Consider the following 277,046-nt stretch of genomic DNA (forward strand, 5'->3'; position numbering starts at 1 on the left):
TTTCATTTAGAAATATTATTGCATGGATAGATCCAGGTAATTTCACTTGCACTTAAAACATATTATTTAGTTGTTTACAAACAATAAATTGCACCAATCTTAAATGTTCAGTTCAATGGCTTTGAACAATTATAAACGCCCAGGCTATCACCATAAAGCAGGATAGAGGACATTTCCGTCACCCCAGGAGATTTTCTCGCGTGCCTACTTAGTCAGTCCCAACTCCTTAGCGATCATGGTTCTTTTCCTAACGTCAAAGATTAGTTTTGCCTGTGTTGGAACGTCGTAGATATGGATTGTGTACTGTATACTGTTTTGTGTCTGTTATGAATATTCCAGGGCTCCCTCTAACATCCCCTCCCACGTCTCCCCTCACGCTCTTTGTCCCTCCTGGTTGATGGTGACAGATGATGCATACACCAACTCTGGAAGCCAGGGATTGAAGGTGACAGGCGGCCAAAGTCCTGACACCTAAGCGTTCATTGAAGGAGGGCCTCTCCACTGATGTTAACACCCACTCGGGACCATTATGTGGAAACAAAATTTCTTGTCCCTTGAGCGACTACATTTTGGGAATCTATCAATTACCTTGACTTAAACGAATATATATATTCATATACATTTTGACCGTAATCTCTCATGTTTGATGACACCATGCACTCAAGTTGTGGATTGAGCCAGTACATTCTGATGTACTGCCCTCTGGAGGGGCACTCACCAAAAGTGAGCAAGTTACAGGAGCTACACCTTTGTACAAATTCTGCCCAACTAAGTGTTGATTGCAGTATCATCTATACATCATATTTTTCTTGTTTTCTAATCCTTATGCTTTCTAATTTCTCTCTCTCTCTTTCTCTCTCTTTCTCTCTCTGTTTTGTTTTGGCAAGGGGTTTCAGGATAATGTTGAGTAAAAATGGAAAACTTAGCTTTGTTTTGTCCCTAACATTTAAAGAAAAATGTTTACTGAATTAACATTAATGATAATGCTTATGGAATTAGATTGTTCAGGAAATTTCTCCATTCCCACGTTTGCTAAGATTTAAAAAATATAAACGAGTGGCAAAACATTTTCTATATTAACCCATTCTTTCATTATGGTGCTTAACAGGAATTAAAAGTTTTTTTTTTTCCTGAACTTGGTTTGATAATATCATATGTATAAATATGTACTCCTTTTGACATTGGCCTGTAATTTTCCTTTCTATGTTTTTGTCTGAATTCGGTATCAATATTTTATTAGCTCATAAAATAATTCCTTCTTTTTCGATTATTTGAAACCATTTGAATAGAGTTTATTTGTCTGTGATCAAATAATGGGAAAGGTGTCTTTCCCATCAAACCTTTGACCCTTTTTGTAAGTAGACATAGAAATAAAAGTTCAATCTATTTAATGGTTATAAGTATATTCATGTTTTAAAAATTTTAGTAAATAATTTTATAATTTACAACTTACTAAAAAAGTATTTTAGCTGTTTTTAATTGTTCACAAAAATCTTAATATTAAAAAATGACTGAAAACATAAAATCTTACTCAGTCTGTCTTTTCTTCCCCATCAGTCTAACTAGAAATTCACTTATTCTTTTATAGAACTAGCTTTTTGTTTTGTGACCCTTTCTTTGATTTCTTTGTATCTATGTCTGTTTTTGCTCTAAAATGACACTTATAACACGCATATACTATTTGTTCTTTATTTCCTCCCCTGCCCCCACCGTTGTTTTAGATTGGAGCCTTTTATTTGGGTGAGGGAGACAAAGGATCTGCTTGTCCTTGATCTATTCAGGCATTGCCCAGATTACTCATGCAGAAATATGAGGTAAGAGAAAAGGTGAGCAGATTAGGGTTTTCATTTCACTGCAGTCTAGTCCTCAGACAAAGTTGTTACACACACAATCCCCATTCCTAGAGTCTCCCTAAGCCACTTCTTATCCTGAAGAGTGTTATTTTTTTTTTTTAATTTTTTTTTTTTTTACTAAATTGGACTGCCTTACCCACCTCTGCTACTGGCCTTCTAAAATAGAAGGGTTTCCTAAGGAGAATGTTTTCCCTCTAGCCCAGGGGAAAAACACTGGTAAGGCACAAATACCCCATTTAAAGAGGAAGACACCTAGCCTGGGGGCATTTGGAAAACACACACACACACACACACACACACACACACACACACAAACACACACAATTCCCAAGCAGGCTGAATTCTCTTAGGGTATTCATTTCACCAGAATATATTCTTTGAATTAGTCTCTGCATCAAAATGGACTGGAGGGAAAGTTTCCAACAGATCTTTTCTGCTGATAGTTTTGATTACTCTGTAGTAGAAAATTTCAAAGGCTTTTGCCAGACCGAAGGGAACATGGGGAGGAAGGGAGAACTGGCATGGCCGGCAAACCCTTTTGAACAAACAGAGCCCAAAGCAGTGACAACCAGTTTTTCTATCCTAAATGCTTTGCAAATTATAGACTTTGGACCACAAGATAACATCAACGATTGGACAAAGTCCTTTAAGATATCAACGTAAACTCCTACTTGAAATATCCCTCATTAAAATTCTCTTTGTTTTGCTGGAAATATCTTTTTCTCGCGTTTGACCGCACCAGCTGTCTATTTGGCTCTGCTGAAGTCATTTGAAGAAACAAATATAGAGAAACACTGCTTGGCAGAGGATAAGAGAGGGAGGTTAGGACCGAAAGCAGTGGGATGACTACCCAAGAAGGAGAGTAAAATCTGATCGTCAAGAGGGCCACAGACAGAGGAAAACATTAAAGAAACTGTATCAAGGTGTTCTTCATCTCTGTTGATGCAACATCTTCTATGTCAGTGTTCTAAGATGCCTGTTCAAATACAGGATCTTACTTTGATAAGGACAATATGGAACATAATAAAATACTGTGCTAGTATTACCACCCCATTTCACAGTGACAAAACTGGCTCATTTGGAATACAATACTATAGTTTTATTGGATAACTTTCTGTGCTGAACAGGATTTGACTACTAGTAAAGTTGTTGACCTGAAGCTGGCTGTAGAGCAGGCGCTTTTAAAATGTTTTTACTGATTTGAAAGAGAGGGAGGGAGGAGAGAAACATCCAGATAAACATTGATAGGCTGCACGCCCCCTACTGGGGATTGAGCATGCAACCTGGCATGTACCCTGACAGAGTCAAACCTTGACCTAGCTCAGTGGTCAACAGAGCCAAATATCAACAGTACAACGATTGAAATTTCTTTTGAGAGCCAAATTTTTTTAATGTAAACTTATAACACCACTTCTTCAAAATAGACTGGCCCAGGCCTTGAGCCCACACTCAAGGGGCCAAAGAGCTGAATGTGACTCATGAGCCGCAGTTTGCTGACCACGGTCCTAGCCTCATAGGTGGACACTCAACTACTTAGCCACACCAGTTGGACCGGAGAAGGTGCTTTTAGCCAGGTCCACACCTGTGAAGGAAACAGGTCCATCCAGACTGACCTTCTATTTTGTTCTCCATTTCATTTTAGGACACAGTAGACCAGATAAAGAGGACAGAAAGTGTTTCCCAGCAAATAACTTAGAACTCTTCAGTACAAGTCTTGTGTGGACACAACTCCTTATTGGATATTAGTAGAAAGGACCACAGAGTAATTAAGGCAGTTAATATATAGTCAAAGCAGAAGCAGCCACGTTCCTTCAGACAGCCAGAGATAAAAGTCAATATATTGGAAAATATCCAAGTTGAATGGTAGGCAAGAAAATCATTTTCACATTGCCTTTGATTTATGATAGGAGTAAACATTGAAATAATTAATTATTAAGTTAAAGATTTATTTTATGTGTACTTATATAATTAATAATATAACAATACTTTAATTCTTTAAATTTTTAAATTTCTCTTTAGGAGAAGATGCAGAAGTTTTGGTTTTGAGGAACTGAAAGTAAATAAAAAGTGTATAGTATGAAGGAGACAGGAAAATCCACTAGGTGGTTTTCCTGAATTGGAAGGAAAAGCCCTTTCGGTATATTTTACTTTTCTTACCAATGTATACTTCTTATTATACTTAGATCTTTTTTCAAGAAACATATTTTATCGATTTTACAGAGAGGAAGGGAGAGGGATAGTTAAAAACATTCACAAGAGAGAAACATTGATTAGCTGCCTCCTGCATGCCCCCTACTGGGGACCAAGCCCCCAACCACAGTACATGCCCTTGACCAGAATGGAAACCGGGACCCTTCAGTCCTCAGGTGATGCTCTATCCACTGAGCCAAACCTGCCAGAGCTATACTTAGATCTTATAGTGGGCATTTTTCTCTTTGTCCTGATATAAATATATATATATATATATATTTAGAATTTAACATCAACTCCTATTAATTGTGAGGTAAGACTATATGAGTTTTCTGTGTGTCATACATTAATATTAGTACTGTGCATGTATTAAAATTTCTATTTTTTTCATATCTTCAGTGGGTTATTGTAAAATAAATCATAAATTGGTAGGAAATGAGAGAAAGCAGAGCCGTTTAAAGTTGATTTTTAAAAAATGGATTTGAAAAACTCTTTAAAAAGGATACAGCTTCAGGTAGGAATGGACTACCAGCCAGAGCTTAGCCCTGAGCATCCAGTGAGAACCACAGGGGACCTCAGCCCAGGTGTCAGCACTCTCACCCTGGAGGTGCTCCTGCTGCCCTGGAAGCATATCTCCCGGGAGCCAACAATGTCCCCTTCCTCCTCCACTTCCTCCAGGAAGGTCTCCTCTTCGAGTGAGGTTCATAGTCACCTCTCCTTTCTGCAAAGCCCAAGGTCAAGGAGTGACCGCCACCCGTGCAGCACTCTCTCTCAGTTCTGCAGTTTTTAGATGTAGTTGTATCAGTCCTGCCTGGTATCTTTTTAAAAATATATTCCAAGGAGAGGAAGGGAGAGGGATAGAGAGTCAGAAACATAGATGGGAGAGAAACATCGATCAGCTGCCTCTTGCACACCTCCTACTGGGGATGTGCCCACAACGAAAGTACATGCCCTTGACCTGAATGGAACCTGGGACCCTTCAGTCCGCAGGCGGATGCTCTATCCACTGAGCCAAACTGGTCGGGGCCCTGCCTGGCATCTTACCTCTCGCTGCCCTAGCTCTCTCTATGCTATTATTTCACCAAGCTTTTTATCTAAGCAGCTCCTTCTGATGGGTGGCGGCTTTAGCAGTGGAGCAAAAGGCAGAGAATTTACCAACACCACGAAAATACTGGGAAACCAAGGCTGGAAGGTGGGTGGGGGTGGCGCGGCCTGAGCGACCACGATGGCCTGGGAGCTGTTTTAGGGCCTGGGTGAATCAGTTCCTGGCTGGGCTGACACTTTCCAGAGAAGGATCCCCAGGCCGCGGGGCCTGCCCACACCTCCAGGTGTGCATTCCCCGCCCTTAATTACTCTCTAAAATGGATCGCTCGCCCTTGCAAAGCTGCCCCGGGAAAGCGGAAGAGAAGTGTGTGTGACCACGGACGAGGAGAGCTGAGGGAGCACACACACTCACACTTGCTGTGGTCTGCAGCCCCAAGTCTATAAAAAAAAAAACCAAAACAAAAAACAAACAAACTCAGAACGGGGAAACGTGTGCACCTTTCCGGCCGCAGAGTCAGACTCTCGGTGCTCTGCAGCCTCCAGCGCGAGGCTGCGCCCGCCCGGAGAGGCTCTGTCTGCTGGAAACTTTGGACCCTGACTTGCGAGAGGCCATACTTAGGGCTTTTGCGGGCCCCGCGATGTTTTCGGAGCTTTTCAAGTGGGAAGAGGAGAGCGCCGAGAGGAAAATGCAGCGAGTGGGGGAGCCCGCCCGAGCCCCGCCAGCTGCAGCGCCGAGGTGAGCGCCGGAGGGCGGGGGTGGGGATCCGAGCTGGCGGCGCCGCGGGGGTGTCAGATCTGGGGGGGAGGGGGGGTAGGCGGAGGGAAGGGGGGAGGGTAGGCGGAGGGGGGGTTTTGGCAAAATAATGAATGGGCTTCTGCTGCCGGGGCGGGAAGTTCGGCGAATGAATGGGGGAAGGGGGTCGCAGTAGGCTGGGGGCTCTGGGCGTATCCCGCCAGGTAGGGGAATGAGCTGGGGGGAGGGAGTTTGGGGGTGCGGGAGTTGCTGACTTGAGCTACGTGGAGTAAGCTGAAAAGAAAGGAGGCGGGGGAAGGAAGAGGTGGGCGTCTGAGCTGCTTTTTGGGCACTCCCTCCGCGCTCCCTCTCCGGTGGCCCCTCTCCGGTGCTCCCTCTCCGGTGCTCCCGCTCCGGTGGCCCCTGCTGGCGCCGAAGCCCGAGCGGCGGGGCCCAGCGGCGGTGGACGCCCCGGAGCGGTGACTCCCCGGTCCTCCTGCCCAGCGCCCTGCCTGGATCTTGGGCAGCCCGGTTGCCGCCGCCGCGGATCGCTCCCCGGCCTCCCGGCGGGGTGGGCGCAGGGGGTGGCCCGGCTCCTGGTGACCTCCGAGGGGCGGGCGGAGGGCCGGGCTCCGCTGGCTGCGGGCCGAGGGGCCGAGGAGATAGACCGCGTAGCCGGAGGCCAGCCCGGGGCGGCGGAGCCAGACTGCAGGCGGCGCAGGTAAGGGGGCGGCGTGGGCGCGGGGCGGGGGACAGCGCCCCCTGGGCCGGAGCCAGGGCCGCCGGGTCGCCTCCGACTCCAGGAGGCGCGTTCCGACCGCCCAGCCGCGCCGCGCACGGGCTTTGTGGCTGAGTGTGCAAGCCTGTGAGTGTGTGTGTGTGTGTGTGTGTGTGTGCAAGCGTGTGAGTGCCGGCGGGCGAGGGCGGGTGCGCGCCTGCGAGCCGGCCTGCAGGAGGCGAGGCTGCCCGGCCGCCCGATCGGCCGGTTGGCGGAGTCCAGGGAGGGAAGCTGCAGCCGCGCGGGCCGCCGGCCCTCCTGTCCCCCGGCCAGGTCAGTGCGTGCGTCCGGGGCCCCGCCTGAGGGACACGTAGGTGGCCGTGGGTTACCTGGGGTCGATGGGGGCGCGGGAAGGCTTCCCCGGGGGCGGGGAGGGGGCGCTCGAGACTCCCCCAAAGCCTCGCCGGGGTGGACGGGGACCGCCGGGTACCTCCCGCCCCGGAGCCGGAGCTCAGGACTTTAAACTTCAGTTTCTGCCCAGCCGCCTCGCAAACACGCTCAGCCAGTCGCTGGAAAACCCACGGCAAGGGAGGGACCTGGCTCGGAGGTGGCGGTTTTGAAATCCACGGGCTCTACTTGGTGTGTGTAGGACGGCTCGTCTGTGTGGAAGGGCGTTAAAGTGTGTCCTTGTTTTTCTCCGCTGCCATTCGGCTTTGATGGGTAAGAAGGACGGCATCCAGGATTTGCTGCCTGCGGTCCGGGGCCCCGGGTGGTTGCTCACGGCTGCTACTTGTGCTCTTTCTCTCTTTTTTCTTTTTGTTGAAATCGGTGGATTTTTTTTCGTAAACGTGCGTTTCCAGCGAGTGCTCGCTTATTGAAACTTCAGGATGAATGCGTTGCTCCCCATTGAAACAGATACATAGGTGCAGAAGTGAGTATTGGAAACTGCAGCAAATTAGAGCAAAAATCCTCTATCTCCCCCCCCCCCCCCCCCCCCCCCCCCCGCAAGGCTCTAGCCGCTCGCACTTTTCACCTATTGGAAGAAGTATCGTTTGCCAGGCATAGGGAGCTGAACTGTGAGGTGAGAGGTTCCTGGCAGTTCTGGTCAAAGGGGGACCCTGCGCTGGGCACACTGGCCGGTTCTCGGCAGGAGCCAGTCCCTTGTCCAACAGAAGAGCAAGCCCCTGTGCAAAAGGGAGTTAGGGCTGTGGGGTCCGAACTAAATTCCATCGCTCACTCACTCCCCCCTCACTCACTCGAGGCCGGCTAGTCCTTGCTGCCCCCCAGTGATTCTCCAAATCCGGGCAGGAGTGAGCCCATTGGCTCCCAATACAAAATTGTTACCAACCATCAGCGTTGTAAGAATGCTAAGGTTGCTACTTTCTTGATACCGTTTAACTTGAGGATAAAGAAGCCAAGTAGCCAGAGAAAGAAGCAGCGTACGGAGGCGGGAAGGCAGGGACCGAGGGGCCGGGCAGGAGGACGGGGCTGTCATAATCCCAGACAGCACCGCGTCCCCTAGTGGTGCGACCTTAGCCAGCCAGGTCAGTGCCCTCTCTTGTCTTGGTGACCTCATCCAGAAAATGGAGGGGTTCGGTGATCTTTGCTGTTCCTTCCAGCTCCTCACGTAACTAGAGACTGGGGGTGAGTGGTTATCCCATGTTAGAAATGCTAGAACAATAGGAAGAGGGTAAAGGGGAAGCCTGAGGGGGTTGGTCCTGGAGGGAAGTGATAGGCAAGAGGGCCAGGAAGGTGAAAGGAAACCCAGCCATAGGAGATGCCTGGAGGGGGAAGAGTCCATTTCTCTCTCTTTTTTTTTCTTTCTTTCTCCATAAGGGCATCAGGAATACCACGCCAATCAGTTATTACCCTTATTATTTAAAATGTGCGATCCTGCGTAACTTTAAAATCTAGGTGATCCCTTGCCGAAACTGGTTTGGCTCAGTGGATAGCACATCGGCCTGCGGACTGAAAGGTCCTAGGTTTGATTCCCTTCAAGGGCATGTACCTTAGTTGCAGGCACATCCCCAGTTGGGGGTGTGCAGGAGGCAGCTAATCGATGTTTCTAACTCTCTATCCCTCTCTCTTCCTCTCTGTGAAAAATCAATAAAATATATATTTTTTAAATAAAAAAAAAATCTAGGTGATTCCTACAGCTGACCATGCTCCTTCTATTTGCATACTGTTTTATTTATTTATTTATTTATTTATTTATTTATTTATTTATTTATTTTTGATTTTGTACAGAGCAGAAGGGAGAGAGATAGAGAGTTAGAGAGAGAGATAGTTAGAAACATTGATGAGTCATCAATCAGCTGCCTCTTGCACACCCCCTACTGGGGATATGCCCGCAACCAAGGTACATGCCTTTGACCGGATCCGAACCCGGGACCCTTCAGTCCCCAAGCCGACGCTCTATCCATTGAGCCAAACCGGTCTCGGCTGCATACTGTTTTTAAGTGGGTCAGCTGCTGCCCAGAGCTTTGGACACTCAGCCTGGACCCCATTTTCCCTGGGAATGAGGGGGGAAAATAACAGAGGCGGGAGTGTAAGTAGCAGCAGCCCTTCCAGCAGCTTGCATTTTGAAACTTCTATTTTCATTTGGAGTTAATATTTTCTGAAGAGCAATTTGATTAAAAATATTTATGCTGTAGCGTTTTCAAGGTTTTACTGGATGTGTTCTGATAGACCTACTGGGAAGTGCAAAGAACTTGCTAAGACTTTTTGATACATGATGACATTCAGCCTGATAGTGGCTGTGAGGGGAACTTTATTTCCAATGCGCTGCAGGGAAAGTTGCAATCTGGGCAGAACACACTCTACAGTTTTTACTGGGAAGCTCCCTGCGTGAAGGAAATCGTGACTTTTGAAATTTAGTCCGAGGTCAAGGTTTTAATGTCTGTGTTTAAAATGCATGGCCTTTCTTTTCTTGAGGAACATGATTTATTTTAAAGTGAAGTGTGATGTAGTAGAAACTTGAGCCATAAGCTCTTGGTTTCAAGTCTAAAAGTGTGCTCTGGCCTTGCTGACTTGGTGTCATACTCCTGTTTGTTTTCTTATTTTTACACTAGAGGCCCGGGACACTAATTTGTGCACAGGGCAGGGGGAGGTGGAGGACCATGGGAAGTTGGCAGGCTGTGGGGGAGGGATTGCAGGGTTGGCTGCCAGCCCTGAGGAGGGAGCCGGCCCTCAGCGCCCCCTGGGAAAGGGGCTGTGTTCACCACCACCCACTCTGGTTCCCCATCCCAGCCCGGGCCTGAGGATCCCAGCAGGGTCGGGAGAAGCAGTGATGGTTGCTGGGCCACTGGCCACGGGGCAGTTCCCTGCCTCCCCCTCTCCTCTTTCCTTGCCACTGTGACGCCACCTCTGTGGGCTGGCCCTGAGGAAGGGAGAGGATGGGCATGAGACAAGACCTTGTGTCCAGGACTGACTTTCAATAGATTGTAGCACTTTCAATAGATTGTAGGAGGGAGCTGCTCTGCTATGTAGGAAACCATGGCCCAGAAGCAGGTCTCTATGAATGGTTTAGCACCAGGGACTGATGGGGGCCAGCCATCTGGAGGGAGGGGCCACGGAAGGTTGGCCTTAGGAGCACACTGACCACCAGGGGGCAGCTCCTGCGTTGAGCCTCTGCCCGCTGATGGTCAGTGCGCATCATAGTGACTGGTCGCCAGTGGTTCTGATTGTTCTGGTCATTCAGTTGGAATAGTCACTTAGGCTTTTATATATTATAGATATGTTACCCCACAAAGTCCCTACCATGTTATTGGTTAACTGTTTCATGGAGAACTTTTATGGATGTTACAGAGTTGTGAGAAAAGGAGGAAATTTAAATTCAGTAAGCACCTCCTCTAGTGGAGGTATTAGTATGATGAAAAGGAAGCCCTAGATGGAGCTGCAGTGTGAGGGGAAAAATGCAGCTAACTGCAACATAGCAGCTGGATTGCATAACTGAGCAGCAGCTATAGAATCCAAGAACCCTGGCATGCCAGGGAATGGAAAATTAAATTCTGACTTTGGGGAAGACTTTTGAAAGGGACTTGAAGAATGAAAATGATGCAACTCTTTAAAAGAATGTTTATTTTTACTGATTTTAGAGAGGAAGAGAGAGGGAAAGAGAGGTAGAAACATCAATGATGAGAAATAATCATTGATCGGCTGCCTTCTGCTCGGCCCTTACTGGGGATCAAACCTGCAACCCAGGCACATGCCCTGACTGGGAATCAAATCATGGCCTCCAGTTCATAGGTCAATGTTTAACCACTGAGCTACACTGGCTGATATGATGCAACTCGTAGAAGATGAATGTTGGGGAGGAATAAAGGTGTGGCTGGAGTCCCAGGGTAATGAGGGCTGGAAATGTATAAGGTGGTAAAGTATGGGGGAACTTGGATATTGTTTTAAGGTGTTGTACTACATGGAGATGGGGAGAGGAAAGTATTATTTAGCCCCAAGATGTGGGAAGACAGTGAGTATCATATATTGGGGCATATTGAGGGGTGAAATGATGGAGAGGTGATTGGGTTTTGATTCCATTAAATTCCATTGTAATACATGTCTAGTGAGTTCTAGGGCACTGCCACTAGCGCATCCAGATTATACAGAGGTTGCAGAATGAATGAATATGTGGTTTCTTCCCCCCAGATCCCCAATGGACAGTGCTTTTTCTACTTTTGAGAAATTTAATTTGGTAAAAATTGATGATGCTATTGTGTTATGTTTGGACCTTTTGAGCATGTGGGTTAAGGTCACTCTCCAGGCATAGAGCTGACCAGGCACAGAGCTGTTTGCTTTGTTTTGTTTAGGGAAGGGACTGCTGGTTAAGCCTGATTTAAACATGTCTGCAATGGCAACCCGCATTCTTGACCCTGTTTGTGTTATGCATAGTATTTAACCACAATTGTTGACTATTTGCAGCCCAGAAGAGGAATAATTATTATCCGTTTGGAATTGGGGTTAATGCCCTTGTAAAGGGTAGGGGTGCTGATGGAGGGGAGGAGGGGGCCGGAGAGTAGCACCCTGAGGATTGCAGTGAGGCTGACTCAACCTGAAAAGCCTTCATTAAGTTTAACCTCCAATAGAGGTAGCCTGCTCAATACTGTGGATTAATGCTTTTTAAACAACCTTCTTTTTGTCATCTTCTCTCCCAACCTTCCCCCTCTTCCCCCCAAAAAATCTCTAGAGCTAAGGTGTCTAGCTCATCATCTCTTCTATAGGAAGAATGTCTGTGGGATCCTTTGTGGGAGGTGCTTAGCAGCTCTGTAGGTTTCCTTTCACACCCCAATACCTCTGTCTTGGGTAGGAATGGATGGCTTGTCATTGGCATGTCCAAGGTGGAGTTGATTTGGGTCAATGTTCTCCTAGCCCTTGAATCTGGAGATGCTGGGTTACCAAGGAGACAGTAATTAAAGGAGGTTAGGCCAGCTTCTTTTGACTATCTTCTGAATACAATTTGAATATTCCTAGCAGTTTGCTTAATCTCTGCAAGGGAACTTGGGCGTGGCTTGTTTGATCATTTAGTTAAGTGAAGGAATCCAAGGTTAGTAGACTCTACATTTATTAGAAGGATACACTCTTTTTTTTTTTTTTGGCATGAAGGGGTAGGCATGAAGGTATTTTATTTATACTCCCTGGCATTTTCCCCCCAGCAGATTAGTATGATTTCAAAGTAGCGTTGTTGTTGTTGTTATTTATGACTTATGGGGATGGGGCAAAGAAAACTATTTTAAAACATCAACGTTAACTACTGTCATCTGATCTGTGCTGTAGAGACTTTAACCTTGAAGTTCATGTAGATGTTAATTTTTTTTTTTTTCAGGAATGAAAGAATACATGGATGTAGGCATACACAGATGTAGGTTGTAATTTATTTTGTTCCTGTGGCACTGCTTTGAAAAAGTGATGTGTTGGCAGGACAGACTCTTCACTTCAGTCCAGTGCTAACACAAACACGTGTAAGCCCAAATGAGGTAGATCACGCTGTGTTCGTTGTATTTAATGTGCAGAGAAGAGAACATGATTTCAAAACTAGCCTCTTTCTTTAAAACAGAAAAAGAAAGTTTAATTAATAATATTTCATCATGGATCTCTTTGGAGTGGGATTTCCAAAGAAAATGTTGTATATTATGGCCATGACGTGTGCCTGTGCTTCTTAAAGCTTAGGATCCACTATTCAGAGACTGCTACTGCCGCATTTGATTTAATGTAAGTCTGCTATACTCAGTTTTTTCTCTCTATGCTGACATGTCTTTTACCAGTCCCTGAACTGCCTTCATTCTGAAATTCTTTCCCCAACAGAAGGACATTCCTTGCTCTTTGAAAGGATAACTGATTCAGGGCAGAGGAAACAAGTTCTGTTCAACCCTAGCAGCACTGAGCTGACCGCCTTCTGCACACCCAGCCCTGTGCTGGGTCCTAGGGGAAAGGGGTAGGGGTGAATAAGGCTTCCTACCCTCTGCAAGGAGTTTGCAGACATATTGACAGATGATTGCAAGTCAGGGTAACAAGTATGATGAACGAGATAATTATGGGAGCACCAAGCACGGGCCACCTGACCCTCAGGGTGGGTGTGGGTGCAGGGAGGGCTCCTGGGAAATTAGCATCTGGAAGGACCGACTGTAGGAGATAAACCAAGAAACCTAGAAGGCAAAAGAGGGATCACGACAGAGGGAATCAGGAGGCTTTATTTTGCATTTTGGTGTTGCTGGGGAAATCAGAGTTCCTCTCTTTTTACATCTGTAAAGTAGCAATGAGAACTGATATCATCTGGTTGCTAATTCTACTTTTCATATACTTATCTCTTAATGTTTTATTTGTCCATTTCTCCACTCCATAGTCCATAGATGTTTGTTGCACACCTCCCATTACTAAGGAACAGTAGACAAACAAGACCTGTTAGGTCCGATCTCCCAGGGAGCTTGCATCCTGTCACATTATGTTAACAATACAAGCTCTTCTGAAATCCCCTCAGACGTGGAGCGTGTTTGTTGAGCTGTCCTTCACCTTCAGGAACGTTTTCTTCACACGAGTCTCAGTAGTTCCAGGTCAGTTAGCTTTTCCCTCTTGCGTAAGAGAAGAAGCAGAAGGAAACAGAGCCTGATGTTCTCATCTTTTTGTAAACTTGAAATGGCTTACCGCAGGTTTACCTCTCAGCTGTCGATTTCTAGAGATAGACGTCATTGTTTCTTATCTGTAATGCTGGCTTTCACCTCATTTTGGGTTTTCTTAACTTCAACCCGCCTTGTGTTTGGATTTCTGTATTCACTGTATAACTTGCTTCCTAGAATCATTCCAATCTAGTGTTCTGGGAAGTCAGGCCTATTCTGAGGTCACGCTATCATAGGACATACTTTGCTTTGTTAATGCATTTTACTTACCTTATTTAGGTCACACAGAGATAGGAACCAATAGAAAGTGTTCCAACCAGTAGAAGGGAGCAGTATTCATTTATAAGATCTATCTTTTTTTTTTTTTTTTTTTTAATGATTCAATAATATAGACATGTCAGAGTAAGTGTAATAATCTCCCTCTGCCACTCCAACCTTACCCAGCTGGTGTAACCCTTTGTCCTCAGTTTGTTACATAGCCTTCCATACTTGTCTTTTTGCTTATAGAAACCTGCACAAACGTTTGTGTGTAGATATATTTACATATGTGTGGGATGTGTGGGAAGGGGCGGTCTATGTGTACCCATATATATGTTTATATATGTACGAGCGCATGTCTGTGTGTACACGCACGCCCTCCTGCCTCTGTTCTCTGTGGTTGGAAAGAGGCTGTGGTTGAGGCTGCCACCGTGGCTCAGAAGTTTCAGGTCCAAGGAGCCCGTGTGGCTCCTCTTTAATCGGGACGGCACGATATTACCCAACTCAGAGTGCTCGTCAGAGAGATATGAACAGGGAACAAGAAAACTGTTTCCAGCTGCGTGAGCACCAAGACAACAAATATTACAGAGAATGTTATTTCCACAAGGACTCCGCTTCGACTGGCAGGGGAGGAGGGGCGCTGGGAGCACGTAGTTTGGCATCTGCGAACCTCTGGTCGGGTGGGACAGCAGGCACGGGTGGAAGGCCTATGGGCCACTTCTGGAGCAGAGCAGAGAGGTGGAGTTATTATTGCAAGCAGGCTTCCTTGTGGGAGAATCAGAGGACCCCCCAGGCTCCGGTAATCAGCGGAGAACAGGGATGAAACAGAATTGCCCTTTGTTCAGGGGCTGCTTTGCCATCTTGGATGAGGATTTGTTGGGAGCAGGATTATTGTCATGTCAGGAAAATGAGGAGTCATTCTGTGCCCAGTATTTATCACAGTTCCACAGGGCTGGCTTTACTTCCTGATTAGACACAGAGACTGAAAGCTCCAAAGGCTGAGGTAGAATGACCCCGACTTTTCCTCGTCACTTTATGTGAAACCCGGTCAACTCAGTTTGACTCAGCTGAAATCTTCTTTGGTGAAGTCCCTGTGTTTGGCTGAGGACACTAAACAATAGAAGGAAGAGAAAGGAGAAAGGAGGAGAGAAAAGATGACCAAGAAAGTCTGGTCCCTGCTCTCAAGCAGCTCATAAGCACGGAGAGCCAAGCAGACAAATGCCTACAATCAGGCAGACAGCAGTACAAATCCTAAACTGAGGGTTACACAACATGTCATTGAACATCTGAGGATGGAGAGAGAGTAACTCTGTTTGGAGTAAAGATTTGCAGCAAGGACAATGGACATGTTGGGTGAAACGCTCATGCCAGCAGAAGAGTCATAATAAAGAAAGGTCCAGGTGTACATGTGAGTGACAGGCACAGTGGTGGTGTGTTGTGGGTCTGTCTTGAAGGGCCACTACCAGGGTGCTGGAAGCGGTTTAGGACAAAAAAAAAAGGGCAAGTTGATGCCATTAGCAGAGAGAAGGCACATGAGAATATGAGGATTGTTCCAGTGAGAACAGAGATTTTCAGCGTGGAGGCTTAGCTGAGAAGTCAGAGCTTGGCAGAACTCAGGATTAATTGTTATATGTCAAAGCAAATACAGGCATGTGCCACTTGACACTGGGGATATGATCTGAGAAATGTGTCATTGGGCAACTTCAATCATTGTATGGGCATCATAGAGTGCACTTACACAATCCCAGATGGATAACCTGCCACACACCTAGGCTGCATTGTATAGCTTGTTACTCCTAAGATAGCATGTCACTGTACTGAATACCGTAGGTAATTGTAGCATAGTGGTGTTTGTGCATCTAAACACATCTAAACATGGAAAAGGCACAGTAAAATTATGGTATGTAAGATTTAAAAATGGCACTCCTATAAAGGGACTTGACATTTGAATGGAGCTCACAGGAGTGGAAACTGCTCTGGATGAGTGAGGGAGTAGTAAGTGAATGTGAAGGCCTGCGTCATTTCTGTTTGCCACTGTGGGCTTTAAAACCCTAGACACTTAGGATCCACTAAATGTATAAAACAGCATGAGATTAAATCAAGTGCCAGAGAAAATGATGCAATCAAGAGACATGGGTCAACATGAGCTATTTGAGGCAGCTTGCTGGCCTTCCATGGCATGCAGCTTTACAGCAAACTATATAATTAGAAAGCATATACTCTAAAGTCATGATAAACAGTGAAGTGTAGTAAATACATAAACCCACAGCAGTCATTTGTTATCATGATCCAGTACTATGTGTTGTACATAATTGTATGTGCTGTATTTGTGTATGATGGGCAGTACAGTGGGTTTGTTCACACCAGCATCACTGCAGACATTAGTAACCTGTTACACTCTGACACTATGTCAGCTAGGATGTCAGGAGGCGAAGGGAGTTTTTCAGCTCTGTTATAAGGTTGTGGGACTGTTATTGTGTATGTGGTCCGTTGTTGACTGGAACATATTGATGCTGGGCATGACTGTTCTCAGACATTCATTGAGCATCCACCATGGTTTCTCTTGAGGTGGTTCTGTGATGATAAAAAGGAGATGGAGTTTCACCTTAATGTTTCTTGGGGGTGAATAAAAGCCCCCGAATCAATTCATTCCAGCAAAGAAAAAAATATCCTGGAAATAATTGGAAGACTGATGATAATATGGGGGCTGATAGAGTTTTTAAAATGTAGTTTTTAAAATATAGTTGTTTTTAAAAAAATTATCTTTCTTGTTGAAAGAATTACAGATGTTCCCCTTCTTCCCCCCATTGACCCTTCTCCTCTCAACTCCTGTCTCCTCCCCAGGCCTTCACCCCACTACTGTCTGTGTTCATGGGTTATGCATACATGCATATAAGTTCTTTGGTTGATCTTTTCTATCCTCCCCTGTGCCCATTACCTCTGAAGATCCTCAGTCGGTTGCATGCTTTCATGTCTCTGGATCTATTTTGTTTGTCAATTTATTTTGTTTATTGGATTCCCCGTATAAGTGAGATCATGTGATACTTGTCTTTCTCTGACTGACTTATTTCACTTAGCACAATACTCTCCAGGTCCCTCCATGCTATGATATCTCAAAGGTAAGAGATCCTTCTTTTTTACAGATACATAATATCCCATTGTGTAAATGTACCACAGCTTTTTTATTCACTCATCTACTGATGGACACTTCGGCTGTTTCCAGGTCTTAGTTATTGTACTAGTAAATAATGCTGCTGTGGACAGAGGGGTGCATATATTCTTTCTGATTGGCATTTGAGGAGTGTCACATTACTGTCATTACTCTTCTAAAAGACAAGCCAAAAAACCTCTCAGAAAAACTGGAAATCCCAATAGCCTAAAGACCAGATTTTGAGAAATTCTACAAGGTTTGTCATGGGGGTTTACGAAATCTGATCAAGTAAATTTAAGCTTCAATTGATATGCTTTAAGTGAAAAGTAGAATATAGTATAACTTTGCTCCTTACCTGGTTAAAAAACAAAACTTTCCAATTAAAACATATTTCTGTTTCAGATAATAATATTGGCTTGCTTTCTTGCATGTAGGATAGTACAAAGATAAACGTATTTAGTCTTTTTCCTTCTGGGCTATTATAATTCTTTAAAGTTGCATTCATTTTCACTTGATAGGAAAAACTGTACATGCTCATTTTGAAATTTGGAAATTATAGGAGACTCATCTATAGTTCCATAGCTTAAGAATGTTTCCTTATTCCACTTGAGGATAATTTTTTCCAGTTTAAAAAAATATTTGATTTTCCCGAATATTTACCAGAATGCTATTAAACATTTCTAAATACAAATGCCATTAAAATCTCTTTCATTTTTAATTTCCAAAGACTACTCAGAGTCACAATATTTAATGTGTATTCTATTCAACGAATCATTTCCTCGTCTCCATTTGCTTCTTTTCTGTCCCTTTACAGGTTTGTGCTTCTCTGCGTAGCTTTAGGTGCTGATGTTCCCAGAATCCTATCCTTACTCTACTTGTATGAACTTACCTACAAAGTAGACTGTGGTTTCTAGAGCTTTGCCAGTGACTGTCCCCTCAGCCCCGAGTGCTCTGTACACAGATGTGCATATGCTTGCTCTGTCATCATTTTCATGTCTCAACTCAAATGTGGTGAGGCCTTCTCCACTTATTGCACTGAAAAATGTGTGACCCTTTTCATTTATCCGAATTGCCTGGTATTTTCCTTTCCATCATGTTTATCTTCTTAGATGGGGGAAAGCATTATTATTATTATTATTATTATTATTATTATTATTAAATATATTTTCATTGATTTCATAGAGGAAGGGAGAGGGGGAGAGAGAGAGAAACATCAATGATGAGAAAGAATCATTGATCGGCTGCCTCGTACATGCCCCACACTGGGAATTGAGCCCGCAACCCGGAAATTGAACAATGACCTCCTGGTTCATAGGTCAACCAACTGAGCCACTCTGGCCTGGCAAGGGAAAGCATTATTATTTTTTAAAATTTCTGTTTTATTATCTGCTGTTTTCCTAGTGCTAGTACAACACTTTGTACATAATAAAACTCGAAAATTTTTTGAATAAAAGTTTTGTTTGAACTCAAAAATTTTAAATAAAGAATTAATATATTTACTGAGCATATTATGGTAAATGAGTGGTCTTGACTGTATGAGATTTACGATGTAGTGATGGAGATTCCTCTGAATGAGTCACCACAAGTGCATTGGAATGAGGAAGACAATTGGGTGCCCTGGAAGCATATGACAGGGAGACAGACTTTGAAAGGGGTGAGGGAAGTGTCTCAGAAAGTAGCATTTACACTGAGGCTTGAGAGAGGAATTGAATTAGTTAATTGAAATTGGGAGGTGAGGATGGAAGAGGAAGGAGACATTGATATAGAAAAAGAAGATATGACTGAAAAAGTCAACAAAAATCAACAAAAGTCTGATTCTCACTTCTTGAGTTGAAATTAGATCATTTATTTTAAATGATGGAATGACGTAAGGGTAGAAGTTGATCAACTTTGTTGGCATTTTTTTTTTAATGTATAGCACTTCGTTTTCAATAACTTTAAAATAATCAGCAATACTTAAAAAAAATATGGGTCTGACATTATTGAGGGAGAAGGAGTTTTCATCCGAAAGCAGCAATATTTAAAAAAATGGAACTAGCTTGAATTTTATTTTGTGCTAAAACAAAATCACTGTAAAAATAAAAACAGTGCAGGGAAAGTAAACATTCTTGTTAATCTCTGACTCCACGGGGGATACTAGTGGTTCAGGATGACGTGGCTGAAGTTTGCCTTATTGTATACATATAAGCTTTTGCATAGATTACTGGGTTTATTTATCCTAGTAACTGAGTGAGGTTTGTACAATTTCCGTTTCTTGTTGGTTAAGGGGTTCTGTGTCCTGCTTGAAAAGAGCATGATTTTCTCTGGGTGACAAGTACAGATATGTTTATTAATTCAGGCGCTATAATAATACCATTCCCATCCTCTAGGCCCTGATTCTGTACTTGAGCTGTCCTAAACTGGTAATGCTCCTTTGCTCTCTCTCTACAAATGGCTTTTGTTAATTTTTCAATAGCAATTTCTATGAGTTAACATAGTATTACATACATAATGGTTCCTGTTAGGCCTTTACTGTGTGTTTCTTAATATAAAATAACCCTCTACACATTTGGGACTATATTCTATTTTCCCCCCTGATCTTAATGTCATCAATCCTTTTTGTGTGTGTCTTTGTCTGAAATAATTCCACTCATCCTTCTGATTTTAAATGTTTGGTGTCATTTTAGTTACTACATTTTTGCCTGTAAGCAAAAATTAACCAATTTTGTTTTAACATACTTCTTGTAGGGAAACATTACTGTTAAATTTATTCTTATAACCAATACATTTGATCTTATTTCTTACACTTTAGTTTTCTCTTTGTTATGGCTTGCCTTTTTCACCAGTATTTAGTCACATGGCCTTTAGTAAATTACATAATGTCTCTAAGACAACAGTTTTAAAAAAACAACACACATACAACAATCTTTAATTAATGCTTTAAAAGTGCCTGGCACACTGAATGTGTTAACTACCATTTTTATCCTTGTTGATATGTTGAATGATATGGAATTGTTGGTATTTGACTCCTTTTGACCTGTTAAAAATGGCATTTTCATGTGGTTCAATCTAGTCTTCCTGTGTTTTCCTTTATTTTCTGTCTTTTTCTATGCACTGTTTGCTTCATACATTCATGGCATTTTGAAATGGCCCAGCCTAGAGTTCAATTTTAAGAGTGATGGCCTTTATGTTTCCAAATGGTTTCATAAACCTATGTTTTTCTGGTTCCCAAAGTAAAAGAGCTAAATAACTTTAAAAAATCTGTACAAAAATGAATTTAATATGACTTTATTTTCCTTGCCTCTTCACTCCTTCCCAATTTTCATTATATACATGGTGCCCTGCCCCCTCCCGCCCCCCCCCCCAAAAATGTATACACACTTTAACAGCTGATGGCTCAATTTTGAAAATGAAATGTATTTTAATAAACACTGCTTTTATAATTATTGAAAGTATGTGTATATATTTTTGGGGATATCCTATACACACACACACACACACACACACACACACACACACACATATATATATATATATATATATATATATATATATAATAAATTTTTATATATTTTACCTGACAACTTAAACTTTAAATACAGCTTAGATTTTGTATTCTGTTTTGTAATAAAATCTGCAGCAAATATTTTATATGTGTCTATAATTAGCTTTGAGTTTCATTAGCATTGGCATCCATTTAGGTGCCTTGTTTTGGCTGGCTTCACAGGTGCCTCCCATGTAGTTGGGGGATGTCCACATATTTATCTGGTCAGTTGCATCCTCTGCATTTCTGAATTAGACTCAGGATTTTTCATACATTTATCAGAACATCTGTCTTTAAAAAAAAATTTTTTTTATTGATTTTTTTTACTGAGAGAGGAATAGAGAAGGATAGAGAATTAGAAACATGATGAGAGAGAAACATCGATCAGCTGCCTCCCTATGCATTCCCTACTGGATATGTGCCTGCAACCAAGGTACATGCCCTTGACCGGAATCGAACTTGGGACCCTTGAGTCCGCAGGCTGACGCTCTATTCACTGAGCCAAACCGGCCAGGGCAAGCATCTGTCTTTTTGAAGGTCAAAAGGTGCAGTGTGCATCTTTCAGATTCATGTGGTCCAAGAATGTGCTTCTTACCCATCCTTCAAGGCAACAGTGTCTTGATTTGGGATTTTTTCCCTCCCATCTTTCTAGCACTGCTGCCATTATTTTTGCTGTTTTGTGCACCTTCTTGAGCATTTTGATAGGAAGTCTGAAGAGTTGTACTGGGACGTGAGTTCAGTGGCTTCCAAAATGTTTTTCACCGTGATCCATAGTGAGAAATGGTCACACACACAGGAATCAAACTTGAGTTTCATATTGTTTACTACATAAAGTAAACTGTGATTCCCCCCCTTAGTTTTTCTGTGATACTGTGTACATTTTCATTTTAAAAAAGTGCTGGTCATACTTCAGAAGTTTTGAACATACTGATCTGGTATGGACTGAAGTTTGAAAAACACTGATCTAGCCTGTTGCTATTTTATGTAAAATTTGGGTCCTTCAGCCGAAACCGGTTTGGCTCAATGGATAGAGCGTCGGCTTGGGGACTGAAGGGTCCTGGGTTCGATTCCGGTCAAGGGCATGTACCTTGGTTATGGGCACATCTCCAGTAGGGGGTGTGCAAGAGGCAGCTGATCGATGACTCTCTCTCGTTGATATTTCTAACTCGCTATCTCTCTCCCTTCCTCTCTGTACAAAATCAATAAAATATATTAAAAAAAATTAGGGTCCTTCGCTATTTAACATGTCTTTATTATCTGCAGTTCCAGGTCCTATGCTACTGGCTGGGGAAAGAACAGTGAATAAAGCACCATTATCATCTGAGGCGGGAAGCATGGAGTCTAGTGGGGAGGCGGATACTGACCAGATAGTCACTCACGTATCTATGTACAAAACGTGATGATTTCTACAAAGGAAAAGAATAGGGAGTTTCAAAAGAGATTAAATGGGGAACCTCCTCTGACTTCGGGGTGATTCAGGATTTCCCTGGGGAAGTGACATTTGATTAGCTCTGCAGAATGAGAAGGGGTTACCTCCGGAAGGGACGTGGTGGGTGTGTGTGTGGGATTGTAGATTCATGGAAGAGGTGAGTAACGGGAGCAAAATAAAGTCCCGACAGCGAATGGCAGGAAGGCAGTCCTTTCTGTTTGATGATTTGACATTTTTTTTTTTTTTGGTGCTATTTAATGGGCCTTCCTGTTTGTGGCTTTTAAAAAATTTTCTCTTGACAAAACTCATCAATAGGAATATTATAGAAAGCATATTTTTGGGAGGTGAGTGTAGTTAAGTTTTGGTAAGTGAAGTCCAGATGATTGGGTATATTCTTAGCTTCCTGGTGGCTTAAAAAATGGGTAGGAATTACTGCTGTTAGGCTTTTTATTTTTATTTTTGTAAATATATTTTTGTTGATTTTAGAGAGAGGAAGGGGGAGAGAGATAGAAACATCAATGATGATAGAGAATCATTGATTGGCTGCCTCCTGTGTGCCCCCTACTAAGGATAGGGCTTGCATCCTGGGCAAGTGCCCTGAAGGGGAATCAAACTATGACCTCCTGGTTCATGGGTTGGTGCCCAACCACTGAGCCACACCGGCTGGGCGAGCTTTTTATTTTTCGTTTACTTATTTTGTCCTGATAGGATTTAAGGGCTCATGCCTCTTTCCTACTGTTTCAAAATTGTGTGAAGAGTTTTAAAAAATATTTAAAATAGGAAATTCATAAAGGAAGTTTGAGACTGAATGATACCTGAGACTAGGGTTTGAGACTATTGAGAGACCACGATTCAAGTGCCAGTTTCTGCTGCTATCCATGGGGCCTCTGGAATTTCCCGGCCTTTCCAGCCTTCAGCCTTAGAATCAGTTTGCACAAATCACTCTCCCCATTGTGTTATTATTCAATGACTCTGAGCTAATTATTTTTAAGTTTGCTCTGGGGATTTAATCCTCAAAGTAATGATGCCATGCCACTGAGTACATTCAATCTGATAAGCTCAAGGAAATGTGGGAGGACTCCCGGCATTTGCATCCTCCTGGGCATTGTGAGGGAGGGCTCGGGTGGCGCAAGCACCTTCACGTTGTACACCTTGCTACTGCTTCTCCTGGAAACGCTGAAGACTGGGCAAAGATTAGGACATAGCTGGGCCAATACTTAAGACTCCAACATCCTAGTTGATAGTTTGCCCACACTCGAAATTAATTTTTCTAACCTTTCAGGCTCAGTGAAGGTGAATTAAAAAAAAAAAACACCATGGGTTTATATGCTGAATGCTTGCTTTGGGGGAAATCTACAGTATCAACGTTTTTCTATATAATCCACATTTTATGGAAACCCAGGGAACAGTGAGTGGCGTTCTTTCACAGAGATTTAAAGGGCTAAGGGATCATATGGAGGACCCATTCAGTTTCAATGACTATCATTAGGAATATTTGATAAGGAATGGGTTTCATGTGGAAGGGAATGAAAATAAATTATAATTGTAAAGTGCTCATTATAACATGAGCTCTTTATTACCCTTGTTCTTATTTTTGAGGAAATTATATTTGAGAAAGAAAGATGAGATGAAAGCTTTTGTATTTGAGCTCTACCTAATTCCTCACTCACAATAAGTGTTTACTCAGGAAGTCCGGGTAACTGTGGGTGTTTTACTTAGTGTGTTTTGGTGCTGATTCATCAGCTTATACTCCTTTATGTTCTGTTGAATAGCTTCTGAGTAAGCTGATACTGCATGGCAATTTGGCCCGGACTCCAGGCTCCTGATCTGGGACAAGGCAGGGACACGTTGCAGTGTTTGGGATCATGCTTGGCGTAGGTCCAGGCAGGTAATAGGCACAGATGTTGCTCAAGGCTGCAAGGCGTTGGAGTCATGGGGTTAGGTTCGGTTCAAGGCAGATAAGGCCAGAAAGAGGCTCAGAGTGTCCTGGGGCACTGCCTCCGGGTCTAAGGAAAGGCATTCTTAGGAGCCCCAAGAGAAAGTTGTGTGGGTGAGGCGAAGCCCCCTGGAGGAGTTTTATTCTCAGTGTTGGGAGCATCCGTTGAACATCTCTGCTTGTTCAAGGGACCCTCTGCTCTCAAGCAGGGCTTTGTCATCACGACCCTGGGAACAGTCCCAGCAACTCTCCAAGCATTTGGCCACCTCAAAGTGGAGGACCAGGAATCACGAATCCATATCTGATGCAGGTATTAGGGACCTTGTTGATTACCTTCTCTAGGAACAAGAACTAGCCCAGATTTCATGTCTAAATATATTATTCCTGCACGAGATTTATTATAAAACATATTTAACATTCCACTAATTTTTTTTTTGGCAAAAAATAGCAACTCTGGCCCATAGCTATTACAACAGAGTGAGTGGACAATTTTGGATTTATTCTAATGCAGGGAGAATGCACAGTATCATTTACCTTCTGAAGTACTTTCCTTTTTCCTTCTTCACCCCTTTTTGGTGCTGGAATAACTCAGTGGATAAAAGGGTAACAATCTTTCAGTAAACACATCTTAAAGTATTTAAACCTGTTCAATTCACCAAAAATATTTGTTTCCTTGTAAGAAACTGCTTAGAATATTCTGACAAGTGTTTAAAAATTATTTTTGAACCCACATTAGGGTAATATTTAAATAAGCAAACACTCACATTTGCAATTCCCTCATGTAATATGCTTTTCATTTAAACTTGGTAGTTTTGGGCCTATTCCCTTTATGGCCTATTTTATGGTCTACTCTACATAGAGGCAAACACATGTGTGTTTGTTCTACTCAGCATTTTCTATCTACTGTTATACATGGCATCATAATCCGAATCATTATATTTTTAATGACATTAAGTTGTTAAACTGTTGTTCATTCAAATATTGTCCCATTTTTGGACATTTAGTTTTATTTCTCATTTACTTACTATTTTAAGAACAATGCAACCAACAACTTTTTTTGAGAGTAATATGAGTTGGTTTTCAACTAGATTAAAAAAAGACTATTAAGAAACTTTCTTATTACAAAAGTGATCTGTGTTTATTGTAGGAAACAAAGAAAAATTTAAAGAAGAAGAAGGGGGAAAAGGAGCTGCAATGCCCACTTGCGATAGCCATTGTCAACTTTATGGGGTCAATTTTCTTTTAATATTTTGTGTGGTTGAAATGCTACTGAATCCGAGTATCCTGTTCTTTGTTTTAATAGCATATCATAATTAGAGGTGACCTTAATTCCATTCAGTAGCTCCACTCCCCTGCAGTGAATACCTTTGTGTGCGAAGCTTTCTCAGATGATTTCTGAAGGATAGATTCCCAGTTACAGAATTGATGTCTCGGAAGTTGGGGATGATTTTTATGAATAGTGGTGAGAAATGGTTAAATCCATCTTTAAAACAGTGATAATCGTTCATAGTCCTACCAGCAGAATTTGAGAAAAAAATTAAAGACATAAATGTGTGTGAATGAAATGTGGATTTTTAGACCTTGGAAAACGATCGGAGCAGTAGGAAACTTTAATACTAGGCAGCCCTGGATGACACGAGTGGAACTGACCTGACCTCGCTGGTGGATGTGCTCCTCCCCACTGTGGCGATGCCCTCTTCACATCCCACAGCTTTGGATCCTCACAGAGAGCATCTTCTCAGGGCCTCCCAGGGCCCTGCTCTGCCCTGTGAGTGTGTGGGTTTTAATATGCCATCAAATATTTTGGTTTTAATTACGTTCCCTGTATAAACTGATTGTGGAGGATCCCCGGTTCATATACTTATGCAAAAGAACTGGTTAGCTACTAGAAAATGGAAAATAATTTAAAAATGGAGCGCAAAGAATTAAAAACTAAACATTATTTATACCTGTACTTGTTTAGTGTGCATTCCTCAGAGTAGTCCCCATAAGCTTTATTTTCTTCCAGATTCCATTGATATTGAGGTCAGAGACCACTTTTGTCCATTTGGGGAGATTAAGTTAGCTTCCTAAAGAGGTAATTGACCGTTTCATTCATAACTGGAAGTGGTCAAAGGGATACAATTCAATTTGACATTCAACTAGTGATCACATATTAGACTAGGGAGATACAAAGGTGAGTAAGGTGCAGGCCTTATCTTCAAGAAACTCCCCAGTAGTAAAGGTGTGATAAAGGTTATGCTAGAAGTTAGTACCTGTGTTTTTCCCTACGGAAGATAAAGAAACATAGTAAGCACAGGAAGGAAATGCAAGTGGATAAAGTGAGTGTGAATTTAAGCAGAGATCAACACTGAGGGTCCACCTCAGGTTCCTTCCCATGTGTCAGAAAAGGACCCCACATTTTACTGCTGTTACTGATAGTTGACATGAAGAGGGCACACAATCCGCTGTATAATCCAGAGATCCTCTGAGGATAATGACTCAACAAGGGACACAGCACTTCATGGTACTGGGAGAAGAGAGGATTTTATCTATGGTTCTTTACATACTCAGATATGTTAGTGTAATGAGCAATTTCTCTAAACACAACCTTTACAATGAATGTAACTGTGGTTTTTTTTTTTTTTTTTTTTTTTTTTTTTTTTTTTTTTTTGTGTGTGTGTGTGTGTGTGTGTGTGTTTAAATGTTGCTCAATGTAGGTCAATGGCATAATTCCAAAGCTTATCTTGGGAAAACATTTCCATAGGAGCCAAAGCAAGACAGTTCAGACAAGTAGCTCGTTGCTGGTAAAGCTTTGTCCAAGGACAGACATTCCACATTCCTTGTGCAATGATGGGCTAGGTACCTTTCGGGATATTGCCTATGAATGTTATTTCTCATAAAAGAATACTTTTGGTAGGTACTGAGGAGTAGTGAGTACAAGGCTCATCCAACTCAACACTATCCTTCTCTTATAGTCAGGTAAGTGGGGGTCTGTGTAAATGTCAGCCCCAGTGACGTGAGGGAGTAGCATGAACAAGGATCAGCCTGTGACCACAGGTATGTGGGCTGTGGGAATACCCACAGGCATGTTCTGTAGTCGTTTTGCTTCAAGGAGTTGAAGGAAGAGAAGCGAAAGCTCTGACATTTTATGCCTTTGGCTAGAGTTTGCAAAACTGGCAGCCTATGTGCCAAATGAATTTGGCCCCGTGAACTTTTTATTTGCTCAATACAAGGTTTTAAAAGATGACATAGCAAGGTAGGCATTACGATTGGTTCTAGTGCAAGCATAGTTTCTGAATCATGCAAATTTAAGATCTGTTTTTCACCGGGCACTTTATTTATTTATGACGCCTGGTTGGCCCCTATGGGTATTTGTGTTTGTGACACCTGCCCAATTATGGCCACGGTATAAAGTGAAGTATGTGTAAGTTTCAGAGGCAGCAGAGACTAGGTAGTGATTAATCTGGATGGGGAGGAGGGTCATAAAAGGTTTCACTGAGAGGTGATTCTGAGTCTGGGAGGGAAAGGATGAAGTAGGTGTTTACCCAGCCTAGAGTTTGGGCAAGGGAGATTATTCCAGGAAGAGCCAAACACATGTGCAAATGCATGGATCACCATTATGTGCTAGGGGAGTTCTGAATAGGTTCAAAGTGCTGGAGCTTAATTAGCGAGGTAGGTTACAGCTGAAGTAGGAAGTAACTGCAGGACTCGGTATGCTGTGATGGAGGAGGTTGGACTTAAGTCAGTGGGGAATCATGTAAGGGCTTAAAACAGAGCATTTGGCACACCAGATTTCTGTTTCAGGAAGAGTGTTCTTCACAGAGCCAAGAGAAATGGTGGTAGGTGGAAGGGACTGGAACATCCAAGCAGAGATAATTAGGATCTGAATGAAGGCAGTGATAGCGGGTTTGGAGGGGAGGAGGCAGATGAGAAGATACTTAGGAGAAAGAACTGACACAACTTAGTAGTTGAGTAGATATGGTAGGTGAGGGAGAGGGAGAGGTAATGGTGAATGAATGGTGATTCCAGTGGCTAAGATGGAGAAGTAAGGGAGTGTAAGGAGGGCATTGGAAGGGTATGCGTTTGCTATGTCTGCTATAACAAAGTACTGCAGACAAGGTAGCTTAAACAATGGAAATCTTTATCACAGTTGTGGAGGTTAGAAGTCCAAGATCAAGCTGTCATCATGGTTGGTTTCTTCTGAGCTCTCTCTTCTTGGCTGGTTAGATGGTCATGCCCCTGTGTCTTTACATGGTTTTCCCCTATCTGTGTGTGCATGTCTTCGTCCAAATTTCCTCTTCTTGCAAGAACAGTAGTCATTTTGAATTAGGGCCTACCCTAATGACCTCATTTTAATTTAATTACCTCTTTAAAGACCCTGTGTCCAAATTAAAGGTCAGATTTTGAGTTACTAGGGGTTAGGACTTTAACATAATCTTTGGGGTGACATAGTTCAGCCCATAACAGGAAGAATGAAGAGGATAGCATGGTATCTGTTGAGAATATACAGGGGACAGTGGTGGTTCTGTAACCCATTAGATATGCAAGAATGCAGCTCAGAAAAAACCATGGGAGTGGATAAAGTTTGGCCAGTGGTACCCAACCTTGGCTTATTCTAAGAATCACCTGGGGGAGCTTTACAAATAAGCCACATTCAGGGGCTCCGCTTCCAACCATTTGACCCCGTCTTTGGAAGAGACACCAGGGCCGCCACGTGGAGATTCTAATATGCCTCCAAGTTTGAGAGAGTGTGGTAGGTGAGCCAGAGATGATACGTGCAAAAACGGCCCACATCATTCAAGTGAAGGGCGGCAGGGGAGAGAAGGACGGGAAGGGCAGAACTTAAAGAGGCTTTTTAAGTTCTGATTTCTCCCTGATGGCTATGAGTTATGAAGCTTACCTGAGAGGACCAAAGGCTTAGAAGAGATACCACAAGAAATGGAAGAGAGCAGAGAAAAATGACAGCATGAAAATGGCTCCTACTGTGGGCTCTGCTGAGATGAGGATTCATTGATTAGCGATGACATCTTCATCTTGTCCTTAGGGGCCTCTGGAGGCTGTGAAGGGAAGCAGACCTAGAAGCTTGGAGTTTAATCAGAACTGGGGTGTTAGAGCACAGAAAGAGTGTGGGAAGTAGCAGGCTGGTAAGAGGGGAGCTCAGGCAGTGGACCATGGCATTAAGGCTGGGTTTGATGAGGACTGAGGCGGGACACGGCTGATGAACAGGGGGAAATGCAGGGGGCCGGAAGCTGGATAATTTGACGTCCGAGGGCAGATATAGTGTGAGTGTAGACATGTGTACGGATGTACAGTTCTAGTTAGAAAGGGGATTTTGAAGTGTCACGGGGTAATGAAGGGCTAAGCAGAGAGGTCAGGCTTTCAGATATGTTGACATTGCCTTAGATAATGACTTGCTTGATGACAGAATTGTTTGGAGGAGGGAATGGTGGGTAGGGGGGATTTACTAGATAACCTTTCATATCCCGGCCTCATGGTTTAGCAAAAACGTCTTTTTCTGAGACACTGCTAACTTCTAGTTGCTTTGGAATTAGAATAAAGCGACCTGGAAAGTTGCCATTTAACAATTCCATCTTTATTGATCCCCTTGTAATTGTAAATGTTTAACAGATTATGGCCTCTTTAAATGCCTTTGGAATCCATTAATGTGTGTTTCAGAGAGTTTACACAGAGAGAAATCCCACATTGGTCAGAAAAGGCTTCTCTCTGTATCACTGATCTATCTTCACCAAACAGCTGGCTTCTGAGGCCCATACTGGGCAATTATGACAGGAAGGACGAGAGTTGCTGAAGTTCTCTTTAAGGTAACATTAACTGGATTCATCTTTTACCGCATGCCAAAGGTCATGGCTATTACATTTACCATTTCGGGTTGAAGTTGAGCCTCTTTATTGTGGATTTGTTGGTCCTGGGCATTTTCCGATTTAGTTTTGTGGTAGGATGTTTTGTCTGCAGTTTGCATCTGTACTTGGAAACAGAATGAAGTTCAGTTTTAAAAATGTAGGACCCAAAACGATGGAAAGAATTTATGGGCACACTTTGTGTTCAGTGTTAGGATTTTGTCTTTGATATTTGGGGAAATAAGTTTGATCCTCATCCCGGAATATACAAACGACTCCCGAATTTTTGTTGTTGCAGCCAATGCAGCCATCAACTGCTTCCCCTCTGAGTTTGCTTATTGGGGGAAGAACATTTTCTAAATTGCATAAAGCTTTATATTAACATGATAAAACTTGAACATTAAAATTGTAAGAGTGAAACTCCATTGCTTTTACAAAGTTACAGGCTGAATTCAACTAATGTATCCTGTACAGTCACAGGAATTCCCCTTCTCTGCTGCTTGGGGTTTTCCGTCCTTCCTTCTCCCCTCTCATTCCTTGCCTTCCCTGTCCTCTCCTCTTTTTTGGCAGGTTCCTCCAAATTGAACAGTTTCCCAGCTTTTCACCACACATCTCTAAGGATCAAGTGTGAATGAAGAATTGTTTTAGGCTGTTTATTTTCCCCAGTTCAACCCATTGAACAGTTTGCCCCTCTCCTCATTCTCCTACTACATCACCTGGACTGGCACTAAAAGAAGGGATTGCCAGTTCCTGGTTGTAATCCCCATTTACCCATCAATCGAAACCAACCCAGCAGTACTAGTCATTTCCTTTCTGCCTTCATGAGCTGCCAGGAGATAGCGATAGAGAATGAATGAATGAATGTGTTTGTGCGTGGTAAAGCAATAACAGTTGGGCACCATGGGGTAGGACATTGGCTCTCACTTTTTACTTTGCATTAGAATCACCAGAGAGTATATTTAGATACAGAGTCCATTTCCACAATCTGGGAAAGATCCGGGACTCTGCATTGTTAACAAATTCTACAATATCTGTTGGACCATTTTCTTTGTGCAACAGTGGGTTTGGAGACTCTGATTTTTATAATTCTTATTTTCATAGTAATAGCATTTTTCAGAGATGGACCCAATTAAAATGGCTGTGATATCAAACCATAGACTTTGTTTCATTAGAGTGAGTTCTCTAACCATCTGGCAGTTACAGTGAGAGCAAACGAGATGTTGGTTTGACTGTATTCTGGGTTGGTCAGATCCACCCAGCAAGGGTACTGTACTGTGTTTGAGGTGCCAACCTCTAAGAATTTCAGAGTTCTCATGGAGAGGGGAAAGGAGTCGTAAAGATCTGTGACAGAGGTCGTAAGAAAGAAACAGGTGACCAGATCTTGATCTTCATCTGCCTGATAAACCTTCCAGTGTCTGAAGGATGCGATTCAACTTGGTTACAGAAGAACAGCTGGGTCCTAGGCCTGCTTTTCTTATCTTTAGCTACTAACGTATCTTTAAAGTCACATGAAAGTCTATTGCCTATGGTCTGAATTTTTATTCCTGAATAAATTAAGAGATTAAAACCTGCAGTTTCTAGTTCAAGGGCATTGCACACAAACACACAAATCACGTATCTGATGTGGATTTTGGTGCCACTAAAGGGAAGTGCGGCCTCCGGGCCTTAGTAGCGTTGCCCCCTTTTCCTTGGTTGCCTTGGTCTTTTCCTCTTATGTTGAAATGCCACAGCGAATGTTGACTTTCTCCCTGTAAATGGCAATAATTGTAAATTTTAATGTGTTTTCAGATAGGTGGTTTTAGCCCCTGTCTTATGTTCTCCTGCTTCCATGGCTCTGGTTCCCAAGACTCGAAATTGAGTCCAGATGTGGGTCAACATTGCGAAGCCCTGACTGGCCCTCTTGTTCTCTCCTTCTCCAGATATTCATGCGAGGGGAAACGGCGACACCGGGGACAGCCACTGCTAAGGCTCTTGTGTTATTTCTGCCCGCCATTACCCCGCAGGCTCTGTATAAGATCTGCACATATGTCTGTTCTGTGCTTTAAAATTTTAATATAGAAAGGCAATGCTGTCCCATAAAGTTATGTCTCTGAAAACGTTGTATACAAATATATGTATATGCTGCATAGTTGATTTCAGTTTTGATTATTTTATTTTCTTAAAATATGCTTTCATTGATTTTTATTTTTTTTAAGAGAGGAGAGAGAGAAAAAGAGAGAGATCGATTGCATCCCACATGGCTCAAACCATAACCTGGGTGAATGCCCTGACCGGGAATTGAACTAATGACCTTTCAGTACTGAAACCAGATCATCAACTTACACCATACACAACAAACTCAAAATGGCAAAAGGATTTAAATGTAAGATGGGAAACCATAAAAATCCTACAAGACTCTGTAGGCAGCAAAATAGCAGACATATGTTGTAGCAGTATCTTTATAAATAAATAAATGGGACTACATCAAAATAAGAAGCTTCTGCACAGCAAAAGAAACCATCAACAAAACAACAAGAAAGCCCACTGCATGGGAGAACATATTTGCCAATGACATTTCAGATAAGGACTTAATCTCCAAAATTTACAGAGAACTTATAAAACTTAACAAAAGGAAGATAAATAATCCAATCAAAAAATGGACAAAGGATCTAAATAGACACTTTTCGAAAGAGGACATACAGAAGGCCGAGAGACAAATGAAAACATGCTCAAAGTCACTAATCATCCGAGAGATGCAAATCAAAAAAATAATGAGATACCATCTCACACCTGTCAGAATGGCTATCATCAACAAATCAACAAACAACAAGCGCTGGCAAAGGGAGAAAAAGGAACCCTCCTGCACTGCTGGTGGGAATGCAGACTGGTGCAGCCACTGTGGAGAACAGTATGGAGTTTCCTCAAGAAGTTAAAAGTGAAACTCCCATTTGACCCAGTGATCCCAATGTTAATGTTTTTAAATATCAACTCTTTAGTCCTCTATATTTATACATTTAATTTGTGTGGTCATTGATTAGATACTATAGACAAAAATCATCCAAATTCTTCTGAACTAGAAATATTAGCTGTTAGCACTGTTGGTATATGTCTTTTCATATATTCAAAGACATAGATATGTTCAGTATATATATTTTTAATTTTTAGTAACTTTTCATATAAAAAGTGATACATACATAATTTAGAATTCCTGAAAAAGATAAAAACATAAATAAAAAACTGTCAAAAATCTTTCCCCTTAAAAACAAAGTAATAATTTTAAAAATAATTCTTCCAAGTATGTACACATGTCTGTAAACCCATGTTTTTTATCAAATAAAAATGACATGAGCATTCCCTCCCTCCCTCCCACTCTCCTCCCTCTCTCTCTCTCTCTCTCTCTCTCTCTCTCTCTCTCTCTCTCTCTTTTTCTTTCTTTCTTCCCTTAGGAATGTATTAAGCATTTTTGTGTCAGTATATGCACTACTAAACTTATTTCAGTGTGGATTTCCTTGTATTGATCTTGCCTCTCCTGAGTCTGAGTGTTTCTACCACCAATTCTAGGGCATTTTTTTGTCCATTGTTTCTTTGAATAACACTTCTGCTTTGTCAGTTCTTTGGATCCAGATCACCGTGGAGGCGTCTTTGAGACTTTCACAATCCTTCCTGCCTCTGAATCTCACTTCTAAGCTTACCCCTGTGCATCTGTCCTCCATTCCCATCAGTTGCACTCCCTCATCATGTTTCTAATTTGAAATACCACATTTTTCTTTCCTAGAAACTTAGTTTGGCTCTTTTTCTAAGTTGTGTGATCACTTTGAATACATCAGACTTTTAATATAGTCTGTATCTGATAATGCCTTTATCTGTAAACTTTGTCTAATTCTGCTATTTGTTGTTTCTGATGACACTTGTATGTTTTGGCTTGCTTCCTTATGCTTTGTGGTTTTTTTTTTTGTCTTTTTTTTTTTTTTAATGTGAGCTCACATTTCTAGAAACTTTTTCTCTGAGAATTCTTTGAGAACTTAAGGTGAATCAGTTCAGGAAGAACTTGTGCTTGCTTCTGCTGAATGCCTTAAGGGCACTATTTAATTACGTCTACATCTGTTTCAATATTCAGCTTCAGATTTATTGGGTGGCCAATTAATTCAGGCCCCAAATGGATTAAAGGTAAGTGTCTGGATATAAGTTCTCAGGGGAGACTCTTTCCTACCTACATCCAAGACGGAGACAATCGAGTCTCCTTACCCTCTCCCTATGTGACATGGGTCAATATTTGTTCCTCTAGTTCACGTGTTGAGGGTGGTTGAGGGTGAATGTCCCAGGTTTTTATAGAGGGGTTTTATCTGCCTTTCACTTTCCTCTTGATTCTGCCTATAAAAGTCAAAACTAGAAGTCACCTGGCATTGGAGTATTACTGATTGCTAAGTCAGTGTTCTTTTACCTTGATTGATTTCTTGACATATTTTAGCTTCTCAGGAGGTTCATTACTTTTTTGGCCAACTTGACTAAGCATTAACAAAGGTTAGGTGTGTGTGTGTGTGTGTGTGTGTGTGTGTGTGTATTGGGAGGGTTTTCAGGGTAATTTGTCCTCAGTATTTCCAGAATGGAAGTCCACAATATAACTTTTTAATAGCAGGACATAGTTCATCCTTCAAATAAATATTGTTTACTTAAATAATTTCCTTCCTTAGAACCTTAAGGTTGCTTTCAATTACTCTGTTACAAAGGATGGCCTTATATAGCTATCTTAGTGTAGGTTGTTGATAATTTCCTCAGGATAAATATCTTGAAGCTGGATTGCTAGGTCAAAGGCTATGCTTGTTTTTTTTTTTTTTTTTTTTTTTTTTCAGAGAGAGGAAGGCAGAGGAAGAGAGAGATAGAAACATTAATGATGAGAGAGAACCATTGATCGGTTGCCTCCTGCATGCCCCCTATTGGAGATAAAGCTTGAAACCTGGGCACAAGCCCTGATCAGGAATTGAACCAGGTACCTCCCGATTCATGGGTTGACTCTCAACCACGGAGCCACACCGGCCAGGCTGCTTGTTTGATTTTTGATGGAGATTGTTAGAGACATTCTGCAGGATCAGGACAATTGCTCTATATTGAAACTCCCAGGCCTAGTACTTGAAGGTGCCACCCTTCATTAACACTGAGTGTTATAAATTTAAACACATCATCAGTGTTTTTTTTGAAAATACACTTATTTTTAAAATTTAGATTTCTTTGATCATTCAAGAGGTTAAGCACAACTTTTTTAAAATACTCATTTGTTCTGTCAATCATTTTTTTTCTATTAGGCTTATTTGTAGGTTTATTTTTATTTGTTTCAACTATATACTTTATATATATATAATTTTATGTTGAAAACTTAAGATATTAATGGACTTTCTTATGTTGTAAAACATTTTTCCAGTGTGCATTTCCATTCCGGTAGGCAAAAGTAAGTTTACAGTTATGAGTATGTGAAACAATGTTTATTCTTATATAATTTATTAATAATTGTATTATTTTACATCCAAACAAATGTTGCACACCCCATATAGCTATATATAAGCTTTAAATATTTAGTTACCTTTTATCTGTATTTTATGGTTTTTGCTTTGTCATTTTGCTAAAATAGCCACTCCTTACTTTAGGATGATGTAAATCTTCTATTATGTTTTCTTTTAGTTTTTTTTTTTTTTGCCTTTATTTTTCATAGAATGTATGTGATGTGAAGATCTGTCTCTCACCTTCTACCACTGTGACTTTATTATTCAAGTTGGTTTGCCTGTGTACCTGTTTGGAAGTATGATTTGGATAAAGCCAAATTATTTTGGACTTTTTTCATGTTGAGGCTGTAACTTTTGAAAACAGAATTGGCATGGGATGGGATGGGTAATGCAGATATTTGAACTTGGAGAAGGAGCAGGTGAGTGTGTTAAGAAAGGCTAGATGAGGTAAGGAATGTGTTTAAGAAGAAGGTTAGTTCTCATGCTTAACCATCCCAGGGTCATCCTCCCTCCACTTGATGTGTGTATATTAGTTTTCCTAATGGCCATTGGGAATAGAATGTGTGGGATTGTCAGGTCTGTAGTGAGTTGAGAAAGTCGGGGAGACTTTATGTTACCAGCTTTATATTACTTTGTTTCTTGTGTGGTACAGCCTTTTGTGTGCAGTGGGTGCTCAATACATATTCGTTGCATGAATGGGCGAATAAAGGAGATTCGCTGGTTAGGAAATAAATTAAGTTGTGTTTAAATACTTGGATTGCTCTGGCTGGTTTGGCTCAGTGGATAGGGTGTAGGCCTGTGGACTGAAGGGTCCCAGGTTTGATTCTAATCAAGCGCATGTACCTGGGTTGCAAGCACATCCCCAGTGGGGGGTGTGCAGGAAGCAGCTGATGGATGTTTCTCTCTCATCGATGTTTCTAACTATCTCCCTCCCTTCCTCTCTGTAAAAAAATCAATAAAATATATTTTAAAAAATAAATACTTTGAATTTTTGGGTAAACAACTTCTTTAAGTTTTTTGTTTTTTTGGTTTTAGTGGCCATGCATCTCCATTAATTTCTCCCCTTGTTATTCAACAAGTCTTATTGAGGACTGTTTATATGCCAGGCACAACTAAGCATAGAATAAGAAGATAATGATGGTGCTGTTCAAAGTCCAGGAGTTGCCTCATAAAAGAGTGGAGTTTAGTGAGATGAATATTGTATCTTATGTGCAAGGTACAAAGATGAGGGCATATAGGAGGGCACAACCAACATGCTGCTGATGGTGATGTGTGTGTGGGTGACTAAGAAGGGGAGTTCTGATACTTGGTAATAAAAGACTGAAAGATACAGAGTTCTGCAGCGTTGCGGATAGGCAATGGAAGAGAGTTTTTCATTCAGCGAAAAGAGACTATGAAAAGGCATGAACAACACTGTTTTCTAGAATCTCCAAGTCCTTTGGTTTGGGAAACAATGGAAAACCTACTCATGCATGAGGCAGAAGCCAGGTCACGGGAGGTCTCGCCTCGTGTGCAAAGACATCTGAAGTTTGCCTCCTCCCTCCCAATTCTCGGTAATTGAAAGGACTTCTATAGTTTTGTCAGCTACACCCTTATGGGAGGCTAAATTGGAGAGGGACAGAGAAGAGAAATAAGATTAGCGATAGAGACCCTTGCAATTGTCCCTGGGAGATGACCTGAACTAAGTAAGTGACAGCGGGGCCTGGGGGAGAGAGAATGGATTTGAGTCTGTTGGAAAGTGGGTAGTCAATAGGATTTAGTGGCATGCTCAATGTAGGAAAGTGATAAGTTGAATCTGGCATATTTTAAAATTTGAGGTTTTCAATGAAACGCAGCAGTGTGAGAGAATGTTCTGGAATGGGAATGCATACTTAAGAATCTGCCACCATTAGCCTGCAAGTGTCTGTGGGATCCACTGTTATGGGTAAGATGGCCTACGGAGAGTGAGTTGGAGCAGAATAGGGAAGGGCCAAGCAAAGAACTCAGGGGAGCACCCGCATTTCCAGACTCTCAGAGGAAGGGGATCATTCAATGATTCCTGGGGAAGAGCAGTTAGAACGTTGGATAAGAATCAAAGGGGCATGGTGTCCCGTATAGGACAAATTTAAAAAGACAGTGATTAACAATGTAAAACGCCGTAAAGGGTCAAGTGAGATAAGGGCCGAGAAATCTCCTTATTTAGAGGAAAGTGATCTTTTCTCAAAATGTTGAGGGTGAGGCAGACGCCTTGTGCATCGTAGAAGGGATGCTAAAGAAATGAGCACAGACTGTTGCTTTAATATTCTTGGCCTTGAAAGTGAGAGAGTGGGTGTGGAAGTGGGGAGGGGTGGTTAGGAGGAAGTAGTAGTTGGGGGTCGAGGGAGTATTTTTTTTTTCCTATTTTCTTTTAAAGTAGGATTTAGAGCCTGGTTTTATTCTGAGGGCTGAGAACTGAGGAGAGAACAAAGCTGAAGGTGCAGAAGAGATTATTGGATGAAGCAAACTTGAGTTCAAAGCTGGATAAGGCCAATTGAGGGCTAGGATGAGAGAAATGTATTACAAAGGCAGCGTCGTCCAGAACTGGTGACTGTTACTATCATTGGAAGATACCGTTTTTTGAAGCAAGCATGTCACAACTGTTTATGGCATAAAGAACGGTGGCAGCTGTACTCTGGGTGTATGATGAAGCCAACAATTATTTGGGTATTTCCCCCTAAGCCTGAATTGTTGGGATAAACTGTATTGAAGCAGTGAATATGACTTTGATACAATTAACAGTGTAAGAATATTACATGTTGGTTGGAGCAGTGGTCAAATAATATGTAAGTGAATTCAGTAGTTTTGAATTATTGATGCTTAGCGTAATTCTAGCTTCCATTACATTCTTGTTTGTTTGTTTAAATGTATTTTATTGATTTTTTACAGAGAGGAAGGGAGAGGGATAGAGAGTTAGCAACATCGATGGAAGAGAAACATTGACCAGCTGCCTCGTGCACACCTCCTACCAGGGATGTGCCTGCAACCACAGTACATGCCCTAGACTGGAATTGAACCTTGGACCCTTGAGTCCTCAGGCCGACACTATCCACTGAGCCAAACCGGTTAGGGCTTCCATTGCATTCTTGTTTCTGTGAGGCACAGGAACCTGGAGTGCAGTAAAGAGTTCTGGGGGACAGTTGCTGGATGCGTGTTTAGTTTTCAGGCTCTCGCTGTGAGGGGATGGTGTTCTGGGAAGGAAGGTAGCTCCTGACCCTACCGTGCTGCGTTGGCACCTGGGGGACTGCCCACTGTGTGATTGCTGCCACCACATTGTAGTTCCTGCACCCCAAGTCCTAGTTTACCGAATGCCATTCCCCTACCCTCCCGAACGTGGGAAAATGCTGCCAGGCATCCTCAGAGGTGACTGCACGTTTGTAAAAACAGCCTTTCTCTTTCATTGTGTGGTCCTTTCTGTTAAGCAAATCGCATTGGATTTCCCCACAGAACAGGCTCTGGGATGGTTCCTCTGTCACCCGCTGGTCTCACTCTTGCCAGCCTGGAGGGGCCACGTGCACACATTCACTCTGTCCTGCCTTGCGGTGTCCCGGCTTGCCTACTGAACTCCAGGGATCGGGGCAGCCATCGTCTGTCTTTCTCTGTTTGAGGATGGATCTCCGTGGTTTAAATACTTTCTTATTGACTCCATAGAATTTAGGGATTCCCATTCTAAATGGACTTCTGAAGACCATGCCTGGATTCCCAGAGTTCCTGACCTGGGCATTCCCATAACCGACACATCCATATTTAAAAATTTTATATTGTTTTATTTTATATCTTATAACTGATTTCAGAGAGAGGAAGGGAGAGAGAGAGAGAAAGAGATAGAAACATCAATGATGAGAGGGAATCATTGATCGGCTACCTCCTGCACGTCCTCCATTGGAGATCGAGCCTGCAACCCAGGCATGTGACTTGACCACTGAGCCACACTGGCCCGGCAACACTTCCATATTTTAAAGAGAAGTTACATACCCCTAGTACTTTAGATTTTGGGTGAACACATGTTTCCAGAGCTTCTTATATATTCCTCTTTTACTGGCAGTTTTAATTGTTTAGTTCTATTAGCCTTGGCAGGAAAAATCCTATCTGTATTTATAGCTTTTGAGCCTCTGTTTTATCCCGTTTTGACGAGGGATAAGAGAATGTCCACCTGTCCAGCTCTCAAAAGGTGAGGGAGACTGCTTTACCCTCATCCTCACTCTACCCCCCTTGTTATTTTACATCGAGTGATCCTGTCCCCCATTTTAAAAAGATAAAATATGTTCCCACTTGCTTCTGGTTTTGACAGTGAAAATGGTCTGGTAAAATTAAATTTATTTATTTTGCCTTAAGTTAACTACAATACATATACAGGGTGAGGGAAAAGTAGGTTTACAGTTGTGAGTATGCGAAACATAGAGTTTATTCTTGTATTAATTGTTATTCATTAATTATTGTACTATTTTCCATTTGAACAACTGTAAACCTACTTTTGCCCCACCCTGTATTATGTATTGTCTGTATTATGGTGATTTACTGTGTAGTGTTCAGATTGAGGTGGCATAGAAGCAACTTTGAAAGTTGACTTCTCAGGGAATTTTACAAGGAAAGTATAATACATGAATATGTAATGAGAACCCTATTTCTTTTCAAGGAATATTAGTTAGGACAACCCAGCATTTCTATGTGTTTGATTCTAAAAAGACTATTAGCTTATTGTAACTGTCGTAATGTACACACAGTTCTAGATGCATTTAGTTACATTTCATTCTGACTCCAAACATGACGGAATTCTCTGGAGACTACATTATGCAGAAGAGAATAATATCGCTTCCATTTTAATTGCAAAGTAACAAAGCTTTTTCCACTTCACAACTTTTGTGGACCGTGTGCCAGCATTAGCCAATGGAAATTTTTGCAATGATGGAAATGCTTTATTTTTGCACTGTCTACATATGGTATGCGGCTTCCTTATTGGACAGAGTAGGTCTAGATTTTGGAGTTAAGCCCCCCCCCCCCCCCCCCCCATTCCTTAGCTGTGTAGCTCTGACTGATTTCAGAAGGCTGATTCCTTTGGGCAGGCACAGCTCCTCACTCAGGCACGCAGCTGGAAACGTGGTGCAGCGTTTGCTAGATCCACAGAGCCAGACCCCTGAGGCTGTGGACCTTGATTGTTAAAACAGGAGAAAACCCTGGTTCCACTCCCGGAGGAAGTCTCCTCAGTCAAAGTGGGGCCCATTCCCTCCCTTTCCACCCCCCCACCCCCCGAGTTACAAATCAATACTAAGAGCCTTGGCTAGTGACAAGGAAATTCTTCATGTTAGAATTCTCCCTGTACCCAGATCTTTTAAAACTGGACTTTTGTTCTTCCCTACTCAGGAGGCCATGAACTAGCCAGTGGATTATTCATTTTGCTTACTGATTTGTTATTATTACTTTTTAACACACACACACACACACACACACACACACATTATATAAGGGAGAGGAAACATGGATGAGAGAGAAACATTGATTGGCTGCCTTCTGTTCACCCCCTCCTGTTCGAGCTTGCAATCCAGGCATGTGCCTGACCCAAAACCGAACCTGTGATCTCTTGGTTCATGGGTTGACGCTCAACCACTGAGCCACACTGGCTGGCTGGGCATGCTTACTGATTTATGAAAAAAAATTTTAGCACGAAATTTCTGAAAGTGCAGGGAGGAAGGGAGAAGAGTGGATCACTGGTTGTTTCAGAAAACAGAGCCGCACAATACAGGGTCTCCCCCACCACTCTCATTGGTCCCCGCTCTTTATCCTGGAAAACGAGGCCGAGTGGGAGAGGTCTGAACCTTCTTACTTCTGGCTTTTCCTTTTCGGCTAGCAAAGCATTCACTGAACACTGCTTTGAGCTTCATCTTCACTGTTCTTAACAGGTACTGCTCCCAGGATCTTATAAATGGCTGGCTGTGATTCTTGGTTTCAGAGCCATTTTGAGTTTCGTCTTCTTGTGTGTCTTCATGTGTGCTTTAACTGGAAATTGGGTGGAGAAGTGGCGAGGGCTGATGTCATTTTTATTCAGAAGTCAGTTTATGACCAGTTGCAAGATTTATTGATTTAATCCCAGCCTTGAGTCTAGTGAAATGTCTCTGGGCTGCACTGAATGATTTTAGACATTCACATTTTTTTTTTTTAGGCTTTCATGTTTTCTGAGAAGATTGATACGGCCACACAGAGAATCATTTAGTATAAAGGAATTATCTTTTGACAGAACAAATTTTATTGCCGAATGATGTCAACTCTGGGTCCACATCTCTCCTCTTTAACTTTATAATTTAATAACATAAAAAACCCACATTTGTATGAATGAGATATTGCTTTCCCAGTAGAGCTATCCTATGACCTTATGCTCATGAGCAGGAAATGAGTGTAAGAAGCCTCAGACCTACTGGCCAGTCCTTTTCTTAAAGGAAGCTTGCTATTGACTTTGTCAAAGCTAAAGCTGTTGCTTTTGGCAAACGCCTTCACCATTCAGATGGGCAGCATTAACGAGCTTCATTTCAGGGGTTAATTCCTATAAGGATGTGGTGGGTACATTTCGCAGCTCTCTTGTTCTTGTGGACACACAGTGAGATGGAATCCTGATAAAAAATAACATGTCCTTAGTAGCTTCAAAAAATTGATGTATACCATTATATTCCTTTCAGATGTACAACATGGTTCGGTTATTTGTATATATTGTGAAATGATCACCACAATAAGTCTGGTAAACATCCATCACCACAAATAGTTACAATTTTTTTTTCCCTTAGTAATGCGAACTTTTATGATCTATTCTCTTAGTGACTTTCCAATATACAATGCAGCATTCACTATAGTCACATTATAGTTACAGTTAAAGTCTGTATTGAATAATTCAAAAGCTTCTTCCTAAGGAATGTTCTGGCAACTCTCATAATTGGATAAGTGAAGAGCCCCCCCCAATTTGGATTACAGTCTAATATATTTTGATTTTTTAAACAAAATGCCAAATTTTCTTTTTGTGTCTGGTATCAAAAGCACATGAAACTGCTTTTTCATCAACAGCACTGAACACTTAAGACTCTTATCTGAGCCTTCAGTCGAATTACCTCCCTTCCAGTTGTACCAAAGGCCGTTTGAGACAACAGGCTATTACACCAACAGTCCAGTGAGTGGTTCTCAGAGTGTTGTGCACAGACCAGCAACACCAGCAGCGTCCCTGAGAACTTGTGAGTAAGTACAGATTCTCAGGTCAATGCCAGACCTCCTGAACAGAAACTCAGCGGGGTGAGGCCCCGCCATCTGTATTTGAACAAGCCCGCCAGTGAATTCTGGATGCTGCATGCTGCAGACTGAGAACCACTGATCTGACACAGCAGTTACCACATTTGCCTTTCAACCTAAGCTCACTTTGGACACATTCAAATACAGGTTCTTGGTTTCCATTCACATAGTCCGATTCAAGAGTGATTTAGTTGGGCCCAGGAATCAGTGGCCCTGCTGTTATATGTATGATGACCTGTGGGTTTGTCACATGTGGCCTTTATTATGTTGAGGTTATAGTCATTCATAATTTTTACCATGAAAGGATGTCGAATTTTGTCATCCTTCCTATAGCTCTTGAGAGAAAGGGTCATATAATTTTTATCTCTTGTTAATATGGTGTATCATGTTTACTGATGTACATATGTTGAAGCTTCCTTGCACTCCAGAGATAAATCCTACTTGATAGTGGTGTATGGTCCATTGAATGCTGTGGTCTTACTCTGTTTTGCTAGAATTTTGTTGAGGATTTTTACATTGTATTCATCAGGATTATTGACCTGTAGTTTTCTCATTGTGCCCTTCTCTGGCTTTGATATCAGGGTAGCACTAGACTAGTCAAATGAGTTTGGGCATGTTCCCTCCTCTTCAATATTTTTGAATAGTTGGGAAGGATTGGCATTAATTCTTCTTTAAATGTCTGGTAGAATTCAATAGTGAAACTCTCTGGTTCTAGTCTCTTTTTTTTTGGGTAGTTTTGGTTACTGTTTCAATCTACTTACTTGTTGTCTTTGCATTTTTATTTCTTTCTGATTCAGTCTTTGCATGTTGTACATTTCTAGAAATTTATTTATTTCTCCTACATTATCCAACTTGTTGACAAAAAATTATTCATAATCATGACTCTTGTTCTTTTATAACTTTCTGTAACTTGTTTGGAAGTGAACTTAGTCCAAAAACTAAGTAAGTGATGAACTATCTTGCCCTAGCCAGTTTGGCCCAGTAGATAGAGCATCTGCCTGTGGACCAAAGTGTTCTGGGTTTAATTCCAGTCAAGGACACGCACCTTAGTTGCAGATTCCTCTCAGGCCTGGGCTCTGGTCAGGGCTTGTGCAGGAAGCAACTTAATTGATGTGTTTCTCTCACATTGGTGCTTCTCTCTGTCTTTCCCTTTCTCTTCTACTCTTCCTTAAAAAAATCAATGGAGCCGAAACCGGTTTGGCTCAGTGGTAGAGCGTCGGTCTGCGGACTGAAAGGTCCCAGGTTCGATTCCGGTCAAGGGCATGTACATTGGTTGCGGGCACATCCCCAGTAGGGGGTGTGCAAGAGGCAGCTGGTCGATGTTTCTCTCTCATCGATGTTTCTAGCTCTCTATCCCTCTCTCCTCCTCTCTGTAAAAAATCAATAAAATATATTTTTAAAAAATCAATGGAAAATATCCTTGGGTAAGGATTAAAAAAAAAGATGGACTATCTGCCCTTTGCCTTGAAACGAGCTTTGTGTTTGAAGAACCTTTCCCAGCTCTGGGTTAGGGTCTCTTTCTGTCTTCCTCCATAGGATGGATACATCACAATCGTCAGTAGCCTGGCTGTGAAAGAGTTAACGTTTCCCATTACCAGGCACTGACATAGGCAGTTGGGGAAATCTGGTTCATTTTGTTTCAAAATACACCATACCTCAAGTAAGTACAAACAGCTGCGATGCAGGACTGGAGCCAAAAGAAATCAGTGTGGTGCTATGAACTCCAACTGAGGAGAGTTCATGTAACATGGATCAGAGATCAAGGCTCCAAAATGAAACCATCAGGGCCCACCAGGAGAAGGGTCCTTGCTCGTCACCCCAGTCACCGCCCCAGCCGCCACCCAAAGAAACTGGGGCTGTTCTCCAGGGAGGTGGCCTTCCCCCTTTTTCCTTCCGAGCCACTCCTCTGCCATGGATGGAGCTCACCGCGGCCAGTTTCTTGGAGCCCAGAACTCCAGGAGTGTGACATGGAGAATTCTTAGAATAGAGAGGAAGGATAGATATGCTGCCTGCTTAATCGCCTTAAAGCAACAATCCCTTGAAGCCCAGCCCTACAACACACGCTCCTTCCTTTTCAAGCCTCAGGAAATTCCTGGTAGAAACTGCTTCTACTGAGGCTCTTTGGCTGTTCCTCCTTCTCCTAGATTTTTCTTTTTCTTTTTTTTTAGTTAATATCAGTTCAGTGAAACTTGGTTTTCCTTTTGATTTCTTTTAAACCAGAATTGCCTTTCCAATCTTATCATGCCTTATCCATCTCGTTGGGGACCCATATCATCCCTTTCCACACCCATCAGACGTTTTGTGTATGACAGTCTCCAATCTCCATGTGTTTGGATCCCCACTGGGATTTTCTGGACATCCAGCCATTAATTAGTCCGAAAGACAACATCGTTCAGGCTAATGGTTAGATGGTCACAGGTCTTTCAAGTGGTGCCTCCCAGCTGCCTTGAGGTCCCCGATTGGTTTTTTGGGGGGGACGTCTCAGGCACGGGAGCTTTGTGGCCACTTGGTGGTTTTACTCACTCTTCTCAGTTTATTAAAAGGCTTCTTTCCTTTCCATTCCTTTGCTGCTTCTGTGATCAACAGCTTCAGCAATCGTTTTTATTTTTTTTATTTTTAAAAATATATTTTATTGATTTTTTACAGAGAGGAAGGGAGAGAGATAGAGAGCTAGAAACGTCTATGAGAGAGAAACATCGACCAGCTGCCTCTTGCACACCCCCTACTGAGGATGTGCCCGCAACCAACATACATGCCCCTGACCGGAATCGAACCTGGGACCTTTCAGTCCACAGACCGACGCTCTACCACTGAGCCAAACCGGCTTGGGCTCAGCAATCATTTTTAAAAGCTATCCCCTGTTAAGTTTAAAACTCTTTTATAAAAGGAAAAAGGAAAAAAAAAAGGAGTTAGAATACCTTTCACAAAAGTTAGGGAAAGGCCCCTTTTTCTGTTTGTTTTCATAGTTACTAAATCATGGTGAATGGAGAGGAGTCATTGAATTCCCTTTGCTTCACATTCCTCATCTCTCCAACAAGGGTGATAATGTTTGAAATGTTACTCCTGGACCTGTTCTATGAATGAATGGGGCCAGCCTTTGCTTACTGACCCCTCAAGCTGGCAGCAGCATGTATGTGAGTCGCAGGAAGCTATGGTATTTACATATCCACAACCCAGCTGGGGATAATTCATCCTCTAGCACAATACTAATTTTCTTCAGATTCCCCTCCAAACTTACTGTTTTAAAGAGACATTGCCACGAGGGACTTCATGGAGGGAAAGTACTGTATATTGGGAGCAGGAAAGGAAAGGAAATTAAGTTTCTCATTATTTTTCCCATGGCAAAGCAGATACCGGGATGGAATTTAACAGGTATAACTCCTTCCCCTCCCCCCTCAAAACTTTGGGCAGATGTTCACTTGTCTGGACTTAGGATGTATACTGATTTTTTTTTTTTTTAAAGCCAACTTACTATTAGAGATTAGCGGAGGAAAACTAGGTTTCTTATTTGGCTCTTGGATTTTTTGAAAATAAACAAAACGTTCATATTTTGAATAGCGCATTGTGGGCCAAACAGCATCTGGAAGAGATTATTCTCACTGCAGGCAGAAGAACTTTCAAAACCGGAGAACACAGTACCTTTTCTCAGTTCCTTCCCTTAATGTCCTGCAAACGGAAGAAGCTGATCGCTTCTGCCTTTGTCTTTGTTTTATTCGATGCGAATGCACCTCTCTATTAGCTTTTGGAAACAGCACAACGCGATGGTGAGGTGCTGCCTGCATTGCTTACTGTGGTCCCGACTTCTCCTTTTTCCAAAGACCTACTTGACTTTTGGCAACATGCCTCTTACACGCTGCCATTTGTCTGAGGCCTCTTTTCCTGTCTTCTCCGAAATCAGGCACATGTGTTGGTCATGTATTTTGTAACAGTGACTTCTAACTAGATTAAAACATTTCTTTTCAATTAAATGTATTCTTGGGCATGTCTGTGCTTACAGTTAGTAGTGACACATGAACACAGCCTTCTACTGAGACACAGGGCCCTCTTTTCTGGCCCCTGCGCCTCCCCGGCACCTCCCCCACGCCTTCTCCTCTCTCAAATTCACAGAAAAGTTGCCAGTGCAGAAGTACCAGGAACCTTTTATCTCACCAAGCCATTAAGAATGAATTGCTGACGCTGCCCTCACACCCTCGAATACTTAATAATGTATTTCCTGCGGACAAGGATGTGCTTCCACGCAATCACAAAACCACCACCAGAATGAGGAAGTTAACATCACTGTCTTACTATCCGCTAGTTTTCAGATCCCAGTCACCTTTCCCCCAGTCGTCTCGGCAATATCCTTTATGGCTAAGGGTCCAGTCCAGGATCTTGCGTTGCATTTATCATGTCTCTTGTTATTCCTCTTTAATGAGAAACAGTCTCTCAGTTTATTTTCTTTGTGATCTTGATGTTTTTGAAGACTATAGTACACTTGTTTTGTAGAACGTCTCTCAATCTGAATTCAGTCAAAAGGAGACATGGGCCCCTTTGGGTTTGACCCATGTTTCCTTTTGATGGAATCCAAATTTTGAAACCTGAGCAGGAGTATCTCGGAAGGGATGCTGCCTTCTTCTCATTGCATCCGATCAGGTGGTCCACAATGTCAGTTTGTCCCAATTTCTCACACTGATGTTTTACTTTAAACACTTGGTTATGTGGTGTCTTCCAGACTTCTCCGCTATAAAGTTACAATTTTGTTCTTTGCAATTAATAAGAATGATGTCTGGACATATTTGAGTCTATGTGAATGTTCCTTTTTTTTTTTGTCAGACTTTTATTATTTATGTTAAAATGAACTCGTGAATTTCTTTTATTCAAAGGGTTACAGATGTGTTCTTTCATTTATTTTGAAGGTCAAAATTTTCCATTTAGGCAAGGGACAACTTTCAGGCTAGTTTCCTTGTCCTTTTAACACGTCTCCTTAATTCTTCGAGTGGGCTTACTTCTATCATAAGATGTACCTCTCTTGCCCCATCTCTGGAAAAAGCATTTCTCCAAAGAGCCTGGTTCCGTACAGTCGAGGATGGTATTAAGAGACCAGGACCTAAGTGCTAGGATACTTGTTTTTGGGGTGTCACTACTCCCTGGCCTCCTACTGTATACAGGCACACACACACTCTGACACAGATTTTGATTTCTATAGCTTTTGAAAACCACAAGTCCCTAGCTCTTTCTCTCACCTCGTTCTTTCTCTCTTTTTTAAGCCTCACCAGAGGATATTTTTTAATTGGTTTTTAGAGAGAGTGGAAGAGAGAGGTAAAGACAGAGAGAAACATCAGTGTGAGAGAAACACATAGATTGTTGGTCCGCAGGCTGACACTCTACCCACTGAGCCAAACCAGCTAGGTATCTCCCATCTCTTGGATGCACCTACACCTTCAGGCGCTAACAAGTGCTTTGGTTACCTGCTGGTAGGGACATTCTCCTTCTCTCATTTAATCTATAGCACTCACATTTGGCTGTCCTTGTACTGTTACAAACACATGATTTTATATATACTAGTATATTAGAGTTAGTGGTCAGATTTCCTTACAAGTCAGTGTTTTCCATTCAAGGAGAAGATTCTTTAAATATTGTACTTAAAGAAATCTATAATCCAGCATTTTTCTTTATTATAAGACTTACGCTTTCTTTTAAATTTTTTTGAGAACATATTTAAACTACACATATAAAGTGTACAATCTGGTTTGTTTTGACCTTTTATCTTTCACTTTTTAAAAAAATATGTTTTATTGATTTTTTTACAGAGAGGAAGAGAGAGGGATAGAGAGTTAGAAACATCGATGAGAGAATCATTGATCAGCTGCCTCTTGCACACCCCCTACTGGGGATGTGTCCGCAACCAAGGTACGTGCCCTTGACCAGAATCGAACCTGGGACCTTTCAGTCCACAGGCCAATGCTCTATCCACTGAGCCAAACCAGTTTCGGCTATGTATATACCTTTTAAATGATCACCATCGTCAAGGTAGTGAGCACATCAATTTGCCTTCACATTTCCTCCTGTGCCTTTGAAGTTGTTCCCTTTTGTTGCCCAGGCCTCCCCTATTGTCCTTGTCATGTATTTCCATCAGATTCAATTTTTATTGTGTCTGATGGACTTTTAAAAATTTCTTGTTAGTCCAAAGTCTGTTTATGTTCAATTATTTCAGCATTTTTATGTTTGAAATATTTTTAATTTACTTTTGTTTTTGAAAAAAAAATTTTCCATGATTATAGTATTCTAGATTGCTAGGGTTATTTTTCCCATTACTTTAAAAATGTTGATCTCTTTCTTTTTGCTTGCATTATTTTTGATGAGAAATCGGTCATCATCATCCTTGTTTTTCTCTATACCACAATGTTTTTTTAAAAAATCTGGCAAGTTTAAATATTTTGTTATTATTATATTTTGATAAATTTGATTATGATGTGCCCTGGTGCACTTTTGTTTCTTGTACTTGTCATTCATGAAGGTTGTTGAATTTTTCAGTTTATAGTTTTTGTTAAATTTTGGACTTTTGATCTTTATTTTTCAAATATTTTTTTCTGGCCTCCTTTTTACATGTATATTAATCCACTTGAAAATTCTCCACATTTCACTGATGTTCTTTTATTTTTTTTTCCTATTAATTTTTTTTCTCTCAGTGTTCCATTTTGTCTAGTTTCTACTTTTGTCACTTCACCTTTCCTGCTTCTTTGCTTGACTGGTAATCATAGATTGGATGCCAGACTGTGAACTGTACCTTGTTGGATGTTGGATATTCCTGTGTTCTTATAAATAGTCTCAAGCTTTGTTTTGAGTCACAGTCAATTATTTGGAAACAATTTAATCTTTTTAGGTCTTGCTTTTAAAATTCGTTCAGTGGGATAAACTTACTGTTTAGTCTAGGGCTAATTATCCCCCACTACTGAGGCAAGATGCTTCTCAGCGCTCTGCCCAATATCCCGTGAATTACAGGGTTTTCCAGTCTTGCTGATGAAAATAGAAACTATTCCGATGGCTATCACTTAAGCCTCTAACGGTTTCCTCATGTGCCTTCTGTGACCAGTTCTCTGTTGAATACTCAAGGTGGACCCTGCAGATCTTTAGGGTTTTCTGTCTTTTCAGTCTACTTCCTTGCTATTCTCTGAACTCTAGCTGCCTTGAGCTTCTTGGGTTCTCAGACCTGCCTTTCACCTCAGTAAGTTCCCTGGGTTCCACCAGAATGTCTCCTGGCCTGGACGCTCTTGTGACAGGGAGCTGGGGCAATTATAGAGCTCACATTGGTCTTTTCCCATTTCTTAGGGAACATTGCCCTTCATTATACACACAGATACACACACACACACTGTATTCCAGAAACATGATAACCGTTGCATCAACAATGGAAATAAATTTGAGTGCCTATTTTCCAATGTCCTGGCAAATGCATCTGAAAACTATCTTTCAAGCATAACTTTCTTGTGTCCAAAGTACAGCTTAAAAGCACCATTCTTCAGTTCAAACACTCAGAACTGATTTTGACCTATACTCTCAAAGGTGCTTGAAGTTTCAGCTACTCGAAATGGTAAGGAAAGAGGCCTCTGTCCACAGACCCCTTTGCTGTTAAAAAATAATGTTATATTGGATTCCTTTTCTTATGACAGTGATAGACTCCTATATTCTCAACACATTGCCTCAACGCTATGTGCTTTCTTCCCTCCTTCTCTTCCTTTCATCTCCACCAACATGTGGTAATACATTTGTATTAGTCCTATTCTACACCACTTGGGAAATAGCTTAAAAACACACACTTTAGAAACATACACTTGCTCTTAAAAGCCAATAGCTCCCAAGACTCCTCCATTGGCCATGGCTGTCAGCGTCTGGCTTGGCCTGGGACTTCCTCATAGAGGCTGAGCTTCTCTTTTTCCTGAAACCTCAGGACTGCGAATGCTCAGCGTGGCTCAGAGGGTCCCTCGTCAAGCATTCCTTGATAATAATATATCCACCCGATGCTTCAGGGATCTCCTCCCTTAGGTGAAACTCTTAATAGCTATTAGTCTTTGCACTGCTGTGCGCCCCCTATGCAAATGGTGGAGGGTCATGCCTGCGGATACTAAGATGATCCAGAGTTTAGACATTGTGAGTCTCTGGCAATAGAAACAAAAGGGCAGTATTAGGTCTGTCTCTTAAACAAAGTATAATTTTTCTAACTGTCCTACCTGTCAAGAGGATTTTCTCAGTCCTTTTATTTGACGCTGTTCCTTAGTTTCCATCCCTTCTTTCCTTGTTCTGTCCCTTTGTGATTGAGCACGCTCCCTGAGTTCATTTTTTTCTCACTCAGAAATCTGTAATGCCAACTCATTCCCGATCCATTATTCCTAAACTATGGAGTTCCCCCATTTTCTAAGCAATATAACACAAAGTAGCTTAAGACCAAAACCGTTAAGAGTATTGTCAATAAGTCTTTGCCCTAGGAGTGACGTGTCTTACAATTCCTAGTTATTTTGATAAGTTTCAGGATAATTTCTCTCCCAAGTAGGAACACTTCCAAAGTGAAAACTGGCTCTCTACATTTTGGCTCAGTGGATAGAGCATCAGCCTGCGGACTGAAGGGTCCAGGTTTCGATTCTGGCCAAGGGCACGTGCCCCGGTTGCGGGTTTGATCCCCAGTAGGGGGTGTGTAGGAGGAGGAAGCTGATCAATGATGCTCTCTCATCATTGATGTTCTGTCTCTCTCTCTCCGTCTTCCTTCCTCTCTGAAATCAATAAAAAAATATTTTTAAAAAAGTGAAAACTGTATGTCTGTCAATTCAGTTTTTGAAATCAGGACAATGGACTTATTTAAATAATTTTGGCCAGTTTTGTCAGTCTGTAGGATACTGGACTCTGAACTGATAAAATATGTGTAAACCGGTGTGATTGTGGTGCTTGAGTTTCTCTGTCTGCAGGCAGCATGAGCAGGATGGGCTAGCTGTATTCCTTCCTTAATTTTTATTTTTTAAATATATTTTATTGATTTTTACAGAGAGGAAGGGAGAGGAAAAGAGAGTCAGAAACATTAATGAGAGAGAAACATCAATTAGCTGCCTCCTGCAAACCCCCTACTGGGGATGTGCCCACAACCAAGGGATAAGCCCTTGATTAGAATCGAACCTGGGACCTTTCAGTCTGCAAGCCGATGCTCTATCCACTGAGCCAAATCAGTTAGGGCTGTATTCCTTTCTTTAAATGCATCAGTTTAATGTCATAGAGAAAGAATGATAGAGTTTTTAGACCAAATGTAGAATAAAAGGTCTGACTGAAATGCCTTGCTTGTGTGGCTCAGCGGGTTGGGTGTCACCCTGGGCACTGAAAGGTTGCGGTTCAATTCTGGGTCAGGGCACATGCCCAGGTTGTGGGATAGATTCCCGGTTGGGGATGTGCAGGAGGTAACCCATCGATGTTTCTCTCTCACTGATAAATATGTGTAAAACGGTGTGATTGTGGTGCTTGAGTTTCTCTCTCCTTCTCCCTTCTTCTCTCTCTAAAAATCAATAAAAATATCTTTAAAAAAACCCAAAAGAAAAATGAACCATCTTTCACCAGACGGTAAGTAAATTAGAAAAAAAAAAAACAAAAACAAAAAAAAACTGGAGAAGCAAATGGAAAAACTGATTCTGTATGTGGAGAAGGAAAGACTTAAGGACATGAAATACATTGTCTTCTGTGAGTATATTGAAGCAAGATCTTGGCTGCCACAAGTAGAGTTGGTATTTAAAACCAAAACATGAGGAAATTATTTGATTTCTCCAGTGCCTTTCTGATTTCTTTGTTCTCACTCTGCATGTGAAGCAAATGGGCTCTGACAGTGGTCCCAGCTTTCTGCATTCCAGCTGGACCCTTTGCCTTCGTGGTTTCCCTGGAAGCAGCGGCGAGGGAGGGGGCTCAGGTAGAAAATGTGGCGTGGCTGTTCCTTGGTCACCCTTTCCACCCCTTTCTCCTCCTTTTTGGTTTTCAAAGCCTGAAATTTTCTTTTAGACATAAAACGGTATTGACTGACTTCTTTTTCCAAAGGTGAAGCATTTTCTCCCTTTTCTGACGGTTTCCTACAGTTTTTATCTTAGTTCACTACACATATACAGATGTGGGCAAAAAGTAGGTTTACAGTTGTGAGTACATGAGAGTTTATTCTTGCATTATTATTATTGATCAGTTATCGTGTTATTTTCCATATGAACAACTATAAACCTACTTTTGCCCACCCCTGTGTATCCAAGGGCACAACTACTCTGCCAAGGTTCCTCCATGCATCTCCTTACCTGTCACCCATGGGTCTCCATTCAGTGAGGCCAGGAATTCCCTTGGTTTTTCTCCGGTATTGACATCCTGTTCCGGTATCACTTGCCTTCCTTTTTCTGAGTTTCTTCCCTGTTTTGCTCAAGAGCATCCTCCAACAGAATTATGAGTTGTAAGTCACATTCCTCATTGCTCCATTGTCTTCTGGCTTCCAGACTGCTCTTGAGAAGTCTAGAGATTGATTCCCAATTTTTTTGTGTATGAGCTCCTCGACACACACAAAAAACTTAGCGGATTTTTTTAAAATATCGAGTGTAGCCGAAACCAGTTTGGCTCAGTGGATAGAGTGTTGGCCTGCAGACTCAAGGGTCCCAGGTTCGATTTGGGTCAAGGGCATGTACCTTGGTTGCGGGCACACCCCCTACTGGCAGCTAATCGATGTTTCTCTCTCATCGATGTTCCTCTCTCTCTCTCTCTGTAAAAAAAATCAATAAAATATATTAAAAAAATATGGAGTGTAAAAAGAAACAAGAAGAAAAATAAATCTCAGGATGGTGTGCTTATGGGAGTGTACTAATATAATGGAGGTGGGCACTTCCTAGACCTTGACACTCAACAGATATGACTTCCCCACTTTAGAAAATGTTTTGAGTTAGCGATTTGATTTGTTCTTCTTTTGGTCCTTTATTCTTATCTTCTAGAATTGCTCTGATTTGGCTGTTCAATCTTCTGGACTAGCCCTCTAGCTTTCTGCTCTACATTCTTGATTTTTACATTTGGAACTACATATTCCAACCCTTCTACTGAACTTCAGATGATCGATTTTTAAGCATTTTGTTTTTGTTTCATGGGTCAATGACTTCTTCCTGATGTGACTATTTTTAAGTCTTTTCATCTGGTGGGATTCCGGAGAGAAGTATCTTCCAGCCTCAGGCCTCAAATGGTAGGAGGCTGGCTTTAGATGCTAGTTAGTCTGGTAGGGAGAAGAGGTACTAAGAAAGCTGAGCTATAGCACTGGCCTTTTTATATCTCATTGTTTTATTCTTCTACTTTTGGGGTTCAGAGTTTTTCCTTTCCTTTTCTTTTTTTTTCCTGCTAGACTACAGAGCTCCCTGCAGCAAATTTCAAGTCTGAAATGTTTTCTTATTTAATGTAAATGGCTCTATATATGTGCAACACTTTTCCAAAATTTTGAGGATAAATGTATCCTTTTCAGGTTTCAGCATTGATGGTTTCTTCTTTCCTCCCTTAGTACTTTTTGTCCATCTATTCTATTTTGGTGATGGAAGCTTTTAAAATCTTTATCCATGTAGCTCCTTCCCCTAATCCTCTAAGCTCTGCTTTATCTTCTGTTTCACTAATATCATTTTCAGTTTAATTTTTAAAAAATTTTTAAATTTTTAAAAATCTGTTTACCGTTTTATCAACTGCCTTCATGAGTTCAGATGTTTTTCTCTTTTGGTTAATGCAGACTCATTTCTGATATCCATTTAAAAAAAACAAACACACCAACATATTTTTATTGATTTCAGAGAGGAAGAGGGGAGATAGAAACATCAATGATGAGAGAGAATCACTGATTGGCTGCCTCCTGCATGCCCCCCACTGGAGATCAAGCCCACAACCCAGGCATGTGCCCTGACTGGGAATCAAACCGTGACCTCCTGGTTCATAGGTCAATGCTCAACCACTGAACCACACCAGCCAGGCTCATCTATTTTTTACGTTTCCTTTTATGTAGTTCACTTATTTCTTAAGTAAATATTTGCTCTGCTTCTAGAGTCTTCCCATCCCTGGAACCGTAGTATTTTTCGTTTGCCTGGTGGATTTTTCTGTTTCTTATCCTTACAGGGAAAAGTCTATGCATATTCAGTGGTGGGTATTGCCCTGTGTTCTTTCAAGAGACTGAAATGAGTCACTGTTTGACTCACGTCCCGATGAAAAGAAAAGGTTAGATTTATAGGAGATTAATTTGCAAATTGGAAACCCATCTTCCTGTGAGACCTGGAGAAGGAGCCAGCGTCAGCTGCAGGAGTAATCAGAATGAAGACTGCCTCTCCACCAGAGACTCTCTCTCGGGCGTTTTGGTGTGGCCCTCGGTCATTAGCTAGGTTATTGTCACTTGGCATGGCTGCCCCTATCAGAAGCCAGCTGGTAGTGTCTATCCCCTGTCCCTCTACCCCCCACCCCATCACGTGTTTTTTTGTGCAGTCATCATGACCGCATGTAAATGAGAAGTAAGTGCAGCTAGAGATTACTTGCTCGGCTGGAGCCAGGAACCCTTTTAAGGAGTGAGTGTATTTTAAATGCACTCCACCTCTCCCTGGCTTTGTTCCCGCCGCCTGCAGCCTGCTGCACTGGGAGGAGCAGTATGAACCTACTGGGGTCTCTCTCATTTGCTGATTTTCTGTTCTGAGCTTCACACGAAGGTGATGTTGCGCCTTAGTCCTTCTGTCAACCTCCCATGCTGATTTTTTTCTATTCTAGGGGGTTTTCAACAGTAGGTTTACAGTTGTGAGTACATGAAACAGAGCTTATTCTTTTATTACTATGTATTTTTGTATTATATATATATTTTTTCATATGAATAACTAGAAACCTACTTTTGCCTATCTCTGTGTTCCTGGAAGCTTAAGCGATAGTAGGGATTCATCGTTGGCTTCTAAGGCTGATTAAGGATATTCCTTATTCTTATGTCTTTAGTAATCTGGCACAGAGGAATGAGCCTATGTAGCTTTCTTATTTGTAAGTTGTGTTTTATATATCCATTTTGGATGGTAGGGAAGGATGTTGAGGTAGTTCATATCCAGTGACACCAGGGGAATGAATGAATGGGTAAGTAAATAAGTATGGGATAAAGCTCATCTTTTGCAAATGGAGGGCATTAGAGGTAGTTTTTCGGTTTCCCAAAGAATGGTATAGAGTAAAAGAGATGCCTAGAATGGTACGTGGAGGCAACTAGAGAAGAGAAGGGGGCAACAGGAATGAGCCGACGGTAGCTGGGGCTAGTGGGGCCCGCCCACACTGCTTTGTGGTTTCCTGCTGGAGCACAGTCTTGGAGCTCAAGCAAAGGAAACGGGGAGTTAGGTTGATGACAGATGGGAAGAACTTTAGGACTAGCATCCAGGTACTTGGAAGAGTTCAAGAGGGGTGTATTTCTTTAAAAATTCTGTGCAACTCTGCAGTTGACAGTTTGGGGCTCTGGGAAAGCAGGGACTAGAATGTCAAAGTAAAAGCTAGAGACCAAACAGCAGTATTACTCAGGGTATTGTCTTTTTTTGTCATTGTGTCTAGTTTCCCCATGATTTATTTATTCAGTTTTGTAAATTACTTGGAAAGTGAATAGGTTTCATAAATGTGATTTTAAGACCGCTTCCAAGAGAGAGCTGGTTATACCCTCTGAGGCAGTACTGCTTAGCTCTTGCATTTTCAGAGTTAAAAACAATACATCATTTTATAAAGGGCTCTTAGAACCTTTTTACGGGATTCAACAAAAGCCTCAAAACCAGATATGTCTTAAATACTTCAGGGGGAGGCAGTTAATCTTCTTCCTTATTTTCTCTTTGAAGATATGAAACGAATAATCTGTTATCTACTCTCTATCTCAAGGACACGTAACATAAATCAAAACTAGGGACTCCTCTTGAAAACTTTGTCTAGATGAGAGCAGTACAGTGTCTGTTTCAGGGTTTGGGGGAGGCAGAGAAGAGTCTGCAGGACAGCTGACTTCCATCCTGCGTTCTTCAGGACTGCCTGCAAGCGGTACTTAAAGGGATTCGAAGTGCGTCCTCTCATTGTTGTTCCCTTGAAGGGTTCGTCTATGGAAAATGCACGGGCCCTGGAGAGGGTCCTGGGTCAGGGCTCAGCTCCTCATTTCTGGTTGTTGTGACTCTGGGCACGTTGCACCACCTCTCAGAGCCTCGGGCCCCCCATTTGTGAAGTGTGTTAACACGGTCCGCCTCACACGGTCTGTGACATGACCCTTCCGGTGCTCAGCCTCCAGTTAGGGTGTCAGTAACCCCCACTCTCCTCTCCCCACTTGGTTGTCAGCAATGCTGCCATGTGGTGGATATGCCCATCAATTTCGATATCCCTTTCCATTCTGCAGTCTAGGTGCCCAGGATTCACTGTATGGGCAACTCCATGTGCTCTGAATACAGGGTGGGGCATAAGTAGGTTTACAGTTGTGAGTACGAGAAACTTGGAGTTTATTCTTGTATTATTATCTATTATTTATTGCGTTATTTTCCATATGAGCAACTGTAAACCTACGTTTGCCTCCCCCTTGTATTGAAAATATATTAAGATTATATAGCTTAATGACAGCTTGGCAGAAATGATACTGGGTTGAGTGCACAGTATGTCTTAAGAATGGAATCTCACCTTCCTGCTTGTTTTGGGTTTTGGTTGTCACGCTATTTATATATTCACCGGTGTACCCTCCATATGATAGAGCAAGGTAACGCGGATTATAAATACGTGAAAAGGAAAAAGGAAAAATGAAGGAGTAGGAGTGGGCACAAAGTGATGCCAGCTATAAGTTCAGTACAAATAGCACATCAGGGGGGAGGGGGGTCCTATCATTTTCTCAGAGCAGCAGCATGACGGAGGAAAGGCGCTCCAATATATGTGTGCCTTTCTCCGGGCCGTTCATTTAAACTCACAGTGTTATAACACAGGTCTGCCCTCAACCCCCGGACGGTAGCTAAGGAGAAGGTCAGTGTTGTCTCAGGACACCTAAGGGCTTTTGTGTTGAATGTTATACCAAGACATCTTGACAGCTTTACTGCTACAGTTCTAGGCAATAAAGGCTAAGCGGCCCGGCCAGTGTTGCTCAGTGGTTAAGCATCAACCTATGAACCAGGAGATCACAGTTGGATTCCTGGCTGGGGCACATGCCTGGGTTGGGCTCAATCCTCAGTGTGGGAGTGCGGGGTGTGCAGGAGGCAGCCGATCAGTGATTCTCTCTCATCGTTGATGTTGCTATCTCTCCACCTCTCCCTTCGTCTCTGAAACCAATAAAAGTATATTAAAAAAAGAAGCAAGAAAGAAAAGCTAAAGCGATGGAAACTATAGTGTGAAGGATAATAAACAAAGACAGGATACAAATCAAAATTTAAAGTTGGTAGAAATTGCTGCCAAACCCAGATTATTTCTTAGGAAAATGTCTGAGGCTCTGTGACTTGCTCAGCGTCCAGCCAATGCAGAGCAGTGCCAGTGGATTTGAGGCCAAACGACTTGGAGTAAGCGTCCAACTTCACTGTTCCTACTGCCCAAGACTTGGGTCTTGTGATCCTGCTTCATTACTCTCAGTATTAATAAAAGTATCATTTTCTAATAGTTTACCAGAGTTCAGGTATCTTGCATGCTAGTGAAACTAGAAAGTGTATTTTCAGTCAAAAGATTCCTGAAGCCGGGCTGTGTATTTTTATTCATTATACCCTTAGTTCACTGCAAATGCTCAACAAATACATTTTGAATAAAAGAGTATTGGTAGGTGTGTCCTAGCCGGTTTAGCTCAGTGGATAGACCATCAGCCTGTGGACTAAAAGATCCTGGGTTTGATTCTGGTTAAGGGCATGTGCCTCCGTTGCAGGCTCGATCCCTGGCTGTGGTTGGGGTGCATGTGGGAGGCAACCAATAGATGTGTCTTCTCACATCTATGTTTCTCTCTCTGTCTCTCCCCTCTCCCCTTCCACTTTCTAAACATCAATGGAAAAATATCCGTGTGTGAGGATTAGCAAAAAAACAACAAAACAAAACAAAACGAAAAGAATATGTTAGGTGGTATGCAAACAACATAAAAATGAAAATTTTTCTTAAAATTGAAGAATTAAAAACATTTTTTTTAAATGAAAAATTTTCCCTTCTGGGCCAAATTGCAAACATGGAAACAATGGCCTTAATCTTTGGACAGAATTTGGGCCATGCTCTACTGCAGGGAGTTTAACATCTTGTTGAGTTTTCTTTATAAACATCTGAATACTGAAAGATTTAGTTATACTTGGTGCTTACCTAGCATCCCCTCTTTGAGGATGTCAAAGGATTTAAAAAGTGCACTTCTCCTCACACATGGGGAGGTCTGAGTTAGAAGCCCTCTCCACCCACGCGAGGACCTGCCTCATTCCTGTGGCTGCCTCCTGGGGGTGCCTTCCCTTCTTTAATCATTCCTTGGGAAATGTAAACCCAGAACCATTCACCTTCTGTTTCCCATTGGAGTGGGAATGGCTGTTGGTCCAGTGCTGGTTCTGCCATTAATGAAACATAGGGCTTAGTCCCTTCTCTTCTCCAGCCCCCATGTTTTTAATCTGGTTAATAGGCAGAGCCTGATCTCTAAAACACTTGATGGTGTATTATCTCTGCCCTTTGTATGTAAACTATCAGCTCTCGGTTGTAGGCCACTCGATTGCTTTATTGGTTAAAGACCTACGGCTTCTCCCGCTGGCCCATTCTCTCTGTCTTCACAAATAGACACTTAATCCCAAAACATCTAGGGAGCCTGCAGAGTTGGATTCAAACCTGTGAAAATACATCCACATAACAGGATTTGGACGAGTGGACTAAAAGTCTTGGAGTTGAGACATTAGATGCTCTCTCCTGGATTCCTCTGTCCCTGAAGCTGGTAATTGGCATTTGGTCTCAGGGATTTTTGCTTCCTCTGGCAAATGGTACTTCACTCCCATGTGATATTCCTCACAGGCTCACTGGGTTTTCCTGTTCTTTTCCAGGTCCGCTGCTTCTCCTAGCATGACTGCGATCTGATCAGCAACCACGAGAATTTGACTCCTGTGTCTGGCGCCGTGGTGCTGGGGCCTGGTCACTGCCCACAACTACAGAGCCATCATGGCGACCGCCTCCACGGCCACCCCTCTCATGTCACAGCCCCAGGTACGCGATTCCAACCAGCACGGGTTTGAGCGAATCCTCCTTTCGTTGGATATTTAAATTGAGTTTCAGAAGGTGTGTTTGTCTGTGGGGATCCTTTGGTGGGTATTTAAAGAATAGTGCTTTTGTGGTCAGGTGCTGTGTCGTTCAAGAAGCAGCTGGAACAGGGAGCAAGTGATGTTAGTGAGCTGGTCTCTGTTTGTAGGGGCCTTGGTTTTCAGTGCTTAGGATGTTTGGTTATTACTATAGGCATCCAATTCCAAATCAAGACAGTCAGAAGTGAATCCTGAACCCTGCTTCTTTTTTTGTCAGGGGTTTTTTTTTGTTTTGTTTTGTTTTTAGGATTAAATGAAATATCTCAGAACAGATGTAATCGTATAGCCAGTTTTCTGAATGCTGTCTCATGGTCCTACTCCTATGATTATTACTGTCATTTTGCTTTGACCTATTTAAGTAACTTTTTGAAAAGAAAATGAACTTCTAGAAACTTCTGAACAACAATAATATGAATTACTTTTTCTGTCCAATGAAGGACAGTAAGCCCGGCCAGTGTGATTCAGTGGTTGAGCATCAACCTATGAACCAGGAGGTCATGGTTCGATTCCCGGTCAGGACATATGCCAAGGTTTCGAGCTCAATTGCCAGTGTGGGGCATGCAGAAGGCAGCCAATCTGTTGATTCTCTGTCATCATTGATATTTCTATCTCTCCCTTTCCCTTTCTCTCTGCGGTCAATAAAACAATATATATATATATATATATATTAAGAACAGTATTAAGGCAGGAACATTGTTTTCCAATTACTTCACAATCTGATCTATTCAGGTTTTAACTGGACTCTTTCAGTTTCAGCAGGCAGAGTGGCTCAATGGGGAAAGAGACTTTGGAGTCATTAGGCCTGAATTCACATACCAATTGCTGGATAAGGAGCCTGAGTCATGCTAACCTCACTCAGCATAATCTCTTCTCCTGTAATCACAGTTCACAGGATAGTTATATGGATTAAATGACAGAATATGTTCAAAGCACATAATAGGTGCTCAACATATGTAGTTTCTTGTCTGTTCTTCCTTCACCTCCTCCTCCTTCTGTAGGGGTGTCGAACTCAATCAGAGAAGGGGCCAAAATCTAAAATTCAGCCTAAATCGCGGGCCAAATGGTTTACTGAACAGTCATAAACTGACAATGTCATAAACTGACAGCGGAGTGCAGTGATGACAGCGCGGTGCGGGCCACATAGCAAGGCCTGGCAGGCTGGATTTGGCCCGCGGGCCTTGTGTTTGACACATGTGTAAGTATGACTTCCCATCCCATGACAAGGTTAAAGAAAAAGGTACACCTTGAGAAAGAGCCATGTCCATTGAAATTTGACTCTTGATGATACAGAAAGTTATTTCCCACTTTTTCCCCCCTATATTATTTCACAAGCTACTACATTTAAAGGAGGAGTGTTTGTCTGTGTGAGGGAAAGGAAGAAGGAGCCGGAACAAGGGACATTTTTATTTATTATGCCTTTTTTTTTTTTTAATCCTCTAAAAACACTTTGGAATTTTATGGATAAAGTCCTTGCTGTTCTTGATAACATTTTAAAACTTTAGTATTACTTCCCAGGATTCTTAGTGCTATCTCTAGTAGATGTATTTCTCTTTCTGGTAAATGGGTCATTGTGTTTGTAACACTTCAATTCACTTTGTGTTTGGTTGCCATTCCCCTCAGCAGTGCGTTTGGTCCCTGAGAGACGTGGTCAATAGGTAAAACGATTCAGTACCTGCTCCCCGAGTTCACCATTTCAAAGTGCACCGCAGCTGCTCCCATGCAATGGCTATCTATTCTTAGCCTTCTGTGATGTTAGGCCCCTGTATAGATTCCCCGACAAGGCATTTCAGCATCCTGGTCTTGCTTATGTCACATGTCAGCATTTCTGACAGCATCCTCTTATCTGCACACCTTCCCTCTGACACAAGCTACTATCAGTTGGTGAGTAATATAAGTATTTTTAAATGACTCATTTAATTAAAATGTTTACTACCAACCAAGGTAGAAAGAGGTCATATTTAATATAAATGCTTGGGGAAACGTGTACTCTTGTAAATTCTCTGTGGGAAAATAATTTGATGTAGTCACTCTAGGGGTAATTTGACGATATCTATTAAAAATTATATGCCTTTGCACATACCCTATTCTAAGCATTGTTTCTACATTAGAAAACACTTACACATGAGCCCAAGGAGATGTGCATAAAGAGATTCATTGAAGACTTAGATGAAGGCCATATATCATATCTGACTATATTATAATGGAAGGGCTTAATAAATTTAAGGCATGCTGATAATGATTTAAATACCATGCAGCAGTTAAACATGACAAATATACAGGGTGGGAAAAGTAGTTTTACAGTTGTGAGGACACGAAACACAGAGTTTATTCTGTATTACTATTTATTAATTATTGTATTATTTTTCATACAAACAACTCTAAACCTACTTTTGCCCACCCCTATATATCTGAATTCAGTGGTATCTCCTCAACATATCTGATGGAAGGAAAAGAAAGGAAGATGCAGAATAATGCTTACAGGAAAATATAATTAAAACACACACACACAAAACAAAACCACTCACAAAAAGCTGTAAAACAAGACCATATGTTTTTAAGGACAAACATATGGCACATTAATGTAAATGCAAAGCAGAATGTCTAGAACATACATTGTCAAAGGAAGTGATATTGTCCCGATAAGGCAAAGATTGGATCTTGGGTGATGGAAAGTCCCCCTAAAGCTTAGCCCTACCTGAGGAAATCGTATTCTTTTGTATTTAAGAATTTAAATTTAATGAAAACATTCTCTTTGAGAGTCACCAGTGTGTGTGTGTGTGGAGGGATGTTGCACTAGAAGGATGCACAAGGCTCTCCAGCCGTACTGGTTGGGCTCAGATCCCGGTAGTAGGAGTTACTCGCTCTCAGAGCCTCCATTTCCGCATCTGAAAAATGAGCATAATATTAATAAAGCCAACTTAATACAGTCGTGTAGAAGATGTGTAAAACTTAGAACAGTATCTGGTACAGATTGCTCCATGCATCTCAGGATTATTATTTAACAAGGACTGTGGCGGGCCTGTGGAAGCGAGAATAAGATAAACAATGCTTTGCCCTGCTGGAGTTCAGACACGTAGTGGCAAATGGGTAAGGAAACAATAAGTTACCATGCTGTGTCACAGATGCTCTGACACAGGAAGTGTGGGTGCTCCAGGAATAGAGCGGAGAACCCAGGAAAGACTTTGGAGGATCAGGGAAGGCTTCTTGAAGGAAAAAATTACCCCCGCCCCAGGTTGGGAGTTTAGGAATGAGTATGACTTATTCTGCTCAGGACGAGGAAATGGCATGGGTGTATGTCAAGAGTCCCCAGGTGGGAGAGCATAGCATTTACATGCCAGTTCAGGAGAGCTGCAGTATGTTGGGTCATGAAGCTGTAAGGGACGCGGTGGAGCCAGCTCTGCCAGCTCACAAGACCTGGTTGTGTTTTCAGGAATTTAGTGAGCCCATTGAGTTCACCCTTGGAATCAGCCAGGGTGGAGTATTTACATCATGGAAATTGGCAAACACGCTCCCTCCCTCTTGAGGGCCCATTGTTACGTATTCATCAGCATGTTTCTGGTGGTAGAGGAGGAAGGTGGATTAAGTTACAAGGTTGGAGAAGATTTTGCAGGGCCTGGCAAGCAAAGGAATTTGACAGGAAGGAATGTAACATCAATCTTGAAGAAGCCTGTGCAGCTTTTAAGTCTTAGACCTGGGCTCAAACCCTGGCTTTTGACCATTTGGTTGAACAAGTTCATTCATTAATCTCAACCAGGATAGTGAGCCCTGTTATTCTTACCTTATGTTGGGAACAGCAGAAGCCTCTGATGTTTGGGGGGACTCAAGCCCTCTTGGAAGGAGTCAGCTATAAACTGGGGTATTCGCTCTCAGGCAGAGGCAGCTTATTCTTCTGGAGAGATGCCGACCACTGGGTCACTTCTTTCCCAGCATCCTCTGGTCGATGAGGGGCCTCCTGATTATATGGCAGCTCTTCATGTGTAATTTGTGCAGTCAGCTTTTTGTCCAGGACTGATTTGTCTTTGTGCCCACGCTTGTATTGATGCCTTCTCTCCTATGATCAAGTTTTCCCCAAAGTTCAAAGAAGGTAAACGTAATTTCAATACAGCATCTCCTTAGCCAAGGCGTAACAAGCAGTTCCCTCCATCAGCTTAGCCTGGTATTGTCTGGCACATCAACTTGCATTCTTTGAGAGTGAATTCAAGGACCGGTGTAATGATAAGCCCACACTGAAGTGTGAAAGGCCTGACGATTCTTTTCAGAAATTCTTTGCTGAGGCAAAAACAACAATGCAAGAAAGAAAGAAAGAAACAGAGAGAGAGAGAGAGAGAGAGAGAGAGAGAGAGAGAGAGAGAGAGAGAGAGGGAGAGAGAGGAGAGAGAGAGAGAGAGAGAGAGAGAGAGAGAGAGAGAGAGAGAGAGAGAGAGAGAGAGAAAGAAAGAAAGAAAGAAAAGAAAAAAGCTTTTGGTTTTGTTTGTTACTCTATTCATTTGGTAACAAAGAGCGATTTTCTAATCAAGGCTGCCTAATACTAGATATAAACTAATTAATATGAACAAATAGCCTGTGATTGTTTGGAACAATAACAGGGAAGAAAGCTTTCATTGTCACTCCTGCTGGGCTTGCTATTTAGCCCGTGAAAGATAGGCCTTGTGCTTTGAAGTGGGACAAGTTTGCATTCCCTGCTTTGCTGCTGCCCAGTCTGAGATGGATTTTTGTTTTCTCATGCTCGGAGAGCACCTTGGTCTTCTGAAGCAGGATGAATAGTGAGGCGAAACTGGACTAGCAGCAGCAGGAAAGCTGTGTTTGTAGCTGATTTATGGTCCTCTGAGTCCAGACGCTGATAAAGAGCTTCCTTACCCAGAGGAAGCTCCAGGGATTTGTCCGCAGACAGGAACATGCTCATTCCGTTAAATGAATGTGTTCCTGCCCTGTGGACCTGGTGGGGGACAGGATACCAAAAACTTGCCGCTCTTAATGACTATTCTGTTTCTAGAACTCTGTTTAGAACGACCTTAATTGTGGTTCATCTAGTGACTGTGGGTAGAAAGAATATGGATGAAAAGTTTCGTTTTCCTTTTGAACGGAAGGGTCAATAGTTCAATATATGAATGAGTGGGTTGGCCTCTTTCAAATCCAGGACTGGTATTAGAGACCAGAAGAGTTGTTTCAAAACTTCAAAGGTACTCAGATCTCAAACCTGGGATTCCAGTAAGGAAGGTTTCTCTTCTATCAGTATTTTTTTTTTTTTTAACAAGGCATTTCATTCTGTCTATCACTGGTTAAGAGGCTATCTTGGTTTTAATCCAAGGAAACAAAGACATGTTGATTTCTCCAGGTTCCTGCCAGATTTCCTGTAGCTTTCATTAAAGACATGACTTTGAATAGATTTTCAATGTCTTAACAGATTTGCTTCTCTAGTATTTACCCAGTACTCTGATCTGATATAAGCAGGCCTTTCCTTATTATCTGTTGAAAAATAGGTGTTTTTGAACATCATTATTAATAAATAGGTTATCCTAACAAAATTAATCATATTTACAAAATCTATGTTTTAGAGGTTTTAATTCTGATAGGAGAATTTTGTGGATTAAAGCAGTTGAATTCCATATTAAATGGATTGTGTTTTTTGAAATTGAAAGACTTTTTTTTTTTTTTTTTTAAAGAACTTTGTATTATGGCAATTTTCATATATTCACAGTGATAAAATAATATAATGAAGTTCAGTGTAGCTATCACCTAGATTCAATACTTACTAACATTTTCCATATTTAATTTGCTTTCTCCATTTGGTGGAGATGAAATATTTTAAAACAAATCCTTAATATTGTGTCATCTTATATCAACTGTTATAATCATTGTGCATCTCTAAAAAGCCATTTACTTACCTAACCATTACAATACCATTATTAAAAAGTCTCTAATATCATTTTGTACTCACTCATATTCAGATTTCCCCAATTGTTTTTCTAAGAAGTGTTTGGTAGTTGGTATGCTGTATCATCCTTTAAAAACATTGATTATATTAGTTTACTCTTCTGCCTAACACTCTTCAGTGATTTTTGTTAAGGTTTAAATATTATTTCCCCCTTTATTCTCTAAATGTGGCCATAGATTGAAATATTAACCAGAATATTTCACCACTGATGAATAGAAAAGAGAGAGAGAGAGACATATATACTGAAGGCTCCAAAGTAAGGGAATGGTTGCAATTGCCAAATTAAGACTCTCTAAATTAAGAGATCCCCAATATTTTATTTAAAAAATATATTTTTATTGATTTCAGAGAGGAAGCGAGACGGAGAGAGATAGAAACATCAATGATGAGAAAGAATCATTGATTGGCTGCCTCCTGCACATCTCCCAGTGGGGATCAAGCTCATAACCTGGGCATGTGCCCCTGACCAGAATTGAACCCAGAACCCACCAGTTCGCAAGCTGATGCTCTATCCACTGAGCCAAACCAGCTAGGGCTCATGAATATCTTGATAGTGCCCTCTTTTAGACTAAGGTGTGAACAATTAATTGCATTAAGAAGTCTATTTCCAGTGCTGCACAATAAAGATATACTCTGGTCTGGCCTCCTCTAACATGAAATTGAGAAAAGAGTATGCCTGGGCTTAGATCCAAGTGGTTTTGGGTCCAAGTGTAGGTTTAGATCTCATAGCTAGGGGATCTTTAAAAGTATGTCTTTTAGCTTTATTATTTTTTTAAAATCTCCAGGGTTCAAATAATACACACTGTGTTTACAAGTTTAAATGGCAAAATATGTCAAGAGCTCTGTTTAGTATCCGCCCCTTAATAGATACCTGACATATGTTGATTTGTTCCTTTCCCCCCATAATTACCCTGGGAGTTCTTTATAGGAAGAAAGTAGTTAACTCTTCACGTGGTCTATGTGCATACTGTGCTTATGTACCACGCCAAAAGATCCATCAAAGGAAAGCCAAGTTAGATAAACACTCTACAGAAAACTGCAATGTATTTGCCAGGAATAAATGCAAGTGGAGATAAACACTGAAATTTCTGACTGACTCCATCTTGAACCATGTTTCCATTAGAAGTTAAATTTGTTCTCATATTGCAATCTAAATTCATCTATGCCCTCTTCTGTGTTTATAAATTCAGATAGCGTTTGAGAGGCTCTATCGTATTTCAGAATCCGAGGGTACATTTTGAGTTCTCTATTCTTGGGACAAAATTGTACCGGCATACCTGGGGTCAGCCACAAACGAGACCTTTCACGTTTGTTTCTCTTTCTTTCCATTGCATCCTTTCTAAAGGCCTAGTCTTTAATGATTAATGGAGCTACCTGTTTATCCTTCAAAGACCTGTGGCCTTCTCCCTCCTCCTGCTCATTATGGTGCTGTTTGCCTGTTTTCCTTTCTCCACTCCCAACTTCTCCAGCTCGTTTCCTTTGAACTTCTGTTGTAGCTTCTCCGTGAATAAACACTAAGGTGGAACACCGCCCTGCTGTTTTTTTAACCAGCTGAGAAGATCATAATAATAGGGCCCGGGGGTTTGTGTCTTTTGAGAACTGTACCTTGCTGTAATAAGACTGTCATTTACAAAAATCAACCTTCATTTGCTCTGTGATGAGGCTGCCATTCGGTAATTGCCTCACGTCACATAAAGAACTGCCCTTAAGTCACACTTACCCCATTTCATAAGTGATTATCCTCGGCAGGCTCAGGTTGGGAGAGAAGGGAGAGTGGTTGATACCTGCTCTTCAGCATCAAGCAAGGACCACGGAGCAGATTAGTTCTTGAAAGACTAGGCTGGCAATAAAGCAACTAGAGGATCTTTGAGAGCAAGAACGCCAGCCCTGCAGGAAGAGGGGTAGATATGGTTGTTGGTGAACTAGATAGCTGCCTGATTTCAAAATATCTGCACGCAGAGGAAGCTCCACCAGCCAGCTTGGGGAGGTTTTAGAGCCTTAGTTCAGGCCTGGAAGGAAGAGACATTCATCTGGTTTTAGGCTTGGGTCAACTCTCAGGGCTTTGTATATCTAGAACTCTGTTTAGCATTAACTTGGTTGTGGTTGAGGAGGCTGCTGAAGTAACCTGGCAGAAACAATGGAGGGGAGGACTCCAAAAGAATCCCCGCCGGAGGACTTCCCTCTGGCATGCTGTACTGTGTGTGGATGACCAGTGGGAACTTAGGACTGGCAGTCAAGGTTGGGTATATTAATAGATCCTACCTCTGTGAGACGCGTCAGTGTGGAGTGGCTCAGCTGCCTATGTGCCTGCTGTCTTACTCAAGATTAGATTTGAAAAGCGGGCAACTCTGAACCTGCAGGTGGGACTTCGGCTCGGTGACAGTGGAGAGAGAAGAGGGGCAAAGAACAGGGAATCTGTGTGGATTATAGTCTTAGTTACACCAGGATGTCTAACTGAAATTGCGTATCAGGAATACACGTTTGGTCTTTTTTTTTTTTTTAATTAAATATATTTTATTGATTTTTTACAGAGAGGAAGGAAAAGGGATAGTTAGAAACATGGATGAGAGAGAAACATCGATCAGCTGCCTCTTGCACACCCCCTACTGGGGATGTGCCTGCAACCAAGGTACATGCCCTTGACTGAAATTGAACCTGGGACCCTTCAGTCCGCAGGCCGACGCTCTATCCACTGAGCCATACTGGTTTCGGCCACATTTGGTCTTATGAGGATGTTTTGCATGATTTTCCCCTTAAAATTATTAAAAATAAATTGCTTTAAATACTTAAAATATTAAGTGATGTCTATTTTTTGTTGTATAATCTATTGCTTTCCCCTAGGCTAGTTACAGAAAAGAGAAGTATAGACAAGCTGTTTGTAAGTATAAAAGTCTAATAAATATAGCTGGTAGAGCACAACATATTTCCTTACAAACGTAAAGAAATGGACATATAATCCTGGTTTAAAAAAAAATTGACCACCTGAAACTAATAATAATATTATATGTCAATTACAATATATTTCAATAATAAACTACTTTGATGAGAAGATTATCCCCCAAATCTATATGTACGTGCATTAAGAGTATCAAGTATTTTAGAATAACTCTAATAATAAAATAGGTGGAAGAACTCTGAGATTATTTATAAAGTTTTATGAATAGATATTAAAATGACTTAAGTAGACATCATGTATGATTTTCGTACATGATATCTGCATTGAGGTCGGGTCCTCAGGAGAGTTTATGCTGGCCAGTGCAGGAGCAGGGCGCAGGAGGGGGAGGGGGATATCGCTTTGTGTTAATTTCTCCTTTTGTGGGTTGACAGAGAGACTAACTTCAAAGCCCAACTGTGTGTGAGTTACAGACTTGGGATCCTGATTTCTGAAGGGAATCTTTTATTTATATCCCAACCAGGAGCCTAAGCTAAAATAAACAGACTCGCTTGTTTTCCCCAGTGCAAGTGGGTAGATTATTATTATTATTATTATTATTTTCTGGTCTATTCTTTTACTGATCTGGAGATCTTCAAGACCCCTAGCTTAATGATTGGGTCTCAGCTCTAACTCACTGCCTCAGTCAAGGCCACGGGCTCACCCCATAATATTTAATGTCCTTTTTCATAATCTGACAGTCTGCTTGCTGGGCAGCCTATCACCTTGGTTTGCATCCCTTTGAGTTCAGCAGTTCATTGAGAAGACAAAGTTTTCTCCAGCATGTCTTTGTATTTTTAGTGAATTTTCCCATTCCTTCCTCTTAGGACCAACTCAAAACTCACTCTCTTTGGAAACTTAACAAGTATGATGTTGCCCACTTTATCTCAGCCTGTTACAAGAGGTTGTAAAAAAATACAAAGTGTTTTCATTTATTTATAATTTATTTATGGAAGTTTCTTTTCAAATATGTGTACAGGGTGGGGCAAACATTGGTTTACCGTTGTTCGCATGGGAAAAAAAAGACATACAGGTTATGATTGTTACAACAGCTTTAACCGCGTTTTGCCGGCTCACAACTGTAAACCTACCGTATTCTTGCCTCACCCTGTTCATCATATCTATTTGTTACTTTATAAAAAGTAACATTTTATGTGCTTTTTTTCAGATAAACTTAAAAAAAACCTAGTAGTTGCATGTTCTCCAGCTAGTTGAAACATTTTTCGTTTGAATCAGCCTTGTTTTGTGGCCTATTTTCTAGGTCTAGTGGCAAATGATCCCATTTTTTGAATTGTTTCTCCTTTGAGGCCATGAAAAATGTGGGGACTATATTTCTTGTTAATAGAGCATTCATGGTATTTAATTCTAAACTATCTCTTCTCTAATTATTTTTGGGGGGCGGATGTGTGTCAAAGGTCTCATGGCTTTATATTTAAGAGCTAGGATCGAAGAAGCCGTAGAGGCGACTCAGACCTTGCTTGACAGATGAGAAAGTCCGCACTCTGAGCGTCTGGAGACCCGCTGAGCAAACCAGCTGGTGAGCATTGGATCAGGAAGAAGTCCTACGCCATCCCATTGTTGTGCTTTCACAGAAGTGGGAGACCTAGAAGGCCTTGATTTATGTCTTACTGCTGGTCCCTTATCCAGCAGAGATGAAAATCTCTCCTTTAGAATGGCAGTAGAGTACATATTTACATTCTTATCTAAGCACTTACTAAGTCACATAGTTTTAATTACTCGTCTGAGAGCCGGTGCCAAGTGTTCCCTTATCCCCTCTGCTAATGAATATGTCATTGTCTCTCAAGAGATTAAAAAACCCACTGGCCAGGTTGTGAGTGGCTCCTCTGCAGGCACTCAGGTGTGTCATTCTGGCACCCCAGGGAGGCCTGGTGCAGGGCAATGGCATGCCCGTACCTGGCATTCCGTACGTGTTTGTGAATGTGCACATGAATAAGTGAAATGCGTAGTGAAGATGAATACCACATGTGCCTCTTGGAGTTGGGCTTGGCAGATTTGTTTTGACTTCTTCTGAGATCACATGATAGAGTGAGGTGCGTTCTGAGATTTGCAACAGCTGTTCTGTAGAACAGCCAGCCACCCAGGATCCTGAGATGTAATCGGTGGATGTGAAAAGGGCATGGATGTGGATTTCTCTTTCTAGCTTCGAGGACAATTTCATGTGGGGTTAATCCCATCTTATTTACATCTTTTTCCTTGGGCAGGACACATTTCTGTAACTTATTACAGAGAAATGTCTAATTATAGTGATTTGGATATTGGAATAATAAAGTTAAAAAAGGTATTTATTGAGAGTTTTGTCTGTCTATGTGTTTTTCCCTAAATTTCTTGCAATAAATACTAGTTTTTTTTTCTGAAGAAAATAAAATAATTTATAGTCTGATCTATATACATTTTACAAAATTATCATTCTATGCATTATCTTTTCCCCCTATTTTCACTTTTTTTCATCTTCTGTAATATGAAAAGTAGTCATCCTACTTTAGTATATTGATTACTCAATTTGGTGGTTTTTGAATCATCATATTTAAACTATATAAATAGTATGTTTTGAATCCTACCTGATTAATAACAATATAAATAGTAATTTGCATACTTCTGAGTTCCTTATTTTCAAATTCTTATTGATATGGTGATTTTAATCCCAGATTATTATTAAATTATTATTTTAATAATTATACCTTCAAGAATTATTTTTGATGTTTGCTTTGTTTAATAACCATATGAAGAGTAATTACTTAGACTCATGTTTGGTGGCTTTTTGATGCACAACATATGATGTATAAATTAATTATTTCCAAAGGGCATTCTGAGTGGTTGCAAAGTCCAGGGTGTGGCCACGGGAGTTGGCAGATATGTTGTAATGAAATAGAAGGTCATCAGAGATGAGATCAGAAACTGAAAGGCAAAAAAAACGAGATGAGTTACCCAGAGTAATGGCAAGATTTGGGTGGAATGGAACACTGTAAGCCAAATGCCCAGAACTCCAGGGAATGAGATTCTGTGGAAGGTACATAAGACACCAATATGTGTAGGACAAGATCTTCACTACTTCCCTGGACTATGATCTGTAAGAAACAGACAAGTTAACACATTTCGGACCAGTAGTTTTATTGCTAGCTTTACCCAGTGGCCAGATAAGTTTCTATTGAACGAGTACAAAAAAAGTTTTACATAAATGTTAAAGGCATGCTTTAATGTTAAATACCCATTACATTTTGAAGTTACTTATTACATGTCCTTACAAGCTAATATCGTTTTAAAGTATGATACTTGGTAAAACACTGTGTAATATGAAGTGAGAATTCTCATGATCCATCTGTAATGTCTATAAATAATTATACAACATGCTATGTGTAATGGTAGAATCATGATCTAAAAGCTTTTCAAGTCTCGTCAAAGAAAGAGTCTCTTGATACCTAGATGAATTAAAAGACTAACCATTTAATAAACATTTATACTGTTTGGGAACTTTCAGGGTTTGTAAACATTTATGCACAACCTGTGGATATTGAATAGAATATTTGGTCTAAAATAGTGGTTAACTATGCTGCACATCTGAAACCCATACATTATTAGAATTTCAACTACACCCAAAAGTAAAAAAAAAAATTAAAAAAAATTAAAAAATAGAAGTTAAAACTATCACATTTGCTAAGTAATTAATTAAACATAATACCAAATAAAAGAAAAAAGGAAGATGTGAGCTGTCTTCAAGAAATATTTTCACCCTGCTGGTATGGCTCAGTTGGTTGTGTGTCATCCAATGCACTGAAAGGTCCCCGAGGCCTAGGGAGCCTGCCTGTGCATGAATTTCATGCACTGGGCCTCTAGTTCTATTATAAACTTCCTTATTCCTTTTTGAATTCAAGTAAGGTATAAATAATAAGCAAATATATTCTAGTTGATGACATTAAAAAATAAGAAAACACATAATACATTATTTATCACTCCACATTTTGGAAGATATTATTATTTTCTTTTTAATATATTTTTATCAATTTCAGAGAGGAAAGGAGAGGGAGAGAAACAACAATGATGAGAGAGAATCATTGATCGGCTGCCTCCTGCACACCCCCTTACTGGGGATCCAGCCTGCAACCCAGCCATGTGTCTTTGACCGGAATCAAACCTGGGACCCTTAAGTTTGTAGGCCGATGCTCAATCCATTGAGCCAAACCAGCCAGGGAATAAAAGATATTCTTTATCTAATCTAAGTATACTTGCTGTTTGTAAAGCAGTGTCAAAAGGTCAGCTGCTCTTTGAAGATTACGTTTGGTAACATATTTCTTATGTCTTCCAAAAAGAAAAAAGTCCTCAAACATCATAGATTGGTTAACGATTGCTATTCTGGGGACAAGGAGTCATGGGGATAGACAGAGCTGCCCACAGGAATGTTGAACAGCAAATGCTGGCTTTGGGCAAAGACTCTTTGATCCATAGTGACCTCTTTGAAATGTTGGGACTGATGGTCCTTTTGGGGACTCGTATTAAAAATGTCACAGACAGGACATTCTATGTGAGAACAGAAATGCTGAATAATAGGGCAATGATACCCTATCTATAAACCAACTATGTTTACAGATTCCCTAAATAACAGGTCCAAGTCGATTTTACTGTGATAAATATTCCAGTTGTAACGCTCTGCAGAATTCTCATCTTTCTCATGTATTTTAAGTAAGATTTCTGGGCCGTGTGGCTTTTCTAGTAAACATCAATGATGTGCAACCACCAAGCACAGACCTTGTCATTTATTTAACTCCAACTGTCTTTAATCTTGAAACTCTTGAGGATAGTAATACAGTGAGAAACCTTGAGGTTTCAACATAATCATAGAACATTTTGCAGAAGCAGATTTTCAAATTCTTTGCTTTTTTAACATTTTTTTTTGTGTGTGTGTGACATTTACCATCAAAATCTTGTGTTACCTATATATGTCTTTTTATTTGGGTTCTGTGGTTTCTTTTTCTTTTTTTTCTTTTCTTTTCTTTTTTTTTTTTTTTTGGTTTTCATCTTTCTTCCTTTCTCTTCTCAGTTCACAGCCATGAATGAACCACAGTGCTTCTACAACGAGTCCATCGCCTTCTTCTATAACAGGAGTGGGAAGTATCTCGCCACAGAATGGAACACGGTCAGCAAGCTGGTGATGGGGCTGGGGATCACCGTCTGCATCTTCATCATGTTGGCCAACCTCCTGGTCATGGTGGCCATCTACGTCAACCGCCGCTTCCACTTTCCTATTTATTACCTAATGGCTAATCTGGCCGCTGCAGACTTCTTTGCCGGGCTGGCCTACTTCTACCTGATGTTCAACACGGGACCTAATACTCGGAGACTGACCGTCAGCACGTGGCTCCTCCGTCAGGGCCTCATCGACACCAGCCTGACGGCCTCGGTGGCCAACTTGCTGGCCATCGCGATCGAGAGGCACATCACGGTGTTCCGCATGCAGCTCCACACGCGGATGAGCAACCGCAGGGTGGTGGTGGTGATTGTGGTCATCTGGACCATGGCCATTGTGATGGGGGCGATTCCCAGCGTGGGCTGGAATTGTATCTGTGATATTGAGCATTGTTCCAACATGGCACCCCTCTACAGTGACTCCTACCTGGTCTTCTGGGCCATTTTCAACTTGGTGACCTTTGTCGTCATGGTGGTTCTTTACGCTCACATTTTTGGCTATGTTCGCCAGAGGACTATGAGAATGTCTCGGCACAGTTCTGGGCCCCGGCGGAACCGCGACACCATGATGAGTCTTCTGAAGACTGTGGTCATTGTGCTCGGTAAGCCTTGTCTTCACTGTCCCTTGCTCTACGGATTCTAGATGTCTTACTATAAACTTCGTTAGTTCAGGATCGTGGTAAACGCTGTTATAAATATTCACCAGGAGGTATGCAGGATTTACAAGATGAGGTACTTTTTTTTTTATCAAATCTCTGTGGTGAAGTCAGCATACCAGTCTTTCTGCAATGACAGAATCATTGCAGAAATAGATGTCTCAGTGGCTTAGTGTCCATGATGATGTGAAAGATGTCAGTTTGGCTATCAAGTATTGAAAATTCCAGCTTTGACAGGTTTTCCTGTAGCCCTGTTGTGGGATTTTTGCCTGGTGGCCTCTATGCAAGTGTTTTCAGATAGAAAGTGTTTATTATGTTGTATGAATATGCTTTCATAAATATCTATATTTAGGAATCTATTTATAAATAAGTCATCTTTCACATTTTGTAATTGTCACTACACACATGTAGGTAGTATATCAAGGTTTTGTATAGATTTACTGCATAAAATGGATTGGAATTTATAGCATTCTTCATCTCTATGAAAACTTAGTATTTCCCCCATTCATTTTCTATTTGTAAGTAGTAGAAGTTAATTTATATTTTAAGGTGAGGAGCAAGTTTTTATTCTTCTATGTATATGCAAACAACGTTTACCCTTAAATAACTATTGTTTTTCCTGGATGAAAAACTCATGGTAATGACCAGGAGGAATATTTTCATTTCTTCATTTAAGTACTCAGGGAATTAAAGAACATCTAAGTTCCAGGTCCTCCTCTGACCCCTGGAGATTTACCCACAAAAAGAACACACACAGAACATTTCTCTTGGAGCTCAGAGTGCGTCTTTTAAAAGTTCACCCAGTGAGAATTCATTTACATAATTACCCTATTGGATCACATTTTCTCCATAGACTATATTCAGAATAGTGTTTGATCACGTTTTTAAAAATATCTCTTAGCATTTCAGTTTTCCCCATGGAAATTCAGTGGAAAGTTCCTCTAATGCTCTTTGGGCCAATTTCTAAGGTTGAATGAATGTGACCAGGGATTGCGTGGGCTCTTCTGAAACTCCAGGACTTCCTTCCATTCATTTGGTCCCTGGGAAGAGATGGAGCCCTAATCATCACGGAGTACACTAGCACTCCGGTTGAGGCATTGGTCCCATTCATTTTGATGAGGGCAAATGCATCGTGGAAGTCAGAGCTGGTGTGCTGATTGAGACCCTCAGGTAGACCTGACGGATAAGGATGAGACCTGAGAGTTGCTGATACAACTGAAGCCCTGTCTGTAACTAACTGATAATATTCCCACTGGGGACTCCAGCCCCTCAGATATGAGATTATCTTATTCCTTCCAACAAAGCTTAGTAGAAGAACAAAAATGGTTTCCCTATATGTTAATTGTCACCCAAAACCTTGGGAATTTGAGCATACCTGTGCCACGAGGACATATTTTCCATGATAGATGAAACATATCTTATGGGGGCCACTTTTCCTATTATACCTCAAGTGCTGCTGCTCACAGTTCAAAGAGCCACTAGCAGAAAAGGACTATTGAACCTGGAGTATGAACCTGCCAAGTTCTTGTTTTGATTTTGACCTTTGTATAATGCCTAACAAACTGAGGTATGTAGTATGCTTCAAGACTCATGTACATTAACTTTTGTGTCACGTTGGATTGCTATGTAGGTTAAATGAGAATGATTTTGAGGGTTTATGAGGCAATAGTTTCAGTGTATATCTGCCCTACATGCCCATTACACCCCAGCACACCAACCCCAAACTTAAGCATAACAAAAGTAATGTTGCCCTCTGAACTTTAAGCTTGAAGACTCTGCAGATATCAAATACAGGTGACAACCTCTCGGAAAATAGCATTATTTGTCTAGGTATGTAATGGAAGAAGTTTTATGTGTATGTGACTGTAATATAGGAAAGAGAAATTAAATAAATGGACTATAGCCTTTTTGAGAAAAGCAGTAAGAATGGAAGAATGAGTGGAAGGGGTGGTTAGCAAGTTTAGAATAGGGATAATTCACATCCTATGCAGATACTTGTCAAGGTGAAACCATTCACACAATGTACTCTGCTGCCTGAATTCTGCGTAGTCATGATTGCACGGAAGAGATGGGTTGGTCTTGTAGGAACAAGAGTTCTAATCAACTTGAAGGTCTTTTTATTGTGAATGTTTATTGACAATGGGGTTTTTGGTGCACATTTTATTGTTCATATCCATCTCCCCTGCCAGATTGTCAGCTTTGGGACGATAGGCAGGGATTGCAAAGATGTGTTGACCGTTTTCTCCACATTATCTTCCAGTCAAAGTACAACAGCTTGCAAAGCGACTGGCCATGTGGATGCTCAGTAAATAATGCTTATCTAACTTATTCATTTGGGGAATGATTATAGTTGGATTAATTGTGTAGAGAACCTTCAGTTTCCGTTTCACCATGGTAAAGTGACCTCTGGGTTGCCCAGTCCTCATGACCAGGAAAATGATTTGTTGGTCAACAAGTCGAATTCCTGGGAGTCAGCATAAAAAAAAAAAGGCACCTTTGAGGTTCAGGGTGGCAGTACCCGTATCCGTTTCTAAGCATAAGGCTGTATGTAAGCAGCTTTTGAGTGAGCACTGGATCTTAATACTTTTATGTGTCAAATTTGTTTTTATTTATTTTATTTTTTAAAATTCACTTCAGGGAAGAAAAGGGAGAGGGAGAGAGAGATAGAAACATCAATGATGAGAGAGAATCATTGATTAGCTGCTTCCCACACTCCCTACACATGTGTCCTGACCAGGAATCAAACCGTGACCTCCAGATTCAGAAGTCGATGCTCAACCACTGAGCCATGCCGGCAGGGCTGTCGAACTCTTATATAGCATGAATCATTTGCCCAGTACTAGTCTACCATAGAAACAGTATTTGTAATAGCAGTCCTGTGGAGTGTAAGTACCATTATGTATTTGTTATCTTCTTCTTTCCAAGGTGAAAACTTAGGGACAGAGAAGTTAGGCAACTTGTGCAAGGTCACACAGCCAGCTAAGCGCAGGAGCTGGCGTTCACAGTAGGCCCTCCCTGTTCCTGAGCCTATGCTCTCCTGTATCTCCATAATAAAAACCGTCCTCCGTGCTGAGCTGTGTTCTGTTAGGAAGTTTGAACAGTGCTGTGCTATTAAATGGAAACACTGTGACCCCATTTGTTTCTGTTGATACTACTTAACTGCCTGTGCCTTGTTGCCTGGGCGGAAGAAAGCTTTCAGGAGCATTCCTTTCCTCCTCTTGTTTCCAATGATGACTCTCAGGACTCGCTTTTTTTATTTTATTTTATTTTTTTTTTATCAGCCCTTCCCCACTGTTTGCAGCCACGGCACCATACTGAATGCTTATGATTGAGTGAGTGTTTTGTTACAGGTATAGTTAACTCGAGGGTTTATTATCCCTGCATGAGGTCATGTAATCCTTACCCAGGCTCGAAGTCTCCCTACTTGACATTTTACCAAGAATTCCTTTTGAGTTTGGTACACAGTTGAACCAGAGTGGCGGGTAAGTTCTTCCTTATTTGACCACAGTCTGTCTTGACTTGTAAGTCCCAGCCTTTCCTGCTCTATTCTTTGTGATGACACTTCTGTTGGAGATAATTAGAAGAGGAAACCTAGGATTTAGAAAGAGACAGTAATGGTGACAGTGTGCAGGGTTTTGCCTCTGAGCCCTGGGACAGAGTGAGGGAAATATAGCCACAGAGATCCAGGTGGGGATTATGATCCTGGCTCTTTACACTCTTTTTTTTTCTTTCTAGTTTTATCTGTTCTGGCTGGAAATGATCACCACTGGAGCTAACTTGCCCCTTATTGCCTACATTCTCTGGGCCCTACTCTGCATGCACTGTTGATACCTTTACACCAAGGACCATAGTCTTTCCCCATGTCCTACCGAAGGAACTGAGTTAAGATAGGGTGTGTAACTTATCCAGGATCACTTTTGTCAATGGCGGAACTGGAATTCAGCTGCAGGATTGTTGTAGACCGTGACCGCCCATCACAGGAACATACCATACAAAAGACTTACTGGTCGTGGTACTAGTCATGGGCCGGATGAGTTCAAGTCCACTGTTTTCTTGTTCACTCTGAGGAAAGATAACTTGGCCAGTATTGTGCTGGCAAATCCTTATGTACTTGTCTCTTTCATTCATCAGACATGTTGAGTGCTGATTGTATGCTAAGAGATAAAATGGTGAGTGATACACCCATTCTTTACAGGGCCAATAGTGCAGGAGAGGAGACTAGGAAAGAGCTGCAGGACAGTCGGGCCCAAGTGCTAGCAGAGGTCTGGCTAGGGAACACCTAGCGGAGGGAAGAGAGGACCTCCCACAGGAGGCGGTTCTCAGCTCAGTCTTCCTGATGGTGGAGGAGCTTGCCCTGGTGTGGGGTGGGGGTGGAGGAGAAGCTAAGCAGGGGCAGGAGCAGGAGCAAAGGTCTTTACCTTTGAGGAACTGAAAGTAGCCAGGTGTGATCAACGAAGAGTTGGGACGTCTGACTCGTTTTGACTGGAGAGAGAGAGCAACGTCTTAGAACACAATAGAGGGTTTGGGCTTTGGCCTGTACGTGATCAGAAATGCTGAAGGATTGATTCCCCAAGATAAATGACAGCAGATCCTTATAGGATTAACCATGTAATTTATCATCCAAACTGAGACACTTTTATTCAAGGAAAACAGGCATTAAGTGGTTAGGGCACTGGGAAAACAGGCATAAACCAAGACTGGTCTGGTCAACCCAGAGTGCATGTCACCCTCCTTGTAGGCTCTGCTTTCTCTTTGCTTGTAAAGCTGGTAAAGAAGAACTTTCATTTAAAAAAAAAAGCAAGGATATATCTAGATTTCGAATTTTAGAGCTAAAAGGGTACTTAAAAGCACACCAAGTAACTCACGTATCTTCCTAATAAAGAGACTGAAGTTCCCAAAGTTGATTGAGTTTTTAATTGGTGGCCCAAGCCGAGACCCAGGTTTGCTTTCTTCCCGGGGGCGCTGTTCTTATTGCCTGTGCTTCCACCTGTTCAGTCCGGTCCACATTTTCTTCCTGTGAGCATGACCATGTATCGACGGGGGTAGCTGGGATTAGGTGTAAACACTGGCTGTTGCGATACCTGGCACCTGCAGAGAGGGTCCCCTGGAATTATAACCAACTGATAATCGCTGTAATGGATCTTTGACAAAGTCATTGGAAACTGAATTACTTGCACAGTATGTGGTTTCCACATATATTAGTATCCCGTTAGCTTTCTTCATAACAGTGTTGTATTTGTTTTTCACTTATCTTTTTTTTATTGTTTGTTTTACCCTGTGTGTGTGTGTGTGTGTGTGTGTGTGTGTGTGTGTGTGTGTTTTCTCATTTATATTCATTGAAGCAGAATGCCTCTGGGATCTACTCCTGACCCTGCCATTAATTAGGTGACTCAGGGCAATTACTTTCTCTATGCATTAATTTCTCTGTACTTTCATCTGTAGGATGAAGTTGGCCAGTTTTATTTTTAAGATTATTTTTGAGTTCTCTGTATTACGCCATACATAAAATGATAAGGGCCTAGCTACTGTGGATCAGCCATGTAGAATTTTCTAGTGGACAACATTCATGGAATTGGAATAAAAGCAAGGGACTGTGACTTTTCTCCACATCAGCTTCTTTAATAATTAGCATTAGACATACATCCCCTACCCAAGGGAGTGGCACATTTACAGACGACAGTCTCAAAGAAATGAATTTCTTGCTTTGCTCTGCAGTAGGGAGCCATGTGACAGGAAGGGAGGGCTTCCAGTTGGTCCTGTTGCTGGGGGAAGGGAGTGGGCACAAGACTCTCCTATTCCCTGGCCACCGGTGACCAGCTGCACATCCTGTTGATCTGAAGAGGAACCAAAGCTGCCCTGAGTCCCTTCAGGTCCCCGTGGAGTCTCACTGAAGGCCTCTTTGAGGAAGAGCCCGGGAGAATATTCATGAGAGCTTTGATTGTTTGGCCAGCGCTGGTTTGGCACGGTGGGTGTGGGCCAGAGAGACACTCTGAGGAAGCCCCATAGTGCTGCCCAGACCCCAAATCTTGGGCCGGTCAAGAGAGAAAACAAGTTTCAAATACCGGGTCTTTATACCCTTTTGTTGCTCCACTTTATTCAAATATTTTTACTCAAAAAGGAACTTTAAAGCATAAACACAAATAAAAAATACCACATTAACCTAACAGAGTTCCCTTTGAGGGGTGGACAGAGCTGACAGCACATGAAGCTCTTCCTTATTTTAGGTCTGATGAGAACGATTCAGACCTCATCTAGCTGAGACTCTGTGCTGCACAGTCATCTGTCCTTATCATTCAAGGTCATGAAGGATGCAAAGATTCCTTGAATGAATTGTGGTGACCACTGGTAATTACTGTTGCTTAGGACTTGAGAGCTTAGATTTGGGATAGAATAGGTCAGGGCTTGGGATTTGAATTCTGACTCCTCACTTGTTAGTTTAACAACCATGAGGCAATGACTTAATCTCTCTGCTGAGTCTCAGTTTCCAAACTAATAAAATAAGGGTGGCAAACCTTTCTCATCAAGTGATTGTGAGCATCAGATGAGCTGAATCATGTAAATAAACCACATGGGAGGGATCTGGCTAATAAAATACACTTACTAAATGGTAGCGAGTACGATGACTCCTTTTATGTTTCCTAAATGGTAGCGAGTACGATGACTCCTTTTATGTTTCCTCCCCTTCTTTCTCTTTCTGACACACCCACATTCCCTCCGTCACTCATTTCTCCCTTCCCTCCCTCCCTTCCTTCCTTCCTTCCTTCCTTCCTTCCTTCCTTCCTTCCTTCCTTCCTTCCTTCCTTCCTTCCTTCCTTCCTTCCTTCCTTCCTCTTTCTGAAGAAAGAGAAACACGTACCCTCATACATAAATAGTGAATCTGGTGGTTGAGATGGTGCTTCATTTCTGTGACAAAGTGTGTTTTAGCAGCTGTTGTCTCTAATAACAGGCTATACATTTTATTCTGAGTGACCTTTGCTTTTCCGAAGATACATCAGTACCACAGAGTTGCCGGCATCTTATTTGTCGATGTATGGACATTTCTAGTAGCACCACAGGGAATGGCATTTTGGGCCCGGTAACTCCCTAGAGATGATTAAGTGGCGTTGACCGTTAAAATGCAACAGGCCACTTTGTCAGTATCTAATTGAAAGGGTCAGCACTCCTTCACATGGACATGCAAGGCTTAGGACACAGCTAGCGGCCCAGTCAGTATCTAGGGCAGCATTCTGTTTCCTTCTGATCCTCAGTGAAGGACCATATCTGTCATACATGGAAGAAATGGCAAATGGATGGGTCATGGGTCTTTATTGCTGTTGTTCAGCTGGTCCCAACTTACAGTGTGACTGCCAGCGATTCCTTTATTCTGGGCTTCATCACTGTTCACCCAGAAGGACAAGGATGTTTAACTCCTTCTACTTTCTCACTGCTACTTTGTGAATCTCATTGGAGCATCGTTATGGGCATTGCATGACCACTGGGCTTTCTCTTACTTCCCAGCACCTAAAATAAGGCCTTGTTCTTAGCATACTCTAGATATTTTTTGAATGAATAAGTGACATACACCCTAATAACAATAGAAATATACTTGTGTAGCCTGATATTCAGTGTGACTTAATAATGAGTCCCATTCAAACAAATCTTTGTTAAAAGGCAGTCATAAGGCAGTTCCACGTCTTGCCTGTCAAGGACATTTTTTTAAGGGCTAAGTTCCAGTGTGAGCTTGTTAATGATAGTTATTTTGTCAACCAACAGGTATTGGATATCTACTAGACCCTCTGTTAAGGTGTAGGGATGCAAAGATCAGTGAACACGTGGACCTTATTCTGAAGGAGTTCTCATTTTTAGTAGATCATGACAGATAATTTAAATAAATGAATAAATACAGTACAATATAATATGGAAAAACACGCAAGGCGCTATGGGAGTGCTGCCTTCTGTTTTGGCAATGCCTTCCTTCTGAAGGTGTTGTCTTAAATGATGTGTAGGAGTTTGCCATGTAAACCCAGGGCAGTAGATGATTTCTATTAGATACCCTTTGCACTCTGAATTGCATCCAGTATTCAATTACTTCCTTCTATTGCAATTAATATGTCACTTAGATATGATAGTAGCTCCTGTTAGGCTTGTATATTTCTTGTAGGTTGCTGTGAGTGGGAGGGGAGGTTTATATAATTTTAAGGTAATATTGTACTGGATAATACATTCATTTTTAAAAAATTAACCATAGTTAGCAGATTCCCATAATCAAATTGGTTATAAAGTAAATGAAGTTGAATGGTTACCCACCTATAATGAAAGCGATGAATTTCTACATGTGCAAATTAACACCCATGGAAAGTAAGAAAAGTTCTATAGAGACACTGTGTATCATGGAGATGTTGTTGCCAGGAAATGCTGACCGTCTGCACTTACTATAAGCACACACACACACACACACACACACACACACACACACAAATTGCCAAACTTAGCAAATAAAAATAATTACATGGGACATAAATATACTAACACAACTATTCATTTATTATCATAAAATCACATTTAACTGGGCATCATGTATTTTATCTGGCAACCCCAACACACATGGCATTTCATGTCAATAAAGCATTTTAAGTGACAATCATCTCTATAAGTAGATTTGTCTGATAGGTTTTCATAATATCCTGGGGGATCAATTTAAGTATATGAGGAGTTTCACCTATTGAATGCTTCCGATTTTTTGTTTTCGAGTTGTCCGGAGAAAAATAAAGAGAGAGTTCTAGTTTATAGAATCTTACATTTGTTTTTCAGAAATTATGTGTGCGTGCGCATAGGTAATGTTGTATATCTCTGGTTCAAAACCAGAATTATCCCCTTAAACATATTCTTTGTTGTGCTCTTTGAAAACATTTTAATGAAATCTATTTTTCCATATAAACAAGGATCTTTCCTTGTGTTTATGCCTGCGACTTTTTTTTTTTTTTTTTTTTTTTTTTTTTAGGTCTAACTACAGCCTGTGCCTCTGAGAAGCTACTTTCTATTCATGTGTTTTAGTGAAGATGATAGTGTCTAGACTGAGTGTGGTCATGGCTTTACTTAAACCCTGGCAGGACCCGTCCGCCAATAGAGGGGTTGTTGTAATGATCCAAAGCAAATAGGACATTCTAGGAGGGTGACACAGCAGGAACAGGGTCTTTTTGAAGCAGTGGGATTTAATCTGGCATCGGGAGACTGGAAATTCATGGCTTCACCTATTTATCCTGCCCTGGTTGACTTTTGTTGACACAACGAACGCTGCATTTTAAGTCGGGTTTTCCATGAGTTCATTCTAAACAGGTATTTCTGCACTTGAAAAAGCTTCCCTTCATGAGTTCATTTGCTAGAGTTATTTTCCTTTCTTTGGGGAGAGAGAAAAGATAGTCCTTAGGAGCCCGGGTTTCCAGGGCCTGCACAGGAGACAGATGAACTGGAAAGCCGACAAGCGTTTGCTGTAGCCAGCAAGCGATTCGCCATGTTCTGCTGGAGAGATTTGCTTTCCTAACCTCACTGAGCACGTGGTGTCCGGGAATACTTCTTGGTATATTGCTCTAGCCCAAAGGGAAAAGCTGAGCTATAAATCGAGGAGCTGGAATTGGGTTTCAGGAGAGGTTGTATTTGGACAGCCTACAGAGTACATATATAATGATCAAATAAACAGCAGTGGTAGAGATTAGAGCACTAGCTCTATTTAATTTGGCAAATTCTAATTTCCTGGGGAGGGAGGGAGGGAGATGTTTTTGTTAAAAAATATGATTTCTAAGGCATGTATTCTAGCATACTACCAGTGTAGGAACAACTTATTTAGAATGCAAGACAATGCTGTAGAAACCAAATTTGAATAGTAAGCTTAACTGTAGTATAAATTATTACATTGCTATTGCTAAGATAGTAAGGTTGATATTATTTTAAAATGGAGTTTCTTAATATTTTAGTTCAATCTGAATTGGTTCTACCACTTTTAAGGCAAGAAATCTGTCTCTAAAGCATGCATACATTTTAAAGATATTAGAAGCAGGAAGAAAAATAATGAGAAACAATTAGAAAATTCATTTATATTTATTGATATGTCTATAATACATTACATAATAAATGATTTACTGCTGTTACATTATATGGTCAATGTGTTGCCCCTGAGCCATTATTGAATGACAACTTTACTTAATAATGCTGTATGTAGCCTTATTACTATGAAGCTTATTTTGGTTATGGGTTATTTTGACTCATTGTTTTGATTAGACTTTGAAGACATTGTGTAATATCTTTATGAATATATAGATATTTAAGTTAGAAGTAGAATAATATTCAATTTTTGTTGAGGAGGTATTTACCTTCATCCTTTCAACAATTTACTATATAACAATTAAAACATTTCTAGTTTGCAACATTTTTCATATTTAACTTAACCAAAATTTGTTGAGGCTGAAATGTTTTTGTAAAGATTATAAAACGACTACTTCATTTATCCGTTACTTTTTTCTGAATATATAAAATTGTAACAAAGTATTTACCATTGTGAGTTTTCATTTTTCCTCTTGCCTTATTTTATAGCTAAATTTTATTGCAGATACTTGATTTTGTTTTTTAAAAAAATATGTAATAACTCTTACTATGCACAGTTTGAGCATTAATTTTATTTTAAGTTACTTTTATCTACTAAATTTTAACTTTTCCTGTGTCAATATTTATGGTTATGAGAGTTTCTAAAAAATAAGGATAATACTGTTAACAGTCAAGACACACTAGTCTTGCCCTAACCCAGTGGTTCTCAACCTTTCTAATGCCATGACCCTTCAATACAATTCCCCATGTTGTGGTGACCCCCAACCATAAAATTATTTTTGTTGCTACTTCATAACTATAATTTTGCTACTGTTAATGAATCTTAATGTAAATATTTGTGTTTTCCGATGGTTTTAGGCTCTACAGCAGCTGTTTTCAACTTGTGGGTCGTGACCTGCAGGTTGAGAACCACTAGCAGGGTCTCCTAAGACCATCGGAAAACACAGATATTTACATTACGATTTATATCAGTAGCAAAATTACAGTTTTGAAGTAGCAACGAAAATAATTTTATGGTTGGGGGTCACCACAACATAAGGAACTGTATTAAAGAGTCGCGGCATTAGAAAGATTGAGAACCACTGCACCGGTTTGGCTCAGTGGATAGAACGTGGGCCTGCGGACTCAAGGGTCCCAGGTTAGAGTCAGATAAAGGGCATGTACCTTGGTTGCAGGCACATACGCAGTAGGGAGTGTGCAGGAGGCAGCTGATCGATGTTTCTAATTCTCTATCTCTCTCCCTTCTTCTCTGTAAAAATAAATAAATAAAATAAATAAAAATAAATCAATAAAATATATTTTAAAAAGATATATTAGTTCTACTACTTTGCCCCAAATATATTATATAAAGTATTTTTAAAAACATATTTTAATTGATTTTAGAGAGAAAAAAAGAGAAACATCCATGTGCGAGAGAACCATTAATTAGTTGCCTCCCATTTTACCTCTACTGGGAATCAAACCCACAACCTGGGTATATGCCCTGACCAGGAATCGAACCAGTGGCCTTTGGGTACATGGGGCGACATTCAACCAATTGAGCCACCCTGGCCAGGGCTGATATAAAATTTTATGCAAGAATCTTAATCTCTGACTTTTAATTTTATCATCTGCCAAATATAGATGCTGTAATGTAACTTGTGTGGAGAACATAAATGATAATGATTGTGAAAGCTACTTTTACAGCAAAGTGTCACATAAATATAAGCTATGACTGTTTTCATAGCTGCAGCTTATAAAGTAGTAATTAAAAAAAGGTTTGGAATGCTAAGGACGAAATGTGACAGATTGTGGTTGCGAAGACATCAGCTATGTTCTCATTCCTGACTTGCTGCCTACTGGTTGGAATGACTTTGGGCAATGTGCTTAACCTCTTCAACAATTTGCTCATCAGTGCCCTAAAGGGCTTCACTTCTCCGGGTGTGGTCCCAGGGCCACCCGCAGCTGAACCCCCTGAGATGCTTGTTACACAAGCTGATTCCTGGGCCCCAGGCCAGTTGCTGAAGCAGAACCTGCTAGCTGGCATCTGTCTAGTCGTCTCACTTCAGTCACACAAACCTTGAGAATGACAGTGATGAGTCTCTGGCTTTGGTTTAACCTCCATGGCCTTAAACTTGTTCTTGCTCATTTCTAATGTCTATTTTTTACCGTTTTCAAAACGGACACATTATTGGTACCACTTAAACGTGGGTGAGGACCTAGGATTGCCCCCCACATGTGTGTTTGCACACCTGCTTTGCAAGGGAGAGGATGAGAAGAGAAAGGTTAAGAGAGGTGAGGTTAGGGAGAAAAAGAACACAGCACATCCAAATGATGGAATATGATGTAACAGTAATCATCGGGCACTGAGGTTCTTATGTTTTCTGTCTGTCTGTCTGTCTGTCTCTGCTGTTACAAATAACACTCTGATAAATATTATCTAATATGAATCTTTATTTTCCTCACTGAGACCTTATGAATCTTGATTACTTACTGTCTAATGTTCTCCAGAGAGTTTGGACCAATTTATACTCCTACCAGAAGGGAATGAGAATATTTAGTTACATTCATGTCAATATTTGATGGCTTCTTTTTTTTTTTTTTTTCTTAAAAGTGCATGTTGCAACCATTAACATTATATTTACTCATGAGGATAGACATTGGCAAACCTAGAAAAGAGGTAGAAACTTTTCTAGGATTTAGAGAGACTAAGAATATACAAAAATAGAAATGCATTTAGTCCCATTTAAATATACAGTATGTACTAACTTGAAGTTCTTCATTTCATGTTAAGGCCTAATGTATATTAATTTCTATAAAAATCTAAAGGCCTAGCAGCTGAACACTATAGCAGGTAGGTGGTGGTGGGGAGACGGGGGGACCAAGTGTTCCCTCTGAGGTGCCAAGAGCCTGGATTCTAATCCCCGCCCGACTGCATGCCTGCAGAGCCAACATGGACAATGTTTTCAGTCGCTTCAAGCTTCTATTTCCTTATCTGCTCGAGGAGAGGCAGGGCAGAAACATCAAACCCTCAAAAGATGAAGTCAGAGAGGATACCAGGCCTGTCAGAACGTGATAGGCACTATTACAAAATACATGACGTGGTGTTTTCATAGAAAGATCTTATTGCTCTGTTGAGAACTAAAGCCGCTGGATTCATCTTCATTGTTCTAGACTTCCATTGTATTGTGAGCAGAAGGGGCGGGCCGGAAGAAGAGGGCCCACCTCGCTTCCCAGACTCAGTGGGGCAGGTTTTTCCTGGACTGGATGGTGCTTCCATGTCAATCCTGAAAGACTCTTAAAACGGACACACAGCCTCACTTCTGAGATCCCCGCTTTTCTGTTTTCCCCAAACAATCCAGACCTTAATGCCAAGGTCCCCATAATTTCTCAGCGAGCTTTATTGTCTCAGTCATTTTTTCCCAGTACCTTTAGGCCAAAAGAAATAACTAACAGTTTCATTTATTAAGAGGTTAAATCAATTTACTAAGTACATAGGTCCCAATAAATTGGGAGCCATTCCATAAAACAAAAACACATAAATTGGAAGAAATAGTTTTAGCTATTTTTTAACAGCTGTTATGAAGAGCACTGCACAACTTCTCGAAACCTGTTCTCAGAAGGACACTGCTGTCTTTGTGTCCTGTTCCACACAAAGTTTTATGCAATACTAAAATTCTTATCACTAAAGACATGTTGCAAACACGTGACGTCATCAACAGGAATGTAATGCCATCTAATGTTGAAACTGTGAACTACTTCAGGCTAGTAGTTCACGTGGCATCTGACAGCTGTTGAGTGTGACTGTTTTCTCAAATGTAAAATTTAGCAATGTTCCTTTAAATTCACAGTGGAACCCTAAGGTGCCTCAGGGTCCAGTTTGGGGACCAGGGCCCTCCTGTATTTCTGCCTTCTGGCTTTACGTCAGTTTTATTTTGTTTTCTTCTGGCTAGTTGATTCTCTTGTTTCCTAGTTCCTGCTTTTATTTATTTCTTGGTTCTAGCTATCTAGTTCCCTTCCCCTTTGCCTGGGGCCATTCTCTCTGCCTGGTCTCCATCGAGCTACTGCTGAGTCTGTTTCTGCTCCTGGCCCTCCTTGGCAGGCCTGGTTGGAACCCCGGAGGCCCTGTATGCTTTGGTGGCCATCTATAGGTCATGACTGTGCTATCAGTCTCCAGTTCATGACTCCAGGGAGCGTCATTGCCATTGTAGGCGGCCTAAATGATATGCCAGCGATGTGGTTTATCTGTAGGTGTTGATCTGTGGCCATCTCCCTGTGGTGTGGGTGGGCATGCCCTCCACGCTAGACCTCCCAACTCACTGGGGGGCGCTCTTTGCCTTAGAGTAGGGGTGTCGAACTCAATCAGAGAAGGGGCCAAAATCTAAAATCCAGCCTAAATTGCGGGCCGAATGGTTTACTGAACAGTCATAAACTGACAATGTCATAAACTGACAGCGGAGTGCAGTGATGACAGCGCGGTGCGGGCCACATTGCAAGGCCTGGCGGGCTGGATTTGGCCCGCGGGCCTTGTGTTTGACACATGTGCCTTAGAGCAACAAAGACCTGCCCAGCTCACACCGCATGGCCGCTGTTCTCAGCACGTCAACCCAGAAAATAACGTGAAGCAGTCGAGTGGCTAATTGTGGGTTCTGAACTCGACTACTCGCTTTGATGACCTGGGCTTACCACTTATTGCTTAATTTCCTGAAGCTTCAGATGCCTCATCTGCAAAATAGAGATAATAATAGTCCTTATTTTGTGTGAGAATCAAATGAGAAAATGAAATGAAATAAAATAAAACATGGTGCTCCTTAGCATGAAGCCTGACATTAATAAATGTTTACAAAAGCACTACACTCCCCCCACCCCCCCCAGTTTATTTTGAGAGCAATTATGCAATTTACTTTCAAATATTTCAATTGTTGCTAGGAATAAAGTAAAAAACCATTAATTTTTAGAATTTAGTATCAGTCTTTGCCAGTTTATGAGAGAAAACATTAATATTAATATGAAAAGGTACTTAGCATTCATATAGCATTTGGTTTATATATACTAAGGTATCTTCATAGACATATACTCTCTTAAAATTTTCGTGACAGGAATCTATATTGTGTAAATATGACAGTGTAGATACTTCTCCCCATTTTAGAGATGGCAGAACTGATAATTCAGTAATTGCCAGAGCCCATACCCTTCTCCAACATCTGTCATTTCAGTGTTAGTGCTCCTTACTTGCTACATTGCTACTTTTTAATATTTGAAAAGTTAAAATAAAAGAGGAAGGTGTAAAGGAAAGTAGAAAGACAGGGAAAAGTATGATAATTGGTATTCTCTTTGCTCCTCACTTGCTCTGCTGCCACCTTTAACACTTCAAAAGTTAAAAATGAAAGGGGAAGGAAAGGAAAGATGATTGTTATTCTCTTTGATTTTTGTGAACAATGAACATTAGCTATTTCGGCTGTGTCTAGTACAATACACTTAAGTGTTATAGTAGTTTTAACTAGTGTGTAGGAATAGCAACACTTTGAAAAAATTGCCAATGCTTTGTTAGAAATAATTTCAAAAGAGAAAATGTGTAGCAACCTTTGAATTGCATATTAAAAAAATAAATTTTATATATATATAATTGATCTTGGCCAGTGTGGCTCAGGAGTTAAGAGTCAACCGGGAGGTCATAGTTCGATTTCTGATCAGGGAATATATATATATATATATACACACACACACACACACACACACACACACACACATACACACACACACATTCAGGGAGGAAGGAAGAGGAAGAGAGAGATATAATCATCAATGATATGAGAGAATCATCGATCGACTGCCTCCTGCATGCCCCCCACCAGGGAACAAGCCCGCAGCCTAGGCACATGTCCCTGACTGAAATCGAACCCAAGATCATTCAGTCCACAGGCCGATGCTCTATCTACTGATCCAAACTAGCTAGGACTGTAATACAAGAATTTTAAAGCTCAATTTCTGAATGACAGAAAATTTGATAATCTAGTAAAAAGAGAGACAAACTCTCTCTGTCCCCTATGCTCCTTTCCCCCAATGTTCACGTGCCTAACCCTTCCACCCGTGCTAGAGCCTTTACTGCCTAACCGCTTTCTGGGCCCAGAGGCATGGAAATACATCATCAGGGTATAATTTTCTGCACAACACAGAGTACATGCTATTATGGAACCAAGTTGCAGCAGAATAGTCTGGCCTTAGTCTGTGTTTTGACCTCAGGGTTAGACTGGAAGTGAAACCTTGGCTCCTTCTTGCAGGTCTGTAGGAAGTTTGCTGTCCCGTGTTTTTTGGTGGTTTCCTTGCCCAAATGGAAAGTGGGGAGAACAAATGGTCTTGTAACTTCGGAACTGAAGGCATTGACTTGCGTGAGCTGAGTCGCTGTAGTAGCTTGTGTCTCTGTCGGCTGACTGGAAAATCGTGGAGGTTACAGGCTGGCCAGGCTAAGTTTCTGGCCTCCGGGAGGCAAGTTTCTTTGGGTAGCGAGCACCGAATCCTCGCAAGGACACCGTGTGATGGTCCTCTAGCCAAGCATCATGGATATGCTGGCAACGGTGTTAGTTTAAGAATCTGAAACATTTAATGTGGGAGAACTTGCTAAGTACGATGTAAGCTATTAAGAAAATTGTCTGGCTGAAACTGGTTTGGCTCAGTGGATAAAGTGTTGGCCTGCAGACTGAAAGGTCCCAGGTTCGATTCCAGTCAAGGGCATGTACCTTGGTTGCAGGCGCATCCCCAGTAGGGGGTGTGCAGGTGGCAGCTGATTGATGTTTCTCTCTAATCAATGTTTCTAGCTTTCTATCCCTCTCTTCCTCTCTGTAAAAACTCAATAAAATATATTAAAAAGAAAAGAAAAGTGTCTGGTGTCAGTCATACCTCAGTAAAGGGATGTGAAAAATAATTATGAAGGCTACCAAACAAAGTAAATGATAGAAACTCCTGAAAAAGAAAAGAGTTTGAAGTTTCCATTCCATTATTTTTCTGTTTAGTTAATACTATAAGGCAATTTCCATGCAACTTGACTCCCTGTGTTAGTTTTCTATGCCGCGTAACAGATTACCACAAACTCAGTGGTCAAGCATTCATTGACTAGCACACAGTTTTAGTAGGTCAGAATTCCCCGCACCTGTTGCAGGAGTGAGGAACCTTCTTTCTGCCAAGGGCCATTGGACATTTATTACATCCTTCTCGGGTCACACAGAATTATCAACTTAAAAACGAGCCTGCTATATTTGGTCAAACATTTAGTGAACTCACCCCTAATGCGTTGGATGGGCCAGACTAGATGATTTTGGGGACCTCATATGGCCCGAGGGCTGGACGTTCCCCATCCTAGGAAGGGTTCTCTGTTCAGGGCCTCACCCAGCTGAAACCATTGTGTTGACAGGGCTGCATTCTCATCTGAAGCTTAGACTGTGGAAGAATCTACTTCCAAGATCTTTCAGGTAGTTGTTATAATTGATTTCCTTGTGATGATGGAATTCATTGCATCTTGCTTCTTCAAAGTCAGAAAGAGAGAGAGAGCGAGCGAGAGCGAGAGTGCAGAAGGATGAATCTGGTATCTGTGCCTTCTAATCTCTAGCCTCTAGGACCTGTTTAAAAGAGCTTCCTTTATTAGGTCCAACAGACCGAGGATAAGCTTTTTGATCAATTTAAAGTCAGTTTAAGTACATCTGCAAAATTTCTTCACTTTTGCCATCTAACAGAACCTAATCAAGGGAATGCTTGTCTATAACCATTGCTATATTCTATTTGTTTGAAGCAAGTTACAGGTTCTTCCCACACATAAGGGTGTAATTCATTGGGGGTCACGTGTGTTTTGAATACAGTTGGAAAAAAAATAGCTTTTGAAAAGCACTTAAAAAAAAGAAATCAATGTTTTAGATGAAAGACTATAGGATGGAATATTATGTATTTAAATCTACATTTATTGTTTTTTTTTTTAAATAATTTGCTCTGGAAATATTTGTCTTTCCTTAAAGAACAAATTACATAATACTTCCTTTTTGAGTTTTTCTCTTCCTTTGCTACTGAGACATTGCTCTTTTCTGATTCTCCTCTCTCTTGACTTATTCCTTTATTTGCACCTTTTCCATCCACTCTGCTTGCTTTTAAACTCTCACATCTCGAACCTGACAATCCCTCTGGTGAGGACCACCAGAAGTCTATACCCCCGACTGCTCACTTCCTGAGCACAGTGGCACGAAAACACAATCGTGATGTAATGGTGACCCTGCAGATAGCCAGCCACGCTGCTGGGATCAGGTTGTAATCTGAGTGTCTGCTGAATGGCCTGAGGGTGACAGACTGGATCTCGCTGTTAAAATAGGAATGGAAATGTATTTTCTCATTGTTGGTCTCTAAGAGACGTGCTGGTTCCATTCTTGTTGGGTATTTTTATGTCCAAGTAGCAATATTACTGAAATCGTTTTACAGGCATGTGGCAAGGCTCAATAGAAGCTGGCTTTGGTGTGTGTACATATATAAAAATATATACAGCCTTATTATATTGATGCATACTCAATACTGCTTCCTTTATCCTTAGCATTTAAAGTCTGTCAAATACATTGCCATAAGGTGATACCATTCAATACTTACCTGTTTGCTTTATTTTGGTCATTCATATTATTACCATGGTTTAAAAATTGATAATTTATTAAATTATTATATTGAAAGACTTTCGGGAGTAAGCAGGGAGATACCAAAGAAGGCAAACTTATTCCATTTATCTTCTTAGGGAAGTCAGTTACTGTTTCATAATTGATGGTAATAAGTATAGAAAAATAAGTTGAAATATACATCTAAAGATTTTAAACTGTTTATATCCTTTTATGTCTTTTTACTTCTAGGAATTTATTCTGAGGGGAAAATGTGTACAGAGATATACATGTGTGTGGTAGTATGTATATGTGTGCATTTATGTATAAGATGTTCACAGGTTTGATTTCAACATGGTTTTAAAGATACATTTTGTATATTTTATTTTTCAAATTTTCTACATTATTTATTTTTTACTCTCACAATCATAAAATAGCAATAAACATTAACTTTTTAAAAAATGAAAGGTAAAGAAAAACTATGAAATCCTAAATACAACAGTTTAGGAGTACAGTTATACAGAGCTTAAAAACAATTTAAACTATTCCAAGGACAATGTCTGTGTCTTAAACACATGACCCATATGCTACACATCAATGTGATGTGTACAAAGAGGCCCTTATCATTCCAGTCATTGAATTCAGACTTTTATTTTTAACCTGTGAGATCATGTTCTTGTACAATCCAGGTGGTTAGACCCATTTTCAAGGATGAGGTTAGCATTTAACTTAGTTGGAAGAGATGAAACATTCATCTTTAAAGAGAAAAGTGAAACACAGACGCAGCATCTCAGCACACAAAATAAAGAAATCTGTGTCTGAGACTTTCATGAGGAAAGGAAGTGGACGGAGGGAGAGAGCTTTCTGTAAGAATACTCTATGAGGCATCCTCCTTCTAAGTAGGAGACTTCTGCCTCCCTTGATAAGACTGCCAATCTGGGAAGGAGGAAACCATGAGTTATTTTCTCAACCAAGATCGTTCTAGATGTTTGGTAGAAACACATTAAATACATTTGTGTACTCAGTGATAAAACTGTTTGAAAGTTAGGGAGTGAGCTGCATAAGAAGACAAAGGGTAGTAGGATTAGGATTGAGCATGGGCTGGGAGTTTGTAACTTCCTGGTTATGGAGTTTGCTTTCCTGGGGAAGAGTGATGGCATCCTTTGTGGGCAGGAACCGAGGGGGAAAACAGTGGGGAACTTCTCTTTGCCCCTCATCCCCTGCCAAAGATAAAGGGCGAGGATACCTGAAGCTTGGACATGTTTCCTTAGTACAATGTAATAACAACCAGCCCCCTGTGGAGGAATGTAGCAGGTACCGAATGGAACTTCTTAGCCATTCCCTGTACCTTCAGCATCTTCCCTGCCTCTTTGTTCTGCAAACTAATCACTTTGGTCTTTGTCATTAAAAATTCAAATGGATCCCCACTGCGTAAGTCTGATAGTCTCATCCTTCTAACATTTTATTGCAGCCTGTTCTCCAGACATATTTCCCATAATTCCCCTTCCCGTACTTTGCTCCATCCCAAGTGGGCCCTTGTTCCTTGGACCTATCATGTGCTTATCTGGAGGTCTAGTCTGGTTATTACATGCTTTTATAATATCCAAAGCTAAATATAGACACACTTATTTAAAATATGTAAAACACATTTCTCACTACTTTTGCAAAACTTACACCTAGAGACTTTTAGAATCGTGTGTGTGTGTGTGGGTGTGTGTGTAATAACAAATTGGTGCTGATTTTCATTTCTCTTAGGAGGATGCACTTGCCCGTTTTGGTTCTAGGATAGACTTGTAATAGGGGTAAATGCTACCTTTGTAAACCTGTACTTAATGTAATAGTGGCTGCTCTAAAAATCTGTATTTTCCATGGGGCATGTAGATATTATATGCCAGATGAGCATTGGATTTGAATATAGACCTCAGTTTGAATGATGGCTTGACAAATCAACTGAATTCCACTTTAGTTACCTCCTCTGGGAAATGAAACAACTTCACACATTATGCTGAAGAATAAGTGCAGAATGTCTGCCAGGGTCCCTGTTCAGTGCCTCTTGACCTCTTTGCCGTGTTCCTGGGCCATACCTTCCTGAGCTGGACAGGGTGGCTCTCCCAGGTTTGACCAGTTGCTCAACCTACTTAAGGTCAGCCCTTTTACTAATGGGGCAATCCCAGGAGAGGCAAGATTAGCAGGCCCTTCTCATCTGGCCAGTGAAGAAGGGAAGGACAGAGTGTCCCACTGACACTTAGATGGGAATCTCCTAGCCCTTTTCTTTGGACACAGTTTCTGAGTAATGAAAAAACGGTGATGTTGAGACGTTGTTTTCAGCAAGAGACAGCCCATACTCTCATATACTACCTAAATTTGGCCCACATTTAGACTCTGATGGTTTCTATAGTTGATAAAAGCCTGATATTCAAATATTAGCTCCATTAAAAAATGTCAGCACTCTCTGAAAATGAGCTTTATTGTGAAAGAAGAAGCTCGTTTAATCTTTCCTCTTCTTTCTTTGCTTTTAGAAGTAAAAACAGTCAAGTGAGAAGTTGGAGTCGGAAAAAGGTCTGTGACCTCTATTAATGATCCTTTTTTTTTGTAAACTGTCATCAAAAGACAAGAGTTTTTCTTTTTCAAAGTCTTCTTTCTGCCTCTGCGTCTGGGATCAGACCTTTGCGCCTATAAAGAAGTCAGGATTGCCTCAGGGGAGGTGGGGAGGGAGATTCTTGGCAGTGTCCATGTCTCCAAGCCCAAGGTTCATGCGGCTCTCGTCACCTTCATGAGGGAGAGGGGTCAGAGAGGAGGCCTCGCTGATGGGTGGTCAAAAGTAGGATGTGTGTGGGAAGAAGCTGGGTTTTTCTTTCCATTTTCTCTCATAAAGTACTCAGAGGCTGTGATTCAACTATTTTGTTCCCGCATTGCTTTCGTGCTCTCCTCTCTCCCTTCCACTCTCCTCAGTGACCCAGATTGCTTTCCATCTGTCTGTCCACTTCCTCTCTCGCTCCGGGTTTGCTGCCTCTGAGGTTTTCTTTAGACGGAGACAGTGTCTCCCCCTGCCTTCCTGCTTTCTCACTGTCTGTTGTACAAGGACCCGGCCCTTCTAGGAGTTCATTCCATTATCAGCTGAGAACCAGAAGGTGGTAGAAATAGGGGGAGGGTACACCAAGGGGTCAGGATCGTACAGATCTTCACCATTCTCGGTGTCTGGCCTGTAGTTCTCTTATTCCTTCTGCAATGCAAAGTGGAGGTCCCATGGAACTTCTGTGCGGGGGCCACACCAACTCTCCTGAAAGGACACTGGGCACGCCTGCAATTTTCTTCAACGAGGTTCTTCCCAGCACAGTGGGTCTCTCAACTCCCCGAGGAGCTGCGTCTGAATTTACAAGGCTTTCTGGGAAGTTGTGCCCATGTCCGGGAGTTTCTGGTCCACAGAAGAGAAGGCATTTCTTCATAGTGTCTAGTGAACCCTGCCACCCAATGAATCTTTCTCTGAAAGACTAGAATGTTCTATGCAATGCAGTTACTAAAATGTGCTTAGCCTCTTAGGTTATTATTTTACTTTATATTTCTTGAGTTTCTTTCAAAGATACTTTGTGATTAATTTACATAGGCGATTCCTATTTTAAAACTTTAATGATTAACGGTAAATTATCGTAGTGTAGGCACTTTAATAGTAAAAAGTCCTATCTAAAGGTTTATTAATATTTTATTGTGTTAATAAATCATTGCAAATTCATCTTTTTGACAATCTTAAAATATTTTACAATACTTAAAATAAAAATATTTAAAAATAGCTTATCCCTGGCTGGTGTTGCTAAGTGGTTAGAGCATTGGCCCATGCACCTTACGGTTGCTGGTGTGATTCCTAGTCAAGGGCATGTATGTGGATTGCAGGTTTGACCTCCACCCCAGGTTGGGTGCTTGCGGGAGGGAGGCAGCCAATTGCTATGTCTCTCACATTGATGTTTCAATCTCTCCTTCCCTCCCTTGTACTCTCTCTAGAAATCAATGGAAAAATTACCCTCGGGTGAGGACTAACAAAAAATAAAAAAAATAACAGCTTACTAAATGTTTTTAAATATTTAAAATTAGTAGTACTGTAGTTCCTAGTTTAAATGGAAAATCTTAAAATATGCTTAAGGGGAAGAAGAAAAGATAAACACCCTGATTAGTTATTTCCCAAGAGCAAATAAACAGGGAGCGATTGATGAAAGGCTGAATTAATTGGGTCTGACAAGAGCTTACCCTTCATCTACTACTAGAGGCCCAGCACATGGATTTCATGCACAGGTACAGTCCCTAGTCCTGGTCTGCGATCAGGGCCATCTTCCCAGATGCCTGCAGCTTACCCTCTCTCTCCCCCCAAGTTCACCATGGTGGGGGGATCGATGCCTGACGGCCAGCTGAGAGAAGGGACCGAGAGGTCAGCTGTCCCCGCCTGCTCACCAGCCTCACCCCCATTGTGGGTTGCCTTCTGTATGTGGGGCGAACAGTGGGGCGGAGACCTTGGTGTCCCTCACCACCTCACCGCGCCCCCCCCCCCATACATTGCCACCCACCCCCAGTTTCCTGTTCACCATCAGGTGATCAGTGCCTGCAGGCCAGGGAAAGGAACCAAGAAATGGTCAGTGCCCTTTATAGTGACTGGTCCAGAGGTCATCCTGGTCGTTGCACTGTTAGGTCAATTTGCACTGACCTCTTTTATTATATAGGATAGTATAATTTACTTATGGATCCATTTTAGCTTTCTCATGAGATCAGAAAAGCTGTGTGTATGTATGTATGTTTTAAGGCTAAGTCTTTCTTTTTTTTCGGCATCAAAATCTTAGAACAACTTAAATTGATGTAAGTAGGAAATCTGAAATATTTTTTTGAATAATTTTCAGAGTATTTTTAGAGACTTTTGAATCATAAGGAATAACACAGGATGGATAAGAAGAATGGAGAGCTATAATAATTTATAGAATAATCAAATTTTAGCAACAATGAAGATAAATTAAAAAAACAATCAAACACCCTTAGGACTACCCATAAGAGAGAAAAAATGAATTTGGTCAGTATCTTCTTTTATCCCAAAGCACTCTATTCTTCCACATTTCTCCTCTCACAGTTCCCTATAAGCAAAACCAGAACCCAATCTCCCATCTCTCTTTCCCCTCCTTCCCCCACCTCTGGAATCATGCCGCACCATAGGCTTCTATGAATGGAGGTCCTTGTACCTTTGAGAGTGCGGAAGAGGTAAAGCCTCAGTGTCAGCTTGCCACTCTGTGGTGGGAACGTGAGGCAGGAAATACTCTACCCTTGGGCCACCCCTTCTCCCTCCACCTCCCTCCTCATGCCTCTTGTCTCCCTCACCAAGCTTAACTGCCTGAGAGACGGAAATGGACTTGAAAAGACAATTAATCACATCTTGTACATCAGACTCAAAAAGGGGAAAGAAACCTTAAGTGTGAATGCCATCTGGCTTTATTTACTCATCCTATCTCTTTCCGATAGGGCTGCACAGATGCAGGCTTTCACTCTGACGAGCAGTTTATAGGAACGGGCTAAGGAAAGGATTTGTTTAAAATATTTCAACAGTAATTGGACTTTGTTAACGTTGTTGCTGACTGTTCTGTAATTGAAGATGCCCCAGCCCTTGGCACATTTGAACAGCAATCTTAAAAAACAAACAAACAAACAAACAAACAAGTTACTGATGAAGGTTTTGGATTAGGGCTCAAGTAACCAAACACTCCTTTTACTTTTAAGGGGAATAAAAAATAATTAGAGGAAGTTTAAGGAAGTGGCAAATATAACTACTCTAGTCTGAATGTGTTCCCTTCAAATCCATACGTTGAGGCCTAACCTCTAAGGTGATTGCATTAGGAGGTGGGGTATCTGAGGAGGCACTTAGGTCATGAGGGTGAGGCTCTCATGAATGGGATTCGTGCCCTTAGGAAAGACTCCACAGAGCTCCTTAGCTCCTTCCGCCATGAGATGATACAAAGAGAAGTTGGCGGTCTGTACCCCAGAAGATGGCCCTCACCAAACCTTATCATACTTGCACCCTAATCGTGGTTCTTCCTCAGATGAATCTGTGTGTACATAGAAATGCTTCAAAAATGGTTTCAGGAAAGTACTTGAAGCGTCACATAGAATCATAATTTTATGGGATTTCAGGGGAAATAAAACTTTATCTTAAATTATTGCAGGTATGAAATTATTTACTGCTTACATTTTTTAAAAATATACTGTAGTAGTGAGAAAAATGGCCCACCAAGGAAATCCCCACCCTTCTCCCGGGAACCTGTGAACCTGTCACCCTACGTGGCAAAAGGGAAGTGAAGGGCCTGGAGAAGTGGAGGTTTTGCTGGACTGTTTGCTTTGGAGAGGGAGGATGGGGCCATGGGCCAAGGAACACAGGTGGCCTCTGAAAGCTGGAGAAGTGGAGAAATCAGGATCTTCCTTAGAGAGTCCAGAAAAAAACCAGCCTTGCCAATTCTGATTTTAACCCATCTCAGACTGCGGACCCCTAGTATTATACAAAGTTTGGTTTGTTTTGAGCCACCAAGTTTGTGATAATTTGTTATGGCAGCAGTAAAAAACGAATACAAATACCTAGGTTGTTTTTAGGACATTGTTGTTCACCTTATATACCTTTCTAGATGAAAGCATTATCTAGACCAGGGATTTCCCCGGCCCCAGCCACTTGAGGACATTTGCCAATGTCTGGAGACATTTTTTATCTTCATGACTAGGGGGTACAAGCTGGAATGCTGTTAAACATACACAGTGGAAAAACCAGCCTCCCCACAAGAAAGCAACATCCAGTCCAAATTTGTCTACACTGAGAAATTCCAGTCTAGATTGATGTACATACTTAAAGCATACAAAAATGGAGGGCCATTCAAAATAAAAAGCCACAAAAGACTGGAAAAATAGGAAAATAGTATGAAGTTACCTCAAAATATTTAAAATAGATCTGCTTTTTGACCCACCAATTCCACTTCTGGGAATATAGCTAAAGAAAACTGAAACACTAACTTGAAAGAATATATGCATCCTTTAGTTCATTGCAGTGCTATTCACAACTAGAGGCCCAATGCATGAAATGCGTGCAAGAGTGGGCCTTCTTTCCCCCAGCTGCCTGCACCAGCTTCCCTCTGGCACCCAGTACCTGGGCTTCCCTTGCAGCCCTGGCTTCATCCAGGAGGTCATCCAGAAGGTCTAAATTGCATATTATGCTTTTATTATAATAGATAGCCAAGATCTGAAAACAGCCCAAATGCCCTTCAGTAGGTGATTGGATAAAAAAGCTGTGGTACATTTACACATCGGAATACTACTCAGCCATAAAAAAGAAGGAAGTCTTGCCATTTGCAATAACAAGGATGGACCTGGAGAATATTATGCTAAGTGAAATAAGCCAGTCAGAGAAAGACAAATATCACATGATTTCACTCATATGCGGAATCCAATAAACAAGTAATGGAACAAACAAAATAGAAACAGAATAGATACATAGAACAGACAGACAGCTGTCAGAGGGATGGGGAATTGGGAGACTGTGAAAAAGGTGAAGGGCTTAGGAAGAGGGGATGGGGGGGATGGTGGAAGAGGGAAAAAGGGGGGTAAATGGTGGCAGGAAGAGACTTTTACTTTGGGTGGAGAGCACACACTGCAGTATGCAAATGACGTTATTGAGTTGTAGCTTGAAACCTGAATGATTTTATTAACCAATGCCACCCCATTAAATTCAATAAAAATCCATAAAGCTTAAAAAAAAGTACTGGAAAAAATAATGGATATCTAAAAATAAATACAAAGGTTTATTAAAAGGAAATTACCTGTAGTATTTTTGAAAAACGAGAGCCCTAGGGTTTAAAATCAGCAGGGTTTAAAATCTTAAGTGGTATTAGTAAAATCTCAAGTATGTATTAGTCTTAAAACTCTTCATTGATATCACATCTTTGGATGAAATCAAGAAAGTCCGTTTCTCTCTCCACTCTAAACTGGACACAGACATTTTACTAACAGCTTGGAACTAAAGGTAGGCAAATGAATCAGCACAGCTTATATCTTCCCTAAAATTTTTCTCTCTCTCTGTACACTTGATCTGATGAAGATCTTTAAGAAATGTATATAAAATTTGTGGGTGAATGTGGTGAGGAAAGCAAGAGAAATGTCCAGGGTAGTCCAAAGGTTGCCTTCCCATTCCTTACAAAGCAAAAACCAACCCCCTCCAGGCTGGTTTTGATTCTGTGATGTTGCTACTCCATATCTTAGGAAAATTAGTTTTTGTTTTCTCTCTCTCTCTCTCTCTCTCTCTCTCTCTCTCTCTCTCTCTCTCTCTCTCTCTCTCTCTCTCTCTCTCTCTCTCTGTGTGTGTGTGTGTGTGCTTTCCCCTTTAGCCAAAACCAGGCTGCAATGTGCAATGGGATTCTCTCAGCACCGGCCCCTTCCCAGCAACCCAGCTGTTTCGGGAGGGTGGGGGCCAGTCCCACAGAGGTGGCTGGAATGTGTTCACTGCTGAGCACCCCACTGGGGGCTGACGCTGCAGGACAAGTCCCATCCCCCCCTCCAGAGCTGTAACCTATGAAAAACAAGTGTGAGGCCTGGGTCCACTCCCTGCAGAACTTTCCAGGCTGCCTTCTCTGTTTTCTTCAAATATCTCCATTGGGTCGGGCCCTGTCAGTTTCATCCAGTTTCCCAGCGGGGAAGATTTCAGACCTTGGCTGGTGGGGCTCAGCTCTGCCTTTCTTCATTGTGGGCCTCACACTGCCAAGTGGCGAGGACCCAGCATCTGCTCTGGAGAAACTTGGAGCAAGCTACCCGGAAACTCCACCCAGGATGCCTGCCCTTGCACCACAGCTCTGAGCACGCTCCGAGGAGAGCAGCATCACTCCACCGTGTTCCTGGGCTCTCCAAAGCCGGAAGAATTCCATCCCTTTTCAGAACAACATATAGCAGGCTGAGGCGCCCATTCCTCTTTAGAAATTTCTTCCCTTTGAATAGTAAAATCAAGGATCATTTCAGAGAGGAAGGGAAAGTGAGGGAGAGAGAGAAACATCAATGATGAGAGAGAATCATTCATTGGCTGCCTCCTGCATGACACTAGTGGAGACCAAGCCTGCAACCCTGGTATGTGCCCTGACCAGGAATCAAACCATGATCTCCTGGTTTATAAGTTGACACTCAAATACTGGGCCACACCGGCCAGGCAAAATCAAGGATCATTTAAACTTGTAGTTAATTTGCCTCTTACCTCAAATCCTTTTGCAAATGAGATAGGGTCTAAAACTAAACAAGTAAAAGGAAAGGCTCATTTTATTTTCTACTTAATGCAAAAAAAGGGATAGACTATGAAGTCTGAGAGTTCACTAAGAAATGGTTGTGGCTATTTTCAGAAGTTTCTCAAGTGGAAGGACAGCCAGAGGGACAGCATAGCAGGGAGTACAGCTCCCCTGTTTGACATCTCTCAGCTGAGAGAACCAACATTTATTCATGTTTCTTGTAGATTTATTGCTTGGATTTTCCCTGAAGAAAGAGGAAAGAGGAAAAAAAATGAAGGAAGCCTATTAGGTGGCTTATGCTTTATATCCTACCCATGGCATCTCACTCAGTCTTCACCATAGTTTTCTGAACATAGATTTTATCCCCATTTCACAGGATATTGAGGCTCAGCAAAAGTGAATAACTTGTCCAATGTCAAACAACTATTGAGGGAAAGACACAGCATGTAACCTCAAGTCTGTCTCTTTTCTCCTATAACATGAATTCATACCCTTAAAATCCTCCAAGTCACACAGTCTGGGAGATTGAAAGAAACGTTATCCCTAAGGCACCTCCTGCGTCATTCTCCCCACCAACCAGCCTCTTGAGTGCCTATGCCAATAATGCCTAAATATTGTCATCTGTTTCCTTAGTCACTATAGTGAATTTAGATACAAGGGGACTTTTTAAATTTAGATTTTGCTAAATTGCCCTCCAAAAAGATTGTCAAATGACTCTTCTATCAACAGTATATGAGTGTGTCTATGGATTTATTACTCATTCTGTCATAAATAGGGAGATTTTGAATCTTCCTCAATCTGCTAGTTATTCTTTTTTAAGATATGAATATCATCTACTAGAGGCCTGTTGCATGAAATTCGTGCACGGGGTGTGTGTGTGGGGGTGTCCCTCAGCCCAGCCTGCATCCTCTCCAATCTGGGATCCCTCTCACAATCTAGGACTGCTGGCTCCCAACTGCTCGCCTGCCTGCCTTCCTGATTGCCCCTAATCTCTTCTGCCTACCAGCCTGATCACCCCCTAACAACTCCCATGCCAGCCTGATTGATGTCTAACTGCTCCCCTGCCAGCCTGTTTGCCCCCAACTTCCCTCCTCTGTCGATCTGATCACCCCTAACTGCCCTCCCCTGAAAGGTTGATTGCTTCCAACTGCCCTCCCTTGCAGACCTGGTCCCTCTCAACTGCACTCCATTGCAGGCCTGGTTCCTCCCAACTGCCCACCCCTGCTGGCCATCTTGTGGTGGCCTTCTTGTGTCCACATGGGGGCAGGATCTTTAACCACATGAAGGCAGTCATCTTGTGTGTTGGAGTGATGGTCAATCTGCATATTACTCTTTTATTATTTAGGATAATAATAAAAGTGTATATGCCAATTAGACTGGATGTCCTTCCAGGCAAAGCTGGCGCTAGGAGGGAAGCCCGAGTGCTGGAGAGAAGCTGGTGCCAGCAGCCAGAGATAGCAAGGCCTACTCTTGCATGAATTTCATTCATCAGGCCTCTAGTATTTAATACCGGTTAACTTTAGTTTTGAAGCCAAAGCGCTTGCTAATATTTCATTTGGTGACCAAAAGACCATCCTTGCCAACACTTGTTTGTTGATTTTTTGACGATAGCCATTCTGACAGGTGTGAGGTGGTGTCTCTATGTGGTTTTAATTTGCATTTCTCTGAGGATGAGTGATGTTGAGCATCTTTTCATATGTCTGTTGGCCATCTGTGTGTCCTCTTTGAAGAAGTGTCTATTCAGGTCTCTTGCCCATTTTTTAATTGGATTGTTTGTTTGGTGTTGAGTTGTCTTCTGTTTGCTCTTGAATTTACTCATCAGGCTTCTATTCTCCACTGAACTGCCATCAATGACCTCCTTGTTTCTAGGTCCTTTATTTCGGTTGCTTACCCAGTTTCCTTGACTCCTCTCTCCCTGCAATGTCCAATCTATTAGCAAATTATTTCAGCTTTACCATCATCATATATCTGTTATCACCACCTTCTCAGGTTGAAAGCCACTATTATCTCTTGCCTGGATTGAGTTATGAGTCCCTAATATCTCTCTGCACGTGCTCTCACTTAGTCTTCAGATATAGTTCCCTTCTAAAAGATAATTTTAGTTATTTGTTCTGTTAGTTTTGTCTCACACCCTCCTTGCTCCTGAGCTCAATGAGGAGAGAGGTTTTTTTTTGTGTTTTTTTTTTGTTTTGTTTTGTTTTTTTTCCTGTTTGATTCACTGTGCCTCCAGTACCTACTGTGTTTCCCTGAAAATAAGACATCCTCTGAAAATAAGACCTACTTACAGGTTTCCTTCTGAGTGAAATATAAGGCATCCCCCTGAAAATAAGGCTCCCCTAGGCTAAACATGAGAGATTTGGTCCACTGATTCTGAAAGAAATGGAGTCACAAGAAATTCACCAGGAAATTCAGGAATTGGATTGCTATGATGATGTTCCAGAAGATGATGACATGATTGTCATTGAATAAATGAGTAAATTATTGATACTGTAGGATTCACAGTTTGTTGATAACTACTGTACTACCGTACCATATACAGGTAATAAATTTCCTTTATTTTCATTTAACAATAAATGTGTACCGTATGCTTCTTCATGGAAAAATAAGACATCCCCTGAAAATAAGACCTAGCGCATCTTTGGGAGCAAAAATTAATATAAGACACTGTCTTATTTTCGGGGAAACAGGGTAGCATAGCACCTGACATATACCACACACTCATGGACTTAGATGAATTTAAGAAGAAAGTAAAAAAATTAGTATACTATAACCTGAAGGCTAAATAATTTAGCTTCTGACAGTTATCAAGAATCAGTTGTTTTTGCTACTAAAGCTGTTTATGCCAGGTTATTAGAAAAATGATGCAACTAGCAAAACATTACATTATCTAATAAAAATGAGTACAACGAGAAAATATTTCTGGCAAAACTAAGGTGGATACTTGCTAAATATCCAATGAAGGCAAGTTGCAAAAATAAATTGCTTTAAATTTTTGGGTGAGAACAACTATAAATTTGGGGAAATACATTTTAAAAATCTGCAATATTTTGTACTCCAATTGCTTTGTAAGAATCTTAAGTTCTGACTCCACTGTTTAGGAGCCAATTTGGAAGTAGTATGTGATGCTTTATTGGTATTGCTTTCCTTGAAAGATCTTGCAGAACTCCAGTTAGCAGACCCATATTCAAATTTTAAGCCTTGGCTCTATAGTAAAAGATTGACAGAGGAATACGAATTGCTATTTAAGTTCAAATAAAATGCTCAAGTATCATTTTTATAATTTCACATTCTAAATATTTTTTAAATTATTAGCTTCATTTGGGGCCTGTTATAGGGCATCTGTGATTGTGAGTGCACATGTTTTTTTGTTTGTTTGTTTGTTTTCTTGCTGTTGTTAAGGCATAATTGAAAACATTTATACACAGGTATATTTGTGTATATCATGTTTGTCTTACTTGGCAGTATATCTTGGAGATCACATATTAATAACTTTAAAAATTGAATAGGACTTCACTTTATGAATGCAACAGTTTATTTTACTTCTCTATGATTATCTAGATTATTTTCAGTTTTTAAAAAGAAATCGTGTCACAAAGAATTATTTGCACATGTTTACTTATATTGTGTGTGAATATAGCTATCCTAGAGGCCTGGTGCACGAAATTTGTACACAGGTAGGGTCCCTAGGCCTGGCTGGTGATCAGGGCCAATCGGGGCCTCTGGATGCTGGCCTGGGCCTTCCTTCCCCAGCTGCTGACTGCCTTTCAGGGTTTTCCTTCATTCTGCACCACCCCCTGGTGGCCAGTGCATGTCATAGTGAACTCCTGGTCTCCCAGTCAAACTCCCGAGGGGACACTTTGCATATTAGCCTTTTATACATATAGATGATAAATTCCCAGAAGTGATATTGTTACAGCTTATTCTGATGGCTCTAGAACTGATGGACTTTTCTTCAGGATTTAGGTGTTAGAATTTGCTTTGTGATATTTAGTCTTGTTAGTTTTGAGTAACCAATATTTTACTCTGAACTTATAGTTAAAATAATTGAAATTCATGTATAAAAACATGTTTATGATTTTGAATCTGGAACTGTGTAGCCTAAATACCCACTTCTCAATTAAGTAATTGCTTTTGTAATATAAAAAAAATACTTTTTAATAAAGGTTTTTGATAATGGGAAATATCTTATACACACAGCTATCATATTATAGCAGAAGAGACTGTACCTCCTTCCTTATTCTGCTTCATAAATATCATTCCAGGACATTTGGAGGCGTAGCCAATCTCAAAAAAGAATGATCATATTTATAATTTCTGCTATTCTTCTTTTCATGTCTTTGGCTGTTAAAAAGTATACAGACACACAGATTTGTATACATATATTTTTTAAATAAACAATTTTAGGTTGCAGGATTATCTTATAAATTTTTCAGAATTAGCTTTGGATTTAATAAAATTTCCCCCCATTTTGTTAATAAGAAAATGAGTTAGATATGAAATTTTCATTATGTTTCTTTGTCCTTGAAGTTTGTCTCCTAATACGTATCTTGTTGCTACGGGCCAGCAGTTCATGAACTGCAAAGAATAAAATCCACAGGATTCTGTTATCAGCTATATTCTGTGAGCATTTTCAGCTGGATTGTAGTATTTGTTTAGACTTATATCATTTGCAGACAAACTTAATTTACAGCCGAAAGCTAAATTAGTTGCAAAACTGCTTATAAAACCCTGTTTATGTTGAACCTTCGCTGGGGAAAAATTCTGGGGGGAATTTCATTTATCCTTTTAAAGGGATAAATATTATTCAAATCACCTTGGAAACAGCTGGACCACAGTCATGCAATAAGTTTAGTATCCCTCTGAGTTAGATGATGTTGGTCTAAAGTCGACAACATTGATTTTCTGTGAGATTTAAGAGTTATTTTTAAAATAAGGGGGAAATGTGCTTTTTAAAAAGTTGGCAACCTATCACTAGATTTAGGAGTGATTTAAACAGATTTAACTATTCTGAGAATGGTGAATTATTTTCTATGTAAGTGGCATTATTCTTTTTATGTTACACACATAGTACATATGCTGTTTATACATTTATATAGTGTGTGTATGTGTGTGTGTGTGTGTGTGTGTATATATATATATATATATATATATGCATGTATATATATTTATATATTTTTAAGATATATTTTAAGATATATTTTATTAATATATTATATATATATATTTTTAAAAGATATATTTTATTGATTTTTCACAGAGAGGAAGGGAAAGGGATAGAAAGTTAGAAACATTAATGAGAGAGAAACATCGATCTGCTGCCTCCTGCACACCCCCTACTGGGGACGCCCCCGAAACCAAGGTACATGCCCTTGACCAGAATCGAACCTGGGACCCTTGAGTCCGCAGGCCGACGCTCTATCCACTGAGCACCCGGTTAGGGCATAAATTACATTTTTATAAGTTTAAAACATATCTCCTTTGAAAATGGCAGGAATCTATAAGAAAATGCTTTGATAGGCTTTTGGAGTAGCACTGATTTTTTTAGTTCACCCTAAGACAGAACTGGGTAGAAATCAGGAAACATGTTTAGGGATGAAGGGCAGAGGCAGTGACCCATCTTAACATAGCTTAACATGTTTTGGTTTTGTTGAAAGTAAATTTCAAGCATTTCCTGTTTTGTATGCTCACAGAGACCTTAGGGATCATACACTACCACAGAAGAACATGGACTGTGTGTGTGTGTGTGTGTGTGTGTGTGTGTGTGTGTGTGTCTAAGGACATACTATAACTCAGTACATCTTTAGTTTGCTTGCTGTCTCTTGATAGAATTTGGAGCTAATGAGAGGGTCATGCTATTTCTATATTATTTGAGCATTATCACAACTTCATTTTTTCTAGCCACAGCTATCTTTCAGAGGGCACACCACTCCCCCGTGATTGTCTAATATATAATTTTGCCTGCACATTAGAAGGCATCTGTGGATGTTTTAGGTACAGGAAAAAACTGCTTTTCGTGGCAGTTGACTATCCTATCTTCTTAGGGAATCTTCTATTCAGGAAAGTCTTCTGTAAAACAGGGCAGATTCTTTGAAACATGAGGCGCACACCTGCATTTGTGTGTCATGTAGCATCCTACATGGGAACAGGTAGTATAGAAAACACAAAACAACTTCAAATAAATTATAATTAACATCTTCATACATTCAAGAGGATAGAGTATTGAAAGAGGATAGAGTATTGATCAAATTAGGACACATTGCTATATAAAAACATCAGAACAAAAACGTGTTCCTGAAAATAAAAAATCTGATTGCCTAATCCTCATTTACCCATCATCACTAATATACATCTTTCAATGTTAATTTTATATGCAGTCAGAAAAAAGGCACACATTTAGAATGAAAAGAAGCAACATTTTAAAAGTACAAAATCTTTTACTAAAGTGTCTCTAGACTGCAGTACTATGTGTGATTTTTAAAATTGCCTATTTATATTTGTCTGTATTTTTCAAACTTTCTATTGGAAAAAAAGGCATATCAATGAACAGGATTAGCTTTATACCGTTATTTAGACTTCAGTCACTGAAAGGAAAGCAGCTGACAGACCAATCTGGGAAGAAAATTAGATTAATGATAATTATCCTTATCATCCTCTCATAAGTTATATGCTATATGTTAATAAGTAAACTGTATTATAAATGATCAGAACATAAATATATAAAAATAACTCAATTTGAAAAAAAAGCAAGTATGACACTTGCAAAAGTCTTGTGACTATTCACTCTTAATATTATGTGTAGTGGAGGAGAGGGTGCTACTTCAGTTACAGTATCAGGGACAGATTTTGCAGTAAGCAAAGTAGATATGAAGATCTACAGAAGAAGTATTCCTATGTCCATGGGTTATGCATATGAGTATCCAAGGTCTAAAGGTCTGGGGTGGGTGGGAGGGGGGGTCAATGGGGAGAAAGGAGGACATATGTAATACTTTCAACAATAAGAAATTATTTTACAAAAGAAAAAAAAAAGTTAAGAGCACTAATAAAAACTGTTAGTGGATATGCCTCAGGCAACTCGGTTTAAGTGAATTTCACTGTGTGAATAATAACTTCTTTCAGAGCTGGGATTTGGTGATTCAGGCTAAAATGATGTGATCTTAGGTCATCTAAGTTAAAATGAAATAAATGATTCTACCTTTCTGAAAAAGAAAAAAAAAAAAGAAATGAAAGAGTATTCCTAGGTGAAGGAACCATAAATGCAAATGTCCTGAGACAAACGTGAACTTACTTGGTGTATGTGGTTAGAACTAGTGAATGGCGGTAAGTGGGAAGAGATAAGATTGAAGAGTCTGGCAGGGGCCAGCGGTGTAGGGCATTATGGACCATGGTAAGGATTTCAAATAGGAAGCCTTTGTAGGATTTTAAACAGGAGAGTGATGTAATGTGAAATGTCTTAAAGATCATTCAGGCTTGATTCACTGTGTGATGTTCTGTGCAAGCTGGACTTTAGGGAAGAAGCATGGAGGAAGAGGAATTGGTTAGGAGCCTGTTGCAATAGGCAGATAAAAGGTATTGCTCACGTGGTTGGAGCTGTAGCCATGGAGAAGTGGTTTCTACCGGCTGTTTTTAAGCACAGATGTTCTTCGGCAAGAGGCAGTGCTAGCGTGCAAGCCACGGCAGCACGTGCTTTTCAGAGTACTGTTGCAGGATGAGACTCAGAGTCTGCAATAGGATACGGAGCAGATATGTGTATGGTACTCATTGCTGAATGTGAAGGAGAGTACAAACTGCCAGAAGGCATTCTCCTATGTATAGAAAGGCCAGCATTGTGATCAGGACAGCATTCGGGTGCTGAAACTTGCACCCAGGAATATTCAAAGAGATAGTGAGTGTTCTACTCTGCTTTGGAGATCTATGTTAATACCCTTCTCGAAACGATAAATGTTGCTATCAGGAGTGAGTGATGGAAACGCTAGTGTATCTCACACAGTGAATCAAGTCATGAAACTTTAAATGTATGAAACACATTTACTAAGACCATGAAAAAGGGGAAGGTTGGGCACCAAATTAAATGAAGTAAAATTGGTATTAGGAGATAAATGACTTGTTGTGGAGTTGCATTACTTTTATATTCTCAATGTTCTAGAATACAGATTTTATAATCAATCTTGGTTACTCTTTTAGAAAAAAATTTTAATCTAAAAATATAATTCACATATATTTCCATTATGGTGATCATTTATAGGAATAAGCTTTTTAAAAAATATATGATCTATTATCTAACATAGAGGCCCAGTGCACAAAATTTGTGCAGGGAGGAGGGGTGGTGTCCCTCAGCCCAGTCTGCACCCTCTCAAATCCAGGACTGCTGGCTCCCAACTGCTCATCTGCCTGCCTGCCAGCCTGATCACCCCCTAACCACTTCCCTACCAGCCTGACCAATGCCTAACTTCTCCCCAGCTTGCCCGATTGCTCCTAACTGCCCTCTCCTGCCTATCTGGTCACCCCTAATTCCCTCCCTTGTTAGCCTGGTTGCCCTTAACTGCCCTCCCCTCCCAACCTGGTTGCCCACAAGTGCCTTCCCCTGCTGGCCGGGTCACCCATAACTTCCCTCCCTTCCCAGCTTGGTTGCCCCTAACTGCCCTCCCCTGCCATCCTGGTCACCCTTAACTGCCCTCCCTTGCCAGCCTGGTTGCCCCTAACTGCCCTCCCCTGCTGGCCTGGTCACCCCCAACTGCTGTCCCTTGCAGGCCTGGTCACCTCTAATTGCCCTCCCTTGCTGGCCTGATCGCCCCCAACTACTCTCCCCTGCCGGCCATCTTGTGGCGGCTATCTTTGACCACATGGGGGTGGCCATCTTGTGTGTTGGAGTGATGGTCAATTTGCATATTACTCTTTCATTAGATAGGATAGCCTCTTTCAAGTTATATAATTTACAATAGAAGGATTTCCTAGCTCTCCAAGTCTTACATGTGTAACTTAATAGCAGAAATCACAATATAACTAGAAAAGTGAACTAAAGTTAGATTGGAATCTGGGATACCAAGATGCTGCCCTGAAGAAATGCACTATTTAGTGACAAAATAAACATTTGTTTAGGTATTTGAACACTTATTTCCCCGTTTGTCTCTACCCCAAGACACCGAGATAACGGGGCCTGTTTCTGGGATCCTCATTTGAGGAGTAAGGTCAAGGAGAGATTAACTTGGACACAGCACGGGTGCAGAATTGATTTATCTTGTTTTAGATCTGTGGGCTGTCTGTTTAAAAAAAAAACATACACAAACAAACAAACAAAAAAACCCCACACAATTTGCCAGCTATACTGGAAATGCATTCTGCTTTTTTCATCAACAATCTTGGGCTCTCTAGAGGTTTTTCTGTCAAAAACACTTTGTCTCTTCACCTTTGGTTTTTATGTTCCTTATGTAAGTGAAGAACAACTCGTTAGGAAAAAGGCACTGTAGAAAAGACTGCAATGTGAGACCAGATGGTAAGCATTATTTAGCTGATGAGGATGTGCAGATGTGAGAGAAGGTGTGGTAATATGATCTGGTTCTGCAGCCGTGACCTGTTGGTCCCAGACAGCCTCCTTCCTCCCTGCTTTTTGCATCTACATTCCAGCGCCTCTCCGTCCACCTTTGTGGCATTGGGGCCCTCACAGAGCATTTGCACAGATGTGTAAGAATGAAGCTTGCTCTAGGAAAGGCAACTTCTGATATTTATTCCAACCCACAGATTTTTTTTGAATATCCTTCTCCCCATGTTACTATTGGCAAATCACGCAGAATGTAACTACTCTTGTTCAGCACACTAAGAGACAGTTTCCTGGGATTCCAGTTGCCATCAGTCTATCACAATGTCTTTAAGGCTTCTCCACTTGAAGTCTTGCAGGTACCTCAAACTAAAGATAGATAAAGATGAGGTCATCATCTCTGTTCACCTCACCTCACCTCACCTCACCGAACACCAACCTTGTCTGCTGTGTTTCTTCCTTCAGGGAAAGGTAGCACCATTCTTCCCTCACCCAAATGGATAATCTAGGAGTCATCCTGGACTCTCAAATATTTCTTATCCATTTCATGCAGTCCGTCTCCAAAATACTTTTCTAATCCTTCCGTTTCTCTTTCCTCATTGTCATTGCCCCGGTTTAAGCTCCTCTGGAATTTGTAAACATCTGATGGTTTTGCCTTTATTTTTATCCAGATCATTTTGTTCATCCAGTGTTGTATATTAAATGAGACTCTAACCAATGAGGCCAATGAAATTTAAACCTCATAGGAGGATGGGTAGATGAAGATCATTATTTCTTATAATCTCTACAGACTATTATAGTGTGTAGGTAGGGGTGAAAATCAATGATGGACTAGAGATATTTCAGATGTTTTTGCCAGTACATATGCAAGGTCTTCATGACCTTGGAGATCCTGTCTGTTGCCACTTCTGCTTCTGACTGTACAATAAGTAACCATAAACTACACGTGCTTCCTCATACTTTCATGCTGTTACATAACATTTCTTGGTTTTATGCTGTTCCTTGGTCTATGGGGGACCCTTCATCAGAAATGTTCTGGAAATACAGCACTATTTCTTTGGAGCACTGAATTATTTTATTTTCCATCTTGGTAGGTATTATTAAGTTGACTCATGAGAACCTCCGAAATGACTCAGGGCTTTTGTGCTTCTCTGTGTTTCCTCTCTTTTTCTTCTTGTCATCGTCCTCACATCCAATTGCAAGTTGTAGCAATCTCTTATAATTAGGATGGTGTTACATCAGAGATTTTTTTAAATGCCAGGTCTTTATGGTCCAGAACATGCTTCCATGTTCTTCTCTGGTGTAACTCTGCCCTAGTACTGTGCTCTAACAGCCTTTACACATGATACCACCCACCATGTGGGTCATGTAGTCAGATAGATGTGCAGGGTATAGAGAACTTTTATGTGTTTTATCTCAAATTGATCCTCATTGTACCCTGTGGAGTAGACAGGGGCCTAGTACTTTTCCTCTTTACAGATGTGGAGTTGGAGATTCCTTTAATTTCTATCAACCTGACTTATAGGTATATACTTGAGTCTCTATAGATTATATCGATAGGGTCCACAATGTACTATGACCAGATTGAATTATGATTAGCTACTTATTACTAAAAAGACTTAGGTGTAGCTTTTGTTTGTAGAATTTGTTGGTAAATTTGAACAAACTTAATTCTATTTATTTATTTATTTATTTATTTATTTATTTAATATGGAACAAAATTAATTCTTAATTTCCACTCACGATTATTTAGAAGCCTCATCACCTTGTAAGTTTCCAGGCCCCATTTTCCACTTACGTAGTCCATCATCATCTTCTGGTCAGTCTGGTCCATGGCACCTCTCTGAAACAGAAGGGAAAACTTGTATGATTGGTTTTAAATGTTGATTTTTGAGGCCTGGACTGTGAGTCCCTTAAATTACTCAATCAAGTCTTGAAGATCCAAATGTAGCGCTGGGACTGTGTGGTTGGGCCTAATCATAGTACTGAAAACATTTATTTTCAGCGAGAAGAAGGGAAGAGGACTTTGAGTTCCTCAACGAAGCGTCCACATATATTAGTTTCTGTATCAGGCCATGGTGTTTCCCACTTCCTATCTCCAACCTAGCAAGGCTTCTTGCATTTTCTGTGTGTGGGTGTGTGTGTGTTGGAGGGTGGTGGTGGTGGTGGTGGTGGTGTCTAAAAGTTAGGTCCATCAGACTAGTTTATGGGACCATAGCTTTATTTAAAAAAAAAATCTTGCTCTTCTTGAATTTAGGAATTAGAAGAAGTTATAAACAACAAATGACTGTATTTGACTTCTCTCAGTTTTGAACAAAGTCACACAGTTTGAGCAAGTCCATGAGAATAAGGAGTCCCCTTCTACTGCCTGGAAGGAGCAAAAGATCATTTTATTTAAAATAAATCTATTGAGATCCACGTTGCTGGTATCTAATCGAGTTCTGAATTTGAGTTCAATCAGAGCTTTGATGAAGGAAAGGGGAAAGAAAACTTGAAAGAATGCTGTTTCATTCATGAAGAGTTTGCATGTTTTCAGTTTCCAAGTAAATGGAATAATGGCACCATGCATTTCCATCCAGGCATTTTCCACCCCGAGAATAATGCCCTTCCTGGTTTCTCAATGAATAATGCATTATTTCTGAAACTCCAGAGGCATTCCTTTCATTTTCCTCTATGTTTAGCTTTCTAAGTGATTTTCAAGCAAGGAAATCCAAGGACTTGGAATAAGTGCTTTATTAACATTTTTACTTGAAGTTCAAATAGCTTCTTGGCTATTATCTCCTGATGTTTGAAATTTTTTTCCCCCCCCCCTCTCTAAGGAAAGCCTAAGGTATTGTATTTATTAGAAAGTGAAATACCTTGGACGGTCTTCAAAGTGAACGGCAGTTTAAAACCAGTACACATTTGTGTTTTAAAACAAAGAGCTTTGTGGGGGTACTTTTCTCCTTTATTTTCATTTCTCTGTTGAAAAGATTCAAAAAGGAAAGCTTGCACCCAAAAAAACTGGGCTGGTTGGAGACGAAATCTTGTTTGTTTACATTTTGTGAAGCTCATTCCTTGAGGCTAGTCTCCAAATCCACCACCCTGGTGCAAGTCTGTGTCCACCTGGGCCAGTGCCATTTAAGTCTAAAGATTCAAAAGCTCGTCTGGGGTCATCTCTATTTGCTATCTACACATTGTATGGCCTGACGCATATGGGTGAGATGGAATGGGACAGGACAGTATCCACTGGTTCTATTGACTCATGTTCTCCGAGCCGAGGATCCCAGATCATCCTGGAGTAACACAGTGGTAGATTTTACCACTTTCATTTTCCCTGGGAGCCAAATGGGTGATTTCCGGAACTAAATAAGCTGGAATTAAGAATATAACCTTTCCATTCTTCCTTTTATTGTAAAATTTTAATGATTCAGAGTAGCCGAGGAAGAAAGAGACCATCATTGATCTAAATTTGTAAGATGTTTAAAACCTAACATTTGGTTTTAAATATTTAATTTTATTAATTTCAAGAAGTGGGAGTGCAACCATATTTTCTGGAGTGTGGACTCTGGACCCAGGCTCTAAAAGCAGAAGCTCTGCTGTCTATTTTCTATCTGCCACTTCCTAATACCATGGCCTTGAGCAAGTTACTTAATGTTTTGGGTCTCGGTTTTTTTCATCTGCATGATGGGAGAATATCTGCTATCTCATAGGGCTATTGTGCAGATTGAATAAGTTGATATTTATAAAACATATGGAAAAGCACCATTTATTGGGTCGGCAACTAAGTAATTGCGGATTTTTTAAAGAAAATCAAAGACAATTTTTTCATGGAACTAAATAACTTTATTCTGTAATGTATTGCCCATTTTGATCAATGACCTTTTGCCATCTTTCAGGCAGCATCATAATCCCACGTTCAAAAAACTTCAGGTTTTTATTAGCAAAAAACTGAATCAGGTACGATTTGACATCATCATCATTATTGAAATTTTTACCATTCAAGGAGTTTTGTAAAGATCGAAACAAAAAGTAATCAGATGGTGCAAGGTCAGGACTATATGGTGGATGTGGCAAAACATCCCAACCAAGCTCCATTAATTTTTGCCGAGTGACCAAAGATGTGTGTGGCCTTGCATTGTCATGATGGAATACAACACCTTTTCGATTTGTCAATTCGGGCCGCTTTTCTTCAACTGCATTGTTTAATTTCGTTAGTTGTTCAATGTAGACATCAGAATTGATCGTTCGGTTGGGTGGTAAGAGTTCAAAGTAGACAATTCCTTTGTAATCCCACCAAACTGATAACAAAACCTTCTTTTGATGAATATCAGCTTTTGATGTTGTTTGAGTTGGTTCACCTGGCCTGCTCCACGATCTTTTCCGCTTGATATTGTTGTAAACAACCCATTTTTCATCGCCAGTTATCAGTCGTTTTAAAAATGGATCATTTTCATTACGTTTCTTTAGCAAATCGCAGCTGCTAATGCGTTGCATTAACTGTGATTCTTTCAGTTCGTGAGGAACCCATGTATCGAGTTTTTGAACATAGCCAAGTTGTTTTAAGTGATTTTCAATGCATGTATGTGATACATGAAGCTTCTCTGCAATCTCACGTGTTGTACTGTGACAGTCTGAATTGATTATTGCTTTGATTAGGGCGTCATCAACTTCAACTGGACGACCAGAGCGTTTTTCATCTTTGAGTGAAAAATCACCAGAACGAAATTTGGCAAACCAATTTTGACACTGCCGTTCTTTTAAGGCTTCGTCACCATAAACAGCACATAACTTTTTATGAGCTTGCGATGCGTTTTCCCTTTGCGGAAATAAAAAAGCAAAATATGACGAAAATGTTCCTTTTGATTTTCCATTTTTCAACGAACGCCAAACGAAAACTACAAAACAGGTCAAAAAACTTTTTTTACTGATTAACAGCTGAATAGCCAACTATCAAATAACAAAATGTGTTTTACATTTTACTACGTCTGCAAACCTAAAAATTCAACTGAAGCCATATATGTGTGAAACCCGCAATTACTTAGCTGCCGACCCAATAAGTGGCTGTTGAATAAAAATAAAATCAAACAGCCATAGCCTGTTTGGCTCAGTGGATAGCGTGTCAGCCTGCGGACCAAAGGGTCTTGGGTTTGATTCCCGTCAAGGGCACGTACCTCAATTGGAGGCTTCTCCCTGGCCCAGACTCTAGTCGGGGCTTACGTAGGAGGCAATCAGTCAATGTGTTTCCCTCACATTGATATTTCTGTCTTTCCCTCTCTCTTCCACTCTCCCTAAAAATCAATGGTGAGCACCCATTTACTCTTTACAACAAACGACAAACCTAATGAGGACAATATAACCATTTATCTTTTTTCAGATGAGAACACTGAGGTATGAAAAGTAATTTGCCTAAGTTTACCCAGTTTATAAAACAACAAAACAAGGATTTGAGCCCAATCAACCTGAATTCAGAAACTGTGCCTCAACTAAATATTAAAGGACATTTGTCATAGTGCTTAACTTTTGCCTAAAAACAATCTTATGCTATTAAAGTCCATACCTCTATAAGCATCAAAGTGTGTATCCTGAATCAAGTTTTTCATGTCTCAGTTGCTTAGCAACTCTATGTTTCGCTCATAGTAATTGTCATCAATGTCTCATAAATACTCAATCTTAGTAAGGTCTGAATTAATGAGGTTTTATTAAATTGATTATCTTATCATTAATTTTTTTTCCTGGTTATTTCACAATATGAACATTTTATTTCAAGTGGTGACCTGGTGGTTTTGAATCTCAGTATTGTTATATTGAATGGGAATTATTTCACCTTATGGTTGCTAGTTTTATAATTATATTTGTCCTCTCTTATTTAAATCCTCCCACCCCTCTCTCTGTCCTTATAGGTGCCTTTATTATCTGCTGGACCCCTGGACTGGTCTTGTTACTTCTCGATGTGTGCTGTCCACAGTGTGATGTTCTGGCCTATGAGAAATTCTTCCTTCTGCTTGCTGAGTTCAACTCTGCCATGAACCCCATCATCTACTCCTACCGCGACAAGGAGATGAGCGCCACCTTCAGGCAGATCCTCTGCTGCCAGCGCAGTGAGAACACCAGTGGCCCCACGGAAGGCTCCGACCGCTCAGCTTCCTCCCTCAACCACACCATCTTGGCGGGAGTTCACAGCAATGACCACTCCGTGGTTTAGAAAGGAAATGAAGAGGAGAAGCCAGCATTGTCCACTGAGGGATGAAAAGCCTCCCCTACCCAAATGCCTGGGCAAGGTGTGGGATGTGAGAGAGAGAAAGAGAGAGGAAAAACAAACTCATGTACTTAAACATTAACCAACGGCAGTATTTGTTCCTAGACCCAACAAGACTTGACATATGTTGAAAATTAGCTTATGTGACAACCCTCATCTGGATCCCCATTCCCTTTGAGAGTAGACAGTGGAGCTCTTATAATGGAATTCGTAAATAGACTCTGGAGTGTTCCTTTAGAGAGATGACACTAACTAGACTTTAAAAGATTTTGTGTGGTTTGGTGCAAGTCAGAATAAACGCTGACTAATGGAATCCACAACTTCATTTACATGCAGGCTTCCCTTTTTTTATTTTTAAAGGATTACATTTCATTTAGTAAACATGTTTATGCCTATCAGTATGCTTGTGATGGATAAGACTAGAGACTTTTTAAACTACCGTAATTTCATTTTTTTCCACATGTAGGAAAACTATAAATTAGACTTTTTTTTTAGAAAGCATGCATGTAATATATGTATGCAGTATGTCTTACTTAAAAAGATAAAAGGATATTAATTTTAAATCTTCTAGGAAATAGGAGAACCTAGATGTCAAAGCCAGTATTTGTTTAGGTTATGAAACAAACAATGCTCTAATCACATTACCTTTTTATTAAAGCGTTGTAACACATATTAAAAAAATGGGTTGTATGTTTGTTACCGAAATAATATGTACTCTAAAAATGTCTTAGAAGATGAAGCTCAGTAATATTGTTCCCACATATTTATAATACCCAAGAACAGTCTAATTATTAGTACATCAGAATGATTTTTAAATAGCCTGTGTTTTCCTGTATTATGAAATAATACATAGTCATTATAGGAAACTTGAAAAATGCAGAAATGTATAAAATAAAAAATAATTACTGGTAATAAATATCACAATCCAGAAGTAACCACCGCTAACAGCTATTCCCCCTGTGTATGCCTATATGTATATTATATACCTTTTTATATAATTGGGATCATACTGTAAACAATTTTATAATCAGGTTTTTTTTTTCACTACAGAATTGCCACATTTTCCTATGGCATTAAAAATTTTACAAGACCTAATTTTTACGGCTATATAATATTCCATTTAATGGATGCAACTCAGTTTATTTAACCATTTCCATATTGTTGACTACTTAGGTTCTTTTTAATTTTCATTATTATAAATGATGTTGCAAAGAAAATTGTGTACATAAAACTTTTTCCATATAATTGATTATTTACTTAGGATATGTTCCCATGAAGGATTTTTTTTTTTAATGTGAATTGTCTTTTTATGTTCATACCTTTTATAAAAAGGGATTTCCTGCTTTGCACCTCATGGGTGACAATTGTGAGGAAAGCCAGTTAAATTACCTTTTTACAAAGGAAGTTCAGTGGTTAGTGTAGAGTGACTTTTTTATATAGTAAGATGGACTTATATAACCAGGATACCCTAATAACCAGGATACCCTAATTCACATGTCTAGCAATTCCAAATTTTGAGGGACCAATTATTCAGCTCTTAGTAGCCACAGCTGTAATGTAGCATTCAAGAAAACGCAAAGAAGTCAAACGTGCCAAGTGAATGAAGGATCTTCCTATTAAACATCTTGGGACCCTTCTGTAGCAAATTGGTTGAGTGTCAGCATGTGACTGGATACCGATGGACTGCTGCCGTGTTAGGGGATGCCTGTCTAATCGCACCAGTTTGTGGTAATAAGTAACCAATAAAGTCACAGTCATGAAGCAGGTACGGGGAAGTCGGGAGCACGTTTAAGAGAAAGATGTCCAAAAGAAGACAGTTGTCTAGGAAGAAGGAAGTCAGTGCATGGTCACCAGTTAAGCAGAGGGCTGACGTGTCAAGTGCCCAAAGTGAAAAGCATACGGGGAGCCAGTTAGCAGAAAGGTGTTTGCACATACTTTATACAGTACACAGCGTTTTTTTTTTTGTTTGTTTGTTTTGTTTTTTTTATACTGGAAGGGAAATAAATGAACTTGGACTTTCACTCATGCGCATGTATTCTGAAGGAGCTATGGACTATTTGAAATTGAGAACGTACTAATTGGACCTTAATAAATCATTCTCAATCAGTGTTTGCGGATGTGTGGTTCTGGTCAGTTGCTCTTATTTCTTTTGTTCAAGTCTGCGGTTTGCATAGCACCAGTGCCTTTCTGCTTGTGACCTCCCTTATTTCCCGGCCACAGGGCCCCTGAATTCTGAGGTGAAGCCACCACCATATGCTTCCCCAGCTCAGAACTGCTTTTTTCAACCTGAGGACTAAGTCCCATGTCCAAGAGATGGTGGTTTATGTTGCATTAAAGGAGGGATAACATCTTAGGGCGACGTAACTGTACTCTGAATTTATCAGACCTTTATGATGGCTTATGGAAAACTCTCACTAGGAGTTTATAAAGTCTTTATGCTTCTAGATTTAGTAACTAACAAGATAAAAATGATGGGTATCTTCCAGTTACTTGTTAATGGTGTTCTTTTCTAACATATTGCTAAGAGGTTGGAAAAAGAGAAAATGATTATTCCAATGAACGTCTCAGGGAGCACTTGGAGGCGAATTCTGTACCTTTCGGTTCAGGTGGATGTAAGATTTTCAGAAATCAAGCCCCTTAGACCTCTTCTTCCCAAATTCGCCACCGCTCACATACAGTAATCCCCTCTTATCCACAGTATCGCTCTCCGTGGTTTCCGTTCCCCGCGATCCACCACGGTCTGAAAATATTAAATGGGACAATCCAGAAATAACTCAGAAGTTTTACAGCTGCAGGCTGCGCTGAGCAGTGATGAAATCTCGCGAGACCCGCTTCCTCTCGCGAGGCACGCGAATCCTTCCTCCGCTGGGCGTGGGTACGCACTGCTCGCTGAGTGGCCATCTGGGTTGTCACAGGGACGGCTTTGTGGGAACGGTGTTCGTGTCCCCCTTGTTTTCCTTTTTAATGGCCCCCCCCTCCCCTCCCATGCACAGGAGTAGCGATGCTGTGGATCTGCCGAAGAGAAGCCGTAAGAGAAAGCGTCCGACCTAATAAGGTAAGCAAAAAGCGGGACGCTGAGGTTATGAAGATGACGGCAAGAACGATAAACGGTATTTTTAGAGAGAGATCACATTCACGGAACTTTTATTACAGTATGTTGTTATAACTGTTCTGTTTTTATTTTATTTTATTTATTAGTTGTAAATCTCTTACCGTGCCTAATTTATACAGTAAACTTTATCCTAGGCCGGTAGGTAAAGGAAAACATGGTTACACATAGGGTTCCGTGGTTTCATTCCCAAGGATGAGAGAGGATTACTGTATTACCTTTTTTTTTTTTGTATACTAAGACCATAATTTCTAGATGCATTTAACATTACATGATTACTAAGGCATCAGTTTCCCCCTTCTCTCTCCTGTTTGTTTGTTTATTTATTTTTGTTTAAAATATTACATATGTCTCCCTTTTCCCCAATTGACCTCTCCCCGGCCACTTCCACCCCCCAGGACAAGCCCCCACCGCCCCAGTGTTCGTGTCCATTGGTTATGCCAATATACATTTAAAAAATTTAAAAATATATCTTGATTGATTTCAGAGAGGAAGGGAGAGGATAGAAACATCAATGATGAGAGAAAGTCATTAATCAGTTGCCTTCTGCCTGATTGGGGATGGAGCCCACAACCTGGGCAAATGACCTGACCGGGAATTGAACAGTGACCTAGTTCCTAGGTTGTTGCTCAAACACTGACTGAGCCACCCAGCCAGGCTATCCACGTAAAATTTTAACTTTGGTAGAGAATACCAAAATACATTCCAAAAATACTATACCAGCTTATAGTATCATAATGCATGACAGTGGTTGGCAAACTCATTAGTCATCAGAGCCAAATATTAACAGTACAATGATTGACATTTCTTTTGAGAGCTGAAAACCGAGACTTCTGTGCATGGGCCAGAAGTTTCAGTCGCACTGTATGTGTGCGCCCACACGTGGTATTTTGTGGAAGAGCCACATTCAAGGGGCCAAAGAGCTGCATGTGGCTCTCGAGCCGCAGTTTGCCGGCCACTGATGTATGACAACATTTTTATCTATATCTTCATCATAACTGGATGCTAACACTCTTTGAGGTTCCTTTAGTTAAAAGACAATTTGGATGCCAAATCCCAAAATACTTGGGAGATAAAGCACTTCTATTATAAGTAACATAGGGGTAAAAGAAATCTCAGGAGAAATTTAAAAATACTGTTAACTAAATAAAGATGAATATATAACTTACCAAGATTTTTGGGATGCAGTGAAAGTAGTGATTCGAGGAAAATTTATAGCAGAAGATTTGTATATTAAAAAGATCTAAAATCAACTAAACTTTTACCTTATGAAACTAGAAAAAGAAAATAAATTAAAACCAAAGTAAGCAAAAATCAATAAAATTGACAAGCAATATCAATAGAGAAGATCAATGAAAACTAAAGCTGGTTATTTGAAAAGATCGATAAAATTGATGAGCCTCTAACCAGACTAAGAAAAAAAGTACACAAATTACTAATATCAAAAGTGTAAAAAAGGGATATCATTGTAGATCTCACAGACATTGAAGGATAATGGAGGCATACTATAGACAACCCTATGCTCACAATTTTTTAAAAAAATATATTTTATTGATTTTACACAGGGAGGAATTGAGAGGGACAGAGAGTTAGAACGTCGATGAGAGAGAAACATTGACCAGCTGCCTCCTGCACACTCCCCACTGGGGATGTGCCCGCAACCAAGGCACATGCCCTTGACCGGAATCGAACCCGGGACCCTTCAGTCCGCAGGCCGACGCTCTATCCACTGAGCCAAACCAGTCCCGGCTATGCTCACAAATTTGATAACCTAAGTGCAATGGACCAGTTACTTGAAAGACAATTTGCCAAAACTCACACAAGAAGAAACAGACTATTTGAATTGGTGTATAACTATTAAAAAATTTTAAAATCCTCAACAGAGGATTTTCCCCATTGATTTTTAGAGAGTGGAAAAGAGAGGGAAAGACAGAAATATCGATGTGAGAAACATATCGATTGGTTGCCTCCTACACAAAGCCCAGGACCCTTCAGTCCGCCCTTGACCAGAATCAAACTCAAGACCCTTCAGTCTGCAGGCTGATGCTCTATCCACTGAGCCAAATGGCTATAACTATTAAAGAAATTGAATCAGTGATCAATAACTACAGAGCCTCTGGCCCAGATTTTTTCATTAGTGAATTCTACTTATGGAAGAAATTATGTAATTTCTCTACAATCTTTCAGAAAATAGAAACTGATACTCATTCTATGAGAACAGCATACCAAAACCATACAAAGACATTACAAAAAAAAAAGGCAAAAAGAAAACTAAAGGCCAATATTTTTTATGAACATAGAAAAATCTTCAGTAAAATATTAGCAAATTGAATCTAACCATGTATAGAAAGAATTGTATACACGACCAAGTAGAATTTATTTCAGGTATGGAAAGTTTTTTAAACATTATAAAAACCCCAAACCACAATTAATGTAATCCATCATATCAACAGGTCCCCCAAAAAAGAAAAATCACTCATATCAATAGATGCAGAAAAGCATTTAAGAAAATCCAGAGCCCATTCATGATAAATAATTCTCAGTAAACTAGAAATAGAGAAGTTTTCCTCTACTTAATAAAGAATAACTACAAAAATGCTTCATCTAACATCATACTTACTGTTGAAAAACTTGAAATTATCTCACTAAGATCAGGTACAAGGCAGAGATGTGTCCTTTCACCACTCTTTTTCAACATCATACTGAAAATTGTAGTTAGTGTACTAAGTCAAAAAAAAGGAAATTAAAGGTGTATAGATTAGGAAAAAAGAAAACTGTCTTTGTTCAGTTTCATGATTGTTTATGTAGAAAATCAGAACAAATTGACAAGTGAAACTAATAAGTTGTTATAGCAAGGTTGTATGATAAAAGATTAATGTGCAAAATCAGTCATTTTCCTATATGTCAACAATGAACAGGTGGAACTTGAAATTAAAAGCACAGTATCATTTATAGTAGCACCAAAGAAAATTAAGTACTCCAATATAAATCTAACAAAACATGTACAAGAGTTATGTAAGGAAAACTATAAAACTCTAATGAAAGAAATCAAAGAACTGAATAAGTAGAGAAATATTCCACGTTTGTGTATAGCAGTTACTCAATATTATCATGATGTCAGTTTTCCTCAAATTGATCTATAGATTCAGTGCAATCCACGGCATTTTGTACATATTGACAAATTGATTCTAAAGTGTATATGAAGAGGCAAAAGACCCAGAATAGCCAACACAATATTGAAGGAGAACAAAGTTGGATTCTCTCACCTTAAGATCTATATATAGAAAAGCCTAAGTGACCACTGTCTGGTGCATATGACACACACTGGCAATTTAAAATAAACGTTGACTTGTGTATGCGCAATACATATAAAGCTCTCACTGGTCCAGTTGCACACGTGTGTTTTGATATGTCATAGTCTATCATGAATTTGGTTGTTTTTGTTGACATTCAGAAGCTGAAAGAAAGCGTTGTCGACAGAATATGTCTGAAAACCAACTAATGGCACAATTTTTTTTCAATGTGCATGAATCTGTGCACCCAATGTGCATGAATCTGTGCACAGGGCCACTAGTTTACTATGAAACTACAGTCACCAAGACAGTCTGCTATTGGTAAAAGAATAGACAAATAGATAAATGGAACAGAATCAAAAACTTAAAAATAGACCCACACAAACATAGCTAATCTTTGACAAAGGCAATACAATGGAACAAATATAGTCTTTTTAACAAATGGTGCTGAAACAGCAGAATATCCACACGGAAAAACATGAATATAAGCACAGACCTTACAGCATTTACAAAAATTAACTCAAAATGAGGCCTACATGTAAAGGCAAAGCTACAAAACGCCTATAAGTTAACTTAAGAGAAAATCTTGATGACCTTGGGGTAGGCAATGACTTTTTAGCTAAAACAGATCCAGTGATACACTAGTTTCATTAAAATTTAAAACATATGTTCTGTAAAACATATGCTCAGAAGAGACAAGCAAGAGACTGGGAGAAAATATTAGCAAAATACATATCTGATAAAGGCCTATTATCCAAAATAGACAAAGAACTCTTAAAACATAACAGTAAACAATGCCATTTAAAAAATGAGCAAAAGACCGGAACTGGCACCTCACCCAAGTAGATATATAGATGTCAAATAAACATATGGAAAGATAACATATGTCCTTAAAAAATTACAAATTAAAAGAACAATGGAGGTACCACTACACACTTATTAGAATAGCAAAAATCCAAAACACTCACAACATCAAATGCTGGCAAGGATATGGAACAATTGGAACTCGCATTCATTGCTGGTGGAAATGCAAATAGTATTGCACTTGGGAAGACTAAATATTCTTTTACCATGTGATCCTGCAGTTGCACTCCTTAGTATTTTACTCAAAGGTGTTGAAAACTTATCTCCTCACAAAAATCTGCATATGGTTGTTTATAGCAGGGACAATACTTTTTAGTTTTTTTTTTAGAAGCCCTGATGTTTGGATGGTTCTTGGAGATACCAACTTAGATCTCTCTGAAATCTGAAGGAAATATTTTATAGTCAGAAAATTAGCTTCATCTTTAGAGCATATTTTCCTGACAGTGCCTTCAGTTTGTTCTTTGCCTGACTCTGTGTGTGTGTGTGTGTGTGTGTGTGTGTGTGTTGTTTTACTTACCCGTGTTTCCCTGAAAATAAGACATCCTCCAAAAATAAGATCTAGCACATGGAAAAATAAGACATCCCCTGAAAATAAGATCTAGCGCATCCTTGGGAGCAAAAATTAATATAAAACACTGTCTTATTTTCGGGGAAACAGGGTAGCATCATTTGCCATTTTTAGAAATTGACAGCTTTCAAATCAAACAATTTCTGGGTCCTTTATACTTACTTAGCAGTCTTTTTTTTTTAAGCTCATTTCTCTTGTGATGCATTTTATCATAAATAGCACCCCTCCCCCCCCCACACACAAACCCAAGGCAAAACCTTAAAATCATACCTGAAAATCTAGTTAAATCACGAAATTCATAGATACATTTTCTACTTTCCATGTTAATATAAGTATCAGTGTTACTGAACTTTCTGCCACTATTTTGTTTTTGTTATTTATTTATTTACTTTCAGCAATCTTTTTGTAATAGCTTTATTGGAATATAGTTCACATGTAATTGACTAATTTAATGCGAACAGCTCATTGACATTTAGTATAGTCACAAAATTGTACAACCATCATCACAACTTAAGAACATTTAAGAACATTTTAATCACCCCCCAAAAAAACCCCTATTCCTTTTATCAGTCACTCCCCTTTTTCTTTCAACCTTCTCTTCCTCCCCTCCAATTGTAGGCAACCATCAATCTGTTTACTGTCTGTATAAGTTTGCCTAATATGAACATTTTACATGGATACATTCAGTGAGCATATTTTATTTTGGAAGTGGCATGGAAAGTAATAATCATTAAGTACCCTAATTATTCATTGCATTAATTTATATAAGTATATTGGAGGAGAAATAGCAAAATAGACTTCAATTATCATCTACATATTGATGAGACATTGGCCCCACTCAGGCCATTTAATAGGAAGTTTCAGGACTCACCATTTTGGGAAGGCAAACCCTACCTAAAGCTCGGTGTCACTGTCTGTACTAGAGATATTTTCTCTCCTTAATGAGCAGAGCACAGGTCTCTCGAAGAGGCAGAATGGTGTAATTCAATGGCTTTCAACTCTTATCAAAACCAGTATCTATCTTTATTAACAATTTTGTGTTTTAAAAATTATTCTGAAATGAGATTCTTAGATAATACAATCTACCTAGTTCATAATTTTAAAAAATATCTAATTCTCTGTCATATAATGAAACACATGAAAAGAAACCAATCCTATATAATAACAGGCTAATATGCAAATTGACCAAATGGCAGAAGGACCAGTCACTACCATGAGGGGGCAGGTGCCCAGTGCAGGAGCTTCCCCCTGGTGGTCAGTGTGCTCCCACAGGAGGAGAGCCCCTCAGACAGAAGCCCTGAGCCGGGTTCACGGCTGGTGAGTGCAACTGTGGTGGCTGGAGCCTCCAGACCAGGCAGAGCCCCCCCCCCCCCGCCCCCGCCCTCAAGTGCACGAATACCATGCACCAGGCCTCTAATTTAAAATAAAATGATATTTCAATACATGAATGCTCAGAAAAACACACACACTACAGTAGAGGAAATAATGAGGTAGTTAGATGTTTGCATACGTATGTTGAGTTCAGTTTAGATTTCAGAGAGACATTATCTAACCAAATATAGTAACTCCCACCAGTAACACAATCAGTGAAGTCCAACAAGTTTAATTACATTAAATACAAGGTCACATTATTTAAAGGCCAGTGAAATAGCTAAGGCAAATGGCAAGCAGTGAACCTACTGAGATGTCCTGGGGTTGGCTGTGTGGGTCCAAACTATCCCCTCCCGATTGTAGTTTGGAGCCTCCTGGTGGTAGTTGCCTTGCTGGAGCTTAATACTGATGGGAAAAATTCTAGATTCTGTACTTTCAATTCTTGAACCGGTTGTAACATCTTACTGGTTCCCTCCTTAATGAGCTAAATAAAATCTTTGCCATGAATTCGTATAATTTTTGTAAGAGAGTCATGATTTTATTTCTTTAAAAAAATAACCACTTAGCACTATCATCTCTCCCCCACCCTCCAACCTCCATCCCCCCAAAAAAGGTGGCAAGAGGCTGAGGTTCTGGAGAAGGTTAGAATGTGCATGGATTCATAGCCTGAGGACATCAGGAACTGTAGATAGTAAGAGTGCACGGTGCAAACACCAAAGCAAGGCAGGGCCTGCTACAGCTGGGCAGAAGCAGGGGTCCAGTCCTGGACACCAGCTGAGCAAGCCTGGAATCCGTGGGCATCTCAGTGGTAGGCCACAGCTCCTCTTTCCAATGCCAATATATCCTTGAGCTTCTGCTACCCAGATGCCTCAAGTGAGGAAGAGAAAAGTTTCACAGAGAAAACTGAGTTAAGCTTCAATAAACTAAGTTTTAAAATAATTTTCAGAGTTACTTTGCATAAGTGAGTTTGATTTTTTTTTCTTTTGAAATAGGACCTCAGAAGATTAAATTCAGTTATAAAGAAATAAAGTCACACTTTTCACCTCCAAGGTGAAACTATACATTTTAATCACATTATGCATAAAGGGGATCATGACATTTTTATTGCATTGTAATCTTTCCCCCCTATGGATAACTTTCATGCATTTGCTTACACATGTATCTGAACCTTTAAATTGCTGCATTATATTCCATTGTGTGCATGTATTATAATTAAAATACTGTTTGGTGAACATTTAAGTTTTTATAATTTTTCCTTCATAAAAATGCTGGATTTTTATGAAGGAAAATATGCACTTGTCTGATTACTTCCCTAAGCTAAATTTCTAGAAGTGAAATTGCTGATACAACAATTAAATATATCTATTCAATTTTTGATGCTACTTACTGGTACCGGATGTTCTTGAAGGTTTCCAGTTATTAGAGGGTTCATTTCCCCATGCCTTCATCAATACTGGTCTTGAATAATCTTTTGATTCTTAGCCAAATTGGTATGTATTTATCAATTTCTTGCTTTTATTTTAATTTTTATATTTATTGGTGAGATTGAAAGTCTTTTCATAAGTTTATTATTTTTCTTTGCATACCTCTTTTCTGTTTTTTATGAGTTATTGGTCATTTTAATTTGGAATTGATTTGTTTTACTAACTTTTGTCTTATATAAGGACAATATTTTTCCTAACTTTGATATAATATCTTTGGCTACTTAAAAGTGTTTCATTTTCTCTTAATCAACTCTATATTATTTTCATTTATGTTTTCTGAATGTATGTACTAGGAATGCTTTGTCCTCTCCTATTTTATAAATGTATTTGGCTATCTTTTACTCCATTTATTTTGTGCTTCTATTATTTTTAGTGGTTAAATATTCAATACCACTGAAATTTATTTAAGTACATTGTAAGAAATGGAAATGCGCCTTTATTTTTCCCAAGAAAAAAGTCAATTTTTCTAGCACCAATTATAGAATTATTCATAAATGTACACATTTAAATGTATGTGCCTATGGGGAAAGATAAAGGATAAGAAAGATGCAAGGTGTTCTGTTGATTTCAACTCCTTTAGTTTAACAATTCATATATTATAATTTAATATTCATTTCAATAACTTAATGTTTATTTTAATTATTACAATGTTAAATGTTTTAATATATGATATGGAAACTTACCCAAACTATTTATTCCTTTAAGTCAATATTTTTGTAGGTATTCTTATACATTTGTTCTGTTTACGATTTAGAATTAATGTGTCAAATCTCCACCCCCCACCCCCCAAATTTGGAAAGTATGAGAGTTCTTTGCTAGATATACAGATCTGTTTCCTTTCTAATAAAGTTTGTGATTGGCATATGTAATTTATATATTTTTTGCTTTAGGTATCAAATTAAAATAGTTTTGTCATAGTCTCCTTATATGAATGTGGCCAAACTCAATACTTGTGGCATAGATGGACATGGATGAACATTTTTTTATTCACTTATACAATAAAATTCTTAGTTTGTTTGAATTTATACTTCTACAAGTGTTAGTATTTCCAAGCCTGCTATTTTCTTTTTAAATTCATTTTCCAGTTCTACATTATTTTGTTTTGGGCATGTAGCTTATAAACAACAAAAAGCTTGATTTTGCTTTATTATTCATTCCATGAGGCTTTGTTACAATTAGATTAATTAAAATTGCTTCTTTTTAATTATTTTTATTATGCTTTTGTATATGTTTATTTTTCTTTGTTCTGAGTTGCCATTTTGAAATTACTTTTCTAATTTCTCTGACATTATTCATTAAAAGTGTTTTCTAAAACACTTTAACCTTTATTAATAAAAATGTTTTCCTTTTTCCAGTTTTACCTTTCCTACCCTTTCTCATATATTAAAAAATCTGCATATTTATTTTCATATCCTTTCCCCCCCAAAAAATAGTTTCTCTTGGAAGGATCTTTGCCAACATTTTTGCCAACATGTCCTTAGATAACTCTATTTTGCTGGTTATCTAGCTTGTGAGTTTTCTTTATACCACATCTTCCTCTTTCTTTACCTCTCTATGCTGAATCATTTTTGTTTTGACTTCCATGAATGTTTTTTCTTCCAGAAAGCATACTTTGAATGTGTGAAAATATATTTCATTTTTTCTCTCACATGAACATTTTTTGGCTGAGTTTAAAATTCTTGGGTAATAATCTCTTAAGAAATTTTTTAATGTTGCTCAATTGTCTTTAGCATTGAATGTTTTGGCAATGATAAATGATGTCAGTCTGATACATTATTATAGTGCAGGATTTAATCTTTATTTTGGAATTCAGAAAACAGGAATTTCTATCTTAGTATCTATCTTCATTCAAAATGTCTCTCATAGACTTGAGAAGAACTAGTATTCTCTAATGGTTGGATGTAAAATTTTATTACATAGAACATATAGATTATGTTATAAAGTCTTTGCTCTTTTGTTGTGTTCTGCTTTTCCTGTCAACACATTAGAAAGACAAAGTGAAACTACTTTGATGGTGCATTTGCTACTTTTTCCTTGGGGATCTATGCATCTACTTTTTGTGTTCTGAGGCTATTAGAAGTATTCATGTTTAAAACAGTCTTCCTAGTAAATTAAATCTTCTATCATTATGAAGTGGCCCTTGTATCAATATGATTTTTAACATAAATGTTTTAAAATTTGGTCTTCACATAATATTTCTTTTCTGCTTCTCCTCAGGATTCAGTGAGTCTTTTAATGTAAACCTTAATCAGCTCAGAAAATTTTTATTTTATTATTTCTTTCATGTGCTCCTAGTCATTCTGAAAGAACTAATTATGTAGATGTTGGACCATCCTGACCTTATTATTCATATTACTGACCATTTCTCTTAAATTTACTTTAGTGTCACTTTTTGTTCTGATTCAGTCAAAATTTCCACTACAATGAAAACTCCATGAGATCAGGGGCTTATTTGCTTCATGTGTCTCTGGTGTCTGCATGTGAGCCAGAAGGGACAACAGAGGAGGTACTTAAATAATATTAATTGAATAAATGAGTGAGTTATTGGTGTGCTTGCTCTAATTTATTTTCAGCAGTCCAGTCCACTTATATTACTATTTCTGGCCTCTAGTTATTTTTTATCTAGAGGCCCGGTGCATGAAATCTGTGCCTTGGGGTGGGGTCCCTCAGCCTGGCCTGCAGCCTCTAGCAGTCCGGGAGCCCTGGGAGGATGTCTGACTGACAGCTTAGTGGACCTAAACCATCAGTCGGACATCCTTAGAATTGCTATGAGGCAGGAGAGGCTCCCACACTGCTGCTGTGCTCTCTCGCCATGATCCCGGTTTCTGGCTGAGTGGTGCTCCCCTTGTGGGAGCACACTGAACACCAGGGGGCAGCTCCTGCATTGACTGTCTGCCCCCTGGTGGTCAGTGTGCATCTTAGTGACCAGTCATTCTACCATTCGGTCATTTGCATATTAGCCTTTTATTATGTAGGGTTGCATAAATCATCTTTATCCCCCCTAGAAACTCATTCTCTGATTAGTCCTTTTCCCATAGCACCCTACATTAGTTTTATGTATCCATGTAGTCTACCAAATTATCCTGAAAATGCACAATGCGATTTCTAAAAAGTTTTTTCTTTCTTTTTTTTTTGGTTGTTTTTTGTTTGTTTGTTTGTTTTTGCTGTTGACTCTACTTCTGTGAGAGGAGCTTTGACATTAAGCTAAAATATCTTTTTATCAATGAAGAATAAACTAGATCAGTATTGGAGCTGATCGGAGCCCTTTCAGCAATTGAATATGTCACTTTTTGGTGTCCCCACTATGGCTTAACCTGGCCAGCTACTGACTGGAGGACCTGAATCTGAGGACATGCTTTTCTTTGAGTATAGTTAATGGATGGAGATTATGGAATTCATGCAGTGTTGATTTACAATCAGGAATTCTTAACAGTATTGAATTTCACTGCTCCTCTGAAGATCCTTGAAGGATTGCTATGGTTTAAGAAGAATAGAAGTAAGGAGAAAAAGATGTCAATATTTAAAGCTTTGGGACGTGGAATTTCTTAATGAAATTGAGAAATTAGTGCCAGGATGGAGTGTGTAGGCACATCTCCGCTCTTTATAAACAGAGCACCTGAAAGACAGGTGTCAGTTCTGATTCTGATTTGCATTTCCAGTTCTTCACTGAGAGGCTCTCCCCACACAGATATTCTTTCCCCCATTCTGGTCATAGGCCCCAAGGTGGGTTGAGATTCATTTGTTTAGGTTGAGGGGAGGAGGGATATTGAGTGATAGTCTACTTCTAGGAGGATTGTTCTTGGAGATAAAGCTTCAGTGTCAAAAATCTGGGACAGAGGTCCTGTCCTGACATCTCATGAAATATTGAGTTGAGTGTATTTGCTTCTCAAGAACTTGCCCATCTGAGTCAGGCATCAAGTTTACTACGGGCTGAGGGTGGCTGTGATTGTCCACCTGGAAGACATCTAGAAGCACATAACAAGGACGATTTCAGATACCCCAGTAGAAGAGAAGGGAAGCTAGATGGTGGTGGTGGTGGTGTGATTTTGACCAGAGGGGCAGGGAGACATACTCAAAATTATTAATCTATGTAAATCATTTTAGCATCTGGCCTTCCCCAAGAGAAATCTCTTTTCCCACCTTGGCTATTCCCTCTCCACTATTCTCTGAGGAGCATTTTTCTCTGTCTCACCAGTTCCTGGAAACAGTGAAAGGGCAGAGAAAGCCTTGGAGATGGGAACATAAAGAGGGAAAAACAGCTCTGGGAAGAGACAGGAAGTTGATCTCTACAGTAAGTCAGTTGGAAAACAAGGGTTTTTTAATCGGGTACCACTTTCTGTCTGTTTTTGAGTTGCATATTTAAGATTAAAATTTAAAAATATACATATTAATGATTACTATTTTGGAATTCTTCTTCTTTGAATGTGACCTCATTCAGGAGCCAGGTCCATTTGTGTCCAAGATTCATAAGGGTCACAGTTTCTGTTCTTGCTGCCATATCCCCATTGCGGCTTATTCTTAACCAGAGTTCAGAATTCTGGCTTTTTCCTAAAATGGCTCTTCAAGCCTCAACTCATGAACAACTGACTGTGACTGCTCTGCTTCTATCACAGGAAGAACCTGACCCTTGACTCCTCATTTTATCAACTCAGCCCATCTCCAAACTCTTCCTGACAAACCCTGTCCCTAATCCTCTCTTCCGACATTCCACTCCCAGGGTTCCTGTTCAAATAGTTGTCAGCTCTGCAGAGCAAGAAGTGTGCTCCTGTCCCATTGTTTTGTGAAGCTCTATGTCCCCTTGCCCTAGGTTTCAAACAGAATCTTTTCTAAACAGCATGCCTGCCATATGATTATTCCTAAAGGAATGTCATACTACATTTTGGTATTATAAACTAGTGGTTCCATAAATATATCATTTCTAATCTATTATTTGGAAAACATTTCTATTAGCATATATATTGTATTCATTGCATGCCAGCATGTGTATTTGTGATATCCTATGGAAGAAATTGACCTTTTTTTTTTTTTTTTTTTTTTTTTGCATTTCTTGCTTCCTCTTCCTATCCCATTGCACAGAATGCTTTATATATGCAATGCTGGGGACACTTGCACCAATATAGAGTATTCCTTTTAGATATCTTCCATTTAACTAATTGGGAGATATGCACAGGTATCCAGAAAAAGTTCACTTCTCCTTCCCTGGAAAACAGTGGTAAAGCCAAACAGAGCAGAGCATTCAAATGAGTTCATTTGAATTACTGAAGCTCACGGACAATTTTAACAGCAAGGATTGGGAACAGCTGCTTTTATTCATACTTGTTAAAAGCTGAACAGGCTAGAGGTAGAGCATGGGGGCTACCAAATAAAGCAAGCCTGACTGTGCAGATGAGGTCTGAAAATTCACCCTCAGAAAATGAAATGAGATGAGCCTTCTATGCATAGAAATAATTAACAAAAAAGCCGACTACTTTTGCTGATGAAATATTTCAAAGCCTTTTGCAAAAGGCCAAGGTAAGTCCATGTTTAATCAAGAAAACCTTTCATGAATGTATATGCATGTATAATTGAAGTAAACAGTAACCGTTTCAATTATAATGTGTTGGGAAGATGGTAGCCTGTGTGGAGTCTAGAAACCTAGAGCCAAAGGGTGAGTCATTTATTTTCAACCCAGTTTGGAGAAGGGGCGGCCCTGCCTGGAATGAGATAGGACTATCTCTGTGAGGAGATGCCAGGGAGGTTTTCACATGGCTTTGTTCCCGTTCAGTGCTCAATGGGAAAATTTTTGTTTGTAGATGATATTTGATGTGAGGCTTTTATTATCTTCATTATAAAGCAATAGTTTTACATTGAATATTTTAAAAAACAGAAACAAAAAAATCACTCTTTATTTCTCTTAATTAAGAATCACAATTAGCATGTATTTTCTTCCAGTCTATTTTCTAGGACTGTGTCTTATAATAATAGTGTGCAAGCAGTTTTTTCTGTTTTTTTCCCTCTCAATTTAACATTCTATCAGAAGCACATCTCATATAGCTCAATCATATTCATAGCCATTTTTAATATAGCTGCACAACCATCCCAAGGCTTGTCTGTATATATAACACAAAATAGCTAAATATAAGATTTCTGTGCCACCATGTGAAAATAGAGCTTGTACGTGCCAGCATGACTCACCTGAAGCTGACGCTCCCTAAACAAGCCCAGAGGCACCTTTTCATGAATCTAAGAATTGGGTACCCAAGTTGCTTGTCTCCAGACTCACAGTGGGACTCTCTACCTGCCTATTCATCTCGGTTTGGTGATGAGTTTGAATTGTGGGCCAGTCTTCCTGATTTAGCATCTTCCCAAGACAGTGCCTTTCAGATTTCTGTTGTCACTGACAAATCTCTCTGACCTACCATCACCTTTGCAAAACACAGGCTTTTGGAGCCCCCAGTGGAGCCCAATACCCAGCACCTTACTTTGTGGCAAAGAAGAACTCAGACAGAAGTGCTGAGAAAATAAAACTACTTTTACTTGCAAAATTTTCAAGTTACTCCACACTTCAAGAGAGTTAGGCTCCCCAAATAACAGAGGTTAAAGTTAGAAAAACATGTTTATGCACTTGATTGCCATCTAGAAATAAAGGCTCACACATATGTGTAAGCATCAGTCTTGTAAAAAGTCAAGGATAAAATTCTTTTGATTAGAAAATTAAGAACTTAAGGGAAAGGTCTAAAGGCTTTATTTGGGGAGAATAATGCTAGGCAGGGTGTTGAATTTTTTTTTTTTTTAAACCTTATCAGTATATAAACAGTTTTTTTTCCACTCTGCCTGAAGTTTGGAATGAGCATAGTAGTAATGACAGGAGGGCAATATGCCAGTTTGTTTTCTCATTTGTCTTAAAGATAAACTGGACATGCAAGGATGCTATGGGAAGATAGGGAAGAGACAAATAAACTCCCTTGACTATATCAGTTTATCTATTCTTACGATATAGCACCTAACAAGCAACCATAAATGTCAGTTGTGTATAATAAGCATGTATCTCCCATGTCTGTGAGTCCTCTGAGGGTCAGCTGATCAGAGCTGGACTTGGGTCAGCTTACAGAGAAGCTGTGCTCCATGAGTTTCTCATGCTTCTACTGGGCCAGATTCTTCTCATGGTGATGTCAGAAGCTTTTTAAAGGGACTTTGAACTGGCACTCGCATCTCTGCTTCTGTATTATTGGCTAAAGCAAGGCACAAAGCCAGTCTCAAAGTTGGAACTATACTTTGCTCATGTTGAGGCTATGGCAAAACTATAAATGCAGAGAATGGCAAGGAATTGTGGCCACTAATGCAAACTATTACCCTGGGGCTAAGGGGAGACTTCTTGTGAAAGGGACAAATGAACGGCACCTAATAGGATGAGAAAAAAATAAGCTTAGGGGTTTGTAATGGTATCCCAACAGAAGGAAGGGAGAGTAGGAAGGCAAATGTACCTGGAACTGTATGATATGTTTTGGAGACTAGACATGATTGATTGAAGTTCAAGGCATGTGAGAGAGTGATTGAAGAGGAAGGTATAGAGATAGGATGAGGTTAGACCATGAAGGGCCTTATATATAAAACCAAGGAGCTCAAATAATATTAGATCCAGGGAAAGCCATTTATGAGTCTAAGATTTGCCTTTGATGAATGTCATTAAGGAAGAACTATATAGGAAAAATTGACATAGTCCAGAAAAGTGTCAGGGAGATCAGTAGAGCAAATAGAGAGGCTCCTGAGCAGATGTCATAAGACCATGAATTAAGGTAGGTATTATGTAAAGAAGTCTGGCTTCTGAAAGGGACATCCACAGATTAGTAACATCAACATCACATGAAGAGTTCATTTTGTGATTTGGACAGTGTGGGAGGCACTGGGTTAGATGTTTGTTAGCTCACTTTGAGGCCAGCTGTGTTTAGGTCTCCATGGTTGGTTCTAGGGGAGATGTCGAGTCTGTCTTTTGGGTCAGGATAAAGGTTTGAATCTTGAATCTGTGGATTCGGATGAGACTACCATGGAAAGTGACACAAACCCTCTTGAAGTTCCAAATAACTGAGTACAGAAGTCAGATCCTAGATGTAAGGAGAGAGCTAAAGAATAAGAAGAATCATCTGACTGGCAAGAGGAAAACCAGAAAGGTGGTGTTATAAAAGCTGACCGAGGAAAGGTGATCAGCAAGGTTCAAAGGTATAGAGAGATGTTAAGTGAGATTTTAATAAAAGGATCTGTTGAACTTTGAAACCAACGGGTTAAAGGTGACCTTGATGAGGCTAATTTTTGGCAAATAATGGGTTAAGTGTCTCAGCCAAGGTCACACAGAATATTCAAATGAATAATTTGGGATTCAGACCAAAGTTCTTACTCCAAGTCAGTTTTCATTCAGTACATCTCAGCTACTCATCTATTTCTAAAGATAAATTAATATATTGACTTCTTCCACATCAGATGCTTTGTGTGAGGGAGGATGCATAAATGAATGGTTTAGCAAAGTATCTGGTAGTTTCATTAGGTGAAGCTCTTGGTATACTGATCGCCCCTAGTTGAGCAGATACTTTTGGGCTCCTGGGTATGCAAAGCTGAGGATTACCTTTAGCCTGGATTCCTGGGGACTCTTGCAGTATGCAAGACACTTCATGATGCTGTCACTCTAATTTCCTCGTGCTCATATGGACATCAAAGGACTTGGAGCTCCTTTCTTTTTACTCTATACAACTGGAGGTTTGGGCTACTAGTAGGTCCAAAAGAAAGGAATTACAAATATTGGTCCTTAGCTTTTCCACACTCCCTTTGCCAAAGTTCTTTTTTCCATGTAAGCAACAAATCCTGTAAGTAATGAAGTGTCAAATCACTGTAATCTAAAGATCCAGGAAAAATCCTGTCCTCTTCCAGTTAAAATACTGACACACAAAAATAAACTCTCTATCCAACATTGTGGTTTTAAGTATTCTTCCAGGCAAAATAGGCAGGGGAAAAGAATGTAAAGAATCTTAACTGGCATGTGTTCGTGGGAGGTGAAGCAGGACGTAATGATTTCCAGTTTATGGAACTGTGCCACCTAAAAAACAGATTTGAACCTTAACCCCCACTCCTTCAGCCACTCCCACCCGCATTTACCTTGTTGTGTAATTTTTCACAGTGCTCTGTTCAGTTCCTTAGATTACTGGAATGTCGTGTTGCTGAAAATGATTTTGAAGTTGGGTTTCTAGTATTTTTTCTACTTATGTAATTTATTATATGGAAATATTTTTTTTGCCGTCTTTTCAAGAGAAACCTCATATTTTTCCTTTTTACTGACTTATTGCATTGGCTGAAACTTCTAGAATAAATTGAAGTTAGGGATATATTATATTCTTTATTATATGTATGATTTCATTGTGTCACTATGAAATATTTCAGCTATTTTAGATAGGTGTGTAAGCCCAATTCTACTCTTGTATAGCATATGTTGCATCTGCTTTTTGTTTTCTTTTCTTAGAAATATATATTGAATATTATCAAATGCATTTTGGCATATGCATTTTTATTGCACTTATTGATACGATATATCTAATTACTAGCTTTATTCAAGTCAAACCATTCTTAATTTTTGGAATACTTTCTACTTGTTCATGAGTTTCAAATTTTGTAATATAATGTGGTGAGATAGTAGTTGAAAAAAGTGTTGTGAAGGCAGACTTCCTAAATTTAAGTTGCAGTTCCATTGCTGGCTAGTTGTGTAAATTTTGGCATTTCTTAACGCTCTGTGCCTCAGTTTCTTCATCTGTATGGGGGATATATTAGCCCCTACTATATAGGGCTGTTGCAAGGATACAATAAATTATACTAGTCAAGTATTGGTATGAAGCCTAGGGTGATTGGGGGAGGGTTCTCTTTAGGGTAATGAAAATACTCCAAAATTAATTGTGGCAATGGATGCACACTTCCATGAATATACTAATTTCAATTGAATTTTACACTTTAAATGGCTGAATTGCATTGTATGTTGATGCCCGGGAAATGTTAGCTAACAATATTAATATGGATAGCACTATTTAGTGTTGTAATTGAGAGTTTGGGTTCTATAATTGGATTGTCTAGCTCAGCTCCACCCTTTCCTGGTTGTGTCACCTCAGGCAAGTTACTTAGTCTTTATATGTGTTAGGTTCCCTCAGTGTAAAATGAAAATAATAATAGTATGTACCTCTTGGGTTGTTATAAAGAATAAATATATTAGTACATTTAAAGCACTAAGAATAGCCTGGCCTATATGGCTCAGTGGTTGATTATTGACCTATGAACTAGGATGTCACAGTTTGATACTCTCTCATCATTGATGTTTCTCTCTCTCTTCTTCTTCTAACTTCCTTTCTGAAAGCAATAAAAATATATTTAAGGCACTAAGAATAGTGTCTGCCAAATAGTAAATTCCCAGTAAATATTAACTTTATTAAAATTATTAGCTAATATTTTACTTAGGATTTAAAGATCTTGATTCTAAATTATATTGATTCATTCCTCCCTCCCCCTTTTACAACAACTTTCTCTGGTAATAAGGGAGATATTATCTTATTATTTATTCATTTAAGAAATTATATGAAAAGAGAAAGGAAATTAATCCATAAACCTATTGTTCTGAGAGAGTCGTTCTTATCATTTTGGCATGTAGCCTTCTCATTCTCATTCATTCTCTTTCCAGATAGATATGTATGCACATGTGTTTTATTGTATACTAGAGGCCCGGTGCATGAAGTTCGTGCACGGGGGCAGGGGAAGGGTTCTTTCAGCCCAGCCTGCACCCTCTCCAATCTGGGACCCCTTGGGGGATGTCCAACTGCCCAAGGATTGGGCCTAAACCAGCAGTCGGACATCCCTCCCACAATCCTGGACCACTGGCTCCTAACTGCTCACCTGCCTGCCTTCCTGATTGTCCATAACTGGTCCTCCCCCTCTCCCCCACCAACCTGATCACCCCTAACTGCCTCTGCCTGCCAGCCTGATAGCACCTCACTGCCTCTGCTGCCAGCCTGGTCACCCCTAACTGCCCCTCCTGCTGGCCTGACCACCCCCAACTGCCTCTGCCTGCCAGCCTTATCACTCACAACTGCCTTCCCCTGCCAGCATGATTGCCCCCAACTGCCCCCACCCCTGCTGACTTGGTTGCCCCACCAAGCCTGCTGCTCAATTGTTTAGTTGCCCCTCTCAAACCCCCCTGCCAACCTGGTCCCCATGCAGCCTGCTGTGAAGTCATTTGGTTGCCCCTCACTAACTCCCTGCCGGCCTGGTCGCCCCACACAGTCTGTTCGGTCATCCATTCAGTTGCAATGGTTGTTTAGGCTTTTATATAGATAGATTATAAATTGAACATGTATATTACTTGTAATATATTTAATTCATCTAATGCAAATATTGATAAAATCATTAATAGGAATAATTCACAAAATGAGGTTATACTCTTACTGTTTTATTACCTAACTAGAAGCCCGGTGTACTAAATTCGTGCACTTGGGGTTAGGAGTTCCTCAACTTGGCCTGTGACCTTTTGTAGTCCCTCGGGGAATGTCCAACTGCTGCAGAGGTGGGAGAGGCTCCCACCACTGCCATTGCACTTGCCAGCTGTGAGCCTGGCTTCTGGCTGAGTGGCGCTCTCCCTGTGGGAGCACACTGACCACCAGGAGCAGCTCTTGCATTGAGATTCTTCCCCCTTGTGTTCAGTGCACATCATAGCAACTGGTCATTCTGCTGTTCGGTCGATTTGCATATTAGCCTTTTATTATATAGGGTTTTAAAATTCAGTGATACATTATAAATATCTTTTCATATTATAAAGTATCTTCGAATTCTTTTAATAGATGCATGACAGTCTATATAATGTACCACAATTTACTTAAGCAATTTTATACTGATAATTATAGGATGTTTTCAATTTATATAAGTGTATAACACATTGTAATATTGATATATAGCATATTCCTACTTAGATTATTAAAAATTAGCTTACTTAAAATTAATATCTCTACATTTTCTACCTATAATTTAGTTCTTCATATGTAAATCATCTGAAAGTTATTTTGGTTTGTGTGAATTAGTCTAAAGCACCTCCTTGCATTGCACATGTTGGAAAGCTAAAACCAGCTGTTCTTGTGCATCTGTGCAAGTATGTTTCTGATGTGATTTAGGTTTTGTGAATTGAACATACTTGTGTGAGACTTGATTTGCAAATGAGTTGAATGAGGATAATGGGGGTGAACAGGACACCTATTTCAATGATACAGAAACTAGCAAAGGCAGCATGGTTTCAGATCCCACAGCTGTAGAAGCAACTTAGCAATTTGGCACCAACTCTCTGACCCCAGATTTGTTATGTGGCTTTGGGAGTCATTCCTGGAAGTATAACCTATAGTCTGGTTTTGTTTTCCTTTACATTCCTTTAAATGATCTTGTAAGCCACTTAGAACCATGTAATAAATTCCTTCCTGCTTAAATGACTTAGAGAAGATATGGGGTTTTGCAACTGAATGTGATAGAGGTATTAGGGTTTGAACTTTATTTTTCTCAAATTCTAAATATATCTTCAAGTTCTAAATATATCTTCATTGAATTTTAATTGATGAAAAGATGAGATAACTTACATCTGAAAACATTAACTAGTTCCATCTCAAAACACATTTCTCAATTTAAGCAATCTTTTATTTTCCCCACATACCATTTAGTTTCTTGTTATTGCTGTTTCAGATCTTAAAGATTTATTTTCATGCCAGTTCCAGAATATTTTATATTTTTGTGATTGAGAGTGAAAGAATTCGTATTGCATATTTTAACCAGTCTTATCTAAAATATGTTTATTTGTGCATGTTTATTTTTAGCTATCAACATCCTGAACTCTTTCATAAATTTTTATACTTTTCAGTCTTCAGTTTTATCTATAAAACGGCAGTGTTTTCTCTTTTCTAATACTTACACCTTCTCTTACCTTATTGTGTAGTGTAGAATTAATGCAGTATGTTGAAGTAGGTATCCTTTTGATGAATTAGCTTTGAACTTAAGTGGTATCTGAGAGAGAAAAAAAATCCTTATGGGTTGGGCAGTTTCCTTGAGACTCAAGAGGTATCTACTGTGTCCCATTCTTCTAGGTTATGATGCATTACACACTCATCCTGTGTCCATTCATTCCAAGATTCCCTCACTTAGCTTGATCTTAGTATCCTGTATTTAGCCACAAATGATGTCATCATTTTCCCAATGGAAGATAACACACATTTATATCAATAGGAGTGTTTGTTCTCTGTGTCCAGAATTTCTTCCTGATATTCATTCCTTCTGTGTTTCTGTGGCAAAGCCATAGTGTGCAAAAGCTATTTCTGAGTATGCCAACCATTAGAATATAAAGGAGAATTTGTAAAGATGTGAATGAATGGAGATATCCAGAATTAATGAGAGTGGAGAAAAACAGGACCCTGTTGTTGGACAAATGAATCCTGATGAACTTTCTGCAGAACATCTTGATAATATGCTTCAAGATCTTTATAATGTGCACATGCTATGTTAATTAAAATTCTTTGGTTGCAAGTAACAGGAAGCAACTTGTATTGATATAAAGAAAAGGAGTCAGGAATTTATAAAAATCCAGAAGTATCACAGGCAATTCAAAGGCAGAGTTGCAGTTGGGCCTTAAAACAAGTGTTAGAACAAGGATCTGAGAGGTGTTAAGAGCTCAGCTCCGGAGTCTCATGATCTGTGCATCTGTTTCTTTTATCTGTTCTTGTCTGTTATTCATGCTTGTTCTTGCTATGGAGTTGGTTTTCAGACGCACTTTGCAGGGCTTGGGGCATACATTCCTCTTTGAGTTCTGTGTCCTTGACCTTTAATGTGTCCCTTTGACCATATATTTAGGCTTTCCTATATGACCACTTGGTGTTCTGAGCTCTTAATTTTTTACTTCAGTCCTAGGTTTTTTCTCACTATTTATATTTTGCTATCCTACCTTCTTCCAGTTGTCTGACCTTGATTTAAAGCTTTGTCCCAACTGGTTTAGGATTAAGCCAAATCTGGCACTTTATCACTAAAGTAGCTAAAACTACTACAATGTGGAGATAGTGACTTTTATAACTTTTTTTTTCTATTGCACATTGATTCTCAAAATAAACTACTGCCCTCTCTGTAATTAGGGTGTCAGACAGACATTTTATACTGGTTTTGATGTGGGGTCTACTTGAAAGAGAAACAGGACCTATTCAGGCATCATTCTGGTTTGGGGATGCTAGTCTCTGTCCCAGGATAGTAAGGACACAAGCCAGCTGGGTCTCTCATTTCATCTTTCTTGGCTTATAATGAAGTGACTCAGCTTGGGATTTTATAAAACGACGAGTCATCCCAAACTATGGGATAAAGTATAGCGCTCTTGTTGAGTAACCTTAATCATCACAGCCTATACCCATCCTCCTTTCTCTGCATATGCATATGTATATTTACAATATGTCTCTATTGTTAGCTACTAATTTTTATTAGGTTACTGCAGTGATCACTACTAGGCTGGTCTTCCCTGGACACCATGTCACATGGATATACACATTGGTGACTTACTGATTTTACAATAGATGAGGAAAATATGATTTCACAGACCAAAGTTTGTAGCAGATCAACAGACCAAGTTTAGTCTTTAAGGTAATTTCTACTGTGACTATGTGATTTCTTATATTTTTGGTTTCATTACTTTGGCTCTTTCTACTTCTTTTTGCTATCTATGACATGTCGGAATGCTTGAATTGTGTCTGTTGTAGGATGTGAATGGTTGGGGGCATGGGGAGGGAGGATAACATCTAAAAATTCCTGAAGCTATTGTGGAAGAGTATCTAGAAACTTCTCTGGCTTTATCTTTCAAAGTGGGTGTTTCCTGAAAGGCTTGCTCCATTAATCAGACAGCCTTCCTTCTGTGGTTGATTTCTATTTACAAATATTTATCAGCCCATTGGCAGCAGGAGGAAGGATTAAGAGCTGCGTACTTGTAGCCTTTCTGGGATAATGCTGCTATTTTTCTAAAAGTGGGAAAAAAAATCATTTTTTAACATCCAACCTATTTATGGCTTTAATCATTGAATCACTGCATGGACTACTGTCTTACATGCTAACACGTATAAGGAAATACAATTCTAAGAAACAAGACATGATACTTAATACAGTGATAATAATGTATTTTATGCCTCAAGAAGCAACTGCATATAACAGTTTGAAGTCATTAAAATGTTTCTCATTCATTCTTGATGGGTTTTCAAAAGAGCTGTTAGTAGCTACTCTTGTTTGTTCACTAAAAGGGCATTTAGAGAAATAAATCATCCTTCTCTTTAAAAATTGGCTCAAATTACCAGGCATTCTTCTTTTTTTAACCAAACAAGTGAAGTTTTATAATGTTGATTATTTTGGTTAGCAGTTAACTTGCCATTTGCAGTTAACAGATATTTTGTATGGAAAATTAATTGCTTTATTCTTTCAACTAGCATTATTCTTCACAGCCTAAAAATTGTTATGTTTTCTTTTTTGGTATTGTTGAACTATTCAATACACATTTTCTCCTAATCTCATATGTGTGTCAGCTGCTGGTTCCTATCCAAATGTGGAATTCATTTAAGGAAGCACTGCCAGGGCCTTTTCTGTGGGATTTCCCCCACCTCCCTCCAATTTCTGGAGACTTCTCTTTCTCCTGAATGCCCCTGTCTGGGAAAGATTATCTTGGCAAAGAAGAGGGGCATTGGGAAATAAGAGAGGGCAGCTTTTTGTTGCCAAGCAGAAGTAGTGCCTCACTGACTTAAGAGAAATGTGAGTGGGAGAAGGGGGAAGCTCAGAGAGTACCACAGTTTTTGAGAAGTTTAAGTGAGCTCATTCTTTTTTTTTTTAAATGACTTCAGTCCCATAAAGCGAGAGAGGGCCCTGAGAGCTTGATGTTCAAGCTCATCAGTCATGTTTTTTTACATAACCATGGAGACACTGATAAAGGATCCAACAATAGCGATATATGACTTGAGGATGCTAAGATGATACCCCTGAGCACTTAAAAAATGAGTCATTGGATGCATTTGTCAAGATATGGGACCTTATTACTATCACACATCATGTAACCACCAGAGTGGTCTTCACCTGGTATGCACTGGCAACCCAGTAGTTAACATTTTGAAATACTTCCCTAAGTATTCCTCTGCACCTTCCCTAGACCCTAAAATGGAAGTGTTATTCATCTGGCAGGAGGGACCTTCAGGCCTTCTATGGCTGGTGACCTTTCATATCTGTCCATGTCCGGGTCATATTAGTTGGTAAATATGACTGTCACTCCTAATAACCGATCTTCTTTTCAGTTATTCCCTCTGCCAACCCATTTGTTCATTTTTTTATTTGTTTATTCAACAAATAGTTACTGATGATCTGCTCAATGCAAGGCATTGTTGATGCTAAAGAAACTGGTGAATAACATGGACAAGGTCCCTAATCCTGTGGCATTTTTATTTGAGTAGAGAGAACAAACAATAAACATGAATATAGAAATAAGAGAAGGTCATTTCCGTAGCGATGGATGATATGAGGTGGTATAAAGCTAATGAGACAGTTGCCAAGGAGGTGTTTGTTAGGCAGAGAGACCATTGAAATCTTTCCTGAGGGGTAGTGTTAGCTGAGACTGAGTGGGCAGTTAGCTGAGACGTGCTGGCTCCACAGCTGTCTGCTAGAGCTCCACTCCCCAGGTCTCTCACATAGGTCCAGAAGCCTTGTTTAGGCATTTCTATGGCAACGGCAGAAATGAAAGAGAGGGAGCACATTTTCCCAGATTCTACCTTTATCACATTGCTAGCTTCATTGGCTAAAAGAAGTCACCTGGACAAACCCAGCAACTTATAGGGAAGGGACCACAATGTTAAATCGAGAGGGCTGTGGATAAAGTGAGGGGGGAAGAAATGGATTGTTAATGAAATCAAGTTGATTACTCTTTCAGCTAAAATATTAAAAATTGTAAAACCTTATGGTTTTTCTTTTTTCTGTATCCAATGGTTGTTATAGTTTTGGATGCAATATCTCAATATTTTCTCAAATTTCTCAGAGAATACTAATTAGAATATTTTTCTTTTTTAGCGCTTCTCTGTGAGAAATTGCTTTTTCTTCAAGCAATCTAATTCTAAACATTACTTTTTGTAATTTGCTCCTGATCCCTGTCACTGGTCCTATGGTTTGTCTCAGATATTTGCAGGTGCTTGCGACTTTGTTCCCTTTTGTGGAAGGCTGGGTTGATCAACATAAGGTCTGAATTTTCTGTAGATCTTTTCTCTGAGTCAAGACTTTCCTGAATGAGAGGGCTGGCTGCAAGGGCTATTAGGCTTTAATTTGGAGAGTAAAAGACATGAGCTAACAGGCAAATGACCAACATGAGGATCATTTTACTCTGAGGCACCAGTATCCACATGGGCAACCTTGCTTCCATCTGTATTTTGATATGGATATTTTAGGGAATAGCCTGTAGTTTTTCTTGATGAAATGCTGGTATCACCCATCACTCTGCATGGTCAGGGGCTCAGGAAGGAGCGAATGGTTGAGAGCTGTCCCATTGGCAGAAAGGGGTTTCTAAATCCCTCCCTTTTCCTTCTCTGTACCCGTCTCTGCCAATCGAGAGCTTCTCAAGGGCTTAGCAGAGAAGAATGGCTTCTACCTTCACTGAACTGTTTTCTTGTTTCCTGTGCTCTGTTATGTGTCAGTATGACCTCATCTGGTTGCCAGCTTCCAGACAGTTATCAAATCTGTAGCCTACCGAGGCCCCAGATGGTGAGACAAACCCATGTGTTTCCTTTTCCATCTTGAACTGAAAGCTCATCTGAAGATTTAAAACCCCCCAATAAACACCTCCCAAATTAAGATAGTCAAACTTTAAATCTTCAAATTAAGGAATATAAAATAAATTGTTTTATGTTATAAATCAATTATATTGTATTATCCATTTGATATCATGAATAGAATGTTTTCATTCAATTTTTTGTAACAAAAAAGGATATTAATTTTAAAGATTTCTTGTCAAAAGACACACACCCATACAATCCAGTCTTGGTTGCCTTTTGGTGCTAGTTATTCCAGGAGCAAATTGCCCATAGCAGTACAAGTGTAGCCTAACAGTCTTTTCCTTTAAAACAGTTGTAACACCTCCTGGAAGCTTCTTTAATCTATCTGGAAAGACACATTTGGACATGAATAAGGATTGTTTGAAATATCTCTTCTAGGGGGAAAAAATCAAGTAAAATAGATTTTTTATTTTATTTTATTTTTTGCCCACCCACCCCCAGCCTGACCCCAGCAAAGACATTTCCTGGAGATAAACTGTTCTCAAACCAATGATTCTGCCCAAGAGATTCCAGCCTCACAAGTGCTTCGGGCAAATTGCCCACCCTGCTCTGCTGGTCAGCAGCCAGGGCCTGTCCAACAGCACAAAGCTCTGGCTTACTTGCCCCCAGCTTTGAGGTTTAAGTTTTAGGGAGGGTGAGCAATTCTTTCATCCCTTGGCCTTAAGTTTCAGTGGGAGGCTTCTCCCTTTAGCCTGATTTGGAGAAACAAAAGGAAAATCTTGATTATATATACACAATGTCATCATAAATGGTTCTAAGCATGCTCATAATAGCATGCCCTTCTTTTTCAGAACACTGGAAAACTTATCTCTGACTGGAATTTTTTGTGACCATTGAATCATGAAAGGCATGTAATTATAATCCCTAGATCTTAAACAGAAAATGTCTTGGCTTGTTTTGGAATGAGGAAGAAAAGAACCTATATATTAAACCAATTTGACCCTTATATGCACACTATGCTTGCAAAGTTGTTGTGGATACTTTTGTACCCTAAATATCTCACAACATTTGAACTATTTCCAATTAAACAATTTTAGCTTTTACTTTTATTTATTTTTGGTCTACAATAGGTATGAGGGAGAAACTTTGGGATGGGGCCAAATGACTTGGGACAGCCTCCCCCTTCCCCATCCCCCACCCTGAGAGTGTCTTGCTGTGATTTGCTCATAGGTAGAAAGCCCTATTTTATTTTTTTTATTATTATTTTTTTTTTTACCTTTGTTTATTCTTCAATTGGTGGCCAGAAGAGATTATCCTGCTCTCATCTCATTTGCTTGCCTATCTTGGACTCATCCTTTAATTGTTTCAGGAATCATCTTCCTCAGGAAACTCTCCCTAACTCTATGTTTTGGGTCAAGTTCTCCTGTAGAAAACTGCTCTATAGCCCCTGATACATCCTGATATTATCATTAAGCAAGTTACATTCAGTAAAATCTGATTTTTAAAAATTCCACAGAAGATTCTGATGCACGTCAAATTTACTCAAGCTGGAAACACACAGAGGGATAAAACACTGTGCTGGAATGGTGAAATGATTAGGAGAATAGATTATGGAAACAAGTTGCATGGGTTCAGATCGTGGGCCCACCATTTACTGTGTGACCTGTTACAGGTTATTGAATCTCCTTGTAAGCATGTATCCCATAGGGTCAGTGTGAGGGTTAAGTGAACAAATATGTATCTATATCTATCTATCTATCTATCTATCTATCTATCTATCTATCTATCTATCTATCTATAAAAGCCTAAGTGATCTGATTGGCCGATCATTCCACCGGCTGATTGACAGCTATGACACATACTGATCACCAGGGAGCAGATGCTTAACACAGGAGTGGAAACCACAGGCATGGAAACATGGAAAAGACTGATGATTCTCAGAGGGAAGGCGGAAGGGGGAAGGAAGGAGGGTGGGAAGAGAGTAACCAAAGATCTTATATACATACTAGAGGCCCAGAACATGGATTTGTGCATCGGTGGGGTTCCTTGGCCTGGCCTGTGCCCCCTCGCAATTTGCGACCCCTCTAGGGATGTCGCTGAGCCAGTTTCGGCCATCCCCACAGTCCAGGCAGTGCTCTACTATTGTCCGAGTTAAATACTATTGTATTATATATAGTTTTCAGAGCCCTCAGCTGTAGTGTGCTGGCATGGGAAGATCTGGGCCCTGGACTGTCGTCCTTGTTCTATTCCTGGGTCAGCTCAGTATGTGAACAATCTTGTGAACACATTTGTGTTAATTCTTCTCATAACAACTTTCCTCAGCTAGCCCCCCCAGCAAGGAGGTGTGCACACCCGAAGAACTGTCCATTCTGAGGTGGAGGGACTCGGGAAAGGGCCTGTGCCATCACTGAAATTCTGGGGTTCTGATAACTAGAAAATAGTGTTAAATGAGGGATATAGGCTCTAGGTAAGTATGTCTCCTTGGTTCCTTTTACATGAGGAAGGTCACGGCTGGAGAAGGACCAGAGTGATGCTCTCTAAATTGTGGGACCCAAGTCAGGGCCCCTCTTGCTTAGATCTGAGGTTGGTACTGGGCTGTGCTGTGGATTATTCATTCTGAGTGAGACTCACTGGTGCCGAGGGTTGGATTACATTGTTTGTTGCCAAACTTGGAATTTTCCTTGCTGAGCATGTCCTTTTGTAGTCTTTGTGAAGCATTGTCAGGTCTGCTTTGAGAGTTTTCTCAAGGGTGAGAACAGGAAGAGTTATGGTTTTCCAAACTTTAACTGGGACACATCCCCTTTTGCATTTTTGTCACGTAGAGGCATAGACCTCCAGGAATATTCTTCATCAAATAAATGGAAAAACCTCCATTTCTTCTAAAATACGGAGATTTTGCATCCATGTCAGAAGGCAGGGATGTGCTATAGTTTGTAAATAATGAAAAGGATAGAAGCTGTTTCTCTGCTTCTCCTTCTTCTTTCCTTGTTTTTTCCTGGCATTTGTGACACTTTGAGGACTCCAGAAGCCTGGGAGAAGCCACATTTCCCATGACTAGTCATCAGTAATAGCTTCCCTGTAGAAAAGAAGACAACTAGTAGGCTGAAAGTGCATTGTTCGTACTAATGTCGTACTATGTAGAGAAATGGTGGACGAGGCCAATTCCATCTCATTCTTTTTATAGCCAGAAATGGTTGAATTTGGAGAATTTACCCTCAACTCCCCTCCCTCCCCACCTCCCCCCCCCCCAAAAAAAAAAAGAAAGAAAAGAAAAAGAAAAATTCAGCTTCTGCCTCAATAAGAACAGAAGGCAGGATCCTGGACCAATGTGAAAAATTGATTTTGTTCCATGATTTATGCCATATTTGCTAGCAGTATTAAGGGAGGCATTCAACATAAAACACTGTGTTACGATTCTTTAATAAGATGATTGTATACATAAAAAATAAACGTGGTAATAAGGAATAGATCCAAATTGACAATTCAGAAAGTCAAGAAAAATAGACATTGAATTTCAGATAGTGATTTTAATGCCTTCCTCATTCTAAATTTTGATTGAGTCAAACAAAAAAAAAATCCACAAGATAGACTATTGTACTAGTATTAGCAATGTAAACTAGGGAAGGACCCTGCCTGTGTGGTTCAGTGGTTGAACATTGATCTATGAACCAGGAGGTCACAGTTGGATTCCCTGTCCAGGCACATGCCTGGGTTGCGGGCTTGGCCCCCAGTAGGGGGATTGCAGGAGGCAGCCAACCAGTGATTCTCATTGTTTGATGTTTCTCTCTCCATCTCCCTTCCTATCTGAAATCAATAAGAGATTTATGTAGCCGAAACCGGTTTGGCTTAGTGGATAGAGAGTCAGCCTGCAGACTGAAAGGCCCCAGGTTCGATTCCGGTCAAGGGCATGTACCTTGGTTGCGGGCACATCTCCAGTAGTTGGTGTGCAGGAGGCAGCTGATTGATATTTTTCTCTCATCAGTGTTTCTAATTCTCTATCTCTTCCCCTTCCTCTCTGCAAAAAATCAATAAAATATATTTTTAAAAAGATATATGCAAAACAAACAAACAAACAAAAAAAGAAACTAGGGAAGGGTGTTATCTATAAGTCAGAAACTTTAAAGTGATTATTTTTCCAAGTAGGTTAATATGGTTGACGATCCATGAAGGAAGACTGTCTAGGTCTAGGAAGTACATGGAAAAGATCTTCATCCAGCAGAATTTTCTTTAGTTCTGTAACCTAGAATGGCAGTGCTGAAAACAACAGTGGTATAGCTGGTGCTTTAGTGTTCCACCCAGGTCCCCTTCTCCTGGAAACTCACCCCCAGTTACTGTACCAACTTCTTTCTCTAGAGAATTGCCCTCCAATGACAGGAGCTGTCTCATGTGGCAGTGCCTGAGTGGTTGGTTCCCTGCCACCATCAACACCCACTTTCCAGAGACAGTTGCTAGCACATAGGTGACCAAAGTATAGGCATAACAGTTCAGTCTCCCTTACCTCCGGGTAGGACAACCTCTGTGGTACAATTTTTGCTCCAGTGTTCCCCGTGAGGTCAAGATGAACCAACCCTACTTCAGCTGAAATCACCCCTTTGCACATCTTGTTTGCTGCTCAATTCTGCTTCCCTCCCTCCCTCAGGATTTTCTCTGAGAACACTCCCTCAGTAAGTCACTGGCACAGGAATCATCATTTTAGGCTTAACTTCTAGGGTATCTGGCCTAAAACAGTGACTCAGGAGTGGTTCCAGGAAGAATGCTGTAAGGACAGATTCTGGAGTCACATAATTCAAACAACAGTAGAGCTACTATGTGGCAGGCACTATCACATGGGGTAGGTAGAATACTGAGAGCTCTTGGCATGCTGTAGCAAAGCAGTTGCTAATACATTTCTTTGTGGTGAGAGTGAGGAAGGAAATACACTAGTTTGTGCATGTCTCTGCCTTTATAGCGCTCACTGTATATGTAACTAATCTTTTTCACATTTATTGTTTGTTCTCTACTAGAATGGAAATACCACACCCAAGACCTTGTCCATCTCATTCAGTAATGTTTTTTCTAGTACCTACAACAGTGCCTAGCACTTAACAAGCTACTCAGTAATGATTTGTAAAATGAATGTATAAAAAAATAATGGATGGTTTGGAGGAAGGAATGACTAAAGAGATTTGTTATTAGGTGTGATAATAAAAATATTTACGAATATGGCCCAGGCACTGACAACAGAAAGATCACCATCCGTGGGCCTGAGTTTCCCCCTTTTACCAGGGATAAGACTTTAGTTAGTAAAACTAGTCTCTATTTAGCCTCTCTAAGGTTTAGGCAATAAGAATGATTTCTGCCTCTCATCCTTTTGTTTTCTGTGTTCTGTCTTCTGCCAGCATAGCTTCATCTGCTTTCTATCTTCTAGAAATGTATCAAAATCTATAGCCCACTGAGACCCCAGGTGATCAGACAAACACATGTGCATCCTCTCCCATTTGGAGCTCAAAGCCCTTCCAAACATTGCAATCCCACAACTAATGTAATGGTTAATTTGTTTGGGCTTAAGTCTGCTGTTTTATTTGTTGCTTTCTGTTTGGTTTCTTTATTTTCTTTTTCCTGACCTCCTATGGGTTACTTAAATATTTTTTAAAAATATATTTCTTATATTTTTCTTTATTAAGGTATTATATCCTTATCCCCCCCATTGTCCCTCCACACCGCCCCCCCTCATGTCCTCACCCCCCTGGTGACTGTCCATCGGTTAGGCTTAAAAACATATTCAGAGAAGAAGGGAGAGGGAGAGATGGAAGCATCAATGATGAGAGAGAATCATTAATTGACTGCCTCCTGCATGCCCCCTACTGGGGCCAAGCCCGCAACCCTGGCATATGCCCTGACCAGGATCCTTCAGTCCATAGGCTGACGTTCTATCCATTGAGCCAAACCAACTAGGGCTACTTAAACAATTTTTTTTTAATAATTTCATTTTATCAAGTGTTTTTTAAGTATATCTCTTGGTATAATTTTATTATATTTACTGTAGGTATTATCTTATATATGTGTAATTTATGGTCTATTGGCATCAGCATCCTAGGAGTTCAAATGAAGTATAGAAACTTTTATATAATTGCTTTAAATTCTCCCTCTACACACATTTAGAACCCAGTGGGTGTGAAAGTCTTAGCTCCTGACTCAGCTTGGTCTTTCCTGATACACTCCTGAAGGAGTTTGAACACCTTTTATAAACGGGTGTGGGTGGACATCTAGGCCCCCATTTGGCCATTGCTGGCCTGGGTGGGGTGAAGGCCAGTTTTTTCTGTGGTGTTTGGCTAGAGAAAAGTAATTATTGTCTAAAAGTTTTCTGTGTTGCTAAGCTGCCCTTTTTCTAGTCCTTTGGCTAAAGAGAGCAGGCTTTAGTTAGAGCTTTTTTTGGGCATATATCCATTGGTGTTTCTGAATTGCCAGCTCCTTCAGTGCCAAGTCTGAGATATTTGAGGCAAAAGGAAAATCCAGGGAATTCACCACTGTGTCATTCCTTGGGTCTGTCTTCTTCCTCGCTGATCTCCCTCTACTTTCCACCCTTCAGTCTCCTTATATTGGATTTATATGTGGTGTTCAGGGGCTTTGATTGTATTTAGTGGTAGAATAGGAAAAAGTACTTCATCTTCATGAAAACAGAAGTCTGTAGTATAGATTTATATTACCTTTAAGTGTTAACTCAAGAGAATATATTACCTATTAAAAATAATTAAATAAAAATTAAAATAAAACAATGCAATAGAAACAGTAAAACTTGGATTGGAGCCTTTAGATAAAAGATATAATGAATTAGAAAATCAGATTAAGACATATACCCTATCACAGAGAAAAATGATCTGAAGTTGACATAATGGAAGTACAGATAAGGATTATTAAAGAGAGTCTAGCTCCAAAAACTAGAAATAAACAGATGAAGGACAATCAGTAGGAAAGAAGTAGAACACACCTGACAATTCAAGAAAAGAACAGTCCTAGCCGGTTTGACTCAGTGGATAGAACATCGACCTGAGGACCAAAGAGTCCCAGGTTCAAGAGCACTTACCTCAGCTGCAGCTCCCCCCCCCACCCCCCCCCCAGCCCGGGGCCCTCCTCAGGGCTTGTGCAGGAGGCAACCAATCAATATGTTTCTCTTATATCAATATTTTTCTCTGTCTTTCCCCCTCTCCACTCTGTTTAAAAATCAGTGGGAAAATATCCTTGGGTGAGGATTTAAAAACAAAAACAGAACAAAATAAATTGATAAAAATATGTGAAGAAAATCCACAATGTCTCCAGGAATGAAAATCAATTAAAACAAGAGATAAAATTCCTCCCTTATCAACCAGCTAAAAATCTTGCTAATTGTGCTGTAGATATAATGATTTACCCCGGAATGGTTAATTCTAGGCAAGTGCCAGAAAAATTCACATTTTATGCAATAAGGAAAGAAACCTTTCATTTAAAAAACAAACAAAACCCGAATTTTCTCCAAATTTCTCTAAAATTGGATGAGTAAATGCATATTTCCTCCCAAAATTTTCATGTTTAAAAATTAAAAACTGTTCTCATAAAAACCTTGCAAAACTGATTTCATAATTGGAAACTGTTTATCCGCAAAAACAGAAAACAAAACAAAACAAACAAACAAAAAACCCCCCACAACGGTGATTAATGTTTTTCGGGGGAAAAAACAAAAACAAAACAAAGGAAAGAGGCTTATTATTAAAACCTATGTTAAAAAATTGTGACTCCTCAAGCATTTCCTGGTCTTTTTTTCTGCCTTCTTAGAAATTAAATTTACCTGTGTTTTTTTTTTTCACTCTTTCGGTAACACTATTCTGTAAGTTTTTCTCTCTTGCTCATTGTAATGCTCATTGCCTGTCACTTCTGAGAGTACTTTGGGGAATGACTGAAATCAGAGTGGCTTTGTTCAGACTGCCATAAATAACGTGGCCTGAGCAGAGTGATGTGGGCCAGGGTAGTTTTGACAGTTTCCTGAGAAGGTGAGCTCTGAGTGGGAAGTTGATTTAAGTGAGTGAAGATAAAATGAGTGAAACCCTGGCAACTCAATGGGCTTTCCTTAATTCCTTAAATAGAATATGTTCCAATAAGTAAAAGAACAAGATAGCAAAACTGGAGTTGACATAAAATTATATGTTTAGTCCATGCTGAGTAAAAGCATCAATTGAAATAACAAGGAGCATTATTCTAACGACCATGGTGCTAACATTGCTAAAAAAGCAACTCAGAAAGCAGTGTCAGGCCAACACTTCTAATTTTAATCACAGCTCTAAATAGTTAAGCGCACACCCAGAAAATGATAGTGTATATCTAAGTCTGGTGTTTTTTGTGGTTACCGTCTCTCTGACATAACCTTAGTGCAGGTGGTTTCCCCTCTTATGGGCAAAATTCTAAAGATGGTATATACTTTCCAGAGGCTGTGGTTTGAAAAGAGAGTCATGATGGCTACTTGTGTAATTACAGGTATGATGACAAAGCTTATAAGAAAAAACATCCCTTTTGAATCTCTTAAAAGTTTTTAATTAAGAGGAACCCAGGAAGGAAGCCATGGCTTACAAGTCGTGTAATTATTTTCCTTCACCTTTATTATGCTTTCTGTGAAGATGACATGATCTTTTAGAAGGCAAGGCAAATATCTAGTCACATGTATAGCTTTGTTTGTAATTATAAAAACGGCACTGGCCAAGACTTCTGTTGTTCAATCAGACCCTCATGCCTGTGACTCTTTGCTGCTGATGTAGTTTCTGACCCTTCAGCATTTGGAATGACCCACAGCACTGAAAGTCACTGGGAGAATGAGAGGTGCCATTGTTTTTATGGCGATCTGGACCATAAGTGTTTGTATCTTGGTGACTGTGCTACTTAAATAGATGTGAAGCAAGCAAAAGAGTGGTGACCTGAAACGAGTGTGTTGTAAAGATTTGAATCCACAAGGACAGGGCAACAACCTCCCCACAATAAGGAATGAGCACAGCAATGAGTTCTCCCCTCCAGATTTTCCTGGAGTAACACATAGGTCATGTTAAAGAGGAAACATCCATATCAGTACCACCAATCGGGAATGGATAGCAGGCACATGAGAAAAACTGGTGAATCTCGGCCAGCTGTAATCAGAACCCGAGAGGGTATTGGAAGCTGTTAAAATGGACACAAAATGCACGCTTGAGAATCGTATCTAAGCCGGCAGCACCAGTACAGGAAGTGGCACTCACCCTGGAGAGGCTCTGGGACTGCTCCCTGACGTGAAAGGCCCCGGCAAGCTGTAAGGCATCTTGTCAGCTTTGCTCCTGGTCACACATTGAAATACACAGAGCAGAGAACAGGCTCTGGGGAGGAGAATTTGAAGCTACGTCTATAATAGGTAGTTTGAAATGTGAGTATGAAGCTGGGAAGAGAGGTTTGACCTAAAAATAAACACATAGGTAGAACTTACAGCCCTACAACTGGATGATAGGACTAAATGCGTGTATAGATAAAAGAGAGATGCTGCCTGAGGACTAAGTTCCAATATTAAGAGGCTGGCAGGAAGAGGAAGGAAACAAAGAGCGAAGAAGATTAAGGATGAATGAGCAGATAATTTCTAGCGGCTGCCAGCTGCTGGCTGGGGCCTTCCTTCACTCTGCGCCACCCCTGGTGGTCAGCACATGTCATAGCGAGTGACCGGTCTCCTGGTCAAACTCATGTGGGGACAATTTGCATATTAGCCTTTTTATTTAGAAAGATAATGCAGGGCACAGAAAATGTAAACTGCTTCCTGCAGTATACATGAGCCAGCTGTCAGGGAAGGTAAGAAGTGATTTCACATGAATTAAGACACCGGGCCGAGAATCAACAGAGAGCAGGGATGGCCTGTGAGTGGTCAGTCAGAGTGCCCAGTGAAACTCTTGTATATAGAACAGGTGGACAAATCAGATTTGGTATCAAATTAAAATATTGATATGAGACACCCAAACAGAGATTATTTCCACAAAGATATTTCTTGGGAAATCAATTCATACATTTCTGCATAATAACATTAATTAAGGAAAAAGCCACAATCATCTCAGCAGACTGAACATTTAGCATTCTTTCCTGATTAACAAAATTTTATAATGAAAGACAAGTAGAAGTATATATTTTTAACATGATAAAAGTAGGTGAAACATGTAAGATAAAATTTTGCTCCTTTATATATAAAGTGCTTTACTAAGACAAGAAAAAAATACATCCAATAGAAAGAAAAACAGCAGTAGGAGGCAAATCAAAGAGTAAATAAATTATCTCCAAAACATTGAAAAAAATGCAACCTTATCTTATTTAAAGAAATAAAGCTTATACCACAAAATAAATACCTTAAGCTACATTGGCAATGATTAAAATGCTAATGCTCAATTTTGGTGACTTTGAAAGAATGGAGTTACTAGTATTTGACTGAAAGATTTATAATATTGATAAAATAATGGAAGGTAATTTCTCATTATGTTAAAAAGCTTTAACATTGTATAGACCTTTTGCTCTAGAAATTCCATTTCTAGGAGTTACATATAAAAAAAATCACAATTTAAGATAGATGCTCACAAAATTTAGCAATAGGATTAATTACCAAAACATTATATTTTATAATGAAAGATAAATAAAATAAATGTCCAACAATAAAATAATAGTTATATTAATTAAGTCCATATAATAGAATACTCATTAGCCATTTAATACTTGTTGATGTGGAAGATATTAGTGATATATTTAGTGATTAAAACAAAGCTTGAAACAATACAATGATGTGATCTCACTTTTGTTTAAAAATTATCAATCATCTATCTACCTACCAATCTATTTACCTGTCTGAAAAAGGCTGAAAGAATACTACTTGTCTTGATGTTAATGTTAGTTACCACTGATTGCTATTTTTTTCTATTATACATTGTATATATTATTATTATATACTATTGCTTATTATTTTTTCTTTTAAAAAATAATTATCACTTTTATAATAAAAATGTACAGTTGACCCTTGAACAATTAGCAGGTTAGGGGCAGTGACCCCTCCCTCCTCTTACACACACACCAGTTAAAAATCTACGTATAACTTGTGACTTCCCCAATACCTAAGTTGTTCCTCAGTATCCATGAGGTGACTGGGTATGGGACCCCCTGTGGAACCTAAACTCTGTACATGCTCAGATATCCTATAGGAAACTGTAGATATCAATGCATACAGTCGACCCTCTGCATAGAAAACAATATAGGTACTTTTTGATGAAAAAAAAAGTAGGTATATAAGTGGACTTGTGCAGTTCAATCCCATGTTGTTCAAAAATCTTCTATAAACGTTATTTTAAGGCAAAAGTATAAATACTTTTTCTCCTTGTTAGAAAATGAATAACACAATAGAAAATGGAGAATCATAGATGACTCCCCAAATAAAAACTATAAATGACTTAAGAATAAAAAAAATTCAACCTCACTAGTAATTAAAGCAAAATTAAAATGAGATATCCTGTATAATAAAGAGACAATATGCAAACTGACCAACACTTCAACACACAAGGTGGCCACCCCCATGTGGACAGATTTGGTATCAAATTAAAATGGCCACCATAAGATGGCCAGTAGGGGAGGGCAGTTGTGGGCGACCAGGCCAGTAGTTGGGAGGGACCAGGCTTGTAAGGAAGGGCAGTTGGGGGTGATCAGACCTGTAGGGGAGGGCAGTTAGGGGTGATGGGCTGGCAGAGGAGGGCAGTTGGGGGCAACCAGGCCTGCAGGGGAAGGCAATTGGGGGCAACCAGGCAAGATGGGGAGGGCATTTAGGGGTGACCAGGCCTGCAGGGGAGGGCAGTTGGGGGTGACCAGGCTGGCAGTGGAAGAAAGTTAGAGGTGATCAGGCCAGCAGGGTAGGGCAGTTGGGGGCAACCAGGCTGGTGGGGGAGAATAGTTAGGGGCAACCAGGATTCAGGGGAGGATCTGAAGTTACGGGTGACTAGTCTGACAGGGGATGGCAATTAGAGGCAATCGGGCTGGCAGGGAAGCAGTTAGGTAGTGACCAGGCTGGCAGGCAGAAGTGGTTAGGGGCAATCAGGCAGGCAGGCAGGTGAGCGGTTGGGAGCCAGGAGTCCTGGATTGTGAGAGGAATCCCAGATTGGAAAGTGTGCAGGCTAGGCTGTGGGTGCAGGCTGGGCTGAGGAACCACCCACCCTGCAAAAATTTTGTTCACTGGGTCTCTAGTTTTACTATAACCAGATAGACTAAGTATTTCTTAAAAACAGAGAATTAATTCTCTGACAGCAATTAATTCTCTGATTAGAGCTATGAGATCTCTTGTGCAATGCAGAGATGAGAATCCTATTTCTAGGGAATGTGACAATACATAACAAAAGCCTTACTATTGTGCATGCCATTAGCCCAAACATCATCTTTCTCAGAATTTACATAAAGAGGTAATTATGACCATGACCAAATAAGGATGGTTATTACAATTTATAATAGTGAAAATTAGAAAAACTCAAATGTTAAAGAATAAGAAAAAACTAAATTATGGTATAGCCATAAAGTGGAATATCAGAAATCAAATTGTACATTTTAAAGATTATTTTGTGACATGGAATAGGTTTATAATATACTACAAAGTGAGAAGTATTCTTTTTCTGCTCCATCACAATCCCCCCAAAATTGTTTTGTGTGTGTGTGTGTGTGTGTGTGTGTGTGTGTGTGTGTTATGTGATATACTCTGGTACTCTCACCATGCTTGATAGTTGACAACTTAAGATGACTTGGTGTCTCACATTGTTCTGACACTTGTTAACAATGACATAATGAGTATCTCTCTCTCATCATATACAATGACTTTACAATGGGAAATTTATTTAAAAGAGAAAACAATACTGGTAAGTAAGTGGATACATGTTCCTCAATATAGAACCTTGGGGTAAGCATTAAGAAAATAACAGTGATCTTAACCTAAATTGGAAATACATTTAGAGGTAACAAAAAGAAATGTGTCATCTACTTGACTTTCTGATTAAATTGACAATGCAACAATATACTTTTTTGCTACTCAATAAAAGACTTGGATATGAAGTTAATAATAAGAGGGGTAGAGTATGTGCTCTGAAACCACATGCAAATTACAAATCACCTGATAGTCACAGAGGTTCCTTCTATAGTAAACGGAAGCAGCACAGTATGGCAGCTGAGAGCTCAGCCTTTTTGTTCAGACACTAGACTCTGTTGCTCTGTGTGCTTGGGCCAGTTACACAGGCTCTCTGTGCCTGTTTGCTCACCTCAAATGTGGGCACGATGATAGTACCAATGACACAAGGATGCTGTGTGGTTTAAATGAACATATTTAGAGTCCTTAGAATATACATGGTTAGCATTCAATAAATGCTGTCAGATAATGCTATTTTTATTATAACTATTACTATAATGGGGGTTGTACTTGATATTTTTAGATGTCAATCATTTTAAAACTTTAGTGAAGTTGAATGGTTACATAATATTGATATTTACTTGCTTGCCCCCTCACTGTATTTACCTATATTTCTGTAACATTTTTTACTTTGGTTTCTTAACTATCAGAGCCTAAAACACACACAGACCAAGAACCTGGGAGGCTGTGGAAGCCAGGAGAAAGAGACAGGAACGTCGGGCACCCATTGAGCAATGGGGAGGGCAGCAGAGACTAGTTCAAAGTGGCAAACAATACAACCGAGGCTATGGAAACCTGGCTCGCAGGGCCAACATGACACCCACAGTACAGGTGGGTACTCTAGTAACTGTACTGACCTGCTTTTCTATGGGTAGCTTTTTCTGATTGGCTTGACTTCCACGTCTTTCTTTTATGATAAAACTTTCTCAGCTGATGAAACCAGAAGACACCTTTGAAGTTTGCAGAGCATATGTAACACACATATGTGAACCATTTAAAATATGACTTGGGTATCTATCATACATGAAACTCTCGACTTGCAGTGGCCCTCTCCAATTTCTCTGCTTTGCTGGCCTCTTGGCTTTTTATTTTGAACTCATGCTGCAACCTTATTCTTTATCGAGCCCTTTGGGTACCTGACTCAATTTGAACTTATAATGGGGACTTTTATGTATAGCACCTCCCTACTTAGATCTCCATCCTAACTTCCTACTTCCCTATTTATGAATCAGAACTATGAATAGGCAGGTCCTTACATTGTTATAGCCCATGGAATCTGCTCTGGCCTAAAAAGGGAGGAAGATTAAATAATAGGCTGGTAGGCAGTGATAGAGCTTGAGTATAGTGCAGTCAAATTGAAGGGGAGGGGATGTGAGCAGGAGGATTTTAGAAAATAACACTGCTAGAATCTCAGGGGTGAAGGATAGGACAAAGTCTCAGGTAATTTCTATGTGTTTGTCTTGGTTGCCTGGAGTGACTATGAATAAGAAATGGGAAGTTTTCCAGCAAAGATGACAAGTTGTTGCATGAAGGTGGATTTAGAGATTGCAGGTGGAGCCTTCCGGCAGACAGTGGGAAATCTGCTTTCAAGAATTCAGACCATTTCTCCATTGCCTAACTACCAATTAGTTTAAATGAAAGTAAGCAGATATAGTGTAGACTGCTATTTCCTCTTCTCTGTTTATTTGCTTCTTAGGAGAATATAGGTTCATGCTCAGATCATTCATGTTGGTCTTAAATAAAGACATATTGTGTGGCGCTCCATTGAAAAATCTAGTGCCACAGAAATCTGAGTCCCAGAGTATTTTTAAAAGAATCATAAATTGTAAAAAGATAGGTTATCATGCAGAAAGTTGGTAAGCAACACTATATTAATTCTACTGCCTATTAAGTTGGTTTCTAAAAGGAAAAAATGTCAAAAGGCACAAAAACATCAGGTCTACAATAACTCAAAGCCATAGATCATTTTTGTGACATCCCATATTATAAACTATGATTTAAGAGCTTTAGTAGACTGTGGCAATAAAATTAATGAATGACAGATTTGAAATATGTTGCTTCAAAAGTAAACACAAAGTCAAATGGTAATATTTTGCAAAAGGTATATAATATCAGTCCACAATGTAATTTAGAAAGTTATTTCAGCCAGAGTGCTTATCTTTATATAAGAAATAAAAGGAAAAAAACAGCTAAATAACTGAAAAAGGACAGAAAGTCCTCGAAAGAGGAAGAAATAAAGATGAAAGCAAATGAAAAGATACCAATAAAAATTTCAAAGAAAAAGATAAACTTATAAAACTCAAAAACATTTTTTTTTCAAAAAAATGTTAGGAACAAAATAAGTAGAATAAATCCATGACAAGTGCATATAAAGGGAAAACCTCTGAAGGAGGAGAAGCACAGACAGAAAAAGGAACTGAAAAATCACAGTAAGAATGAAGACTTGCCGACTGCTCATTTTATTCCTTACAAACCCTCTATTGATAAAGTAAACCATAGCTCTGTAGATCACAGACAAATATAAAAGTATGCATTAATGCAAGAAAAAAATTCAATAAAAAACCAAACATCCATCTTTGGGTGGGGAGACAGTGAATGTGTTTTTTTCTTTCTTTTTAGTTTTCTGTGTTTTATTTAAATATTGTACATGAAGCTACACCACTTCCAGAAAGGACAGGATTTAGCTCTACTGAAAATGAAGCTCTCTAACTCATTTTGTATTAAAATGTAATACAGCAGAGTCTTCCTCTGCTGCCAGCTAATTCAGGAACAGAGCAGATGACATTCTTTCCTGTACAGTATGTAATGCTAACTTCCCCCATGAGGAAGAATAGTTATCTCTGGTTATCTGACATGTTCCTAGCCTGTGTTTCCAATCATTAAATTTCAATAGATTGATCTCCTGAGTTCTGTGCGGCCTTTGTTTACCCCAAGAAACAAATGACATGCTACTCATGTCTACTATTGTTCTTTCTACCTAGGTTTTGTTGGGACTCGGCACTGTGTTCCTCTGGCTCCCAGAGTCTGAGAGGAAATGGTAGTGTTTTATTTGCACATCTTCCATTTTAGACACTCACAGTTCCTTCTGCCCTCTCACACATGCGTTCCAGAATTCGGTGAATACTGGCGAAGCTGGGTCTGTCGGCAGGCAGCTTGCTCCAACACAGACGCATTAGATTGTACAGCTCCAGGGGGCAATTCTCAGGGCAGGAGAGGATGTTGCCATCTCGCACATAGTAAATGACCTCCTCATGGGCCATCCCGTAGTAGGGCTGCAGGCCATAGGAGAAGATCTCCCACAGGACCACACCGTAGGCCCACACGTCAGATTCTGTGGTGTAGCGGTTGAAGAAAATGGACTCGGGTGGCATCCAACGGATAGGGATTGCATCGTTCTCGTTAGCTTTGTAGTAGTCTGCTGAATAGATGTTCCTGGAGAGGCCAAAATCGGCAATTTTCACCACCATGTTCTCACCCACCAGGCAGTTTCTGGTGGCTAAATCCCGGTGGACAAACTTGCGCTCTGAGAGGTAAGCCATGCCAGCTGCTACCTGCCTGGCTATGCAAAGCTGCTCAGCACAGGAGAGGGGCGGGGGCCCAGGGCTGGACACCTGAGCCCTCGGGGACAGGTCACTGTGACTGAGGCTGTGCGCTGTGTGAGGCGACATGCTGCGGAGGAACTCGTTGAGGTCGCCATAGGCCATGTATTCAAAGAGCAGGCACATGGGCTTCCCCACGGCACACACACCTGGAACGAATAGCATCCTTTGTTAGGTTGGGTTTCCAAAGCGACACACTTGGGAGAGCACTAAAAGCAAGTGACCAGATCAGAAATAGGGGGCCCTGGCTTTTTGTTGACAGCTTCATAGTCAAATATGGACCCCATCTCTTTGTGTAAACATCTATTTACCTAATAAGATGCAGGTATCTATCATTCCTCCTTCGGTGCCTTAGCTCCTGACCCTTCCAGTGTCAGGTTTTTCTTCTATCATCCTTTAACATAGTACTTACTATCCTATGTCATAAGCATTTGTTTATTTGAAATTTTCCTCCCCAACATTTTAAAAGTAGAGATTACGTCTTCTTTACATTCTGCAAACCAACTACGTGTCTGGTAGACCAGGTACTCAGTGTTTGGTGAAGGAGTTAATGAATGGGTGTTTGAATATGTAAGTAATTCCTCTGTGTTTCTGCTGCTGCTTCTCTGAGGAAGGATAGTAAGGAAGGTGTCGCATGAAATTTTTAAAGAATAGCAAAAACAATCCCAAGATCTTAGATGAAGTTTTCAGGTTGCTGCTGTAAAACATTCTGAAATTTAGGTTTAACAATATTCACACTAGAAAGGAAAAATGTTTACATGAAGAGTCATATTATAATTAGTTTCAAGAGTATATTTTCATATCTTAAAAACTTGCTACATTTGAGAGGGAAACTGGGCAACTTGGGATATTAGACCCTTTGGGCACAATTTTGCATCACCATAAAAATAGATTATTAGATCTATTTATTTTAGGCAATAATTAAAAGTCTCTATTCAGTGAGGAAGAGAAATAAAAACACTATTTAATCTTGGCTTATTTATTGTAGGGTTACTTTTCAATTCCAGGGACATTAACAAACACTATATTTCTATGTACTGGAAAGAAAATAAAAGAAATGACAACACTGTGAAATATTAAAAAGCCAATTTTTAAAAACTGAGGTGAATTTATGAGACTTTTCACTGCTTATATAGAATCTAGTGTATGGGAAGGAACAGAGACATTTCTCTTGTCAAGGCATGAAGCAAAAAAACCACAAATGAGGTATGAAGGAAGGAAAACTGGCAAAGCCTCTGTTTTCTGATACAATAAATTCCTTTCACTTATATGCTCATACCTAACAGTTTCACAATGTTAGGATTGTCAAATTCTGCCATGAGGGCCGCCTCCCGCTGAAAGTCGGCTTGCATGTCAGCTGAAGCCTCTTCTTTGAGCATCTTCACTGCCACCATAGTGGATGGTTCGTGGGAGAGTAAGCCTGGAGCTCTGGGAGGTTCATTTATTTAGAAAGAAATCAAAGATCAGGAATCGTATTCATAATCACATGTCTATGCGTATTCATTTACATTCCCCCATTTTTGCAGCCTTTTCCAGACCTCAGAATCAAAGATGCCAATAAGTAGATTGTTCTTAAAATCCCTTGACTTCAATTGACAAAAATTCCTGGGCTATTTTCAATGTAGATTAAGTTTGAAAAGTGCAATATTCATAAATTATAGGAATTTTTACAATACCACAGACCCAATGGCATTATCATTACCATCCTAACCCCCTAATCTCTGGTTAGAACCTAAATCCTGGGAAAGTAGGGACCCTGACTTATTCATCATTATGTCCCCAAAGCCCCTACAATGATACATTGCATATTTTTGTTTTTTAATAAGTATGTGTGCGATTTTCATTAAACATGGAAAGTTCCCCCCAAGGCCACCTTGAGTGGATGTAAAGTTGTGTCCCACCCAAGAACACCAGGTCAAAGTGATAATTGGTGTCCACATTCTCTGGCCCAGCAGTTTTGTGGAGCTGCATCATACAGAGAGGGTATTTTATTCCAGTTCACACAAAGGGCTGGCATTGGGCCGAATGCAAACTAGTTTCTCAAGCTTGTGTTTTCTGACATTTTTGCATTACTTTTTTTTTCCTTTTCTATTTTGCTATTCTAAGAACATCTATAGAGTACCTATACAGGTCAGGCCGTGAGTGTTTAAATAGAAAAACTAGTTCAAAGTAAACTTTAAAGAAAGTAGAGAATATAGCAATAGAAAATGGAAGAGAAGTAAATGATACTTGAGAATTATTTACTAATAACATTGTAAGAAATTATTTAAAATGTATTTAAAATTATTTTCTTAAAAGGAAAGATAATTAAACTTTGCTGATTACTTGTAATTTGAACACTATACAAATGTAGACTCTTCCTTATATATTCACACCCTTCCAGTAGAGAGGGAAATTACTTAGATTCAAAGTACAGTTCTCAATACAAGTAAAGTTGATGGCTTGAAGAATTAACTCCTTTGATAATAACTATTATACATACTGGTTTTGGTAACTTTTCAGACACAACGTATTTTAGTGAAGATATTTTTTTACATTTTTTTTTTACCTTGCTTGAAAGACCCTTCCAAATGCTCCTTCTCCAATATCCCTCACATATTCAATGTTATTCCTTGGATACTCCAGGCTGAGCAATTTGGGATTCAGAAGGAGTGGCATCCTCTGGTACATGGGGTTAGGATGCAGCCTGTCTAGCAGGAGCTCAGATGGAAGAGTAGTGAGGGTCACTGCTGCTGATTCTCTGCAGGTTCAGACAGGTAAGATCAGTAAGGAGCTCAGGCTCAGGTGAGATCTTTATACTCAGACTTATGTTCTAAAGAGATTTGGTATTTAGTAGGAAACAAAAGAAATTATACTAAGACAGCCAAAGATCGTTCAGTTTTAGAGCAATGAAGTATTTTTGTTTGGTCTAGAGTCAAATGTCACATTTTCTCAGGAGTTTTGTCACTGTCCAGTCTAGCAGTGGCAGTGGAGATGAGGGGGAAGATGGGAACAGGAATAGCCACATTCTTCAGAATTATTGTTTAGCTTCTCTGTGCTGAAACTGTCAACCTGAGGACATGTGATCCTATGCAAAAAGATATTTGTAAAGATCATGGTGGGGTGCTTAATTTTAGAGCAATGCCATGGATGTCATAAAAAGTCTGGCATGGCAGTAATATATATTCCACCTCCCATCCCCTATTCCAGTATTAAATATGTGGGTTTTAAAACATTACTACATGAGGTTAGATTAAACTACAACCTCACCTTTTCTTATTTTTCCATTGTTTTCGCCTTCGGCAGCAATAAAGAGTAGTTATGGTAAGAAGCGCAAATACTGCAAAGCTGGACATGATAGAGATGATTACAGTCATGGAGTATGCAGGTGAGACAGAGAAGGTAGAGGAGGAGGAAGGCAAATTTGGAATGTCCACATTCGGCTTTGAGGACGTCATTGATGGGAATGCTGAAAGAAAACAATAATGCTGTCATTCAACCTTAAACTTTTAAGATCCAATTTTTGTATTTAAGCAATCAGTAAACTAAATTTTAAGAATGAGTTTTTTATGTATCAGATTCTCCCAGGTTATATATATATATCTATAAAGTCTAATTGTAAGTATCCAGTGAGGTCCAGTTGAAAGTATATCCAACTTATAGGAGCATAGAATTTTAAAAATGAGACTTAGAGAAAAAACATTTTTTGGTCACAACCAAAAAATACAGACCTGGGGGAATAGGTAGGGGCTAGAATGAGGGGATGAAGGGCAGGAGGGAGATATATATAATACTATCAATAATATGAAAAATAATAAACAAAAGCAAAACAAATTGTTGTTCATAAAAAAACACAAAAAAACACAATAGTTTCTGGACTAGTGCTCTTTCCAATGCATGATATTGTTTGTGACATGACAGCAATTGTGGAATTTGTTATTAAATAAAATATTTTAATGAAATTATACTTGAAGTCAGGGTTGTCTAAAGTTGAGCTTTTATACTGTTGTTTTACAAACAATAAAATTAATGGAAGAAGATGAAAACTTGGGACACAATGAGCAAAAGTTAATTCATCTAAAAATTGACCACTGTCAAACTCCCATTAAAAAGGTCTTATGCAATATAAAAACAAGGTGAAATCTGCATTACTCCTGGAAACCAAAAGATGCCAAATGCATATCACTCAGTAGAGTGCAAAGTCCATTAGATATCTATAAAACAATCATATTAATTATATTTTAAATTCTTTTAATTGATTAAGTAAAGACAAGAATGTGGATACAGGGTATTTTAATAATATAATCAACAGGAAAGTTTTACTAGTAAAGAATGACCTAAAAAGAGAGAATAAATCTTATTTTGAAATATTTGTGGAAAAGTGACAGACATGATCTTTTTGTCAGCCACCGAAGAAAATTAAAAAGCAGAAATTATGCAGATCTATTATTTGACTAAAATGCAATTAAATAAATAAAATCCAATAGGACATCTAAGAAAAGAAAATATATTCAGTATATTTTCCATCAGAGCGTAAAAAGTAGCCATAGATACAGACTAGAAAGTGACTTCCTAATAGGGGGTATGGAGTTTGGCCAAACCTGTGCTAAATGATAAACTCATGGCATTATCTCTTTCCACTAGATAAAAAAAAAGAAAGAATTAAACATTTATCCCCAGACTTTGGAAAGGAAACAAAAACTACAGAAAACAAAGGAAAATAGAAGATAAAGTAACAGTCATGTACAAGCAGAAATTAATAAGTTAGAATACATATACCACAAATAATAGAATTTAAAATAGGTGAATACTTGGCCTTATAAATGTTATTAAGTAGCCTATCAATCGAATTTTAATTTTAAAACATAGGAAAGACACAAACATACAAATTAGGAATGGGTGAAGGAATTAGACAATAGATTCAAAGGTCAATAAAAATAAAATAATTACATTTTTTAAATCTTAAGGAAAATGATATTAATTATTAAATTTGAAGAATTAGAAAATCTGAGTATAGCTATAACTAGGAAATGTAACCAGTTAACTGCCACGATATTTTGAATTTAATTAAAAAAAGAGAGGGGCCTAAACTGGAGAGTGAAACCTGCTACTAATAATAAAGACGGGGCAATCATTAAAAGACAGGGAGAAGTTACTATTTTTGTATCTGTATTTTACCAAGCAGTTCATACCATATTTAACAGGCAAGGGAATGTAATTTAATTCATAAAATTTGTAGTGTAATTTTATTAGTAAATAAAAGGTAGTTTTTCCTAAAAAATACAGAAAATAGAATTCAGTGGCATATTAAAAGGATAATCCATGATAATTTAGGATGACTTATTTTTTAAATGTAAGAATTTACATAGTTTAAACAATAGTTTTGTTTTATGGATTTAATTACTTCTTCATTTAGGGATAGTTTTGTTTTGCTTTTCCTTGATTATTGTTTCTGATCTATTTGCTCTGCTCTTCCCTAGAGTGACATTGGTTTTACTTTTGGGTGAAATAATCAATTTGGAACTCCATTTTCTTTCCTTTTAAAGTTTCTCTCCTCAACATGATTTTTTAAAAAATGTTTTTATTTATTTCAGAGAGAGGAAGAGAGAGTGAGAGAAGGATAGCAGCATCAATGATGAGAGAGAATCATTGATCAGTTGTCTCCTGCATGCTTCTCCTTGGTATCAAGCCCACCATCTGGGCATGTTGACTGGGAATCGAACTATGACCCCTTCAACCACAGAACCGCACTACCAGGCATCTTCTCATCATGATTTTATCTCTTTATCCTTTTCCTCTGAACATCAGGGGAATTTTATTCACTTATTCATCCATACATTAAAGTATCCCTATATTAATATTGTTTCTTAGGTATCAAGAATACTGTAGTGAACATGATACATCTTGATGTTAATTTAACTTGGCCCTAGCTGGTTTGGCTCAGTGGATAGAGCATCGGCCTGTGGACTAGCAGCGATCACCAACCAGTGGTCTGTGGTTCGAAAGGTTGGCAACCGCTGGACTAAAGGGTCCCAGGTTCTATTCCAGCCAAGAGCGCATGTGCATGTTTCGTGCTTGATCCCTAATAGGGGGCATTTGCAATCAATGATTCTCTTATGATTGGTGTTTCTATCTCTCCCTTCTCTGAAACCAATATGTGTGTGTATGGGATGGAGAGATAGTATTCTCTAAAAAAAGAATAACATGTATCAGGGCCTAAACCAAACAGTTGTGGTGCCTTTCTAAAAGTACATCTACTAATAAAAATTTTATTGTTGACTTGGGGAGTGTCTATAGGTAAGGCTAGATCTAGGTTTCAAATGTAAAATTCTATAATAAATCACCTGTATATTGCATTGTGTTTTTACCACCCAAAGGCAAATCTCTCTGTAACCATGTATTGTTTACCCTTTATGACCTCCCCCCAAACCCCTTTTCTTCCAGTAACCACCACTGTTGTTTGTTTTGTGTGTGTGTGTGTGTGTGTGTGTGTGAGTGTTTGTCTTGTTCATTTGTAAAGTTGATATTTTAAGAATAGAAAATGACTTTTTGTAGGTAATTCATACTTATATCTTTATAATTGGCTTAAAAGGCAGAAATATGGGTGCTTTTTGTGCATGGTAGTCCTATCTAATCTAGGATTAAAGGTCAGCAGCCCCTTCCACACAGTAAACCCTCAGTGAACTACTTGAATGGATGAATGAGTAAACAGTTGAAGGATAACATAGACCTCAGTCAACAATTAAAAATCCAATCAAAGTAAAGTTTGCTTAGGACAAAGACTAGAAACATTTCTTTTTTATTCCTTCAATTTGGTAATAACAATTCGACAGACTTTCAAAATAGATTTTTTGTTTTTGTTTTTCCCTAACTGCTCTTGTTTTAAAAACTCTGAGGCATTCGGTTGCAGCCAGTAGCATTTTTTAAAAATACTTTTAAGTCTTAGTTCTTTAAGTAAGCCAATAAAATCAAGTGCTGGCACTTAGCCAAGTGCAGAGGTGATTAGGTTTGGAATATGTATCACAGGAACTAAATATGATTTAAGTCTCAGAACACTCAAATCCGAGGAAGCTGACTGACATGAAAAATTTTCCTCGTATCATTCTGAAGCTTTCTGCATTTTTATAGGTTAAAGCACTCTGATGTAAGTTAGTTTCTAGGACATCCCTTTTCAAGCAAACTTTTTGAATTCTTTCCCAGGAATTTTGAGACAACCATTTTTAAATAATTTGGATTTGTCCCTGTAAACTTTTTATTGGAAATTAGCTGTCTTAAAAAACACACACCTATCTTCCAAAAGAGGGATCTGTTGTCACAAGTAAAGACCATGAATTGGCTCAATGAAGAAAAAGATGTTTGTTTTCACTCTGGATAATTAGCTGATACAGAAATCATGAATGTAAAGTCAAAAGTGACATTTTAAATTTGGTGTATTTTATAGCCATGTAAGGGATCAAGCCAGCTAATAATCTTGAGGTAGGAGATAGCATTTGTATCATTCACTAAATATGCTGCTCTTCATGGCCTAATAAGAAGCCACAAGCTGAGACCACTGATTTTTCTTCATGCTTTCCCTGGGTGACTACCTTGGAGAGGATCTATAGATTCTGTTCTGGACATTATGAAATATGAGTGTAAATACACATGCACAACTCCACTTACATAACAGAAGATTTCAAGGGCACAACAAAATTACTTACTTGTTAGGTTTTCTTTTTTAAAATCTGAGGGGGAAAGGATAAAAATCTGTTTTAAGTGAGCATTCAGATATCTCAGATAGTCTGTGAGAGTGCTAAGAACAGCAAGTTCTCTTTCAGCTCTTTGATATGCAACTAGAAAACATTCTTTGTGTTAAATGTGAAAAGATTGCGTCTCGAAAATTAAGCCAGCTGTTAGACGTTCCTTACAAAGTTCATTAAAGCAGCATGCAGGGATCCAGCTTTGTTTGGGAGGTCAGCATTTTCAAACATGTGGCTTATTTTTGCATGCTTAAAAATCTGCTTCACTGGCTAAGAAAGAGGACTTTATTCCTTTATCCCGTTCCTCTAGAAAGTCTGAGAAGTTTCTTAGCCATTTCTCTGCACATTCCAGAAAATATTACAAGCTCTCCTAAGATCCCCTTCTGAAATAAGGTAAGCTCTCAAGCAGCAGTTAGAAGTGCTCTTTAATTTCTCTGAGAACAAATTAAGTAAATCCTTATACTAGTCTTTTTCAATTAGGATTTGAATGAATTGAAATGCCTAGAAATATTAGGATATTGAAGTGCACACCTTAGTTTCTTCAAAAGTACTAACTATTTCTTAACCTCCAAAGTCTTGCGAAGACTCTGTTACCTAAATATGGCAGTCTGGTACAGGCCCGCGGGTCCCAGTGCATGCTGGGGAGCTTGCTGCAGTCGAGCACCGAGAGCAAATTCAGCCCAGGTCTGTGGAGTCCCCTGTGGCTCTTATCTTCCAGCGCCAGCCATTCTTTTGCACAGAAGAGCTCCTTCACCGCCAGGCAGTATTCTCTAAACAGTTGATGGAGAACAACACTTGATGAGTCATGGCATGTTAGCGCCCAATTTGTGGCAGTGCCTAAATTCTTTATTTTCAAAACATCATCCTAGCACATTGTTCTCACAAGAGGGTTTTTGAAAGGACTGTTTTATTGTAAATAATGTGAGGCTTTATGGAATATATTATCCTGTCAGATGAAATGGTGTCTCATTTTGTTTGTAATAATTAATGCTACTTTTAAAAGTAAGATGACATGTACGGTTGTTTTTTTTTTGGAAAAAATACAAACTTTCAATTTCAAAAGGTATTAGATTAGGAATCTGTTGTAATCTGTCTCCTCTCTACTTTATAGTATAATAACTACAAAAGTGCCAAAACAAAGCACACAGAGTTTCAAAAACACACACACACACACACACACACGAAAAGTCATGGAGCATTGTTAGTCAATTTCCATTCTTGGAGATTTTCCTCTAATCTTGGGGCTAATGGGAAGGGCCTGAGAAACACAGTCCTCACCTCTACATACTTGTCTTTCAAAACAAAACCACACAACTTTCCTGGCAGGCTACAGGAGGGCATGGGAGGCCTTACCCAGCCCCCACTCTGGAGAAGCTGAGGCCTGTCCCATTGCTGTGTGCTTCCCTCCTTCTCCCCCTCCTCCCCACCCCGACATGAGACAAGAGTGTCAGTACTTAAACTAAAATAGTGGGTGGAATGTATTTTAAAATATATACAGTGGCCAGTGTGGCTCTGTGGTTGAGCATTAATCTATGAAACAGGAGGTCAAGGTTCAATTTCTATTCAGGGCACATGCCTGGGTTGTGGGCTCGATCCCCAGTGTGGGACATGCAGGAGGCAGCCTATCAATGATCCTCCTCTCTCATCATTGAAGTTTCTATCTTTCTCTCCCTTCCTCTTTAAAATCATTAAAAATATATTTAATATATATATATATATATATATATATATGTGTGTGTGTGTGTGTGTGTGTGTGTGTGTGTTTACACATATAAAGTAATATTCTGAAATGCTCATCTTGATCTCATATTTATTAGCAAATAATGCTGAAACGCTTGAAATGTAGTTTTATTTTCCTTTCTCTCTTGGCTTACTAATAAGATATATATTAGTTTAGGATTTTTTTTTATTTCATAGAAAGCAGGATATTTAAGAATATGATAATGTGAACAATAACAAGGGCAACAGAATATTATACTTTTACATTTTCTAGAAGCTCAGAACCCTTGTATTGTAAGGTATCATCAGTGATTTACATGATAGAAGTTTTGTCCAACTAATTGCCTTCTATTTTGGACAAAAGCCAGTTTTTGTCTTTACTAATGCATAAGACAACTTCCACTTTTGAAAACTCTTCCTGTTTGGAGACAGCTAAATACATTCACCCATTTATTTACTTTAAATTTTACCTGCAAATGGGTATAGGAGTAGGTACCACCCCAGGGTTGCATTCTTGGAAAATGTGGTTACACAGCAAAGCCTCTGCTGCTGGCCGGCAGAACGGGCTCACTGCTTTCAGCTCACTCCAGACTGTGTGTACGAGTAGTTCTTGGGCCTCCTCAGGGTCCGCGTAGGAGTTGTTGAAGAAAACAAAAGCACTGTTTGCCAGGACAGCGTTACACACCTCCCCTCTGTACTGGGCGCAGTAGCCTTTGTTATCTTTCTGTGGTTTACTGAAAGAAGCAGTGAACAGTGTTCCCAATCACATGCTATTTCTTAGCAGTTAGTCTGTGTTTTTTTCCTCCAGTTCCCACATCTACATTCCAGAAATGGGAGAAAATTGCACTAACAAATTGGTTGAAGAAAACACAGGCTATGTCTTTAATAGAAATGAAACTGGTTGCAGTTTTGGTTTTTCTATCAGCTTGAGGTTAACTAGCTTGTGCAAACCCTTTGTATGCTGGGAAAAACCGTAAAATACAAAGTATATGGTTCATATTAATTTTCTTTGTCTCTAATATTTCTGGAAGCTTTAAATACTTACTAGGATTAGTTCTACAATGTAAGAAATAATATACAGGACCAAATATACACATTTTATGCATATGATATATATACAAATATATTATAAGTTGAGAGAGTCCGAGACTGCCCATAGTTTCAGAGTTGAAACAACTTTCTTTTCTTTTTTACTCTTCTTTTACAGACTTTATAAACCTCAAATTGTATGTATTTATTAAATTTTAGAGGCAAAACACAAAAGCAAATTGGGCCATTTTGTCCCTCAACCTTCTAACCCTTATACTTACCGTATTTTCCGGCATATAAGACAACACTGTGTTCTAGTAAAAAGCCTGCTCAGATTGGCCAGAGTTAGAGAGGCGGTCTATTAAAAAAAGAACTGGTGTTGCCTCGGAAGTGGGGGGTAGTCTTATACAGCGAATATAGGCCTAAACCTATGTTTTAACTGTAAAATTAGGGGGTCGTCTTATACGCCGGAAAATACGGTAAACAAAATTTGAAAGAAGCTCACAGCAACACTTTAGGGGACAAAATAAATGCAAATAACTTGCATTGTTGTCTTTTGCAAGTGAGGAGACCCCTCCCTGTCTGCAAGCAGTTCTTGGGAAGGCCCTTGGAGCAACACCAGAAGCAGCTGGTCCTGTTGTTCATTTGAACAGTGGGGCAGAGGTCACAGGGATCTGTTCGCAGAATGTTAGTTATTTTGGAATGATCTGCCAGACTGTCTCCAAAAATGCTAGTTAATATTGCTCATGGAGCCAGTCCCTCTCTCTCTCCTGACAAACTAAACCTGGCTCATCTTCTTTTCTGTAAAGTTTCTTTGAATGATCCCAAGTCCCCCTTTTAAATTCTTTTATTGCACACAATTTTCCTTGGTCAAATGGAATACTTAAAGGAGTCTCAGTACACCATTTACTCTTACTCTCTCTGCTTTAAAATGCATGTCACATTTTTTAAAGTGATTGTATAGTTTCTATGAGGAAGACCTCTATTGCCTTTTAACACAATGCCTTATCCATGCAGAGGACCAGCTGTGGTTTGAGATAAGGCAACCCCACTACTCCAGTGAAAACTCTACACCTTCTACTGGCCTCCTTAGGGGTGGCCCACATGTCCCTCCTTTGATGTGGAAAATCTTCTTTCCCTGTATCCCAACTCTCTGGTCTACTGTTGCACTTTCCCAACAGGGTTCTATGCCTCTTCCAATCTCCAAAGCAAACTGGAATTTTTATTCTTTCATGCCTTTGTACATGATTCATTCTCTAAGGCAGTCAACAAATACAAACCACAGGTCACATTCAGCCTTGCTGCCCATTTGTATATTTCCTGTGACCTAAGAATGGTGTTGAAAAAAAACACACCAAAAGAAGTCAAAATTATATGAAACTCCAATTCCAGTTCTGTAAGTTAGGTTTGATCAGAGCAGAGTTATGTTCCATCATTTATGAATGGTCATACTGTTTTTACCCTGAAACAGTAGAATTGAGCAGTGACAACAGAGACTGTAGACTCCACAAAGCCTAATATATTTAATATCCAGCCTTTTGCAGAAGTTTTCCAACCCCTGCTCTAAGACATATATCAAATGTCATTTTTCTGAAATGCCAGACCCAGTGTCCTCAAGTAGAAGCACATGGCCTCCCCTAAAAAACACCTCTTGTGTTACCTCTAAAATTACTATTTATTTATTGTGTGGAACAGAGAGTGATGTAAAGACAAAATTTAAATTAAATTTTGAAAATGTATTATATTAGCCAAATATATACACTTTAAATATTTGTACACATATCAATTATAATCTGTATATACATAAGAGTAATATAGAGAGTTTTATATATACTATAGATAGTATACAAGGTGTACATAATTACATTTAGAATTATTTTATACATGTTTTTATATCATTCATTTTTACTTAGCATGATATAAACATTTGCCTATGCCATTATGTTATTCAAAAACATCCTAAAATCACACCAATCTATCCTATTGGTAGATATTGAAATTTCTCATACATTTCACCAATAAATAAAAGGAAGTGTTTTGGATTTTATTGTTCATACACTTACTATTTCCCTAACATAAGTTATTAAAAGTGAATTTATCCAATATCCATTTTAAGTTGCTTAATAAAAATTATGCTCCCTAGAAAGGTTATTGCGATTTTCTTCCTACCAACAGAGTTTGAGAGTGCTTGTGTTATCACAAGTGAAAAATGGTATGGAATTTTATTTAATGAGCATTACTAGGTATTTGACTACTAATGAGTGTAAAATTTTTCATTTGCACTTATATGTACGTGAATGGTCTACTTCTCTTCTTGAGACCTTGGAATTTGTATGTGCTTCCATTAATATGTTGAATTGTTTTGATTATTTACTTTCCTATATATTGCCAGGAACAGAGTGAGTGGTTTAAAAATGCATAGAAAGAACAGGTGTGTTACCAATAAAGGGTCTGTTGGTGGCCTGCATTTTAATTTAATTTTTACCATGTTTATGTTGTGTGTCCCCTCAGTAGCTTATTTGGCTTCATTGTAGAATTATGAAGGATCAGAACTCTGTCTCTTAGAACTGTGATAAATGAGTAGGTCAAATCTATATGAATTGGGATAAGATAAAGAAATAACCAAATTTTCGCATGCAATGTGTTCTTTCATTCCATGAAATTAGGAAGAGTGGTTGGTGGTTTAGATCCTGCTCAGTTACTGTGCTAACTGGGTTAGTATAGTCATTACCAATCTAAGTTCTTGCATCTGTCTACCTGAGATCAAATGTAGGCTTTGTAGTTTGCTAGGCAGTCCTGGCAATTCTTGGTGCAATAGGTTCTGCATATAAAAATATAATGATAATAATAATGCTTGCCCCATAAAATTGCTGAAATGCTAACATGAGAAAGGTGTCGACCACAAAACTTAGCCACTATTATCACTATTACTATTATTAATTATTCTTCATGTCAGTTTCATCATTTGTAAATTTAGAGTTTTTATAAAAGCCAACTTTACTGCAAATAAAACACTGTAAAGTGCCAAATATTATATTACAAGGTGATACTTCCTTATCTACAGGATAAAGCACTGAGGGAGAGTTTGGGAATCAGTTCTGGGTTCTCTTTCCAAGCCTATAATTTACTTGCCCTGTAAGTCTCTGGAACTCTCCATTTCAAAGAAACTCTCTTAGTTTCTTTTCCATACAATAGGGATAATAATAGTACCTATTTCATAGGGATTTCCTGAAGATATCTTTAAATAATGCATATAAAGCCAAAACAGTGCTTGATACATGTTATTCAATAGATGTTACTCATCTCCATTTTCATCATCACCTTGTAAGAGTATTTATTAAAAGGATTTGAAATTAGAAAGTTTCTGAAAGATTACAGTACTCAGCAAATAGACAATAGATGGCATGTCAAATAAAAATTAAAACTCAACAAAAGAAAACATTGATATAATAACAATGTCTTACCTCCATTCTTATAACAGGAAAGGAAGTTCCCACAGGAAATCAAGTTGAAAGGGAAAAGAAGCAAAAATTAGTACATTTTCATTATATGGTTGCAAGATATAGCTTTGACAACTCTAATCTCTTAAATTTCTGGAAAGTTCTCTGCTTCTGCTAGAAGGCTAGATACCACATTAACAGGCAGACTTGGAGAAGATTAAGAAAATATTGAGTGTCTCTAAGTACTGAATTCAAATCAAAGCAACCATGGGAGCCATCAGCACAGTCAGGGTTGTAGCTCCGAATATACCTCCATTAGCCACCAGGGACTTTTCATCCAGAAAGCAAGATATGGAGGCTAAGTGGGAAGAGGTGAGAGGGAGGAGTAGAAGAGAGAAGGAGAGATGAGAGAGGTGTTATTTCCATAGACTCACTAGCCTTACAGCCGTGTGACCTGTGCAGCCACACCGCGCCCTGCGCTCAGAAGGACTATATGCTTAGTTTATTGCACTGCTGTCACCTTCTTGAAATACTTCATTTATTAACAAGAGACCCTGCATTTTCATTTCACACAGGGACCCATAACTTATGCCCACAGCATGAAAGCTCAGGGAACTGAGAAAAAGGCCCCTCTTCTCAAGTGAGTTATGAGGCTAGTGGCAGAAATGGCCCCAACTTGGACTTTCCCAAGGCAGGAAAACCCTGGCAAGGGTGTAATTGACCAGCATCTCTGAATGATTTCATTTCTTTTTGTATAGGAAATCTAAAACTTCACACTCTTTACCAAATACTTGATCTATGTCTGTCTGTGCCCCAGTTGCCATCATAAAAGTAAGAAGTAAAACATAGGCTTTGACTAAATCCAATTTGCCTTTATAGAATTTCTCCTAATGTCAATTTCTAACTCCTTTTTAAGGTTTCAGGTCCATTTGGGTATTCTTCTTTTGCTGAGTTTCTGCCCAGTTGGTGTGGTTTAGTGGTTGAGCATTGACCTATGAACCAAGAGATCATGGCTGGATTTTCTGTCAGGGCACATTCTGGGGATGTGGGCTCAATCCCCAATAGGGGTCATGCAGGTGTCAGCTGATGAATAAATCTCTATCATTGATGTTTTTCTCTTCTTCTCTCTTCCTCTCTGAAATCAATAAAAATGTATTTAAAAAATAAAATGAATTCTTCTGAGAAGTCTGTCCTCTTGAAAAACCTTGTAAACTCAAGAGATTTGTGTTTCTAATCATCTGTTAGGCATTTGTGAGGGTTGATGACTATGAGGCTTTTGTAACCTTGAGGGTGTAAGTCTTGTCTTTATGGGATATTTATTAAATGAGTCTGATGATGAGGCTCAGAAATCATCCTACATATGGCACCACTATGACCCAAAACCTCATGCCAATTCTGCCACTGCACAGATCGAACAGGTGGAAGGAGACATGAGGAAATTCTTCCAGAGAAATGGTATGTAATTTAGAGAGGTAAGGCAGATTCTGAGAGCAGCTGAGCAGGGAAACCTGTTGAAACTTGAGGAGGCCAAGGTTATGTATATGAAAGAGCCCTTAATTTAAGATGTAAAAGGGAGAACTCAATATGATGGATATGTGCCAATGCTAAGGAGAATCCAGGCATAGTACTTGGGAGGAAATAATAAGCTTAGATATGCTTCTATTTCAAGGACAAGTAAGAAAGGGAAAATATAATTAATTAAGGGTGCATTGTTGTCTCAAGAATATTAAGAAAATTGGAGGATGCCCTCATATTCTGGGCTTCCATGCATTTCTTACGGAAATTTCTCATATTTTCTTTGGAGGGAGGATGGGGAGTAGGAAAGAGGTCCAAGAACCTTGCAATCATAAACAAGTGCTTTTATCTCAAAACAAGATATTTTAAATTCCAAAAATTTCCATAAGTCATCAATATTTGTAGTATTTTTTAAATTATCTGGGAAGTCAGTAAAACTTTGGCTCTCTTCTAAAACATACAGTGACTCTAATATAAGCAAGCTGCCTGATTATAAAGAGTGCTTAGCTCTTATGCCTAACTGCGGAACAGCTGGTAGCAATCATTGTGGCTACTGGCTGTTACTCCTTCTTGCTTTCCCCCTTTACTAAAGACAAAAACAAAACACTTCTAATCAATATGAAACCAGATAGCCAGGTGGGTACTGAAAATATTGGGAGAAACAGTAAAGTATGATTGTCTAATCACTCTGCTGTATAAATGAAACTAGTACAAAATAATATTGAATCTAAATTGTGATTGAAAAGTAAAATTTAAGAAAAAAATGCAAACTTATAAAGCCACCATGAAATGGCAGGGAATAATAATCCATTGTGTATATTCACCACGTCTTCTTTATGCATTTGTTTGCTGATAGACACTTAGGTTGTTTTCCTATCTTGGCTATTGTGAATAATGCTGCAAAGAAAATGAGAGTGCAAGTATCTCTTCAATATCCTGTTTTCATTTTCTCTTGTTTCCTTAGATATAAATACAGAAGTGGGATTGCTGGGTTATATAGCAGTTTATTTTTAATTTCTTTAGTTTTCTTACTGGTGAATCAATTTGCATTCTACCAACAGTGCTCAAGAAGTCCCGTATTTTCCACATCCTTGCCAACATGTTTTAATACTTGTCTTTTTTATGGGCATTCTAATGGGTATGAGGTGATATTTCATTGTCTCTTTTGAAAAATATGTCTATTCAGATCCTCTGTTCATTTTTAAATCATGTTGTTTGTATTTTTACTTTTTTAAATTTGAATGAGGGTTTTTAAAAACAAATTTTGGATATTAACTTCTTACCAGATATATGATTTGCAAGTATTTTCTCCCATTTCATATGTTGCCTTTTCATTTTGATGGTTTCTTTTGCTGTGCATAAGCTTGTTAATTTAAAATAGTGCTACTTACTTGTTTTGCTTTTGTTGCTTGTGCTTTTGGTGTCATATTTTTAAAAATTGTTGAAAAAAACATTGTCAATGAGGTTGCCACCTATATTGTCTTTTTCGTCCTGATGGAAAAGATTTCAATCTTTCATTGTTGAGTATGATGATGGTTGTGGGTTTGTCATATATGGTCCATTTTGTGTTGAGGTATGATCCTCCTATACCCAATTTGTTGAGAATTTTTATCATGAAAACATATTGTATTTTGTTGAATGCCTTTTCTGTATCTATTGAGATAACGATATAATTTTTATCTCTCATTCTATTAATGTGGCATATCACATTTATTGCTTTGCATCCCTGGGATAAATCTCACTTGATCATGGTGCATGCTCCTTTTAATGTGCTATTCAGTTTACTGATGTTTTGTTTAGAAATTTTGCATCTGTATTTATTGGGGGTAGTGGTCTGAAGTTTTCTTTCCTTCTAGTGTCCTTATCTGGCTTTCATATCAGAATAATGCTGGCCTACTAAAATGAGTTTGGGTCTCTGCCATAAGGCCCAGGATTCTGATGACAAAGAGAAGGCATCTTGCCAACTATCCTGTGATTTGAACCTTTTGGATTTGTGACTGGAGGGGAAATGCAACTTCCTGGTTCATAGGGAGAGGTTCCAAAAGTGTTTCTGACTCCTTTTGATGACTAATAACAAATGTAAATGAGTCAGAAAGAAGTATATCATATTTCTTAAACAATGCATAAGGATTTGGGCAAACACATGGAAGAGTTTGGGGAAAATAAGTGCTGATTTTTTTTTTTCTTTTCTTGTCCTTAAACGGTAGAAGTATCATTAAACTTAATCTGAAGCACTAGACCAGATTTTTCCATTTCCAGTTTTCCCCGCCAGGATGAGTAAATAAACAGATGGAGAAAAAGCTTCAAAGTGAGACACAAAGAATGTGACAAAGGGGCTGTTGACTACAGAACACAAAGGGAGGATGGGGTTGACTGAAATAAGAGAAAGAAGTTTGAGGTAAGGAAGCATTGCCAGAATGTCAAAGGGTGGCACCATATCTGACACCAGGCTCTGGTTCTCTGGCCAGCCCCAGCAGAGGCCAAAAGGAGAAAGTGACCTGAAAAAGAAATAGAGAAAGCAGGTGCCACAGCCAAGCTCTGGAATATCTGGAGAGCATAAGACCAAGGCTCTTTGAAATAGTTTTGAGTTAGAGTGACTCAACAGATTCCTTTCACCATAGTGGCCTCACTTCTGTAGAACATTGGTCCAGGGAGCACTGCAGAGTTAGAAGGTAATTTCCTCAATGATGGCAGAAGGACTTCATGAAACATCTAGCAGGTTTAACTAAAAAGAAAAAGTCAAAGTGATGAAGAGAAAATGGCAGGTGTCTCATGGTGTTCAGAGGTCTTATTCCATTGTGCCATTGAGACATCTTCACTGGATCTTCCTGGGGAAATACTAGGAAAAGTAGAGGAGCTTAAAATCTCCTTATAGTCAGTGAGATCCACAGGGAAAACAGATCAGAGGCTGAACAAAAGGCCTTGTATATTTTTATGAGTTAGCAACTGGAGGGAGTTCCTCTTTCCTTCTTCTTGGTAACTTTTTCCCCCATGTGCAGGATTAAAATTTATTGATTCAAGTGTAGTACCTAACACTTGCTCAACATGCATTTTCAGACTCATTGACTAAAGTCAGGACATTGCTGGTTCCCTTGCCCTTACAGAGGTCACTGCTCCTCACCTGCATTCAACTTTGCTGCTGCAGCATATCTCAAGCCCTCTCGCTGCTATGTGCCAATCCATGAGTTGCTCCCACCATTCCTTTACCCACACATATCCTAGTGCTATTTTTCCAAGGCTGCTGTTGCTGATTGCTCCTATCCTCTCTCTGGTCTAATATCAACATTGATCACTCTTCCCTGCACCCTGGGATATTGCCTTTCTATGCTGCCTGTCCATACCTTAGGGTTCTTTCTACTGTCAGGGGGGAAAATATATATATATATTAGTGGGGGGGATATAGGGGTTAGGGAGAGGGAGATTACAGCTTAATCTGCTGGTATGTTCTATTTACTAATGGAATTGAATCAGGTTCTCATTTGGGGTGGGATAGGGATGAAGGGGAAATGTTGTTTTAGATGATGTGATGACAGCCATGCTCTATAGTTCTTTTATCATCAAGAAATCATGTCCATGTGAGGAATCTGACTTTTCAGGGCAAATATACCCATTTTATTAGATTCTTCTTATTGGTCATGTCACTACCTTCTGTGTACTTATTATGGGTAGGCTCTGAAAGTTGCTACACTTTTCCAAGGGGGAGTTTGTGACAATTCCCTCCAACTTGGTATATTATGAAAAGGAGGGAAATAAGGAAATTAAGAATTCAGATACACATTTTATAGATTTCTATTTTCTGGACCAATATCCTAGAAGAGATATATATATTGATAAATTGAGGAAAAAGCCAAAAGCCTAGGGAATTTTCTTATGTTTGATTTGGCAAGCTAGAAACATAAAATCTTATAAGGGTCTCTTACCCTGACAAGGGATGGTCACATTAGTGTAAAAATGGTAACATGACATGGTTGGGTAGAGAGCAGGGCTAAGTTGGTAGGTCTGAATCGCTCTTGGATTTTGTGTTATTTGCAAGTGATTCAGAAGTTGCATCAGGCCCCATGAGGGATAAGAAGGGCTGGGTTGGAATTCAGCAGGCCTTCCATAGTAGGGAGAGGCAGGGTGACCTACTTGCAGAGCCTCTAGAGAGGGGCTTAAAGAATTTGACTGAGATGCAGAGGGCTGTGCTGCTACAGGAGGAACCTCAAAGGGGCTGAGCTAGCCAGGGAGGTCTTCTGGATTCTAACCAAGCCCAGAAACGAGATCACTGGAGACCAGGGGGCCCAGAGGATACCACTGCATAAATTTAAGTCTCTTTCTGCCATGCCATCTAGGGAAGGGATGGAAAGAGGAAAGGCAGGAAGAATCCTGGCAGGGAATCGACCTTTGAATGACTTAATAACTTCCTGAAATGAGACTCTCTTAAGATTAACAATATTATTTCTTCTTTTCTGCCCAGAGGAAGTGTAAATTTAACTAGATTAGATCAGTTCATTTTCTTTTTCTCCCTGCCCTCCCCCCAGCTCACTCTCCACCTCTACACACACACACACACACACACACACACACACACACACACACAGAGATTTTTTTAAACATTGGATCTTGATGAAATATAAAAAAATGTAACATAATGAAACTAAAATGATATCAAATAATTTAAAGGCATCAAAATTTTAATTATTTTATCTCATGTTCTTGTTTTGTTTTGTTTTTATTGATCATTATTTGTCTAGACACCTTTCTCAAAATCTCAGACACATCTTAACTTATTCCGCTACCACATTCAAACACTTTTAAATCTCATCATTTCTATCCTGCTCGGTCCTATGCATCTCTTCTCTTCTATCTGTACCAATTGCTACTGTTGTTGTTTGGACATTTATGAGTTTTCTAGACTCCTAGAATAGACTCCTTCTTGCCTTGCCTGCCAAACTTCTGACAACCAACATTTATTTTTAAAAATATTTTATTGATTTCAGAGAGAAAGGGTGAGGGAAAGAGAGATTGAAACATCAATGATGAGAGAGAATCATTGATTGGCTGCCTCCTGCATCCCTGCCCCCACTGGGGATCAGGCCTGCTACCAAGCATGTGCCTTTGTCCAGAATTGAACCCTGGACCATTCAGTCTGCAGGCCGACGCTCTTCCACTGAGCCTAACATTTGTTAATTTGATAAAGGATATAAATATAAGACCATATCGCTTGTCCCCTCTGAAATAATTAAATGACTTCCACTGATTGAAGAATACATTCATCCTAGTTAGACTCTTCATAACCCGGCTGGAGTCCACATTTCAAACATTTCTTTCCGCTCTTCTCATCACTCTCTGTCCCCATCATGCTCTAGACTTGCTGTTTTCTGAATACACTTCTACTTTTTCATCTCATACTCTTTTCTCCTGCTCCATTCCTTTAAGCACAACCTTTCTTTTTCTGCTTTTCACTGTTTATGCATCTGCCATAGAACATAGTCTCTGCCATCCGAAATATGACTGATTGACTTCCTTTCTGGATTTAAAGTCCCTGAAAGTCAGACACTCCCTTGTTAATTATCTCATTTGTTAATTAAGCCTGTATCCTTTACATAACACAATGACCTGAATCCAGTGTATGTAATAACTGCACATAAAAGTACTTTATAAACAACAAAGTGCTATGTAACCAATAATCCTTTTTTTATTTGTTGAGTTGAATTTGCTTTTAGGATTCTCACACATTTTTTTCTGGGAGAAATGTTTTCCTTCAGTAGAAATTTTAGAATAACTGATATGATGTCTCAAGACAACATAGGCACATATATTCCTGGAGATCTTAGTTTTAGAATCTTACTTTCATGGGTATGCCTCAGAGGTCCAGCTTTGCCCAATGCTCCCTTTATATTTTTCCATGGTCTCTGTTCGCCTCATATTAAACATGACAAGCATTATTAGAAATTTCTCCATCAGGGCAGATCAAAGAAGTGGCACTGTAGTAAGCAATTCCAGGCTCTGGAAACCTGGCACTGGGCACAGGTTCTACCAATGCTTGAATTACATGTGCGCACAAGCATCTTTCTGCTGACCCCTGTGTATTGGACATGCTATGAATATAACATGCTGGGAATTTCCTGATACAGGGATTATTTTCATCTCTAGAGATTCCACAGATGTTCTCAGGGGCCTTTGGGACATTTAAATTTTAAAAATAAACATTCAAAACCCAACACAAGTATCCCAGAACTCTATGTATCTTTTCCTTGGAACACCTGTAAGTCCTGCTATCACTTACATGAAACAGGAAAGGGAAAGTCACATACTCCTAAGCAAAATTGCCCTCCAGAAATAGCCATGAAGAAATTGTCACAACCATGGTAAATACCTCCAACTTACTCTGTGAGAGTCTTGGAAAGTTTGATAAACCCAAAAGAAAAAAGAGGAGGAAGGGAAAAAAGAGAGAGAAGGGAAAGGAGAGAAAAGGTGGAAAAGGAAAGATAAAAAATGAAAGGAAAAGAGAAAAGGGGGAAAGGGACAAATAGAGGGGAGGGAAGGAAGGAAGGAAGGAAGGAAGGAAGGAAGGAAGGAAGGAAGGAAGGAAGGGAGGAAGAAAGGGAGGGAGGGAGGAAGGAAGGAAGGAAGGAAGGAAGCTTTTGAAAGCTGTTACCCATCACTTGAGTAGGTATCTGAGGATAAAGTTTTTGAGGCAATAAATCAGCAAAATCAATAATTATGGGGTGTCCACATGAAGGATAAAATAAGCTAAAGGTGACTGGAGTAAAATATATATAAAAATATTTTCCCAATATGAGATATTTGTGGAATAAAGCTAACTCTTCTCCCCTCCTGGAGCAAGCAATTGCAAAAACCCACCTTACCTCCTATACTGACAGTGGCTGCAGCCTTTGAAGTAGTGAATTTATCTCCATGCTTATTAGTAGCTATGCATGTGTAGAGCCCAGGCTTGGTGATAAACAGCTGCAGTCTTGAGTCAATCACTCGGTCTTTCACACTTTCTTGAATGGACCCAGAAGAAACCTGTTGGAGTAGGGAGAAAAAAACACACATAGAATTAGGTAAAAGATTTCCTAACTTTCTGTATCAGTAGACTTGAAAGAAAATGGATTAGGATTATGATCAAAAGGCATCTAGTAGGTTGCAAAAATACAGTCTTTTCTGTCTGTATGTCCATGACCTTGTAATGTGACTGTAGCTTTTCCCTCAAAAGGAAGCATCTTCTAGTATAGGTTGGCCTTGTGACATGATTTAAAAGGACACAGAGATTTGTCAAGTTCTTGCACACTATTTTTGCTGTCTTGTTGCTCTTGGATCCTGTGACCTTCTGTGAACAAGCCAGAGATAGCCTGCTAGAGGATGAGGTAGATAGAGCCCAGTTATTCCCACTGTTCCAGAGTGGAGCCAACAATAACTGCCTACTAGTATATGATAAAGCTATTCTAGACCAAGATCAAGCAGTCCTGATTCAAATGAACGAAACTACCCAGTTGACTCATAGATTCCTGAGCATTCATGGTTATTGTTTTAAGCCACCGAGCTTTGGATGGTTGTGATACAGCAATAGATAACTAATGTAATTAAGGAAAGATAGGCAGTGTGGATTTCCCAAGATACACTCTCTATCTTTTGAAGATAAGAGATAATTAAGAATGAGAGGTTGTATACTTTTGGTCTTATTTTCCCATAACTTCTGTTCAGTTCCCCACACATATACATTGGATAGTTGGATGGTTACCCAAAAGAATGTTTGTGCAGCGGATTCTGTTTCTGAGGCATGACATACATCATGCCATACTTCTTACATCAGAAAATCAAATATCCTGGAAGAGGCAGGCTATCAATTCAGTATTTCACATAATTGTCAGGTTAATATACATACATGCTTATTTATTATTCATCATCATTCCAACTCTGTGGTTGTCACTGCCCAGTGCAGAGTTAGAATTTGTACGCTAATCTGACCCAAAATCCTGTGCTTTTCCTCACTCTTATAGTGCCTTCCCTAGTCCTCCAAATGAGAACAAATGAAGAGTCATTAGAAAATAAGAACAGTAACAGCAGTGATCTCCACAGATCAACCAACCATGAACAAAACAAATATCTGACTTGAATGTCATTGTTTAGGTGGTGGCATTAAAAAAAAAAATGGTGATTTACACTTTTTTTTTTTTCCAGCTCTGCCATTTTTTTTAATACTTTTTTTTTAAGTCATCACTGCTTATGTGAGGGGGAATGCCATAACAACTAAGGCTTTGATTTGCCTTGACATTATATTGGAGGGTGGAGATGGGTTCCAAGGACTTCTCTGCCCAGTAGTAGGGAATGAGGCTGGGAATGAGAAATTTGGAGCCAGTTATTTTGCTGTTTTGCCTGAGGGAGAGTTATAGACGATAGCAAGGGGGTTGGAAGCCCTGGGTTGAAGCCAGCTTTCTTCCTTCTGCAGCTGGGTGGCTGGCTGGCCCTGGAACCAATCACTCTCTGTAGCAATCAGGCAGTGAAGTTTGCCCTGTTAGCTTCTTTGTCTTTGCTATTCTCTGCTTGCATTACTAGAGTCCATCCTTATAATAAAATTAGTTATGTGAACATCAATTTACCTTAACTGGGGAAACTTCCTAGGTCAGATCAAGTATTGTGGCATTTTCCCCAGATAAGCAGACTGGATTCTATGAGAAATTAACAAGGTAGAGAGAAAAATATCTTTAAGAGACATATACTCACTTGGGACTTAAAATAAAATTCATTGTTGTACTTATCAGAAGTATAACTTCTTATGAATTTGAGTGTCCAAGTTAGATCAAAAGGACTGAACAATTTGAATTACATTTTTGGTCTCTCCATAAATTTTGTTTTGTTTTCAATTATAAAAGTGGGGGGTAGGCTCCCTATATTTTAATAAAAAGCAACAATGAGAGAAAAGCTGAAGACCTCTGTGCTCAATCACCATGCTGTATGCTACAAGGTTGTCTTGTCTATAAATATAATCCCTTTATAGTTTGTAGAAGTGAAATCTGTAGAAAGTTACCTTCCTCTGCAAAACTAGTCTTTTCTTTCAAGAAGTACAATGCCTTGGAAACAACTCTGAAATAGTAATTTCCTCCCTCCCCCCCCCGTCCCCCCCGTCCCCCCCCCCCCCCCCCCCCCCCGTCGCCTCCCCCCCACCCCCGCCCTGTTGCTGGCTTAACTCCAACTATTTTCATGTTCACACCTAAGAAAGTCTTTTTTAACATCTCCTCAAAGGTCACTGAAAACATTCTTGGTAGGGAAAATAAGCGATTTTTAAACTGCCTGACCTCTCTTCTGGATTTCATCCAGTTATTGAAACAGTTCAGCGAATAAGTGGAGTTACGGGGCTCCTTGCTTGATCATGTTGTGGCTCCTAAATGCTTTGCCTCCTGTTTGCAGAGGCCCAGTTGATCCAGTTTGTGACTCATGCACAGCGGGCCTTGTTAGTCATAGTTTGAATTTGTTTTTCTTCCTTCATGGATCATCCTGACCAACAGTTTAGTGTTTTTGATGACCTAAAAACATAAACAACCCTCTGCCCTCCATTTTGATCTTTCTACCCTTCAGGTTTAAAAGATCAAAGGGGTGAGTTCAGATTTTTACTGTGAGTGTTCACCAAGGTTTGCCTAGGCAAAACCAAGATCTTCACTGAGGTGACTATACCTGGTGTTTAAGTAAATACATTATTTTCTCCAAGTCACCCATGCATGCTGACATGAAGGAACTGGGTAAACAGCTCTCTGCTCAGTGTGTGGTGTTCACTTTCTCAAAAGAAGGCAAACAGGAAGCTTTATTGAGTAGGCATAGTGGTTCACACCTGAGAAAATGGATGGGAAACCTTATAGAGCGGGTGGGGAACCTCTTTTTCTGCCAAGGTCCATTTCGTTATTTACGACATCATTTTGGGGCCATACAAAATTATCAACTTAAACATTAGCCTGCTTATTTGTTCAAACATTTCATTTATTCTCCCTAATGCCTTAGCAAGGCCAGACGAAATGATTTTGCAGACCTTGTATGGCCCACAGGCTGGATGTTCCCCACCCATTTTGCAAGGTGGCAAGGTGTTATAGAAGACCTGTGGGATATTTTAAATATGTCATTATGCATTATGCTGTTTTGAGATCATCTATCCACTTCTCAGATGTGTAACTTCTTACGAATTTGAGTGTCCAAGTGCTGGATAATCTCTTAACTTCTTCATGCTTTGAATTTAGCATAGGAAGACCTTTGCAAGGTATTCTGGTCTCACTGGCCTTGTCCTGAAAATAGTACCAGCTATCTGGGTTTAACTCACTGAGCTGCTAGGTGTGGTCCAGGGGATAGAGGTTCAGGGATTTGTAATAATGCCTATCTGTGCATCATAGAAAAAGGAATAATAGACTGAGAAAAATGTCCATATTGCTTCTGATCAGCATAGCCATAAACATTGGCCTCTTTTAATCTAGTTGCTAAAATATTCCACACACAAAAAATGATATATATGTCGTTATTTTGAGTTACACAGCTAATAGGATAAGATGACTTCAAAGATCATGTACATTGAACCTAACATTCTGCCTCTTAAAAAACATGTGTAAAATATAGGTGAGCCTCCCTTTAAGAAAATTTACAAACACAATTCAATGCAGATGATTTGGCAATTTGATAACATTCTTCTAATAAATTAAAATGGTTCAACTTTTAAAATAATTTAGGAACTATATTTATTGAACAAAGCAAAGGAGCATGCAACTTTTCTACATTTTTTATTAAATGACAAAATAATAGATATTACTATAGGTATAACTTGAAATAAATCTGGTTATCACAATATAAGGATATTTTCTTTTAGAAAAGCTCTGCTTCTCCACATCCAACTACTATTTCTAATGTTGTAAAACAAGAGCAACATTACAGCTCACTCTGAAGTTCATCTAAGAGTACAAATTTTCATGAAAAATAAATGCCATATCCACAGGAAGAAAGCGAAATAATTCACGAACACTTTGGGGTATGTTGCTGCCTTTTTCTTGTTTCGGCTATAATTGTTTGGAGTGTTAGTTTATTGGTGTGTTCACTGAGGGAGAGAAAAGGAGCATCCACATCTCCTAGAGGACCTGTTGTACATAGTAGTTTGTTAGTGAAGTTAGTTCACTAACTTGTAGTTAGGAAAGAGCCACAATTCAAACTCTGTTTTATTTATTCCGTGCCTACTAGCTCCCAGGTCTGCATTCATCTTCATTCAGTCCACCCAAAATGATAACAGGGCTGTGAGCTCTGTCCTGTTATCCTTAACAGACTTTCTGGTTTGCTACTTGTACCACGTTTAATGCCTGAAATTGTCTCCGTTTCCTGTGATTTGCATCAGCACAGGCAGTCATCTCAATTTCGTTTGAATTTGGAGCATATCACCAAGGATAAAGCTTGGCTGTAAGAGCAACACTTCTCTCTGACAGATGTACTACAGATGTACTTTGCTTTCTTCCTGGGAGAGAGTCACTGTTAGGTTGTTGTATTTCTGTTTTAGAATCTGGGGCAATGGGTCTATTTAGCCTTTTGCTTTTTGTGAATCACATCTTAAAGGGTTAAGTTGGGGTCTCAATAAGACGAAAACTAACTCAAACCATCTGACTTTTTTATTACTCTCAACTCCAACAGATAGAATCATACATTGCCCAGTTCTAAACTAATAGAGCCTTTTGAAAACTCTGGGTTGTTTTAAAAACATATAGCTTTTCTTTACTACTGTTTCCAGGGAGTAAGACAAATAAGTAAAGTCATGTTGTCAGCCCCCCAGTTTTCTTTCACCATGTCTTTAGAACTTGAGATGCTTAACACAACTATAACAGCCTCCATGGAAAAGCCACAAAACGTACTGCCAAATAAGATTCAAATTTTAAATGATACAAGATTTAATTGGAGAGCTAAAGAAGAACAGGACTATGAATTACTTTATTATAATTTAGCAAAATTAGAGACTGTTAGCTCTGATGTCATATTGAAGATCACCTTCTCCAGACACTTGACATCTCTGTCATTATAGACATGGGAAAATGTGTGAGTCTCAGAGGTAAATGGACTCCCCTAAAATTTTATTAACTGGAGAGGAGCATTTACAACTTAGGTCTTCTAACTCCCAACCTCATTCTTACTCCAGCATACTTAAAGTTACATGCTTATAAAATGTCATCCATTTATTCACTTAATTGTGAATAAGGTTCATGGTAGACAATTAGATAAGATGAACCAATTTTAATAACAAATTATGAGAAAGGTGGGTTTTTCTCAAGCATCAGAAAAGGAAAATAAAAGGCCCTTCAACAGAAACAATAGTGAAAATAAAAATAGTAAATGAATTATAAGCTTTAGAGGGTGCTATAGGCAAGATGGCATTCTTCATTAGATGGGGAGGCCTTAGAATGTGCAATCTTTTTTCTGATTTACAACATCCACCCAAACAAATTTCATTCACCAACCGTGTTCCACACACGTCTCTCCCCTTTTCGGCTTCTTCTTCTTCTTCTTTTTATTTTTTTTCATATCCAGTGGCCTACTTCTTCCCTTTTCTTTCCTCTCCTTTTTCAGCCTCCACCCCTCATTTGGAACATTCATTTGGCTTTAAAATGCTATCATTAATATATTGTAATATGATAATATATGGACACTGTGGCCAAGACACCAAAAAGTTGGACAGAGACTATGCCTCAAAACATGAACATGAAAATAGCTGAGAATCCCTTAGATGAGTGATCAAGGTTTTAGTTGTTCAGCTATATTGAGAGCCATCCCCACTCCATCTCCTTGAGGCATGAAAGAGGGTCCTCAATAGGACCACCTAGAGAGTTGATATATGTCCCCTGTTGTGTAGTAAAGGATTAATCAATGGGCTTGATTGCTCAAACCCTGCACAGTAGAAAGAAAAAACTGGCCTTTGACTGGCTCCTGAGAGATAACCATATCCCTTGGAATATCCTGTCTGATAAGCATGTTTTTGTATACCTGAGACCTGGGACCAAGCCAGATAGTTCATGTTAACAATGTAAATTGTTCACCGAGGACCTCAGGTCATGCTTTATCAGTTCAACCTTTGGAGAGCTGGAGATTAGTTAAAATCAGTCATGTTAGCCCTCCATTCCTCCATAACTAAGCCTCAGTAAAAACTGCACACCAAGATTTGAGTGAGCTTCCCTGGTATAATTTGTACATGTTGTCATACATCACTGCTTGGACCATTAAGCACTCTCCATGCAACTTCACTGGGAGAGGACAACTGATTAATTTACTGATTTTAGCCTGATTCCTTTCACTGTAATAAACTAGAACCAAAAGTGTAACAGCTTCTCTGGGTTCTGTCTTTTTAGTGAATCATCAAACTTGAAGGTGATATTGGGGACCCTGACACACATGCAGTTTCTTGACACAGCAGACAGGTGTCTCATTCCCATTTATAAAATCTAAGAAGCAGAGTCAGGCTACCTAGCAGTTTCAATGGAGGGAGCAAAGAGGTAGTAGCTCTGTTCAATGGTCTGGACCCAGAGGTTTGTAGAAGATCTGAGTTGGAGTTATTTTCAAATCTTTCAAAAGGACCTTCAGAGAGACTCCCCATCAACTAACAAATTGGGGAATGAAAGGGAGATAGTGATCTTGAGGGAAGTGCATCACTGGCATCATCATGAGTATTCCCTGATTTCTGAAGAGTCAGTTTTAAACACTTGTCAGGCACAGAGTTGTAAAGCAGACTTGAAAGACAGTTAAATTAGACAGTTTCCATCCTAATGACTGCTCCTCCCTTCCTACCCCAAATGTGTTCGAGTCATAAATAGCAGTTAGGAAATGGGGGAAGAATGAATGAGTATATTCTAGCAATGAACTGATTCTAAGTGATAAATTTTTAAAAATATGTTTTTATTGATTCCAGAGAGGAAGGGAGAGGGAGAAATAGATGGAAAAATCAAAGATTCGAGGGAATCATTCATCAGCTGCTTCCTGCACACCCCCTCCTGGGGTTCGAGCCCACAACCCTGGCATTGTGCCCTGACCAGGAATCAAACTGTGACCTCCAGATCTCTAGGTTGATGCTCAACAATGTGAGCCACATCAGCCAGGCTTAAATGGTGTTTTGTAAAAATTATTTTACTTGTGTGGTAAGGAATTGCTAACACTTCCCTTTTACACAAAGGCATAAAGAATTTGATTTTCTACTATAATATATCCCATGATACAAGGAATGTAAGCCCATGGTGTTCAATTTCTATGGCAGTGACTTCTAGCATGAAAATATTGGAAGGATTTGAAAAGAGAGGTGCAGCTGAGAGCAATGACAGAGATCAGGGTAACTACAAATACAGGGATGGATAAAAGTAGCTCTATACTTTTGTATATAGAAAATAATATGACAATTAATAAATAATAAAGAATAAACCATGTTTCAGGTACTCAACTGGAAACCTACTTTTGCCAACCCCCCTATGTGGTATATACTGAAATTCACCACCAGTGAGTCTTCCCCAGACAAATCCCCACATAGATAGTACTCACGGCATTTCCATTTTCAAACCAGGTGATGGTGGGGACAGGGATGCCTGTTGCCATACAACGCAGGGTCACAAAGGAGCCAAAGGTGACATTGTGGGATTCAGGAGCCCGCAGGATTCTGGCAAAAACTGTTAGGAAAACAAGAAGTGGTGAATGCCTCTTTCCTTTGAAGTGGTCAAGTGGAGTGGTCTTTACAGAATGCAGGAGGCTGCCAATCAATGATTCTTTCTCATCATTGATGCTTCTATCCCTCTACGTTCCTATCTCTGAAATCAATAAAACACATTTTTTTTAAAAAAAAAAGAGGGAGTGAAGGTGGCACCTCCATTGACGTTTCATAACAACAAGGCTCAAAGGTGAAATGGTAAAAAGTTGCAATTATGCTGCATGGGTCCAAAGAAGTATCAATCAGGACTGTATGACAGAGGCTGTCCCCCTTAGACATTCTCAGTTTCTCAAGAACACAAGCCAGCCAGGAGGCAGGGTATATTTCCTCCAGAATGACTAACATGATACCTCATCTGAGCACTTCATAGGAGATTCCTCCCAATTTGGCTCAAGTTGTGAGCACTTGACAACTACCATAGGCTGGCTGGCATCCTTGCAAGGATGAACCCATGTAATCTTGTTTTTTTCTAATGTTTTCTGGCAACAATAATGGAGACCTAGATTATATAGCATACTTGAGTCCACATTCATCATTTGGCCGAAGTAACTCTTGTAGGTGTTAGGGCTATCCTTATGTGTCATACATTTTGTTTTTAGTGTGAGACTATTGAAATGATCGTTTTGTGGGTCCCATTGTCTCTGAGAATCTGAAAAAAGAAGGGTCTTTGAACAGCTTGTAATGGCATTACTTCACTCCCATAGGTGCTGTAAAAGGGTGAGAGCAGCAGCTCACAGGTTGAGAACTGCTGTAGAGCCTAAGACCATCGGAAAACACAGATATTTGCATTACGATTCATTAATAGCAAAATTACAGTTATGAAGTAGCAATGAAAATAGTTTTATGGTTGGGGGGTCACCACAACATGAGGAACTGTATTAAAGGGTTGCGCCATTAGAAAGGTTGAGAACCACTGATCTATTGGGTTTCAACACAAATGTCTCATCATAATGTTTCCTGGATCCATTGCTTTATTCTTGTTTATGTTTTGTCATAGCATTTATCATTATGTCTTAATTATTGATTTTTTGGTTTTTTGGTTCTTTACTTGGAATGTAGGCATCACAAAGGGCAGAACATGCTTTGTTCATTTATACAGGCCGATTGATAGACATATGATAGGTAGATAGATAGATAGATGATCCAGAATCCTGCATGGTATATGGTGGACATTCATAAATATTTGTTAAATGAATAATAACTGAGTGAATGAGTTACGCCTCTGATTGGTGAGACTGGGACTTGTACATGCTGTGAGTATCTCAGCCCTCTCTGGGCCATCATTCTCCTAGCTACCTTGCAACCAAGAAGTTGTGGCGTTAGCATGCAGCAGGTAAGTTCTCCAGGTCAGGGCTTCTCCATCCTACAACTCAGGGTGAAGGGTTGCAGAATGGAACAGAATTAAGGAGAATGAAGAATCATAAGTTATGTTAGTCTAATTCTTGGGTGAAGGAATATAAAGCTTTATTTTCCATCAAGTTTTATCAGCAAAAACACTGATATTGCTATTACCCATCTGTCCTAAGCACAAAAGATGAAAGTTGGGTAAAAGGAATTCCATCACATTTATAAAACACAAAGTAAAGCCCATTGCAATTAAAAATAAATGCCAGCCTAAACTTCTTGGATAATAATACATCTATAATAATAAACATAGACATAGTTGAATAATAAACTCCCATTATTTTAGTGGTAGCCACAAATTAAAATTACATTTGAGGTCATTCATTTTTAAAGTAATGTGATATGTTTCATATCAAGTAAAATAACTATTTACTACTTCTACTTGTGATTTATTTGCATGAAAGTTAATATAAAAATGTTTTTGTTACATAAATAAGATGCTTAATAGAAGGGGTATGACAATACTTAGTAATTTGGAGTATGTCTACAACTGTTTTGATATGGATTTTTAAAGGAAAAAATGATCCATTCTTCTTTCAATAGAGTTACCCATCATTCTTCAATTCGCTGTGAGCTCTTGCCCATTTCCTTTCCTATTGTTCATCGGCAACATAGAAAATAGACACGGGCAATATTTATCCCTGCATTTTCTATCATGATATCTAGTCATAAGTTTGGGCCTTTAATTTCTCTTGGCTAAGTTTACGGTGCTAACTGAAGGTTGAGAATCTTATATTCAAAATTGTGCTTAAGCAGCCAGTGATTCCAAAGTCCTTTATAACAAAACTGTAACATTTTCCTCTCGCTTTTTCTCTGTCTCTCCATTTTTCAAAGCACTTTTCAAATACATTAGTTTTATTATTGATTATCACTGTTACAATCTGGACTTGTAATCAGGAGATACAGCCATTATTCACTTTGAAACTGCACTGTGTGTGATGGAGGCCCAATGGGCCGGGGATCCAAATGAAGACTGAAATTAATGAGGGTTTGGCTTGAGATGAATTACCTCACTTTTTCTGGTAAGGGAATAAGACCACAGGAATGCAGTCCCATATAAATGCTGTTTGAGCAATTATTTCAGAGGACACCATGCACTCTCATTGATTTTATTTCCTCTTGTTCTTTTCTTTATAATTTTCTAGTTTCCCTTACAGAAATTTTTAAGGTTACTTGATTTAAATAAAAAGTGGCTGATAGTAAATTGCAAGCAAACACAAATAAAACTAAACTAAAAAAAATTACACAGGAACAGGTGAAATTATTTCATCTAAATTTAGTTGTAAGTAGCCTGATGTTCAGAAATAGGGACACAGCACAAATACCATATTTGAGTTATTATGATACGGAGGTGCCATTTCAAATAATTCCAGTCTAATATTGGTCATAGGAAAACTTGTTCTAGGATAGGGTTTTACCCCCCCAAAACAAATGATTTTCAGCTACTTTGCACTATATACAATTGAAAATTAATTTGTTTAATTGGTTTGGAGCAATTGCATAATACTTGTCTTTTTGTGATAGTAACAATAAAAGCCCAAGCTGGCACCTTGATACTTCTACATTTCTTCAAAAATTTTAACACCCTCTCCTCCCCAAAGACTTTCAGTCAAAAGGTTACTTTCCATTCCAGCCTGTGTGACACTGATAGTCTCCTGCTGATTTATCTCATTTCACTTTGTCTGCATTTTCAGAATTTGGAATACCAACTTTAAAATTTCTGTTGATTCAATCTTTTCTTAATAAAATAGTTACCAAGTACATTATATAATAGATTAGCCCATCTATTGTAATAACACTCTGTTAAATGCTGACTTAATGTTCCCCATACACCGTATGTTATTTCCTTACAAAATAAGGCACTTAGAGTTGTTTATGAAGTCAGCAGAAAGAAACAATTGAATGGAGCCGTACATTTTAAAAGAAGCAGTGCAGAAAGAAAAAAAAAATACCTTTATTATCTTGCTCAGGTTCAGTTTCTTCTATTAATAAAAATAAGACAAAACAAACAAAAACAACACATCATGAAAAGGGAATATCAGTTGTGCAACAAGTAATTAGAATCTGCTTGTTTCTTATTTCAATAAAAAACAAATGCAATCAAGGGAAAGGCTGACCTTTTCAAAGCTAACTACTACATGATGTAAAATTTCAAATGATTGTTGTTAGCCAGGCAGTACTCCACAGAAAGTAAACCACAGCACACCAACAACATAGCTCACTCATGCATTTTTATTTATGTTGACAATTACCTTTTCTTTCAAGGTAACAGACTCCCTACTCTCTTCTTACAAAATGTGTTTCTTCCTGTTAGCGTGGCTTCTCCTCTTACAAGGCCCTGCTGCGAAGTCAGGGATGTTGAATCTGGGATCTCAGCTATCATTTCTATGGCAATAGACTCATGTTGTGGTAAACAGAGGATTAGGGGGTTTCTGCAGAACAGAGCCTGTCACCAGCTGAGAGTCCCTCTGTTTCAGCTCTCAGAGGCTGCTCAGAGCACAGAGGATGAGTTCACCATCTGCTAGGAAACTGCGAGTGAAGCAAGCTACAAAGAAAATGTAAAAATGTCTAACTTGGGTAGACAGAATTGATAATTCATTACATAAAAAAATTATAGGAAAGAGACAAGGTTTAATATAACCATATCAGATACAGGTTCCCACATGAAACTCTATTTTTCTTTCTGGGAAGGTTTATTTGTTCGTGTCAATTTAGATCTTTCTTCAAATTAATGATAAGTTAACTGCAACTTGTATTTATAATTCTAAAATAATGCTATTGTTAACTACTCTCAATGCTGAAAATACATTGCAGAGTTCTTTGCAGTTTATGGATATTTGCACACATTATATATTATCTCATTTAACTCTGACCATATCCTTTTGATTATACATAACGGATATTGCTCAGCCGATTTTCCAGACAAGGAATCTGAGATAGATTTGCTGCAGGTGCAGAGCCAGAAATTTTTTGCTTTGTATGTAGCATCATAGTGAAAAGGCCTCATTTCTACACTTAACACCAATCCTCTTAAATGTAAATGAACTCATAATTTTCCATTTATAGTTTTCTCTATCTGAACTTTTCCTGCCTTCACCAACCAAATCAGTGGCATGTTCTTACTTATTTTTAAGTAGCAAGATCAAAGACTACTTAAAATTTCTGTGAACAAAAAAACTTCTGTGACCTGCTCAGGGGGGTTCACATGGCAGCCCTGACAAGCTCAGTGACCGGGAGTAACCACGCAGGATGGTCTGATCAGAAATGTCCAACTGGGAAGGCCATGGTGGGGAGTCACGTCTCAGGCCTGTAGCTTCCTTAGCAAAGGTCAGTCTTCACCGTAAGTGAGCCTGTCCACTGTTCTTAAGCATCTAAGATAACATACCTTTGAAATGTCAGAGTAATTCTCTTTTCTAAACCTCTTAAAGGCACCACTGCATGCACTGAACACAAGACCACCAGAGCACGAGATCACAGATTTCCTCATTGTTTTCTTGTTTTCCCTCTATATCAGATCTGTGTGCCGCAGAAAGAGAAATCCATTCCCTAGGCCCTGTTATTAAAACATGGATGCTAATCAGTACTGAATTCTTTGAATCACTTTGTAAAAGGCTATATTTGTCTCATCTAGCATCCTCGTTTAGACATTGGAGATTCCTGTTAGAAACAAGCATCACAAAAAACAAAAAGGGTCATTTGAATTGTTTTTATTTTTTTTACTTTAAGAAAAAATCGGCCCAGGCGTGGTTGAAAAGTGATCACATTGAGGCTCTGTGGTACACGGTTTCTGAACTGAATCTTGTTTTGTTTTCCGATCATTAAGAGAAAACCTGATATACATAACAATAAACCTAAGTCAATACCTGGTCTTTCTTTCCTGACTTCTTAAATGCTAAAGCAAACAAATCTGATCTTGGTGTGCCCTGCTGTTTACATTTCTGCTCCCTTTGAAGCATGCTATGCTTGGGGAGGTTTATTCACGTGGCTCCATCTCTGAAGGAGTCCCAGTGCAAGGCCCTTAGAACACACACACGGCACCCTCACAGACAGCGACTCTCTGCTCACAGGAAGGCTCGCCTGTCTCTGTGACATCACGATCCTCTAAAGTGGCTTGGGTTGGAAACATCTCTGTGGCCTTTGACATAATAACATTTTCCGAGCTGGTAAATACGGGTGATGAATAATGACTACAGGCACGAAGTGTTTACCAGCTAATTCAGAGATGAGCCACATGAAGTTAACTTTGTTTTTTTGTTTTGGTCTGGTTTTTTTTTTTTTTTTTTTTTTTCAGTCTCAGACATGGATAGACCAACTATTAAGAGTATTTTTTGTTAAAGTAATTCTGAAAATATATTAGTGGTTTAACCATAAGCCGATAAAAAGTTGGACTTAAGTTTCAATTCACTATTTTTATTCTTTTAAAAAGAATCTCTTTTTTGTCTGTTACTAATGGGAGAACTAACCTGTGTAATTACCAGGACAGAAACCTTTCTTATTTTACCCTTTTGAAAGGTTTTTATTTTGAAATAACTTTAGATTTACAGAAGAGTAGCCAAGATAATATAGTTTCCAGGTATCCTTCATTCAACTTCCTCAAATATTAATATCTTAGATAATTGTGGTACATCTGGTATCAAAATCATAGTTTACTTTCTGCCATGGCTGTTGTTTCTCAGTGGTTAGAGCAGCTTCCTGCACACCTATGGGTCCTGGGTTCGAATCTCAGACATATACCTGGGTTGCAGGTTCTATCCCCAACCCTGGCCGGAGTGTTTGTGGGAGGCAACCAATCGATGTGTCTCTCTTACATCAATGTTTCTCTCTCTCTCTTTCTCCCATCCCCTCCTTCCTTCCCTTTCACTCTTTCCAAAAACCAAAGGACAAAATGTCCTCAGGTGAGGATTAACCAAAAAAAAAAAAAAATCATAGTTTATTTTCAAATAACATTTTGTATTTGGTGTCATGAAATGGAAGATACTTGAGCTGTGATAGCAGTCAAAGAAGCTAACATTTATTAAAAACCAAAATGTATTCTTTATATACCATATATATTATTATTACTATTATGATAGCTAACCAGATATTTCAGCTGGGGAAAGAAGCAGGAGCCATAACCTTAATCTTAAGTGACACCATAGCATCCTGTTTATCAAAGTGTCTTTAATTGGGAGCATTTCTGTGACCTTTGAGATGGGATGCCTAAACTGTACATTCCATGCTGATGAGATAGTAGTTATATACCCATTTAAAAACTATATCCAAAAGAGGATACAATAGGGTATAATCTCAGTGTTAGTCTGTGAGTCAAATTGCAGCTCACTCTGGTTTTTATAACACCATTAATAGATCCTCTCCCAAACTCTGTAGTCCTTTTATTCCCTGGTTATAAGTTAGTGTCAGACTGTGTTTTCATGATAAACCTTTATTTTTGCCTCCCTCATTGTGATATGATCTGAACCATGAGCTGGTTGTGATTCATCAATCAAAGCCCATTGGCCCTCACATATCTGAAGCTTCCCCTGACCTCTCACTATCTCCCTTGTCCTGTGTGTGTATCCTGTACAAACTGATATCATTGCAAATATATTAAACTTTAATTATTGTAATTACTTCCTTGCATGTCTATCTTCCTTACTAAATAAACCATTATTTATTTCTATATCCTTAGAAATTAATTCATTACATGGAATTTAGTTAGGTATTCAACAAATGAATAAATGTGAAGCTATCCTAACAGTTATCTTACTAATTATGGAAAGCTAATTTTCTCCTTAATTTTTTAAGCTTCAGCTGGAATAAAGATATTCCAAGTAGAAATCCTTAAATTAGTGTTTCTCAAAATGTGGTTCATAGGCTATCTGCAAAAGGATCATAGGAAATTGTTAAAAGGATTTACCACAGACCTATCAGATCCAAAGCTCTGGGGAATGCATCCTGGAGCTATGCCTTCTAATAAGATCTGCACTGATGTTTTAGAACTACTACCCTGAAGGAAAAGTTCCATTAATCCATCAACTTTGTTAATTCCACCTCTTTCCAAAAAAGTTTTGAAGTGAGTATACTAAAAAGAAATTAAATAACACATGAGCATCAGGGAAAAGGAGATTTCTGGTTGGTTTACTGTAACATACTGTGACTAAACTTCAAATTGGATTCTGAGATACATGCCAGCTAAGGCAAAAAATGACGCAAAAGAAAATAAACAGTTATTATTACAGGAAATAAAGTGAAATGCCAGTTTCTCAAAGGAGACCATTCCTTCCCCCCCCCCCCCCCCCCCCTCCAGGCACTAAATTTTTAAAAGCAAATTCTCACTAGAGATTTACTTCAGAGCAATGACTGATGGAATGATCAATATTTTCAACAAAATTTTTGCCAAATGGCTATTTATGTGGTGAGTAACACATGATATAATTCAGGATGTGCACTAAGGTCACCTTCACTTTCATGTTGTTATACTATTTGTTTGTTTGTTTGTTGATAGGAAAAGTTAGCTCTAAACAGTTGCTTTGCAGTTTTCCAGCAAAGGCACATCTTCACACAGCTTCTTAAATTGCTTGTCACAGTGGGGCCAAGGCAAAGTTATAATCTCTAACAAGTACCGAGTATGCAGGTACAAAGCATTGCTGCTTGAGGGAAGATTTATGTTCTTTGGAAGCAAGAGAAGCAGTTGGTAATGTTGACATTCTATTTGTGAAATTTGAGAAACCTAACGAGCAGTATTCTCTGGGTAGAAGTCCTCTAGCTCTCAAGCAATGTAAACAACAGACAATACCCACAGCAGCCAATGTGTATCAAAGAACTACCAGGTAGGCAGTGGATAGTTTAAGAACTCTATGCTCTAAGGGATATGCCTCCATTTTACAAATGAGGAAATAGACTTGCAGAGGTTAAGTAAATTATCCAACTTTGCATAACTACCGTGTTTCCCCGAAAATAAAACATCCTCCGAAAATAAGACTTACTTACAGGTTTCCTTCTGAGTGAAATATAAGGCATCCCCCCAAAAATAAGCCCCCCCGCCCCAGGCTCTGTCTTAGGATGCTTTTGCTAAACATGAGAGATTTGGTCCACTGATTCTGAAATAAATGGAGTCACAAGAAATTCACCAGGAAATTCAGGAATTAGATTGTTATGATGATGTTCCAGAAGATGATGACATGATTGTCATTGAATAAATGAATAAATTCTTGATACTGTAGGATTCACAGTTTGTCTGGTTTGTGTTGCCAACTACCGTGCTACCGTACCGTATACGGGTAATAAATTTTCTTTATTTTCATTTAACAATAAATGTGTACCGTATTCTTCTTCATGGAAAAATAAGACATCCCCTGAAAATAAGACCTAGCGCATCTTTGGGAGCAAAAATTAATATAAGACACTGTCTTATTTTCGGGGAAACAGGGTAGTAAGTGGCAGAAACAGGATTACAACACCCAGGTTTATCCGAAGCTAAAGCATGCAAATGCTCCAGAACACTGATCTACACAGCGTAAATATAGAGAAAGGAAAGATAGGGATGGGTTAATGGAAGATATATTGACATCAGAATCAGGACATCCAAGCTCCTTGCTAACTTGAGTAAAGTAGTAATAATATTTCTGATCTTAAATTTCCTTATCTGTAAAGTAAAGGATTGAGTTATGTGATGTCTAGGGCCCATTCCAGATTTGAAGTCTACTGCTATTCTTCTGACAGGGCCAAAGTTAATAAAAACCAACTTTTTTTTTTTAGTATATTTTTATTGATTTCAGAGAGGAAAGGAGAGGGAAAGAGAGAAAAAAACATCAATGATGAAAGAGAATCATTGATCGGCTGCCTCCTGCACACTCCCCTCTGGGGATCAAGATTGCAACCTGGGCATGAATGCTTACCAGGAATCAAACCATGGCCTCCTGGTTCATAGGTCAATGCTCAACCACTCAGCTACTCCAGCTGGGCTTAACTCTACTTTAAATGAAATTTTTTGTCTTTGCCATTGAATTTTATAATACTTCTGTCTCAAAGATAAAGATGACACACAGAATAAAGAACTATAATTGTTTTCAAAAGTGTTGAAATATTTCTTTTGTTGCACGGAAGTTATACTAGCCATAGAACCAACATTGAAAATAACTATTATTTGAATCATAATTCTCTGCCAAGAATTTTTATGAGAGCTTTAAACATATTATGTAAGTTTATCTTTCCATAACTTTGAGTGAGAGCATTATTAACCTCATCTTTACACATGGGGAAACTGAGGCACAGAGACTGAGTAACCTACCTGAAGTTACACAGGTTGTAAGTAGTGGAGCCAGGATTTGAACTTAGACAGTTTACTCTAGACTCTGGAACCAAGGTAATGTTCTCAAGAGTTTAGAGTCCATGTTATTGTCCAGAACATTAAACTTCCTCCAAAAATTACGCCTTATATATTCATGAAAACTTGTATTCATGGAAATGAATATACTAATTAAAATTTAAAAGTTATTTCTGACGGAAATAACTGAATGCAATATTATTCAAATTTCATTTTGCCATAGGAGTTCTAATAGCTTTCTCGGATATCTTTGCATGATTGAAATATTTACATTTTGAAATGAAGCCTTGGAGAAGGCTTAACCTTCTCTGCATTGCACACTGCCTGCAAAATCACTCCATGAAACTTTGTTGGATGAATTAATGAATGAAAACTCAAAGAACACTTCTTCTTTGGTGCATGTTTTCACTTGTGCATCTTATTTTAATACCTAAAAAGTGGAAATAAAAAGCTTGCCTAATTGGGGTATGCATATTTCAGACAGTTTCTCATTTCAATTAATATAATGCAAACATTATATTAAACACTTCAATTATCTTAAATAATTTAAGACAAATTTTTGAAACATTTTTTAAACTATTTTAAACTAATTTGAACTATTGTCTTTTCAGTCCTAAAATAATAATATAACATTTTTTTCATTAGAGGCCTTTACTGACAACTCTTCAACCTAAGGACCACTTTACCACTGTTTCTTAAAAGCAATAAGAGAAATGTTTAGGTGAGAATGCAACATAATACCCCCTAAAATCAGAATGCATGGGTCAAACTCTTCTTTTAGAGCATGCACCGTATTAATCATGCAGATTTAATTTTCCTCTTGATAATTCCAGGGATATCAAAGGTTTGTGCCTCTTTTTTTTTTTTTTTTTTGGTTTGGCTTTTAAATACACAGGTACTCATGACAACAAATCAAACCTGTTAGTGGCATCAAAAAGTAGAATCGATGCCGGGAACAGGACCACTGCAAATTTTATTAAAATTGCAATCACCGAGAGCACAGCACACACTGGGGTTTTAAATACCTCTCTCTGTGGCATTTGTCATATTAAGAGCTGCAGTATAAACAAAGAAAAAAGCAAATCAAATGTGTAAACATTACATGATTGCTTCTACTTTTCTAGATTCAATAAGGCAGTGTCATCTCTAGGAAAGAAGACAGTCGAAGTTTAATATTTCTGAAATTTGTCCTGATCTCTGATAGTTATATGTATGGATATTTTTACACACACACACACACACACACACACACACACACACACACAAATACACACACACAATTTATTTTGGTCTTCTGCAACTCTATTTATTGTCTTATGCACTGCATAGGTTTCAAAAATTCTTTTTAAAAATGCCTTCAATAGAACTGGTCAGCCCTACGAGTATGTGATGAAGCCTTTCAGACTGCTGAGCAATAGACTGACAGACTCAAGTGCCCAGATAAGTGATGGGCACTCATGCTTTGAGGCCACTTAAATTTGCCAAATGGTTGTCCTTCTATCCTCATTCCCCATTAATGCCTCCCCCAAGTGTTGACATGGGGTTCTGCTTTGGGAAACCCCTGCAAATGAGAAGTTGTTTAAGCCGCAGGAAAGCCTACAGTAACCTTCTGTCTAGAAGGGCTCTGTTCTTGTTCTTGGTCTGCTCTGGGGCTCTCAGCTTTGTCCTGATTTTAAGCCACCTCTTCCCACTAGTATTGATGACTGAGAACCCTCCCTTGGTTCCAGCTTTAATTTTGCCCAATTTTTTTTTGTCTGAATGGCTTAAAGCTTTGTACATTGTGCCAACTGCCTCTCACTCAAGGCAGGTTGTTTGCTGTGGATGCTATGAATTTGCATTGTGAACTCATCCTTAGTTGGCTTTATTATGAAAATACTATCTAACCTCGGTAAGACATATATTTTTAGAATGTTATTGATATTTTTAGAAATAAAGGAAGAGAGAGAGAGAAACATTGATATGAGAGAGATACATTGATCAGTTACCTTCCATATACGCCCTAACTGGAGATTGAACTTGCAACCTTCTGGGGCACAGGTCAGTGCTCCAACCAACTAAGACCAACTGGCCAGGGCAAGATATTTCTTTTTAGAGCTTTTGTTGTAAAATTTTTTACTTGGGACCAATTTTAATGTTAATTTCTCTATCGGGGAATTTTCCATCTGTGCTAACAATATGAATTGGATATCAAACCTATGTGGGATATAGTCCTGAGTGTTGAATATTCATTCATAAGCAGACCTGTTTTTCCTCTCGCACACCTGGAGTCCAGGTAGAGACAGACAAGCCTCTGTGTTGTCTTTCTGAGCCTATGGATGGAATTTTTTTAGCCCATCTTTTCACATCAGTAATTATCAGCTTTATGCAAGGATCTCATGCCAACCTCTACTTCACAGGATCCCAGGACCTTGTCTACTGTCCCTTAAGAGTCTTAAAACCAATATTCTAGGTTGTAGAGATGGGCACATCATCTCTCATTACCTCCAGGACAATGCAGAACCAGCTCACGAGAATGTGGCTCTGTTTTAAAAGTTCCTATTCATTCCTGACCTCTGAAGATTTACATTTTATTCTTGTGAGTCGTACAACCAATCCAGAATTTCTAGGTGTTTATAGTCATAAGATTTTCATATTATCTTATCTGTCAAATTGCTGGAGCTATAAATGTTTAATCGAAGTTTGTGTTATTTGGTACATGAAGATTGCATGATTCATCGCTTTGATTATTCTCTTGCAATATTCTCAAGTCCTTTGCCCTGTTTTCTTTACTTTCTGGAAAAACTCAGATGCTTGATTCTTGCCCCTGGATTTGGCTTTCTACTTTTTCTGAACTTATACCTGTAATGGTGAGCAAAGCTGAGGAAATAACCTGCAATTAGGCAAAACAAAAAAACAACAACAACAAAAACAACCAACAAAACAAACAAAACAAAACAAACAAACAAACAAAAAAACCCAACCAACAATAAAACCCCCATTCTATATTCATGTCCCATTCTCCATTTAATGTCGCCCAGGAATCCCGGTTTCCCTTGTGAGTCATCTCTCCCATTCTCCACAGCTATTTTAAACCCTTGTGCTCTCCGTATCCCTCCGCCCCCCTTTATAGAAGTATTTTCAGAAGATAAACTTACTTTCTACTTCCTACAGGAAATAGAGACCATCAGAACAGAGCATTCTCAAATTCTATCCACCAAACATATTAACTCATTTATACTGGTATCACTGCTTTTTCCTTTCTTCCTATTACAAGGAAGGAACTTTTCTCTTCCTGTCTAAGCACGGTGATCATATAATTTATCGTTGAAGTCTGGATACTTTTGGAAGTAGTAGAGAGACTCTATTAATAATTATTTCAGGACAACAGGTGTAAGCCAGAATGTCCTGGGAAAACTGGGACATGTGGTCACCCTCTGTATAAAGTTGATCGCATCACTTGTCCCCTGAATACACCCCTTTTGCCTTCTCAAGCACCACCAATATTCCCTTGAATCCTCCCCCTCTCTCGCATGTTCAAAATGTCCTTCTCTCCAGACTCCTTCTCATTAATAGTTTAACATTTTTTATCCTTTAAAAAGAGAAATTTTGCAAACCAACATTACCTATATGCCTCCAGCTACTGCTCACTTTTTTGACTCTGCCCTTTTCACTGCTAAATTTATTGAAAACATTATACCCATTGTCTTTCTTTTCTTTTTCTTTTTTTTTAAATTATAGTCTCAATTATTTACAGAATTCCAGCTTCTTCCCCCTTCTGACACTATTCTGGACAATCTCACACATGACTATGTTGGTCTTTAATGGAACAGACAGCATTAAACATTAATTAGTTTCTTAGACACTTCTATCTGAGCAACTTATCCTCTCTGTTCCTCAGTTTCCTAAAATAGCACCATGACAAACCTTTGTCACAGATCATTAGTGTGGATTAAATAAAATAATCCACATAAGGCATTTCATGTTTTTAAGTGCTAGCCATCCCATTGCTCACCCTTTTAGAAAAACATCTATGTTTTGCCGAGACCGGTTTGGCTCAATGGATAGAGCGTCGGCTTGGGGACTGAAGGGTCCCGGGTTCGATTCCGGTCAAGGGCATGTACCTTGGTTGTGGGCATATCACCAGTAGGGGGTGTGCAAGAAGCAGCTGATCGATGACTCTCTCTCATCGATGTTTCTAACTCTCTATCTCTCTCCCTTCCTCTCTGTACAAAATCAATAAAATATATTTAAAAAAAAGAAAAAGAAAAAAAGAAAAACATCTATGTTTGACCATACTAGAGGTGGAGTTCCATCAGTAATTTTGCATGTCACAGTCTGAACTTTGTAAGATAAGATGGAAGGGCAAAATATATTTGTAGTATTGTTTCAGAGACACACCGACTGAGGATGGAAATATAGAAAGGGAGCTTTGCCTTTGTGTTAAAGGGTATTTCTCTGTTTGTTATGACACCTAGGTTTTAGTGAACACATTGTACCAAAGCCTCGCCTGCATATCCTCATTAGAAGCTAGCAGTGGTGAATAAAGCCCTATCTTTTCCTACTCATTTGCAATAAGTATAGCTCAGAATCCAATGACACTGTGGAGTTCTTCTAATTTGCTCAAACTAATTTTCAGAGTTAATGACACAACATGTAGCAAATGCTCATCTGCCCTGACTGACCATGGTCCAGATTCATCTTCCGCCCTCACCATTGCCAACCTAGGAGGTCTTTGCAGGCACTTTTGGGATTCTTCCAGTCACTTCTCAGTTTCATTTTCACCTGTTCTTAGTAGTTGGCTGAATTGGCCCTTCCTTTAAATAGGTCAGGTTGCTTTCTACTTTTTCTGAATTTATATATCTTGTGGATATGCCTCAACTATTTCTTTAAGTGGAAGCCAACTTTTCAGATCTTAAGAACCAAAACAGATTTGCTGTAATTTTTGAGTTCTAATAGTAATAATTATAGTTAATGCCATTAATAAATGCTTATTATTTTCATGGGCACACCTATTTTGCTAAGCATGTCACAAATTTTCATGTATATCAGCTATTTGAATAGGGACTAGGATGGAGTAGAAATTAGACATGTGTGATAAAAAGATCATCTTGCCTACTGATAGAGTAACTTTAAATACTGTGATCAACTCTCAATATTAGCAAGTTTAAGAAAATCTCCTGCATATATTAAATGTTAAAGCAATGAGCATGACCATTTAAATGTTAGGAAGAAAGAAAAGAGTATTAAGTTTTACTGATAAGCATAATACAAAATTAAATGGCAAGGTAGGACTAAATGGTGTAATTGAACTCCAATAATTGAAGATTTTTTAAAATAATTTTCTCTAGCCAAAGTCAAAGTGAATAATTTCAATATCTATGAAGATAGTGACCTAAAAAATAGTATCATATATTATAATGCAGAAGCTCATATATTGAAGAGGAAAATATTTATGATAGTGTAAACAAATGGATAACATTAATCTGCACCATTACACATATAGTTCAAGCAAACACTGAATCCTGGCAGATATTCAATGTGTCAAAGTGTGTAACTGAATGTGTTTGTATGCTTATTTTTCGCTGTAAAATTAACATCAACTAATTGTTGCATACTGACCTTTATTAGCATTGATAATTTAGAAGATATTAAATTATAGCAACTAGACTGAGAATACATCCTTTTTTACATCTGACAGTCCCTATTCTCACCAACTGCATTCGTTTTCATGAGGAATTCATAAAATTTTTACGAGCAGTTGATGCAATAACATAATAAACATGTTATTTCAAGTAGAAGTAAATGTGGGAAGTGAGATCACTAGAGCTGTGAGAGGAAGATCTAACTGGGAAATAAAATAATCTTAAAGGAGCTAATAATAGTAAACTATATGATTGAGAAGGAGGAGATGTAGGAATGAATAAATTTTGGCTTAAGGGTAGGATGAAATCAAAGTAAGCTGTGGGGAATCCTACACATCTTCCCCAATTGAAGTGGGATATAATTGTATCAAGTATATGATAGTCTAATTACTATCAATCTGATAAGAGAAAAGCAGAAAAATAGGTGATGATTCTTAATCAATATTTACTGAGTGTTTACAAAAGGCCATACATGCTAAATACTGTCAACACCTCACTGAATACTCACAACAAACTCCACTCTGCAGATGAGAAAATTGGGAACCAGAGAGGTCAATTTAATAACTTGTAACAGGAAGAGCTGGGAAGGATTTTGCATTCACTTCGCTCACCTAGCACAGGTGTGCTGGTGGCTTCTATTTTTAAGCAAAATGTGCTATAATTTTAGGTCAAGAAGGATCTGACAACCAAATGGGTAAAACAACTAGTCCTATGTGGATTCTGATTTCTCAGTGAAGCACTTTCACAGAGAATTGTTGAATTAGTTGATTATAGGTCATTTTAAATATGAAAAATATATTTTAACAATATATCTCATGGAAGTAGAACTGTTTTTGATTATTCATTCTGAGGTTGTTTTTTTCAATGCTTTGTAACAATACAGTTTGAGAAAAACATTATTTTCTTTGGTAACATTTTCAGTCATGTCTACAAACTGCAAAAGATCAAATGTCTTCAAATTTATTAACCAGGGAGACTTGTCCATACCAGTCAGAAATTCTAAAGTACTGTCCTTTAGTTTTAGTATCATAGTGAATTTAATTTGTTTTGGTAAAAATTACCTGTGATTGTAGGCAATAGATGGAATATGACTTACTATTCCAATGAAAATTTCTTTCTTTCTTTTTTTTTTTTTTTTTTAGTTATTCCTTTCACAGTCTTGATCTTAGAGTCTAATATCTGGAACAGTTCAGGGAACTGAATTACCTACACCTATACTTTCGCCAGCTACATACAGTAGAACCTTCACAGCAGAACTTGAGGCCCTCTTGATAGCACTCAGTGGAAGGAATGCAGCTCCTTACCCTCAACTTCCAGCTTCACCAATTTGGAATATGCTGTCCCGAGGCTGTTTTTTGCCACACATCGATAATGTCCTGCATCTTCCTTTTGCACGTTATGAATCCTTAAACTCCCAGATTCAAGAACTGCAATGCGGGAATTTTCCTGCCAGGGATAGGGACATGAATTTTAAAAAGTCCATGGCTCTATCAAGGACACATTTCATCAAGTTATTGTCATGATTGTTATCATCAAAAATATAATTTTGAACAATTATATTTGGCACCTATAATGTATAATATTTGATAGTAAATGAGATAGTACAAGGTTACCTAAATTAATTTTAATAATCATCACATACGTTTAGTTTATTTTTATTTTCTTTCATCACCTGATTACACCAAGGCTTATTTGATTTCCTAAAAACCATATCCAAATTAAAAAATTTATCTTCTAGGACTCTAAATTCAGTAACATTTATAGAGCCACCCCTTGCTTTTATTGTTGGAAATGCACCAATATTTATAGGAAAAGGAAAGCTAGAGAAGCATATAGATTACCACAAAATATTTAATATGTGTTTTATTTTAAATTCTAAAAACACTAATTGATTTGATATTGGATTATTTGACTTGTGGGTGTGTGTGTGTGTGTGTATGAATCCCCTATGGAATATTCTATTATGTAAGAATAATATACAAAAGCAGTGCAAAATAAGCATGCAAATAATGACTTTTGACTACTCTTTGTGATTGGAGTATTTGTCAAGATGTATGCTTGTTCATCAGACTTGAGTCTACATGCTCTAACTCCACTCCCGAGTGTTCTCATTCCTTTTCTTCCAAACCTCATTTCTCTCTCTCCTCCCAGAAACTGTACATCAGGTCTAAAGCATGGCTTTTAGTTCCATCTTTTTTATTTTGTAAGTCTTTATGATCCAGTGTTGAACCAGCCAACAAAAAAGCCTCTTGCTTTGCTTTTGCTTTGCTTCCTTTTTCCTCCCTGACACTACAGGTACCCATCTCATTTTTCCGTAGCCAGCCCCAGCTGGTTTGCCTTAAAATTTGTAAGTGTATAATGGAGTTTGCTATGGATTGTTGTATTTCAAAATATGTTTTATGTTTTAACACAATAATCACTTACCCTGAGAACACTATCTCCTTTAATCCATGACACCGATGGTTTGGGATTGCCCATTGTAGTACATGGTAGAACTGCCTTTAATCCTTCTATTATTTTTACATTTATGGGAGGACGAGTTATTTTAGGTTCTAAAGGGAAACAAACATTCAAAATTAACAAGACAATATGACTTTATTAAACTTAGAGCTTCTTAGAATGGATATTTAGAATTAAACTTTCTATTTAATTCTACATATCCATTTTAAGAACAATTTTAGGCATATTAGAGTATAAAATTTACTAAGTGCTAGAGCAGTCTTTTAGTGGATAACAAGCAGAAGTCATTTCTAAGTTTAGGTTATCTCTGTTTTATTAAAAACTTGAAAAATACAAATTTATGAAACATACTAGCTTGAAGTTACAATATTCTTCACTTTAAAAGATAGTTAACAAAAAGTTTATTAAAATTACCTGTCACTATAACAATTCAACATAATTTAATTCATAGACACAGACATGAAAAAATTTGAAAAAAATATTTAAGCTTACATTTTTTAATATAATTCTGAGTTATGACCTACTTTCCATTTAGTTTCCATCTTCATTGGACTATTAAACTTGATGACTAAAAAAAATTAGGTACATTTATCCTCTAGAAAGTAAACCAGATATTATTATATTAGTAATCAGATTCTGTCATGTGATTTATGGTTAATCTACTCTGCAAAGCAAAGAAGGGTAATTTATCATTTTATGAAATATTCTTAAACCAATTCTTTCAGAAGAAATAGTTTATGTCAGCTAATTTTTGTTCAAGCTTTCAGAGGAAGAAGTTATTAAATCTCATATATAGAAGAATTGATAAGTTCAGGACACCAGTTATTTTACTACTTAAAATATTCATAAAATAATGAAAACTAAATTTATTTCTTTAATAACCTTATGTTACAGATACAAAACAGAGGATTGAGAAATAGATGCACTTTATTTCTCTTAGGTCATGTGCCATATCAGTTTGTTCCTTTGAGGAGAGCATGACATAAAGTTGTTTTTCCTTCTATTTCAATTGTGTGTTTGCATGTATGTGTTGGTTTTGTTTGTGGGGGGCGCGCGTTGGGGTGGTTGTGAGTGATATTTGCGAAGACTTCATGGTCTACTCATTTTCAATCTAGATATTTATTGCCATTCAGAGTTGAGATGATAGATGATCCTGCATTGTGGCAATAATACAAGACAGGCTCTAAAACATGATATAGGAAATTATCAATTCTGTCACTTTCCCTATGATATAACCAAAGGTTCCCTAAACTGATTCCTAGGGCAAACCTGAGTCCCAGATAATATCTTAGGCATACAGTCTTGATTTAAAGCAAATCAGTGTTATCTGCTCAGGGAAATAGACCTATTGGGTGAGAGGTGAGGAGAATCCTTGTGGGAAATTGAAAATAAAGCACACTAAGAATAAATTGAGTATTAATGTGGAGTCATGGATTCCCCACTCTAAAGGAACATAATTCGGGTGGAGCCATGAGCATTGATGAATCAGAACTTGTCATCTTGTTGAAGCAGGATCCATAAGAAAGTTAAGAGAGGGAACTCCTGGGGGAGGCCCTTGAGTAGTTGGAGTAGTGATGGGGGCAGAGACTAGGTGGGGGGAGGGGGGAGGGAAGGTCTCTTAGGAAGCAGCTCTTTACCGAACAGTGTGAAAGCATTCCAAAATTTTAGCAATTGGGATGGTCATACCAGTGTATACTCTCATGAGTGGGTGAGCTTTCCTAAGGAGAGGACAGAGAAAAGAAGAGGATTTAGGATAGGACCAATATAAAGAACATTTAGTGCCAGAGAGATTGTAAGAAACAGTGAAAGGAAAGGTAGTACCACAAAGTAGTAAAATACTTAAATGTGTTCTGCCTTCAAAATTGAACCTTTACTATTCAGCAAATGAGAAAATACCAACTTCCTTAATTTTTCTGCTTGAGGTTCACCCCTACCCTCTTACTCACAGAACCCCCAAAATCAGCTTCTCCACAATGTCCTCCTAGCCCCACTAGGTACCTATTTTAATTAGTCTAGAACTGTGGTCAGCAAACTGCGGCTCGTGAGCCACATATGGCTCTTTAGCCCCTTGAATGTGGCTCTTCCACAAAATACCATGGCCTGGGCGAGTCTATTTTGAAGAAGTAGCATTAGAAGAAGTTTACGTTTTAAAAATTTGGCTCTCAAAAGAAATTTCATTTGTTGTACTGTTGATATTTGGCTCTGTTGACTAATGAGTTTGCTGATCGCTGGTCTAGGACTTCATTTATAAGTATAATCAAACATAAAAGATTAATAGGCATTTGAGAATAGACATGAATGCAAAAGATAAGAACTAAAATAAAATAAAAACTTATCCTGAAGAAAACAGAAATAAAGTAGGAAAAAGTAGAAAATATTTTTTAGCAATGTTTTAGTAATAACCTTACAGAGAGACTTGAGTTTATATTGTATCTTGTGACATGCAGAGTTGCTATCCAAAAAAGGAGCAATTAAAGAAGTAATTCTTAGAAATTAAAAATATGCATTTTTTAAGATCAAAGTAATCAGTGTATGGGAAGAATAACAGAATAGTCATATTGAAGACCAAGTTCATGATATGGATCTTGAAGACGGTAGAATATCAAGATAGAGATGTAGAAAATACAAGGAGAAAATGGAAAAAAATGATACTTAATGTTTAATAATTAAGAGTTTGAGAATATGATAGAATGAAGAGAATGAGAAGTAAAAATAGTGTATCTCATTTTGAAAAAAATAAAAAGCCTACCTTTGGTCTTTAGATTAAAAAAAAGGTCCACCTAAAACTAAATAGTAACAATAAAGGAACACACACACCTAACATATTCTTGTGAATATGAGAAAAATTTAGAAGTAAAAAGAAAAATCCTAAAATTTTAAAGAAAGATTAACATCGGATTTACCTATAAAGAAATAAGAAAAAGATTTCTCATCTGTGAGAATATCATATGAAAATGAATAATTGTCTACAAAAACAAAACAAAAAACACAAAAAAAACTAGGGAGAAGCCTTTTTAAACTCTAATTCTGTCCTGAAATTATTATCTAAGAATAAGAACAAAGTAAAGACTTCAGCCATGCAAAGATTCAGAACATATATCTCACATGCTCACACTGAAAAGCAGCTAATGATTCCTTCCAACAAAGCAGTAACAACAAAATAGAAAGATATAAAGTAAAAATAAATAATGATGAAAATCAACAATAATAACAAAAAGGTCTCTGTGGTACTTATGTTGCCAATATGCCTTTTTATGTGGTTCCTGAGCCCCTCTCCTCCCATCAGTAGCATGATGTCAAATGAGAGAAAACAAAGGAGGTCATGAGACTTGAGGATTCTGGTAAGAAAAGGAATACTTGATGATACAACATCAGGTTGGGGAGAGAACTAAGTCTGGAAGGCATAAAATCCCATTTGGGGTAAGTGGAGAGGGAACAGAGAGGAGTCAAGGGTAAAAGAACATGACCATGTTGGTGACAGTGTGTAGTGGGGCTAAGGGAGTGAGAGAGATAGACTCTGTTCTTAGCTGAGAAAGAGATGGAGTTTGTGCTTTCTATTTGGAAGCATATCATAAGTCTGGGAAACTGCTTCCCTCAGCAAGCAGAGATGGAAATGGAAGTGTTTATATCCAAGATGTGACATACTAGGGTCTAAGATTGTAAATACAGTTCCTTTCCTGGGAGGTGACAGGTCATTGATTGGGTAGGCTAAAGAGTTAAGACAAACTCCACTGGACTTGTGGAAGTCAAGGAATTATAAGGATGAAATGGCTAGTGGTTCTGTTTCATGACTGTTAAAATTCCCTTGGATGACAGCAAGAGTAGGGGTGGATAGAAAGATAAATATGGAATCAAGTCTTTATAAATGCAGTGGGTGCTTATAAGTGAATAGATGACATGATGAGTAGAGTTGGTCAGATTGGCACAGATCCTCAAGAGAGGAAAGATTTTGCACAAGAATACCCAATATCATTGCTTAAATGATGGCTGGGAGGTTAGCCATGAATACTTGCTAGCCTTGTGGCCATGAAGAGTGTGTGTGTGTGTGTGTGTGTGTGTGTGTGTGTGTGTGTTTGTGTTGGGGAGGAACAACATCCTCCATTTAAGCAGAAAAGTCACTTAAGAGAGTCAAACTTGAAATAAGACAGTATCTTAACCTGACGAGGTTAGAGATTAAAAAAAAAAAGCAAAGATGAGGGTAGATGCTTGTAATGAAACTGTTGTAAAGGCACAAAGTATAAAAGTAAGAGTAGTTCCTTGGTGAAAGAAGTCCAGGTGGAGCAAAGAGCTGTGTGAAGGCAAGAAAATGGAGAGGACAGGGCCTGCGACTTGCCTTCAGGGTGGTGGTTGATGGCAGGAATAAGAGGTGTGGAATTGCCATGGCTGGTTCTGCTCAGTGGATAGAGCATCGGCCTATCGACTGAAGGGTCCCAGATTCGATTCCAGTCAGTTGCAGCCTTGATCCCCAGTTGGGGGTGTGCAGGAAGCAACCAATCAATGACTCCCTCTCATCATTGGTGTTTTTATCTCTCTCTCTTCCTCTTCCTCTCTGAAATCAATAAAAATATATTTAAAAAAAGAAGAGGTGTAGAATTAATTGCCTCAAGGTTGTGTTTTGAACTTGAACTTGTCTAACTTCTGAACCTCTAGGTATGTGGGAGGCTCTATTTACTGCCTGTTCCAAAATGTACCAAGTCAATTTTAAAATCTTAGATGAAACCAAAGAACTTGTATGTATATAGGCATAACCCATGGACACAGACAATAGGATGCTGAAGGCCTGGGCAGAGGGTGCGGACAGGCTATGAGGGGTCAAGGGGAGAAAAAAGGGGACATCTATAATACTTTCTACATTAGAGATTTAAAAAAATTAAATCAATAGATGATTGTCTTTTTCACTCACTCATCTTCACTTGCAGAGCCCCGCAGCTCTCCGCAGCTCCTCCCACGCCATTGTCAGCGATGCAGCAGTAAATGCCATCATCGCTATCTTCCACACTCAGGATGGTGAGGAGCTGCCCATTCTCCCGAATGCTGTACCGGGTGTCGAAGAGCCTGCAGGTCACAGAGGAAAATGCCAGGTTAGAGCCTCACTTGTGATTTTTGGGCTGTGGTGAACTGATCAGATAGATGCCTTGTCAATGAGGAAGTAGATTGAAGGTCAGAGGAAACAAGTGAATTCTGAATAACAAAATAATCTTATTTAGTAATATAAAGCTAACATTATATTCTAATCTTTGCTGGGCTCCAATAATCAAAGCAGTATTGAGTCTTTCAGAAATGGGGATGTCTGGATAAGATGAAAGGTAAAGTTTACTTTATTCAGGAAAGTATATTATTACCAAGATATAGAGTCATATTCCCACAATTAATGGGAAATAGCAGCTGGATAATGAAAACACACACACACACACACACACACACACACACACACACACACGCAACTAGCAGAAAGGGTTAAATGATTACATAAGTAAATTAACTGAGTATTTATGCATACATTAAGCAAATATTTGGTGACTGCCCAGCATGTGCCAGGCATAGTTCTAGTTCTTTGGGATACAAGGAAGCAAATAGTCCTGACTTCCCCATGTTAATTAAATCACTGTTTTGCTTTCAGCAATTCCCTTAACCTCACTGAAGTTCAGATCTTACATTTATAAAATGAGTACATTTGCATTTTACATGTCATAGAAGGTGAACTTTAATACTGCCAAGAGCTGTGGTTGCATTCATGTCAAGATATATTATTGCAAGGCGGTATTGGCATTCTTACCAGAAAAGGCAGAATACTTACTTGATGAGAATTTTATTCCTAGTCCAGGAAATTTCAGGCTGGGGATAAGATTCCACTGCACACATGAAAGTAGCCACTTCTTCAACTAAGGCATCCACTGTTTCAAGAGGAGTGGTGATGACAGGAGCTAACAGGAGAGGAGAAATAACATGAGAGCTGTTTACTAACTTCTGTAAGCAGTCAGAGACCATCATATACCCAAATAAGAATTACATTTTAGCTTAGCAGAAATTTGCCAAAAGGAAGGAAAATTTTATATAGAGACTTTTGTTTCTACTTCCAAACAAGGTATTAGAGTATCAAAAAAAGAAGGCTCTTAAGACAATAGAGACAGGTCCAGGTTTTATAAAGCCCAAAGATATATAATTTGGGTGCCCTCTTTAAGGAAGAGTATATCAAATTATGAATATAAAATGTCTATGGCCACTTCACCACCAGTCAACTTGAACAGAAGTATGACTGAAGAGAAGTCAGAGTGGAAAGTCAGATGACAATGTTAACAATTGTTTAAAAATAATTTTCTCCACATTTTATTAAAAAAATATGTTTATCTGACCACATTTTTGAGTCCACTGAGGGTCTTAAAAGGGGCTCCTAAGAATGAGAGACTCTGAAGTTTAAGCTTCATCTGATTTATAGGGAATTCACATCTGCATATGACTAGATCAGGAAAAAGTCCATAATACAAGATATATAACCCAAATTTTAAAAAATGGGCAAAGGATTTCAATAGACATTTTCCCAAAGAATGTGTACAAATGGACAATAATAGCATGAAAAGATGCTCATTATCATTAGCTATTAAGGAAATGCAAATCAAACCACAAAAGATACCACTTCATACCCTATAGAATGGCTGTACTAAAAAATAAATAAATAAACAACAAATGTTGGTGAGGACATGGAGAAATTAGAATGTTTGTGTATTGTTGGTTGGAATATAAAATGGTACAATCACTGTGAAAAACAGTATGGTGGATCCTCAAACATTAAACATGTAATTATTCTATGATCCAGCAATTCCACTTCTGGGTATTTTAACTAAGAAAATTGAAATCAGGGACTCAAATACATTTTTGTACACTCATTTTAATTACAGCATTACGCGTAATAACCAAAAGGTGGAAGCAACCCAAGTATCTGCCAGCAAATTAATATGTAAACAAAATGTAATTTATTCAATACCATTTAACAATAAAAAGAAATGAGGTATGATATATGTTACAGCATAGACAGACCTTGGAAACAATATTAGTAAGCTAAGTGACGAAGAAAAAAATCAGCCACAAGGACAACATATTATACAATTCCATTTCTATTATACAATTCCATTTCTATGAAATGTCCAGAGTAGACAAATCTATAGACAGAAAATATATTAGTGGTTGCTTAGAACTGAGGGGGAGGGTGGAGGGACTAGGGGTAATGACTAGAAGCAAAAAGATGTGTCTTATTAGGACCCACAATCTAGATGACAAGGTAGGATAGAAACATAAGATGATCAGCTATAATCATCAGGTATACCTGGTCTCCTGATGTAATTATCAATAGTGCCCCCTTTATTCCCAAATTACCTGAGTTAGGACAATAAATTATATGGTCGTTTTAGTTGAAACACAAAGTACCTATGAAAACCCAGTGAACATGTGGGGTAGTAGGTGACAGCTTCAGGAAACACCAAGAACTGGTACATTGGCCATGAAAGACACACCTACTCTATCTAAATAACCTTATTTTTTCGAATTCAAAGACAAACTCATGGGCTGAGAGTGAAGGAAAATAGAAAATGTTAGTTGTGAGTGTCTCACTTAGCTCGAATCTCCCTTGTTAATATTACTCTTTTCTTAAAATCCTGTTTGATCATCATGTCTTCCCAATTTCCCTGACTTGTTAATGCCAAATGCCCTTTTCTTTAACCTTAGTTCATCCTGTATATGTCACTCTTATAGGACTTGTCATATGGACACTATTAAAATAATCTTTATGACTTTGTTCCACTCAATTATAAAAACCTTGAGCATTAGGTCAGGAACCATGTCTTAGAGCTCTTTCTCTCCTCAGAGTTAGCATATTTACTGATACATTATTTAAATGATCCAGACTGTATTTCTGAGGCCTTTATAAAAGGCATATATTTTTAGAAGGTTGAAAGAGTAGCTCAAATGAGAGCAAAAATTTTAGGTAAAATCACATATATAGGTATCAAGGCCACTATTTTCCATTGAAATACCATTAAAATATACAGAATGCAGTACAAAGAAATGAAAGTTATTAAAAACTAGTTAAGGAACATAAAACATAGATTGGCAGGCACTTCTAATGGAAGTTCCAGGAAAATAAAACAGAGGGAATGGCCGAGAAGCAATTTGTAAGGGGATACATACCTGATCATTTTTCAAAATTGAAAAGAAAGCATGAATATTCAGATGGAAAGTTATATCAAGTGCCAAGCCAGATAAAGAATAATAAATTCAGCCCTACATATGTTGGATTAAATCTATAAAAAGTTAAAGATAGAAAATCTTAAACCCTATTATAAAGAAAAGATCAATCACCTTAATAGAAATGCCACTTAGACTGACATGAGGTTATTCAGCAACAATTGATAGGAAAAATGCAATGGATTAATACCTTTAAAGTGATGAGATAAAATAACGATTAGCCTAGAATTCTATAGTCAACTTAGATAATAATTTTAAAATGAAGATAAAATAAAGACAGGCAAATACTGAAATTGTTTACCACTCACAGACCTGTGCAACAGTTGGGGAAGTATATAAGCTTAGTAAGAAATAACTTGTACCCAAAAGAAAGGGATGAGAGATGACAATAGTAAGCAAGGATGGTGGTAAAATATGATTCCAATTTTAATTTATTATGGAATATTTGAAAAGTAAATCACTAATTTTTGTGTTTTAAAAAATGAAACTAAAATTATAGATAAATAATTATAAGATGAAAATTCAGGGAAGATTTTCAGTGGATAGTTAAAATATGTTAAACTCATTACCATAAAGAGGAAAATGGCAGCAATATTGAGTAACTACAAACATGGGGAGAAAAATGTCTGGTTTTTTAAGGCATGTGTTAAAATTTTATCACTATTTTGTTTCTTTGATTTCACATGTAAGTGTAATCATATGGTACCCATATCCAAAAAACAAAATAAATGAAGAAACAAACTCCTAGATCCAGAGAAGGTACAGATGGAAGCCACATGACAGGGGCAAGATGGTGAAAGGGATGAAGAAGTACAGATTACCAGTTATAAAAATAGCACAGGGGTATGAGTACAGCACAGGGAATATAGTACAAAAATTATTAATGGTTGCCACTAAAAGAATAGATGCAAAACCAAACTTCCAAAGCAGCAAGAGAAAAGGAGGGACTGAAGTGTTTTAATCAAAAGAAAAAGGAGGAGGAGAAAAGAAAGGAAGAAAGGAGGAGATAAGAAAGAAGAAAGGAAGGGAGGGAGGGAGGGAGGGAGGGAGGGAGGGAGGGAGGGAGGGAGGGAGGGAGGGAGGGAGGAAGGGGGGAAGGGAGGAGAGAAAGAGAGTGTCGGTAGCTTGAAATTAACTGTGGTTGGAGTATCTACACTACAGAAATCAACAAATGTAGCAAATCAGGGCTTTTATTTTAGAGAAGCAGATATCTAAGAGATACGAGCAACTCTTATCTAACCAGAATGCCACTTATAGTCACTGCAAATGGCACTTTGAGGAGTATTGATAATATAGAATGAGTGCATGATCTAGTGTTTAGTAAAAGTGGCAGGAAGCAGAATTGTATAAATAATTTTATCATGATACATATTTTAAAGGATATGTAAAAAATGGAATAAAATATTATATCATAATATAAATGTAAAAACAGATAGCATTCTCATTCTCATTTGCAGATGAGAAATAATAGAGGCTATGAATGGTTGTATAACTTGCCTAAATATAACAAAAGTACAAATGGATAGAGCTGAATTTCAAGGTTAAAATTGGTGTAATGTTCCCATCTTTTAACTAAACCATACCATGTCTTTATGTCTTCAGCATATTACTAATTAGAGATTGAGAAGGGGTCATAAGATTTACACCAATATCAATTTCTTTCAGCAGAATATAGTTGGTTAAGTCCATTTTGTCCGTATTCCAAAATTATCTAAACAAATCTGCTTTTAAAATTTTACTGACACTATCACATAGTTGTATTTAATGGTGCTTGTTGACTCAGCAGACCCTTGTTTACTTTCATTCTACTATTCAGTTTTCATCTCAGCCAGAGCTGTTTATAATAGAGCACTATTTCTTCCCTCAATACAAGGACCACATGAATAACAAATACATGACAATGAATACAACCCTTTCCCAAACCCAAAGAGCAACTTAACTTGAATACTAGCTGCTAGATGAGGAGGGCAATATGTCACCCTTTTGTGGGCTCTAGCACGTTGGTCACTGACATACCAACTTCTGCCAGAATAGTTGCTGATTAACGTGACCGAGTGAGTAAACAAAGAAGTCCGGTGTATTTGCTCCCTTCTGTTTTAGTAAAATTTTGGCTCAGACTTGGAAAATATTCAGGTTTTTCTAACATCATGATTACAGTATTGTATTATCACTATGAGAAAATGCCTTGGGATTGGAAAATTTCCAAAGGCCCCAAAGAAAGAGAGTATGCAATATAGCTCATCACTTGGCATGTCTTGGAAACTTAACACACTTATTCTACTGGTGATGTAATAACATAAGTTATTTTTTTTTATTATGATGCTTTGGAATTTCTAAAGTTTATGGATAATCTCAATCACTTATAAATACTGTATCATTAATTCTTTGTCTCAGAATACACTCTTGGTCCTTCAGGAATGACATTGGTCACAGGTAAGAGTTCTGGCTCAGCCCGTTAGAATTTCTCAATTTGCTTCTTCTGAGGGCTTTCGTTTGGGTGAAGACGTGATCTCATAGGGATCCATCCTACGTGCATGTGCTCAGGAGTGACCCTTTTAATAGTCACTGACAATCCTTAGCCTAGTACCTAACATTATATGTTGAGCACTGGTAAACATTTCTCCAGGCCTTAAATGTCCTTATTTCACTTTCAACATTATTCAACCTATACTCCATGGTGTGTTGCCATAGAATTGAAACTCTCTTACTCTGTAGTTCTTTGGCTGCATTGACCCTGGAGCACCAACCATGTACTAATCCAGCCAGCTGTCCTTGCAGCTCCTATGTTCATACCCGATTGTCAGATAAAGTGAAACCATGGTGCAGGTCAGAGCCAGATAAAGGTGCTGTCCCCAGCCCCAGCTAGATTCTCAGCATGGTCCAAGAAGTCCTACATTCTCTGGTCAACTCCACTCATCTTCCTGAGTCCTCTACTCCCTTTTCACTTTCCCTCAATGACCACCAAGTCCTACTTCCTTGCTAAGTTGCCTACTTCACCTTTGGAAATATGATAGAAATCTTGACATTTCATTTTTTTTCTGTTCTTTGAGGTAAGTAATACCTAAAGCAACTTGTGTTTCCCCAAACATGCAATAGTTACTCTTACAATGCACGTCACTATTAAACATTCATCCAGGACTTAGTGTCCTGGATTTTGATGACAGGTGTACCCGTTCTGAATTAGTCATATGTCGGATCTGTGAATCCTATCCCTGTATACATATGATTTAGAAGAAGAGGTTACTCAAATATCTTAAAGGAAACCACTCAGATTAAAAAATTTCTAGTATGCTAGTCAATGGGGTAATATTAAGAATGGAGTGTAAACAGGAGCTCTTTGTGCATGTTATAGAAATTCAGTGCTGCTTATGTGAATTCCTGTACTCCCACCCTTTAAATTCTGCTATGCACTTAATACTTCATGATAAAGCATTAAATATTTTTGAAGTATGTGGTAGGTAAGCAATTCAGTGAAACATTGGCTACTTTCATACATGATTGTTTGTAAAGTTCTCCTACTTGTGGGTTATGATATTGAGTTCATCGTCGAAAGTATCACTAGTCAACATGATTCAGAAAGGAGTGACTTTTTTTCTTGTCTTTGAATGTTAGGAATCTTGGTTAAACTGAAACCAAACAATAAGCTATTAGTTTTACAAAGTTGGTTATTTTATTAAGGAAATAGCATGCTGACAGAAAAGAATCAACTGAATACATTTGCACTATTTTAAATGTCAGTCTATTTTGTAAAATACTATTAGGCAGAGTAAAATACTATTATCCTGATTCATTCATGATAAAAGACTTAGGAAAAATGGATTCAGTCTAAAAACCTTTCTTAAAAGTTGCCTTCTGACAAAAATAAAAGTATCAACTATGAAATGGTTTATGTAGAATATTTTTATTATGTTAAATAATATTAAAATAATAGCACATTATTGTGTTTTGTTTGGAACAACATGTTTTATGCATTTCATCATTTATAATTTTAAGGGCTGTGTTTTCATTATAATGTTTATTCTCAGAACTGGGGTATGTAGTTAATATATCTTTGCTCTGCTAGGCTTGTTTTTTTTTTTTTTTTTTTTTACTAAGGTTGATATTTTGAAGTTTTCAAAATAGAAATAAGTGTGAACTAAGGGCTTTATCTCTAAAATTTGGAAAGTGAAAATCATTTATTTCTAAAATATAAATTAGGAGTTGCTCATATAAAGAGGTTGGGAATTTTTGTGTATATACCTAATTCTAATTTGAACCATCAAAATCAATTGTCCTGCTTCTTATAAGAATGAATTTTACTACATTTTAGCATTCCACCATGTCATTCTATATAACTTGGGGGTTTAGAATAGCACAGATAAGACATAATCCATAAGTCCTAACATCCAGGTGCTATCTTACTGAACATCCGTTGTATGAAAGGAAGTATGAAAATAATCTGAAGCTGATGTTAAATCTTTCTGGCTATTATTAGCTATTTGAAAAGATGGAGGTTATCTTTTATCTGGAGATACCGCAGCATATTAATTGGCAATTAAATGTTTAAATGCATTTGAAGATATCATTCTGCTTATGTAAAATAGAAAACAAAAGTATATGAAATCAAGCTATGAAAAAAGCTGTATCATATTGGCATGTGAATCTTAACATTGTGGCTCCAGAAATTTTAGTGAACCATAAAATCAAAAGCTACATTTACCATCTACATACAGATACTACCTTCACATATCTATACAAAAGCATGTCCAGTTCTCTGATAAAGTGGCATATAAAGGGAAAATAATTCATGTGAGAGTGTCATAAATCACAGAAGTCTTTTTATGCTACTGTAATACATTTAATTTGTAAAAAATCTTTAATTGATACCATTCAATCTGCTTTCTCATGAAAAAAGATTTCAGTGCAGCCCTCAGTCCCTTTGCAAATCACAGAATTTTCCAGTCTTTCTTCCTGATTTGAAATTCACTAGTCTCAGTTTCATAATACACTGGCCAGAACCCATATCACTGTGGACATTCTTGCTACTGCAACAGGTGTTTGTCAGTTTCTTAAGTTGCTTTCCTTTCCCCTGAGGTGGTGTTATTTCCGGTACATTCCAAAGGCTCTGAAAAAAAAACGTTCACAGTCTCTTGCCAAGCCAAATCATTACGGGGCCTCAAAGTTATTGAGAATCCATTGTCTTTAGGCTTTTATTAAGTAGGCAAATTGTATGTATCTTTCCCTAATTCTGATTTTTTTTAGTAACTAAAATATTTAGGAAGTGTTTTGTAAAATTAAAAGTGAAAATGAAATTGATTTTTTCATTCAGGAGTGAACACTCTGGATGTCTGGGAGTAGGGTTGATTATATTCCCGAGTTAAAAGGTTTTCATCATCCATTTAGACCACCCTGAAGCTTGACATAAACATAAACAAAATGGATCTTGATATCTTGCAGTCCAAGGTTTCTACCTGCTAATGTTTCCTCTTTGAATGAGGGCTCTGCAGGCTAAAGTTTTTACTGCAGACTTTAAGGCAGGGAAGGAAACGGGTAGAAAGGAGACCATCAATCAATTGCTTATTTATATAGCTTTCTCCTTCTCCACACACTCCACCCATACTTTACCAACTAAAACTGAGGTCCACCATTATGTGAATCAGTCGTGAGCAGAGCAAGTGCACACGCGTGTGCGCTCGCGCGCACACACACACACACACACACACACACACACACAGTTTAGAACTATGACAAGGCAACAAGAAGATAAGAGTTTTCACACCCACCTTTTGGAAGTTTCTCAGTCCCGCTGAAGGCAACCAGGGTAAGAATATGTACCAGTGGAATGTTGACGAGCTCTCTCATGATTAATCCAGGCTCAGGCAGGAGAAAGTTTCTTCTGGACAATGCAAGCAGAATGCCCCACAGTTTACATTTTAAAGCATAGTTTGTTACAAAAGGGTCATCTGCTAATGACCGTTCGTGTCAGCAGCTCCACAGGCTCTAAGTATAATCAGGAATTCTCAGACTTGGCTGTAATGATGGACACGGCCAGCTGGTGAGTATCCACTTAGGCCAGTAATGCAAGTGTAGGGCTGGAAGAACAAGAGAAAGAAAATCCCTTTAGAATCCCTTTTAAGACAGTGGCAGAAGGACAATATCAGATGCCATTTTCAACCATCACTGTATTCTCTGAGGTATAGTTTGCCTGATCTTCTGATTCATCTCTCCACCTCTCCTGCACTCACACCAGAGCCCTGGGTATATCTAATCGTGACTCCTCCCCCTCTCATGCCACCTCCCACACCAACCCATTACCAATACCTACAGATTGTACCAACTCAGTATTCCTTGATTTCTTCCCCTTTTAGGATTTCAACTAGTGTCGTGCTATTCCAACCTCTTTTTTTTTTAGACATTTATCTTCTCTGAACGACAGTGATAGCCTGCTCATTCTCTCTGCCTTGTGTCTTACCATCCTCTAAAATCTTCTCAGATAGCCTCTCATGTTCAAAAGCCTTTAGTATCTCCTCATCTCATAAAAACATATTCAAACCTCCCTAATATTATGTAGAAGGCTTTGCTAGACTGCCTATCTTATTAGCCTCCTCATCTTTTACAATCCATTCCCACCTCTTATTTTAAAACTTAGTAACCCACTGGTGGTTCCCTGTATATACAGTTTTCTTGCCTCTATAAATTTCTCATTCAATTTCAGTCTCTGGAATGCTTTTTCTTTCCCCTCCACCCAGTTAACACCTAGCTCAGCTTGATCATCATCTCCTTCTGAGAGCCATCCCAGACCCCAAATTATGTATCTTCCCAAAGTTGGGTTAGGTGGCCTCCTCTGGGCCTCCATAATATATTGTATGCATCTCTATTATTGCACTTACTGTGTTACTTTAAGATTTGTTTCCTCTTGCCTTAGTGGCATCTTCATTCTTTGGCTTCATGAATCCACCGAGTTGGCAGCTGTGGGCTGTCAGCAAATTGCACTCTTTGCTGCAGGTTCTTCTAAGGCATATCTCCAATGGCTTTTAAAATTGCCATTTGAGAATTACCTTTTACTACTGAACAACAAGTCTTGGAGACTTTCCTATGTTAATATATACAGCACTACCTCATTATTCCATTGGCTATGTTGTCTTCTAAATCATGGATATATAATGTTATATTTAACTACTTCCCAGCAGTGAGAGACCCAATTTCCCCACACGCTCATCAACACTTACTTTTGAGTAAAATAAAATTGGTATTTTATTGTTTTAATTTATGTTTATTATACTGAATACTGTTGGTAATGAGAACTTTTCATATATTTATTGTTATTAATCTTTCTCTTCTATGGTTTTTGTCTAGTTTCCTCTTAGGCCATTTTTCTTTTTATTATTTATAGGAGATTCTTTAATACTCTAGATATAAATAATTTATATAATTTGTCTACATAAAATACCTCTACTACTTAGCTATAATGATTGGTTCAGAAATGGGTTTATGGCTCAGGCTGGTCAGTTCAAGGTCTCCCTGGTAAATTATTGGACATATTGCAAAATACACTCTTCCTTCTTAGATCACACCTGAGGGCCAGGTAATCCAGGGCTGTTGGAGGCATTCATGTTCCATTTACAAGATTCAATGTGCAAATACAGATCTATCATTTGGCATCCTTGTTACTTAAATTGATAAATCCTCTCTCTAATATTGGCTCAGCTTATATTGGTTTGATTTCTTAAATTGCAATCAAAATAATCCCAATGTAATTTTAATAGAAGGGATATCGATTTAATCAAATTTCTGCTCTGGGAATATTCAACAAATGCCACATAGTTCATGGCAAATTTAGATATTAGTAGGATGAGCTCATTCTTTAAATGTGAAACTCAGGAATCAGAATGAACAGTGTGGCTAGCTCTCATTCCCATAAGTAGCACCAGATAAAGCAGAGGATTCTGGAAATTGGGTTTAGACTTGTGAGCTAAAGTTCAGCTCAGGATCACGAGCAGCAATCAATAAAAGGAAATCCAAGGCAAACCAATCAAGGGGCCTCCTCATTCAAAATCCAGGAGGCAGATGTGTGAGGGAGCACTCTCCATCTTCTCCTTTCCCCCTAAAACATCAAACAAGATATAGATGGTGCACATTTTTAATCCAATAGAAATTATAGCCCCACCTGCATGGATCAGTGTTGAGCATTGCTATATGAATCAGTAAGTCATATTGGTTCAATTTTCTGGTCAGGGCACATACCCAGGTTGCAGGCTTGATCCCCAGTGTAGGGCATGCAGAAGGCAGCTGATCAATTATTCTGTCTCATCATTGATGTTTCTCTCTCTCCCTCTCCTTTCCTCTCTGAAATAAATAGAAACATACTTAATAATAAAAAAAAAGGAACTGGACCCTATAGACCCAGTAACCCCAGAAAATTATTCCCTACTTCAAATTTCACCATGACCTGAGACTAAAATGACCACAGTCCTCTTCAAAGCTAAGGAAGACAAAATTCTGTTTGGGGGGGCGGGGAGGAGAGAATGAATCCAGAATTCGAGGGAAAGTGATAGTTCAAAATGAACCCCTCCCTGGCCAAGAGAAATTCATGGAGAGTGTGGCTTAGGCATGATCCCAAAATGTGGCAACTGAAGGCTGTCAGCCAATTATGTTTCTTGCTGCAGTTTCTGGAATTTGGCTATAAAATGGCCTTCTATCCTATAATATAAGCAAATCTATTTCTTACAATAGTAGGCTCATTCAGCCACAGAGAGTGGAGACTGGGTGCTAGCCAGTTATTTGACTTCCTTCTGGGCATATGGAAAGTATATGGGTTGAAGGCAAGTCTTTTCTTTAATAAAATACAGTCAGCCATCAATTAAGCTTATCTTGCTACCTTTAGTCTCTACTTCTTTATCTCAAAAGCTGGCCAAGACTCTTAGTAAGTAGGCTCAGAGCAAGCAGCATCATTCTGAGCCACATCTTGAACTAGACACCAGAATTCAGCTGCACAGCAGCTGATGAGACCAGTCCCATTCCTGCTGGAGTCAGCATATCACCAAGCATATCATCAAGCTGTCCTGGTCTACACCAGCTCTCATACATCCAGTGAAGCTTGGCAAAGAGCCCCTTCTAATGATCACAAAGGGCAATGACCTAATCTCTGCCTCACCAGTCAGCAGACAGTGGGTCAGAAATGCCACATGGTTTGCCCTTTCCAGAAAACTCCCGGGCAGTCAGAAAGATATTGTGGGATTGTATTTTGAAAAAGGGATAGAATCTCCCACTAATTATTAGGATATTGATTAGAGATATATCAGAAATTTGGAGGTCTACAAATTATAAAATTAAGGGGACTCTTAAAAAATGTTTGTCCAATTAATGAATAAATTGTATTGAGTACCTATATAAGCAATGTATTTTAATGTCTGATTATGGGACAGATATTATACAGTTACATAAATATTTAAATTATAATCTGTAGAGATACTGTACTATAAAAGTATATAAAATTGAACCTGGTCTAGTCTGAGGACTCAAAAAATGCTTCTCTGAGAAAAAGTCACTAAAGTTATGTCCTGCAGGATAAATAAAAGTCAGACAGCCAAACTAGGGAGGTCTTGGGGTGGACTGTGACAGGTAGTGGGGGGAGAATATGGAAATGACCAGGAGGTGAAGGAGCACAATGATGTGATGAAATGAAAGAAGGTCAGTGTGTTTGGAATACAGAAAGAGAGGGCAAACTCTGTGAGGCAAGTAGGAAGGGTGGTTCAGGATCTTGTATGTCTCAGGAAGAACTTCATTCTAATAGCAGTGAAAGGCCATGGGAATGGAGATAGCCATTAAAGCTATGAAAATGAATCACATGAGATATGCTAAAGAGAGAGTTTAAAAGAAGAGTAAGCCCTACAAATAAACCATAAAACATTCCAAGCTTTAAAAGTCAGTAATAAATAAAGAGCTAGAAAAAGAGATTGCCAAGAAGCAGCTAATGAGATAGAAAAAAATAAGAGCATTTCACAAAAATGCAGGGTGGAAAAAAAGCATTGCCAGGAGAGTGTGCTTCCCAGGAGCATGTTGAATGCTACTGAAAGGTTAGCTAAGAAAGAACTGAAAGGCTGCCATTGAATTTAGCCACTTAGATGGAATTGATGACCTTGCGAAAGGGCAGTCTCAGGAAACAGAAGGGCATAAGGTGAGAAAACAGAGTGGTATTTATAAATTAAAGAGTGAATGAGAAGTGAGGAAAAGGAGACAGTATGTGAATATTATTCTCTCAAGAAGAGTAATTATGAATGGAAGAAGAAAGTAAGTAGTAGCTGAAGGGAGAGGTTGGATGGAGACAGAAATTACTTATTTTTTATTTATTTCAAAGATGTGCTGCAAAGAACCCTGTAGAGAAAAATGGGTTAAATTACACAGGAAGGAAAAGAGACAATAGATAGTTCAAGGTCTCAAGAAAGGTAGGAGGAACTGAAGTCCTGAGCATAGGATTTTGGAAAATGTATAGAAGAGGATAAGGAAGGGATGAGTAGGGAAATTTTACAAAGTAGAAGGTGAGGTCAAAGAGAATTGAATAGTAATTTTGAAGAATAAGAGAGCACATAGTTGAGGTTGTTCACTCTGAAGTTAATACTGATACTTATACACTTGGTGTAATTTTTTTTCTCTCTAGCACTTCTTAGATTCTCAAATGACAGATGTTGAATGGCTAGGGTTATTTGTGATATATTAGTCCAAGGAAGCAGCATTCCTGAAGAGAGAGTGAAATGTGATGCTAGGAAACAAAATAGATGTGTTGAAAACAGAAATGGTCAATAAGCAGATGATGTTACTGGTAGGACAAAGGTAGGAAAATGGCCAATGGCAGCAAGGACTGTAAAGGGAGGAATTCCGTGATGTGGCTAGGTTTAAGCCAGTTTAGGAGTTAACTTTAGGACCATAGCTCATGACCTGGGGCCATTTGGCTTTTGTGTAGCAGAGCTCATTTCTTAGAGATCAACTTTGAGGCTAGTGTTATTACACATGAAAAACAGTGAGGTTGTAATAGTGTGGATGGAGAGGAAAGGATATATAAAGTTGGGACAAGTATGGAAAAGATTTGGTCATAAAGTCAAGATGAATACCAGATTTCCAACATGAAAAATTAAGTAGAGCCCAGCTCGTATGGCCTAGTGATTGAGCGGTGACCCATGAAACAAAGAGGTGACCTGTTCTATTCCCTGTCAGGACACGTACCCAAGTTATGGGCTCAATCCCCAATAGGGGGTATGCAGGAGGCAGTCAATCAATAATGTTTCTCTCTCATCGATGTTTCTCTCTCCCTCCCCCTCTTCTTCTCTTTCTAAAAAAATCAATTAAAAAATATTTTAAAAAATAGAGTAGGGCTGCTGGAGTGTGGCACTACCATGGGGCCTGGGAGAGTCCAGGAGTAGGAAAACTGGAGAGGGTGGTGGTGGAGGGAAGAAAATTGAGTGAATGTACAATAGAAAGTAGAGTTTTTAATTATATGCTAGCAGGAACTTCCAAAAGGAAAAATTATCTACCAAAATAGTAAAAGTTGTATCCTACATATCTTGAGCTGCTGGCTGGGTTTCAAAAGGAAATAGCCGGTTCACTCAAATAGATTAAAGGGAGATATACAAAGGGATAAATTGTGGGGAAATCACAAGAATTAATGCAGAAGCTATGAACCACAAACAGTTGATCTTTGCCATCTCTAGGCCTCAGGGCCAAAGCAGTTACTGGAATCTATACTAGTAGACAGAGATGACTATTTGGAGAGAAAGCTTAGATCTTTAGGTGAGGGACTCCACAAGCTCATAGAATATGTCTTTGATTTCTGGCAAATTCTCACCATTAGCCAAACCAAACAGGACACTAGAGGGCAAGAAAGTCGGGTGATAGAATTTATAAAAGCCATTTCCACAGACATAAAGCAGGAGAGATGTAGACAAATGGGAGGACACCCTGCTGGCTTCTTTAAGGAGTTCTAGCTTCTCCCAGAGAACAAAGGAGATACCAGTCAAGAGAGACATGCAAGTACTTCCATTCATTGGATCAATTACTTTTTTAATCATTCAGTCAACATGTCACACTTTCACCCACTTCTCTGCTTGTCCCAAATGATTACGACACTGCTTCTGTATCATACTACCCCCTTGTCAAAAATCATCTTCTATACTCCACCACATTACAGAGGCTTTTCCAGACCATGGAACAAAACTGTTCTGAGACCTCTAACCTGTTGGTCATATTCCTGAATTCAGCATTTACTCATGGTTCATCCAGTCCCACTGGCAGCATCAAGATATCCGTCTAAAAACCATATGGAAAATTCTAATGTGGCTATAGTTTAAAGACCCTGCAGTTCTCACATCTGGTTTAAATAGTATTGAGGCAAGAAGCTTTCCACATTGTCTACTGGAGATGCCAATTTCATCAGCCACCTGCTACATAAAGCTATGGAATTGTAGATATTCTTGTAGGCTTTGTCTACTTTGCCTCAATGTCCTGCTACAGGCTCTTTATACTCTTAATGATGCCAGAAGGATTTTTAAGTAATTTAAAAAATTATCTACTACACATCCATTAGAATGGCCACATCTGGAATATCAAATGCTGGTGAGGATGTGGAGCAACAGGAACTTGCACATATTGCTGGTGGGAATGCAAAATGGTACAGCTTTTTGGAAGACAGTTTGTGGTTTCTTACAAAACTAAACATAGCCAAGACCGGTTTGGCTAAATGGATAGAGCGTCGGCTTGGGGACTGAGGGTTCCAGGTTCGATTGCGGTCAAAGGGCATGTACCTTGGTTGCGGGCATATCCCCAGTAGGGGGTGTGCAAGAGGCAGCTGATTGATGACTCTCTCTCATTGATGTTTCTAACTCTCTATCTCTCTCCCTTCCTCTCTGTACAAAATCAATAAAAATATATTAAAAAATAAATAAACAAAAAAAAACTAAACATACTCTTACCATACACTTTGGTATTTAACCAGAGGAGTTAAAAACGTAAGTACACAAAAGCCTGCACACAGGTGTTTATAGCAGCCTTCTTTATAATTGCCAAACTTTGGAAGCAATCAAAGTAAATGGATAAATAAATATAATATTCAGTGTGAAAAACAAATGAGCTATCAAACTATTAAAAGACATCAAGGAACCTTAAATGCATATTATTAAGAGAAAGAAGCCAATATAAAAAGGCTACATACTGTATGATTCCAACTATATGATATTCTGGAAAATGGAAGAATACAAAATTATAGAGACAATAAAAAGATCAGTGCTTGCCAGGGACGGGGGGTGTTGGGAGAAGAGATGAATAGGCAGAGCAAAAAGGGTTTTCAGAGTAATGAAAATATTCAGTATGATATATAGGCCATATATATATTTATAAAAGCCTAAGGAACCATTGCAATTGAATGGATGACCGAACAGGCTACGTGGGGTGACCAGGCTGGTGGGGGTGGGGGGTGGGGGGGTGGGGTGTGAGGGGCGACCAAATGACTGAACAGCAGGCTGCATAGGGCGACCAGACGGACAGGGGGCAGTGAGCAGTAAGGGGCAACAAGGCTGGCGGATGGGGTAGTTGGGACCAGGTCGGCGTGGGGGGGCAGGGGGACAGTTGGGGGTGAGCAGGCAGGAAGGTGAGCTGTTAGGGGCCAGTGGTCCCAGATTGTGAGAGGGATGTCTGACTGCTGGTTTAGGCCCAGTTGGATATCCCCTGAAGGGTCCCAGACTGGAGAGGATGCTGGCTGGGCTGAGGGGACACCCTCCCCATACATGAATTTTGTGCACTAGGCCTCTAGTAGCTATATATCATTTTACATTTGTCCAAAACCATAGAATGTACAACACCAAGAGTAAACCCTAAGGTAAACTACAAATTTGGGTGATTATGATCTGTCAATGTATGTTCATCCTTACTAAAAATGTACCATTCTGGTGAGTGATGTTGATAATGGGAGAGGTATAGTTTTATAGGGATGGGAGATACATGAGAAATCTCTCTACTTCTTTCTCAGTTATAAAACTAAAAATGCTCCAAAAAATCTTAAAAATTTATGTAAAAGGTCAAGTATAATGTTATTCAATTCATGTTTTGATTAAAGTCTTTATGAATATTTTAAAAATTGTGACAACTACAGATGTCATTTTATGATCAAATATGAATCATAAGAAACTTCTTTGCAAGAAAGGCATTATCCTGTAGAGTGAAGATTTTTAAAAATTCAGTATTTGAACCTCTTTCCGTGTTTGAGTGAGTTTGGGAGGAGGCAAGTCCCTGCTCTCCCTACAAAAGTCAAGAGAGGTATATGCATACTCTTGTGAACCTTGGTTGCTGGATATGGATAAGTGACCTGAACTTAGGTAACCAGAACCCTTTGCTGGGCCTCTGAATCTAGAACAAGTGACGCAAAGAAGACAGGATTCATTCCAGTAGTAGTGGCATCAAATGTTCAGTGGCATTGGTGCCAAGAGCAGGGTACAACCATGGCAGTGCCTCAGCAATATCCAGTATCCAGTGATGGCACTGCCAAGTGGCTGTGCCCCATGCCCAACAGCAAAGCTGTGTCACCCTGACAGTGCTGTTCCTCTGCTGAGATCTTGGCCATAGTGCTTGTCATCTGACTACCTTTGGTTCCTGCCTGGATCTCCAGCATTCCCCAGGATTCCATAAGCTTCCTAATATTCTTCCAGTAAATTCCCTTTCTCCTAGCTTAAGCAGGTTCATTCTCTGTTGATTGAAACAAAAATTTCTCTATTTTTTTAGACAATAAAATTAAAGCTTTAAAAGGTTAGGAAGGGTGCCCAACATATTATAACTAGTAAATGATGGATGCAAAATTCTAATGCACATCTGTCTAACTTCTGAGTATGGTTTTCTCCAAAACTATTTGTGTCTACATTGCAGATATTCATTTATAGCTTTTTTAATGTCCAATCAAGCTTAGAGGTTAAACTGGTCAAGATAAGTAGTAATCTTACCTTCTTTTCAATGAATACAACTGAGAAATCAGGGAAACAGCAAACATGGTTATCCAGTGACTCTGGAAGAAGAATGGGAATGGAAAATGGGAGACATCTATAATACTGTCAACAATAAAAAAAGAGAGAGAGAAAAAAAAAGAAAAAAAGAAAAGAAAATGCTATCTCAAGATCAATGGGACACAGCCTGCCACATATGGGTGAGTCATCCAGGATTTTTTGCAGATTGGTGTGAACAATCTTGGCAAGAAGCTTGGCTTAGATGGTGACCCAATATGTATGCATATCCACTAATGAGATCAGTCCGGGTTCTGGTGGGACTTAGCCTAAGGAACTTGGGAAGTATAAGCCTTCTTTTCTTTGGCACCAAAATTAACTTTCTCAGCAGGCACAGCTGAGGTGTTCCTGAACTTCTAGGAGATCAGACAATTCATGCAGGGTTTTCATCTAAGTCACTGCCCCCCACACCCTTCTACTTCCTGGTGCCTAGTAAAAAAGAAACCCCAGGCTTACTACCTTCAAACTCAACCTTGTTACCCAAATATTTCAGTTGTTGATGGAGATGTGGAAGGTACTGATTTCTCTGCAAGAATAGGAGATGATAAAGGGAAAAGCATTTAATATGAAAGAAAACCTGGAAGTCATATAAAGATGAATACATTTGACTATGTAAAGTTTTTAAATCTGCCTTGGGAAACACGTTGATAAAAATAAAATATCAATATGAAAGCATTGATAAGCTAATAGATATCTTAGTATGTATCTTATTTGAATTTTCCTCAACATATGACAGTATTGGCCAGTTATTTTTACTTGAAGTTCTTTTACATTTTTATAGTGCTCTTTCCCGTTTTTTCTGTTATTTTTATTGTCTTCTTCATAAAATCCTCTTTTTTTCTATGTAGAATTTAAAACTTATTTTTCCAAAATTTAAGTTCTTAGCATTCCTCTTTTAATTGTGTACACACTCAGAATGGTTTTAGCCATTTTACAGTATGAGATGCCATCTATGAATATATGACTTCTACTGTAGCTCTGATTAAAATCCTTCTTTTGAAAACACCTGTATATCTGGTTACCGATATGGCTGTCCCACAAGTAACAAACCAAACAGTTGAGACAAAATATTCATCTTAAAAATGTTTACTACATACCTAAAGTTAATGAGATCAGAAAGGACAGAAAACATTCAAGTTTTGCTTTCTCTCCTCATCACTGTAAGAGGCCCTTTAGGACAGCATGCCCTTCACAGGCCATCTGCACTAATAAAAGTGAAACATGCAAATTGACTGTTCCTCAGCTATGCCCACAAGCCACACCCACAAGCCAATCAGGAATGAGTATGCAAATTAACCCTGACCAAGATGGCTATAGCCATGGAGAGAGCAGGAGGCTTGGGTTTCCCCAGTGATGGAGGAAGCCAAGTTTCCAGGCCAGCCCTGGCCTCTGCTCAAGGCTACAAAGTTTCAATTATAGAAGATAAATAAATCCCAACAAAATAGCAGTGGCCATAGAGCTGAAGCAAGCAGGAGGCTTGGGTTGCCCCAGTGATGGAGGAAGCCAAGCTTTCTGGCCAGCCATGGCTTCAGCTCAAGGCTACAAAGTTTTAATTATAGAAGATAAAAAATCCCAGATACCAGTGCCTTCACTTGGGTTGCTGTGGGGTGTGGCTGTCCTGCAAATCACCACAGGCCTCTCACCCAGGCTGCCCCATACCCCAAGGTAACCCCCACCCTGATCTGGGATACTCTTCAGGGCAAACCAACTGACCTCCACAGGTGCACCAGGCCTCTATCCTATCTAATAAAAGAGTAATATGCAAATTGACCATCACTCCAACCCCCAAAATGGCTGCCCCATGTGGACAAAAGATGGCCACCATAAGATGGCCAGCAGGGAAAGGCAGTTGTGAGTAATCAGGCCAACAAGGGAGGGCAGTTGGGGGCAATCAGGCTGGTAGGCAGAAGTGGTTAGGGGCAGTCAGGAAGGCAGGCAGGTGAGCATTTGGGAGCTAGCAGTTCTGGATTGTGAGAGGGATGTCCAATTGCCCTTGAGGGGTTCCAGATTGGAGAGGGTGCAGACTAGGCTGAGGGACACACCTCCATGCACAAATTTTGTGCACTGGGCCTCTAGTAGCTACTTAATGGCTTTCCATTGTTCTCGAGATAAAATATATCTGGAAATGAAAAAGCTTCCAGAAACTAATCCCAGTTCCAAACTCCTGGGAAAGTTGGAGAATATATTTTTCCTCTTATTGGTGAGTTCTATGAAAACAAGTACTTTACAATAGTGACTGGCATAAGGAATGTGTTTAATAAATAAGATTTTAATCTAAATTCAAAATTTTTTTCAAGAAAACATGGCTCTAAGTTGACCTATACATGATTTTCAATGTTAAAGTGCCCTTAGGGATAAGAGTGTCAGACAAAGAGCTAATCCTATGCAGCTAGTTAAACAAGGCATCCTCCATTGTTTGTTCCCCCATCTGCCTCATTCCCTGTTTGGTTGTGGGATGTTATTATGAGGAGCTGTGGGAGAAAGCTTAGGAAGGTATTATGATTTCAGAGTTAATAAAATCTGATTCAAAACCTTTCCCTAAGACTCTCAAGACCTGGAGTTTAAATTTCTGCTGCCTTAATTTAAGTAAATAGTCTGCCTTAATTTAAATAAATCTAAAATCCTAGCAACAGGGAAAATTGGTCTTAAGTCCTTTTAACATTAATGTGTGCAATACTACACTCATCTTCCCTGAAACCTGGGGATTCCTTCATCTCTTGTTTCAGCGACTGTCCCCATATTCTACTCAGTTTCCCAAGCCTTTAAGTTGTGAATCATCCCTGACAGGCTTCTTTTTCCTTAACCCTATTCTAATCTGAGTCTTATCAGATACACATTCTCAAAGTCTTTCTAATTTGCCTCTTTCTCATTATCCTCACTGCCTTACTTTAAGCTCTTTAATTCATTATCTACTTACTACAGCAGCTCCCTAGTGAGTCCCCTGCCAATCATTTTTCTGCACAGAGAGCTCCTTCTAGGATATAAATTTGGCCACATCGTTCTTCTGCTTAGAATGTCTTATGGCTTTCCACTTTTTTAAAAAAATATACACACTCTATACTCCAAATCATGGTATCCCCTGTTCGCCTATCCTCTCACTTCTCCCATCTTCCCTTCCTCACACTCTTTGTTCAAGGCATAACTCTTGAAATCACCATGCTCTTTCTGGCCTCCAGGCTTTCCTTTCTCCAGGAATGCTACTCCTTTGTTTCTTTTTAGTTGGCTGTGGCTTGTCCTTAAAGATTTCCCCTGGCCCTTATTTCTCTGAGAACTTCATTTGCTGCCCCAACCAAATAGGATATTGTCTCTGCTCTCGTTGGGAGCCCCTCTATGTTTGCCTCTCTCTTAACTCACAACACACTGTACAACAGAATTATTCTCTGCTCATGAGGCTCTCTCTCCACGGGAATGTGAGCTTATGGGTGGCTGGTTTTTATGTCTCTTCTCTCTGTGATTCTTGCACCTGGCAGAGTTCCTGATGTAGCACCTGGTACCTATTTAATGATGAAAACATGAATAAATGAAGCCATATCCTCCTTTCTCCCTAGGAATTTTAGGCTGTGGTGGTAGGTTTATTTTTTTATTTTTCAATTACAGTTGACATATAACATTTTATTAGTTTCATGTGTATATCCCAGTGATTGGACTTACTAAGTGGTCACCTTAATAAATCTAGTACCCATCTGACACCATACATAGTTATTACAATATTGATTATATTCCCTATGCTGTACTTTACATTCTCATGACTCTTCCTTAACTACCATTTTGTACTTCTTAATCCCTTTACATTTTCACCCATGCCCCCCAGCCCACCTCCCATCTTTCACCCCCCCCCCAAATCCTCTCCCTTCTAGCAACTACCAGTTCTCTCTGTGTGACTGTAAGTCTGGTTTTTGTTTGTTTGAATATATGTTTTTTAATTTATCTTTATTATTGATGGAAATAAGCCAGTCAGAGAAAGAGAAGTATTGTATGATCTCACTTGTGTGTGGAATCGAACAAAATTAACAGATGAGCAATAAAAATCCAGAGATAAGCATGCAACAGACTGATACATTTTAGCGTCTGTTTTAATTTATCACTTTTTTTTTTGGCCTTACATGCCACATATCAGTGAAATTATATAGCATTTGTCTTTCTTGGACTGACTTATTTCACTGAATTTAATACTCTGTAGGTCCATCCATGCTGTTGCAAATGATAAGATTTCCTTTGTTTTATGGTTGAGTAATATTACATTGTATATATGTTGGTTTTGGATTCCTTTGATAGGAGAGTGAAGCATTGAAAGTGATTTCCCTGGCTTGATGTCTTATATATTTCCTCCTTCTCCTTTAGAGTAGCAGGTGGAGTGTAAAGTCATGCAGAATTGTGTTTTTCATCTTAGGGAAGAGATTGGAGGCACACTCGGTGTTGGAAAAAACCAGGACTGGAATTGCATAGTGCTGGATACATAAAGCGGTTATGTTATTTATCCAGCTCAGTAGGGAGAACTGGTGGGCAGGAATTCTAGGCATATTCTGTGTACGGGAAAAGAGTGAATTTTATTTGGGCATTCCCTTGCTGTTGTCATTTGGGAACCTGAAGGTGGTGATGAGTCTTACCTTGGTTTCCTTATAATAAATCTGGTACTTGAGTGCCCTGCAAACCTCCCTCCCGTATCCTCATATCGTCTACTTTCCTCAGTTGTAAATCTCATCCAGATTCTCCTGAGGCATGAAGAGACACAGAGAAAACTAAAGTCATCATCTGAGCCTTTTCCAGGATGACAGATTTATTCCAATTCCTCACGGCCTGTCTCCTTCCTCCTCCTTTATTATAATACCTGGAGTGTTCCAGATTTCTACCACATGCTCCTCAAAAATATTGTGGAAAGGATAGGAAAACACTGAACTAAATAATCTCCAAAGAAAACATTCTATCTTATGAGCTTTATTTCTCAGTGTAGTCCCAACCATCAGCACTGTTTATATGTTCTGACCATGGCTTAGAAACATACAATTCAATTGAGTTCAGTAGGTCATTGCAGGCCCTATGCCAAGCCCTGGAATCCAAAAGAAACATTGACAACTGCTTCCACCAGGCCATTTGGCAGCATAAGGGAGAGGCTCTTGGCGGGGCTGGGAGCACTGCAGAAGGGTCAGAGCAGTCCTTGCCAACCTGCCCTCATAGTGGTGGAGTGATTAGGCAGCCTCTAGGGTGGCCCTTAAATGTGGAATGCTTTTGTGTTGTATCCTTTCCTTGAGTGTGGTCTGGATTTAATGACTCAGTTTAATGAATAAAATACTGCAAAAGTAATGGTGTGTTACTTCTAATATTGGGGTATTAGAACAATAGGACTTGGGGAGGCAGATGGAGGTGAAAGTACTCAAGATTGAGTTAAAAAACATTTTAAGGAGGAAAATGTTTTTAATCATGACTTTGGATTTGTATGTGAAGTTTAAGACTATATGATAATCAACTAAAACTGTCTGCTAAGAAGGTTGGATTTAGGCCGAGCTCAGAAAAGAACTTTGGGTTTGAGTATCCATGTGGGAGTTTACAGCTCATTACAGTTAATGATGATTAATGAATCACAAGACAGCAGAGATGGTCATACGTATAGACGGAGCTAAATTGAGATCCAGGATTGAGCTCTTAGTAATGCCAGTATTTGGAGGCTGTATTGAGGAAGAGGAGGAAGTTAGCAAGTTAATAGGGCAGAAGAGAGTGAGAAACATTTGTCAGAGAAGTCGGAGGACATCAAGGCATGTGCATTCCTGTGGGAAGGAGAGGAAGTTCCTCCAATGGGAAGAAGTGGTCAGCTTGGTCAAAGGCTGCTGAGCGCGGGAGGGAACTTAGGAATGGGAATAGCCATCTAATTTAGCCACTGGTGGTTACTGGTGACCTTGACAGGAACAGTTCCAACTTGCAGATTTAAGGGATAACATGAGCACAAAACACAAGATTACAGTCAGCATTTCACCTGATGAATGTTTAGGAGATCTTTGCATCTACTAAATTTCAGTTTGATTTAATTTGATTTATGGAATCCATAAATTTCAGAAAACTAAAGCCATTTTTAAAGTAGTTTTTCTAATTGCTTCCTCAAATTACTTGCCCTCATTTTTGCCATGTGATTGAAAGATCAGAAAATGAATACTATCAGCTCTCTCTTCCCCTTACCTAGAAATAATTGCTATTTGTACACATGGATTATGAAAATGCTTCTTTGTATTGAATTCAGCCATCTTGAATAACTCTAGATGATGTTGGATGCTTCTGTAAATAGCACAGTACACTTATATGACTATGCTGGATAAATAAGGGCTCAGGCAGTATGTACTAATGTGAAGGCTGCCTGGAAAAGAATTTCCCAGTTTTGAAAATATACCACCTCAGGAAAAGAGAATCCTTAATTTAGTCCCGCAGCAGCTCAACAGTATAAAATAACACTAGGAAAATTAGACTACACACTGAGTCAGTATGACGTGGTCCATTTATTCATAGTCTATTTTTGCAGTGATGTCGTTGGGTTATGCAAAGATTAATAAATATGGTTTAAGCATAACTCTGACACTCTTAGGAGACTCAATATAATAAAAATATAAACACATAGATAAGTGTTATTTTTGTAATGTTCTGGTAATCACCAGGATTAGGATAGGCAAAACAACTGTGGTTCTGGCCCTTTCTCAATGTTTGGGTGTGTGGCCCAGGGCAAGACCTAGACTGAACTGTACTGACTAAGGAGAGTAGTAGAGATTTTGAGTTGAGATTTACATTGGCCTTTATGTATTACTAGAGGCCCAGAGTGCAATATCGCGCCAAACCCAGACACACCACACTGGCGGGACCCAGACTGACTCCCACCCCACTGGGCGGGATGTGGGACCCAGAATCAAGTCCCCACCCACCCACACATGCCTCACCGTGCATGCAGCCCGTGGTGATCAGTCTTTGGTTATTCCACTGTTACAGCATCATGACCACAGGCCTTTTATGATAGAGATTATAATATGTACTCAAGGAGACATTTTTTGTCGTTTTTCCATCTTCATGAGTGAAGTACAATTTTTGAGACATTTCTTTGGCAATATGATAAAAGTTATTGATTGCATCTCTCTGGATTAGGAAATATTTGAGGATTGCAATAACAGGTATAATTTTTAAGCACTCTTTGTTCTCTGATACTTTCTTTTTAAAAATCTTTTTCTGATTTTAGCCATTCATTGTAAAAAATAAGAACAAAACAATCATAAAATATTGAGAATAATAAAAACAACCATTTAACAATACTATTTAACAATTTAACAATACTACCCAAACTTAGAAAGCAAACATTATCACCATATTTGTACATTTCTCAACTTCCTTCATATTAAATGTATAGAAAATATATGTTGAGCAAACTTTGAATTACACTGTAAATAGTTTTGTGTGCATTTATACCATCATTGACCATTATAAATTTTATTTTAATATACAAATATACTATTATCTGTGTAATCATTCACCTGTTTTAGTTATTTCTGATTTCTGACCATTAGGAATAAATTGTCAGGTTCTCATTAATTCTATTTTATGTAATCTTTTCATTATGGCTTTCAGAGAAATATGTATGGAATTGCTGAGTCAAAGTATGAATATTTATAAGGCCCCTGTGTCTTTCCAAATTTCCTTCCATATACTTTCACCAAAATGTACTCTATCATGGCATTACCATTTTTTTTTAAACTATCTGATAATTTGATGGATTAAAAAAGTATCTTGTGTTATTTTGTTGTTAGTGTGAAATATAACCTTTTGCAATATGTGTATTTGCCATTAATATTTATCAATTTTATGAATTTGTTCTCAGTCTATTTTTCCTCTAGTATGTTTGTCTTTTTCTTACTTATAGTATATTATCTTTGTATTTTAAGAACTTAAATTGTCATATGCATTGCTAACCTTTTTCTTGTTCAGTTTGTCTTTTATGACTAAAAAACATATAATTTTTATATCACCTAATATTTCAGGCTTTTTTCTTATGTACTCTCCCTAACCCCAGATTTTATAATAGATTGTGAGAAAAGACAGTATTTACCTCTTGTAAACCATCTAGGAATTTGCCATTTTTACATTTAAAACTTTCAATCAATTCATAATTATTCTTAGCATATGATCAAAAGTACAAATACAACATTTAAAGTATCAATTGTTCCAGCAGAATTTATTGAATAATCTTTTATTCATACCATTGATCTGAAATCTTAATAAACATGGGGATATGGACATCTATCTCTTCAATACCTCAAATATAGTGATTATGTTTCCTTTGGCTATGTGCCTAGAGGTGGGATTGCTGGATCATATAGTAGTTCAATTAATTTCTCAAAGAAGAGCCATACTGTTGTGAATAGTATGCGTCAATTTACATTCCCACCAGCAGTGCACAATACTTACCAATAGCTGTCATTTTTATGATAGCCATTCTAAAAGGTGTGAGGTTATATCTCCTTGTGGTTTTGATTTGCATTTCCCTGGTGATTAATGATGTTGAGTACCTTTTCATGTACCTATTGGCCATTTGTATGTTTTCTTTGGGAAAATGTCTATTCAGATCCTCTGCCCATTTTTTAATTGAAATTTGGGGGTTTTTTTCAGGAGCTATTGAATTGTATGTGTTCTTTATATATTTTGGATATTAATTCCTTATAACATATATGATTTGCAAATATTTCCTATATCTCATAGGCATTTTTATGATTGTTTTCTCTGCTGTGTAAAGACTTATTAATTTGATGTAGTCTCATTTGTTTATTTGTTGTTGTTGCTGTTTGCCTTTGCTTTGTTGTCAAACCCCCCTACCCACTCGAAAAAATCATTGGCAAACTAATGTCAAGAACCACTTCTCTTACGTTTTATAGTTTCTGGGTCTTAAAACCATTTTCAGTTGATTTTTTAGTATTGGTCCAGTTTCACTCTTTTGCATATGTCTATCCAGTTTCCCTAAAACCATTTGTTGAAAAGATTATCTTTGCCCTCTTGTGTATTCTTAAAGCCTTTGTGGAAAATTAGTTGACTGTATATGCATAGATTATTTTGTCCCATTGATCTGTGTGTCTTTTTATGCCACTACCATACTTTTTATTACTACAGCTTTGTAATATAGTTTGAAATCAAGAAATGTGATATCTCCAGTTTTGCTGTTCTTGCTCAACTTTGCTTTAAATATTGAGGGTCTTTTGTGGTTCTGTACAAATATTAGGATTATTTCTTCTATTTCTGTGAAAAGTGCCATTGGAATTTTGACAGAGATTACATTGAATCTGTAGATTGCTTTGGGTGGTATGGACATTTTAATATATTGATTCTACCAGTCCATAAACATGAGGCTTTCCCCCCATTTATTTGTGTTTTCAGTTTCTTTCACTAATGGTTTTGTTTGTTCGTTTGTTTTTATAAGGACAAATTCAGCAACAGATGAGTAATTGTACAAGATCTTTTAGTTTGGTCCAATTCTGAGATTCAGTGCATTTGTTTATTCTATGGGATATTCATGTGGACACAGGCTAAAATCTAGTTTTATGGACTGAAAATCGCAGAGCTCTTACATGAGAGAATAAGTTGGAGATTCCAAACGGGAAGAAGATAGACAAGCCTCAACATAGAAAGACATATTAGAAAGGCCTAATCTGGGGTTTAATATCACAATGTCCTTACAGGTAGGGAAGAGGTAGGTTTTGACATAAATGCTTTTTAATTTCAAGTAAAAATGCATGAAAATGGACTCTTTGAATAGCAGCTACAACTAATGATTGAAGGACACACTTTATGTGCATATAGTGAGGGAAAATCACTGTTTTGGTGCTTGCTTACTTTGTCCCAGTAACTGTTCCAGTATTTTACATCCATTAACTATTTCATCCTCATTAGAATGTTATGAGGCAGGCACTATCACTGTCCCCATTTTACAGATAAGGAGTCTTCCTTTGTTTTTTTCTTAAGTTCACATAATTATTATGTGGTACAGCCAGGATTTTCATTGAGGAAGCCTGAATCCAGGACCTGTGTTCTCAGTCTCTACCTCTTGCAGCTCCTAGATGAGTATTCATTTATTCATTCTTCAAATATATACTGGATACTTGCAGGTGTGCCAGGCACTGTGTTTGGTACTGAGAACCTAGTGGAACTCAAAACAAATATGGTGCCTTCTCTCTGGAACTTACAGTCTAAAGGTAGACAGAACTTAAGAGTAACAGATAAATATATAAGTATAAATTGAAGTAAGTGCTATAAAGGGAAATTACAGCATTCTCTGGAGTGTACAGTCAGGGCCCTTTCTTAGATCAGAAGACCAGAAGAAGTCTCTCTTAAGAAAGTGATAATTAAACTAAGATTAGATGGATTAGTGAAAGTTAGTGAAGAATTGGAAAAGAATGTACCAGTCTTTGGGAAGAGCATGGTCAAGTGTTTCTTATCCCTTTAACAAGACCTCATAGGAAGATGGACATATCAGGTGCCATGAAAAATAAATTTCTCTGTGTCCCCTTGTTCTGAATTCATGTTCACTAAACAATCTTACTATATTCTGGCTTCACATGCAGTTTAATAATGTGAAGAGAATATGCTGGTTGTGCAGACTTCTAGCATTATGGTCATGATGAGAGTCCTTTCTCCTTGTCAATTAATAAATTCACATTTATATCAATCTCCAATACATTCTCTTCTTCTTACCAAATTTATCAACCTCAGACTCTGACCTTCAAAGCAGAAGACCAATTCCTCAAATGGCATAACCTGGATTCCAAGTTGAGTTCCCACCCAGCTCCAACCTGTTTTTCCTTTGACACTGTAAATGGTTATGTCTGATACCGCTTGTTCATGAAGTTGTATTTATATGCAGTACTTGGTAAAGTAAAAGAAAGATGAGCTTTGAGAAAAAGTTGAAAAACAGATTTAGTGAGCACATAATCCATGATTATTCTGGTTAATTTTACTGAAAAGAAAGTCCATCTGGAAGAGAGTCTGAATGAAATCCTGTTTTGAATATTTAGGGAATAAGACATCTTATGCTGAGTGAGTAATGCTGGTATTCTTTTACTAGATTGTTTTAGTATAGAACTGTAGTAAATTGTGCTAGTTAGTGTTTCCTCACTACAAGCATGGAAACGAGACTTACTCATAATATTTATTTCTTCTCCAGAGTGCCTTTGCAGACCTGAAACATCTGACCCAACAAAAGGCCTCCAACTTCTAATATAACACAGCTGCTCTGAGGATAGCGTGCATGCATATGTGTGTGTGCAATGGGAGGGGATTTCCTAATATTTATTCATTTATGTGCCCTCTAGAGAAGGGGCAAGTTTAGTCCAACAAGAATTCTAAGTGCCTTTTACTGGGCATTTGTTAGATGTAAAAAGCTGGCTCATGTCAAAAGTATCTTCCAGGCAGTTTGCAGCTGGGAGCCATAAAGGACAAGATTGTACATTGTTTAGGATCAGTAATGCTAATGCGTTGCATTTCACCGTGAACAATTAGTTTTTCTACCAATGCAGAATAGTGCATTGATTATTAAGAAATGGGAATTATATAGAAACTATTATCAAAGATGTCTTAATTTAGTTATTTGCTATTAATACTCATTTATATGAATTAGTTAACTTCCAACACATGCGCTATGTGTTTTTTTTCATCACCAATTATCCCCCCATATACACTCTTCTACCTCTACCCACCCCTACCCCCACACAATAACCACACTGTTGTCTGGTTCCATGAGTTCTTTCTCTTTTTGTTCTTTTTTGCTCAATTCCTCCATGCACACACACCCAGTACTCATTGCACCCACACCAGAGCTGTCTGCCTGCCCTCTAACTATAAGTCTGTCTCTATTTTGCTTGCTTATAAATTCCACATATGAGTGAAATCATATGGTATTTATCTTTCTCTGACTGGCTTATTTCACTTAGTATAATGTTCTCTATGTCACTTCATGCTGTCGAAAAGGGCAAAATTTTCTTACTTTTTATGGCAGAGTAGTATTCCAGTGTAATATACCATAGCTGTTTTACCCACTCACCTCACACCTGTCAGAATGGTATCATCAATAAATCAACAAACAACAAGTGTTGATGAAGATGGTGAGAAAAGGGAACCCTTGTGTACTGTTGATGGGAATGCTGATTTGTGCAGCCACTGTGGAAAGAAGTATGGAGTTATCTCAAAAAATTAAAAATGTAATTGCTTTATGACAGCAATTCCACATTGGGGAATATATTCAAAGAACCCCAAAACACTAATTTGAAAGGATATATGCACCCCTATGTTCATTGCAGCATTATTTACAATAGCCAGGATTTGGAAGCAGCCCAAGTGCCCATGCATTGTGCTTTCAACAGAGCATAAACAACAATGGTTATCAGCTCAATAATCCAGTTTTTTCTTTATTCTTCATATTTTTCTTCCCAAATTGGTGGAACAAAGCATGAGACATCTTAAATGTTATTAATTTAGGAACAATCTAGAAGTCCTAAGGAAACTTTCCTTCTTGTCTTTTTGTATCTCTTTTCCAAACCTGTTCATTCATTTAACTCCTTGACCATAAGGAAACAGTGATGAGTAAATCTCCATCAGAGAACTCAGAGTCTGGCTAGAGATATGGATGAGTAAATCAACAATTATGATGAGTGCAGTAAGTGATAGAGAGGCATGTTTAGAGCACTCTGGGGGAATAGAGTATGGGCCCTTATAGGGATCAGGCTAATGGTGAGGGCAGTCTGAGATGACTCCCCAGAGAGAGTGCAGTTGAGCTGAGCTGTTGTTAACTATGTAAATGTTAGAGCAGGGAGAAGAGTAGAGCCCACAGGAAACAGGCTATTGAAGATGTGGGGAGATGAAAATGTGCTATTTCTTTTCTTGCCTGTTTCATTTTTGCCTCATACCTCTCTATGAATGCCAAGAGAAAGTAATGAGACAATAATTCAGAGGAAGAGGTGAAATAAAACATAAAAAGAACAATTGCAGATCATGTTGCCTTGTGGGAAGGTGGTTACTTGACAACAGACGTCTAGCATTTCCCTTCTAGTAACTAGTGATATTAACCAAAAAATGAGAAAACAATGGCATTCATGTAGAAAACTAGGGAAGGATACCATCCAAATGCTAGAATTTCTGTTAATAACAGGGCACAAGGGACCTATTTAAGAAGGTTAATCAGAATTGACTTGCAAATCATTTGCCTTAGAAATTAGAGCCTTTAAAGATATAGAAGAAATTATAAATGCTATAAACATACATCAGTTTATATGGTCTAGGGCAGTGGTCAGCAAACTCATTAATCAAAAGAGCCAAATATCAACAATACAATTGAAATTTCTTTTTGAAAGCCACATTTTTTAAACTTCTTCTAACTCCACTTCTTCAAAATAGACTTGCCCAGGCCATGGTATTTTGTGGAAGAACCAGACTCAAGGGGCCAAAGAGCCACATGTGGCTCAAGAGCCGCAGTTTGCCCACCATGGGTCTAGGGCTTGAGTTGGAAATGGATCATTAGGTCATAGGAAAGCCCTCCTCCTGAAGGGCCTTAGGCAGCTGCTGTTCATGAGACTTTCATAGTATAGGTGCCTTGAGGGAGTCCAACAGGATTCCAGAGTAGCTATCCTGAGAGCCTGAGCCATGGATGACTTTATCAAGTCACTGGTTACTGGCAATGAGGACATTGTAAAACTTTTGTCAGGCCTAGGCTGTTAACTGTTCAGAGTATTAAATGGGCATGGGAGGCGGAGGTGGGGAATGGACTCCTGAAGGTGGCACATTTATATCAGATTTCTGTGGCTTATGCCACACCAGGAATGGGATCTAGCCATACAAGATGTGGCATCTGATACATATAAGTTTTGAGAGATACAGATGTAAAACTCAACAGAAAAGAGATTTACTTGTTAGGATTGCCCACTCTTCCAGATCCTTCTTCACTCTCTTTGGGCTATTAGGTCACAGAGCTAGAGATCAGTCTTCCTTAGGGAAATCCAAGGGGATCCAAGCACCTTATGTCTATGGAGATATACCAGGCCCTTGTTCAAAAGAATGAATAAACAGAAGATATCTCCTTCACCAAAGGTGGAAAAAATACTTTAAGAAATAGCCTTTTAAAAACCAATCATACATGAAATGAAAACAGATTTTTATTATATAAAAGAACAAATATTCAAAATGTTTAATTTTCAGGTATAGAAATCCATTGTTGATATATTTATGTGTGTGGTTTTTATTTTATTTATTTTATTTTCATTTTCTCTGCTACTCAACACCCAGAGTCTCTCTCCTCTCACTCTCAACAGTCTTGCTAAGAAGTCAAGACCTTGCCTTACTTAAAGAAACCCTAGTCTGGCCAGCTTGGGGTTGCCGGCTCTATCCCCAGTAGTGGATGTGCAGCATCAATGATTCTCTCTCATCATTGATGTTTCCCTCTCCCTGCCCCTCTCCCTCTTCCTCCCCCTCTCCCTCCCCCTATCCCTCTCCTTCTCCTTCTCCCTCTCCCTTCCCCTATTCCTCTCCCTCTCTCTCTCTTCCTCCCCTTATCCTTCTCCCCTTCCATCTCTCTCCCCCTTCATCCCTTTTTCCCTCTCCCCCTCCCTCTCCCCTTCCCTCTCTCTTCCTCTCTGAAATCAATAAAAATATTTTTTAAAAGAAGAAACCCAAGTTTCCAGATTCTTCCCAAATGCCTTCAAACACAGGACTAGCCAATTAGATGCTCTGACTGAGTCTCTGCATCTTGAGTGAGTCAGGGAAAACCAAAGGCACCACAGGATTCATTCCCTCTCAAGGTGTTCGGCAGCAGCAGAGTCCAGGACTGAATTGCTAGTGCCAAGATGTGTCCAGAGCCCAGCTGCTCCTGGAGCATGAATTTCCTTGGTTTTTATCCATTTTAAAGTTTGAGTCTCTAGTCTTCCTATTGATTCTGTGGACTCCATGATATTCTTCTAATAATTACTTTTCAGCCTAAAGTAGGCAGAGCTGGTATCAATTTGCCATCTAATATAGCAGATCAAGATATTTTTTTTTTTTTTTTTTTTTTTTTTTTTTTTTTTTTTTTAGAGCTTTGCCGTCTCTTATGGTCATTCAGAGTTTTCACAGATATAAGAATGTGAAAATTTATTGTCATCACCCATGAAGGTTCAGTGCTGAGATCTCTCCCCAAGGTAATGAATGAATGTCCTAACATTGATGTTCAGTATCCCTGCATTGTTCGTGTCTATCCAAAAACAGATCTACCAGATCAAACTGTCAAATTCAAAGGCTAACAAGGGCCAAATAAACAAGGCTTAAGTTTATGTGGGCCGCAAAAAACACACAAAATCTTCAATTTTCATAGAAACATAGGTTTATTTCAAAAGAGACATGCTGAATACAAAAGGCTGAAATAAGTGAGTAATCGTTAACATAAAATAATAGAACTTTTTAATAAAAATCAATATTTTTTTCTTGAACACTAACATTTTCTTGAACATCAGACACTGAATAACTGCACAAATTAATAAGCATAATGCAGATAAACCTATTTTTCTTGTTCTTCAAAAGTGAAATATTTTTTGTTTCACATACCAAACAAGTCAGTACAAGACTAATGATGTGGCAACCAGCTGCTAAAATATTCGCTGCTAGTGTTGGTGGAGAGAAATGGTGCGCCTGTATGTCAGGTGCATGAGGGAAATGAATGCAACACGATTATAGTAGTCATTAGCAAATGTTGTGGTTTGTTAATAATTATGTATAACAGGATATTGTAAAAATTAAGTTATAAAATTTTTATTAAAACATGACTTACATACCGTTATATTGGCTGGGCCACAAAATTTTCATTGTGGGCCACATGTAGCCTGTGGGCTGCGAGTTTGACATGCTTATCCTAGATAGTATCTGTTCTCTCAACATGCTCCTTGGTGTCAACCACTTCTGCATTCTTAGTTGATGCTGTATTCCTCTTATATGATTACAAACCCTAGTTCCAGGAGTTTTCATCATCATGACTTAAATACTAGGCCCTCGGCTACACCTCACAGTCCAACCAGATTAAAAGTGTGACCTCATTAATTGTGTGGAACAAGAAAGTCTAAATTCTCTTCTTGAATACAAGCTAACTGTGCTTCTCCCAAATGCATGTCGTAAAAGCTTGAGCAAGACGTGCTCATGGCTCAAAGAGAGACATGCCTGATTTATGATTTCTTGATAGCACTTAACATTTTATTTGGATTTAGAGATAACTCTAGATACATCAATCAAGCAAGCTGTTTTCAAATCTTTCTTCTCAGCTGTTCCTGGTGCCAGATTGTCTAACAAATAGAAGCTTAGACACATGTAATTTGTGATTGGTGGAGCCCATTCTCAGTCATGCAACAGGCCAGCTGGTAGCACAATCCACAGTTTAGTCCATGGCCTTATTCACAGGCAATAGGTTACCTCTCCTCACACACATGAACATGTTGGAATATCACACTTATAAAATAATGAGAGTGTACAGTAGAAAATTAATTTAAATATTTGCTTACAAATTTGATAGCTGAAAATTCTGTCTTTTATTATACATATATTCACATAATCAGATTGCTCAGAGTAAAACTTTTCTTACCCAATTAAAAGAAAATATATTTGTAATTGAAAAATAGAACTTTGGCAAAAGAAGCAAGAGAATGTATAATTGACAATCCATAGACATGACATATATTAATATGGCTATAAACATACACATGTATACATACATAGCATGTATGTGTATATATGTACATACATATATATAAAATAATAGAACATTTTCTTTTATCTTCTTTTTCATTTTCTTTTTATATGATAAAGTGATTGTAATTTTGTAAAAAAGTATTTGAAAAATTTGTGCCAGAGTTTTTTAATTATTTGGAAAAAGATATCTTTAGTTCACATCATGTATATAACCTAATTTTAAATGGATTTAAGTAACATCTGAAAAGCTGGATAAAACATGTAATAGCGGGATAAAAATATAGATAACTGAATGACCTTAGCATGGGGAAAGATTTTCTAAGAATAAAAACAATGTAAGAAATAAAGTAAAGCATAATACTTTGACTTTATAAAAATCTTGAAGTATCTCACTAAAAAATCAAACACCAAATTATTGGAATTCAAAAGACTATCCTATTCAACTTCTGAACCAATTGAAAGATGAAGGAAATGAGTCCATAGAAGGAAAACAAAACATCATATTCATTATTATTAAGTGAATGTTGGAGATAGTTGTTGGACAATGATAGATGGTGAATTTCCTAACATAGAGCTTTGAATTATGCAGATATGTCCATGTACCCACATGGAGCCTGCCCCTATTAAATTTACAGTATGAAAGAGCTGAACAGAACTTGTCTCTCTTGTCTTAGTGAGAAGTTTCTCCCAAACTAAAAGATACTTAAAGTGAGTGCTGGACTATGTCCTAATTCTCCGCCCCAAAATCAACAGTTGGATCATGATGCTGCTGCTTCATCAGAAAGAAGTGATAATGATGCTTATAAAATGCCCAGCAATCTTATGCAAATGAATTTTACACATAAACATTAAGGATAATGTAGGACCATTCTTTGCATTACAAAAATAAGACTAGGCCTTTGTTACAGAGATTGCAATTGGTTACTAACGATATTGCAAAAATAGCTTATATAAACTAATGAAAATTCCAACAAAAAATGCAACAAAGGACACAAAAAATTAAAGCATTTCAAACACCCAATAAAATTACATAAAAACTTGCAAAATCAGCCGGAACCGGTTTGGCTCAGTGGTAGAGTGTCGGTCAGTGGACTGAAAGGTCCCAGGTTCTATTCCGGTCAGGGGCATGTGCATTGGTTGCGGGCACATCCCCCGTGGGGGGTGTGCAAGAGGCAGCTGGTCTAACTCTCCGTCTCCCTTCCTCTCTGTAAAAAATCAATAAAATATATTTTAAAAAAAAAGAAAAGAAGAAAAAAAACTTGCAAAATCAACCTTAATGCCTACCTTCTTGCTGCTCCTTACTGCTCAACTCACTGCTCCTTAATGCTGCCATAAAGGCGGGAGAGGCTCCTTGCAACTGCTGCTGCGCTTGCCAGCCATGAGCCCAGCGTATGGCTGAGCAGCACTTCCCCTGTGGGAGCACACTGACCACCAGGGGGCAGCTCCTGCATTGAGCATCTGCCCCCTGTTGGTCAGTATGTATCATAGTGACTGATTGTTCCGCTGTTCAGTCGATTTCCATATTAGGCTTTTATTATATAGGATTGTATTAACATAGAACCTGACTTTGTCTCCTTAATGAGCTACCTTTATTCTAGGGAGAATGCCACAATCTTAATTTCTGTAGATGATACAGGGCCTAAATAGAATAAAATATGATGTCATCATTTGCCTTTAAAATTGGAAGATTATATTTTTCTAAGGATAATTATTGCTACTGATGGCAAAGATAGACACTCATACACAAATGGTGGTTGTGTAAATTAACTAGAAATTTTTATCAAAGGCTTCAAAAAGACAGTATCTTTAGACCCACTAATCCCACATTCAGGACTCTATCCAAGGGAGAGCTATAAAATATATTTACATCTATGTCTTATATATAATATCCCCCAAAATAGAAATGATCTAAACTCCTCCAAAGGAAAATATTTTGAAATTCTAGGATATTATAGAATAAAATGTTATGTAGATTTAAAAATATAACACTTTTAGAAATTAAGACTATATTGAGTTTTTTAAATATAAGAATAACACATTAAGTGCCCAGTCAGTCACCGGTGACTGACACTATACTTTTCGTCTGGAAGACAAAACAGGCTGGGTGCTTAACATGTTAAAACTTGCCTATATAACATGGATTGCATCATGCATATATGTAACAGGAGGAAATAAGATTTTTTCCCCCGTAGGTAGAATTACAAATAATTTTTTTTCTTTATAGCTTTTTTACTTCTAAAATTATCTGCCATGATTCTGTATTCATATATATGCATACCTAATTTTATAAACATATTTAATGTTTATATTTATGTTTGGTTTTATAGCTATGTTTACAAGATTCTTTTAATAACTGTATACATTACTCATGTGCTCATCAGTTCTTATGTAACTGAAACCAAGATTCAGCTGCCTGCCACAAGGAAAGCCAAACCTGTGAGACAGGTGCTTGTGAAAAGGAAAAGTTTATTTCAGTTTCAGCAACCTGAGAAGATGGGGGACTTTTTTTTTAAATTGATTTCAGAGAGAAAGGAGAAGGAGAGAGAGAAACATCAATGATGGGAGAGAATCATTGACTGGCTGTCTCCTGCACATCCCATACTGGGGATTGTGCCAGCAACCGAGGCATGTGCCCTGACTGGGAATCAAACCATGACCTCCTGGTTCATAGGTCAGTGATCAACCAATGAGCCAATGCCATTTGAGCAGGATAAAGGGGCTTTTGTGGCAAAACCAATCTCCACATCTCATTGCAGGTAGAGATTTTTATAAGGAGAGAAAGGAAAGAAGAATAAGGAGTAGATTGCAAAGTTCTCTATGTGCAGACCAACACAATCCATTCTGATAGGGACCTTGAAACAAGTGATGGTTTGACATGTGTCATCCTGGTTTTCATCATCCTGATTTTATAGTTGAAGTTCAGCAATTCTCCTACAGCTTGGATGACTCAAGGTCAGGGTCTGTATCTTTTGAATTTAGTTCCTATAATTCTTATTAAAACATGATGTGTATCTACAAGCTACATAATAGTCAGAGTCAGCATTTTCAGAAACAATGTCAAAAGAATGGTGGGTTGGGTTACAATTCCCCTGTTACACTATGTCTCAAAATCACTTTAACTTTTGAATGTTGATTCATTTCTCTACTGAGTAAAATATTTTTCTTCTTTCTCAAGAAGGGTACATAATAAGTATGTTTTCTGAGGCCTTGTATAATCAAGGATTACCTACCGAAGGCTCAATGTGTAAAAGACAATGGATTGAGTATAGATTATCCTTCATTGATGTCTGATGTTCAGTATTAAATGGAAGTTTCAGACAAATCTAATTTCTGTGCCATTGAAAGTTATCCATTTTATTTTGTTTTGCTTTGCCTAGTTACACTAACCTAATTATTATTAAAATTCAAAAACCTCTGGGTCCATTTGAAACTAATTTTACTCATAAAGCATTGCAGACCAGGTATGAACTATGGTTATGCAAACCAAATTCTTTGATTTTGTAATCTCACCAAGTGGGTTACATTGCTTTTGCCTGCTCAGTTCAGCTTCCCCTTCGTGGAAGAAGAATTCTTTATTTTTCCAGCCCATATTAGCGGACAGGTAAAAGTGGGGCTATTTTTCAAGAAATAAGCAAACACTTTTGCTTTCAACTCTACCCTGTCATGTGGCATCTATTATATTCATTGAATGTCCCCATGGTGTGTATGTGTGTATGTGTGGGGTGGGCTTACATTGAATTCACAGCTGAGTCTAGTTGATTACCCCCACATTTGCTATTATCTTTTGTACTTGCACCAGCCCCTTTAATAAGGCACCTTGCCAAACCTCAGTTGTAAGAGCCTCTCATCACTCACTGCTTCTATTGCTAGCTATGATAATGTCAGCGGGCCTGCCAAACGAACTGTCTCTAATGCTCCCTAAGCTGTCAAAACAATCTCCACTGTGGTTGCCTAGGTGCTGCACTGGGCACCACAACTGCAGAGCACCAAGCAATACTGTGCCACTTACAATCACCGCACAGAGTTTTAAATAAAGCCAACACTTTCCGTTCTTATTTGCAGGCCTCACTTTCTCTGGCTTGGTAGTGGAAATAAAACCACGAGCTCAGCCTTACCTAGCTGGTTTGGCTCAGTGGATGGGAGTGTCAGCCTGCAGATTGAAGGGTCTTCCTGAGTTAGATTCCAGTCAAGGGCACATGTCTGGGTTGTGGGCTTAATTCCCAGTGGGGAGTGTGCAAGAGGCAGCCAATCAATGATTCTCTCTCATCATTGATGTTTCTAACTCTCTCTCCTCCCTTCCTCTCTGAAATCAATAAAAATATATGTTTATAAATAAATAAGTAAACAAACAAACTAACTCAGATGTTTTTGTTGTGTGAGATTGAATTCTGGGTGTTTTACCTTGAGCAAGTAACTTAATCTCTCTTTTCCTCATTTCTAAAATGTTGTAATAATAACAATGATAATAATAATAATAAAAATAATAATAATAACACCTACTTCATTTAAGTTTTTATGGTTAAACAGACTTATTCTTTGCTCAAAAAAATTTAAATTATTTCTGAAAACAGTAATTAAGTAATGAACATTATACATTACTTTCATAATATAGATAATTAATAAAGAAGCTTACATATAACTTTGGTTAGAGGAAAGGATGAATGAGGCTTTGTATAATCAAGGATTACCTACTGAAGGCTCAATGTGTAAAAGACAAAAAGGCTCAATGTGTAAAAATATTTCTCATTTAAATTAAGTCCGTTAATTTAAATGAGAAATATTATTCCAACTAGGCAGCTCCTTAAACATTAAGCACATAAAAGATAACATCTTTTATAGCAGTTATATTATGGCACTAAACCCTATTAATCCACAATATGTGATGACATGGACTTGTACTCGGTTACAATTTGAAGGAAGCCATTGAAGAAACATAGGAAACACTGAGTAAAATGTTTAAAACTACTGAAAAATCAAGAATTTTAATCATTTAAGAGCACCTAATAATTGATATAATAATAATGTACTAATTAATACATTAATTAGGAAATATACTAAGTATAATTTAGTTTTAAAAAGAAACAAGTGAAATAGGGTAAAGAACTTTTTCAAAACAAAATGCGAAATCCACAATGAATATATGAGCCATAAGCTTTTATGCATAAAATCTATACAAATAAAAAAGAAATATGCAAATTGACTGTACCTCCATGATGCCTACCAGCCAATCAGGAGTGAGTATGCAAATTCACCCAACAAAGATTGCAGGTTAATTTATATACACAGGCATGGAGTGAAGACTGAAGGCTCTAGACTGAGTGAAGACTGAAGACGACTGAAGACTGAAGAGGCTTGACTTCTCAGCTGTGGCTGGAGCGAAGCCCTGGGTCCTGGGTGCCAGAGGAAAACAGGTGCTGGCAGCCAGGGGAAGGAAGGCCTATTGCACGAATCTTCATGCAACGGGCCTCTAGTAATATAATAATGAAATATATAAACAGCAAACAAGTATAAATGAAAAGAAACAATTGTAAGAAATTCAGCATCTCTTCAAGAAAAAATCAAGTGGTCAAAAATAAGTAACATTATATAGAAAATTTGAGAAATATAATAGGATTGTAAAATTCTATGTCATAGGCCTGGCCAGCATGGCTCAGTGGTTGAGTGTAGACCTATGAGTCAGGAGGTCATGGTTCCATCCCAGTTTGTGGGCTTGATCCCCAGTGTGGGGTATGCACAAGGTAGCCAATCAGTGATTCTCATCATTAATATTTTTATCTCTTCCTTTCACTCATCCCTGAAATCAATAAAAAATTATATTAAAAAAACTCTATATCATACAAATATAGACTACCTCTTTTCTTAGCCTTTTTGAGACATTCATAAAAATCATAAGTACTCAAAAGAAAAGTTCAAAAACTTTAAAAAGAAGAAATAAAATATATTCTTTCTAAAGTAATGTAATGTACTCCTAAATAGTTATTGGGTTAATGGCATTGGGATATAAAAGATAACTTAAATGGTGATGACAACCTTAATTTATAAAGAGTGCTTACAAAATAAGTAGAAAAATCAAAAATTACTTTGTCTTAAAAGCAAAGTAAAAGAAACTTACAAAAATCAAGCTTATAATCTATAAGAATGATTGAAAGTATTTAATCATATTTTAAAATATTTTGTACCAATTTTGAAGCAAATGATTTTTTGATACAATATCCAATGTATATAATTAAAATGAAAAAGGAGAATGGCAAACAGTATCCTTTCTTGGGAACAATTTTAAAATAAAACTTAAAAAAATATAGATATATTTTAAAACAAAAGTTCTACTTTTAGGAATTTATCCTGTGTAGACAATTAAGTATATGACCCCACAACTAAGGAATTAGTCATAAGGATCTTTGTGACAGTATTATTTATGAGAATAAGAAATTGGAAATAACCTAAATTTCAGGCAATGTTACTAGTTAACTACATTACAGTATATTTTTAGAGTCATAAAAAATAATGTTGCTGAGAAAGAGCACATTAAGTACACATTTTGTTTGTAGTATGTTTTTTATTTTAAAAGCCGTGTTACTAAGTTCTTATAAAATACTAGAGATTCGTGCACTTGGGAGGATCCCTTAGCCTGGCCTGTATCCTCTCGCAGTCCGGGGCCCTCGGGGGTTGTCTCCTCACCCCTCCTTGTCCCTGGGGATCGGGCCTTAGCTGTCAGTCAGACATCGCTCTCATAGTCCAGGGCTCTTGCAGTCTGGGGTTCTCACATTCAGGGACCCCTCACTCCTTACTGCCCGCCAGCCTGTAGCAGAGGTGGGGGAGGCTCCTGCCACAGCCATTAAGCTCACCAGCCATGAGCCAGCTCAAGGCTTCTGGCTGAGGGTGCTCCCCTGAGGGAGTGCACTGACCATCAGAGGGCAGCTCCTGCGTTAAGCATATGCCCTGGTGGTCAGTGTGTGTCATAGCGACCGGTCGTTCCACTGTTCAGTTGATTTACATATAGGCCTTTTAGTATATAAGATATCTCATTTTTGTTAAATGTGAATATAAAATTTGGCTATGTACGGAATGTTAATAGTAATTTTGTCTGCAATTATGGGCCATTTTAAATTTATTCCATCTGCTTAGTTTTATTTTCTCTTTTTTTGCAATACACATGTGCAATGAAAAAACAGTGACTGTTAATAGTTTTTAAAAGTTATGTCTCCATTTCCTTCTTTTTAAATACATCTAGGAACTGGTTCTTCAAGTTAGCAGTGCCATCTGCTGATTGTTTGGGAGTGTTTCTTCAGAACCAAAAAAACAAAACAAAAGCAAAAAACCCAACACCAAAAACAATTCATATATTAGGGATGTCAATAATTACCAAGACTAAACATTATAAAATAGTTTTTTTTAAAAGAGAAATAGATAAGAAATCATGTGAAATTTATTTAATTTAACTCTTATGTATAGTGCCCTTAAAATGATTATACAAATCTGAATATGAATTTAACCTTTCTTTTAGTGTTTCATTTTATAGTTTTATCATCTTCAATTGATAAGCATCCTTTTTTATAGAAACAATAAAAAAAGAATATAAATTCTAGCCAAATGTATCCAGCAAATGGTAATGAGTACCTAATAGTTCCAAGGTTCAAGGTAAAGGCATAAATGGAAAAATAAACAGGTCAGTAGTGAGGATGAAAATAACCATGAAAGAAAGAAGAAAAAACTGTTCAGGATATGGTCGTGAAAAACAATGCTCTGATGGCCCTCTCTCAGCTGGAGGGGTGAATATCTGACACAGAGATAGGTTTAACAGCTTAGCGGAAACAATAATAAACAGATGATTTATAATACAGCCTATATTTTCCCATTTTGTTCAAAGGGATGTAAAGATTTGCCAAATGTCTGATATATTATATCTACAATAATCCAAGTCTATCTACCCTGTCTACAAAAATAGTCTAGATAAACCTGATAGTATTTCTTCACAATGAATGTGTGTTCAACTAGTAGTTTATCTTAGCAGTTGCAAACTACTTTTTAAATAACCATTCCACAATCCTATTTAGGCTCAAAATCAAATTTTCTGTGATTATCTTACATAATCCATCTTGCATTTTGTGAAAATTTTAATATTACTTACCTACTTGCAGTATCTTTTTTTTTTTTCTTACGTGCAGTATCTTTACAACTGTCTCATGTCTTCTGAATATCTCAAAGACCATTAGTGATTAGTAGTCGGACTGGTATCTCAACTGAAATTTCTCTTTGAGCACAGGCCTGATCTACCAAGGTAGTTAAGTCCAAGAAAAATACCAAGACTGAACCTTCAGATTCCCCTAAAGCAGTGGTCGGCAAACCGCAGCTTCTGAGCCGCACATGGCTCTCGAGCCTCAGTTTGCTGACCACTGACCTAAAGTACCCTAAGGATCTATGATTGGAGGAGACACTTGATATTTCTCATTTGAGGAGTTTCCGAGTTAAGCATGTAAGCCACTGGGGGGCAGCAGAGACGGGATTTTAACACACAAATATTATTTAACATTTATTGACTAATTAGTGAATTTGTTCATTTAACACATAATGGGAACCTACTGTGTGCCAGACATTCATCCTTTCCTCTGACCAAAGTTATATGTAAGCTTCTTTATTAATTATTTATATTATGAAAGAAAACTTGGCCTATATTTCAACTTGAATACTTACTATATACCATACAGATTGAAATCTACATATTTTTTGCATAGTACAATTGAGAAGTCATAAAATTATAGCAATAAATTTATAGATCACTCATATCTATTGATCTCTTAAACAATATCATTATCTCTTCTGTGTGCAAAAAAATGTTTATTAGTTTTCTTTTTGACCTGCTCATTGTCAAAATTTAGGAAAATAGAGGTAAGCAAAAAGTGAAAATAAAATACAACCAGAGATAACTATTATTAGCTTTTTGATGCAATTCATTACAGTCAAATATGCCTGGATGTGTGTATATTTAGTTTACAAGTTTGATCTTGGAATCAATAGACATAGTTAAAAATTGTGCCACAATACTAGAATGTCATATCCATATCAATGAATATTTAAAGACACCAATGAAATAAAACTTGTTTCGCAGTTCAGTACTTTTTTGTTATACTCTCCTAACCAAAACAAGTTATCCACAAAGTTCTTATGTTTCTACTAAGAGCATACTTATTTCTCTAGATCAGTGTTTCCCAAACTTTTGACATATGTATACCCCTTCTATAATTTTCATAACACTGAGTACCTCTCGTACTCATGAGAATGTAGAATTAGGCGCAGCTAAGCACGGTGCAGTGCATATCCCCACCAAACTCCGGTGCAACGTGTACCCCCACCAAACTCTTCCCGTACCCTGGGGGTACTCATACCACATTTTGGGAAACACTGCAGATTATTAGTTAACTTTTTTAAAAAAATTTACCCTACTTTAAAAAAAAAAAAAGATTTTAGTTGATTTTAGAGATACCTTTTATTTGATTCATTATAATACATCAAAGCAAAGTGAGCTTTGCTTAATCTTCTCCAAAGGACAGATTGGGACATTACTGATTTCAGCATAAAACATTGTAATAATGAATTGGAATTAAAATGTGCGAAAAAAGAGAATATGCTTGTGTGTGTGCATTTACCATCAAATGTTTCAATCCATGTCATCAAATAGCAAGTCTAAGGATAATTTCCTTTTCCTCACACACTTGCTACTATAAAATGACCTCTCCATACTTAACCTGGCAGGAAAGGTACCGTGATCATAAAATGACTTCTCCAAATTAAATGGGAGGAATGCATGGTTCAACAAATTATCACCAAGATGTGCCCGGACACAGTCCACATAATGATATTTCCAGAGTACCCGAGGCATATTTCCTGTCCTCGGGATGTATACAGTCTGAGGCAGAAAAGTAAGTCACTTTCTATAATAGGCACTACATAGAAAGATCAAGTGTTATTTGGTTCCTTAAAAGCTCACCTGGAAGGCGGGGGGGGGGGGGGGGGGGGGGGGGGGGGGATGTAGTTTAGGGGTAGAACATTGCGAAAGAGGCTCACACTTGACCAGGCCTTAGAGAAGTCTTAGCTGAGTTGATGCTTAGGCCAGAAACTAAAGGGCAAGTTTAACGAACCAGACCGGCAGAGGAGGAAAAGGATTTGGGCAGTGGAAACAGCATGCAAAGGCCTGCCTTCTTTGGTGAACACTTAGTAGTATGACCAGAGAGTGAGGTGTACCATAAAACCAGAGAAGTGAGCAAGAGTGAAATACAAAGGTCTTTGTAAGCTATGTTAGTTTGAACTTTAACATAATATAATTGTAACTTTACAAAGTTAATTTTGGTTAGTATAAGGGAAATAAAATAGAATAGAAAATACTGGAGGGAGGGAGTGCAGTTACATCTGTAAGATGATGGCAAGATTTTAATTTATTAAGAAAATTATTGATTCATTACAGAATCTAATATGGAATCCATATGCTTGATGTATTTTGAATAATGACTGACAGGATGAATATATAGATAAACAATTTAACATCTATATTTGGACTTCCTTAAGGAGACTATTGGCCTATGGTTCACAATTTCAGCATCGTTATCTTTTTTGTTGTTAATCCTCACCCAAGGATATTGTTCCATTGATTTTTAGAGAGGGTAGAAGAAAGGGAGGGAGGAAGGGAAAGAGAGAGAAAAACATATATGTGAGATACATGGGTTGGTTGCCTCATATATGTGCCCTGACCTGGGTTAGGGATCCGACCTGCAACCCAGGTACATGCCCTTCACCAGAACCAAACCCTCGCCCTTCAGTGCATAGGCCAATGCTCTAACCATTGAGAATACTGGCCAGAGCAGCATCACTATCTTAATACCACTTATTTATATTTTCTTATCAATGCAAACTGGGAGTATATAAATTGAAAAAGTGAGCCACTTAATCCTCAATTACTGCTGTCAAAACTTGGAAGAAGTTTGATATATCTCTGGGTGTATGCTTTAATCTTATAGAGGAAGAATCTATTTACATTATTGGATTTCTTTTACTGGTATTGCTAGTCTATCAACTATCCTTGGAGAAATTATTTTGGCAGGCTAATCATTTGTTTCATGATTATCCATAAAATGGATGAGACAACATGAAAATTCATCATTTCATAATTCAAATTATAAACTAGATCTGTCTATTTCAAAGGAAAATTATTGCACAAATTATTTCAGATTATGCACATAGGACATACAATATTGTTTCCTTAGGCCCAATATAGCCATAGGGTCAGAGGGGAAATGCCTGGTGATAATAAAACATTTATACCGTTCTGTGTTTCTTCAATATTTGCCTGTTACTTGTTAAAAAACAAGCTAGGAGGGATGAAAATTCCTTTTCCAATTTATTTTCTTTAAGAAACTTTCATGGATGTATTTCAAAAGTATAGTCTGGATGTGAAATGTTTTAAGCATGCCAAAGCATTATAGGAACAGATGGTACTAAAGAATTTTTTCAAAATATGAAAGAAAATCACATCAAAACAGAAGACAGTAAGTCAAGGAAACATTTGAGTCATCTACAGATCTTAATATTTTAGTTTGATTATTTGTCATTGGTGATGTTCACTTGGAAATGCTTAAATACAAGCCTTCAAAATTTTTCCTTTTGAATTGCAAGTGAGTTGTAACCTACTGCCTGAAAAATAGAAAGGAAAACAAATCTAGTAAATAGCATTTCTTAAATAATTTTTGAAATGAAAGAAAAAGTTTTCATATGTAATTATCAATAGCACATTATATCTCCAAAACCCAGTGGCTTGAGCATAAATATGAATGTTTTCTAAACCAAACTTGTTGGTAATTTCTCAAAAATAATGGGATTTTTTTATATGTATTTGTGTAATGATAATGTAATTACAGTTGAAAACATCCTTCAAATTGGTGCTTTGGTACTATATTCTTCTCACTGTTTTTACAAAATCATATTTTATTTAATTAACTAGAGGCCTGGTGCACAAAATTCATGCACTTGTGTGTGTGGGAGGGAGGGGAGAATCCCTCAGCCCAGATTGCAAGAGGGCACAAGCCAGGCTGAGGGACAGGGACAGCATTGGTACATGATCAGGACCGGGGAGGGACGCAAGAAGTTGGCCAGCCAGGGAGGGACCACAGGAGGGCTCCAGGGTGTGTCAGGCTTGTTTCACTCAGTCCTGATCAGCTAGGCCCAAGCATCAAGCTAACGTACTGGTTGGAGCATCTGCCCCCTGGTGGTCAGTGCACATCATAGCAAGCAGTTGAGCAGCCTTAGCATATCTATTAGCATATTCCACTTTGGTTGAGTGGCCAACCATACAACCAGACACTTAGCATATTAGGCTTTTATTATATAGGATTCCTTTCTCTTAATATAGTGCTCTAATCTTTTGCTGTATGAAGTGTGATCCATGGATCAGCAGTGTTAGTATTACCTGAGAGCTTATTAGAAATGCAGAATCTTAGGTCCAAATCCATATGTACTAAGGCATCCCTGCCTTTGAACAGTCACATGCACACGAAGGTACCCTGCAGTGAAGTATGGCCTCCAGAGCAACCGTTTCATCTGGAGATGTGTTTAAAATTGAACTCATCAGGCCCTATCCAACCCTACTTATTCAGAAACTCTAGCCACCTGTTTTATCAAACTCATGTTTCTGATCATGCTAAAGTTTGCTGCTCGAAAGAGTCACTTTGTTACACAATAGTCACCTGGGGGAAAACTTTTGAGCTCAGGTTGCATCTCATACATGTTAAATCAGAGTCTTTGTGGGTGAGTCGTAGGTATTAGTGTTTTATAAATTTCCTGGATGATGCCAGTGTGCATTCAAATCAGTGTTCTTCAGAATAAAGACTATGCAAATTCTCTTTATTGATTACAGGTATACCCCATTTTATTGTGCCTCACATTACTGTGTTTTTAACAAATTGAAGTCAAGACCTCCAGCACAAAGATAATGTCTTGCTTTATTGTGCTGCTCACATTATTGCGATGGTCCTGAACCCAAGGCGCAATATCTCCGAGGTATGTCTGTACTCAAACTGCTATAGTTCTCAGAATTACTGTAAATTAATGGGTGCTCTTATGTTTATCAGAAAATACTCATTGACTGGCATTTTGATTTATCTGTTATAAGTGAGTTTTTCATTCTTCATCGCATACTCTGTCTTTAGCTTCAAGTAATCTGTAAGTCCTCTAGTGACATTTATGGCACAACTGTGGAAAACATTTACAGTGAAAATCAAACCCTAAAGTTAACATTTCTAGGGACTTAGAAAGGGAAACAAGAAAACAAAAAGGAAAATACCTCTTTAGAATCTGAAACTAAAACAAAATATTATTGAAGGTAAACTGTAATTGAAAAATAAAATTTAAAAAACCCATAAAGGGGTAATAAAGTATCCTCAGATGAAGAAAAATTAAAAAAAGAAAATACCTGTCTAGAGAAAGAGTAAAGCATAAAGAAAGTGGTAATTATGTGAAAGAGGCCAGGGTGTGCAGTGCCTGCTAGCTGCTGAAAGGTAGGAGTTACATTTTCTTACAGAAGCAAGGTTAGCACACACCATAGATTATGGTTCTGTAGGAAAAATAAGAGCGAGAGGGAAGGGCTCAGCTTAGACAAAGGTTGGTGCCAGCATTGCTGTGTTTCTGTAAAGCTAGGGTCACTTCAATGAGAAACTCGTAGCTAACATGTAACTCTGAGGAGAGGTCCAGTTTGGGAGAGACCATGAACATCATATCCTCCAGGCCTCGGTGAGGGGGAAGGTCTTGGATGGGAGTCGGAATTCCCAGGGGATGTGGGAGGGAATGATGCCCAGCTTTGGTGGTTTAAAGAAATTCCTATTAATTGTGGGGTGACTGTTGGGAGGTTCACACATTGTAACTTTTTGGCTTATTTAGCCAATCTATTGCACACGCCACTGCTTTTGTATTGTCTCAAAAGTATTACCAGGAATGTTCCTTGCCATACCTATCACAATACTGGCAAATGCTTCCTGGCAGTATATATTGTCCCTCACAGGCAGTATTAGTTTGCAGATACCACTCCAAAAGTATAAGAAATTGGTGGGGGGGGGGGGGGGAAACACACAAACAAAAAAAAACACGACTTAATCACTTTCAGACAGAGATGAGAACTATGATTTTGGTGTGTGCATTTTCCTTCTTATAAACACTAACTGGAAAACTGACAAGGGAGGCGGAGCACTAAATGTTAATCCATAAACCAGAATCTATGGACAAAAGTTGTACAAAACACATGGAGCTCTTTCTGGAATTAGAAGGGAGAGCTATAGCAGATATCCTTTTAGTGGCCTGACCTTGCCATTGTTGTTTGGTCAAGGATCTTAGTGCCTCAAGCATCAAACTGACTGTCAAATTACAACGGGAAGATTAGGGAGAGATGGGGCAGATAAGAGATCAACCAAAGGACTTGTATGCATGCATATAAGCATAACCAATGGACGCAAAACACTGGGGGGGGGGGGCATGTATGGGAGTGTGGGGGGGCAATGATAAGATTTGTACACATGTAATACCTTAATAAAAAAAATGTTTTTAAAAAAGGATCTTAGTGCCTCTGAGGACTCAGTTGGTCCTTTAAAGCAGGAAGTAAAGCTTACATAACAAGCCACATGCTACTGAAAACTGGTTGAATTGGGGAGTAGTGTTGCTGGATAAAGAAAGGCCCTTGATGAAGGGCTTGGCCATAGAGGAGCAGCAGGCAAGTGCTTTGACTTTCAGGATGTGCACAAATACAAAGCACACAAATCCTGCTGAGAAAGTGTTGTTGGAGGGCGATGGGAGAAGGGACCCTGGAAAGAGAGGCTAATCAGACACTCTAAAATGTTTCTGCAGAAGCCTAAGCTGTCCAAGGTTCTTGAAGATCATACCAATTCTCCTTTCAATCAAAATGGTCTGGCTTAGTGATTTATAGGAAAAAGGGTAGACCAAAGAATCACCAAAAGTTTAGTTTGGGATGACTTTTGATACTTGATAGTTTTCAAGGAGTTGATCCATCTCATCTAAGTTGTGGAATTTTTCTGATAGAGTTGTTTGTAATATTCCTTTATTCTCTCCCTCTCCCCCTCTTTGTTCTTGTAATGTCTGTGAGGTCTATAGTGATGATATTTTCCCTTTCAATTCTAATGTCAACAACTTGCATCTTTCTCTTCCCATGGTCGGTCTGGTAGAGTCTTAATCAGACAACCATTCTTTAGTTTCATTAATTTTCTTTATTCTTTTTCTGTTTTCTTCTTTACACATTTCTGTTCATTTATTTAGGGTTTATGTGCCCCTTATAATACATACATTGTATATTTTTTAGATTTATTTTGTTCTTCTTCACTGGTTTATAAATATAAGGTTAAATAATTAGCTTGAGACTTTTTAAATATAAGCATTTAATGCTGTAAATTTCTCAAAAAGTACTGTTTTAGTCGCATTGCATAAATTATGATATGTTGTATATTCATTTTCATTCAGTTAAAAATATTTTCTAATTCCTCTTGAGATTTTTCTTTGGCCCATGTGTTGTTTAATTTCCAAACGTTTTTGAGATTTTTCCAGATGTCTTTCAGTTACTGATTTCCAGTTTAATTCCATTATAATGAGCACATACTTTATATTATTTTAATTTTTATATGTTGATTAAGGCTTATTTTATGGCTCAGAATATGATCTATCTTGGTGAATATTCATTTGAAGGAATGTGTATTCTGATATTGTTGAGTGGAGTATTCTATAAATGGCAATAAGTCTTCTATACCATTGCTAATTTCTGTCTAGTTCTATGGATTACTGATTACAGATATCTCCAACTATATTTGTTAATTTACTTAGTTCTTATTTTGGTTCTCTCAGTTTTTGCTTCATGCAATTTGGTCCTTGTTGTTAGAACCTTTCACATTTAGGACTGTTATGTCTTCTTGGGGAATTCACCCCTTTTCCAGTGTTTAATAACTAATTTACTGTTCCTTGTTATCTTTGATAATATTTCCTTACTCTAATGTCCACTCTGATATTAAATAGCAACTGCTTTGTCTGATAATAATATAGCAACTGTTTTTATTGGTGTTTTATAATATATATTTTGCCTTTTACTTTCATCCATATTTAAAGCGGATTTACATAGTTGAATCCTTTTATTTATTTATTTATTTATTTATTTATTTGTTCATTTATTTATTTTTAGTTGAGCCTTTTTAAAAAAATCTTTTTTAAAAAAATATATTTTATTGATTTTGTACAGAGAGGAACAGAGAAGAATAGAGAGTTAGAAACATCGATGAGAGAGAGTCATCGATCAGCTGCCTCTTGCACACCCCCTACTGGGGATGTGCCTGCAACCAAGATACATGCCCTTGATCGGAATCGAACCCGGGACCTTTCAGTCCCCAAGCCGACGCTCTATCCATTGAGCCAAACCGGTTTGGGCAAATCTCTTTTTAAATTGGGACAAGTGAAAATGTAGAAATCTTACATCTACATAGGTCCTTTTGCACTTCCTTCTGGAGCATATTTATCATAGCTGCTTTAATATTTTTTTCTGATAATTCAAATATCTAGGCCATCTTAGGGTCTGCCTTTATTTATGGTCTCTTCCCAGTCAAAAATGATCGGGTTTTTCTTTTTTAAAAAAATGTAATTTTGAGTGGTATCGTGAAGATTTTGAATATTACATTGTGAGAGTCCAGGTCTATTAAAATCATCTGGAGATATCAATTTATTTTGTTTAGTTTTGTTCGGTTTTAGTAGTTGATCAAGCCAGTTAAGTTCAGACAACAAACTTTGTCTCTCCTTCTGTGGATGTCAATTCCAATGTAAGCAGTTTTCCAAGCCCTTTCTGTATTGTTTGAGCTTTCTCTATAGCAGCGTTTTTCAACCGCTGTTCCGCGGCACACTAGTGTGCCACGAGATGTTGCCTGGTGTGCCGTAGGTGCAGACAAGACAAGAATTTTATAATTTTTCACTATTTTGTTTACTTAATATTTCATAATAAAGTAATTATAAAATACTTTCTTTGTGTTTATTTGATTCCTATTCAAGAGAATTACTTTATATATAGTCAATATAGGCACAGAGTTAAATTTTTTAACATTTTCTAATGGTGGTGTGCCTCGTGATTTTTTTCATGAAACAAGTGTGCCTTTGCCCAAAAAAGGTTGAAAAACACTGCTCTATAGGATTCAGGAACTCATGTTGCTGCTGTCACGGCAGATTACCCTAAAGTTTAGTGGCTTAACACAGCAAATGTTTAGTATCTGACATTTTCTATGGGTCAGGATTCCAGGTGTTACTAAGCTGGATTTTCTGGCTCAGAATGTCTCATAAGGTTGCAGTCATGGTATTGCCCAGGGCTGCAGTCATCTCAAGGGTTGACATTGGGAGGGTCTGCTTCCCCGCTCACTCATGTGGCTATTGATAGCTTCAGAGTTCCACTTCAAAGCTCATTCCTTGCCTGTTGACAGGCTGCAGGTCCTTGCTGGCTGCTGGCCAGAGATATCATTCCTTGCCCTGTGAGCCTCTCCATGGGGCATCTCACAAGTGAGTGAGAGAGAGTGAGTAAAACAGAAAACAGACATTCTGTAACCTAATTTTGAAAATGACTTCCCAACCTTTTTGCCATATTTTATTTGTTGGAAGTTAATCATTAAGGCCAATCCACATTCAAAGAGAAAGAATTGTAAAAGAGCACGAATATTAGTAGACAGGATCATTAGAGGACATTTCAGAAGTTGCCTACCACTTTTGTAACTAAATCCCCATGTGTGCATGTTTTTATAAGAGTATATATAATAATAAAAGGGTAATATGGTAATTAGACCAGACGTCTTTCCGGCATGATTCCGGACATCCTTCCTGACGAAGCCTGGGTCTTGGGTGCTGGAGGGAAGGAAGGCGTATTCTTGCACAAATTTTCATACATTGGGCCTCTAGTATTATATATCTTTAGACCTTTCCCATATAATATGGAAGAGTATAAAATACTGTCACATGTTTTGTTTTCTTCCTTTCTCAGCAAATGTAGATTCCATCTGGGTTCAATAGAAATTAAGGATGTTGAAAAATGGAGGGCAGATCTAGAAAGAGCCAAGGGTCTGGAAAATAAATGTGGGTATGTTTGATGAATCGTTTTAATGCTAGGATGATTTCCTAGTCTGAATATTGTTAGGCAAATTAAGCATAAGAAACATCTGTCTGGAGGAAAACAGCACAAATTAACAGGATGAACAGAAGTTAGTTGAGTATTTTACCTCATTTTATTATTATTATTATTTTAATCTTTACTGGAGGATATTGTTTTCCATTGATTCCTAGAGAATAGAAAGAAGGGAAGAGGGGAGAGAAAGAGAGAAACATTGAGGTGAGAGAGACGCATTGATTGGTTGCCTCCAGCATGCACCCCTACCAGGGTTGGGGAACCTGCACCTCAACCAAGACAGGTGCCCTTGACTAGGAATGGAACCTGTGACCCTTTGGTCTGTGGACTAACGCTCTAACCACTGAGAGAACCAGCCAGGGCCGTTATCTCATTTTAAACCGTTCAAGTTTGTAAATATTGTAAGTCTGAGATTAACTTACATTCCATAGGCTACTGTAAATTGGTCCATTATCAAGTAGTAAAATAAAATAATTTTTAGCTTTTATATCAGCTTCAGACCCATTGGATTCATTAAAGCTCTATAAAGAATTAGAATCCTTGGGTATGAGACTGGCAAGTAGAAGAACAGGTAGGAGAGTCCTAAAAGTGACAGATTGCTTCAAATATTGAATGGCAGAGAGTGTTTTCCAAAGAGGTCCACAGTAATATTTTTCATTCCACATGATCTTCTGCAATGTGATCTCATTAATTCCCTATAAAGAGGTAAATCTATTTCCTCATCCCTTTAAATCTAGATAGGCTTTGTTTCTGCTTTCACCATTAGAATATGGCAGAAGTGATGCTATACCATCTCCAGTAGTGACTCTTAACAGAGGCAGCAGCTTGTGCTTCCTGCCTCTAGGAGCTGTGAACACTGTATTACAGTGTTTTTCAACCTTTTTTGGGCAAAGGCACACTTGTTTCATGAAAAAAATCACGAGGCACACCACCATTAGAAAATGTTAGAAAATTTAACTCTGTGCCTATATTGACTATATATAACGTAATTCTCTTGAATAGGAATCAAATAAACACAAAGAAAGTATTTTATAATTACTTTATTATGAAATATTAAGTAAACAAAATAGTGAAAAATTATAAAATTCTTGTCTTGTCTGCACCTACGGCACACCAGGCAACATCTCGTGGCACACTAGTGTGCCGCGGAACAGCGGTTGAAAAACGCTGCTGTATTAGACCTCTGGGCTTTTCTCTTAGAGAACCACATGGAGATGCTTTGAGTTTCATACATATGAGCAAAGAAGCCACCCTGGACATGCTGCTCCGTTGAGTCCATATGTGACTTCAGCCATGGCCTCCATCTAACTACAATTACATGCGATCCAAGTGAAACCCAGTGAACTGATCCCAGTTAACCCACAGAATCATGGAAGACAATAATAAATTATTGTTTTAAGTTATTACGTTTTAAGGAGGTTTGTACACCACAATAAATATTTGAAAACCATTGTTCACATAAAGCCAGAATTTGAAGGGGAAAAAAACAACACCTTCCTATTATACAAGGACATTTTAGGAAGTTTATAATATTAAACTATTTAACTATGGGATGCTATTGATAAGTATGTATATCATAATATGTATCTTGTGGATTCACAAACTCAGGAATTTCCTGAGTGAAATATGAAACTGACCTCCATACACAGAGTGCAAAGAGAGAGCAGCCCACTCTAGATTGGTAGGTAGCAGGTGTAGTAAGCAAGGGGACTTCCATCTGATGCTTGTCTTAGGCGGCTGCAAGACAGGAAAATCCTGCCAGAATTTTAAAAGTTTATACAGAGGCTTTAATGAAGGGTCAATCACTTATATTGTCCTGATGTTCTCAACAACACATTTTCTCTCAAGGCTTATCTGTGAAAACAGTTCCTACTATGGGAATGGTGGGCAGATGTACATTCCAAGAACAGGAGAGGGTGAGGAGCCTCTGAATGCTTGGATCCAGCTTGGGAATCATTTGGTGTTCCCATTCTCTCAGTGATCACCCCCAACACTACTTAGATATGGATACAAAGGTATATTCTGTAGCTTAAAGTTTAACGAATAAGTAATCAATAGCAATTGCTCCACCATAAGATAAACATATTATTACATATTTATGATTATTTTTTCTAGTGCATTTTGAAAAAAATTCATGTTACCTGAGTGATATGAACAATATACTTATTTTGTTCCTCCCCTCATAATTTAACAGGGTATATTGAGTATGTTCATAGCATTAAATATTTTTGAAAACAAATATAAGACTATGTAATTATTTGTATGCATTTACTATGCTTTATCCAACCATTATCTTAGGATATGTTAAAAATGTTTCCAATATTCCCAATGTTTTGCTTTTGTATTTAGTACTGTAAATTCCAGCCTCATACATAAATGTGTATGTTCATCTCTGATGATCTCCTTAGAATGGATTCCTAGCTAAAGGATATGATCATTATCAAACCTTTAAAACCATCATATTATTAGATCAAGCTGCCAAGGACTAACCATGTAGGACAGTTCCACTTTCATCAAACTGTAGAGATGGCAAATAGATTCCATCTGGAGTACCAACCCCGGTTAATTAGTGGTGGTGACCTGGTACTCCCTGATGAGAAGGCCTCCAAGACCACGTCTGGGTCCAGCAGCAAAGAATGCTAAGATAAATTAGTAATGTTGAACCTTAATGAGGACGGAGGAATGGAAGCACATGTGCTTTGTGTCTGCCAACGCAGCCTTAGGCAGTTCTGGGACTGAAGACATATTCATAAATTTTTGCCAACATGAAATGCAAAAAAGAAAGTTTCTTGTTTTGGTTATAATAAATATTTCCATAATTACACATGTGGTTGAATGGTTTCTCTTCTGCTTGGTGTCCATCTACATTTATTCTTTTGTGAATTGCTTTTCCATTACCCTTTGTCCCTATTTTCAATTGTCTTGCTAATGTAGATGACTTACAAAAGTGCTTTCTATATAAGGATAATAAGATTTTTTCTGCCATTTTCCAATTTGTCATTTTTCTTTTAATTTGTTTGTAATGTTTTATGATGAATAGAAGTGTTCATTGCTACATGGTCAAATAAATTAATGTTTCTCTTCATGGTTTCTTTGTTTGTAAGCTTACAAAATTCTTCCTTACCCTATAGTCTCATAAATTTTCATCTACATGTTCATCTGATTTATTATGATTTAATTTACATTTATCTCATAATTTTATCAGAAATCTAATCTACTAATGCATCTCAAAGAGAGACATATTGAAAAGAGGATAAAAAGACTGAGCATGGATGTATCAAACAAATTGAAAATAGTGATACTGTTGATGATGCTTATATTAATAATTATCATAATTAAGTTGATGCTTAAAATTCAAAATAACTATATTAAATAAAGGCTAATATGTTGTTGAAATTATGATATTACTTTGTTAATAACTGGATCTTTATTTATAGAGAACATACAATTATTATGAACATTTATGCATAGAATTTAATGTATTACAAAAATTATTGTATAAGCAAACCCTAAAAGTAAAAATATAAATTGTCAAAGAATAACTTTACCAGAATTAAACATACTTTCAGTCTTGAACAGATGGAATAGATTAAAGATGGAATAAAGCATTTGGCTAATGTATACAATAAAGTTGATTTATAAGATAGAGGAATTTATATCTTACAGCCAAAAATGCTTACTTTTCTCAAAAATCTAATGGTATGTTTCACGTTATTCATGTATTAGGTCACAAGACATTTCAGTAAGAATAGTTCTATTTTTTGACCTCCATAAAATAAACTTGGGAATTAATTTAAAAATAGGTTAAGCCCTAACCGGTTTGGCTCAGTGGATAAAGTGTTGTACTGTGGACTGAAAGGTCCCAGGTTTGATTCCAGTCAAGGGCATGTACCTTGGTTGCGGGCACATCTCCAGTAGGAGGTGTGCAGGAGGCAGCTGATGGATGTTTCTCTCTCATCGATATTTCTAACTCTAACCCTCTTCCTTCCTCTCTGTAAAAAAAAAAAAAAAAAATCATTAAAATATTTATTTTTAAAAATAGGTTAACAAAACATACAAGCACTGGAGTTAAAATAATAATATAAAAATAAATCAATAGCTTCTGGGCAAAAGCAGAAATAAAAGTCCAGCTATAGGTTGTTTAGAAAATAATAATGACAGTAAAGCTAATACTCAGGTATAGATAGAAAATTATATCTGTAAGAGCTTTATTTAAAAAGCAAATTAAATGAAAATAAATGAATAAAGGTTTCAAGGTAAGGAGCTACAAAATAAATCGTCAGTATAAAGTGTAGATTAGTGCATCAGAAAACAAAGAGTCTAAGTGTTGGTTCTCTAAAAATCATAAAATAGATAAAATGTCCATAACAGTAATCAAAAAAAAGTAAAATTGCCGATATATAACATAGAAAGAAATTAAATAATACCTTACATATGGAGGAGTACATAATTAAAAATGTATGCTACTTAAATCTTTATGCTAATAAATGTTAAAATCTACATTTAAATTAAAAAACAATTTTCTAAAAGTAAATCACTAAAACGTTCTTCAGAAATATAAAACTTTAAGTGAACAGAAAACCTTGAAAGAGTAGTGGAGGGAAATGAAATTATTTAAAATATAAAGTAATGCTTCTAATTCTGAGTAAGATGGAATAAGTATTCTCTCTCTCTCCTATGGAATACAACTATAAAATCTGTACAGGGTCCATGGAGCCATTATTTGAGAACTCAGGACAGTTAATAGTAGCAGGTAGTGTGGGGAAGATGATCAGAATTTAAAATACCACTGAACTAGCAGTGAGTTTACCATTTTCTTCCTCTCCAAGATCACTAGAGCTTAATGCAACAGTCCGAAACCCAAAAGTAGGCAGAGGTGCAAACAGAGAGGGCTCCAGAAGAGGCATGTAAGTTCAGGCTTAGAGAGTGGGAAGGAGAGAGTGTTTGTTTTTGTTTTTCTTCTCACTGTTTCCACACTTTCCAAACTTCAGGCAGTCTCTTGGCAGCAGCAGTGATGGTTCTATAGGAACCTCCTAAACGTTCAGTCAGACTTAGCTTCTCAGGGTTTTGTCTCTACTTTGCTTTTTGAACTCCACTGTCTTCCCATTATCATGTGACTCAATATTGTAATTATTTGTGTCATTCACCAAATATTTCTAGCTTTTTGTTTTCTGGGAATATGGTAGGATTGTTGTTCCCTACTTCCTTTGGGGTTAGACATGGCCATGCCATTTTCTTTGGTCAGTAAAATGGAACAGAGGTGATTTGTGTCACTTTGGGGGTAACTTCAGGAGACAGTGAGAAACTATGTCCCCTTTGCTCTGCTATAGCATTCATTGAGAGGGTACTCTCCATGACTATAGATGTGAGTTTATTAGTCAGGATCAAGTTTGGCTGAATATGACAGTAAAACTCAAAATAAAAGGGGTAAAACTCAAAATAAAATTGGCAATCTGAAATGGGTCTAGTGGTTCTGCTCTCTGAAGTCTGCAGGAACCCAGGCTCTTTCCAATTTATCATTCACCCATCCCTAGAATGTGACTTTCAGCCTCACGGTCCAAAAGAGCTGCTAGCATTCTGCACCACATTCAAGTTCTGGCTGGAAAGATCGAGTAAGAGGAAAAAGGAAGAGACAATAGATAAAAGATAGCAGCTGCCTTTTAAAGGGTTTTCTAGAAGCTTCCACACAAAACCAGCACTTACATGTCATTGCCCAGAACCTAGCTCCATGGCCACATCCATCGGCAAGGGTGGCTGAGAAAGTAATTTTTCTTTCAGGCACCACTGTGCCCAGCTAAAACTTAGCAGCTCTATTGCTGTTCAAGAAGGGGTATCAGATGTGGTAGATAGGTGACTAGGTGTCTCTGCCACAATGAGTGACCTAAATTAGGACAATTATAATGCCCCATCCCCTCAACCCCAGTCTGAGTTAAGGAATAGGCATACAGCCAGTGCCTGTTCAAGTGGGGGTTCTTAAAGAGGGTAGCGTGGTGCTCTTGCTGCTGGTGGTAGTTTGTGTTAATATCTCTTAACTTGACCTCGTGAGAAAGAATCCCTCCTTCTCAGATCATAAATCTGAAGACAGAGACTAAATCTAACATGCCAGGAAAAGCAGAAGCAAGAGAAAAATACAAGACCTAAGTAGTTTTTTATTTCATTTTCTAACCCCTTTTTTTAAAAAAAAAAAAATATATTGTTTAAAGTATTACAAATAGTAGTGCATATGCCTCTCTCTCTCTTTTTTCTCCATTGGCATTTTTGAGATCAGTCTATCCCTGCCCTTTCTCCAGTGTAGTTACATGCGCCAAGAAATCCCCTTTTTTTCTCTACACAAGAAGTTGCAACCAAAGAGTCTAAAGGTAATTGTCTGCCTCCTTGGGTTTTTGTAGGGAACACACGCGGGAATACACATAGTAGTTGCATGGTGCCTGGCACATAAAGGTCCTGAAACATTTGTGCTTGATGATATGTTAGAATAACACAGAGCAGATGAAATCTGGACAAAAAAGTTTTCTTTTCCCAATTCTCAGCTCGAATGAGATCTCACTCATTCCCCAGGAAGGGTTAGATCTTGCTTCCCTTTTACCGTTCTTGCAGCCATCTTACTGCTTTGTAATTGCTTGCAAATCAGTGTTCTCTTAGGATAGCCCTTGAACTTCAGGAGGACTGGAACTGAGTCTTACTCATTTTTAAATTGTCAGTATTTGACTTTCTGACACAGTAAGAATTTTTCTATAAGTATTGGTAGGAAAAATAAGGATTTGAAGAGTATTCATGATTAAAGATGGCAAAATAGCAACCAGCATTTACTCTAAGCACTGTCCTAAGAACTTTGTTTTCTGAATAAATTCTCACAATAACTCTTAATATGCTATCACTACTAATCCATTTTCTAGATGAGCAAACTGATGTCACATTCATACAAGTAGTTAATGACAAAGCCCAGATTTCATCTCAGGCAAAGACATTCCAGAACCCCAACATTTCAACCAATACACTGCTCTCTCTCATTGAAGGTATTTCATTAAACATAGATACAATTAAATCATCTTATAGTAGAGACAGGAAACTGAGGTCAGTGAATTCCAGCATGAAATAATGTAAAACTGAAGCAAAGGATTGGAAGTGACTGAGTTCAGGTGGTTTTTATAACTGCAGAGGCTTATCTACACAGGCCTCCTGACTCCTGTCTGGAATCTCTTAACCAAAGACTCCACCTCTTAGGCAATGTGCGCTCCTTCTTGCACACGCACCATCCCCTTTAGGAGCTGGCTGCACTCCAGGTGCAGCTTGTTCCAAAGTAGCTACTTGCTGACTATCATTCAAAGGCATCTCACATGTTGAAACCAACAGCGAGCACCTGAAGGGGGCTGGGGGAAAGGGACGTCAACTCATTCTTCAGATTTCAGCACAAACTTCATGTCCTCGGAGAAGGCTTCCCGGGTTCTCCAAGGTCAAGTTTGTCAGTTGTGATTATCTATATTATTTGTGAAATGTCTGGCTAATGGCCATCTTGCACATTACCCTGTACATTCAGTGAGGACAAGATCCATGTCAATTTTTGTTCCTCCTTCTCTACCCAGTGTCCTGGCACATAATAGGCACTCAAAAATATTTGTTGACTTTGGGTAGTGAGTACACAATGCTATATATGTATCATAGAAATGTACATTTGAAACCTATATAGTCCTATTCACCAATATCACCCCAATAAATTTTAAAAATATATTTGTTAAATGGAAAAAAAGGATGAATAAGGAAATGCATGACTGAAGCACCAGGACAAATGATCCCAGTGGGGC

The 277,046-nt window shown here is 38.8% G+C and overlaps 2 protein-coding genes across 6 annotated transcripts; one reads left to right on the forward strand and one right to left on the reverse strand.

The window, feature by feature from the left end:
- Window positions 1-5,315: 5,315 nt before the first annotated feature.
- On the forward strand, window positions 5,316-119,665 carry LPAR1 (lysophosphatidic acid receptor 1). Of its 5 annotated transcripts, none has more exons than XM_084898161.1 (4): window positions 5,316-5,823; window positions 59,528-59,687; window positions 73,700-74,447; window positions 117,859-119,665. In XM_084898161.1, the coding sequence occupies exons 2-4, from the start codon at window positions 59,643-59,645 to the stop codon at window positions 118,158-118,160; spliced, it is 1,095 nt and encodes a 364-aa protein (XP_084754287.1). In that variant the 5' UTR covers window positions 5,316-5,823; window positions 59,528-59,642; the 3' UTR covers window positions 118,161-119,665. The 5 variants fall into 5 exon arrangements, with proteins under 5 accessions (XP_084754287.1, XP_084754286.1, XP_084754285.1 ...); XM_084898160.1 differs by lacking the exon at window positions 5,316-5,823 and adding an exon at window positions 6,132-6,541; XM_084898159.1 differs by lacking the exon at window positions 5,316-5,823 and adding an exon at window positions 6,623-6,871.
- Window positions 119,666-161,720: 42,055 nt separating this feature from the next.
- Window positions 161,721-225,561, reverse strand: MUSK (muscle associated receptor tyrosine kinase). Its single transcript, XM_084899289.1, is given in 15 exon segments — window positions 161,721-163,368; window positions 164,499-164,647; window positions 165,768-165,959; window positions 166,469-166,667; window positions 170,899-170,922; window positions 171,532-171,707; window positions 173,127-173,390; window positions 185,487-185,489; window positions 185,491-185,651; window positions 193,155-193,279; window positions 209,952-210,093; window positions 211,072-211,199; window positions 216,011-216,162; window positions 216,905-217,031; window positions 225,108-225,561. Coding segments are annotated over 15 exon segments (2,604 nt in total). The 5' UTR covers window positions 225,187-225,561; the 3' UTR covers window positions 161,721-162,685.
- Between the last annotated feature and the right edge of the window lie 51,485 nt (window positions 225,562-277,046).

Source organism: Pipistrellus hanaki (assembly GCF_964339955.1).
Source record: "Pipistrellus hanaki genome assembly, chromosome: 11".
In the NCBI taxonomy this organism is placed as follows: domain Eukaryota; kingdom Metazoa; phylum Chordata; class Mammalia; order Chiroptera; family Vespertilionidae; genus Pipistrellus; species Pipistrellus hanaki.

Coding starts and splice junctions, on each gene's coding strand:
- LPAR1 (XM_084898161.1), top strand. CDS start 59,643: ATGGCGACCGCCTCCACGGCCACCCCTCTCATGTCACAGCCCCAG. Junction 59,688..73,699: donor CTCTCATGTCACAGCCCCAG/GTACGCGATTCC, acceptor TTCTCTTCTCAG/TTCACAGCCATGAATGAACC. Junction 74,448..117,858: donor GACTGTGGTCATTGTGCTCG/GTAAGCCTTGTC, acceptor CTGTCCTTATAG/GTGCCTTTATTATCTGCTGG.